This window comes from Esox lucius, chromosome 16 (genome assembly GCF_011004845.1).
Source record: "Esox lucius isolate fEsoLuc1 chromosome 16, fEsoLuc1.pri, whole genome shotgun sequence".
Taxonomy (NCBI): Eukaryota; Metazoa; Chordata; class Actinopteri; order Esociformes; family Esocidae; genus Esox; species Esox lucius.
In genome coordinates, this window is record NC_047584.1 from 1,926,080 (window position 1) to 2,214,437 (window position 288,358).

The 288,358-nt window shown below is 40.5% G+C and overlaps 1 protein-coding gene across 8 annotated transcripts; it reads left to right on the forward strand.

Moving 5' to 3' along the window:
- The first annotated feature begins 38,084 nt into the window (after window positions 1–38,084).
- Window positions 38,085–238,613, forward strand: dachd (dachshund d). Of its 8 annotated transcripts, none has more exons than XM_010904272.3 (13): window positions 38,085–38,877; window positions 141,846–141,961; window positions 165,274–165,426; window positions 196,691–196,863; window positions 197,002–197,094; window positions 197,458–197,659; window positions 198,139–198,279; window positions 200,674–200,730; window positions 222,162–222,307; window positions 225,016–225,163; window positions 226,194–226,337; window positions 232,011–232,079; window positions 238,187–238,613. In XM_010904272.3, the coding sequence occupies exons 1-13, from the start codon at window positions 38,333–38,335 to the stop codon at window positions 238,222–238,224; spliced, it is 2,025 nt and encodes a 674-aa protein (XP_010902574.1). In that variant the 5' UTR covers window positions 38,085–38,332; the 3' UTR covers window positions 238,225–238,613. The 8 variants fall into 8 exon arrangements, with proteins under 8 accessions (XP_010902574.1, XP_010902576.1, XP_010902575.1 ...); XM_010904274.3 differs by having other exon boundaries at window positions 197,458–197,593; XM_010904273.3 differs by lacking the exon at window positions 200,674–200,730.
- The last annotated feature ends 49,745 nt before the right edge of the window (window positions 238,614–288,358 follow it).

Genomic DNA, 288,358 nt, shown 5'->3' on the forward strand with positions numbered 1-288,358 from the left:
TTAGGAAGCATAAGCGATTGTGAATCAATGTCACCTGTTTTGGTGCAAATGAAAGTGACAACATGTGCACTGGAGTGCAATAGCAAGACAAGCCCCAAAAAGGGAATGGTTTTGTAGATGGTGGCATCTTGTCACTACTGGTAGCATGAGGTGGTACCTGCAGCCCATTCAAGTTGCACAGGTAGTCCAGCTCCTCCAAGATAGCACATTGATACGTGCCGTCGTTAAAAGGTTTGCTGTGTCTCCCAGTAATCTCAAGAGCATGGGGGAGATACCAGGAGATGGTCTGTTACACAAGGAGAGCTGGACAGAGCCGTAGAATGGTATCATCCCAGCAGCAGGACCAGTATCTGCTCCTTTGTGCGAGGAGGAGCAGGAGGAGTGCTGCCATGTCATTCAGCAGGCTACTGGTATGCATTTTTCTGACCAAACTGTCTCCATGAGGGTGGCATGAGGGCCCAACATCCTCTAGTGGTACCAGTGCTCACAGCCCAGCACCGTGCAGCTTGATTGGCATTCGCCAGATAACACCAGAATTTGCATGTCCGCCATTGGCACCCGTTCTCTTCACAGATGAGAGCAGCCTCACACTGAGCACATGTGACAGACATGAAAGAGTCTGGAGAGACCATAGTGAACGTTATGCTGCCTGCAACATCATCCAGCATGACTGGTTTGGTAGTGGGTCAGTGATCAGTCTGGGGAGGCATATCCATGGAGAGCCGCACAGACCTCCACGTGCTAGCCAACAGTACCCAGACTGCTGTTAGGTACCAGGATGAAGTCCTCAGGCCCATTGTCAGACTTTACAGTGGTGCAGTGGGCCTTAGGCCCCTCCTGGTGCAGGACAATGCCCGGCCTAATGGGGCCAGAGTGTGTAGGCAGGTCCATTGACTGGCCCTCACGTTCCCCAGACCGGAATCCAATTGAGGACATTATGCATCAGACACCACCATGTAGCACCACATACTGTCCAGGTGCTTACTGATGCCCTGATCCAGGTCTGGGAGGAGATCCCCCCAGAACACCACCTGCCGTCTCATCAGGAGCATGCCCAGATGTTGTTGGGAGTGCATATACAGGCACGTGGGGGCCATAAACACTACTGGGTCACATTATGAGTTGCCGTGATGAAATTCACACGAGTTGGAACAGCCTGTGATTTCAACTGTTTACCTACAGACACTGGGATCTCCGTGGAGCCGTTTTGACACACCTGTTTCAAGATAATGTTTAAAATAAAATGTTCTACAAAATAGTTCTGAGTGCTAAGATATTCCCCATTTAAATTTTCTTGCTGATCTATCAGTTTGCATTGACTTGTAATCTCCTCATACTCTATTTAGACACTCGTAGTTCTATCCTACCCACCCTAAACTAGCTAATACTGTTCTTGGAAAACAAGCAAGTAGGCAAGTCATTTTATGGTTTGAATTCAGTCTTGTAAACATTAAAATCAGGATTCTACAGAGAAACCCCTGAAGCCCCTTACAATTTAATTTGAAAATAGGAATTTGACTAGAATAAAGAATGAAGCATTGCTGTTATTCTGAGAAAATAATTAGTGAAATCATAAATTGTCATACAATTGAAAAAACTATTTCACTTGGATCCAGCTACCTGGGGTGCCTCTTGGCACCTCTATGTGCATTGCTGGTCAATTATCCCCCATCAGAGGCAGCTGCTTCCTATTGCCTCTGATTTGGGATCCTATTTTAGTTGTCCTGTGTGGTCATTTACCTGTTGTCGTTTGTAGCTAGCATTGTGTGTTGCTGTGCTTTAGTTCAGTCTTACTCTCCTTTTTTTGTTTTTCTTTAAGACAAAAGGATGTTCCCCAACTCTACACGTGTCCTGCCTCATCAGAACCGTGGCAAAAACAACCCTGAACAACCCTACATACATACCCTCCTCACCCTAAAGTTAAAAGAGCACCCTGAATACCCCAAAGTACATAATTGTCATTTTAAGCTACTGTCAATTCAGAACATATAACCCCCTATAAAAACCACTGCTGTGGTCATCACTATCCTCTTGCAATTGGACAAGCTGGATGGCAAAAAAAAGTAAGTAGTACCTCAAAGGTAATTTCAATAAAAAAATAAGTATTCAGTATGACAAAAGAGTTGAAAAGAAAAGCTTTGAGTGAGGAAAAGGGTTCAATTCTGGCTTTACTGGCAGAGAGATACAGTGAGCGTCAGGTTGTCTCCATCCTGAAAATGTCAAAGACAGCGGTTCATAAGAACAAGGTCAAGCAACAGACATTGGGGACAACAAAGCTACAGATTGGGAGAGGTAACAGTCAACTCATTCGAATGTCACAGTAGGAGGACATCAAGTGACCTACAAAAGAATGGCAAACACCAGCTGGGGTGAAGTGCACAGCGAGGACTGTTTGAAACCGGCTCCTATGGGCAGGGCTGAAGTGGTGCAAAGCTAGAAAAAAGCCCTTCATCAATGAGAAGCAAAGAAGAGCCAGGCTGAAGTTTGCAAAAGGCCATAAGGATTAGACCGTAGAGGAATGGAGTAAGGTTATCTTCTCTGACAAGTAAAATGTTCAGCTTTGCCCAACACCTGCTCGTCTAATGGTTAGACAGAGACCTGGAGAGGCCTACAAGCCACAGTGTATCACACCCACTGTGAAATTTGGTAGAGGCTCGGTGATGATCTGGGGATGCTTCAGCAAGGCTGGAATCGGGCAGATTTCCTGAAGGACACATGAATCAAGCCAAGTACAAGGTTATCCTGGAAGAACACCTGGTTCCTTCTCCTCAGACAATGTTCCCCCAACTCTGAGAATTGTTTTTTCCAGCATACACCCCCACCCCCCCACACCCCCCCACCCCCCCACACCCCCCCACACACCCACACACCCACACACCCACACACCCACACACCCACACACCCACACACCCACACACCCACACACCCACAGTAATGAATGGTGGTGTTGCAAGAGCAAGGAACCAGGTGCAGGCAGAGGTAGTCAGTGTAGTTATTTTAATTAAGTAAACAAACACACCAAGCACAAAACAACAAAAGAAAAGGCTGAATTCAGCAGCAAAACAGAAGTACACAAAGCTCTGAAGGTACTTACATTGACAGCAACACACACCAGCAAACATGACAATAACAATGATCCACACTGTGGGGAGCACAGGGGAAACATTTAAACACATACAAATTAGTAGATAGGGACCTGGTGTGAATGATGATTGACGACATGTGACACAACAAGTCCGGGATGCGTTCGTGTGGTGATGGAAACTGAGAATGTACGGAACGGTGGCACTGCTGCTCACCGTACCATAACATACCCCTATTAAAATGCCAGGTTCTTGTGATGTAAAAGAATGAGACAAAGATAAATCATGTCAGAACATTTTCCACATTTAATGTGACCTATAACATGAACAATTAAATTGAAAAACAAACTGAAATCTTTGAGGAAAAATATTAAATACATTTAAACTCACAATAACCTGGTTGCATAAGTGTGCACACCCTTAAACTAATACTTTGTTGAAGCACCTTTTGATTTTATTACAGTCTTTTTGGGTAGGAGTTTATTAGCATGGCACATCTTGACGTGACAATATTTGCCCACTCTTCTTTGCAAAAGTGCTCCAAATCTGTCAGATTGCGAGGACATCTCCTGTGCACAGCCTTCTTCAGATCACCCCACAGATATTCAATTGGATTCAGGTCTAGGCTCTGGCTGGGCCTTTCCAAAACTTTAATCTTCTTCTGTTGAAGCCATGCTTTTTGGATGTGTGCTTTGAGTCGTTTTCATGCTGAAAGGTGAACGTCCTCTTCATCTTCAGCTTTCTAACGGTTTTGTGCCAAAATTGCCTGGTATTTGGAACTGTTCATAATTCCCTCCACCCTGACTAAGGCCCCAGGTCCAGCTGAAGAAAAACAGCCCCAAAGCATGATGCTGCCACCACCGTGCTTCACTGTGGGTATAGTTTTCTTTGAGTGATGTGCAGTGTGGAGATCAGATGTGGAGATCACCTGAAGCTCCAAGCCATGTGAAAACAGGATTGCCACACCCGCAGTCACATTGGGGCCTTAACTAAGAAAACACTGCCCCTCCAACTCCATACTCCAAAACTCCAATTTCATTATCACCATCACTATGGGTCTCCTGCAAGAAAACCACATTCAAGAGTTTCTGTGTACAAAACTCATAAACCACAGCTCACCGAATCCGATCTATACCACCATTAATATTTAAAGAACCCATCTTCAAGGACTCCATGGAAAAGTAAGAATTTGAAAGCAAAAAAGCTACAATAAATAACAGATAATAGAAGGAAAACACCTTGTGATACATGACAAAACCCATAATTACCTATCTGCGTTTCTTCACAACCAATGACTTGCCTCTAGTAGAACATTTTCCTCTTTCTCACTACGGCCACATGATTATTCAATCGCCAGCACCCCCTCTGACTAACTGTGTCCATATCAACCGATGATTTTATAAAATGTACAGTCCGAATATACTTCTCCAAATCAGAAAAAAAATCCACTAATTCAACTTGTTTGCCAAAAGACACCTGCAGAAAGTCATTAACCCGATCCAACAGGTAAACCGACTGGGAATTCCCCGGCGACCCGGCCTCCATGTCACCAGAGACCGCAGCCACCTCACCATCCCCAACCTGCAGCCAATCTACTTCCTCGACTTCCACGAATAACGGAGCCTCCCCATCCACCACTCCATTCCCACCATCTCCCTGCTTACCTTTGATCCCATCTGGCACATCCGTCACCACCTTCACAGAGACATGAACTGTATCTACTGAAGCAATCTTCCCACTTGTAGCTACCCCGTCCACCAATGGCCCAGTCACCAGCGCCTCCGCTCCGGAACAACTGTCCATAACAGCTGCTGTGACAGCCACCTCTAGGCCATCAGTTTCCTGGACAATGCCCAAAACAACTGCATACGACGGCTGGGCTGGACCCGCGACCTCAGGACGACACACAGGCCTCTCCACACTTAATGTTGTGTTCCCAGATCAACAAACCGCCACGGATGGTAAAACTACACAGCCACTCTCACCCTTATCCTTATGCGTGCAAGCCTACCAATCTCCCCCCAATCAAAACTCCTCATGGCTGCATGGACCATATACGTTTTCCCCTTGTACTTAACCTGGTACAAAATGTCTAATGTTTTTGCAGGTGCGTCCAAAAACATGAAATCTGCCTCCTACAAGCAGTAATGTGCTTTAACAACGGGTTCTTACATCCAAGTAATAGCTCTCTCATCAGACCAGCAAGGTACCATAACGAGCGAGATCACGCATCAGATCGCCGTCAGGTATGAACGGCGGCACATTAGATATGGTAACCTTTGAAGCTGGGGAGAACAGAGGCGTAATTTGTAAGATTTCATTATTAACCACCACCCCCGACTCAACAAGACGGTGAACAATGCGCTCCTCTTTCACAAACACATCCACCACTCTATTAATTTGCGACGCAGTGGAAAGGTTCTCATAACCAATTAGTTCACACACAGCGAGGAGAATCTGTTCCACTGTCACACTTGGCTCAGGCTGTGATGGTAATTCCATGTATCGACACTCTTAAAGGAGTAAGAAACAGAGACAAAGTTCTCTTGGCACATTCTAACAGTTTTATAAAATATTTGCAAATATGAGAGACACGTCAAACGCTTACAAACATAATCGTCCGAGGAGTCTCTAACTCAATATAGCTCATTCAACAGTATATATCACATACAAAAAGGGGTGTGGTAAGTTGTTAGCCATCTGTCTTGTGTCACTTAGGTTTTACCCAAAGGGCGGGCTGTCCCCCCACTTTATCCTTCCTGCCATAATGTTTACTGTTGCGTTTACCTAAAGATCCAACTGATCTTACTTCCCCCCAAGGACCACATTCCTGAGGAACAAAAGACTGACACCCTTCGTTTTCTAGGCTGGAGGACATGGCCCAAATACCTAATAATCCTCTGATATTATTCAGACATGTCTGTCACAATCAAAGTAAAGATTTACATACCAGCCAATAGAGAGACAGACATTTCTCAAATGTACCTTCATTCAAAATTTCCATAACAAGGCACACACCTGAAACCATGGTGGAGAGACAGGGATGACCTCTCTACAGGAGACGCCATCCCCAATACCAAACAACCATGCACTAACTAGAAATGCAGCAAACCCTCACAATAAAAGAAAATCAAAGTAGCTAACACAACTAACCATGTCCTGCAAGAGAGAAATAACAAGAAGCAAAAAATATAACAACAAAATAAAAATGTGGAAACAGAAAGCTCTCACCACACCACCCTCACACACGATCTCCCAGCATGTAGAAAGAGAGATAGAGAGTGAAATACTGTATATACATTTATTTTATTTTTACAATTTTCCGTATTGTGGAATAATAGAGAAGACATCAAGACTATGAAATTACACATATTGAATCATGTAACAATCAAAAAGTGTTAAATTGATCAGAATAAATTCAAAAGTAGCAAACTTTTGTCTTGATGGAAGCTTTAATGAGAGGGTCACCATATTTCAATTAATAGGTGTGTTTTATTAAATGTTAATTTGTGGAATTTCTTACCTTTATTAATGCCTTTCAATAGGCCATCATTATGTATGTAATATAGTAGTCCATATTATGACAAGAAAAGCTAAAATAAGCAAAAGTAAAAACAGTCCATCATTACTTTAAGACATGAAATTCAGGCAATCCAGCAAATGTTAAATGCAAATGACATTTTAAAGTTTCAAGAGTAGTTGCAAAAACCATCAAGCGCAATGATGAAATTAGCTCTCATGGGATCCAGTTACTCAGAAGTCAGAAATCGGCAATTAACTGCACCTTAAATTGCAGCACACATAAATGCTATACAGAGTTCAAGTAACAGACACTCTCAAAATCTCAAAGTCAGTTGTTTAGAGACTTGACTGGGAGATTTTTTGGTGAACGGATGATCTCTGCATGTGTGATTCCCATCGTGAAGCATGGAGGTAGAAGTGTGACAGTGTGGGAATGCACAAAAAAGTTCTATATTTTGCTGTTGGCAACCACACTGTCATCATGCATTGCTTGGGACAGTTGGAGTGCAGCAGCTATTGAAGAATAACATCACACATTGTCCTCTCGAACGATAAGGAAGAAAGAAATCAAACTGTTTAAATGCAGATCATTCATCATTGCCCCATCATACACTCCTTGAGACTGTGTGAATTAGGAGCTCTGCTATACAAGGTCTCACCCCCTCCAAAAAAACATATATCTCTGCATCACTCACAAAGAGCTACTTCATTGATTACCCTTCGCATGGCCCGGGGAATTGCTCATGCGTCTTGTGTACATTATAACAAATGTTCTCTTTGCATTACAATTGAATTGTGATTGTTATGTTCAATCAATGGGGAAAGGTCACGGGATCGCTCCTGCCAGCGCTTTAATGGAGAAGTCGATTGGGATTCATTTTAATCACTGCGGCTGTGGCAGAATGAGCACAACACTGTGAGACTGTCAATGGCCCGGTAATTACTGCTGTTTATACAGGTTTTACCTCCTCGCCACCACAATTTAGACATCCACAAATATCTCTCTCCTCATGTAAGCCCAGCTGTATTAAAGGTGCAAGACATCCAATTAAGTATTTAGGTGGTTTTTGGAGGAAGTATTTCTGTTCTAATTTTGTGTCTTACCTTTATGCCCACAGCAATATAGATATCCACACATCTCTATTTCCATCTCTCTCTCACTCCCTTTGTCTGTAATCTTAATAATTCAGATGTAAAATAACAAAGTTATTGTGATCCCTTGCACTTGCTCGTAAACAGTGTAGTCAGAAAGTATTTATTCCCTTTCACTTCTTCCACATTTTGTTGTGTTGTGCTTAATTTATAATTGATTTTTTTTTAAATCTATCAATCCACACACAATAATGACAAAGCAACATCTTTAGAAATCTGCCAATTTATTGAAAAGTAAAAACTGAAATATCTCACTATTTCACACTGTTCAGATTGTTTGCCATGACACTCGAAATTGCATTTAGATACATGTAAATCCTGTGTCTTTTCATCCACCTGTTGGGCATTCAATTGATTAAACATGTTTTAGAAAGACACACACCTGTACATACAAGGTCCTGCACTTCATAGGGCATGTTAGAACAAAAACCAAGCCATGAAATCTAAGTAACTCTCCGCAGACCTCTGAGATCGAGAGTTATGCCGAGGACATAGATGTTAAAGCATTGAACATTCCTAGGAGCACAGTGTGCTCCATTGTGAAATGGAAGAAGCTTGGAACCGCCAAGAATCTTCCTACAGCTGGTGGTTCTACCAATCTAAGTAACCGGATGGTCCAGGAGAACGAGAGATTACGAGAGACACTCCTAACCAGAATAATTTTTGTTTGACATTCACAGACATCCCAAAGTGTTTTGGGTCGTTATCATCATAAAAGATGAACATTCATCCTAATCTCAGGTCCTGCATACTGTATCAGGTTTTCTACAAGCACCTGTCTGTTCTCAAGGACCTCTCTGTTCTCTTTGCTCTATTCATTCTTCCCTGAATCCAGTCCCTACTGATGAGAAGCATCCTCATGACGTGATGCTACCACCACCATGCTTCACAATAGGGATGGTGTTCTCTGGATGATGTGCGGTGTCAGTCTTGTGCAGGGGGGAAAGTACATTCAATTTCTTACCGGTACTGATATCTGCCCCTGCCACACCCTCTAGTTCTCATCCTGTGACTCCCTGAACCTGCCACCACTGCCTCAGTGCTCTTTCCCTCTCTCTGAGTGTGATTGTGTGATTGGAGACAGGTGTGCTGAAGGCAGAGCAGATCCCCACCAGATTTCCCGACTGATTCCCTCCCCAAGTCTGTTCCAGAATCTGAACACATGCAGCTCGGCGGGACCCATCTCTCTCCAGAGAGGCAGCGGCGAGTCAGCCCTAGGAGCTGCCTAAACTATGGCCAGGTTGGTCACTTTGTCTATGCTTTATCCCTTTGTCCAGTAGAAGAGGGGACTCAGCAGTAGTGGGGGATATACTGTTGAGCCAAATCATCTCCCCATCTCTCCACAGACCCCTGCTTGACGGCACCCTCGTTTGGCAGAGGAAGGCTATTTCGGTGCCTGCTCTCATTGACTTGGGCGCCAATGAGAGTTTCCTGGACCGAGGTGGGGTTATCCAGTTGGGCCTGGACACTGTCCCACTTTATTCACCCCTCAATGCCAATGCTCTCAACAGACAGCTCCTTGCCTGTGTCTGTGAGAAAACCATCCCTGTCATCCTGCATGGTGCCGTGGTGGTCATCAGACTTGACCTCCAGAATGCCTACCACCTTGTCCTCTGTATTCCAGAACCTAGTCAATGATGTGTTGAGGGATACGATTGGACGTTTTGTTTTTGTCTATTTGGATGAGATCAGTGTCCTTGTTTTTCCAAGGACACTGATACTAACGCCAGGTTCTTCAACGGCTGTTGGAGAATCAGCTGTTTGTTAAAGCTGAGAAATGTGAGTTCCATGCTGCCTTTGTGTCTTTCCTGGGGTATATTATTGCGCAGTGACAGTTACGTATTAGATTTGATTAGATTCAACTTCATACAGTACAATGAAATGCAGTTTGCATCTAACCAGAAGTGCAAATAGAGGATTGCAGAAAAGGTATATGTATATATAAGTGGAATGTATATGTATGCAATTAATGCAAATGCATTACATATGGCAATTCCAAATGTTCAGTGAAAAATTCACAAATTTACAGAAAATTGTTTTGAGTATAATGTATGTACAAGTGAGAAATTGTTCTGGCAATTCTCAATGGCATTCTGAATTTGCAATCGAGGCAAATTAAAGGAGTAGGGTAGCATGTGCAACTGAAATGCAGGGATAGCAGCAATCAGGTTCCTGAGGTAGATGTACAGTAGTGCTCAAAAGTTTGCATACCCCTGGGGAATTAGTAATATATGTAAACATTTTTAAGAAAACATGATTGTGCAGGCAAAACACATTTATTTTATGTCTTATGGGATTCATATTCAACTAGATTATAACAGAATGGCACAATCATAAAATAAAACATGGCAACAAAGAAAAAAATTAAATGACCCCTGTTCAAAAGTCTGCATTCCCTTAGTTCTTAATACTGTGTATTGAGACCTTTAGCATCAGTGACAGCATGCAGTGTTATAGTTGTCTATGAGGCCCTGAATTCTTGCAGGTGGTATTGCTGCACATTTGTCTTGGCAAAATGCCTCCAGGTCATGCAAAGTCTTTGATCGTCTTGCATGAGATCTGCATATCTGAGATCTCCCCAGAGTGGCTTGATGATATTAAGGTCAACAGACTGTGATGGCTACCGCAAAACCTTCACCTTTTTCTGCTGTAACCACTGGAGGGTCAACTTGGCCTTGTGCTTAGGGTCATTGTTGTGCTGGAAAAGTCTAAGAGCGTCCCATGCACACCAGTAGTTAGTGTAGGGTATAATGTTTCAGAATGGTGATTTATGGCCCTGGGGGGCGGGACTTCCATATTGATGTGACAGGTGGGCGGGACATCCGGTTTGTAGGGTGGGACTTCCGGTATGACGTATGTTAGGGTGGGACTTCCTGTATGACGTATGTTAGGGTGGGACTTCAGGAGTGACGTATGCATGTCCGGTGACTTTGTGATTTATGATTACATTGATGTGTCAGTGTTTGATGTTTTACAACGTCTGTCATTCAGTCTTGCCTGAGCGAACTTACTTACACATTACAAAACATGGAGGATTGTGCTGCAATCAATGTTTTGGGTGAAACACTGGTGAAAGCTAACAGCTTAAACGCAGCTCAGCGATTTGGTAAGAAATTGCAAATGGACGGCAGAGATGCAATCAACATGCCAGCCCTGAAGAAACCGATGCAGAGTTTAACTCAAATCCATCAATTACACCAGGATATGTTGGCACAGGAGTGGAAATTGGACGATGGTCGGATGGGGGGATACATCTTCAACCCAGAGCTACCGGAGGTTGCATTTTATGAATTACCCGAAGGCCAAGTGTTTAAGGCTGGTGTGACTGATCAAATGGTTTTTAATGTCAGTTTATGGGTCACTTTTCGAAAAGTGTTTTATTTGGGGCCAAAACAAGGCCCACATAATACAGTAGATGTACTGTTTAAAGTTGTCGAGGGGCTGAAAGAGTATGACTCTGTCAGATTGGAGTTATTTCCGGAAAATATCAGCGTGTTAGTTTGTGACTGCGGACTGATCGACTGACCAAAGACCCCGAAGCCCCGCCTTAAGCTAACACCGTCATCAGCACAGCATAAAAACCGACAGACCGCCGGTGACAATCAAGAAGTCGAAAGAATTTACGAAACATGTCTCAAGATTACAACCAAGCGGTGATTGAAGAACCCAAGGCTGAGGACTGTCTGTGTGACGCCTGGGATGACAACGCTGAAGCCTTCTACGGAACCCCTGACCCAGACAGCTCGATTCCACCGGCATACCCAACAAGAAACTACCATTGGATTGACAGGGTTGGTGATCAACTAGGTCCTCTTAACCTGTCATACCTTTCAAATGCTAACAAGAGTTATCACAAAATGGACAAACACCTTGCACCAAAAATTGTAAAGATCATCAAAGCAACAATGGGTATGATTCTGGAAAACGTTGTTGGGGGGATTCTACACAAAGCATGCATCGGATGCGAAGTGGACCACCCGAGCCAGACAAGACATTCATGTCTCGAACCGCCTGAGTATTTTTTTGAGGCCCATTATGATGACATTGTGGCGACAGTTTTAACACCGCGACTGAACCATGTGTTGGTCAAGGCTTTGAACGCATCTGGTTTTCACGCACCGATGACTGATGTTCACGAGGCCGCTGAGAACTTTCTGCACGAGCTCAAGTTGGAGCCGAACATCACACAGAGACAGAGTGAGAACAGGGATGAGTACATGGACAAATGTAATGAGGATGTTGTATGCGAGGCAGCGGGGTCATGGTGTGATGAAAGCAAAGAGTCTATTGTCTAAGGCCCGGGTAGCTTCAGTTCTCATGTTAACATGTATATAAAAAAAGACTATGAGAAATCTGAATGTTTGTGTAACTTTTCTGAATATCTTGGTTGTGTAATTTCGAAAACTCAAATAAAACATTGTTAAACATGTATTAATTCTCATTATTGCTCGACGATGTCTGAACAGGTTATGAAAAGTATTTACTATGACCCGGCAAACCCTGGTGCTTATGTGGGTAGAGAGGGTTTGAAAAGAGCATACTTGGAAAAAACCGGGGAGATCCTCAAAAATGGTGAGGCCGATGACTGGCTGCTCGCCCAGGATACATACACGCTACACAGGCCTGTAGCTATACATTTTAAAAGAAATAGAGTTATTGTTCATGATATAACATGAAATTTATGTTAACATGCATAGATGTATTAAGCAAATACGCATGGATTCGCGTGCTGAGAAATAAAAGCGCTATAGAGGTAAAGCGAGCATTTGAAGACATATTAAAAGAAGGAAGAACACCACAAAAAGTCCAAACGGACAAGGGGAAGGAGTTTTTTAATTCACATTTTGAAATGTTGATGAAGAAGTACAACATAAAACATTTTGCTACAGGAAATGATGTCAAAGCGAGTATCGTTGAGAGGTTTAATAAAACAATTAAATTACGAATGTGGAGGTATCTGACAGCAGCCAACACTCACCGCTATGTTGAGGTTATTCAAGATTTAGTTCGTGGGTACAACCATAGCTACCATCGGTCTATTAAGATGAAGCCTGCTGACGTTTGTGAAGAAAATGTTAGATTAGTTCTCAAGAACCTGTATGGCACAACATTAACGAGAAATGGTAATCAAAGCTACAAGTTCCAGGTTGGGGATACTGTGAGACTCTCAAAGCTGAGAGGTGCGTTTACAAAAGGCTATGAAAAAGGGTACACAGATGAATATTTTACAATAACAGAATGTATTCCTCGGGTACCTCCTGTATATAGAATAAAAGATTACGATGGTGATGTGATAGTTGGGACCTTTTATGAACAGGAATTGCTGAAAATAATCGTGGCTAAGGATAAAACTTTTAAAGTGGAAGCAGTTTTGAATGAGAAAGTACAGAAAGGGAGGAAAATGTGTCTTGTGAAATGGCTTGGTTGGCCTGAGAAATTCAACAGCTGGATACCATCGGAACAAGTGGTTGACCTAGAAACTGGATAAAACTCCAGGATTTACAGGATCACGTCATTTACATTGACTGCGATCAGCATGGGTGACGGTGGCTTCTACATAACGCTGCCCAGTAACTCATCAAGACATGTCTATCCAAGCAACACGAGTTTGTGCTATACCACTAAATTTGCCAAAGGTAAGCTCTATGATGATCCTCAAAGGTATGTTGAATACTACACAACACAGGCCGGTAACGGTTTACCAGGGTATCATGGTAGCTCAGCAATGTATGGGGCCGGTCTAGGGGGATTTTTCCGAGGGCTTTTCCGGATGGCAATACCTTTGTTGAAGTGCGGGTTCTCCATAGCAAAACCACATCTAAAGAGTGTGGCTAGGAATATAGTTGGCGATGTTGTCAACAGTGTTATGTCACGACAAACAAAACAGCAGGACGGTTCTGGATTGATGGTTATGTCTCGAGGTGTTAGAAAGAGACCACCTGGTAGGCAGAGCCTACCCAAGAGTAAAAAACGCAAGAATGAGACAAAAACAAGAGCCAAGGTTAAAGGAGGACATACACCCCGGAGGACACTCAAAGGGAACACGACAAAGCTGATTAATAATATATTTTAGAAAGATGGCACTCCTACACCGTATGTCTGGCGAATGTATGAAGACAGAGTTGGATTTATTCATAGTTCCATTCACACAGACATCTATTGAGAAAAATACATACATTGAAATACCGACCCTATCAGCAATATCAGACGCAGCCCCTCTGGAGTTCTTTATTGCCGGGAATGGCAAAGACTACGTTGATCTAAACAATACTTTGCTGTACCTACGTGTAAAAGTCACTAAACCGGACGGAACTAATATTGATGCCGGAGCACGTGTTGGGGTTATCAACTATCCGATAGCCACCCTATTTTCACAAGTGGATGTCTCCTTGGGCGATCGTTTAATTAGCCAGAGTAGCAACACATACCCCTACAGAGCCGTTATAGAGAGCATTCTGAATTATGGATGTGATACATTAAAGACACAGTTTTCAGCTGGGTTGTTTTTCAAGGATGCCGCAGGTCACATGGATGTTACGGACCCTGCAGGCGAGAACGATGGACTTACGAAAAGGGCAGCCTATTCGGCGGATAGCACAACATTTGAAATGATCGGCCCTGTTCATAGCGATATCTTCTTTCATGAGAAACTTATGTTAAACAGCGTTGACATAAAGGTTAGGATGGTGCGTGGTAAAGATGAGTTCTGCCTTATGGGGGTTGGGGATGTGCGTTATCGTTTGCATAAACTATCAGCATCACTATTTGTCAAGAAAGTGTCTGTTTCGCCAGCCGTGAAACTTGGACACGCTCAAGCGCTACTCTCAACCAATGCCAAGTACCCAATTGAAAGAGTGTGTATGAAGACATTTAGTTTACCGGCTGGGGGTCGTGTTTGCAACCAGGAAAACCTATTTTTAGGACCTCTGCCAAAATGTATTGTAATCGGATTGGTGGAAAATGACAGTTTTACCGGAAGTTACCCAAAAAATCCATTTAATTTCAAACATTATAATTTGGAGTTTATGGCTATGTATGTAGATGGTCAGCAATTTCCTAGCAAACCATTCCAACCAAATTACACAACAGGGTCAGCAGTGCGTGAATTTTACCAATTGGTCTTAGCTTCAGGAAAACACCTAAAGGACCAAGCCTTGGCTATTGACAGGTCGGACTTCTTACACGGCTATGCCCTTTATGCATTCAACTGTGCGCCAGACGAGGAATGTGGTCAGCACATATCCTTGATCAAGTCAGGGAATGTACGACTTGAGATGAGGTTCAGACAACCACTACCCCACACAATTAATTTAGTTGTTTATTCAATCTTTGACTCCATTATCAAAGTGTCAAACCGGCGACAAGTCATGGTTGACTACTATTAGGAGAACTGTGTGGAAATGAATACCGCAGAGTTGACCAGTGTGGTGAACCAATTTTCATCTAGGACCCATTTCTATGATGTGCTGGCAAGTGACCAACTACCTAGGGTGCCTGTCCGAGATGTTGCATCAATGATGATTGTTAATACACACCCAAGCAATCACCCTGGGGAGCACTGGCTGGCTATTTACATAACGGATGATGGCATTGGAAGGTTTTATGACAGTTTTGGAAACCTCCCGGATTTTACTTATTTTCCCAAGTCAATCAATGCCTTTCTGAAAACCTGTGAGAATGTGGAATACAGTTCAAAACAAGTACAGGACCTGGTTTCAACCACGTGTGGACAGCATTGTGTGTTCTTTCTCTTTCTAATGACAAAAGGTCTGAGTTATAAAGATTTTGTCTTTTTATGCTGATGATTTACGAGAAAATGATGCCCTAGTCTCAAAGTTTGTAGCTAAGATGTACCAGAGTAAGCGTGATAAGCAAATGTTTAATTGCATACAACATGCTCAATCTTGTGAAACGTTTAATTTGTGCCATGGTTGTTGAAGAAATAGAAAAGCCAATCATGTGTATGTCAACTTTATTATTCAAAAATAAAAACATTTGTAAAACCACATCAATGTTTACATATTATTTTTCATACAATTATTCAAGATAAAACAAACATACAATGTATCACAAATAAAATAAAAACACATTAAAATGGAAGCCATTTTGTGGGGTCCGTGGTTTGAGGTTCAAAGAAAGCTTTGGTTGGTTGAAAACCAGTTGCTGGTAGTGTGGCTAAATCATCCATTGTGTCACCAGATGTTTGTTTATACAAATTGATTTTACGTCTTACATGCGCATTTGGAATAGTTGTAAAAGGCATGTTGAGACATGCCATGGCCTCTAAAAACACACCCCACCCCAACGGTCTTCTATCGTCAGCAATTTTATTGGTTGCTGTCACACTTTTAACAAGATCAAATAGGTGCGAGCCCTTGATTATCTCTCCTTTGAAAAACAAATTCACCATTTGAATTCCATGAAGTCGAATCTTTAGACCTCTGCATTCTATTAAGAATATATTAAACATTCTTTCTACGCCTCACAGGCACATTATCCAAAATTTCATCAACAAGGTCAACATTTCGGTCAACAGTTTGCTTATTCTCAGTCACGTTTACTACATCAGACCCTGTCTCAGACCCGGGTAGACTTAAAGTCAGTGTGTTTGTATCAAGCTCACCCTGGCGCACAACAGTCAAAAATCTTTGTAAAATGGCAGAGTATCTTTTAGCTTTTTCATGTAAATCCATATCAGGCTTTAACAGTATATTGCGAATCGATGAGTCTTACATCGGTGCTAGTCGTTTTGGATTCTCGCAGTTTTTCTAACTGATGTTGTGGCACCAGAAACATTTTCTGAGCATGCTCCATGTTGTTTAACCCTGTCTCGATGCAATTAGACTGGTTAAGAATGGAACTGCAACGCTTAGTAATGGCAGTAGAAAACCTCCAGATTGGTTGATGGTTTTTCTTTTCCGTGCGACTGAAGTGTTCTTTCTAGACATGTATATAATTTTGGCTTTTTGTCTCTTTACTTTTCGGAGCTGCGACTCGGTTAAGGGTATATTACCGCGCCTTAGATTAAGCGCTATTTCACAGAATGATAGAATGAGGTCGGTGGATGCTGATTCTAAAATAACTTTTCGTTGACTTGCCGGTGCCTTAAATATCATTTTCAAAAGTGGTAAATTTCTACGAATGCGTTTAGACATGATCAAACTTTCTTAGGAACGTACACGACAGGCCAATCCCCTGAAAATAACCCTGTTCTCAGACGGTAGTCTTCTGGTGTTGTAGTCAATAAGTATATAACCAAAAGGCGGATGTGTTGCATCTTTAAAACTCTCCATGAAGAATCGAGAAAGACCGGGGTATATCTGTCTGCCTAAAATACTAATCTGCTGATTGTCGCGGGGGTTTTTAAACAAGATGAGGTAGTTTGTGTTCAAGTTAATAGTTCTACTAGATTTGCCTTTAACAAACATGTTTTGGACAAGGTAAATTGCACTCAGGTTACGGTGGTGTGAATATTGTGTGAAAACTCTCTCCATCTCCAAACTCTCTGATGCACTTTTCATTAAATCGTCAATAATTAAAAGGTTGTTTTTCTGAATCGGTAGCAGATTGTCATCACACAGCGATGTTGGTAGACCTTCTATAAAATGTATCTCCCTTACATTCAACATTTCGTCATACAGCGGTTGCCAACATGAATAAACCCAGACGATATTTTGAATTTCTTTGGAAAATACAAGCTCAGCATTATCCAACAACATCTTCACAAAATATGTTTTACCAGAGTTACTGGGGCCACTAATGACACAGCTGAACGGGTGTTGTAGTCTCGGGTCAAAACCGCTATCCATCCTAGACTGTGGTTTAGTACCCGTAAGGCCTTGTGCTGTAATCTGGGAGCAGTACACGCTTGTTGTACACAACTCTGAAACGCTCAGACACTACTCGGTTTTTCAACGTGAATGTTCTTTTATCGCTAGCAATTGTGTCTGCATTAGCAAGGACATGATCATCATCACCGCCCTCACCCCGTACAAAGTTGTCAATCAGTCGTGTCAGCGTCTCCAAATTAACAATGGTTGTGTTGTAGCTGTTGAGCGTAATGCCTTTTGCTTTGAGACAGGTCAGACCTTTAACGGTTTTGTAACCGTATGTCTTTGGCCCACCACTAACAAATTGAGCTATGCTGTCACCATCTGGTAACTCATCGGTCAAGTCACCCAAGAACGGGCCCAGTGGGGGCACCCAATCCCCATGGCGTGTGACAAAGATCACGGAATTAGTGTCTGTGTAGAGTACACGTCTATCCAACTTTTCCAAGAGTGAATACAACTCGAGTCTAGCATAAGCGGTTGTGAACGTGGCAATAAAAATGTTGCCGTTACGTGGTTTGATTGGTGTCTGTTTTGTGTAACGCCACTGTACCATCGCAACAGTCTATAACCAACATCTATTTCACTGGAAAAAAGGTAGTGGCTAAACTCCTCCGGATCTGTAATTAACATTGTGTTCATAAGGTTAGTCCGCTCACCCATCTTACCCCAAAGACTATTCATTGCCAATTTAGCTAAAGAACGCCTAGCACTGTTTACAACAATGTTTTCCTTGTCAAGCTGCACACCGGGGAGATAAAGGCCTTTTGGTGGACACACTGTAGCCTTAACAATACCAAAGTAGTTGTCTAGTGGTTTGAAATCTCAAAAGATTATGTCTGGATGCCCAATCGGATAAGTCTTTGTCTTGTTGCAGAATGGGTAAAGACTACAGACATCGTTATAATGAATAGTCTCCCCTTCTCGAGCCGTAAACTTCAGATGAATCGCATTAGTACGACCACCAAAAAGAGCAACCCGTGGGTCAAGGTGCTCTGGAGCACCAAAGGTCTTCAAGAAAGCTTTGACATCTCCGGATGTGTTTTTAAGCTGGTTCCACTCACACTCCCATATGTATTGAACATGTACGTTGTGTTGTTCTTTCAAAGCCTCTAGCTTTGTAAACCATTGCTGGTGCATCAACCCATACTGAATCTTTGTCATTGGATTGATGCTGGTTGAACAATGACACTTTGGGTGACCGTGCCAGAAACAACAGAAATTCATAGACCGTGCTAAAACCATCGCGTTCAGCATATCCATCAACGTAGTAGGCACCGATTTCACTTCACCCCTGTTCAGGGCGTGCTGTATTGATATATTCTCATCGGAGGCCACATATTCAAGCCACTGGATTGAGCTGTTTGAGAATGTCTTCTGACAACGGTTGTAGTTGTCTGAGGGGACCAATGCAATGGTGTCCTTGGTGAGGAATCTGTTGCAAAAGACTTTCATGCAAGCCAAAGCAATCGTAATTGACCGGAATGGGTTAACACCACCACACTCCAGGAACTCTAGTCTGTAGCGCATACAACCTTCTCTCAAGATGACCACATCATTCACGCAGTATGCCTTTATTTCATCCTGCGGAAACAGTTGCATACCATTGCAAAAACTCATCTTTTTCTTTAGCCATCACGGTATTCACACCGTAGTAATGCGGTTCCGGATGGGGGCCAACATAGTTCTCATTCTCCTTGATGTTAAAAGGAAAGTAGCCTTTTTTCGAATCCTCAAAACCCATAGCACGTGGCAAGGCTGACAGATTCATCGGTAGGAAGCAATGACTATCTATGTATCTCTGATTGAATGTGCTGTCTGTAAAAATCATGTGCTTGCTACCATTAGCAATAATTGTCGTGCCAATACAATTGTTAGCAAGGTACTGCATCAAGATGTAACCATCGAAACCTTTAGAGTTGTGTGCTATAAATGTGTAGTCATTACATTTCGGTTGCCTAAACTTTTGAAAAAAAGCAGTGACACAACCATCTCCGGCTGAACACCACGTCTTGTTATCAAAGCATATTGCACACACAAAATTTGCAGTGTGTACACCATTCACCGGATTGGCAATAGTCTCAAAATCATAAAATATGTAGCGCTCACTGGGGTCCTCGGGCTTGGAGGGTTTTATAAAACACTGATGATTCATTTCAAAAGCCAGATCCACATTACAATTGGGGCACATGTTAGCAATGCACCTGTGTGCTTTATAGTTGGTAATACTGACATTGTAATAGCGACCACAATCGACACAGTATTTCTTCTGGTCACACCTGCTAACCCAACGATCCACACTTTTGTGGTGCTTCAAACGTTTATGCTGGCTATAACAAAAATCTGAATAACATATCCGTTTACAGTCAGGGCACTGCTTTGTGTTACGGGGTTGGGTATGACAATCTTCATGAAGACAGACACTACAGCTATGTTTACAACCATGATCACCACGTGTGTTGAAACCGGTATAGCACCAGTCACAAACATAAGACACACCCAGAAAACCCTTCAGATTCATGATACCGTAGAAATGGTTATCGTGTAAGTACATAAAGACAGTTCTAGGGTGGGTTTCCTCGCTGTTTTGAAACTTGGTAAAGTGACCATCCTGTGTTCGGTGAAAGACAACAATTTTACACCCTGTCATTTCTTCAAACCGAACAATAACTGTGAATGCCACACAATCAGCTAATGCTAAACCAGCGCCCTTATATAACTCACGACCACTAACCAGGGCCTCAGGATATGTGTACTGCGGGTTCAACATACCCATCAAACAAACAGAAAAACACGTAGAATCATTATTCACAGCCACATATAAATGTCTTTTTTTTTATTGATAATCTGATCTATCAACAATGTTTGAGCTTTGCGTCGCGGGGCACCACCCTCACGGTTTTTGACAATTTGTACCACCAGTTCTAGTGATTCATCAATCATAATCTCGGCATTACTCTGCATAACACTTTCAAGTAAATTACCAAACATGCGTTCATTTTATTCATCCGCTCTCATGGTCACATGTACGGGGTCTATCAGAGATTCACCAATCAACTCAATCTGCAGACGATCACCAGGCCCGTGTACAAAGTCCGAGGCTCTAACAATCAAAGTATCCAAGCCTGCCATAATACTTGCATAGAATGTGCCAAAATCACCAACTTCACCAGTATTTTGTAAATTTATCAACTGTCGTAATTCAACATTGTCAAACGCATTAGGTTGTATAACTCTAACATCGCCATCACTGCACTGAGTTTGCATCAGAGAGCTCGAAGGAGTGTCAACTAGATCGTGTGAAAAATGGGGGCTATTAAGCTCGGTTAACAAGCCTTGTATCTGAGGATTATTGTGTGTATCGCTGTGTAACAAAGTAACGGTTGGTTCATTTGTATTTTGGGGTGTGGTCGATTGATTATGTGTAGAGGTTGTTGGCTGTTCAGTGTCTGGTCTGTTGTTAGCATTATCTTTCGCCATTTCTCTGGTTTAACATGTAAATAACAATCCACTTTTCAGCACTGTACCCGACCGCCACGCGATGTTGCACAGGCGTGTCAACCAAGACAGCCCCACAACATCCAGAGGCTTGAGGTACTCAGGGCGGATCTCATCCATCCCCGGTGCCTTGCCACAGAGGAGTTTCTTTACCACCTCAGTGACTTCACCCCGTGTGATGGACGAGTCCACCTCTGCCCGACGACATCCCCGTTGAGGTCAACAGCTGGCCACCTCTACTGTAAACAGCGTTGGTAGGGCACTGTTTCCCTCTCCTGAGACGGTTTGCCAGAATCTCTTCGAGGCCAGCCGATAGTCTTTCTCCATGGCCTCACCGAACTCCTCCCAGGCCCGAGTTTTTGCCTCCACAACCACCCGGGCTGCAGTCCGCTTGGCCTGTCGGTACCTGTCAGCTGCCTCAGGAGTCCCACAAGCCAACCAGGCCTGATAGGACTCCTTCTTCAGCTTGACGGCATCCCTTACTTCCAGTGTCCACCACCGGGTTCGGGAATTGCCGCCTCGACAGGCACCGGAGACCTTACGGCCACAGCTCCGAACGGCCTCTTCGACAATGGCGGTGAAGAACATTGTCCACTCAGACTTAATATCTCCAGCCTCCCTCGGGATCCAGTCAAAGCTTTGCCGGAGGTGGGAGTTAAAGATCTCTCTGACAGGAGTCTGTCCAGCTTCCTCCCCCGCCATCGGATCCAACTCACCACCAGGTGGTGATCAGTTGACAGCTCCGCCCCTCTCTTCACCCGAGTGTCCAAGACATACGGCCGCATCATCGACCTGCGGCCTAGGGTGTCCTGGTGCCATGTGCACTGATGGACACCCTTATGCTTGAACATGGTGTTCGTTATGGACAAACTGTGACTAGCACAGAAGTCCAATAACTGAACACCACTCGGGTTCAGATCAGGGGGGCCGTTCCTCCCAATCACACCCCTCCAGGTGTCACTGTTGTTGCCCACATGGGCGTTGAAGTCCCCCAGTAGAACGATAGAGTCCCCAGTTGGAGCACTTTCCAGCTCCTAGGACTCCAAGAAGGTTGAGTACTCTGCACTGCCGTTCGGCCCGTAGGCACAAACAACAGTGAGAGACCTATCCCCGACCCGAAGGCGCAGGGAAACGACCCTCTTGTTCACCCGGGTAAACTCCAACACATGACGGCAGAGCTGGGGAGCTATAAGCAAACCCACACCAGCCCGCCGCCTCTCACCATGGGCAACTCCAGAGTGGTGAAGAGTCCATCCTCTCTCAAGGAGTGTGGTTCCAGAGCCCAAGCCGTGCGTAGAGGTGATCCCGACTATATCTAGTCGGATCCTCTCAACCTCACGCACGATCTCAGGCTCCTTCCCCTCCAGCGAGGTGACGTTCCACGTCCCTAGAGCTAGTTTCCGTGTCCAGGGATTGGGTTGTCTAGGCCCCTGCCTTCGACTGCCGCCCGATCCTCTACGCAATGACCCCTTATGGTCCCTCCTGAGAGTTTTCTGGCAGTTTTGGCAGAAATCTTTCTTGGTCTACCTGACCTTGGCTTGGTATTCCACCCCTGAATAAGTGATTGAACAGTACGTACTGGCATTTGCAAGGCTTTGGATATCTTTTTATATCCTTTTCCATCTTTATAAAATTCCCTTACCTTGTTACGCAGGTCTTTTGACAGTTCTTTTCTGCTTCCCATGGCTCAGTATCTCGCCTGCTCAGTGCATCAACGTGAGAGCTAACAAACTCAATGAATATTTATACACAGAGACTAATTGCAATTTAAAAAGCCACAGGGGTGGGAAATTAAACTTTAATTGCCATTTTCACCTGTGTGTGTCACCTTGTGTGTCTGTAACAAGGCCAAACATTCAAGGGTATGTATACTTTTGATCAGGGCCATTTGGGTGATTTCTGTTATCATTATGATTTAAAAAAGAGCCAAAAAAGTATGTGATAATAAATGGCTTCATAAGATCACTACCCTTAAATAAAATATATATTTTTTGCAAGTCATATTTCCAAAATCAATGCAAAAATTCCAATATTTCTGCCAGGGTATACAAACTCATGAGCACAGCTGTATATGTAACAACTGAAAATGCAGTACAGTGGCTGTTCTAAATGTGCAATGAGGGCAAGGTTAAGTAGTCGGTGGGGATTTCGGACGGATTTCACTACTTGGACATTTTGGGTCCTAGATTCATTTCTGTAACAGATACAACCTATTATGTTGTATCCTGGTAATCACAACCCCCTTGGTTTCAATAAAAACACATAAAAACAGACTTTTGGGTCACCATTTTAAAAACTCATCTATTGGAAAGGCAAAAAGAATATTTTTCGGAAAACATTTCTGCCATTCAGTATAAAGATTTTTTTTTGAAAGCATTATAAAGAATTGTGTCAATGGTATTTCCTCATACTTTCATGCCTTTACTATCAAATTACACTGTATTGGGTTGAAAATAATGAAATAATGAAATAATAGAAGGTAAAAAATATAGGCACCCCCAAAAAATGTGGTTCTTCTACCTAGAAATAAAACACAATGAAATTAAAGATAATTATCTTATATCACTTCTTTTGCATGTAATGACGCAGAATCTAGCCCTAGATCGCTAGTTACGTTTGGACTTACATAATTTATAAACTCAGAAAAATTACCAACTTCTTCCCAAAAACTCAAGAACAGCCCGATACTATGTTGACTAAATATTTATTTTTATATCATATTTATAATACAAACGATGTATTATGGTTCAAAACATCATATATAGTGATGTACACCCTTGTAATGCCTATTCTAGTCTACACATTAGCCTTTCTAAGATGCATGGTCAATGTCGTTGCCTGGTGAAAAGTTCCCATAGCAACCCAAACAATACACAGACAACCCAAATTATACACGGACAACCCAAATTATACACGGAACGCTTCACGAAAGTGGCTACAAATAATATACCATTGGAATTGGACGATTATGGCGATTCTAAATATTTATGCAAATGAGCACTGTCCGCGGATCCTCGGATGTCGACTATGAAAGGTTAAGGTGCAAGTCGGCAAATGAAATACAGGAATAGCAGCAATGTCACGTGAACTGAAGAATCTTATCAGACTTGTCCAGTAGTGCAGAGGATGGGTTAATAGTTAATGATAGTTAATGATAGGAAGTCACAGAGTTCTGCAGGGTTACAGCATATGGAAAGAAATAGATCCTGAGCTTGCTGGTGTGAGAACGGAGAGACCTGTACCGCCTGCCTGATGGGAGTAGGGCAAACAGTTTGTGGCATGGGTGTGAAGGGTCCCTGGTGATGCAGACACCCCTTGTGCTGGAGGTCTACAATGGCTGGGAGCTGGGTACCTGTGTTATGCTGGGCGGTTTTCAGGACCTTTGCAGCGCCTTCTGGTCGGCTACGGAGCAACCACGAGAGCCCACTGTGACGCAATTAGTCAGAATGCTCTCAATTGTGCAGCGGTAAAAGTTCACAAGGATCTTGGAAGACAGACGGGCCTTCTTCAGCCCCCTCAAGTACAGGCGCTGCCGTGCCTTTTTGACCAGGGCTGAGGTGTTGAAGGACCAGGAAGGGTCCTCGCAGATGTGGGCACAGGAATTTGAAGCTGGACACAGCTTCCACCTCAGTGCCATCAATACGAACTGGGGCGTGACTGCAACCTTTAGATTTCCTGTAATCCACAATGAGCTCTTTGGTTTTCTTTGCATTGAGGGCCAGGTTGATATCAGCACACCATCCCGCCAGGCACTTTACCTCCTCCCTGTAGGCTGCCTCGTCATTGTCACTGATCAGGCCTACAACTGTGGTGTTGTCTGCAGACTCGTGAGTGAAGAGGGAGTACAGGAGGGGGGTCAGCACGCAGCCTTGTGGAACACCAGTGTTCAGGGTGGAGGAGGGGAAGTTGTCTAACCTGAAAGACTGCCGTCTGTTGGTTAGGAAGTCCAAAGTACAGTTACAGAGAGAAGGGCTGATCCCTAGGGCATGGAGTTTATTGACCACGGACGACCGTGTTGAATGCTGAGCTGAAGTCTATGAACAGCATTATCACATAGGTGTTGGTTTTTCCAGGTGGGTCATGGCAGAGTGTAAAGCTGTGGAGATGATGTCCTCTATAGACCTGTTCGACCGGTAAGCAAACTGGTAGGTATCCAGTGTTGGAGAGAGGCAGGACTTGAGGGGGGCCAGAACTAGTCTTTCGAAGCACTTCATGATCGTGAGTTGAGTGCGACAGTTTGAAAGTCATTCAGTCTAGACGCAGACGACTGCTTCGGCACTGGCATAATGGTTGCAGTCTTGAAGCACGTGGGGACTGCCTGGGCTAATGACAGTTTGAAAATGTCAGTGAAGACCTCAGCCATCTCCCTAGCATATGCTCTGAGCACACGCCCGGGGACGCCATCAGGACCAATGGCCTTGCGTGCATTCTGCTCAGTACAGACAACACGTCTGTGGTGGATAGGCTGAGTGGGGGGACATCCGGGGGGAGTTCAGCTTTAATGGCTGGTTCTTTGTTGTCCATGTCAAAGCGAGTGTAGAACATGTTTAACTCGTCGGTAATGGAGACGTTGCTGGCAGTGGGGTTATTTGGCTGGTTGTCAGTGATGGCGTGGATGCCCTGCAAATTGCATCGAGGATCAGAGTTGTTGTTGAAGGTCTCCTTGATGCGCAGTTTGTGGTCATTTTGATGCCCCTTTTCAGGTTTGCCCTGGATGAGCTGTAGGCCTCTGCATCTGAAAGCAGTGTCATGTGCCTTCAGCAGTTGTCGGACCTCACTGTTCATCCAAAGCTTCTGGTTGGAGAAGGTTTTTATTTAGTTTATGGGCGGTGACGTCATTGGTACAGGTGTTGATGTAATCCAGAATGGAGGAAGCATATGTTTCAATGTCCATATGGGAGTTAAGGTTGGCTTGAGTGGCGAACAATCTCCAGTCTGTGTGCTGATACTGTTGTTGAAGTATGGACCCCGACAAAGTCATGGCAGTCACAGAGTGGCCGGCACCCTCTTCCCTGAAGCAGCTTCAACATTTCCTGGGGTTTTCCATTATTTACAGACATTTCATCTGCAACTACAGCCATCTGGCAGGACCTCTCACCATTCTCCCCTCCACCTCCACTCCGTTCCACTGGACCTCTGAGACCAAGGCAGCCCTCCTGGACCTCAAGTGTCGATTTACTTCTGCCCAAGTCTTCACTCAGCTGGACCTGAACTCTAGTTTATCGTGGAGGTGGATGCCTCCAAAACCAGGGTAGGTGCAGTTCTGTCTTAACGTTCCCCTCTGATCAGAAGCTACTCCTATATCAGATTATTACTACATGATTATCATGGCCAAAATAATTCACCAAAACGATATCTATAGAAAATTTGTAGAAAGAAATATATATAATAATAATAATCAGTCAAATTAATCTTCAAATTTGTTTGTGTGTTTTGATTCTTTTTAGGCAAAATAATTACACTCAAAGTATGATTGTAGGGAGGTGGAGAGTGAGTCTATAACCATAATTCTACAAATAAAACAAAATTAAGTTTCCAAAAGGAACAATTACACTTAATAGATACTGAAAAGGCAACCCGACGAACAGATCAACAAAAGATCCACAAGGCCTAACCCAGAGGGTGTAATTTTCACCTAGTGAGTAGGCAACAAAAAAACTGCACATCTTTGTGTTAATTCAAACACCAGTGTATAGGTACAGACTCGTAGTTTAATCACATTTACTGTTTGTCTATAGGTGACATGAATAAGCTATCGAAAAACCGAGAGGAGTTTTTTGGAAAAATATGATGTCCTGTTCGCCAAGTGAATAGGCTACAAAAACAGTGCGTCTTTGCGGGTGACTCTTGGGGGTTTTAGTGGGGCTAACAAGTTGATTTCAACGCCAGTCCATAGGTCCAGACTCGTAGTTTAAGATAATGTATCGTTTGTCTATAGGTGACATCAATAAGCCAAAAACGGAGAGGGGTTTTTGGAAAAATATATAATTGTCCTAGTGAATACGATATTATAGTATTATCAAAATGATATCAATATAAAAAATATATATATATCACGGTTACCCAAACTCTTCCCATGCCTTCAAATAAATACCTTAGACTCCAAGACAGGGATAAGGTAACTGAGTCTGCATTTGGGTTCAATTGCTCCGCCCCACATTACAGGTACTAACCTTTTTTTATACACCTAATTAGCTTACTGTAGGCCTATTTGATGTGTTGACTCTTTTAACACTGACTAAATTCTCTCTAAAAGCTCTCCTGTCATGTTGTGTGCATTACATATTGTGCAGATGTTGCAGATAGCATACTATGTAATTTTTGCCTGAGCAAATTATATTCTATTTGCCTTCTATTCTCACTCTCACTAGCAGTGCTTGTGCTCTGTAGGAAAATAGTTAACAATTACAATGCTGCAACGATACTTGCCTTGTGCTTTGATCCAGTCAATACATTCTTTCAAACACAGAATGCTTTGTAATATGTGAAGAACGGAAATACCTGGACAGGCCTGATTATTTTTTCAGAGCGATTCCAAGAATGAGAGGCTCCACTTCGATAGCTGCAGCTCCAGATTTGCCTGCCACCTGTGCACAAGGCGGTATGGGACCCTTGCCTTGGCCGAGCCAGTAGCGACATACACCACCATTCAAAAGTTTGGGGTCTCTTAAAAAATAAAATGTTTTCCATGAAAACGTACATGAAATTAGTTTGAAAAGAAAAGTTTAGAAAATATAATTTTTTATTGAAATAATAATTGTGTCCTTCAAACGTTGCCTTCGTCAAAGAATCCTCCATTTGCATCAATTACCGCCTTGCAGACCTTAGGCATTCTAGTTGTCAATTTGTTGAGGTAATCTGAAGAGATTTCACCCCATGCTTCCTGAAGCACCTCCCAAAAGTTGGATTGACTAGGGCACTTCATACATACTGTACAGTCAAGCTGCTCCCACAACAACTTAATAGAGTAGAGATCCGGTGACTGTGCTGGCCATTCCATTATAGACAGAATACCAGCAGACTGGTTTTTCCCTAAATAGTTATTGGATAGTTTGGAGCTGTGCTTTGGGTCATTGTCCTGCTGTAGGAGGAGATTGGCTCCAATCAAAGCCTGTCCACAGGGTATGTCAGGGGTCGGCAACAGGCGGCCCGCGGGCCAAGACTGGCCCGCCAGTAATATTTTCTGGCCCGCCAGATTATTTTGGAAGTCCGTTTTTTTTTTTTTTTATCAGCCTATTTTAATTTCACAATAACGGTTTACAAATAGGCCCCGTGTATCATTCCTTCAATCGTTTTTATTTTGTTAAAACCAAAAATAAAAAAATTAAAAAGGACTCTCCATTATTTATTTCCTGAACTAATCGTTTTCCCATTTTCTGATTGTGTGCTCAGATCAAAAATCTGCTTACCGCTTGCACTGTTAACTGTGGCGCGTCTGTTAACTTCTTAAGCAATACGTTTAATAAGGTAATCTATTATTTTTCTGACTAACAAATTACTGAAACGGGTAAATGAAATGGTAGATTTAAATAAATAAGAAACAAAATTTTTATAAAAAGAAACACAATTTAAATAAAGAAAAATTAAATTTAAATAAAGACAAAACGGAATATAGCTATATAAAGAAAAATTTAAAAACTAAATTTAAATAGGCCTATAGAAAAATAAAGTTTAAATAAAGACAAAACAGAATTTAAATAAAGAAAAACGAAAAAAACTAAATTTAAATAATAAAAAGTGAAAAATAAATGAACGAGTTATTCTGGGTTTTTTCCTTTTAGTTCAGGAAATAATTTTATCATCTTATTTTTATTTTAAAAAAACAATTAAAAATGATACACATGATTACACGAATATAGGCTATGCCTACTGCGGGCGCATACAGACAAAAAAAACTGCAGAACAAACATTTTTTGTAGCAATTTTTTATGTAATCTGAAATGTTGCTTGACGAAAGATTGGATACTAATAAAAAAAATAAATGGGTTCGAATAAGACACGTAGCGTCGTAGCCTAAGTGTGGCAACAACAGCTTAACAGTAGCACATATTTTGGCCACGGCGCGACACACATGAACAGAAACAAAACTTCGGAATAAATATGGATAGAACATGGATTACGGACAACACAACGGGAGGTCCAGGTAGGCTACAGAGGTCTAGCCACCTGAAACGACATGAAGAATAATATTTCAGAACCATTTTAGTGACATTCAAACTGCTATCTGACAATAAAATATAAGTTGCTATTGATAAGGTACTCACTTAATGTGAAAACTGCCCTCTTTCATTCGCTACAATGCTTCGGATGTCTGGTGTTACATTTGTTATTGATATCCGCAGGCAGTTCTCAAGGTTTGTGTGTGTCAGTCGATTCCTCTCATACGTCTTTATTGCATTCATTGATGAGAAGGCAGACTCGCAGGTATAGGTGGAAGGGAACATTGTCAACACATAAAACGCAAGGTTCTTGATTGTGCTGTACTCCTCTGAGCATGCCACCCAAAAGGCACTCAGGGACTCTGCAGATCTGAATGCATCTTTGATCAGAGAGGTTGTTTGGAAATCAATTAACTCCATCTCAAATTTAGCCTCATCCAATGATGGGAGGATTGTTTTGACCAGGGTGGAGAATTCTCCGCTAGGTCGGGTTGTGAGAGGGTCACGCACAAAAGCAATTACTTCATTCGGGACGGAAAAGTCCTCCAACCTAGAAGAGAAGTTGGCTCGGAGTTGCTTGATGAAGTCTCCCATCAGTCCAGTCACTCGTCTTGCCTGTGTTTTTAGTGTACTAAAATGTAGAAGCCTGCCAGTTGATATGTCGGACTCTAACAACCCCAGCTTGACGGTGAATGCTTGGAGCCTTTCAACCATGTCCACGATGGTTTTGTCTTTTCCCTGTAGCTGCATGTTAAGATTGTTTAAATGGCCAAATATGTCAGTTAAAAATGCAACATTGGACATGAACTTCTCATCCTCCAGAAAGACAAGGTGATCTGCTGCTGTCTTACTCTTGCTAGATATAAGGAATGCCTTCACCTCACCCAGTAGCGCACAGAAGCGGTCTAACGCTTTGCCCTTGCTTAGCCAGCGCACATCATTGTGCAGCAGCAGATCGTCGTGGGTGGCCTCCTCTGAATCTGCCACAAGCTGCCGGAAAAGCCGGTGCTGGGTGCTTGATGTACCCCTGACAAAATTGATGACACGCATTACTTTATCCATAACTGCCTTCAGCTCACCACTGAGCTTTGCACAAAGTACACTCTGGTGGATAAGACAATGCAGCCCATGCATTTGGGGGGCGATCTCTTTCAACCTGCTCACCAAACCTCTGTGTTTACCCACCATAGCAGGAGCCCCGTCTGTCACGAGTAGGTTGACTTTCTCAAATGACAATGAATGCCGTTCAAACACTTTTGACAGTTCAGTGAATATAATATCTCCAGTGGTGTTCCCCTCCAAAGGAATAAGAGACAGCAAATCTTCCCTAAACTGCTTCCCATCAAAATACCTGACAAAGACACACATCTGGGCAACATCTGTGTTGTCAGTGCTCTCGTCTACCGCTAAGGAGAAGTAATTAGTCTTTTTGAGATCACTGATAACGACTCCCTGCACAGCATCAGACAACGCCTCTATACGGCGGGTAGCGGTCCTTGCAGAAAGGGGCACCTGTTTGACAGAGGCAATGATTCCATCCATGGACTTGTCGACAGCCAATTCCTCCAACACTGCAACCATGACTTCTTTAAAAAGCTCTGCGTCGGTGAAAGGCCTGTTGTTTCGTGCGAGCAACCAAGACGCTTTGAGAGACGCACTTGTCGCTTTTTGTTGCGATGTGAAACTCCGCATTAGGATCCTGCTGCCCTGAGCATAACCTTGTGCCAGCGCTTCAATTTTGCGCTTTCTTGCCTCTGATTGAAGTGGATATGCAGCCTTGAAGCTTCCATGCTTTGTCTCGTTGTGCCGTCTTATGTTATATTCTTTGCAAACAGCGACAACTTCTTTGCAAATCAGACACACTGGCTTTGCATTTTTGAAATCCGGTAAAATGAACGCAAAACTCTCTTTCCATTCCTCTTTAAATACTCTATTTTCGTCATCAACTTTCCTCTTAAGATTTTTGGACAAAGACATTTTATCCTAGCTAACTTCACTCTGCACGCTAATTATTTGTAACAACACATATACAACACATATCATGTGATGAGGTGGGTGACATGGAATTAAAGGCCCCGTGTTCAAAAGAAGCCGATCACTGTCAAAATATTGTAAGCTACAAATGTATTATTCACATCACAGTAAATATTGTAGCTTACTATATTTTTTTATTTTAATTTAATTTGTTTAGTTTTTTTTTAGACTAGAGATTTAATTTGAATCCATAGGCCTACTCTGTGTAGCTGGCCCGCCATGTACTGGCTAAAAAAAAAATTGGCCCACGGCCAAAGTTACTTGCCGACCCCTGGGGTATGTCATGGTGTTACAAAGTGGAGCGAAAGTCTTCCTTCTTTAAGATCCCTTTTACCCTGTATAAATCTCACAATTCACCACCACCAAAGTACCTCCAGACCATCACATTGCCTCCACCATTTTTGACAGATGGCGTCAAGCACTCCTTTAGCATCTTTTCAGTTGATCTGCGTCTCATGAATGTTCTTCTTTGTGATCCTAACACCTCAGACTTAGATTTGTCTGTCCATAACACATTTTCCCCTCTGTCCAATGTCTTTCGTCTTTTGCCTATGTACATAATTTTTTTTTTGTCTGAGACAGCCTTTTCTTTGCAGCTCTGCCTATAAGGCCAGTATCCCAAAGTCGCCACTTCACTGTTGTCATTGAGACTGGTGTTTTGTGGGTACTTTTTAATGAAGCTGCCAGTTGAGTACCTGTGAGCCATCTGTTTCACAAACTAGCTTTCATTTCTCAGAAGAAAGCTCTTTGTTTCTGGACTTTTTGAGCCTGTAATCGAACCCCCACTTGCTGATGCTCCAGATACTCAATTTGTCTAAAGAAGGCCAGTTTTATTGCATCTTTAATCAGCACAACATTTTTCAGCTGTGCTAACATCATTGCAAAAGGGTTTTGTAAACATGCATTAGCAAACACAAAGTGCCATTGCAACACAGGACTGATGGTTGCCGATAATGGGCCTTTGTATGCCCGTTTCCAGCTACAATAGTCATTTATAACATTAACAGTGTCTACAATGTATTTGTGATCAATTTGAAAAATGTGCTTATCTTTAAAAAACATGGACATTTGTAAATGACCCCAAACTTTTTAATTGTAGTTTACGCTTTATTATTTTCATCATCTACATTATATAACCTTTTAATTTTTGTTAAAAGGACTGATTATAGTCTTCTCAGAAGTGTTGACTAGAAAGTTGTAGTTACGTTGTTTGCCTTCTGGTAAAGAAAAAAAATATGTATCAATTTGATATTACATGAAAAATTGTTATGGAAAACTATTACCATACATACATTTTTTAAATCTCCCACCCAATTTTTTATAAAAAATAATGTACCTTTTCTTTTCAACGTTTTTATATTTAAAACCTTTTAAATATGTATAGACATGAGATTACAGAGAAATTACAGAAAATAAGGGTTGGCTGACTTGCCAGTTAGCATATGTAAATCAGATCTGAACAGCGCATTCCATTGAGCAAATTGGTAAAAAGAAATATCTATTTCATTACTGCTAATCATTTATTGGGGATGAGTGCAGACTAATGTGTGTGAAGTGACCATGACAGCCCTTTTCATATTTAAGACTGCATTCTTGCAATGGTGCTCACAACAACATTTATGAATTGAACTTGAATTTTTATGGTAAATAACAATGTTATTCTACCAGTATGGCGAACCAGGTCCATTTCTCATTTTCTTGGGAGAGGTCTAAAACATGCAGGGCAGGGTTGAGAAACACTGTATGGGCAATGCAAATTGGCCAGCATTGCTTGGGACCGGAGAGGCATCGTGAGCAGTCTTATCGCGCTAGTTTTTATTGGAACAGATGCCTGCCAAAAGCTTGAGGTCCTCTGTGAGGGTACCCTCCTTCCTACCTTCCACAATCTTCAAATCTATCAAAACCATTATAACTTGTTGGAATGATACCAAGACATAGATACAATTACATTTGACCATATTGGTATAGGGAGAAAACACAAATTGGCTTTTGCTTTCACTTTGCAATGCAATATGGCTGTGGTTTACATTCTTTTTTTTTTAATGGTCTCCTCCAGGTGAGACCAATAAAGCCCAGTCAAAGTCTTTGAAATTATTTAATGTAATATTGAACCCAGGTTTGAGATGCATACAGCATATCATTAGAAGATGCATGGCATTCAATGAAATACAGGTGTATGAGGTTAAAAGGGTGGGGCCATTATGTGTGTATTAATTGCAGGTCTGTGTATCTGTAAGGTCTGCAATTTTCACACTGACAAATCTATAACCCCTCCCCACATATTCACACAACCCTCAACTGGACAGTTCTTAGGCCTTACATATTTTTTAAAACATATTTTTAGTATATTGTTAGTAATTTATTAATGCTCAGTCCACCATTCTTACTTGTTTTTATTTCTTTTGTATAAAATTGCTGCACCAACACACCAGAACAAATTCCTAGTTTGTTATGAAACTTACTTGGCAATAAAACTCTGATTCTGATTGTGGTGACCTCTTTTGAGGAGTGATATAGTCACAGGGTTTGTCTGTTGTGTGATACAAATCTACTTCCACACAATTGAGCGATAGAGAACAACTCTAGTCTTTTAAGTTTCAGACAGGAGGTGTCAGGTCTATTTAAATACCTATGGCAAGGTTTGTATTACCAATCCCCCAGCAGAAACAGACAGAACCAAACAGGCTGGAGTGGTGGGTAGGTAGACAAAGTGGGTACACTGACTCACTTAAATTGACCACAATATTAGATCTCTAAGCCAATTCCAGGTAGGTATTCCTTCGCTGAACTAGCTGTGCTCCCTCTGGACATATTACTCTGTAAAAAACAATAGAAAAAAGTAAAGACATTTCCAAAAAGGCTGAACCCACAGAAACGGAACAGACCTGCAAATAAATGCTGATTGATTTCAATTTCAATTGATTTCAAAGTTTCATTGATGATGATAGTGAGGATGAATAAGATGGGTGTGATTGGCATAAAAAATGTGTCTTGCTGCTGGTTTTCAACAACACCACTGGAGCATGTGGACTTCATTTCCACCAATTCAAGTTATAATCTTCCCTGAAGGCCCCATTTGACTGTTCTCCTCAATGTTCTCCATTCCTTATCTCCTTTTTTTAAAGCATTGATCAGTGGAGACTATATTGAGAAGGTAAATACCTAAACTTTAATTTTATCTGAGACTTAGTGTTATGATGTGACCATGACAATGTTTTTATTTTTTGTTTGCACAGGTACAATAGGCAAACTTATTGTGATGAAGTGGAAGATATTGCAGAGAAGGTTTAAGTCAAGAGGCAGACATTTTACCATACTGGTAAGCATCAGTGTATTTGCTTAGGAGTTCCTTTCCCTCGCTTACAATTTGATAGCTGTGTGACAACCAATGTTGGTGAGGCTGTGTGTGCTTCATACTGTCTTTGTGTCCGAATATTTACATAATTAGTATCTATCATACAAAACTATCCAAGGAAATCAGTTAAGAATTAAGGAGGGATATTTAGCAGCCACTGAAATCCAACCCAAGTCATTGGCGATATCGTTATCCCTCTCTCTTCGACTATCTTCTTTTCATTAATCTCGACTTGAACGTCTGTATCGGGTGGTGGTACTGTCGCAGGAGAGATAAGGTCAAGCCAATGTAACCTTGGAGAAACAAATATTCAAGATCAATACAGGCCTTACTTCTAGCATCTAAATTATTTGTACGTTTAAATATTTGGAAGCCACTTCTCCCTCATTAGCTTTGTGAAGAAGAGTGGTTGGGTGATTAATGGATGTTAGGTGAAGAGACATATTAGAAGTCAACACAATAACATTTTGTTCTAAATAGCACCCTATTCCCTAGAATGTACATAACTTTGACCATGACTCATAAAGCTCTGGTAAAAAGTAGTGCACTATATAAGGAATAGAGTGCCATTTTGGATCAGTGCTGCTTGAAAATGTCATGTAATCATGGTAGGGGAGAGTGGTTGGCCACCAAGTGCTAAGTGATGTTGCTAATAATAAATTGCAGTTAAAATATAATATATGGTTGATTTGATTCTTTGTTCTGAGTTGCGTACACCAACTCGACACAATTAAAGTTTTACATCTCCCTGTTTTTTTGAATTCATCAATTATATTGTGATACACTTAATGTCCATAAGGGGATGATGTATGATTGGTCTAATTATTTCTTATTCACCATGCTTTCTAAAGCATATCAATTTTGTTAATACCATGTAATTAAAACACATCAGCGCACTACAAGTTGCTGGCTGTATTAATGACTATGAAAATTATTTTAATTAAATAGCCAATTATAGAAAGATCCTAACCACAAGAATTGACATTTAAATGAATTTCATTTAAATTGCTTTTCAACATAGTTTTATCAAAGCTTTATGGGGTGAATAAATTATTACATCAAACAATATATGGTGTCATTGATCATGCAGAAATCTTGTCTCATATCTATACATATTTAAATACTTTGCTGATGCCATGCCATACATCAGTTTTAGGGTGATTACAGTTGGACAGTACTCATTTGTTTGCAACACTATAATTTTCTGGACTTTCATGTACTTGAAGAAACTCAACAAAGTATGCAAAGACTGGCAACCAAATATATGCCATGACGATTGTCAGAGTTGATCAATGCAACGCTACCTTCTAGTTGTAATTGGAAGAAATGACAACAAGCACTCAATGACCCAGTATGCTTTCCACAATCAATTACTGTAATTTAATGTGGACAAAACCAGTTTCCATCTTATTTCAACCCACAAAACATTGCTTGCCAAAGAGAAGCATGACAGACTGGCATTTATACGAAGGAAATTCATTGTTGCTGTTTGAAATACAGGAGAAAGAAATATGGAATGTGTTTCCTGCCAATGTGCACTCATACATTTCATGTTCCTGGAATACTTTTCAAGTCTTGACATAAAGAAAACATACCATGTTCTCTACAAGTGGTAAGTACTCCATTCAAGTTATCTTGGCAGCTTGTAAGCCGTGATAGAGCTACAAGCACAAACAACACTGCACATCCTTCAGCTGGACAGTTGAATTGGACTGAGAATAGCAGTGGTTATCACACAATATGTGAGCTTTTTTCTATAGGAACTGTTTTGATAACTGGGGTCCGATTTATAAGGTTAGGCCCACCCTGCTTGTTAAGAGGCCTTTGGATTTAAAACATCACAAGTGTCCTGTGGTGCTTTTAAAGCTTTAAATATATTTTATTTATTTATTTTCGCCTCCCGGTCTATTTTTTGCTCTTCAAGAGCACTAATGTGAGTCATTTTTCTGATGTTACAAGTGCAATGATTTGCAGTTAACCCATGCAAACATAGTGGGGAAACTATTGTGACATTCATTGTATATAATGAAATCTTAATACGGTGCATATTTAAGTGAAAGGTTAGCAACATAAAGGGCAAATGGATGGCCTGGCTTTGAATATTAAGCAGCCATTGATTTTACACTACATGCTACCTCTGCATGAATGATAATTTTGAAATATCACATGTTTTTCTTCTCACTGATCTGACACACAACCAGGACACACTTTGTGTTACCCAGAATATGCTTAACAAACAATTCACATGCCTTATGAATGATCTATTATTGGCTTACAAATTAGTCACTAAAGCTGCTAAATTTTACTCAACCGTGACTTTAGATAGCATGTTTAGATGTTAATCAAACCACATTGCTTATGAACTTATTTTATTTCTAACTAATGTAATTTAACCAAAATAAGTGTATACTAATTGTTTGGGTTTCCCATGTGGAAATTCAATAGACAATAATCTCTTTGACATATGTTAAAGTGAAGAAAATAGCTTGATAATCATGTTGGCTGTAGCTTTACATAAGTATCAAATGAGGCCAATGATGCAGCCAGTTTTAAATATGCATGCTTGGATTTTTAGCCACTGGTTGTATGGTGTTGTTGTGCAAAAACAGGTCCACAAAAATGGAATGTGTCCATTATACCATGTCATCAAAACCACTCACTCTCACACCTGGGAATTCATTACTACCTGAAGTATGCTAGAGTTTGAAGTACTGTCACTTAAGGTAGAGCTCTTCAAACTCCATCTTATAGTTCAGTGTGACACATATTGGCTTGAATAACCAAAACATTAACTCTATAAGAAAGCAGTAAACTCATCATAACATCTTTGACTGTTTTTATTAAGTGCATAGTATTTTCACACAACTTATAGGCAATCTTAGTCGAATTTGTCACTTGTATGGCAACATACCATATGTTATACTAATAGCGCCTCTTTGAAAGGTGTACATTTTAGGGAAGTGAATGCATGGGAAGCAAACCGTGTTATCAGTCCATTTCGCACTTCACCTTTCAAAGAGTAGCCTACTCATCTATGATATAGGTTTTCATATCCTGTATTTGTATCTAGATAGCTGGTGCACAATTGTATTGACATAATTAGATTAAACTGCGATTTGCAAATGTATACTAGTCTAAAAGGTGTGGCAAGTACTGTTGTCAACAGTTTTCACAAGTGCTTTTAAAAATAGCTTTGTAATTGATTGAAACTAGGGTCTAGATAAGTTACCAAGTTTACTTAACAGCCGTAAACAACATGTAATCATCTATTACTATATCTACTGAAAGTGTTTAATATGAATAACCTCGTATAAAAGAATGACGTGTCATAATGATTTAATAAAATATAGTAAAAATATTTGAACGGTGTTTGTATGTTCTGCAAAGGTTTTCACTTTCGCCTAGCTCCTCCCACTCTGTACCTTGTGACAACAACAACTTATCCACAGAGCGTACCAGAGCCGCACTTTTCAGTTCATTCTCCTCCTGTCATTCCTCCTACTATCTTTGATCGTTGTCCCGCCGGGCACAGCCTAAACCCTCACTCACCACGTCTTTTCAGCATCTTTTTCTCCTCCCAAACACGTCAGAGGAGCTGAACTCCCGTGGATTCTTGCATTTGGGGTTTCTCGACAGCCGCACTTTTTCTGCAGGATTGGGTTTTATACTTTGAACTTACTCTTCTTCCCCTAGGTGACCATGGCCATACCGGCTGCTTTAATCCCGCCAATCCCTCTGGTCCAGCCACCTTCAATCTCCACTCCTTCAACAACCACATCCCCGCCGTCGACAACTTCGTCCCCGTCTCCATCTATGGCCCCCTCCGGCCAGAACCTGTTTCGCTCCGAGCTCATCGCCAACAGTAGCCCCGGCATCCCGACCCCGACCGGGACTCTGCCAAGCAAGCCAGTTTACTCTACCCCGTCGCCTGTTGAAAACACCCCGCAGAACAACGAGTGTAAAATGGTCGAGTTGCGGGGGGCAAAGGTGGCGTCTTTTACCGTAGATGGTTGCGAACTCATCTGCCTGCCCCAGGCTTTTGATCTGTTTCTGAAGCACCTGGTTGGAGGACTGCACACCGTGTATACCAAGCTGAAGAGACTGGAGATCACGCCGGTGGTGTGCAATGTGGAGCAGGTCCGCATCCTGCGAGGGCTGGGGGCCATCCAGCCGGGAGTCAACCGCTGCAAACTCATCTCCAGAAAAGATTTTGAGACTTTGTACAACGATTGTACCAATGCGAGGTGAGTGGAGACATGCATGTTGAATTTGATCTAAAATGTACTACGCAACTGAACCAATAGCGCGTCCAGGTGGAATCGATGTTATAGAATGGGAGATCGATTTTTACATTTTGTTGTTAATTTTTGAGTCATTAATAACTGCAATAACGACTCAATATGTTTTCAATGTTCTATAATATAAAATCGGTCTAATATATGTTGCGCCGTTGTGGATTCTTTAGTAGGCTAAAAGTGGAAAAAATATGTGGACATGGCGAGGGCTCACCTCAGAAAAGTTGTGGTTAGGTGGATGACAGTTGCGTTAATGCTTGGTAGTTGGCTAAGTGACTTGCTCAATCCATATATATATACCGTACACTCAAATTTGAATGCGTTGGAAATATTAAAACGTGATCAATTTCATGGCCTGAAATTCAGGTAGCTACCCAAAACGCGCAGCAAGTTGAAAATCATTGCCTGGAGGGAAAGCTCTCATCAACTTTGTGTGCATGAGCCCAACCAATTCCACTCTAAATTAAGCTCGTTATTAGCTGCTTTATTTTTAAATGACACTAAAATAAAAGTAGGTTATCCTATATCAGTTTCCCTTGTCGTAGCTGAAGTATTTTGAATTCGTTGAACTTTAAAATACTTAAACAATATTTAAACATTAGACTGATGAAGAATAGAAACTTATTTAATTCAAATTTCATTCAAATTGGCATCAGATGGATACTTTATTTCCATAGGGAATTTTGCTTGTACCTAGGACAAATTTCACCTGATTCAAGCTACATTATCCTTGTGTATAAATATACATTATTTTGTTTATTTATAAAAATTAAAAAAACTGACAATAAAGATTATCTAAAATATGTTACAAATAAAATAAATTCAGTAATTATTAATAGGCCTAATATGATTTCAAACTCAGCTAGTTTCCCCCAAACATTCTTATTTCAAAGGTTGGTCATTTATGTTTATCACTTAATGCATTATCCCTCATTACACAATACACTTGGGTTTTCCCCCCAGCCATGCTAATGTGTATGATGATTTTATGGAGGAGAGATTTAGGTGGAGATCAATATTTGATTAAAAGCCATTTTTAGTGTCCTGTTGCTCATATGCTGTGATGTATTGCTCAAACTGATAGGTTGGATTGAGTCTGGTCTAATATGCCATCTAATCTGTCATTATGATTGATTTAATATTGATCTCCCATCATGAAATGAGCTGGAAATTTAAATGGAAAGTATAACATGTGCAGAGATAGGTCTTTTAGACGAGTTAGAAGAGAGAGTTATTTAAGGAAAACAACAACATGTGGTCGCAGTGTCAGTTAGGTATAATGTTAGGCACTATAGTAATGGTGTATTTGAGGATGTTGAGTTTGTCCGTGAATATTGTTATTGTATTTTGCTCTAAGACACACACTTGCTTTAAAATAAAATATGGAAACATGAATATGCAAATTCACTTCGTCACGCACACACATTTTCTTGTCAAAACAAACAGCATTTATGGGTCAGTTCACATACAGTTTACATTTTAGATTTTTTTTTTGTAGACAGTATAATCAAGACCACTTATTTTATTTTCTGCTGCTATTAAATCAGGTTTCTGAAATGAATGTACTGAAATGTCACCAGGCCTACATTGGCTCTCATCAAAATCTGTACAGGACATATCAAAGTTTTTGTTGAATTTAGTAAATCATGCAAACATTACATTTTGTGACATTTAGCCCTGTGTACTGAAGATCATCAGCCTATTTCTTAGGTTGGAAAACACAAGTTTTATCAAATTACACAGCTTTTCCTGATATGCTCTACTAAGTATTACTAAGTATTGAAATAGTATTTTGAGGAGCCCATCCACATCTTTCAGTCTACACTCTGTCTTGCACTACATCCATACAACTTGTTTTCACCCTAAACATGCAGCATTTACACAAATCTGACCAATAAAACGGATCAGCTACCTTCCTATCTTTAAGAGCTTTGGGGCAGTTTTGAGACCCCGCTCGTTCAAATTCCCGTTGAGGGCTCCACCTCTAAGCCCTGTATTCTGTGAGTTCTCCAGGGGACACACCTGTGTGGTTGAACTCCCCGCGTTTTAGACATGGATCTAGGGACCAGAGGCTGGCTAGGCAGGATCTAGGGGATGAAAGGGCTAAGGGATAATGCAGTGCCTCGCGTCTATTTAATGACGCTAAAGTGGCTGGCTATTATGGGCACACATACAGCACTGTAATTGTCCCCGAAAGCAGCCAGGTTCTCTCCCTCCTGGTCTTTGGAGCTCTGAAATCAATCACTCATGTGTGCACACACACAGACACATGCACATATACCCTGCCTGTCTTGCCTGTCTCTTTTGATAATTATATCATGGGTTTGAAACGCAGTTTCCGCAGGATGGCAAAGTATCCCATCCACTAAATATACTCAGCAGCTAACTTCTATAGAGTACCAGAGTATAGAATATTGTACATTTATATTGTAAATATAAATATAAATAAACTTGTGGGTCTATTTTTGCACAGTGCTCGGTCAGGGAGGTTTTGAATGTAATATTACGCTGGAAAGTAAAAAATGTCTTGCACATACATGCACAGGCTGGTTTGTGGGCTTTTTATGTAGTCAACAAAAAAAGTAGCTCTGTATATGCGGGGGACAATGATACAGTTTACTCGACACTAGTGTTTGTGGCCTGACATAGTTTTGTTTTTTAGTCCTTTTCACAATGATGATCTACTCTTATATACAGTGGCGGTTTTTGGTGACAATAGAGCGCATAATACTCCTGTACAATAGCTATTTCGCATGGCTCTTTTTTCCTATCCAGGGCCTATTGTATTAAAACAACAGACACTCTCATTTCAGCCACTTTGTGAATAAAGACAGGGCATCACTGCTAGTTCCACGCTTTGTTTGTTTGTGATGTCTGATGAGGACAAGGCCAATCCCTGGGTGAAAATGTTTCAGCTGTATACTTGTATTGTGCTCACTTTGGAATAAAGCAATTATGCACAACTTTTTACCATGGCTTTGCTGCTGTCGTAGGCATGAGGCGATGGCCGAGTATGATTTGCGCTTTTATTTTTCAAACTGACTAGTGGTTCATTAATTAATTTGTGGTTGCTATAGGCATAGCTAGACTGCCAGACACTGTTTCCTTCAAAAAATAAATAATCCCAACACAAATCAAGCTAGCTGGTCGTTTGTTCTTTTCGTACTGGTATTGTTCAAAATTGACTGGTCGTCCATTGGATTCATTTGAGTTGGAATGAACATTGGGCAATCATCCAGGCATTGTTGACAGCTTTTGGGTCGTGCTGTCTGTAGTGGTTATAGCACATAATCCAGACTATTTTACATATAATAAAGGGTGTAGGAGCATGGGGGGATATGTCCCTCTCCAATGTTAGATGCAGGTAATGCACCCCCCCATAAAAGAATATTGTGGAAAATGTAAAATGTCCCCCCAATATAAAACTCACTCCTATGCCCCTGCTTATAAGGGAAATAATTATTGTAGTCATAACAGCGATTGTTTCTCTCAATCACTTACGACTAAGTGATGCTATGCAAGCTCTTCCACCATGCCTTTCTAACCCAATTGCCCAAATTCACAGATAAACGCAATCACATTCAAAAGTTCAAACTGAAACAAGAGTATCAATACACATCTGCTGTATTTAGTTCCCATATTCCTGTTATTTGTAGTTTGTATGCCCATAAACTGTATGCTGATGCATGATTTTGCAATTGTCAAAAAGCCACAGAGATCGCTATCCAAAATTAAAATAATGATTTAAAGGTTTGAAAGTCAGACAGCTACGTTTGTACAAACGCCCATTGTTGCAACCTAATTTATAGGCTAGAAGCAATGACAAGTAATTCCTAGATGCTTGGCAGATATGATAGGGTTTATTAATTGCCCTAGCTAGGCTGAGCCAGTGGATGCAGTGATTTCTCAGAAGTTAACAAACAACCTGTTTGGGATCACATGATTAGCAATGATACGTTTTTTTGCAGTATATCAACCAATCACAATGGTTAATTTGCAAGCCATTGAGTTGTTTTGGGTCTAGCAAGGTGTCTCTGATTTACAGTGGATTCCAACCCATATTTAGCAATTCTTTACCTATTATTTTCCCCTTGCTATATTTTGGAATCTTGCTTTTCTGAGGGTATTAATGTGGTATTTACCTAGCAGTACATACATTGTAGGTGTGCTTACTCCCGTCACATATGAGCTGCATATATGCTACTGTAGATGTTATTTATTTGTGCACAGAGTGCAATTATTTATTGGACTCTGATTCATGCACTTTCAAGGGATTCTTGCCAGATTACCTTGGTCACAGACAGATCCTGGACCAGTGAAATCTCTATTCTAACTGTGTCTACTGGGTTAGCCCTACTCTGACCCCAGATCACAGTTCAATTTATATTTCTATGTTGCTGTATTGTATACGTGTAAATATATTTGTTAAATGTATGTAAATAGTTCAGATTTGTTTGCCCGAAATGTCTTTCCCGCTAAGTGTCAGACCCCGGGAAGACTAGCTGTCGCTATGGCGTTGGCTAATGCTGATCCAAATAAATAAACATAAACGACCATCCCTTCCGCTCCTTCACACAGACACAGATCCTGGCTCAGCCAATATGCCAGATCTCCTCCCACACATCGCTGAACATCATTATCATAACAGGCCTAGAGAAAGAGCGACATCAGATTTCAACTACTAGTTTTCCCGTTTGGTTCAGTACTGACAGTGTGACCATGACTTTTGAACTCCAGGAAAAGGTTATTATCACAGCCGTCTCATTGGTAGGTTGGGGTTGGACGTAGGCTATCTGGCGGCGGGGCAGAAATGCAGCGGTTAATTGACAATCATTGACTAGCCTTGAAGGTTAGACAAACTAATGCCCCAGACGACGCTCTGCTCACCCCACTGGGAATGGAACTTGCTTTTCACTTACAGGCCATTTTTAAATAGATTTCCCCCCTCCCCCTAAAAGTGAAATGTTTCCCGTTGTTTTAACTCTGAGACGCTAGACAGCAGCAAGGTTTAGGTTCAATGACATGGCTGCGTGGCATTGGTAGGATACTGTATTTTTTCTTGCCAGACATAACCAAATCACCCTCCCAACCCTGACTCTTTTATTTTGCTGTGTTTATACTTAAACAAGCATATTTGCAAATCACTGTAATTGTTTTGTTTAGCTCTCAGTGTGAGTTGGTGCTAAGGTGCCAGCTTGTCTACACTCTTCCCTCTGGTTCTCCCTGCATCTCTCCCTTCACTCCCTCTCTCCTCTTCTCTCACTGCTGAGCTCTCTCTTCTAATATATTTGTTTTCAACGAGGCACGGCCGTGTTTACAGGTACTCAGGGGAGATTTCTGGATCCGATTCAAATCACTCCCTAGTCTGAGTGGGTGCTAAGATACCCGTCACCCGGCAACCACATCCAAGAGGGAGCTGAGGCGATAATAACTTCCAAAAACAGCAGAGTGACAGATGCCTGATTAGAGAGAGGGCGATAGAGATACTATATAGTGAGAGAGAATAGAGAGAGAGAGAGAGAGCAAGAAAAGGATGTTTTGAGGCTTGTTAAAAACAAAGATTCACTCAAGCACTTTCGTGAAAGTGAAATTTACCCCAAAATTCTAGTCTCATGCTGTTTTGTTCTTATAGATAGGGAAATAAAATCCTTTATTTATTGTCTGCACCGTTGAATTTGATTAGCTGCATGTTCAAATTACCGGTGCATCTGGCAGATGGTGGCATGGTGTTTTTTTGTAATGCTAACAAATTGCGTCCCCTTGAACAGCGCATTTGTTGAATGGACTTGACTCAGTTTGCTCTTCATATCCTAAAAAAAAGTTAAATGTATATGTGAACGTTCGGAATGCTTAATTATCCAAATTGCACTTGTTATCTTTTCAAAAGGGAGACCTAGTTTGATATTTGGCTAATTTCATTGCTGGATTTAGGCTGATTTGCATGGCAAATAGGCTTGCATTGTTCATTTGCCTTTTGGATGCAGAAACTATCCAGGCTCAGCCTATTTGCATGCTTTTACTGGATGGATGGTTGTTAGCAGCGCTAGTACCATTGTTTTCAGAATGCCATAAATAATACAACACTGAGGTTAAATCACTCAACATATTTAGAAACTATAACAATAACTGTTTTTACTAAACCCAACCATCTAACTGAATGATCAAAACCCCATTCCCACAGGAAGCCCCTAACTTTTCCCCCCTCTGATCTCTGCTCCTCCTCCACTCTGTTCAACTAAATTCTCTGTGGCTGGTCTTTAGACACCAGTCTCCCGCATGTTCCTGGGACATTTTAGGGAGCCATGGCGGAAGTCACTGGCACTTGTTCCAGGATGCTAAATGCTAGTGACAGAAGTTAAAGGAGAGCAGATTAGATTTCCTGATTGGAGAACGAATGCCCGGGCCCTAGCCCAGTCTCTGTCTAATATGGTCACATAGAGAAATTGATTTTCCTGCAAAATTAATTAATTTTTCATATAGCCCAAAGCTGGGGAGTTTTAAAAGAGTGTGCACTTGCTGGTTTCCCCCTATTTCTTCCATCTTTAAAAAAATAAATAATGTATTGCCTAATCATATTAATTATTTTGCCCCAAGGATGAAAAGATAATTGTACAAATGCATTTGGAAATATGTATCAGTATTTATGATTAAATTATGCAAAAATGCGCGCTCCCATGCTTCGCAGGCCTAGATTGTCTAATTAGGATTGATATGAGGAATAGATGTATTGGAATCTGAATACAAGCATGTCCAAAGAGCAGAAAATTGAAAATGACAAGGCTAGAATACTTAAAAAGTGTGTAGTGTTGGCTGTCTTCTTTTTTACCTCTCACACACACAAGAAAACTTACGCACGTACGCACACACACTCTCTTACTTTCTCTCTTCTCTCTCCCTGTCTAATTCACCGTGGCCATATCAGGAGTTAATTTTCCCCAGCTTCATTTCTCGTCTGACTTGACAGGAAGAGGAACCCATCAGGGATGGAATCTCAGATGGGATTCCGCAAATGTCCTCTTGTTTTTTTATTTTATTTCCCCTCCTCCCCCACTTCTTTTTTATTTTTGCAAAGGGGCTATCAATGATGAATCTTCTTCTGAATAAACACTTCTGTGTTATTCCTGCAGTATCAATGTTTTTCTTTTAACCCCCAAACTAGATAATAAGGAAAGATCCAAAATGGTACAATATTCCATATATGGTACACTACTTCTGAGCCATTTACATTTACATCTTTAACCTTGTAGTAATTTAGAAGACATTCTTGACTCTCTCTCCTCTGCCCTAAAGAAATTCAACCCACAACCCAGGAATTACAAGCACCATGCAACAACTGAGCCACTTGTGGCCCTCCCAGTCCTATTTCATGTATTTACCAGAGCCTATGGGTCCCAAATGTCACCCTGTATAGATTAGTGCCCTACTTTTGAACAAAGTAATCCACTGTATAGAGATTATGGTTTCTTTTTCCTTATTAATGGAGAGAGCAATAAAGCAAGAGAATGTAATCAGACAAAAATACTCTTTGTACTAGGTTGGTATTCCAACTAGTAAATCCATTTTGATTAGCAACATTTCTCTGTCTTATTGTGGTAATGGTAAGCTTGTTCTTATTGGGAGTATAAAAAAAATAAGTATTCTCAGGGGTAAAGTTTTTTTAAGTAAGTATTTGTTATTTATAGGTTAGTGTTATATTTCTTGGACACGCAAATGTCAGGTGACTTTCGTTTTGTTTTATTCAGGGTAGAATTTTAGTGGATCTTCCCTGTCCACTGTCCACTTTTACAGGTGTGTTCGCAAAGACCTCTACCAGTAAACTTATATGTTTACAGATACCACAGGACACCTTCAGGGGTCTTCTAGAGTCCATGCCTCCATGGGTCGGGGCTGTTTTGGCGATGCGTGGAGGACCAACAGTATATTCGGCAGGTGGTCATAATGTTTTGGCTCATCAGTGTACATTTTGCATTGTTGGATTTCTGTTACTGGATTATGCACTAGCCTAAGCAAGCTCCTACAAGACATATTGATGAAGACTAGAGACGCTAGATGATTTTGTTGTGTGTGCTTGCAGATATTGATAGCTCGAGATGCCACCATCCAAGCTAGCATGCACCACATTTTTCGATTGAGTCCTCCTTGAGTTTTACAAGTGTGAATATAATTCTGTCGGATCATTATCAAGTTTCTATGCAATGCAAACGCATATGCTCAGTTTTACCATGAATGAAGGCCACAATCCTGCATGGTATGTCAACGACATGCCAGTGTAAATTTAAACGCTATGGAAATTATTATGCAAACTTAGATAAGTACTGTATATCTTGCATTTTATTCTGTAACTTAAAGGCCAGTTTGTTTGCACTGGAAAGAGAAATTTGAATTTGGAGTACACCTTGCCACCTATCACCATGGCTCTCACCACACGGTTAAATATCTGTCTCATTTCCAATCTTCATCTCTTATCTAATTCATGTGTATTTCTACGTAACCTTGGGGAGTCTTTTTACTTCACACTACATCAGAGTCTCCTGCCAGCTGCTTCCACAGAGAATCATCATCTCCACTAACCAAAACAATATTTAGGCACGTCATTAGTTATAATTCAATTCACCCAAATTGACTTGAATAAACGATCATGAATCAGCGGTCTTGGCGGAATCAAGTCCTCAGTCTTTAGATAAATGGCTTTAGGGGCTCATTTCTTGTTTTCGTCAGAAGGTATTGAGTGTGCAGATGCTTTGAACAGCCATAGAATGTGGTACTGGTCTCAAGTGTCATTAGCTTCAGGCCTTTTCCAGGCGAGCGCCAGGTAAAGATTAGATAAGAATCAGGGGCTCTAATAGATACTGTTGGAGGCTCTGCTCTGCTCTGCTCTCTCTATAGCTAACAACAGATGAGAGGAGAGAGGAGCGAGGGACGATGTCATTTCCTGCTGCAGGTTTTCTCCCTCAATGAGCCCTACAAATGAGTTGGTTTCACATAATGGAATCAAGCATGTGGAGCTTTGCTTGGATTTTATACTTAGAAGTAAAAGTCATCCAAATGGTTACAATTTTAAGCTCGCAGTGCATTTTTATCTATCATTAAACACATTTTTGCCTATCATCGACCCCACAATACCCCCTGATCCATCATACTTTCTCTTCAAATTCAGTGAGATTTACAAAAAAATAATGCCTCAATAACTTGCTTCTAGGAGAATATTCTTAATGTCATATTGAATTTAATTTATTTGTTGTTCCCCATCAGAAACCACAATGTACAGTATGCTTTTTAGAATTAAGAATGGACACTACCTTACTACTTGTTAAAGCTATTCTTTGGTCCAGGCTCGGATCTATAGCTACGTTTAGGAATTTGAGTTCTCCTACCCAATCTCTCAGTTGGTTACAAGGTGGAGAATGCATCGTTGTTGTTTTAACCGTGGACTGATCTTTTGAAAAAGCCCTGTAGGACCATGATTGCACCCAGCTATCACTACACTGCACTTTAAGAGTGACAGTTGGGTTCTCAGAGACATGACACCCAACTCTCCTGGGGAAACTATATATTTCAACCTAGACATGGTCAGCCAAACAGATGAGAGTACAGCTGCAAGGATTCTCGTTACTGTACGTATAGAAGCTTAAAAGTTTCACAAAACGGGCACAAAGGGCTTTAAAGAAAGAAGCTGAAAAGCTACAATCAGGTTTTTGACCAAATATCATTCTTGAAACGTATAAATTGCTTATTTAGTTATTTTTTCTTATTTTATTCCATATGCTGATATTAGTTTGTCTGAAAATAATCAATATACTTTGTATTGTATAAGTTGTTGAAGTTGACGCCATACCTGTGAGCATACATATTTTTTTTTTTGTGCAGATCAGTCATTAATGTCAACCACATTAATGGTGAACACTGTCATTATTAGCATCATTTCTGCACCCCCTCTTTTTTCCCTTTTTTTCTTTTTCTAATGCATAATTTCACACTCAATCACACAAACTGACACAAAAAAGACACAAAATACAGGCAGACAAACACAATGCTATGTAAGTGCACACACATACCTGTGATTATACATTGTGTTTTCAGCATTAAGTCAGTATAGCTCCTTTTCCTAGTAATTCTAACAAAAACACGAAGGGAGGGCTGTTGGCACTGGACATTATCGGGGTTATGATAATACACCACCTATACGCTGAAATGGTCCACATTAAACCTCTGTAACTGTCACTTTAGGAACGTGTGTGTAGTGAGGGGTATTAGAGAGTGGTTGGAAAGGTTTACTACTTAGAAGGTTACCAGGGGACAACTAGGGAAATGAGTGCAAGGGATTGTAACCTTAATGATAACTAAATATACATATATAATCTGACTCCATATTGTTAGTAAATAAATGTTATCGTAAATGACTACATGTTGGAAGTCCTTAGTAAAGGTTAGCTACAACTCTCGTCACAAGCCTAACATTAAAATGACATGTTTCTGGATCCATCCAGACTGTTCAGAAGCCCAGAACTCAGGGATGGATGCCCACAATGGCATGTGTCCCTGGGACCAACCTAGAGCCAGAACTCAGGGATGCCCACAAAAGCATGTGTCCCTGGGACCAACCTAGATCCAGAACTCAGGGATGCCCACAATGGCATGTGTCCCTGGGAGATCCAGAACTCAGGGATGTTGAGTCTGGTCAATTCGACTTATGTATGTGTGTGATTATCAGTAACCTTACGAGGTCGAGTGTGAAGATGAACGAGGGATATCGTGGTAATCTTTATTCCAAAGTAATATTTATTCCAATCAAGTCATAAAGTTACAATACAAAGTATAGTTACATGCCAACACAATTCATTGTCATCCCAACTAGTTTCATTGTCATCCCAAGTCTACTAAGTAAACCATAAGACACACTATATCACAAAGGTGTGCTAGGAGCTTATGTTAATGATAGACTCCTAAATGTGACAACAAAACGTGTTGGGAGGTCTCTGTAACGATGACAAACTCCTAAATATAACTACAACACAGTGTGTTGGGAGGTCTCTTTACAGATGACAAACTCAAATAAATTATTTGAGACATGGCTATTACATACCTAAACCACTCCCCGAAATAGTTATTAGCATTACTTTTCCTTGGCGAACACAAAGGACAGGAACTGTCCCACTTAATCAATGCAAAATTATCGAATGGACGGGGCGTTGCCGCCAGTTGTTGCCAGACATGTAGCAAGGACAATAATTTCTACAATGTTCTTGTGAAGTTTGATCCATAACCCGCATAGTACAATAAAGCATATCAGACTACTCTGCCCTTTATGGGGAACAGGGGAAATCCAAACACTAATGATAAATGTCCACAATATCATGCATTTAGTAACATTCCAGTTTGCTCAGAGTTTACACCTCTCCAGGTGAGCTCAGGAGGGTGGGGCTGATGGCTCACGTCTGGTGTTCCAGATCTTTAGAGAAGCAAATGTTATGCAGAATGGGCTTTTGTATAAAAATGAGGACGAATTATGTCAAGCTGACATAGCATGCCAATATGCTTTGTCTCGTTGCCAGTGGAATGAGACATAGTATCAGAAACCATAATGTACAGTTTCATCGGGAACGGACAACATGTACGGCGTTCTCTTGCTGTTATTGGTTTCGACCCACAGAAACTGTTCATTTTCCGCATTGGAAAAGAACAGTTTGCTTTGCCTTGTATGATACAATGTTTGGGTCAGACTCTAGAATGCACTATGAACTATGATTGGTCAAAACAGACGAGCCATTGAATATTACTGGTCAAAAAGACAACACCGGTACAAACACATTTTAATGCGAGAACAAGCGAAAATTTAACCGGGAAATGTCAAAGTTGACAAGCAAATGTTTGTATACGATACTATGAATTTGAATGGTGAAATTGAGCACTGGCCCTTACGATGTTAGGTCTTACTGGCCTTAGGCCAGCGGGCCATTGTTAATGTTGAACCCTGCTGTGAGGCAGTGTTCATTTCTCATGCGCTCACTTAACCACCAAATTATCACCAACCGATCCACCACCATCACGTCATTTATGCCATTCATTTTGGTTATTAAAGCCAAATCACTAGTACACTCCATTTTGTACCATTGGGATTTTCTTACTATTCCTTTAACAGTGACTCATATTTTTGTAGAGGCTTCCATTGTGGAATATGACCTGTCAATGGTTTTGTTCTCTGTCTCTCTCCCTCTGTCTCCTCCTATTCTCTGTCTCACTCTTTCATTCTCTCACACTCAATCCCTCTCTATCTCTTGATACCACCTCCTACTCTCTCAGCCCAGTGAAGCCTGTATTACTACCACTGTGAGTGGGAAGAACCTCTTTTTCCAGGCTCTCCCGGGCATCCTGCTTGACTGGCCTCACAAATGATACAAGCCAGGGGTTTTAGTTGGGAGTTAATATCCTGCAAAATTGTCCTGCGCTGGCCCCGGTAGAATGGGGATGATTAAATGACACAAGCATATCAAAAACATTTTTCTCAGACTAGTGGGTGTTAAGTGTCGCGCTGGTGCAGTCTGTCTCCCAAGGTTGCTATTAAACAGCAAAGAGGGATTCATAAAAGTGGAGGGAGTGGGTGTTATCAAGCTACGGTGTGTGTGTGTGTGCATGTTTGCCGCTGTGTTCACTGCTCTGTTTTATAGGTTTTCTTTCAAAGGATAATGTGAAATATTTTTCCATATGAAAAAGGTAGTGCAATAAAACAAAAATGGGTGTTTGTGTCCATCGATGACCTTTCGCTCTTGTGGCCTTTTAAAAGTATCATTGTGGGTATAAAACCATGCATTTTGGTCAAATCTGGTATACATATATAATCTGACTCCATATTGTTAGTAAATAAATGTTATCGTAAATGACTACATGTTGGAAGTCCTTAGTAAAGGTTAGCTACAACTCTCGTCACAAGCCTAACATTAAAATGACATGTTTCTGGATCCATCCAGACTGTTCAGAAGCCCAGAACTCAGGGATGGATGCCCACAATGGCATGTGTCCCTGGGACCAACCTAGAGCCAGAACTCAGGGATGCCCACAAAAGCATGTGTCCCTGGGACCAACCTAGATCCAGAACTCAGGGATGCCCACAATGGCATGTGTCCCTGGGAGATCCAGAACTCAGGGATGTTGAGTCTGGTCAATTCGACTTATGTATGTGTGTGATTATCAGTAACCTTACGAGGTCGAGTGTGAAGATGAACGAGGGATATCGTGGTAATCTTTATTCCAAAGTAATATTTATTCCAATCAAGTCATAAAGTTACAATACAAAGTATAGTTACATGCCAACACAATTCATTGTCATCCCAACTAGTTTCATTGTCATCCCAAGTCTACTAAGTAAACCATAAGACACACTATATCACAAAGGTGTGCTAGGAGCTTATGTTAATGATAGACTCCTAAATGTGACAACAAAACGTGTTGGGAGGTCTCTGTAACGATGACAAACTCCTAAATATAACTACAACACAGTGTGTTGGGAGGTCTCTTTACAGATGACAAACTCAAATAAATTATTTGAGACATGGCTATTACATACCTAAACCACTCCCCGAAATAGTTATTAGCATTACTTTTCCTTGGCAAACACAAAGGACAGGAACTGTCCCACTTAATCAATGCAAAATTATCGAATGGACGGGGCGTTGCCGCCAGTTGTTGCCAGACATGTAGCAAGGACAATAGTTTCTACAATGTTCTTGTGAAGTTTGATCCATAACCCGTATAGTACAATAAAGCATGTTTGCCGCTGTGTTCACTGCTCTGTTTTATAGGTTTTCTTTCAAAGGATAATGTGAAATATTTTTCCATATGAAAAAGGTAGAGCAATAAAACAAAAATGGGTGTTTGTGTCCATCGATGACCTTTCGCTCTTGTGGCCTTTTAAAAGTATCATTGTGGGTATAAAACCATGCATTTTGGTCAAATCTGGTAGTGTCTAAAATCAAATGAATCAATAACAGGTTCTGCACATGCCACATTTACTGAAATTATCATTGTTCTGCAGATGTTAAGTCAAAGGAGCATTGACAAAGACTGTGTGTATGTGACTGTGTTTATAGCATGATGTCTTTAAGAAACATCCAATGAAGCTGTCACTTGCTATTCTTCCTGTGGCATGCCAGAAAGGCTAACATTGTTACAATTGACACTGCTCCAGAGGCACTCTTAAACACTTGATAACACAAAACATAATCACACCTAAACAAACTACACAAGAAAAAAAAATGCTTCAGATTATTTATCCTGCCCTGTCTTTAACTGATGTTGACAGACACCCTTTTGGGTTTCAGGGACATGTCAACAGGGGTGTTCCAGGTCATCTAGTTTGCAGTCATCCTGCACAGATGATCTGATCTCACAATGGCAGGATAGGCATTTTAGGAACCACATTAATGATAAAGCAATCTTCAAAATGCACAGTGATTATAAAGACAGGAGAGAGACAAAAACAGACCTCAAGGGAATTAAAAACCGGCCTACAACACCAAGAAAACTACTCTTCAGTCTAAATAGAAGGACAGGATGCCATAGCACGTAGTGGAGCAAAGATTATCAGGATGTAAAGGAATTTGGCTTTGACATTTGTTTTGATCATTGTTGGAACTGGAAAAGGAACCTGTTGACCTAAAATGGAGGACTAGTTGCTCTGAGGTTATTCTGTGGCTTTTAGAGGCCATAGCGAGGGTCGGGCCTGGCCTGCTGACAGCCCGTTGGCACTGTTATCTCAGCAGGAAGACATAACGAAAAGAAACTTAGAATGAGGAGGGCAGGGAGGGGTAGTAGCAGGGCAGAAAGTACACAGTAGAAGAAGATTAGGACTCACCCTCGGGTCGTTGGGTTCCCAGGGATAACACAAGCCTGAGCTAGTCATGCACGCACACACACACACACACGACCCTTCAGTATTGTTACAAGAAAAGGTCAGGGTCAAAGACCATTACTAAGCCTATTACACATCCAAACCTCTTCTTCCTGTTAATCGTCCAACACTTTCTCTTAACTACTGATTTGCAGAACTGGGTTCAAATACTTTTTTTTAATCAGTCAAAATACTTTATCTGGGCTGGATTGAGCTCGGAATGCCAGACAAGCTCAATCAAACCATAGAAATGTTTTAAAGGTTTCAAATATTATTCGAACCCTTGTTTAGCTTTGAAGGTGAGTAAAATTGTTCTGTATTGGACAGCTACAGTAGGTTTGACCATGTCACTTCAATATGAAACATGGTTGTTGTTTTTTTATTTCCTTCCTCTCACTAAAGAAAAGCTCTCTATTGTTCCTTTGAAACAATGGCCAGATATGCACAATACATATACATTAAAAGTTATTTTCAAAAATGCTATGTCAACCAATTTTGTGTTGTGTTTTTCATCAGATTTGAATGCTTACATGTTTGCTTTGTGTGTGGGAAAAATGACTTTTAAATTCATAGATTGTAGGTGTGTAATGAAATGGGTTTTGTTGCAAAATTACTTTCATGTATTGTTTAGCGGTACAGGCATTATACCGCGATACAAATTCAACCCATTCAAAACTGTAGTGTTTTCTTATAAAGTTAAGCCTAGGCCACAGTATTCCATAGTGCATAGTGTACTACTTTTGACCATAGTCCTTGTCTCTTTTTGCAGTATAGGTTATTTCAATCATATTAAAAGAAACATTTTATTATTTCACACAACACACTCCGTTAAATGTTTCCAATAAATACAACCCAAACAATAACATGAAACCAAGCAAGCCAAGTTCAGCCGGCCAGCAATAAAAAGCATTGATTGTTGTTACCCTCGCGAGATTTAAGCCCAGATCGCCCACGTGAAAGGCTGTGTCTTTAACCACTACACCACCAAGCGATACATCCGCCTAGCTATATATACTGTCACACATTAACATCATGTCAAGTTTGAATATTTCTTTGGACACCATTAACCATTGTGTTAAACTGAGTAACATTTTTAGATTTTCCTCCACCACAAAATGGCATCTATGAACTGTATGGCTTTTGCCACTGGCCGTTTTAGCAGCTTATTAGCCATTCGTGAATGACATTGAAAATAAACCCGGAAATAGTCACAATATAACAGTAAACAGTTTAGGCTTATAACATAGCTACTGAAGGTTTTAGCCAGCAACGTCTTTGTCTATTCTGAACAAATCCTCTTTTGCCACTGGCCATTTTAACAGCCAATTAGCCATTCATGAATGACATTGATACAGTATCTATAAAAAAAGGTGACGTAGTGATGGCCATTCATTGAAATATATAAGTTAATATACACTGAACAAAATTATAAACGCAACACCTTGTTTTTTCCCCCATTTATCAATCTTTCTAGTTAACAGTCTAGTCTGTACATTTTATGTTTAATGTCCGTTCCAATGTTATTTTTGTCTGTTCTTTTTCAAAGACTAGATTGTTAACTATATTGCCTTATACATTCCAATGATGGCTTTTATTGTGATAAAGAAAATCTGAGTGCTGCCAGCATAATATCCTGCTGCTTAAGTAAGTCTAATGAAGCCTTGAATGGCCATCACTAGCTGATGATATCTGACTTTTTCGTCAGGTGAAAAGACAAGAGAATCATGGAATTCACCAGAAATATTCGCAATACTGTATAACCGTAAACAGTTTTAGTTGAGACTTACTATAACATAGCTACTGAATGTCGTAGCCAGCTAGGTTTTTGTCTATCCTGACTTATTAGCCAGTAATAGGCTTACTAGTATCTACTAACTTCCTAGGAATAGTCATAAGAATTGAGCAATTGCTAGAGAGACTGAAGATGAATCTTCCCAACCAAAGCTATTTCATTTCATGGCACACATTTTTTCTTTCATTCGTGAATGACATTGATACAGTAAAGACTATATTATTATCCCCAAACGCATGCACACCACAAACCGAAAAAAATGTAATCCACTAGAAACAGACACAATATAACCGTAAACAGTTTTAGTTTGGGCTTACTACAACGTAGCTACTGAATATTCCATGTAGACGGCTAAATGTTTGTCTATCCTCCCTGACCCAAAAAGCAAGCACGGATGTGTACTTCAAAAACCTACCAGAAACAGACAGAATATAACCGTAAACTGTTTTATTTTAGTTTTACTACAATGTAGATACTGAAGCTTATTGCCAGCAAAAGTTTTGTCTATCCAGAACAAATCTAAATGTATACTTTGTTTTGACGGTAAAGAGATTTGATTGTGGAACCTATAGCTTACAGGTCCGCTTCTCTAAACACTACCCTATTTAACAAGGTCAGTCGGTCAGAGATATTCGCTCTTCTAGGCCGGCTCCGCTTACGCGGTCCAGCAAAAAAAGAAATAAAAGACACCAAGGCATTTAATTATTAAAGTCCTGATCTCATGGTGTAGCTCACATTCTTCATCCCAAAAGTATTTTCCTAACACAAGCAGGACTATTCTCTGTCACCTTAGTGGGCATGGAAGTGAGCACACCCTCAATTATTGCACAACAAACCGAAAAGCATTTCAGATCTGTGTATGCACCAAATTAAACAAATACGGGACTATTAGAAACTGAAGCAGCTCATACCTAAATCCTCATAGTGCTGGTATTCTTTAATACAAGAAGGGCATGGAGTCCATTCTTTAAGATTGGCATAATGTTCAAGCAACTATGAAAAAAACTATGCACGTAAATACCCATAGAAATACAATGCCACTCTCTTGGAGACAGACTTGATCCAGGTCAGAAATGTGCAGCCCCAGAGGGTTTCAGGGTGTAATGGGGAGAGACACATCGAACAGACAAAGTGCCAGTGATCGAGACCCTGGAGGGAATTGTATTTACTAAACACCAGAAACAACTGGGCGGAAAACCCAAAGGCTAACTGTTTAGGACCGGAGGTGTTGTGGCCTCTCAGGTAGCCTCGCGCTGAAGGTTTTGGAGGTTTGAGTACAGGCAGTCATATACTCTCCTTTTCCCATCCTCTGCTCCAACATCGTTGGGGCAGAGCAGGATCAAGGGCAGCATCGTTATTTAATCACACTGTCAAATGTTCTCTCTTACATATCATTTTTTTTATTCAGAGCCGCTTTCCTGAGGGTCTTTAGTATCTGCCCTGATGAAGTCCTGATTGGTGACACCTGTGTAGTGGAGGGGCTGACCCTGCTAGCTGTATCCAGAATGTGCTGGTGTGTTGGTGCGAATGTGCTGGTGCATGTTAGTGCCACACTCAGTCAGGACAAAGATCTGTCTATCCTTGGGAAGCCATCCCATCAATTATTTTAGACTTGTCAGTATTAGAATAATTTGGTATCGGAAAGTCGCACCTTTCACACTGAAAGTTAAATTTTCCACTGAAATCAACCAAATGCTGCTTTAGCTTAGACTACTAGACCAACCTGGGCCACAGAATCTCTTCACATTTACTGTCAATTAAATAATGTTTTTGAAGAAGTCAACACATGGATTAAAATATAATACATGTAACATCCTATTCTACCTCAAATACTATCAACTAAAGGTTCTGATAATCCCATTGTAATATTTCAAAGCCAAAGGCTGTTTTTTGTTCAACCTATTTATTGTGTGCTACAACTCCTGCCACATATTGCTGCCAGTCAATACCAGTCATAAGAGTGTCAAATGAATCTTTCACTCATATCAACTTGGAGGATGATGCTTATGTAACTTAAGGTTCATAAGGTTGACTGATTCCTGAGTCTCGACACACTGACACCCATACGTCTCTCACACCTCAAGTGATGACTGGTTTCAGGAGGTGTTAGCAATGGAAACAGTCAGCATTTGATCCCTAATATAGATGATGAGTCCATGCAGTCCATGCTCTCTAGCGCTAGCTAATGATTAATAACAGTGCGGTCTGGGGGAAGATATGCTGTGTCGTCCCCATTTGTTCCCTCATGAAAGCTGTTGTTAGTTTCCTCAGTGAAAGGCAATGTGTGGGTCCGAAATGACACCCTATTCCTTTTAGTAAGCTACTGTTGACCGGGGACCCCTTAGAAATCTCAACTTGTTGCAAATGAGGTTAAAAGCAAATGCAAAATTAATCAACCCATGCTACCATGGCATTTGATGTGTGTCTTAACCTGTGTGTGTTTTTAAATGTGTGTAAGTGTGCCTCTGTGTAGCCCACCAGTCGCCCATACAAAGCTACGTTGTGACACTCAATTTTTTTTGTCTCAAACTGCTAACTGTATTTAATTTCACGTCTTATCTGTGCCAGGCTTTGTCTGTCTGTGAGTCTGCTGCGCTGCGGGATGGCGGCGACCCCGGGCGATAAACTCTGTCAGGCTTCAGGGGTGATTTATTAAATTCTGATTTCTGTGAAGGACTTTAATGTCCAAGGGTGTGTATGTGAGAAAGCTAATGTATCTGTGTGTGATGTGTATGTGTGTTTGCATCCACACTTTTGTATGGGGCCCTCAGGGAGAATGTGTGTGTTTGTGTGTGTGTACGTTTATGAGTGCTTGCGTGTGTCCTTTTGAGGGAGAATGTGCCTGTATGTGCGCACACGCAATTGTGGAAAGAAAATACATTGCAGGTGTCTCTTGCCAGCTCCGGGCACAGTTTTTTCTCCATTATCAGCAAGCTATGTGAAGTAGACAGAGAGTGAAAGAGTGAGTGGGGACGAGAAGGAGAGAGCGAGAGGCAAAAAAGAAAAGAGAGAAGTAGGAATCTATGCTCGCCTTCCTTTCTTTGTTATAGCAGAGAACATGTTTTTTCCCACCTATTCCAGGGTAGAACAACAGTATCAATCTCTCACCCCTGTTTAGATTGGAGATATCAGGGGAAAGGTGGGACTGTTTTGACGACACACACACAAACCTGCACGTACACACATGGGGCCCGTCTGATTCAGAATTGTTGTTTCCACTCTAACTGTCTTCTGCATAACCTCATCTCATACAGTATCCCTAACCCATTTGAATAAACTCTGATGGCCAGAGTTGTGTGGAATGTTAATCTATTCATCCAGAAGGATTTTAAGTTTCAAACTATGCAGCAGGCCTAGAAACTTACTGTATCATGCATGCAACTATGCTAATGCTCCCACATGCACTTTCACAAATGTAAACACAAACACCATGTTTTCTTGACTTTTCATGCCTATATATATTTGTTTCAACCTCTAACTCTAATGCTTACCTTAACATAACATTAACCCTTCATCTTGTTAACCTAACTTTTATGCCTCTACCCAACCCCTAACCATGTCTCATAAACCTAATCCAATTTACCCTAACCCCAAAGTCTATTACTAACCCTTAAGTCTCTAAACACATTTTGAAATGTTGAGACTTTTACCATGTTTCATGTTTTCTATGTGGAGAAACAGGTATGCACAAATACACAAACACCGACTTCCTGGTATAAGTATGGTTATTTATTTCACTTAGTATACTCAAAGAGGGTCAAACAACATCAACTACATCTCTACATCTGTGTCACTTTTGGAAACCCTCATAACTTGAATGCCCCCCATTAACAGCTTTTTTTCACTCATCTCCTTAATGCATGGCCTCTATTTTAGTTTAAACCCTTTTTCCTCTTGTCCTTCATCCAGCAGCCTAATCTAAATTGATCTGTTATCTGGATTTAATCTCCTAGAAATAAAGGATCAAATAATGCATTTTGGCAGTGTAACATTAAACTGTAGGCCTATTTCTGAAGATAACACTCATCGCAGTAATGAAAATGTGCTGGAAAGTTACGTCTTAAGGTGTTATGACGGACCAGTTCCTTTGTCGGAGTTCATTGTTAAGTGGAGACTATCCTCCATAGAAGTGATATGCCAGTAGCTCTACTGTTATCTACGGTGCACTTTGATGCTAAACTGCTAAGCTACTAAGCTAATGTTCAGAAAGGGCATTGCTGCTAGCTTTTACACACACAATCCCAATGGGCTCTTTTTCTCTGCGATGCCTCAAAGTCATGAGGAGATGATAAAGAGTTGCAGAATCCCTGTATTTATTTATTGCTTGTATTAAAGTGCTTAATAGAAGTCTGTGGGCTCTGATGCATGAAGAGCTGCATGGGGCTGCTTGTCTGGGAGAGCAGATTATAGAGAGGATGTGGAAAAAACTCACACACACGTACAAAGACAGATGCTCATAAAAGCACACCAAAACACGCACCCACATGCATACAAACTCTCATGCACCGATAAAGCTGAGCGCACACGCTCGTGTCCCAGTTTGCAGATGGGCTACCACCAAACAGACAATGGGTTTCATTTTAAACCCATCCTAAGAACTACTCTCCTATGTTATGGCTTTACTGTCACTGGACCCATCAGCACCAACATGTGATGTTTATTGCAGCATGTCAAATTAAATCTGATCCATCAACAATATTTAATGTTTTACAAGTTTGGACAACACACTTGAATATTTAGTACAGTACAGTACAATAAAGATAAGAATAGTACAAGAGCGCACAGTACAAAGACCTCTATGTTCCTCAAGTTTGGACAGCATAGTAGAGTAAGTTAGAGTTCAGTAAAATCAAGTAAAGCATTGTTCAGTACAGTACTTATAGGGTGTAGGTAGTCTAGCGCTTAGGACCATTGTGTCAGGAACTGAAAATGTGTTGGATTGAATCTCAAAGCCAATAAAGTAAACAAAATCTGTGGTTCTGTCTTGAGCAAAACTGTTAAACCTAATTGCTCCTGGGTACCCAATTTCCCACAGAGTCCCTTTTGGAGGGGAGCTTAAAAGGAGAATTTTTATTTTGGTTGGACCTAGATAATGTAATCCTTAAACTTTAGTACTTTAAATGACCTGAATTAACATTTTCATTGAACATATTCAGGATGCATCAACATAAGGTGAATTATGTTTACATCTGTGGATTTGCCCCACTAAAATGTTAACATGTATTGCATAAAATGTTGCAACCATATTCAGGCCCACTCCTGTGCTAATAATGATTAGATTTACCACATAGCTTAACATATCGGTTTAAAATAAATCTCACTTTTACCTTTTTTAAATATGAGGACTCTTATTATGGATAACATTTTTGCTAGTTGAGGATTACTTGAAGTATAAACTTAATTCTTATCCAAAATACAGAAAAACACTGTCTAAAAAAACAATTCTCAACTGCATTCTAATTCAAGGAAAACATGCTGTATATCTACTGTACTTGGAAAGAATCTGTGTTTGACTTATTCCCCAAACCCTGGCAATGCTGGTTTGATTGAGAGAGCCTTTCTTTGGATCTTTCGGATCCGCTGTTGTGATACCCACACGTCTCCCCCTTCAATCACCATCGTTCCCACTTAGTCAGCATCTTTTGTCTTTCAAACGATTTGTCTTTTGATCTGAGTAGCTGATGTATCTGCATGGAATCGTTTCTCCCAACCATTCTAACCCCCCCCCCCCCCCCCCCATTTGGAATGAGCCTGGCCTAACCTTGCCGGGACGAAACAAAAGCCTTTGAGCTGATCCAATGTGTTTCGACTCAGTTTTACTGACGACATCACAATAAGGCGAGAGAAAAGTGGTGTTGTCCATCAAATATATCTCTAGCCCATTCTTATGTCAAAAACATTGTTGTACTGGATAGACAGGAATGATGGTTAGGACAAAAAAAACAACTCTGTCTTACTTGTTAGCCTACAGTGCAACACATGAACAGGAAAATCTACTGTTTCCTAATGATGGTAGTGTAATATGGAACATGACAAAGTTTTTCCCTTGACGTGGGGTAGGTTTCAAATCTCACTTATGGCTGCATGCTGGAGTCGGCACTCAGCCCAAATGGTGTATCTAAAACCAGCAAAATACTTGTAGCGCGTTTAGATAAGGATAGTAATATCTTCCTCATTGCAACAGTTCCCCCTCTGTTTGCCTGGAGTTACCCTGAGGGGATAGGATTGGAACTGTTTGCCTTGTGTGTTTTTACTCCCGCCCTCATCTGCAGCTGTTAAAATCTCCGCCCAGCTGCTGAGAGCAATAGAGAGATATAAAGAGAGAAAGAGGGAGACAGTGAGAGAGAAAAGAGGGATGAAAGTAAACACAGGCACTCAACACCTGCCACCCGGTGTGAAGAAAACTTGCACTGTTTTGGGAAAAAAAGCTAGTTAGTATATAGTTACTGTAAGTTACTGTGTATGGCCAATAACTTAAAGTTTGCTGTTTGATTCCCCATTGTGACCAGGTAAAACCTCTGTCATTTTGCCCTTGAGCAATGACCTGCCATTGTGCCTGACCTGATTGCTCATTTAAGTTGTACACCATTGTCTGCTAAAATGTTAAACTTTATTTTAAGTAGGCCGGTTGACAAGAGACAGGTGTGTTAGTGATTTGGGATTTGGAGTATACTTCAAAAGTTCCTTTGACTGGTATGTCAAATATAGGTCCTCTCTCCAAAGAGAGAGTTTTGTACAGATGTTCTACTTTTTATCAAAAGTTCAGTCAGGTAGCAGTTCATCACAGTAAATGGTTTTCTTTGTTTTCCTAGAAATATAAACGGCAAAGATTCTGAAATATTTCATTTCATAATTTTTGTGTTTTTGTGCAATGTGGTATTTCGTATATTTCCTCTCCTTGAAAGGTTAACCAATACATTAAGCTTATATCATGATACTTTTGTAATCTAGCCTAAAGTAGCTGAGAGATTGTATGCATTAGATGTAACTGAAAAAGTTCTGCTGAAAATATGTATTCAAATTAATCTGTGTGCAAATCTTCATGTTTCTACTGTACATCAGTTCCAACAGTTCTGGGACTAAATTGTCAATTTGCAGACATTATCTCACAAACCGAAAGTCCCACTAATTAAAGAAATGTCCCTGAATAATCTTGATAAGACAAATATGACTTTTTCTCCTCCAGACTGCACAACTCCTCTACTTAGCTTTGTTCTCTACTCTACTTATGTCCCAAAAGATACCATATCTAGTGCACAACTTTTGACCATAGCCATAATGATCCTTTGTCAAGAGAATAGTGCACTATAAAGGAAATAGGGTACTGTTTGGACTGAAACTCTGTCTGTTAGGAGCCCTTGCCACAGGCTGTGCTCCAAAGAGGAAGTTAGGAAACAATTAGAGCTGTATAATGTGTCAGGAAGTTTCGGTATGTTCTTGTGGCTCTGTTGACTTGGTTCCCATACAACTGTGTTTATTAAAAATTACACTGTTTGCCTCTTTATTTGATCTGTTTCTACTCGTTTAAGTTTAGATATGTTATGGTAATATGGCACAAAAGCCTCTGGTCATGAGTAATGCTCTAAATTCAGAATAGTGTGCCAAATACAGTACCAATCGATCTGATTGGATTAGAATAAACCATATACATATGCATACATTAATCCTGTATTTATATTGTCACACTTTTTTGTCTGAACAGTCCATATTGTTGCCATGACTACCAATAATGCAAGCGTTTCTGACAATTGCTCAAGTAGCATTCAGTCCTGCAGGCCACATTGTGAGGCAATGGTCTCTACAGAAGGTTTCCCAACAGATCAAGAACATCTTATGGCAAAGCAGTGTTCGCATGGGTACTTTCTCTCTATGACTGTCCCGTCAGAGCCATGTTAGGCAGTCCACCCCCTGGGCAACCTGCCCCAGGCAATGCAAGACATCAAGGACACCTGGGTGCGACTTTATTAAAGTCTGTAATGAGAGGTCAGACGTGGGGCCATCCCCCGCACATGACATCCTGCTGTTGCTTGAGAACTACCCCCCCCCCCCCCACACACACACACTCTGCCCCAGGGCTCTGATAACTCTCTATGAAAGTCTGTTTTCATTAACACCCCAGAGGGGGACCCCAGAGAACCCCCCTCGATTGCTCCTCTGCTCCCTTCTGCATCTGATAGAAATATAATTTCTGATAGGTTTCTTTCTAGATGGAAGCCGCCTGCAGTCGCATCTCTCAAGGCTTTTAATTAATGTGCTCTCATTTTCTTGCTCCCGCGTTTATGTGAAAGGAACTCATGACTGGGGTGACAATTCCGTGGATTTGTACATAGATGGCAAGATGCCTTATTCAGAGATTATTTAGCGCACTTGTTACTCTGACTGGATTGTAAAATAAAAAGGATACTGTGTATATGTGCATGATAAGGAAGTGTGTATGTGTTTGTGTATTAAGTGTGTGTATGTTTCTTCGATTTAAATATTTGTTCAGTTATTAAATCCTCTATGGTTTGAAGGCAATCTACGTTGTGAAAACGCATAGGAAACCACCTACAAAGTGTGGTTATCATTGACTTCTCTGGACTTCAGTTTAAAACTGGACCCTTACAATGGGCCTACCCAGACTGCTGTTTGCATTGGCAGGCTATTTTAAGTCTAATTGCTGTACAGTGTCATTGTCAGCCTCTTATCATGGTGGCCACAGCCTTCTCTTATACACACACCTTACTGATTTGTGTGTCTTTGTGTGTTCAATGACCCCTACTATTCAGCATTACATTTATCAAAGAAATAGAATTAGTAGATGAGGAAATCTACTGATGTACTCATGAGACAAAGACACCTGTATCACTAAATATTACGGAACAGTACACAAGGGAAACATTTAGGTATCCCTCTGCCTACAGTCACACTGATGTTGAAACTCATTTGTATGCATTCCTGAACAGTGGTGTTTGGGCTAGGCTAGCTCTGAGTCCCCACAAAGCCTTTAATTGTGAGCTTTAACACTTTGTAATTAAAATCTTGCCACATTGCTCTGAGGACCGAATGAGCCTGGCTTTGATCAGCTTTAATCAGGCTGAAATGTATTGTATTTTAAGGAGCATAAAAGATGCCAGATACATTTGGGGATTTGAAATTGACACGCTCACACCACCTTTGAAGATGACAGCATTTGTGGTGTTTAAAGCTAGTTGAGTGCTCACTCAGTACCTTGAGCCCTAACTTTCCACTCCTCTTAACTCCTCTCAGCTCCTGTATCTCTCTATCTCCCATTCTAAAGTGGACTAATAGGATTAAAAAAAACAGGAGAACTTTGCATTAGTAGGACCACAAATATTGCAGGGATTCGGCAGAGTTTGTCTAAAGATTTTACCAAAAGGAATGTCCATGACTGAAGTGGCTCATGTACCTTTTTAAAGTCTTCCGATTGAGACACTGGCTGATGTAGTTGATGTTGTCAGAAACGCTTTTGAAGTAAACATATTCAACACCACTGCCTGCTACATTATTTCTGTTTTGAAAGGAAATTATTTTGTTGTGCTTTCCTTTTCTATTGTACCCCAAACGTATAAAAGGATCAATGTTGATTATCAGAGTGAATTTCTCTCTATTTTCTTTTCATTTCTCATCTTCACTTTGTCTTTCTTGAGTTCAATCTTTTGGTTTTCATCTGACCTAAAGCATTTAGTCACGGAGATCAGACCTCATTTAAGAAGTGAATGCATTTGCCAGTTTTGATGAGAACTGATTTTCTTCATCTGGAGCCAGTTTCTAGAGGACTTAGCCTTGACTGCACAGCCCAACAGCAATTCAGTAAGTGTGTGCCTGTTTATGTGTATCCACACCTGTGTGTGTGTGCATGTGTGCGTGTGTTTGCAGTTTCTAGAAACTGATCATTTCCCAGCAAGCAAATTAATAGAAGCAGGAATGGAAAGATAATGGAGCGTCTCAGCTTTTCTTTCATCCGTGACAGATGGACAGTCTGTGTTCAAATAAAATATGCCTTTAATTGCATTTATAATTTATCTACTCCACAGATTTTGTTTACAGGTTTAGGTGGCCCTGATGGTGTGTGTGTGCACTTTTGTCTGTGTGTGTGGGAATGTGTTTTCACACCTAGTTGACATGTTTGACTTGAGCGTGTGTGTGTGTTTGTTTGTGTGTGTATTTTTTGCACCAAAAAAAATCTTCCTCCATATAAAGGACACTGTAATTCTGAGAGAGTGTGTGATGTCCATTACCATAGCTATGAAGTGTTCAATAGTCTAGATTGTCCTTTTTCCAATATACACTTAGACATAAGATTGCAAATGTGAGCCCTAGAGAGGATGTCTGCTCATAGCTCTCCAGTCAAAATCCTTTGGATCACTTGGGATAGATGAACACAATATAATCAACCTTCTGAATAACTCCATCTCACTACGGTGAAGACACACACACGGTTGAGGCATGAACTTGTACGCATGCTCCATATACAGGTGTGCTTTTATTCAAGGTTATGAAAAAAAATCTCCTTGAGATCTACTTGAGAATATTGTGTGTGTAATTCTAAATCTGCTCAAGTGCTTATTGTGTGTTCAGTTGGACTTCTGTTACCAGTTCTGTAGAAAATGCATGTATGTGACTCTTTTTCCTCTCATTCTCTGACTTGTGTGTATGTGTGTGCGGTTGTGGGGGCGTGTGTATTTTTGTGTGTGAATGTACAACATCAATCCTATTCAATAGCAAATCACCTGAGTTAATGATGAAATGTAAAGCGTGGCATGGAAAGTGTTTCAAGGAGAATTACTGTTTTATTTTAAACTTGATGTTCAAAGCTTTTGGAGCATTTTGTAGAATAATTTGCCTTGTTTTCTCTATCCATTTTAATATGATCAAATGGATAGAGATTATATATCCAGATTATATATTTATAATCTGGAAATTCCAAGAGAAAATGTTTTTTTCGAACAGGCATTTAAAACTTAACGTAACTAACCGCCGCTAGCTAAAACTCAGTGGAAGTAATCATTGCATTTTCTAAAGATTTGCTGAAATGTTGACTTTCCAACAAAATAAAGATTCTTTCCAATGGCCTCCATTAATTGTAAACTAGAGAAGGCTGAAGTTAATAAATGGAAATAACCATCTAACATTAGGTAAAAAAAGGTGAAGTTCTCCTTTATGTTTTGAATGGTCACACTTTCAAATCAACGTTCTCTACTTGTCTCTTTTCGCTGTTTTAATCCTCCCCTCTTTTGTCCTTCCCTGTCCTGTCTATCCCTTGCCTCTCCTGTCCTCTCCTCCATTCCTCTCCCAACATCTACTCTCCAACTCCTCTCTCCTCAACCTCATCTCTCCATCCCACCGGTCCTATCCTACCCTCTGCCACTGTGTAATTGATGCAACCCTGCCAATTGATAGGCCAGTCCATCCCGCCTCTGACCCAAGAACACTATTAACTCCCAGCCTCTGTTCTCATAGTGAGAGCGCTGCACCAAGGCAGGCAGAGAATCCTCAACCCCACAATTTGCTATTCTTAAGCTCAAGGCCAAACATAGTGTTTATGTTATACCCAACCAGAGAGACTATCGAACTTTTGCATTACTCTCTCGCTCCTTTAGTACAGTATCAAACTGCTTTGTTTGTAAAGTGATTGTAGGGAAGTAGATACTATGTGTTTCAGCAGCTTTAAAGCATGTGTACGTTTGTATGAGTGCGTATGTGTGTTTGCTAAATCAGGCATTCCCACTTTGGGCACAGAGCCCCTATGAGATGTGTTAATGGCATGTTCTGGTGGGGGTGGGCTCCAGACACTGGGCTGAATAAAGGACAGGTGTGCGTGCATGTGTTCATGTGGATTGGCGGTGTATTGTTCCATCCTCCTGGTTTATATTTAGATAATATGGTCAATTGAAGTGGGCATATTTGGAATACCAGGGGTCTGGAAAGGAACATGGCAAAGGAATGAGTCATGTAGTTTCATAGTTGTGGTAAAGATGGCATCATATCTACAAGGTTTTGCAGTTTATAGCTATCACACTGTGCAGTCATCTAAAGCAAACTCGAGCTTGAAGAAAATATTGTCATTTAGAGGTTTGTACTGGTATTGTTTCCAGGTTATGTGTTTTTTCGCAATTGTGTGTTTGTGTGTTTATCCCATTCTGAAGAAGGGCGGCACGATTTGGATAAAATATTTAATTGCGATTTGGTTAGGATTTGCAAGCAAGCAAGCAAGTTTATTTATATAGCACAATTCATATATCGAAGCAATTCAATGTGATTGACCAAGAAAAATATATGAAAACAATAACAAAATCAAAAGAATCAAAGCAAATGAATACATCATAATAAAAAAATACAATAAGAAAACATATAAAGATTAAAAGTGGTAAGTTATAAGGCTAACCATTAAAAATGGAAAGCTATAAGGCTAAACAGTGTGGTTAAGTTAAAGTGCTCTGTCATAGGCATGTGAAAAGTTTTGTATTCCAGTTTATTCCAGTTTTGTACAGCATAAGTGCTAAACGCAGCTTCTCCATATTTAGTTTGGACTCTGGGCTCTACTAGCTGACCTGTGTTCATGGATCTAAGAGCAATGCTCGGTTTATATTCAGCAAACATATCAGAAATGTATTTGGGTCCTAAACCATTCAGAGATTTATAAACTAAAAGCACCACTTTGAAATATATTCTGTAACTGACTGGAAGCCAATGCTAAGATTTAAGAACTGGAGTGATGTGCTCTGTTCTCTTGGTCCTGGTTAACATTCTAGCAGCAGCATTCTGAATGAGCTGCAGTTGTTTTACAGTCTTTTTCGGGAGTCCAGTTAAGAGGCCATTACAGTAGTCAACCCTACTAGAGATAAAAGCATGGATGAGCTTCTCTTGGTCTTTTTGGTACACCAAGCCTTTGATTCTGGCTATATTTTTTTGCCACTTTCAAACATGGGTGTAAACAGCGTTGATAATCTCACTTAAAAATAGAGATCATTGCCTACATAATGTGCTATCAAACTGAATAAAAATCGAGTTAATGTTCAGTGTGTTCTATTTTACGATTATTACCAATTTGTTGGTGCAGCCTGCGTCGAACTATTCGTTTAACTGCTCATTTATTGCAATGCCGTTTGCAGCATTTGCTATCTTTGTACCGTTGCCAAAGCTGGATAGGCAAAATGTCTCAACCCTTGAGGTATATTTTCTACCATATTAAGTTTGTAGGCTCAGACATTGAAGCAGAAAACTTTAATAACCATGCTGTTGTGTATGTGGGACGATATATTTTGGTGCCACTCACTAACTTGAAGGAGACATCTTCGCCCTTCAGTTCCAGTGTTAACTCAAACTAACATTGAAGTATTTTAACAAAATTGATCCAGGTATTTAAGTAATGTACAAAAAATACCTATAGCAGCCACAAAAAAACAATTACGGAGGAAAGATGCATGCCCATTGCCTCGTGTGAAGCACATATAATTCACCTTTTTTGGAGCTGAAAATCGCGTAAGTTGGCAATTTGGATATTGCACATGTCAGTATCGCAATTTCGATTATACTTCGATTAATTGTGCAGCCTTATCTTAAACCAAGCAAAGGAGTTGGTTTTCACTCTTTTTGTGTCTCTCTCTTCTGAGTGGCATTGTAGCAGTTTAGCCACTTTTCTTTGTGCAAATTGTTTTTGTGACCCCTGGAATGTTTGAGGAAATTATTATTTCTCATTGGTGCTCCCTTGAGTGCAAGAGCCAGGGCCACTGTTGTCTGCTCTGGGATCACTCACAAACACGCACGCACACATGCACACACTGGATTTGTGTTTGTTGGAGGAAAGCCGGTTCCCAGAGGAGAGGGAACCGGCTGTTTCTTAACCCCTTAAACTCCCTGAAATTATACCATTACAATCAGGGATCTCATTCAGTTCACACCTTTACTGTATACGAGCAGTGAATGGGGAATAGCTCCTTTGACATCTCACACTTTGCCTTAATGCTACCCTTCTCAATCACTCCCTATCAACCTTACATGTCAATTTTGTCCTTTAAAAGTTGTTCTCTGCACTTTTGCTTTCATAACTGACCAAAAAAAAAAAGTCCAGCTCAGTGCTGTCTGGTTTGGAAACATGGAACGTCGGACAGCACCGCCTTGTCATGTCACTCTCTAGCAACTCCTTGTGGTAGTTCAGTTGTTTGTGAAGCCTGTGGTTATTAGCTGGGAAATCAGAACAGCTTGGTGAGATGTGCTTGGAGGAAATGTTGGGCTATCCCGCATTTGCTGTGGAATCTTTGCTATAATCGTGAACTGGACATCGAGAATTGGAAGGGGAACAATTGTTCAGATATGGGTAAAAAAAAAGGAGATGAATGAATCCCAATACATAGCGTCGTAGCGTCACCCAAGAATTGTGATAATATTATATTGTGCAGTTCCTGGCTATTTCCAGCTTTTGTCCACATTATCTCTATAAAGCTCTATAACACAGCATAATACAGACTGGGAGGATTCCATTAAAAAGATGATATCCATTACAGTAACATGGATTTATTTTTAACAGTGTGTCCCAGTAAATAATACAGAATGAATCCGGCAGAATCACTTTTAACACCACAATAAAAAGTACTCATTCGATCAGTTAAGTGTTTACAGTGGGCTGATGAAAAAGCAGCATGGAGGAGCTGTCTTTTGTGGCCTGATGCCACCATGGGACTGTAGTTATTAGGAAACACTATCGCTCCCCTCATTTATAAACAGACATTAATTTAGGCTGCCCCAGAAACAGACAGAGGTCTGAGCTTGCAGTATGGTAATGATGATATGGCCTCCAAAAAGAGAGGTGCAACACAGGGTCAAAGAAGAAAGTGCGCGAGCAGGTTTTAATGCCAGAGCTTGGCTGATATGCAAAGAATGGGGTCTTAACTGGTCCAATTCAAATTGGGGGCAGATTTGCTTAACTGGCTAATTTAGACGTACATGAATGTAGATTCCATTTCCACAAGTGAGAGGTTTTTTTGTTCATAATTTCTTTCATATTGGTGGAGGTGGCAGGGATTTCTTTTCCTTCAGGCCCGCAAAAAAATAATAATGATGAGGGTCAAGTTGGTAATTTTTCCGTGTCAGCAGCAGAGCGATGGCTCGGTGAAAGTTTTTGCATATTGACATTTGCCCATTTTGTCAAAGCGATTATACTTTCCAAGCAATCGATGTACGGGGCGGCCATTTTAATAGCTTAAAGATTGTTTTGTGCATTATATTAATAGTGTATTCACTGAATAGTTGTTGGATTTTGGCGTTATTATGGATGGGGGAAAAACGGTACAGTGTAATATCGCAATATTATTTTTGACAATCTTAAAATCGATTTGCTGTCTCCAAGAATACTTTTTTTGTTTGGATTTTCATGCAATTAAAAGCAGTTATATTATTTTTATTCGGGCAAAATAACTATGAGGTAATTATATGGAGCCAAATTGAGCTCAAATGTATTGACTGTAAAAAAAGAAAAAAAACATAACTGAAATATTTCATAGTATGTAAAAACTAAATTCAATAGACTCATAACGTAGTGACGAACTTTCGCTTTTGTCTAGAAGTCGGTATTGCAGTTTCCGGTTTACTTACTAATACTCATCCGCATTAGTAAAAACCTTAACTCACAACAAGATGAGTGATGCTGTTGTACGGAAAAAAAAGAAATATAATGTACGTGACTCATTTAAGTTTCAAGGTACAAGTGGGGCATCATTTTAATCAGGAGAATGTCCTCTTTGTAATAAAATATGGCTTGCGCCATTCAATGACTTAAAACGCTAGACTAGAAATAGTCAGAAAAGGCGTTTTTTATATACTTCCACATAACGCAGGTTTAAGCGCAATTAATACCATATAGGACTAGAAACCAGATGTTTACTTCCTATGCCAGTTGTTATTTTTCAGTAAAATAAAAGAGGAGACCTGTTTTGGTGCTTTTTTGAGGCTATGGATTTTTAAGCTTCATTCAGGTTAGAAGAGGCTGAACGAAGGTTTGTTTCGAAGCACTTGCTATGGGGACGCGCTAGCGTTCCAGCTCAGCAAGCATTCCAGCTCAGCCAGCGTTCTTTTGAAGTTTTTGAGGCTAGGGTGAATTTTTATGCGTTCTGTTGTCCCGCCTAATACTACACTAAAAAGGAACACGTCGCTAACTAGCTTAGCCGATAGCCGTCCGGCACACCACAGTAAACTACTTACCCTCGTAGTTGTGCAGATAACTCGATACGTAGAGTTTGAATCCCTTGATCCGCTTGCTTGTTGGAGCAGGAGACCAGGCATCAACAATTTGATGGACATCACTAATGCTTATTTTAGGCAGGTTTTGGAGACATCTACTAAAACTGAAATTTTGGGCGACGCGGGTGATCGCCTTAAGTAAACCGGAAAATGATATGCCGACATCTGGCTAAAGCGGAAGTTCGTCCAGAAAAATGTATTCAAGCGTGGAAAAAGTGAATGCTAGAATCATTAAATAGATTTTTGCATCCGATCTTAAAATGTCTTCGTTCAAACAAGTTTTTTCCACATTCGCTTCTTCGTACGATTACAATTTCTTCCCACCTTCGTTTTCTCAAAACCAAGTTTGAGCCTCTGTTGCGATGGAGGCGGGGCTTTATCTGGGCATTGAATTCTTGCACTCAATTAGCCATGAATCATACCATCCTAAGGTGAAAATCAGCCTTTCCATGCACTGCTTTCCCAAATAGAGAGTATTTTAAGAATTGTATAAACGAGCCTAAATGTGTACATTTAAACAGAATAATAAACTGTAATTCTGGTTGCATCAATGTCACTTGCGATGGTCACAGACATTGGTGAAAGTTTAACGTGGTCAAGTGACTGACGTTAGACAGGGGCTAATTACAATTTGTTCTAAGCCTAATGGTTTAGAAACATCACAGCAAAAAAAGAAATTCAGTTAATGAGTTAGCTATAAACTTTTACCGCATTTGTATATTAAATGAACATTGATAGTTATTAATTAGTTAAAAAACCATAGCACACACATTAGAATGTGCACTGATAGGCCTGACAAGCCGTGATTTCGCTGTGTTTTATACTCTCCTGTCACCCTGGCTACCCTTAATCTGGGGTGAGATTATGTTGGGGTACATAGCACCTCGAGAACACGTTACACTTTCATATCTGTGTCTGAGACCATAGCAACCTGTGAATAACAGTTTATTATTCTGTTTAAATGTAGCCTAGCTTATACAATTCTTAAACTTCACTCCACAGATTGCATTGGGAAAGCAGTGCATGGAAAACCTATGATTTCACCTTAAAATGGTGTGATTCATGGCTATTCATGGAGAGAATTCAATGCCCAGATAAAACCCCCAGCAAACAATATTACGTTGTCACAACGTAGCAAGACAGTCTGTTTTCATACTGGTTACGTAACTATCTGACGTTCAACCAGAAAAGTGAAGTTCCTATTTTGGTTGCCACAACATAATTAATTTCATCACCTGTACGTCGTGACAACGTTATTTAATTAAGGTTGCCTTTTCGTCATTTGCTGACCATTATTTTCAATACATTTGAGCTCAATTTGGCTCCATACAATTACTCCAATCCTATAGATGGTGCAATGGTCTATTTTGATGGAATGAACGCAGCATTCTAGAACACTATATCAGTTTTAAGCCTCGATCAGACCTACAGCATCAATGCGCTGTGATACACTGGAAGTTGATTCATTTCAAATGGAACGCTGCGATTGGCTTGCAGTATTGCAGTGCAGAAGCAGTTGCAGAACTTTTGGTCTTGTGTATGGGTTGGATTTATCCAACGTATGCCTCAAATTGTATGCGTGGAAACAGGGCGGAAGTAGTAGCGTATGGGGAATGTCGAAATGTTTTTGCAATTATATATATTTTTTGATAATTCTCTAGCTACAGCATTAATAGTACACATTTCAGAAAATGTATTGTGAAAGCATATAACATTTGATAGCCTATAATATACTCTCCCTCTAAAATTATAAGCTTGGAGGTTATTACAATTCTAAATAGTCAAGAATGTATTGATAGGCTAATTCAACAATGAGAGCAATGCCTGAGATCGCGTAAACAGGTTGGGGACTTTAAACTACTGATTGAAGTGCCTCGGTTTAAAGGAGAGGAATTTCATAGCTACTTTCATTTGGAACAAGGCCAGTACAAAAACTGTTCCAAACGGTAGGTCCACAGACCAAAATGGACAAGTAGCTTGATTACATTTGTCAAGTTGAACGCCTGGTCATTTGTCTCCAGTAAGAAAAATGGAATTGATGTTTACCTTAACTGAAGTTAGGAACTAAAGAATCTAAAGTAAAGGGCTTGTATTATTTCATCATAATTATGGCGTAATTATTATTCATGAGAAATGGGACCAATAGAAGGATGAAAAGTCTAAAAGCATGGTTATGTTAGCAAGCTGCTAGCTTGCCAATAATTGGTAACATACATAGGTACCTTCTTGACACACAATATGCACAGCGAAAATGATTCTCTTCATTTTATAAAAATCAGCATGCAACATCTGTGGAGAATCAACGCGTTCTGAGTAATAGACCCTTTTTGTGTTAGTAAACAGTGATGCCGTTTTTGTTGGGCGAAGCCAAACTGGTGGCAGAAAGTGTCAGTAACCTCTACAACATACAGGAATATGGACCATTCGTAGGCCTTCCAATTACTTTGTAAAGAAAATGTGCTCTCTGTCCACACATCACACGCATAGTCAACCTCTCCCTCACCAACGATACTGTCCCCTCCTGCTACAAAGCTGCTGCTGTCAACCCATCCTAAAGAAACCTGGACTAGACAACACCATCCTTAACAACACCACCCTTGAAATAATTTTTGCCTCACAGCTCCAAGCCTACCTCCTCAAAAATAGTCTATATGAGCCTCTTCAGTCTGGTTTCCGGCCAATCCATAGCACACTCCTCAAAGTCGTCAATGACCTTCTCCTCTCTGCTGATGCCGGTTCCCTCAACATCCTGATTCTCCTCAACCTGAGTGCTGCCTTTGACATTGTTAACCGCCAGATTCTGATCACCAGGCTTGAGGGGCTGGGTGTTGAGGGAAATGCAGTCTCCTGGCTTAATTCATATCTCACTAACCGAACCCATTTCATCCAACTCAAAGGCCTAAACTCAGATTCCGCCACAGTCACTAAAGTTGTCCCCCAGCGCTCAGTACTTGGTCCTCTACTCTTCATCATCTACATCCTTCCCCTTGGTCAAATCCTCCGTCACTTCAACCTAAATTTCCCCTGCTATGCTGGTGATACACAAATATATCTTGCCACCAAGTATCTCAGCAACCCACCTCTGACCCATATTGAATCCTGCCTGACTGCAATAAAAGCATGGATGAAGGACAACTTCCTCAAACTAAAGAGTGACAAAACAGAACTCATACTTATTGGAACCAAATCCACCCTAAACAAAACTGGCACTTTCAATCTCAGCATCGATGATACCGTTGTTTCTCCATTCCCCCACGCACGTAACCTTGGCGCATTCTGGACTCTACACTTTCCTTTGATCAGCACGTCAAACAGACTGTAAAATATTAATTCTTCCATCTTTGCTACATCTCAAAACTCAGACCTTCCCTCTCCCGTCCTGCTGCTGAAACCCTAATACATTCATAACCTCTCGTCTTGACTACTGCAACTCCCTACTTACCGGCATCAAATCTACATCCCTCCATAAGCTCAGAGTAATCACTCACACCAAGTCCCAGGAGCATATCACCCCTATCCTCTGTGAGTTACACTGGCTTCCTATCTCCCAACACATCAACTAAGATTCTCCTATTGACATATAAAGCCCTAAATAATATTGCCCCTGCTTACCTCTCTGACCTTCTTCTTCCATATCAACCAACACACACTCCGTTCCAGTACTGCAGGCCACCTCATAATTCCCAAGTCCAAGCTCAAAGTCTTTGGTGACAGGGCATTTTCAAGGGTTGCTCCTAGGCTCTGGAACACTCTCCCCAAAACCATCCATGACTCTGAGACTATCCCCATCTTCCAGCAACACATCGAGACTCATCTGTTCAAAATCGCCTACCCATAGCCACGCCAAATCCTACACTCTTAATCTTCGCTGTTTTCTCATAGTATTTATTTTGTTTCTGTTTGTTTTCTGTTCAATATCACTATTGTACAGTGTCTTTTGGTCCCTGAAAAGTTATATAATAAATTATAAATATAATGTATTATTATTATTATTAATAATGTCATATCAAGATATGATATTACTGTATTTCCCATTCATTCATTAAATGCTTGCATAAATACTGAGTGATATAAGCTAAACTGGCTAAGTATGAGCAATTTGGTTTGTTTGCATGCTAATTCTGCTTACACACTAGCTAATGTTGATAACCATGGTCCATGGTGTTTACCATTCTGAAATAGCCTACAGGGAATGTCAGCTCGGTGGTTGCTGCTGTTACTAATACCGTTATTACTTTATTACATCATTGATTTTGCATTTTTGTGTTTGATAAACAGTGGACAAAACTTTGCCTGATATGAAATGAGCACTTCAGAGACTAGCATTCCGGAAGATTTCATGAGTCTCTCTGTTTTTGGCTTGCAACTATAAACGTCTTCATTTAATTTCAAATGGTGGCTTCAACACCGGTGGTCTATAAAAATGAAGGCCATATTTTTTTGCAATTCTCAAATCCAACTGCAGAATATATATATTTTTCCTTTAGTCCGAGGATCTTGTTACTGCAGTTTTCTGCTACCACCAAATTTCAGTGACATAACCGTGACGTCCACTCGAAATGAGTCTCTTGCATAGCTGCAGAAAATGTTCTGCAAGTTTTCTGCTTTGCCGCTGTAGGTGTGATCAAGGCGTTAGAAAACATGGTTGATGCCAATGCCATTCGAACTGCGACCGCAACTTTTAAATCAAAGGTATGGGATCCCTTTGGATTCAAGGACATTGCAGAGAAGAAACAGACATGTTTCAGGCTGTGTGTAAATCGTGTCTCACAAAAATGAAGCACTCCGGTAATATCACCAACTCGAGGGCTCATCTCTCCCGAGATCATTCGGAGTTGAACGTTGCAACAGCAGAGAAACCAAAACAACATACAGCTCTGGAAAAAATGAAGGGACCACATCTCTACATGTATGGCAGTCATTACATTCCAGTGTCTGTTAAATTCCAACTCAGGCACAGCTCATTTTACTTAATGAGGTACTGATTAGGTGATTACCTGAACCAAATCAAATTTAATGATGAAATGTATAAAAACCACTGCTGTGGTCATCACTATCATCTTGCAATTGGACCAGCTGGATGGCAAAAACAGTGCAAGTAGTACCTCAAAGGTAATTTGAATAAAATAATTACTATTCAGCATGACAAAAGAGTTGAAAAGGAAAGCTTTGAGTGAGGAAAAGAAGGGTTCAATTTTAGCTTTACTGGCAGAGGGATACAGTGAGCGTCAGCTTGCTTCCATCCTGAAAATTTCAAAGGCGAAAACGACTGTCCACTGAACAAGATTACCGTCAACTCATTCGAACAGCCGTAGGATGACATCAAGTGACCTACAAAAAGAATGTCAAACAGCAACTGGAGTGAAACAGCAGCTGGCTCCTAGGGGCAGGGTTGAAGTCGTGCAAAGCTAGAAAAAAGCCCTTCATCAATGAGAAGCAAAGAATAGGGAGGCTGAACTTGCAAAAGACCATACATTTTGGACCGTAGAGGAATAGAGTATGGTCATCCTCTCTGATGAGTAACATTTTCAGCTTTGCCCAACACCTGGTCATCTAATGGTTAGACAGAGACCTGGAGAGGCCTACAAGCCACAGTGTCTCACACACTGAAATTTGGTGGAGGATCAGTGATGATCTGGGGATGCAACAGCAAGGCTGGTATCAGGCAGATTTGTCTTTGTGAAGGACGCATGAATCAAGCCAAGTACAAAGTTATCCTGTAAGAACACCTACTTCCTTCTGCTCTGACAATGTTCCCCAACTCTGAGAATTGGATTTTCCAGCAGGACAATGCTCCATTCCACACAGCCAGGTCAATCAAGGTGTGGATGGAGGACCACCAGATCAATTCCCTGTCATGGCCAGCCAAATCTCCAGACCTGAAAGCCTCTGGAATTTGATCAGGAGGAAGATGGATGGTCGTAAGCCATCAAACAAAGCCGAGCTTCTTGAATTGGTGTTCAGGAGTGTTCCTAAATTAAAACAAGTTGTTGTTGAAAAATGAATATTAATTTGTTTTCTTTGCATTATTTGATGTCTGAAAACAATGTATCCTTTTTTGGTTATTTTGACCAGTTGTTGTTTTTTACAAATAAATATTCTAAATAACGATATTTTTTGGGGGAATTTGGGAGTAATGTTGTCAGTAGTTTATAGAATAAAACATAACTGTTCATTTTACTCAAACACATGCCTATGAATAGTAAAACCAAAGAAACTCTATTTTTTTCCAGAGCTATATATACAGCTCCATCAAGTACACTGCCTAATAATTTCAACCACATTACTTACATGCATCCAAATTTTTTCTGATAAAACAAGGGCCACTAACTAACCTTCCTTTTCAACAAAAAATTCAAAAAGGACATTTTGGGGTTCAAATTAAGAGACCATTGCAATTTGAACACTTCTGTTCCTCACTTTCCTTTTCAACTTTTTTGGAAAGGAAAGAAAAAGGTGCAGTGGTCTCTTAATTTGTATATATGAAGCATTACACTGTTAACCATAGGTGCAATGCACTTCCAAAAATAAATCTTGGCAAGTTCAGAGTAAATTGACAGTCTCATGGATTTATTGTTTTGTAAAACGTTTTTTGACCGAAAATGATCTTTGGAAGAATTATTTACCTGTTTGCAAATGGTTATATGATTAAAAGAAGCAAAAGAAATTGCAATACATAGAACTGGGAAAACATATTGTATTGGCACCTAAGTATCGTGATAATATCATATCATGAGGTCCCTTGCAATTCCCAGCCCTATTAGTTTTCCTACATTTGTGTTTGTTTAGCCTTATTGTTTTACTGCATAGACTTAATCTTCTGCCCTGTGTCAAACCAATCTGTGCTCACCTGGCCTGGTTTACACCTTGTTCTTGTAACTGTCCTGAAAAGCATAATTCGAAGGCAAAAGTACATATTAAAGCCTGCACTGTACAGTTCAAGCCAGCAGAATGGTATGAAAAGGGTAAGCGTTGCCCTAAATAGGACCCTTAACTCACTGTTGTAGGATTATATGGTTCTGTTAAGCACAGGTCTTAGACCAGCTTACTTCTATCCACCTTCTGCAAACTACACACTCAACGTACCTAAGGTCAGCGGTTAGGAGCTCACCTTTGAGTGTAGCAAGATAGGTGCCTAGTTAGTGGCCCTTGTTTTATCAGAAGAAATGTGGATGTATGTAAGTAATGTGGTTGAAAGTTTTGGGCAGTGTCCTTGATGGAGATGAAAGTACAGAGAAAGTGCAAGAGTGGGGAAAAGAGAACAGAGGATGTGAAGATAGTTGAAGGATGTGGAGACGAAGTGTTCAGTAGATACCAATATGGGAGAGGAGAGCAAAGGAAACGATAGGATAGGAAGAGACAGGAGGGGAGAGGTGAAGAGAGGTGGAGAGGAGGGGAGGAATAGGGGACGATAGGTGTAGAGGAGAGGAAGGGAGGGGAGAAATGAGAGGAAAAGGGGAGAGGAGAGGAAGAGAGCAGTGAGAGGCAGCATGTCAATGAGTGTGTCCGGTGTCACCGAGCTCAGCATTGAAAACAGCCATCTGGGGAATCAATGTCTCCAACCATCTGGCTGACTGAGCCACTCAGCACCCTGACAGAATAAGAATATTCTATAGAATGGTCTTTTAAGGTCCTACCCCAGTCTCCATTTCAGATAATTTATCACCTGATTTTGTTGACTAACGCCACATCTCAATAGGTGATCCAGATATTCTCACGATGACATAATAATAATGACAGTAATGTTTTGTTTCTCCTGTAGTGCCTCAGCATTGAGGGAAGGTTGGCTGACCTCACAAAACCCCATAAGACCAACACTCTGAATTCCCTACTCCTTAAGCGTGACACATGCTTCTTGATTTTGGTTGCTAAGGCAATTTAGAATGTGCAAAAACTATCTTTGAACTCTTACTCCCTCAAACAGTGTTCACTCTGAAAATGACAAGGGCGATAAGCATCTATTTCTTTGGGACAGTAGAGGGCGATGATCTGGTAATAGCCATATATGGCTTTACTGACATGAAGAAACTCTGCTGAAGTTGAGCAATCACAATAAAAGGGCTCAGACTTTGGTTAATAGACTTCAAGTTGCCTCAAGAAAAAATATGAACACGTATGCCCGAAAAAAAGAAACAATCCAATTTGTCACAACATTTTGTTATAATACATTACACACACCATTGCATTTGGAAATATCATTTTTTTTTTTTTTACTTTAGATACAATAGTCTAACTCTTTACCTTATGAAGATGAAGCATAACACTTACTACTACACTTAGTACATTGTTTATAATAATGATTGTCACTAGTATTAGTTGCTATGGATAAGACAGTCTGCTTCATTACTGAAATGTAAATGTAAAACAAAGTACAAGGTATTCACTCCAAATTCAATTGTAAATAAGATTGTGTTCATGTTTTTCTTTTTGGGATTCAAACAAGATCCACAAGGAACCATTTTGAACCAGACACTTAACAATTATATTTCATTATTTGTAGGAAGTACCAGAAGTTTATCCATTCTTTTAATTAACATTCATTAAAGGTATTTACACAGAACAACTTACAGCAGTGAGGGCATAAATCTTTAAACTTTTTTATGCTGGCAAACTATGGGAATCAAACCGACTAACCCTGGCATTGCAAGCACCTTGCTTTTAGCTACAAAGACCACTCAGGTCTATTTGAAATGCCAAGTAAAAACCATAAAAATGAGTCACATGAGTCAAATGTAAAGGTCCAGTTCCAAAAAAAGTAATGATCTTCTGCATTGCTTCTTAGAAAATAATATGATAAATAATTATGCCAAAATAAAATTGAAACTGTATTGGGATGTTTAAGAGAAGTACAGTAATTTGATTATTTTTGTTTTGGTTCTTTTATTTCACAGTATTGGATTTGTGTTTGTGAAAGTCAAACTGAGCTGGGTGCATTGGCTCTATTGTTGACAAAGCATGTGACAAATAAGGTCTGATTTGTGACCATCTTCAAGCTTTCTTCAAGAGTTCTTTGATGAACGACTGCCGTATCTGAGAGAGCTGGAAGTTTGGCTTAGCTTGAATTATGCATGTGGAGTAAGTACATTTTTGGCAGGGGGGAGTGGAGAAAGGATGTCAAAACTATTTAGCCATACTCAAAAATGCCATTTCCATTGTTTACACTGATGGAAAGGTGCCCTTATCCTCAGTAGATATCGTTTGTTCTCTCAGTCTTTATCACCCGCGCCTCCCTCTATTACTTTGTCGCTCTCTGTCTCTCTTCTCCTCCTTCACTTATGCTCTGCTCCTATCGTGCTCTATCTCTCCATCACAATCTCTCTCTCTTTGTCTCTCCCACTCGATCAGTGTCCTTCTTTCATTCATTTCTTCCCCTTCTTAGTAGGAGAGATATCTGACGTCGTAAAATGGCCCATGATGACATATGTGGATGCAGGCCTGTTCATATCTTTGCGGAGCCTTTAGGGAAATAAATATCTGAGAACATTCAGTGAAATGAAGCTTACTCAATAAATCACTGTGACACAATAAACACGTCTGGCACATGAGCCCCCGCCCCTCCGCACGCACACACGCAAAGGAGTAGACACTCACACATGCACAGACGCGCCATTATACACACACACACACACACACACACAGGACACGCGCACTTCCCAGACACCACCTACCTCTTGCCGACTCTTGTGCTACGAAATGGTGCCTCCCCACAGTCCTGTAAATCAAAACTGCAGCACAAATACAATGGGAATTTATTTGGAATGGGCTTTTGTTCTCCTTAATGTCTGTTTGTAAGACCTAGCAGGGTGAGGTAATAAATCTGTGTTGGGTCTTAGCTCAGAGCTGTACGCCTGTTTCTGTCTGGATCGGAAGATAAATCATACAGTTGGATATCTAGCTACACCTGATCTTGCCAACCGCCGACCGTGGATAGCGTCTGCTCTGACGGGGGGAGGGGGTTAAGTCCTTGTGTCTTTCTTCCAATCCCTACATCTTTACTCCATTCCTCAATCCATCCATCTTTCCATCAGTCTTTCACTCCCTCCAGCCAGATTTTATGCACTGCCCTTCTCTCCATTTTTCATTTCTTCCTTCCATTTCTCTCCATCTCCTTATCTTTCTATTTCCTTCCATCCATCTGTGCATCCATCTTTCATTCATCTCCTCCTCCCTACATCCTTTAATCTTTTCATCTATCTCTGTCATTTAACATGGTCTTTTTAGATTTTGACAATGTTCCAGATTCCAGACTCTTATTCTGAGCTGTTGGGGTTGGGTGCCTTGTGCCAGGGCAAAACAACAGATTTTTCAGCTACTAACTGAACAATCTGTTGGCTTTCTGCCTGCCACCCAAGGCGAGGATGTGTTAATAGGAGTAATAGGATTGTGTTTGTTAAAAATGAGTGTAAATATCAGAATCTGTTTTAAGTCAACATTTCAATAAACAATGATTGGTAAGAATTAGAAGTAACGCTTAGTATTTGTTTTTATGACCATTTGCCCTCCAACTTCTCAAATCAAATTGCATTTGTCACATGCTTTGTTAACAACAGGTGTAGACAAACAGTTAAATACGTACTTCTCCAATGACTTTGAGATAAAGTGCTCAACCTTCCCCTTTACTAATGGAAACACACACACTGACATACATATACACAGCCTGGTTCACAGCTCACCAGTATTTATGTAGCGGTAATATATGCGGTGAAATAACTAAGTCTAATTACTTTCTCTATGTTTGCTATGGTAACATACATAGAAACTGGGCCCTTTAAACAATTGATATTTTTAAACTCCTGGCCAGCATGCATTTTCCTTTATCTAAGGCTGTGGCAGATAGGATTGCTCACTGTTATAAACGGCACATAGTTTGTACCGCAGAGAGAAAGGCATTGTTTACTCTGGGCCCCACGCAGTGAATCTGTCCAGTGTAAGGTAATCTTCAGTAATAAGCTCCATTTGTTTTGTTTAGCTTTTAAGCTGCAAATAGAGAGGAAAGGAGAGGGGAGAGAGAAACGGGAGAAATCTCATTTCAAATCCTACTAACCTCCTTATCTCTATTTGTTCAGTTGTTTCTAATGCCACACACTGAAAGAATTTCAATGGCTGTTTTGCCATGAAGTCATTTGTTATCCTTCAGCAGGCTTTCGTCTCCCTATTGTGTGACAGGTCTCTGAGTGCACCAATCCTCCAGATGGAAGGCGGACAGACAGACATGCACCCTCCCTCTCACACACACACATACACAAAAACACACAGACACAAGCTTACAGTTTGACAGGCACACAGGAACCCATATGAACACACACACACACACACACACTCATAGTAAAAGACAGGTTCACCAATATACCCACCCTCACCCAGCTTTTGGTGTTTGACATCAGATATCCTTGGCTTTTGGCAGAAACTGAAAAATGATATCTCAATATCGTCTCTATCGCGACAGCTCCCATCTGCAGATTCCAAGGGCACGCCAGCTACGTGTAAACTTTGAAGCACTGTGATACAAGGTTGACAATGACACTGGAGTTTACAAAAAGTGAGAGTGAAAGGGTTTTTACAACCTAATTATTTTCTCTTGGAGTACATTGTCAGTGGAGATGCAATTCACTTACACTGTTTTCTCGAGCCTTTGCGCATCTTTGTACAGACATATGTCTTATTCAGTAACGCCACTCATCTACGAAATGATGCATGATGTAATGCAATCGGAAACACTTACTGGTGGATTGCAGGATCATTACCTGTGTGTCTGCAGCAGAGATAATTCAATGTTCCTAACCTCTTAGATACCTAGTAAATAAGTATTTGACTCGTAGTCTTTTACAAAGGGACTTTCTCACAGAAACATTTATTTCTTGCAGACATAATAGTATCAGTGACAAGCCGTTTAATGTTTTTAACAATAGCTAATTGTTATTCATTTTTGTTTTCTCCTTCTTGTTCACATTGGCTATGATGTTCTCTCCACTGGCTGTCCTCAAATGCAGGTTAGTAATTTTTACTTTTTAAATTCTAACATCCTCAAAACTATCCAAGGGGAACAAAGTCAACCATGGGTCATGTAGTGGGATTATATTTCATGTTTCTTACAGTTTTCTTACCCAGATAAGTTTGATTTTGGTTGCTTCTCTCCACCTCTTTCCCTGCCAACATCAACACTGAGAAGCCATTCATTTCTTGATGAAATACTGAGATGAATACAAACATAATACACAATACTCACTACATCATTAAAAGATGGACTTCTCATGATGGACTTCTCAACTTGTCAAACCAATCACCTTTGTTACTGTTTTTGTTGCCAGGCTGATGTGCATCAAGAAACATGTTACAAACTGTACTACATCATGCCTTCTTCTATCGCGGACACCAAAATCTGTTTACAGGAACATCTTTGTTGTAAAATTGCAAATCAATATCACCTGAAATTATTTAACATTATTTTTGAATAGTTTTCCTTCCAAATTAGTTAAATTAGCTGCAGTATGCTAGAAAGTAGCTTTTCTGCATATAAATAGTGTGGGTGTACCCTAACAGCAGGATGGTATGGGTGCATATCAGTCATAAGTATTATGTGAGTCAATTGATGATTGGTCAGCTTAGCCATCTCTCAATGGCTGATTGGCCTGCTCACCCTACAAATTAAGCTTTGGACACAAATCAACAGCATAGTTTGGGTACAAGTTTTACTTGCATTCAGTTCACATCCCCATTCCTATTCATTTTTACTCGTGTAAAGGAAATATAAAATCTAAGAGCAGGTTCCATAACAAGCTGTGTATAATAAACATAACAGGCCATCCTTAGATTATTTGATTGACTTGTGCTAGACCTGGCTGCTCCATTCTGAACACTAATGGAGTCTGGCAATAATTTGACTGCAGTTTGATTGACACCCCCTTTCTCTATCTCAATTGTGACCCTTGACAATCTACATTAGAGTCGGATTAAAGGGAAGGTGTTAACGCGTATTAGAAAAAAATGAAGCCAAGTCAGTGGACTGGCAAAGCTCTCTTCTTTACCCCCCACTTTGCCTTTGGACCGTGCAGAATTAAAATTCCATTGCAATTTAAATAGCGATAGCTGACTTGTTAATACTGCTACAACTTTGCCCTTGTGTAGGAAACCTAATAACAGTAAAGTGGGCCAAGTAAGAAAGACTGAGTGCATATTACTGGTAAATATAGTCTACATGCAGAGCCTTGAGTGGAAGAAAGGCAAGGGTACAAACATCAACTGTAACAATGTAGCCTTCATAACTAGGTGCTTAATTTGTCAAAATAGTCTCTCTTTGGAGTCAGGACATACTTTACTGCGCCTCAGGCCCTTGGCATGGTTAAAAGGGAACTAGTTTGTCCTGCAGCAGGATACAGTCTTATTTTACTTTGCTTATACCGGCTGTAAATAGTTGTAAATCTTCTGAGCATTTATTGTAGCAAGACACCAAAGCCTCCTACTCAGAAAGATTGAATGGTACTTATTTGATTCTGTTTCCCATTTCATTTTGGGGGATTTTGTGAAAAGTCTGGTTTGATGACAATGAACTAACAAAAGATTGTTTTAACAGCTGCATGTCTTTGATTGCGCACTGTCTTTGAAGTATAACTTTAAGTTAGCCTTTGAACTTGAATAGAGATCAGAAATGAATTGAGGCTTCTTTTTGATGTAATGAGGGGATTTTTATTGTTGAAATGTTTATAAATGGCTTCCCAGGTGGAGAACAAGTTTTTGTTGATTTTTTATTGAAGCAGAGGCAAAAGGGGTTAAGAGACAATGCAAGAAAAAGAATGACAGAAAGAGAATGCGAGAATTTGTTTCAAGTAACCCATAACCACCAGTAAAAACAACAGTTGTTTTTTTCTTCAAAATAGCAATGTTTTTCATGGACATACATTCACGTTGTTTTTCTTATTTAACAGGATTCAGAACATATGCTTCGTTATATGGCTCACCAATGCATATCATTTTATATTCAATGAATACCCCCCCCCACACACACACACACACACCCATCAAATCAATTAATTAGTTACAGCCCATAAGACCCTCAGAAGTGTTAAAACATTTATACTTAGTCTGGCTGGTTGCTTTTGACAGCAGTAATAATGTGTGTTTGAGGTACTTGTTGATTTGGTAAAAACTCAAATTCTATTATAGGATTAAGTAATTGAACACTAATCCAAAGGACTCAAGGTTTCCACTTCTTTGATAATGCCTTTAATCTTGGTGCAGTTTGAGAGGCAGCAAAGAACAGAGTCATTGGGAAGGAAAGTAGATTAGTTCAATTTTATGTTTTTAAGAGCTACACTAGCTTTAGTGGGATTACTGTTGAATCAGTGAATTGAAATATATTTAATGACACAGGGATTGGATTAATTTGCCTCTTTAAAAACACATGGCTTTTTATAAGGAGACACATGCAATAATGAACCAAGAGCCATCTTGATACATAACATGATCTACTTTAATAAAAAAAAAATATTCTTTGTAAAGCAAAGTGTAAAAGAATATCCTGATATAGAGTATTATAAGTAATGTATTGTCACAAATAATTTACATTTTAAAGGCACATTTGTCTGGCGGAACCTTTCGTAAAGGGTTAGAAGTAGAAACAAATGGATTCTTTAATGAGCACTACATACAGGGTTCTAGAATGAGGACTGCAAAGGAGTCCTATCTAATACCAGGAAGGGTTTCTCTAATTCTCCTTTTCTCAGAAGGTGAATCAAAATGTTATACACTATACTTAATTAATTAATACCTCAACAAAGATGCCATAATAATCTTTACTAAATTCTAAAATGAAAAACTATGTAAATATCCACAAACATATTACATTACCTCTCAAGTTCATCTAAGGGGAAGTTCACAGAGAGTTATCAATAGACAATAGAGAGTTGTCGTTTTGTTGAGTCATCACTTGCCATTGATTACAATGCATTATGAAAATATGTCTAACACATTATAAAACACTCCACAACACAAATAAATTAATGTTACATCAGAGTCTCTGCACTGAATATCTGTAGTTAATGTTTTTGGGTTAATTCCATTGTCTCATGAATCTATATTTGTAGTTTTTATAAACAGCATCATTCAAACATGAATTTATGACACCGTGGAAAATGAAATACAACTTTTAGGCATTATCAATAATTATTTTTTTTTAATGTAAAAACAAAAATTTGCTAAAGAATATTTAGTTTCACAACATTTTGATCAAAACTACTGGTACCTTTTGTTGTATACCATTCCATACATCACCTTGTGAGAATTACATCACTTTCACCTTTTCCATTTGAGTCCATTTCAGGAAGGATCTTTGACCATTCCACTACTCCGCATCTTAGACTATTCCTCTATTCAGCAAATTCCTAATATCCTTTGATTGCACTTGTATACTGTCATGTTCATTTCAAATCACAAGTCCGAAGACTGCAATGTCTATTGATATTGTGATTAATTCACCTTTTCTTGGAGGATTTTGACATCTGCATCATGTTATAGACTACTTAAAGCCAAGTTTTAGCATACTGCAAAGGCAACCACATTTTGAATGGTATGCCGTAAAGTGAATTTGAATTGTGCTTTTAACTATAACGTGTCCCAGGACAAGTGGAAGAAACCAGAGGTAGGTAGAGTACTGAAAATCTATTCTCAAGTAAAAGTACTGTTACTCGTCCTAAAATGTACTCAATTAAAAGTTGAAGTACCACCTGAAAAAACAACTCCAGTAAGAGTAAAAGAGTACTTGGTCAAAAAAGTACAGTGGGTATAGAAAAGAATCACCCCCCTTGAAATAATCACATATTGTTGCTTTGCAGTCTGAAATGAAAATGTGTATTTACAACTTATAACATCCAAGTGAAAGATATAATACCAAGAAAAATTTACTAATAAAAAAACAGAATCACCCGCTCCTAAAAATGACTTGTAAACCCAACCAGGTGTAGTTAATCACCTTCTCAATAGCACACAAAGCCAATTGACTTTCAACTGTGATCAGCTGTGGTCATTTTGATTAGCTCAGCATGAAACAAGCTTTTCCTGAAGCATTTCAGTCCTTGGTAGTGCAACTGAAGAAAAAAAAAAATTATGGGTGGCAAGGCATTGTCAAAAGATGTCCGGGATAAAGTTGTGGACAGGCACAAGTCAGGAGATGGATGAAAAAATTATTCTAAGACTTTATCAGTGCCGAGAAGCACAGTGAAGTCTATTATTAAGAAGTGGAAGGTATTTGGTACAACACAGACCCTCCCTGGGTCAGGACGTTGCTCCAAACTGGATGAAAAAGCCAATAGGAAACTGGTCAGAGCAGGGATTCATGACAAAGAGTGGTCATTGTATGCATGTAACAACAATATAACAAATTCTCCACAAATGTGGCTTGTATGGGAGGGTTGCAAGAAAAAAGCCACTCCTCAAGAAAGGCCACATGCAGTCACGACTGAGCTTTGCCAAAACACACCTTGAAGATTCTAAGGTCACGTGGAAAAAGGTGTTATGGTCAGATGAGACAAAAATTTAATTATTTGTCCTCAGCACCAAACGATATGTCTGGCGAAAATCCAATACAGCTCACCATCCAAATAACACCATTCATACAGTAAAGCATGGAGGTGGTAATATCATGTTATGGGGTTGTTTCTCTGCAGCAGGGACTGGAGCACTTGTCAGGATAGAAGGAAAAATGGATGGGGCAAAATACTGTCAAATTCTTGAGGAAAATCTGTTGTTCTCTGCCAGAAAGTTGTCAATGGAAAGAAGATTTACCTTCCAACATGACAATGACCCAAAGCACACAGCAAAACTGACCACACAGTGGTTGAAGGAGAAAAAGGTGAATGTCCTTGCATGGCTTTTTCAGAGCCCAGACTTAAACCCCATTGAAAATCTGTGTCTTGAAGACAGCAGTCCACAAACGGTCACCATCAAATTTAACTGAACTTGAGCAGTTCTGCAAAGAAGAGTGTCTAGATGTGCAAAGTTAGTAGACTAAAGGCTGTAATTAAAGCAAAAGGTGGTTCAACATAATACTGACACAAGGGGGTGATTCTTTTTCCAACTCAGTGATGTTTTTTTTGTTTTAAATTTTTTTTCTGAAATGTTGGTGTTATATCTTTCACTTGGATGTTATAAGTTGCACTGACTAAATTCAGCTGAATGAAACAAATACTGTGTCCGTCTTCATTTCAGGCTGCAAAGCAACAAAATGTGATTATTTTAAAGGGGGGTGATTATTTTCTGTACCCACTGTACTTGAGTACTAGTTACATATTTTGTTCAAGACATTAACACCATAGTAACAACAAAAAGAAAGTACAAAAGCTGCATTTTTTATGTTTGAATAGGCATTTGATTTCCAGAGTCAGCCTTTAGTAATGCAGAATAGAAAACAAAATAAATTGCAAAAATAAATAATATTGTATTTCTATTATTAATTTGTGTTAAAAATAAGATTCTTGCAAATTAAGATCATCATACATGTTACTGGCAAAAAATACAGTGGGGCAAAAAATTTAGTCAGCCACCAATTGTGCAAGTTCTCCCACTTTAAAAGATGAGAGAGGCCTGTAATTTTCACACTTCAACTATGAGAGACAAAATGAGAGGATTTTTTATGAATTTATTGGTAAATCCCTCGGTAAAATAAGTATTTGGTCACCTACAAACAAGCAAGATTTCTGGCTCTCACAGACCTGTAACTTCTTTAAGAGGCTCCTCTGACCTCAACTCGTTACCTGTATTAGTGGCACCTGTTTCAACTTGTTCTCTGTATAAAAGACACCTGTCCACAACCTCAAACAGTCACACTCCAAACTCCACTATGGCTAAGACCAAAGAGCTGTCAAAGGACACCAGAAACAAAATTGTAGACCTGCACCAGGCTGGGAAGACTGAATCTGCAGTAGGTAAGCAGCTTGGTGTGAAGAAATCGCCCTCGATCCGGGGCTCCACGCAAAATCTCACCCCGTGGGGTCAAAATGATCACAAGAACGGTGAGCAAAAATCCCAGAACCACACGGGGGAACCTATTGAATGACCTGCAGAGAGCTGGGATCAAAGTAACAAAGGCTACCATCAGTAACACACTACTCCGCCAGAGGTTTGCTAGAGAGCATTTGGATGGTCCAGAAGAGGATTGGGAGAATGTCATATGGTCAGATGAAACCAAAATATAACTTTTTGGTAAAAACTCAACTCGTCGTGTTTGGAGGAGAAAGAATGCTGAGTTGCATCCAAAGAACACCATACCTACTGTGAAGCATGGGGGTGGAGACATCATGCTTTGGGGCTGTTTTTCTGCAAAGGGACCAGGACAACTGATCTGTGTAAAGGAAAGAATGAATGGGGCCATGTATCGTGAGATTTTGAGTGAAAACCTCCTTCCATCAGCAAGGGCATTGAAGATGAAACGTGTCTGGGCCTTTCAGCATGGCAATGATCCCAAACACACCGCCCGGGCAACGAAGCAGTGGCTTCGTAAGAAGTATTTCAAGGTCCTGGAGTGGCCCAGCCAGTCACCAGATCTCAACCCCATAGAAAATCTTTGGAGGGACTCTTTGAAAATCCGTGTTGCCCAGCGACAGCCCCAAAACATCACTGCTCTAGAGGAGATCTGCATGGAGGAATGGGCCAAAATACCAGCAACAGTGTGTGAAAACCTTGTGAAGACTTACAGAAAACGTTTGACCTCTGTCATTGCCAACAAAAGGTATATAACAAAGTATTGAGATGAATTTTTGTTATTTAACAAATAGTTATTTTCCACCATAATTTACCAATAAATTCATAAAAAATTCTACAATGTGATTGTCTGGATTTTTTTTCTTATTTTGTCTGTCATAGTTGAAGTGTACATTACAGGCCTCTCATCTTTTTAAGTGGGAGAACTTGCACAATAGGTGGCTGACTAAATACTTTTTTGCGCCACTGTATATTTATCTTGTGTAGTTATGCTTGTCAAACAAATATTGTCAATCAAATATTTGTTATTTATAAGTCAGGTCTTAGGTGGAATGACTGACTGCATTGCAACTAAGCCACCTGGTTAGCAGCAATTGCTTTCAGCTAAAATCTAGCTAGCTAGAGTGGGTATGTAGCTGCTAACTAAAGTGCATTACTAAATAAAGTTCATGTCAAGCCCAACAAACCACTAATACAAATATACTAACAAGCTGCAGTGTTATTATATGTTGTAAGTTACTGCATTTCGTTGTACTCTACTTGTACTTGTTCAATGATAAAAAAGTTGAAAAAAAAAAGATAGCTATAATAATAGGATTTAGCTGGCTAAGTAGCGCGAGCCGGTTCGCTAACCTTATCTCTATGTGCTTGCAGAGGTATGATGAGTTTTTGAAAGCAGAGATGGATGCATCTTTGGGAATAAAAAGCCAACATTTCATGACCGTGTTGCCTATTTTTAATTTAAATCGAAACATGTCGTGCAACTGCCACCAGGGATTGGAATTTCCCTCGTCAACGTCCTCCAAGTCAGTGGTTCCCAAACCTCTCCTGGGGGCCCCCCTGCTCCAATTGACCACTTTCCGTGTCGGTGTCTGTCATTTAATTAGCTACGTCTGTCCTCGCACTCCGATGCAGATTAAAGGAGCGGGAGGGAACACCCAATCCTCAAATCACGAAACGAAAAAACTCAATATTTTTTAACAAACGACTGCATTCAAAATTGTTACAAAAGGGTAGGTGAAATGTAACAAAGTAAAGAATATGATTTATAAAATTAAAAAAACAACAACACTTGAGTAAGAATAAAGAGTACAGAGTAAATATGAGGTACGTTTAGGGTTAGGCCTGTTTTTCAAAGCCAAACCGACCACTATATGTCCTACAACCATAGCAGTGGTTCCTGACCATATGCCAAAGGTGGTGCTAAAAGGCTGGCCCAATGCATCACACATTTTACCCAGCACCAGAAATCCAACAAACTGGTGGAAGATAGGCTAAATGAAGGAAGATTCCCTGGGCAATACATGCGCATCCATGCGACCTCAGTGCATTTGTAATCCAGCAATGATGTATAAGTGCATTGCGCTCATTTTCTGATTATTTGATTAACTACATGGTGTAAAATATGTCAATGTCATCATAAAAAAAAAAAAAAAAGATTAATTGATTGACTGACCTTTAACAATGTTGACCGTCAATTAACGAAAAGCCTTAAAATCTACAATCCTAGTGCGAAACTTAGCCACCCACCCTTCTGCCACTAAAATCTTCCAATTGCTACCTGATTTCCCAGCTAAAAGACAGAGGAAGATAATATTTAATACAATTCTCCCCAAAAATATGCTTGTTATTAGGATACAACAAAACGCAGCAGCAGTTACAAATCTTTGCTGCTAGCTGCTGGATTCCCACTTGAATTCCCAGCTGCGATGCTGCTCCCGTCATTGTTACATCAGATCTATCCATCTTCTAAATTTTCTGCTGCTCAACAACTTTACTAAAGACATTTCTCAATGGCACATACATTTTTATTATGTATTGTTTTTCTTTCCTCTGATTAGCAAACCTATCTACATTCCATTTTAATGTTTTGTTAGTTGAGCTCAACTAACAGCATTTGTGTTGTTAGTTGAGCTATTTTCCACAGTTCAAAACCTAAGCAAATGAGCCGACAAAATCCGACATTACATCTAGGGTTGCCATATTTCACTGACAATATACAGGCCAATCACTCTGTGGAGTCCACATGAAAACAGCACAAATGCTATTTCTTCCATTCAACAATCTGGAAACACTGGTTACACCCCCACGTTCACATTTTGGTCAATGATAGCAATGCATTATGGAATAACAAACAACTATAAGCAACTATTTTATCACTTCAGCATCAACTAAATAGTTTCTCGCAAAAAAGCATACTATAATTTTATTCTGTTTGCCATATTTTTTCCAACCATAAGAAACTTCTTGTGGGTCTCTCTGATTCACTGCCATGGGTGCTGTGCACCATCCCACCCATATAAGCTTCGCCTCTGACTGGACACGGAAATGTAATTTTAAAAATGCCATCAGTTTCTGAATGTGAACCCATTAAAAACCTGTGGTTTGAATTGAAGAGCCCAATTGTTCAGAAAAAGGATATGAAACTGGAAATACACAGTAGGGATAAATGTTTAAAGACCCTGATTTTTAATTATCCAATTAATGAAAACATTTTAGAAAAAAATATATTTGAAAGTTGAGGAACTCAAAAGTACTGTTAGCCGAGGTTAATACTTTAATTCCTTAATGTTTTGATGCACATTGTCTGCTCTTAAGCACTGCCCTCTCTTATTCAAGCCACATGGTGATCCAGAGACAAATCGGAGCAATGGAAGATGGTGGCCTGGTCTGATGAATCACGTTTTCTTTTACATCACATGGATGGCCGGGTGTGTGAGCGTCACTTTTACCTGGAGAACACATGGCACCATGATGCACTATGGAAAGAAGGCAAGCCGGCAGAGGCTGTGTGATGCTTTGGGCATTGTTCTGCTGGGAAACCTTGGGTCCTGCCATTCGTGTGGATGTTACTGTGACACGTACGACCAACCTGAAACTTGTTGCAGACCATTTGCACTCTTTCGTGGCAACAGTATTCCCTGATGTCGCTGGTTTCTTTCAGCAGGTTAATGTGCCCTGCCACAAAGCAAAAATGGTTCAGGAATGGTTTGAGGAACACAACAGCTAGTTCAAGGTGTTAACTTGGCCTCCAAATTCAATCCAATCGAGCATCTGTGGGATGTGCTGTACAAACAGGTCGGATCCATGTAGGTCCCACCTCGCAACTTACAGGACTTAAATCTGTTGCTGTTAACGTCTTGGTGCCAGATACCACAGCACACCTTCAAAGGTCTATTTGAGTCCATGCCTCATTGGGTGAGGGCTTTTTTTGCGGCAAAAGGGGGATGTACACAATATTAGGCAGGTGGTCATAAGGTTATTGCTAATCAGTGAATACTAATCCCTATGTATGTACAGTGGGGAGAACAAGTATTTGAAACACTGCCGATTTTGCAGAGTTGCCTACTTACAAAGCATGTAGAGGTCTGTAATTTTTATCATAGGTACACTTCAACTGTGAGAGATGGAATCTAAAACAAAAATCCAGAAAATAACATTGTATGATTTTTAAATAATTACTTTGCATTTTATTGCATGACATAAGTATTTGATCACCTACCAAACAGTAAGAATTCCGGCTCTCACAGACCTGTTTGTTTTTCTTTAAGAAGCCCTCCTGTTCTCCACTCATTACCTGTATTAACTGCACCTGTTTGAACTCATTACCTGTATAAAAGACACCTGTCCACACACTCAATCAAACAGACTCCAACCTCTCCACAATGGCCAAGACCAGAGAGCCGTGTAAGAACATCAGGGATAAAATTGTAGACCTGCACAAGGCTGAGATGGGCTACTGGACAATAGGCAAGCAGCTTGGTGAGAAGGCAACAACTGTAGGCACAGTTATTAGAAAATGGAAGAAGTTCAAGATGACGGTCAATCTCCCTCGGTCTGGGGCTCCATGCACGATATCACCTTGTGGGTCATCAATGATCATGAGGAAGGTGAGGGATCAGCCCAGAACTACACGGCAGGACCTGGTCAATGACCTGAAGAGAGCTGGGACCACAGTCTCAAAGAAAACCACTAGTAACACACTACGCCATCATGGATTAAAATCCTGCAGCGCATGCAAGGTCCCCCTGCTCAAGCCAGCGCATGTCCAGGCCCGTCTGAAGTTTGCCAATGACCATCTGGATGATCCAGAGGAGGAATGGGAGAAGATCTTGTGTTCTGATGAGACAAAATTAGAGCTTTTTGGTCTAAACTCCACTCGCCGTGTTTGGAGGAAGAAGAAGGATGTGTACGACCCCAAGAACAACATCCCAACCGTGAAGCATGGAGGTGGAAACATAATTCTTTGGGGATGCTTTTCTGCAAAGGGGACAGGACGACTGCACTGTGCTGAGGGTAGGATGGATGGGGCCATGTATCGCGAGATCTTGGCCAACAACCTCCTTCCCTCAGTAAGAGCATTGAAGATGGGTCGTGGCTGGGTCTTCCAGCATGACAACGACCCGAAACACACAGCCAGGGCATCTAAGGAGTGGCTCCGTAAGAAGCATCTCAATGTCCTGGAGTGGCCTAGCCAGTCTCCAGACCTGAACCCAATAGAAAATCTTTGGAGGGAGCTGAAAGTCCATATTGCCCAGCGACAGCCCCGAAACCTGAAGGATCTGGAGAAGGTCTGTATGGAGGAGTGGGCCAAAATCCCTGTTGCAGTGTGTGCAAACCTGGTCAAGAACTACAGGAAACGTATGATCTCTGTAATTGCAAACAAAGGTTTTTGTACCAAATATTTAGTTCTGCTTTTCTGATGTGTATCAAATACTTATGTCATGCAATAAAATGCAAATGAATTACTTAAAAATCATACAATGTGATTTTCTGGATTATTGTTTTAGATTCCGTCACTCGCAGCTGAAGAGTACCTATGATTAAAATTACAGACTTCTACATGTTTTGTAAGTGGGAAACCTGCAAAATCAGCAGTGTATCAAATACTTGTTCTCCCCACTGTATGTATGTATGCTTTATGGATTGTATCTTAATTAATCATGCTCCACATCCACAGCTATTGTTACCGCTGCCTTAACACAAATACAAAAACACAGAAACAAAAAGTTACAGAACGTGCCCTATATCTGTCAAAGTCATCGGGAGACTGGGTATAATAGTTGATTTATATTCCACTCTGGAGATATGCAATATCTGTGGTAAATTCTCATTGAATCAAGGACAAAAGAAACGGATGGTCTCAACACACAAGATGACCCACATAAGGCAATATCTGGAACTTGAAATCTGCTATTACAGACCTGTCTCCTGAATGTCTCCACAGGCAATGTCAGTAAAGGCAAAACAGAGTACCCAATCCATCTGCATAGGATACACACGTATAACAAAATTGGTGAAATGTCACTATGTAAGAAATAGACATACTGAACATTAACTTGCGGAAACCTGGAAGGTGTTGGGTGATAAAGGGACCTTTGGGCTATACAGAATTTTAACTCTAATCTCGGCTAACAGCTAGGGAGTGACTTTACTGCTGCACCATTCAAGGACCAGAAACAGCAGAATATTGGTTTTTAAGCTTTGTTTGAGTGAGAATCATTTAAGTACTTCAATATGAATTAATGTCCAAATGTATAGATTCAGCAAACTTGGGTTCTCAGAGGACTGTCTATCCTGGTTTGAAACCTGTTTCTCTGTGTACAACATGTCAAATCTGATGGCTGCTGTCTATGCATCCAGATGCATTTATTGGAGTTCCTCATGGTTCTACTCTTGGACAGACACTTTCTCTGTAATTCCAACATCCACTGTTGGCAATGGCAACGTTGGCAAACTATCCTCTACAACTCTGGCCCATCGCTGAACATTGTCCAACACTTTAGGAATGTCCACTGGCCATCTTTTTAACCTCCAGCTACTCCTTAATACCAATAAAAACTAAATGTAAGCTCTTCCTTCAGGAACCCACCTCAAACTCCTTGTTCTCCAGCATCCTGGCCCAGAATACGTATGTCGACACCTACAAATATCTGGAATTTGTCTTACCCATATCACAAACAATAAATCTGAAGATCAAACCACAATTTGTTTCTTGTTCTGCAGTAAGACATCCTTCACCCCATATTTCCAAGTATACCCACATTAAAAAAACATCCTGCCAATACAGGAATATGGCAATGTAGTATAAGGCTTGCCAATAAAAATGTCCTCAATAAATTACATTTAATTTACCACAATGCTATCTGCTTTGTCACCTGCGCCTGCTTCAATGCTCCTCACTATGACCTTTACACTCTGATTAACTGGCCCTTGCTACATAAACACTCTCTCATACCAACATATTTAGTCCCTCTTAGGCAACTACCTCTGCTCACTCCTCACATATTCCTATAGATATCTCACACTGGTCACCCCTGAAACCAAATAATACTTTGTTTTTCATTCATTCTGTTCTCCACCCTCAATGACTGGAACCAATTACAGAAGACTGTTTCACACCTTTCACAACTCTTTCAACTGACTGAGCTGCTATAAGAACAGTTCACCTGTTGGGCATCAAATCTGTTAACATGACATTACAGTAGGAGCTAGCATCATAATGTATTATTGGCTGTAACAATTGCAGTGGATCTGGAGCATGAATAATCAAGACACAATCCATAAAGCATACACAACATAACTCAACTGAACTAAAAAGCTGAACTAAACTAGTTGTTGTAGTCAACTTGTTGAATAAAATCAGCAACATGTGGGAAGATTTGAAAGCCTATTGCCACTTGAGGCCACTGCATTATGTGCCAACAATATTCATGTTCATTACTGACCAAGTTAGGTCATCAGATGTTCTAAAAAAATATTTCACTGCAAAAACAAATCATTGCTCTCTCTTCAGAATAAATCCAATTTAGTATTGTTGTTGGTTTAGCTCTGTGTTTATTTGTATCAGGTGCAGTATAAATATTTTGTGATTTATGGATGATTAGGCTTCCCAAATATCTGTCCCAGAGTCTTTCAACTGTCTCATATATCAGGTCTATATACCCATTCAAGAATACAGTGTTATATTTTGATGGGATTTTAATGAAACCAGGTTGAATAGATTGTTTTTCCTTTACTATTTTGTCATTATGGTAAAATAAATGTTTCGTTTTGTCCTTCTCTTTCTTTCTCTTGTCTGTACATCAGCGTATTTTCTTTGTCATTAATTGTTAAGCATTTCAGGGGCTAATGGAAATGTTGCAAGTTTAAAGATAAAATTAAATTAAAATAAACAAAGGGAAGAGATTTACCTTTGTACCTGATGTCCTACATTTCTTTCTGCTAAACCACAGTATTGCCTAAGCAAGTCTGTGGCATGTTCTTCAGTTGTCAAAAGCCAGTAAGTAATGACTAAAATAGCAGTGTGAAATGTAGAGATATTAAAGTGATGCTAATGATAAGTGAGAGAAAAAAGGCCAAGCTATATTTTAATTCCTTGGAGAATGGTTAATGACTTCTATTGCCTGAGATTAAACTAAACCTGTCTCATCAGCTTTTTCTTGCTCACAGAAAGGGAGAGAGAGCAGGAGAGAGACAGAGAGAGAAGGGAAAGCAAAAGTAAGCCCTCTGCACTTTAATTTATTAAACTCTTTAAGGAAGCACATTGATCTGCATAGGTTAAACTTTTGAAAAAAATTGGGGCTAAAAGCCGCCAAGACACCCTGTAAAGCTGTCATCAGGAGCCAGAGTTGTTGAGTTGCTCAAGGCACACTATAAAGAATTCATTATCTGCGAACTGCCACATTTAATCAGAAAATATAAATTATTTAAACGGAAAGGTTTGCTTCTGTTTAGAGCAAAGGGTTTTCACAGACAAAACGGAGCTCCAATGTTGATTACATCGCATTTCTCAAAACTCTTCTGTTCACCTTTCTTTGTATTATTGTGTGTCCCAATCCCTTCGCTTAATCATATCAACAGTACAAAACCCGGAAAACAAGTATGTATCTCCTTTTCTAGGCCTCACTCAGTTGATAGAAAGTGTTATGTTGTGAAATTTTAAGCATGACATTAACACAGGAGCCAGCGTGACCCCGGTAATGAAATGTATAGCTGGCGTTGACGTGGCATTACGGCGATTCAACACCGTTCATTAATCCTTGTTTTCCTGGAACCCTTCTGGCATGTCCTTTGCCAAGGTACCAGAGCAATGCCAGAAATTGTAAGGCTCAAAAACATGTATTTCCTGGTGGCAATTAACATGCATTCCTATGCACTGAGCTCCTCGCATAGCACCCGCAATCCGTACAGCCACAAGACTCTTTATCAGTGCCGGGATGATAGAAGTGGCTGAACATTCTGCTGACAGCAGATTATTTTTGTTTTGATACAGATGTCAGGCTTGAGTTGGTGGTGCTTTCCACTCTTACAGCTTATGGGCCCTGGTAGAAGAGAGGATTTTACTCATTTTTTTCTCTCATTCATCCTAGTTTGCTCCATCTATTTCTTCTTTCTGCTACTTATCTCTGTCTTATTAATCTTTCTCATTCCCTTCCTCTATCTCTGTATATAAATATTTCTAGTATGTCCTTATCACTTCCTATCTGTCTGTCTCTCTCTCCAACATAATTTTATATTTTTTTTCTCCATCTATATCTCTCTCTATCATATACACACACACAATAAATAGGTCTGATATTAAAAGCATTGGTAGGCATGAATCTTATTATCCCACAGAGGACAAATCACAGGACTCATTCGACATGAAAACGAATTTGTTTTAGACCTCTCTGTACCAGGCCACATTTTGCACTACTGTGACTGAATCTAACTGGTATGTTACAGATTCTATAAGAAATACTGTCACCCTATAATGAAATATGCTACTGTTCAAGAGTTTGGGGTCACTTGGAAATGTCCTTGTTTTCCATGAAAAATATATATGAAATTAGTTTGATTAGAAAATATAGAAATATAAATAGGACAACAGCTCAATAGGGTTGTGATCTGGTGACTGTGCGGGCCACTACATTATAAACAGAATACCAGCTGACTGCTTCTTCCTTAAATAGGCTGTTAAAAAAAAATTGGGGAAAACAATCATTACAGTATAGCACCAGGGCAATAAAACCTCAGGGATATCAATCTGTCCAGTTAGCACGCATAAGCGATTGTAAATCAATGTCACCTGTTTTGGTGCAAATGAAAGTGACAACAGATGCACCGGAAAGGCAACAGCAAGACAACCCCAAAAACGGTTGGTGGTGTTGCTGGTGGTGGCTACAGACAATTGCTCTCTCATTATACTTCCAGACTGTTTCTTCTCAAATTTTTTGTTAGTGTCCTTGTCATTACTGGTTGCATGAGGTGCTACCTGCAGCCCATTCAGGTCGCACAGGTAGTCCAGCTCCTCCAAGATGGCACATCCATACGTGCCGTCGCAAAAAGGTTTGCTGTGTCTCACAATACAGTCTCAAGAGCATGGAGGAGATACCAGGAGATGGGCCGTTACACGAGGAGAGATGGACAGGGCTGTAGAAGGGCATCAACCCAGCAGTAGGACCGGTATCTGCACCTTTGTGCAAGGGGGAACAGGAGGAGCACTGCCAGAACCCTACAAAACAACCCCCAGCCTGATACTGGTGTGCATGTTTCTGACTCCACTCCAGGAGGGTGGTATGTCCTATAGTAGGACCTGTGCTCACAACCCAGCACCATGCAGCTTGATTGGCATTCACCAGTGAATACCAGAATTTGCAGGTCTTTACAGGTGAGAGCAGTTTCACACGGAGCACATTTGACGGACATGAAATAATCTGGAGATCCTGTGGTTAATGATATTCTGCTTGCAACATCATCCAGCATGACTGCTTTGGCGGTGGGTCAGTGATGGTCTGGGGAGGCATATCCTTGGAGGGTCGCACAGAACTCCACGTGCTAGCCAACGGTACCCTGACTGCTGTTAGTTACCAGGCTGAAATTATCAGAGCTCTGGGTTCCTCCTGGTGCAGGACAATATCCACCCTCATGTGGCCAGAGTGTGTAAGCAGTTCCTGGATGAAGAAGGCACTGATGCCTTTGACTGGCCCTCACGCTCCCCAGATCTGAATCTAATTGAGAACCTCTGGGAAGTTAAGTACCGCCACAGACTATTCAGGAGCTCACTGATGCCTTGATCCAGGTCTGGGAGATCTCCCAGGACAGCATCTGCCTTCTCATTCAAAGCATATCCAGACGTTGTTGGGAGTGCATACAGGCACATGTGGGCCATACACACAACTGAGTCACATTATGAGTTGCCATGCTGAAATTCACGCAAGTTGGAACATCCTGCGATTTCAGTATTTTACTTTGAAACCAGCCTTCAATCCGTTGGTGATTTTGGTTCCACTGAACGTTGTTACGTCATTTTGTTCTCAACGAACTACAAAATATATACGTTTTAGTTCTTTAATATATTTCGTTAATCGAGACCCGACGTGATTTCAGTGTTCCCTTAATTATTTTAAGCAGTGTAGATCTTGCATAGTTTGGAGCTGTGCTTTGGGTTATTGTCCTGCAGTATGAGAAAACTGTCTCCAATCAAGCACTGTCCAGAGGCTATGGCATGGCACTGCAAAATGGAGTGATAGATAAGCGACAACTCACAATTGCTGATGCTCCAGACACTCAAGTAGTCTAAAGAAAGACTGTTTTATTGCTTCTTTAATCAGCACAAAGGTTTTCAGCTGTACTAAAGTTATTGGGAATGGGTTTTCTTATGATCAATTAGCCTTTTAAAATTATAAACTTGGATTAGCAATCAAAACATGCCATTGGAACACAGGACTGATAGTTGCTGATAATGGGCCTCTGTACACCTATGTTGATATTTCATTAACAATCTTCCATGTCCAGCTACAATACTTATTTAGAAAATGAACAATGTATACACTGTATTTATTATTATTTTAATGGCAAAACATTAGCTTTTCTTTAAAAAACAAAGACATTTCGAAGTGACCCGAAACTTTTGAATGATAGTATAGTTATGCAATAGCAGACGTTATTAATTTGAAGGAAGATTCAATATAGTTGCTTCATTTACTTCACTACATGTATTGCAGAAGTTGTGTCTGACTGTTCTTAAAGGAGATGGAGTTAGTTGAAGTATACAAGTGCAGTGGTTTTTCTTCTCATTGAATCAGCTCAAGGTCTGCTGTCTGTAGTAGTAGATATGTGGCTGCGCTCAATATTGTCAATGGCTTTTTCTGTTGTTGTGCAGAATTTGATAAGGGGGGGTCATGCTTCTGTAACCGCCTGTGTAATCTCCTCCCTTCTGAATCAGTGTTTCCTTTCTCTATTCTCAACACTTTCCTGTTAAATTAAAGTAGCATAACAATAAACTTTGCTTGAACCCATCTGCTTTCGAGGCTTGTGATACACTTGTGATGTCATATATTTTTATAATATACAGATTTCGGGATAATATAAGTCTTAGAAGCGAATGTTATAACAGCTGATGTAACTAACACCATTGTCGTGCATGTAACAATAATACAGCCTAACTGTAACTGTAATTAGTTTGGTACATGTTAATGCTAAAAAAAACGATTGCTCTGGCTAGCAGGGTTACAGATTTGTTAGTTTAGGGCACATTTTAAGTATCAAAGGTTATTTTAAAATTATAATTCATAAGTTCCTGGCTACATTTTATCAATCTAAGTGATAAACATATGTGTTTATGCCGGAAGAAACCTATTGGGTTTTTCTAGTTTTTGTAATTATCCTAATTTGTTTTCTCATTTATTATAACCTACCAGTCAGGTTTTTGGACATACTTACTCATACAATGGTATTTCTTTATTTTTAAGATTTTCTAGATTGTAGAATAATAGTGAAAATTTCAAAACTGTGAAAAAACACTGAATAATTTAATAACCAAAAATGTTAAACAAATCAAACAATTGTAAATGAATTACAGACAGAGCCGCCAGGAAATCACCCTTCACCATCTCACCTCCTTCTTTATGCTTCACGGTTGGAACCGTACATGTAGAGAACATCCGTTCACGCACTCTGCGGTCAAATATCCACGGGTTTAATGTCCATTTGTCATGTCTCGGCCCAATTAAGTCTCTTCTTATTTGTGTCCTTCAGTAGTGGTTTCTTATTTGTGTCCTTCAGTAGTGGTTTCTTTGCTGTAATTCCACCGTGAAGACCTGATTCATACAGTCTAATCTGAACAGTTAATGTTGAGAAGTGTCTGTTACTTGAACTATTGCAAGCATTTATTTGGGATGCAAGTTAATTTTGATTTCTGAGGCTGGTAACTCTAACAAACTTAACTCTGAGTTTTCCTTTCTTGTGGTGGTCCTCATGAGAGCCAGTTTCATTAGCACTTGATGGTTTTGCGACTGCACTTGAAGAAACTTTCAAAGTTTTTGACATTTTCCGGATTGACTGAAAATATCTTAAAGCAGTGTTTTTCAACAGGGCCTGTACCGCCCCCCAGGGGTCATTCAGAGAACAACAGGGTGCGCTGGAAGCAATATTTTGGAATGGGGCCATTGAGGTGCCCTTGGGGGGAGTTTGTTAAAGGCGAGTTGGCACCAAAGATTCACAACAATACGAGTTATCTTGCAAAAAACTGTAGTCTGCAGCATTAAAACCTGCCAGTTTACGCCACTGCGAATAGACAAGAAGGTTTATCGTAACTCTTCAGTGTTTCTGTCAGCTTCTTGTGGCGTAGCTCCATGTTGCCTTTACAGGAACAGGACATCAGAGTATCATCTATAAAAGTTCACCCACAGGGCTTTACTGTGTAAACTCTGGAAAATGGATACTCTCTTTCTTGGTATTACGCATGGAATAATTTGTATCTCTTAAAAGCATTAATATCTCTGAGGGATACACTGTGAACACCTTGTTATCGCAGTGGTTACACATTTACAAGAGGGATATTCCGCTGTCGGACTCAGGAACACTATTCAATACAAGTGACTGCAATACAACCAGGCACAGGGCGCTCACTGTCATTCAAAGGTTTTTAACTTATTTCCTTTGTAAGTTAATCCTTAGTTAATCCAAGTGCCGGCTTGTTTTCCATTGGAACAATTCATAAGAATGATTATTGTTTGGCATTTCTGATTGGCTATTGATTAATTAAGATTTGAGTGTTAAATCGCTAGATGTTTCTGATTGTCTGCTGTTTGTTTCCCTGTGAAACTAATTAATCAGTTGTTTGTCATTCAGTGATGTGCTTTCTTCATGATTTTTGATGATAACAATAGTAAAAACAATACTAATAACAACAACAATAATAATGGTAATAATCAGGGCAATTAGCCTACATCTTATTTTTCTTGGGGTGCGGTAAGGGACGTGGATAATGGATAGGGGGGCGCTGGCCCAAAAAAGGTTGAGAACCATCAGATTAACTTTGTACGTACCAGTCAAGCTGTTCCCACAACAGCTCAATAGGGCTGTGATCCAGTGACTGTGCTGGCCACTCCAATATAGACAGAATACCAACTGACTGCTTCTTCCCTAAATAGTTCTTGCAAAGTTTGGAGCTGTGCTTTAGGTCACTGCATTCACCTGTTTTTACAAAGTACAAATCTTTGTAAAAACCATTGGAACACAGGACTGATGGTTGCTGAAAATGGGCCACTGTATGCCTATATTCCATAAAAAATCTGCCGTTTCCAGCTAGAATTGTCATTTAGAAGGTTATCATTGTCTACACTTCTGATTAATTTGATGTCATTACATTTTTTGTTATTTTAAAATGTGCTTTTCTTTCGAAAGTGACCAAGCATACCTTGTCACAACAATACTGATTTGTTCAAACACATTAAGAAGCAAATAAATGTATTTTTAACAGGGCACACCTGTTAACTGAAATGCATTCTAGGTGTCTATATGATGATGCTGGTTGAGAGAACGCAGAGAGTGAGCAAAGCAGTCATGAAGGACAGAGTGGCCTCTTTAAAGAATCTACAATATCAAATGTATTTTAAGTTGTTTTTTGGTTACAACCTGATTCCATTATTCTGCAATGTGGAACACTGTGTGTGTATATACCAATATATACACACATGTAATATGTATGTAAATACTATCTCTGTTCCTGGGAGTTATTACAATAATACATTAAGGAATGACATTCATAATTTACCTATTTTTGTTACATATTTATAGCAATCCCTGGATATAAACATACGTTCAGTTGTCGCAGTTGTTGTTCGATCCCCATTGGTTTCAATTAACATCTCACTGAGGCAATAAAAATAGGCAATAAAATTGGAGCAGTGTCTTTGGAGGTAGAAATGGACTAATTTGATTAACCTCTAACTTCATTTATAGTTAATAAGAACAACTGTATATCAACAAACTGTATTTGACATTAAACTTTAATATATTTGATCTTTTTCATAAACCAGGACAATATAGAGAAGCAATTTTCTATGAATAGTTGTCACTAACTGTCCATATTATTCAAAAACCTAGGTATTCAGCTTAACTATATGTTGTCAATTTCAGGGTACTATAAGTCCCTCACTGACACACCCCAATATAATGGCTTTAGGTGTCAAGCTTTATCTCTCTGCCGCTGGCTCCCGATGCTCTGCACAGCTCTGTTCCCACCCCACCCGGTAACACCAAGCTAAGCATCCCTAAGCTAAAAATACTGCTTGATGTTCATGTCACACTCAGCTACCATTTCCAGCACCCTGTTCCCAAACCGCCTTTACGGCCCTTGTTACGTGTAAAGTGGGAAACGAATGAGCCCGGGAGCCGAGAGCATGAGCAGACATCTTTGTAATTCTTTTAATAACATGTGTTAATGGGCAAGGGCCCTATTAGTCTCTATCGAGTCCCGGCGAGCCAAGCGCAAAGCAGCTGATACCACCTAGAGGCTGGATAAAGGATGGGGGGTTGGGGGAGGGGTGTGTACCGAAAGGCTGATTCACCCAACAGGCCGTGAAGCTGATTAATTTCACTCTTCATTAAGAATGGGTCGTGGCATCTTTTCTCTTGGACTCGAGCGTATCTATTCACTCACCATCGGTTTGTATTTTTCCTCTTTTTTTTCATTCCCGGGCATCCGCGCTAAGCGGCCTCCTCCCTCTTCTCCCTTCTTGTCTCACTCCTCCTCGTGCAGCGCCCTTGGCAAATGAAAGGTCAAAGACGCCGCAGTGATTAATGAGCAGCTAGCTAGACTCCGGGATCTCTCTGTCACAATATTACCCCCCCACCCTCATCTGTCCATCCCCCCACTGTCACCCCTGCAACCCCACCAATCTCCCACCCCATCACTCTCTTATTATTTTCTCAGCAAATTTTCTATTCCCCAGACTGCTTAGTTAGTCTGTTTGTTTGGGTAGGATAGGAAACAATTGACTGTCTGTCACTGAAAAAAAAAGTATCTACTGTTTTGGTAGTGGGTGGGCAGAGAGGTTGGAGGTGGTGTTCTGTTTTTTGGGGTGAAGAACGCCGGTGAGCTAATGGAGACAGTTGTGTTTATGCGTGCCTGTGTGTGTCATGTTCCCACCAGTGGAACAAGTATAAATGGTAGGCTGCCTTTCTATTCCCCCTCTAAAGAGTTTGTTGCTAAAGTGTAATGATTTTAGTAGCTTGCTTTCAGCACAAAAACTCCACTTCAGCGCCCTAGCCTTTTGATTGTGTCAATGAACTCGGGTCCTCAGAACTCTATTCACAAGGTGGATGACACTCAGCCACCCCAGACCGACTGTTTATATTGAAAAAAAAAAGTAATTAAATATTTACTCTCAAATGCGCTGCAGATTAGCAGTGGCAATTGACTGAGACGTGCTTGTGTATGTGTGTGTGTGAGTGTGTGAGTGTTTTCAAAAGGGCCCCTCTTGTTTGAATGCAGATCCTTGGGGCACAATAGGCCTGTTAGCCCATCTGAATTTCTGCCTGTCACTTTCTCTCCACATGTTGCTTTTTCTTTCAGCCGATAAGTGGGCCCTAATGCTGAACAAATAGTGGAAATCAGAAGCCACTGAGAATCATTCGCCTCTCCTTTTCCCATGGCACCCAAATAGACGCCCAGCTTCAGACAGAGAGAGAGGGATAGAGAGGGAAAGAGGGGGGAGAAAAAAAAAAGATGTAGAGTGGAGACAAAAAATCCTCTCAAACGAGCAAAACAATTTTGTCACCACAAGCAGATCCAATTGAAAAGTCTCCTGGAAGAGAGACGAGCTGGAGTCTAAAGGAGTTGTCAGATCAGGCCCATAGCAATGAATGGATCCAAGCAGGCTAAATTGGCATCAGGTGTGGGCTCTTCTGGGTGCTGATAGGCTCTCACACATTGTGTGTTGGCGAGACAGTCTGCCATTTCCAACAATATAATGGGAGAAATATAATGCAAATGAGCGGTAGTGGTCTAAAATGTATTTAAATGCAGATTGAATGGGGGGGGCTTTCTCTCTGTGTAGCTCCTGATAACAAGTTGCTTTAGGAGAAGGGACACATTGTGTTGGATCACCCACCCCCCCACACACACATTCCCAGCTCTCCTGCTCCTGTCCCCACACCACACCACCAGTCCCATTTATCTTTACTATTTTCTCTTTTTCTGTCTCTTTCTCTATCTCTTTCACTTATGCCGCATTAGAGTTCACTGTTCATAGGTTAAACTGGGACTCTAAACAATTGACACTGCTCATTTATTTGAATTTCAGATTATTTTGGTGTGTCTCCATCTCACACACACATACATGTATATGAATGTACTTGTGTATACACACCCACAAACTCTGTTTGTTACCTATGGCCATCCACACAAAATGTAAATTGCAAAGGATTGGGTGGCCAAGCCGCCACACAGAGAAACAGACAAAAAGAGAGAGAGAAGTGACAGTTCAATCAAAAATGATCATGTTTCTGTTGTGTCCATAGCCTCATTAGAAACGGCAGAGAGAGAAGGCAGGAGAGCATGTGTTACACAAACAAGTTTCCTCCCAGCCAACTCACTGCTGCTGCGGCAGTCTGCCTGGCCAGCTCCCAGCGATCCATCTTCTCGCACGTCCCCTTCTCATATTTAAAGAGCTCTTGTTACAAGCCCTTTAGCAGACTTGTGAATTACGGTGCACTCCAGGCCATTAGACCCGCTTCTTTGAGTAAGGTGGGAGGGTGAATTACACATTTCACATTCCACACGCGTAACTACGGACGTTATTACACATTCTCTTGTTAGACCCCATATGTTTTGTAATTACACGTTTGAATGTTGCCAGTTCATTACCATGTTCCTAATACAAATCTGAATTTGTCTTTGTTACAAATAATGGTTATTTCAATAATTTATTGAATTTCTGTGCTGCCTTTTCTGGAGTTTCAAAGTGCTTTAAGAGCAAAAGCCAAACAAGCGATAGATCATGATAGGTCAGCCAACTGAGGCCAAGTCTTTGAATTCAGCATCCTCAGAAGATGGAATGAGTTAGGTCATGGTTTGAACAGAGCGAGCTGGTCAGAGGATGGAAAAGGGCAAGTCTGGAGATCAGCCCGAATCTTATCCTCTGTACTTCTCCTCTTTAATTTTCTGTATGGCACCCACTTGGATGATGCCTCAGCAGCTCTGGGCGCCAGTAAGCACACCACACAAAGTTCAGAATAGTAGCCAGTTGTCTCTCTTCCACAGCTCTGCTTTATCTCCAAATCTTCACACGCTTCAGGCAACTCCTCAAATAATGTTCAGAAAAGATCAGCAAAAATCTGGTACTGTGTCCAGATGCATTTTTTTAACAAAAAAATTTCCCAGCTAGCTAGTTTTAATTAACCTAGCCAATAAGTGTTAACTTGTCAGTTTGTATTCAAATATTTGTAGATCTTCATTAAAACACTATAAAGCAGTTAATTAAAAACAAAAATAAAAATATTACACATATGGATTTACCAGAACTCTTTGCTTAGATTGGTACTAATGCACCATGACAACTATGTATTACTGAAGTACATGGTGTCACTACTATCACATCAACACGTGACACCAGGGCTAATAAATCAGTTACGGCCTTGTAACAGCAACACGTATAATCATTTACTTATGGACATTTTCAATTATATTATTATCTTGTGATCTAGCTCAAGAAATATAGTAATTCAATTGTAATATAAGAACGATGTAGTTGTAATTATAATCTATCCAGGTGTTAGTACCATAAGTGAATGTTTTAGTGGATGTACATGTTTCTACAGAATATTTACAAAGAAATTGTTGACAAGTATTATAAACTAAAGGGAAATGTTTTGTTACATTGTAACATATTTTTCAAATAATATACAACACCACTTTGTATACATGTTTAATGGATTCCCAATTTAAGTTTAAATTTTTTATGTTTGTTTTCCACATTATAAAAAAAATTAAGAGCCAGCAATAGCCTGTGTGTCTAATTCAGCACAATATCACAGATTGTTGTGAAAAAGACAGAAATTGCATTTTAGAAATTTACGCCATGCAGTCAGAAAAGGCATTTTTTTGAAGAAAAATCTTGAGGTATTCAGTTTGAGCCCTATTGCATGGGTGTGGTTGCATTTTAAACTGGTTGAATGCAGGTTCACTGCCTGTCCCCAGCCAAAATCACAATCTTAACCCCTACTGTTATCTTCAACTGAACCCTTACCTAATCCTAACCATAACCCTTATCTAACCCTTGTAGGCAGAAATTGATCTTAAACCATAAATATTTTACCCTCTCTTCATCACTAAGACACACAATCCTAGGTTGAGGAAGGCAAAACCCCTTCACTATTTTCTGGCTGGAAAGATTCTACACACTGAATTAAATGTCTGTTCATGTTAGGAAACAAACTCTAAATAATGTAAGATGCAGGGCTTGAATGCATGCTATTGGTAGCTCACAGCCCATTTATTAGCTTGCATATTCTGAATCTCATGTAGAATATGCACATGCAAAAAGACCACAGGCTCTCCGCTCTCAGCTACTTCTAATTTTCCAAACCCTGTTTAGCCACTGTTGGCTTGGAAAGCAAAACATACACTATCTGGCAAATATATTTTTTGCATGTTGTTTGTCTGTCTGGTGAGTGCATTTGATGATCAGCTGATAGCAGCCACACCAGGCTTGTATAAACGCAAGCCCTAACAGTTAACTCTATGTGGGAATTGCACCACTGACTTAAAGAGCAGGTGTGGAGCAGCAGCAGTCTAATAGTTAAACTCTTCTGTAGGGATTGATTAACTCTATGTCCAAAATGGGTGCATTGATAGACTTAAATAATAAAGTTGGATAGCTGTCTCTACTTTGCAGCATTAACAAATTCAGTATGACATTTTCATGAGGTAGGCCAATGTATAGCGTTTGCTGACAAAACATACCTGCTTCTAACAATGCTAGTTTTACTCAAGCTTTTACTTTAGAGAAATGTTGCATTCAGTGTGAATGTTTTAAGCAACTATAAAGAATTTGAAATAAATCATTCCTGTTACTTCAAACTCAATTTACAACAGCAGTGCAAGGTAGAAACTTTACACACACGCCAGTGCAGCAGCTTAGAAAAGTCTATCCACTTCTTATCACCATCCTTTAAAGTTGGAAAGTAGTCTTACCTTGAAGGAATATTTGATAAGTACCTCATTTGGATCTATTATTTGTTATTTAATTCATTCGTATGTGATTGAATAATTGAAATAGACTCCATTTCATTTTTGTTCTATGAATATTTGTAATATGTTTTAATGTTTTAATATAAAGTCAAATTTTCATAGAGAATCCCAAAAAGGAATCGTAAACCAGATAAAATACAACCTAATATGGGAAAAATGTTTTAGGCCCCCTTTCAGATTCGATGTTCCATCTAAATCAAATTTTTCATTAAAAAAATATCTACAAATATATGGGTTTTATAGCTTTTCTAAGCTGGTTGACCAAAGGTGAAGTGAAGGGATAGGAGCATTGGTTTGAATGCGTTGTTACTTTAATTCAGCAAACTTCCACAAGATAGAAGCAAGTTAGAGATATTCCATCTTTCTTTATTTCATTCTTTCAAGCATATCCGAGAAATATTGTGTCTTTCTCATGAAAAGATGGCCTTTTCCTATGGAATGTAAAAGATTTCTAATAAGAAATTCCTGTCTATTTCACAAAAACCTGTGATATTCTGTTGGTTCCCATTTTGGCTGCAGAGGAAAGTGTAACAGATAAGTGGGATGTCTTTTCCTGGTGACAGCCCTGCATTCTTCTGGCTTTTATAATTTTGAACTGCAATTTAACCTTTTAAAAAGAAGTGATGTCATTCTGATGTCATCTCACACCTCTCACACTTTCCTTTTCAGCCAAAATAGAATAGTATGACCTATGTAACAACTATGCATTTACATTAAATTCATGCATTTCACTTTGCTCAGCTAAGACAGCATGCAGGAGTAAATCTAGGCCTTGCAACCTCACAAAATATGCTTTTCTCTGCATTCAAATATAATTTGCATACAATTAATTGTGATTAATTAGACCCACTGACTCCTGCCTGTCCTGTGCATTAATGGTCTTGCATTTTAATGGCAGCTGAGCCATTATGTATATAAAAATACTTTTTTCCTTTTTTAGAGGTATCATATTATCATTGTTTATTTTTAGAGGTATCATATTATCATTCTTTATTTATTCATTTAGGGACATGGTTGGAATGACACCATAGCAGTTAATTCTTACATATACAAGTGCTTCACAGCAGCGTGACTGACAATCATCCATGACACTTATTTCGAAGTAACCATATTAGTGCTGAGGACAGGTTGTGTGCAGATACCAGCAGCTGCAAAGATGTGCGTGCTGTCCAGAAGTTTTTGTTTGCGAGGTGTTACACTGCAAGTTGTGATTAATAGCTCGGTAATGCAGTGTTGAAATGAGTAAACACTCCCCCTGCTCTCTGGCTTTGTGCTTCAGCGCCTTGATGACAAGGGCAGTGCAAGGTGAGAATTAAACAGGCACAGGCTATGGAACATGAGAGAAAACGAGAAAAAGAATGGGAGAAGAGTGAAGGAGGGAGGAGGAGGAGTGAAGCATGACAGACCTGGGAAGTGAGTGTGGAGGAGTGAAACAAGAGATGGAGAGGAAAATGCCAATCTGCAATCTTTGGATATAAAAAGTACAAAAAGTAACAGTGGGAAAATGGAAGTGTTTCCTCTTTGCCTCCATCCGACCACATAGTAATTAAAAGCGCTCCTGAGGAGGGTAGTTTTAATTTCACGTTTTAGGAGCTAAAGATTTCATTTAAAGGTGTTATGAGCAGGAGGAAGAGGTTAATCAAATGAACAAAGCATTGGCATGCAAGAGGAGCTCACCATGGCGAAGAGGCTCGATGGACTTACACCTGACATGTTTTTAATTATCCCTCACAACTCCTGATATTTGAAAGAGAGATGGGGGTAAAAAGATGAGATTACCTGATTAACAGTCATAGTTATTGCTGATTACTTACTCGTGTGGAAAGAAACATGGTTCTGTTAGATCGCTTTCTTCAGCTCTGTATACTTAAGGGTACAGCCACCCAAATACCATTCAAATAACCTTTTAAGACCCCTTTGGTGAAAACATTCCTTCCAGAAACACAAATCAATTCTACCTGGAACCCAAAAAAGGAAGAAAATCTCTGTTGTACGCGGTACCTTTTGTTCTAAGAGTGTAGTCCTTCAACTCCATAGAGTACAGACATTTGCGCCGGAGCTAAAAGCACACTTATCGCTGCCGGTGTCTGTAGACAAATGCATATTGGGGATACAGCAGAGCACTGTGCCTCCAGGCACTTTTAGAGAAAGTTCAACTTATACTTCTCATACACTGCTTCACATCACAGATATTCCTTCCTCTTAAGTTGTTTTGGAAGTTTATGACTTCCAATTATCATTACAATAGCAGCAGCATGTTCCCATATACATTTTAGTGAGTTTGAAAAGCTGGCTCAACCACAATGGTGGGCTATGCCATCCAGTCATGTGAACCAAAGTATTAACTATATTTTAATTGAAATTGATGTGTTCTTTTAATGGACCCATTCTGGTATTGACACTGAACAATAGGGACATGTCAGACTGTCCAAACAATGGCTGCTAGTTGGTCTGACGTGTTCCTTCTCTTTACTCTGATAAAGAGAAGAATACACTTTGATATTTTCCCTGTTAAAAGGAATACATGTCTATTTTCCAAGCGTATCCTTCTAACAGACACGTCATGAACAGTCGTGAACCTACCTGCTACCCATTACCATCCACACAAATTTTTTTTCTCCCTAAGTATTCTCTCAGTCAGTTTTTGCCAGACCGCGTAAGCGGAGCCGGCCAAGAAGAGCGAATGTCTCTTACTGACTGAGTGACCGACCCAACGACTGAACCTGTAGTGGTTAGAGACATGGACCTGCAAACAATATGTCCCGTGTTTGAATCTCATCAGAGTCAAAACAAATTATGCACTAGGATTTGGGTTAGGGTTAGGGTTAGCCCTAACCCTAACCCTTAAAGTCAGTTATTGTATCAATGTCAATTCACAAATGAAAGAAAAACTAATGTTGTTGTTCCATGAAATGAAATTGCTTTGGCAGTGTACAGTTTGTCTTCAGTCTCACTAGCAATTGCTCAATTCTTATGACTGTTCCAAGTAGTAAATTGGTAGATACTAGTAAGCCTATTATTGCTAATAGGATGTCAAAACAGCCAGTGGCAAAAGCTATACATTTTATAGATGATATTTGTGGTGGAGGTAATAAACATAATAAGAGGTGTTAGTCAGTTTAACACAATGCTTAATGGTGTCTAGCGAAATATTAAAACTTGGCGTGATGTTAATGCGTGACAAAGTTATCTGATGTCGGGATGCTATACCGACACTTGGCAAACATATAGCACTGTGGTGTAGTGGTTAAGGACACTCTCATATTGGAGACTAGGGTTTGAGTCCAGTGAGGGCAACAACAGTTATCCCTTTCAGTTGTGAACTGGCTGAACTAGGCTTTTCTGGTTCTATTTATTACATCTTCTATTTTTCTTTCTTCTTCCTCCTCCCTTGCTCCCTCTGTGAAATCTTGAATTCTGTCAGTCTAAAGCATGGAAATCTTTCCCATAGCTCCCTCCCTCCTGTTCACATACTGCGTTTGACACTTACATACAGTTGTGCTCAAAGGTTTGCATACCCTAACCCTAACCCTGCCATTTGTAAAGAATGAATGAGTGAGCAGTCAAAACACATATGTTGTATTTCTTATAGGATTCACATTCAACTGTAGGTCATAACAGAACTGACCCCTGTTCAAAAGTCTGCATACCCTTAGTTCTTAATACTGTGTATTCCCCCCTTTAGCATCAATGACAGCGTGCAGTCTTTTGTAATAGTTGTCTATGAGGCCCCAAATGTCTGCAGGTAGTATAGCTACCTCTTGGCAAAATGCCTCCAGGTCATGCAAAGTCTTCCATCGTCTTGCACGAACCGCATGTTTGAGATCTCCCCAGAGTGGCTCGATGATATTAAGGTCATGTGACTGTGATGGCCAATCCAGAAACTTCACCTTTTTCTGCTGTAACCACTGGAGGGTCAACTTGCTTAGGTTCACTGTTGTACTGGAAATTCCAAGAGCGTCCCATGCGCAGCTTTCGTGCAGAAGAATGCAAATTGTCTGCCAGTAATTTCTGATACCATGCTGCATTCATTTTTCCATACATTTTCAAAAGATTCCCTGGGCCTTTAGAGCTCACACCCCCCGAAAATATCAGTGAGCCACCACCATGCTTCACAGTGGGGATGGTATTATGTTCACCATAGGCCTTGTTGACCCCTCTCCAAACATAGCGCTTATGGTTGTCACTCCAAATTACAGTGTGCCAGAAGCTGTGAGGTGTGTCAAGGTGTTGTGAGGCATATTGTAACCAGGCTTTTTTATGGCATTGGGGCAGTAAAGGCTTCTTTCTGGCAATTAGACCATGCAGCTCATTTTGGTTCAAGTATCGTCGTATTGTGCTCCTTGAAATAACTTTTTCCAGAGCAGCCTGTATTTCTCCTGGTGTTACCTGTGGGTTTTTCTTTTTATCCCAAACAATTCTTCTGGCAATTTTGGCTGAGATCTTTCTTGGTCTACCTAAACTTGGCTTGACATCAAGAGATCCCTGAATTTTCCACTTCTGAATAAGTGATTGAACAGTACGTACTGGCATTTGCAAGGCTTTGGATATCTTTTTAGATCCTTTACCATCTTTATAAAGTTCCCTTACCTTGTTACGCAGGTGTTTTGACAGTTATTTTCTGCCCCTCATAGCTCAGTATCTAGCCTGCTCAATGCATCCACGTGAGAGCTAACAAACTCTTTGACTATTTATACACAGACACTAATTGCAATTTAAAATGCCATAGGTGTTGGAAATTCACCTTTAATTGCCATTTTCACTGGTGTGTCACCTTGTGTGTCTGTAACAAGGCCAAACATGTCAACTTTTGATCAGGACCATTTGGATGATTTCTGTTATCATTATGATTTAAAAAGGAGCCACGAAAACAATAATAAATGGCTTCATATGATCACCATCCTCAAATATAAATTTTTTGCAAAATATCAGTGCCAAAATATCACAATTTCTGCCGGTGTATGCAAACCAATGAGCACAATTGTATTATATGTTTACCAGCCTCTAAAAAAATACTGTCAAGTCCTCTGCCCAGGTGACACTGTGTCCATTAATAGCATTTAACAAACCTCTAGGCTACCACAATGCTTGTGGTTGACAGCAGAAAAGAACAGAGGGGCACCAGACCCCCTGTGTGGTGGTGTGTCTCTTGCTGTCTCTCTCAGTACCCTTTTGTCTATCCAAATTTGATTCCAGCATTAGTTACACAGTCAATTCTGCAACGAGAATAATGCAGTTCCTGACTGTCCAAAGTCATCCAACTCCTAACAAATGTTCCCCCTACAATTTCGAGTTTTGTGATCCTAAACTTGAAAGTTATCCAATTTCTCTGTAACTTCTTGTGTCCATTTACAGTGAACACTGAGACTGTATCCAGCTTAAGTTACAGTTTTATACACCAGCCAGTATATTCAAATGTATTTCCATCAGAGTGCTCTACCAGCTAAACAAATGTAGACTGTTCCTTAACACTTCAACAGAAATCAAATATTTTTGGATATGTGATATAACCTAGCTCTAAGCTTATATGAAGCTATGATGGTTAATTAAGAATCGTATTCAGTGCAGATATTTCATGAGTCAACTTTATTTTTACATTAATTCATATTTAAAATTGATTCTAGGCCATTGGATTACTATGTTCTAAAAGTGAATAACTGTTAGCAGTTCTGGACAAGATAGACTGCTAAATGAATAAACTGTAAATTTATAAAAAATATTTTTACCTGACTCGCTTTTCAAAAGGGGTTTGATATGTAGACATACATGATTTGTTTTACTATAGTAAGCTTAATTAACTTCCAAATTGCCGACCAATACTTCAACCCACCTATACCTGGGCTAATAACTTTAATAGCTTTAATGGGGCCAGCTTAGGGTCCTTGCACAGGCTTTGCGACTGCGCAGCTAAGAGGGAATTCAGGTGTGATAAAGACTGTAGTGAGCACTGCTTGTTGGTTCAACTGGTGTCAGATCAGAGATGAATGCCCATTCTAAATATTGAATTGATTTGGAAGCCTACTAACATCACTTACCATAATGCTTAATGGCCTGAACATCTTGATTAGCTGTCCATAAGCTGTATGTCAACAATGTGACAAAACTTTGGGTCTGGGCAAATCACTTGTGAAATTGCTCTTTAACATTAATTTGCCGAACACACCGTGGCAGATACATCTGCTTTGTCAGACTACAGCGGGCTGAAGCACAAAACTAGAGTTTGGCACATCTTCACCTTACAAGACTCTTTCGACTCTGCGTTATGAAGTACAGCCCACGTAGGCTGCGAGTGAACAGCGGAGAGAAATGTACCCTGTCTGTAATACACTGTGTAGACTAATATCAGCCACCTGTTCTCTGATATGGACGGCGAGATATCGATCGTGAGAAACTGTCCCATATTGGAGCTGTCTCTTGTGATATTCATCATACTGTCACCTCACTCGTCAGCACCTATACGCCTTATTACAAACCTGGGTTTGAAGAGGTTGAAGGGATTTAGTCGCCAATATGTAGCAAACAATTCATCATTGAAAGACAGAGGTAAGAGTAAGAGAAGGCTAAATAATGAGCAAAGACAGTAGAGAGAGCTAAACCGACAGCAGAAATAGAGAAAAAGTGACTGAGAGATACAGAGAGAGGGAGAGAGAAGGGAAAGAACATAGGTGATGCTTTGGTTTTACACATTACCAATTACATCAACAATAAAAAGGAGGCAAGGTGAAAGCATCAACAGCTGATTGAGCCTGCAGATTTTGCTCTCCTGCTAGACTTGACTGTTTTTTTCCCCATTGCTCCTATGAAGTCTTTAAAGCGCAGCTTCTCTGGGAACAAAGCAGGTGATTTTCCCCTGAGTATTTGAATGCCTCGTTTAGCTAGGAGACGGGATAAAACGTGTCTAAGATATATAATTGTCATTTGGAAAATAGCCTAAGCCTTACGTATTACACAGGGTCTTATCCAGCCCTGCTCTTTGTTCTTTAGGTTGATGCCAATCAGTCACCGTGGAGTTACTTACAGCGTACATGCCCCATTCAATTTGGTCCCTGTCAGGGTGGGAATCCACCCGTTTCAGTTCCTGTTGTTGTTGCCTTTGTTCTCTCTTGCTGGTATTTCCCTGCAAGCTCAGTCAGCCAGAGATTTTTCCAGAAGGATCACAAGGATGTACACACAGACGGAATGGGATGCTTCCGAGACGTCCAGAGGAGCACAGGGCTTTGATTCCTCTTTAAGAGGAGTACTAATGCTCTTCTGGGAAGGCTGCACAGGCTGAGGGTTCCTTCTGAATCTCACTGTCTCCCTGGGAAGAAGTTTGTTTGTTTGTGTGCATGCATGTGCATGCATGCAAATTCATGGGTCTGCCTGCCTGCTTTGTTGAATGGGATGTTATTGTTGTAAACATCACTTAAACAAATTGTTCAGCTGGACAAATTGTTCAGGGCCCTTCATTCGGCGTGAACCTGGTTAGAGTGAGAGTGGGGCCCACAGGTATCTAAATATGCATGTACCTAAATATTCAAAACCTCTCTCACAGCACATGCCCCTAGAGAACAGGCACTGTTAAACCACTGACTGACTGATTGGCCGTCTGACCTGGAGTGAGAATTGGGCCAGACTCATCAACCACTTGTATTCTCGCTGTATACACGGGGGGGTTGACTGGATCCCTCTCTGAGGTCTGTTGGATTATGTAAACACGTTTATTTTTCTCCTTCTCAAGATAATAGTTTTTTGAATGTTCATGTTGCATTGATTAGTAACAGAAGATTTTTTATTTTTACAAATAAAGAATGAGCAGTACATATATTTATTTTCATGATTCACTCAAAATGAGGATCGGATGGGCAATTAATTTAAATCACAACAGCCTTCCTGTTTTGCGATTACACAAAGTGTGTCTGAGAGGGGATTCATCTTCTTCCTGATTTTCATTCTCTCACTTCTTCCCTCTAACTCTTTATCCCTCTCTTTACACACTCTCCTCCTCTTTCTCCTTTATCTCTGCTGTTAGTCATTCTCCTGACTGCTTATGTTATGGTTACATCATCGTCTGTGTTGTGTCCATTTAGACCTGAAATTAATCAAATCCGACAATCTGGTTGTACAATTTGAGAGAGGGATAGAGAGAGAGAGAGAGAGAGAGAGAGAATTTGTGTTTGTGTGATAGAGTACAGAGAGGGATGAAGTGGAAGAGAAAGAAAACCACATTATTTATTTGCTTTGTCTGTGTGTAGTGATATGTGAATTAGACATCACTATGTCACACCTATATTGTTTGAGCTGGTTGCATATTTGTAACCCCACTGGTCTTAACTTAAAATCTAATTAAACACCATTGCAATTGAGTTGGTCTGAAGTCAACTCTCAAGGAAAGTAATATTCTGAAAACATTGGGGTTTTGGATTAATAAAAAATTCTGAATGCAGAATTGGTATAAAAACGGCAGCATTTTTATTTTGCTACGGGGAACCAATTAACTACCCTTCAGGATGACTTTCATTCCTTACTGTCGGCTTGTTCCGCTGCCAGAAACCCAGATTAATTCTCAATTAATCCTTCTACACAGAACAACTCTGCCTTTGTCTGGTAGGGGAAGACATGCACACACAAAATTGAGGTTACCCCTAGCCCATTTAGGTGAAAAGGGAAGAGCGAGAGAGCAAGAGAGAGAGAGACAGAGAGCGAGAAAGGGAACAGGAGTACACCTCTTCTGAAGATTGATTCACACCACGGGGCCAAATCTCCTGAAGCTGAAAATAAGGGCCCATTAAAGGGAAATGGTTGACAATGATTTTTGTTTTAGGATTTGGACGTTGCTTTATTAGCCGTGCATATTAATGAGTCAATTAATTCTCATTCGTCCTCCTCACCAACTGGTCCTCTGTTTGTTTTTGCCTGACCTTTTCATCTTAGACACGTTTCATGCTTGGCTTACTTTAAGCACTTACTCCATACTGTGTTTCCCATAGCTGCCCAGTGCAAAAAAATTAGATTTTTATGTGTTTAGCAGTAAGCCTCTATTCCCTCTCTCTTTCTCCCTCCTTTCTTGTCTGTCTGTCCCCTGCTTTCTTTCGCTCCCTCCCTCCCTCCCTCCCTCCCTCCTCCCAATCGCTGTCCCACTGTTCTTTCTCTCTGCTCTCTCATTCTTTCCCCTACCTTCTTTCTCGCTCCTTCCTTTTCTCTCTTCCTCTCTCCTTCCCTCATCTCTTCCTCTGTCAGCATGTCTGGTGGATGTATCCTACTCCAGATATGACAGGAAATATGCTATTACGGCATGCCAAGCATTTGCCTGACAGCGTTAACAATAAAACGGCAACATTTCCCTTCCATTAGGTTCACTGCAAAAAAACCTTCTCACAAACGTACAAACATCCCATATTATCTATAAAGACTTTGACTTGAAGTAGCCCCCCAGAACCACATTACATTTTAGCCCTGGTCTGCATTTCATTCAGTTAGTTGTGAGGACAGGAGAAATAATTGAAAAGTGCAGCTGGACTGTGTACAATCTAGTAAGGGATGCCTCCGAAATGAGATTAATCAGTGCGGCAGACATTGTGGGGAAAGTTTGTGCTGAATGCCTGACAGTCCTGCTCTTTCTCTCATTTCAAATGTTGGCAGGCTAGCAGGCAGCTCCAAGGGAAATGTGCTCCTTTCATACTTGAGTAATTGATGAATTGTATGCAATATGCAAATGAGAATCCATAAATCTTATGAATGACAGCTTAATTTATGTGAGCCTTAATGAATGCAGGATTAGATTTTAATTAAATATCCTCAAAGGCACCCTGACTGGGTAAGTTTTTTAAAGCCTTGTTTTGAAGACTTGTTTCATATGCATCACAGTTCATGAAAAAAGAGAGATCAGTCAGTGTGCAGTTAGATGAAATTTCCTCATAGTTTGAAGATAAGACTTGTTCTGTTTTGTCTAACCAAAAGGACTTGCAATTAATACATATTGGGTCGAAAAAAAGAATAATAATCATATCATGCAATCTCAGTTAGGCTTTCCTGGAACTGTTCACTCTTGTACATTTGATTAAAAGCATTTTACTTTTAACCCTATCTGATTTATTACATTTGGTACATTATCTTTTTAATTAGGAGATTTGGCCATTAGGCATGGAAAAGTCAACCAATTAGGAGTTAGCTCATCAATTCCCAAGATGTACGAAGTAGTCTGCTTACTCATTATCACACACAGTAGAACTAACAATAAACAACCTAGTCTTCACAATTATGGAATGCTCAAATATACCAAATCTGTGTTCACACCATTAATGATGTGTTATAAAAACATCTGTTTATGGTGTTTTCGAAATATTTATTTGTTCAGGTTTGTGCCTCTCTTAGATTTTTGTCCAAAAATGTCTATATTGGTGCCATCTGATCACAGTGTGTCAGTTTCATGCTTTCTGGCAAATTCTAGATTCCCCATTCTGATACAGTTTTGTGCAGAGTGGTGTACCATTACTCCACTCCCTGCTATTGAACTCTTAGTTCCTTCAAAGGGATTTTTGGCCTCTGACCGCCTTTACTAGTCTCCTCATTGACAGTGCTTGTGTTTTGGATATCATTTTGTACCCTTTTCCTAATTTAGGCATTTGTATTACTTAATCTCAAACTCCTAGAACACACTTTGGTATTCATCTTCCATCACATTCACAGCTTGCCCAATTGATCCTTCTAGACTAAGGTCTAACTATTTACCAAAGTGTACAGCTGTTATGGCTGCTTGGGTATCAAAAAGTAGGTCTTTACATTCTTACATTCTCAAATGCATTTACCCGCATGAACAAATAGGGGCACTTATAAAGTAAAAAAAAATTATAATAATCTGGATCTGGGCCCGGATAAGGTAGCCTTAAGATGGACTTTGTTACGACGGACTTAGGCCTGTTTACCAAACCATCACATACATCGCTCTTTATAAAGTGCATTGTAAGTGCTAAGTTACAGCCGTTACAACCAATCAAAATCATATCTCCAGATATCGATCACGTGACATCAAATTATCAGTTCCTCCAGTAGCTATATAGTTGGAAAAATCCATTCTAATTGTTGAAATAAAAATGGAACGCAAGAGATAAGCATTCAGAGCTGAAGAAATCTATGTTCTTCTTGACGAGGTAGAAGCACCAGCACCTCTCCATCAAAGACAGTAGCCTATGATGCAGGGTTTCAGACTCGTGAATGTTGATTTTGAACACTTTTTCTTGATTATTTCTTGTTTTACATACATTTTTCTTTATCCTCAGTCACAATTGCATTCAATTACATTCACATCCACTCACACACTTATTATATAATTTGTCTAAATAGAGTTGTCTAAATTATAACAATTTAGATATTGTTTCTATTGCCTTAATATTAACTGTTTGCAATCATTTTATGCATGTTGAGGGAGGCACTATTTCACCAAAACAGTAAAGTGCCTGTTACAATGGACTAACGAGTGGTCCGGGGCAGTCGTTAATTAACGAGCGATGTTATGTGCCACTTAAGTAACAATGCTTTTGGGAAATGCACTGATAAATAACAAGACACTTACGTGCATCTTATGATCATCTTAATGCTTTGGGAAAGCATTCCCTCCCTGATTAGGGAGATATGAGGGTTACATGTGCAAGGGACTCTCACAGGTGAAAGGTAATGCTGACTGAGATAAAAAGGCTCAATCCAAGTGGATGATACTGATAAGAGATGAGGGTGAAGACGGACAATGAATAGATGAGAAAAACTAATTTTGTTATGAACCACAATTTGTTATGAATGCTTGTTTGTGGCTCAGGATTGTTTTAAAGTTAATGTGCTATATAGGAAAATTATCTAATACAGTGCTGTCTTCAAACTGTTTTGATTATATTTGTCAAAATGGGTTTTAGATCCCAAAAAACCAAAACAAACAACATGAGAGTACGTTTGCACTTAATTGTCAATTCCTTCCCATTACTAAAGTTAAACATTTCATTTGAGGTTGTTTCCCTCTTCCTATCTTATCTGCAGGGATAGTAAATTGCTCATTGTTTACAACCCAGCCCTGTTATCCCTGTCCTTCAAATAAACACAGAGATAACCTCTTCTGGGAATTCAATGCATATTAGAGCAACGTGATTGAACCATATATATATATATATATATATAAAAAAAAAATGCAGGGCATTTTTGGTTCTGTTTAACTTTGACCATTGAGTCAGAAAGGTTAGGAGTTGCACTTTTGTTCTCTCAATAGGACCTTGTTTCCATAGCCGTTAGTGGTCACCACCTCAGCAAACCAATCAATGAGCCGTGCTCTGCTATCGCTCGGTGGAGAAATGAAAAATAAACCCTAGATAATCCCTCAGTTAAAAGGTTATGCAGGGGCGATAAAAGCTATTTTGTTAATTTATTTACTTGCTGCTCTGCCAAGATAAAGAAAAGGAACAATTAGGGAATTCTAGGTGAGATATTTTGAAAAGGGCAATCACATTGGGTTAATATTTTATAAGACTTGATTGGCAGAGGCTTGGGGAGCAGAAGCTTTGTTTACATATGGCATGATTCACTCGCTTGTTTTGGCAAACCAGTTGGAAATTAAATATCCTTCACTGTTCCTTCTTACATTTCATTGACATCAAACAGAAGCCAAATAAAAAGGTTAAAGGCTGGATTTGAGCCAATGCAAAATAATACTAGAGTGAACCTAACTTGAGTAATTCTGACATCTAATACACATACTGTACAATGACCCAGTCAAAGCCTCTTGTTAACCTACACCGAAGGTGTCCTTTTTAGATGATTTTAAAGGAAAGGCTTACTTATTTAAAAATAAATACAACCAACAAGATATGGTCTAAATTGTTATTTTGTCAAATTGTCCTCTCTGCATTCGATCTGATTATGTGTAACAATCTTTATCTTTATTTTCACTATTGCACCACGCCATCAACATAACGTGTTTTAAAACAAAACGTGTGTTGTCCGATGCTTTGATATTATACAATATCAACCAATGTCTGCTTCCTGTAAAAGGTGGAGGACAAGAACATTAATTAAATTATTGGTGCTTTTATTGCGTCATTGCTTTGAAATTGGACCAGCATAGCGAAGTGAACTGTTTGGCCTTGTGTAATATAATCATTGGGGCTGCATAGTGTGTTTGATAGTATCAGGTTCCCCAACATTTGTTGCATAGTCAACACAGTCCCGGTTGATTAAAGGAAGTAGGGTTAGTTCAGGAAAAGTTCAACCACATATTATGTTTGCCATTATAGGTAACAGTGAGAAGATAACACGAAGGAATTCTCTAACACATATTTTGCTGTCCCACACCACCGGAGTTGGTGATGCCAGTCCTGTTTTTTAAATTAAGGGCAGAGATATGGAAGTCTCCTGATTATCTTGGTAAAACTAAAAAGAAGGGGTCTCTGCTGTAATTTGCTTCTTCTAGATTTTCCCCAAATTGAACTGTGTGGACAAGATAGCCTAAAATTCACTCTTTAGTTGTGAGCAGCTGGGCCACCAACACCAATACTGTCTCTTTTAAAACAAAATATGAAAGAAAGTAAATTCACCCATTCAATCCACAATTTAAGTTGTAAAGAGATCATGTAGCTTAAATTAACTGCCCAGTGAAAATCTCTAATGAATTCTCAAATCTTAAAAGTTCATATTCACTTGTCCTATACTTCCTGACATCTCAAACTGTGATTTGAAAAATGTTCTGCAAAATAACATTATTTAAGGATAATTATGACCCAATCAGCAGTCTACTCACAGTACTATTTTTTAATGATGGACCCACACCATTCCTATGAAGAAAAGCAGCATTTCTTAGTAACTTAAAAATTTCTGCAAGGGAAATTATATAACACATATTTATGTAGCTTCTGGTAATATTTCATAGAAATAAGGAAATATTTGTAAATTAACTGAGTTGGAAAGATACGTTGCGTTTATATGATATTTTCAACATATTTTAAAGCATGCAATTTTTCTTCTGTGAGTTTAGATACATAATTGTCTTGATTAACCAAGATGTTCCAAACATGTTGAGTCTTCCGTTTAACATATCTCTCCCTGAAAAAATGCCCAACATCTGAATAATTTATGTGCCAAAACCATTTAGGGAGTCAGCCTATGCTGCTTGACAAAAAGCCAGGCTCTTTTGTTCTGGACCTGTTTGAGTTCCAGTGCAGGAAAACAACAAGGAACCAGGCAAGCCTAGTTCAGCCGGACCGCAATAGAAATTGTTGATCCTGACGGCCCTCTCAAGATTCAAACCGAGGTCAACCACTTGAATGGCAGTGTCGCTAACCACTACGCCACAGAGCTGTACTTTTGCTATAGCCTCTTGACATACATAATGTATAGCCTCTTGACATTAAATAATGTTTTTACACATCACACCAAGTTTGAATATTTTGTTAGGCACCATTAAACATTGTGTTAAACTGAGTGACGTTTCTTATTAAGTTTTTCTCCACCACAAATGGCATCTATGAACTGTATGGCTTTTGCCACTGGCCGTTTTAACAGCTTATTAGCCATTCGTGACTGACATTGATACATTAACTACTGTATCAATATAGGTGACGATAACTGACTTTTTCGTCAAGTGAGAAGACGAGAGAATCGTGTAGTCAGCAAAGTGTTTGTCTATCCTGAACAAATCCTAAAACATTGCAATATAACAGTAAACAGTTTCATTTTAGGCTTATAACGTGGCCATTGTTGCCAACTCCTAAGTAAAGAAAGTAGCTATTGGCTGTCCTAAAAGTCGCTAAATGACGTCATCGCCTAATTTGCATAATTGGCCATGTGCATGTAATTGTGATGGATGCTATAGGAGAGAGGAATAACGTAGTGGGAAAGCATTATTCTCCAATGTGATCACATGCCAGCATGGAACAGTGTTCAGTGATAGCTAATGCCACGGTGGCCTCTGCCTTTTTTGCAGAGTAAATTTTTACCATAAATGGCAGCTTGTTTTGGGTGGAACTAGTATAAGGCTTTGCCTTTTGAGTACGTTTTTGAGTTGTCATCTGTTTTTTTAGTGATGTAAACTTAGTGATGTTGTCACATTATAAGCCTTACAATACAGGCAGTGTGTATCATCTGCAATAAACGTCTTCAACCAGCCTTTGAATTCAGGGTTTGATTCCTACTCCTTTCTGTATTTTTGAGTGTACAGTTTAGAATGAGACATGATGAGCTAGCCAGCTGTTTAGCTTATGTCACAGAGAGGCACACACACAGTGGACGAGGTGACTGAGGCTGTGTGAGTCAAATGCAGTGATTTATTTTAGACAAAGAACATTTTACATTTATATCCCGCCCTGAATGGAAGCCAGGGCGGGATCAGCCAGCGGCGGACGCGGAGGGTTGAACATCTCCTGCTCTGACTGCAGCTGGGAGGGACTGCTGCGTGAGGACTGGGCTGCCCATGAGCGCTTTGGGACGGGGAAGGGCCCACGGCAGCACCCACTGCTCGTTCAGAAGAGTAATGATACGTGCTTTCACATCAGAGTCTCCAAAAGTCAACAATAACACCAGAAAAAGTCGCTAGATTTGTCACTAGTCACTTTTTTGAAAAAGAGTCACTGAGGGGGTCTGAATACTCGCTAAATATTGGCAACACTGAACGTAGCTACTGGATTGTAGCCAGCAACGTTTTTGTCGATCCTGAACAAATACTATTTTGCTCCTGGCCATTTTAACAGCTAATTAGCCATTAGTGAATGACATTGATAGTTAGCCATTCGAGGCTTCATTACTGTTCTTCAGCAGCAGGATATTATACTAGCAGCGGTAACTCAGATTTAATTTTTCAAAATAAAAGCCATCAGTGAAATACATTGGGTAATACAGTTAACAATCGTTTGTTTTTCTTTCATTCGTGAATTACATTGATACAATAACTATCAGTATAGGTGAAGATAACTGACTATTTCGTTAAGTGAAAAGACAAGAGAATCATTAATCCCCTCCTCTTTTACTGCGCAAGGCGTTGTGATCTATATTACCCCAAAAAGCATACAGGGATGCGACTTCAAAAATCCACCAGAAAGTCGCAATATAACCGTAAATAGCTTTATTTTAGGCTAACTATAACATAGCTACTGAAGGTTGTAGCCAGTGGAGTTTTTGTCTATTCTGAACAAATCCTAAAGCATAATTTGTTTTGTTTGTGGTGAGGCTCAAACACTGGTTGTATGGCAGTACACATCTCTTACCGCTATGCTATTTAACGAGGGGTAGTCAGTCAGTCAGTCACTCACTGAGTCAAGGTTATAATCGTTAACGAAAAAATGAAAACTAGGTGGGAAAAAACATTGTCGTTAACTGAAATAAAAATAAAAACGAGGCATTACAAAGAAACGATAACTAACTAAAACTGTAATATGTGGTTGACAAAACTAAAATAAAATGATGGAGTAAATGTTCTTAGTTTTCGTCTTTGTCAATGTCTTTCCTTTTTTAACGCTATTTAAAACACGCAGAGTATACGCTCAGCTGTGTTTCCTTTCCCTGCTCTCCCTCCTTCTCTCTGTCACTCACATACACAAACACAAACACACACACCTCCCCTCCGTGCACACCGCGTCTCCATGGGAACAAGTGTTCGACGTTGCAAGTTTGCGAAAGGTCGGTATCTCGTGAACACTTTTACACAATCACACATTAAAAAGTGGTATAAAAATATTAAAAATTCTGAATATAATTTTGTCAGTGTGTTAATGTCTACCCGAGAAGCGATTGTGCCTTCTTTAGAAAGTTAACTTGTTGCAAGTTTGAGGTAAAATGCACTTGGGTTGTCAAAACACTATAAGCTGTGATTCGAATATTAAATAATGTTATGTCATTTTTACTTCTACACTGAATGTTTGCTGCTTCAATCCAGATGAGTAGGCAGAAGGCTATTGTATACATTTAGAATAGGGTGTGAAAATTGTACAGCTGTGGTATTTGTATAGAGTGTGAATTCTGTTTAGAAGATGTGTAACGTTAGATTTTTGGTATGGCGAGTGAATTTTGTAAGAGGTAACGTTAACGTTAAAGGAATTTCCATGGGGTGTGAATTTGGTAGGCCTCTAGGGTGTTAAATGTGTATATTTTGTGAAGGCGTGAACCATATTTAATATAATAAATTGTATGATGTTTTTGTTGAGTTATTATTACACAATACTTTTTCTGACCTTTTTGAATCTTGCCCCTGACAAATAGCCCATATTAAAAAAAAAGACTAAAACTAACACTAAAACTAATAAAAACTAAACTAAAACTAAGCATTTTCAAAAAAAAAAAAAAACTAAACTAGCAAACCCACTTTAAAAACAAAAACTAAACTGAATTTGAAAACAAAAAGTCAAAATGAAATAAAAATAAAAACTAATAAAAAATGCTAAACTATAATAACCTTGCACTGAGTAAGAGACATTCGCTCTTCTTGGCCAGCTCCACTTACACGGTCCAGCAAAAACAATGTGTTTATAGAGTGGAGAATGTGTGTGTGTTATGTGTAGTGATGGTTTCTTGGATTAAAAAGGGTAATGTCTGTATGCTGAGTGACAGGAGAATGTGTGTGTGATTTTATGTGGAGATATAAGAGTGTGTAAAAAGAGACGAGAAAAAGTGTATTCATAGGGAGGGAGTAGAATGTAGGGTACGAATATGTGTGTGGAGCAGAGAGTGTCTTGGTGAGAAGTGGGAGGAGGAGAGTGTGGATTGTGTGTGAAGAGAGAATATAATGTGTGTGTGATAGTGTGGAGGAAGGAGACCGTATGGGTGTGAAGGAGAATATGTTTGGGAGGCTGTGGAGACAGAGGAGATGATTGAAGACATACCATGATGTGTCTGTGTGTTGAAAGAGAAAATAATGTGTGTCGGGGGTGGCACAGGGTAGCAGGTCGAGAAAGTGGAGATGGTTTACATTAAGTATCAAACATACATCATGTACTGATTAACTTCAACAGCAAATTTTGTGTCAGAATTGTGATGCAGAATTTCTGTGAATTTCTTAACATCTGTGACATTTATAGCTGCTATAAAGCCTATACGTTGTTTATAGGTGTGAATTGTCAAAGACATTAGCCACCTTGCGTTAGCTATCTAGCATTAGTGACATTGCGTTAGCCACATAGCATACGCCAAATTCTGTCAGCCACCTAGCAATAGCCACTTGGCATGAGTCACCATGGGTTAGCCATATAGCATTAACCACCTAGCATTAGCCAACTAGCATTAGCCACCTAGCATTAGCAACATTGCTTTAGCCACCTAGCATTAGCCACATAGCATACGCGAACTTGTGTTAGCCACCTAGCAATAGCCACATAGCACAAGTCACCATGGGTTAGCCATATAGCATTAGCCACCTAGTGTTAGCCACCTTGCGTTTGCCACCTGATGTTAGGCATCTTGCGTCAGCCACCTAGCGTTACCCAGCCTGTGTTAGCCACTTAGCCTTGAGCTTGCTTGCCGCCAAAGTGACAGCTAAAATCCACTTCCTCTAGCATCACACGCAGTGGCCAAAATGATATGACACCCAGGTTGAATTTCTAATACCACTGATATTGAATGGGAAAGGGTTTAGCTTGTTAAGCTGAAGAATCCTTGGTTCCATCGATTAAAACTATTGCAAACAATGAGTGTCCTTATTACCTTATTTGGTGATTAACATCTCTAGAAAGGTTCATGTCTCTGACTTATTTGGTTGACGCCACCATGAGAGCTAGCTGTTCGTACCTTTCAGGGTTCATTCCTGGCCTTGGGGTTTATCTGTAAAGCAAGTAGCATCTTTCTTGGATAATCCTAGCATTTATAGCCTTATAAAAATTGTGCCACCCCTGTGACAATTCAGTTGCAGATTGCGGCCACATCATTTGAGTTATGTGATTGAAGAAATTGAGAATTCCGCCTATACTGCCCTTGTCCATTATAACTGCAATTTATGTGCACATATGTTGTCAGGACATGCACAGTGAAGGTATTCTGTATATAATACACATGGGATATTGAGGAATTCAGCAGAATGTAGATTGGAAGAAAGAAGGTTTTCAGGCACAAGCTAGAACACACAATTTTTTTTTTTACTTTTTATATTCTTTCATGGACTGGCTGAAACTCAAATATTGATATACCCAGCTTTACACATATCATATGGTTACCCATACATGTCCACATTATCAGAAACAATTTAGAATTGATAAACATAAGTACTGGATCTGGGCAGCTATTTTAGTAAGTGGTGTCAAGAGCCATTTCCAAGTGTCCCTTTACATAATTACATAATTTCACTGTTTGTTGTAAAATCCGCAATGTTTTAAATGCTATTTGTTTAGTATAGAAACCCATTTTGTTTAGTATAGAAACCCATTTTTTTAAAAACACTACATTCTCATCCCAGTGACTTTCCATGAGACCTTCGACCTATTTCGCAATGAGGAACGATAAAGAGGCTCTCCCCCGCCTGGGAAATCACCCTACCACTGTAGGGACAATCTAATTGGCTACTAGACTTGTCAATCCAACCTAAAGCTATGCTAACTTAGCATTAGCTTCAAGGATAACGGAACGTTTCTCGAAACTAATGCAAACCCCTGCTTTTCTCAAGCACAGACCAAACCAGAGCTTACCTTGTAAGAGGAAATGTGTTCAACTTTCCAATAAAGATAGCGCCTCAGATGACTGGATGGATAAAGGTAAGTCCCAGGCATCCAAAATAAAATGTCCTTAAGATCGATTGAGTGTCTGGCTTCATTGCGATTTAAACTTTGGACTGTTTACCAGTTGCAGCTGTGCCAGCATGAGCCCGGACGCACGCTTGGGAGGGAAGGGGTCATAGAAGTCTTTATGCCCATAAAACCTAGTAGTAAAACCTATAGGAGAGATGTTCTACTCTGCCGGAGAGGGAAGATTTCCAATGTGGGTGGATTGATTTCCTGCCTGTTGGGCCCTGTCCGGGGGCCTCCCCCGGGTAGGGCCACAGTGTCGCCGGACCCCCCGTCTCAGTTCCAAGGTCTTACGCTGCTATACTATTGTGCTGGGGGATTGGGTTAGTTCTCCTTCCCCACTAAGTCCTTCTCCACTATAAATCGTTGTTGATATGAGGAATGCATTTTCTGAATTTTCCCAGTCTCCTCCCATTTTAAACTTTAGGAAGACATGAGGTCCTGGTCCACACCTGCGGAGTACCTGGTTTGGGGGGCCCTTTGCTGTCCTTGTCTGGTCATACATCTGACCTAGTCTAAATTTAAATAGACTCTGGATTTAGCCCACATGCATTTATTCATTATTCCAATTGGACTCTTAATATCTTACCCGGCACAGCCAGAAGAGGACAGGTCACCCCTCTGAGCCTGGGTCCTCTCTAGGTTTCTTCCTAAAATTAGGCCTTCTAAGGGAGTTTTTCCTAGCCACTGAAATTCAACACTACTCTTGTTTGCTCCTTGGGGTTTAAGGCCGGGTGTTTCTGTAAAAGTACTTTGTGACAACTGCTGTTGTAAAAAGGGCTTTATAAATACATTTGATTGATTGAACGTAAGTACCCCAGATCTGGGGTACTTACGTTCAAGGGTTAAAGATAATGGTCCACAGATCCTGCACAGCAAATGGCATGCCAAACTGTTCAGCAGTCTAGGAGATGTAATTTAAGATGTCAAAATATTGGTGAGGTTTATAGTACCCCCATAAGGTCATTCTGTACTTGACTTCTGCTGTCCATTTGTGGCAGAGTTATTAATGGGAATGATTAGTTTCGTAGCTGTTGGTTATTCCTATGGGGATTTATGGCCTTATATAGTCATAGACACACGGCCACTTCATATTAATTTGCTGTTTTCAGCTATATTGAGATATCAACTTTCTTTACGTAACGTTTATAGATAATGGTTCAAAGGTCTTTCACACCAAATGGCATGCAAATTTTTTCAGAGGTCTCTTAGTAGATGTCGTTAACAGGTTTTTCACAAAATACAAAATGGAGGCCATATTGTTTGAGATAATCTTTTCTCATATAACTTTTAAAGACAATGATCCTTTGGATCCACACTAATCCAAATCTGTTCAGCAGTGTCATTAACGATTGGATTATATTTTTTTAAATCGAAGCAGCGGATTTGAAAGAACCCAGAGACCTTTTTGGTCAGCATGTGTAGGGGCATATCTGGAACTTGGTTTTTGTGACTACAACATTCGGTTAATGAGATGAGTTAAATTTTTTCCATATTCGAATGAGTGCTACAGTGCCACCATGAGGAGTCCTTTGGACCTTGGCCGTCTACATTCAGGCAAAGTTTGAAGCGTTTTGAACCGGTTTGGACCAAGCTATGGGCCTCTAAAATTGGCCCTGGAGAATAATAATAATTAAAGCTGCAAGCAGCATTAAACGGGTTTCAGCATTAAGCTATTCGTTTCCAGATTGCATTTTTTTTCCGCTAGGACACATATCCATTTCATAACCATAGCTGTTAACAATACTGCATACAGTTATTCATTTTCACTAGTATCCCCATGTGGCCAAATGGAAACATATTTTATATAAACTGAACTCACAACCCTGATCATGTGTACCAAATGTTATTAGGTGTGTTTGCCAAAGGCAAAGCACAACTATAGGTTTCTCCCATTCTACTACTACTTCTTCTTATTATTAGTATTAGGTGCGCTTGCCAAAGGCAAAGCACAACTATAGTTTTCTCCCATACTACTACTTGTTCTTCTTCTTCATATTTATATTATTCCTCCAGCTCTACAGCCTAAACGGTAAAAGCTATAAACACGAAACCAACTCCAAAACATCCCACATGCTCAAACTCGGGTTGCTTGAGCAGATTTTTTTGATAGCTATTATAAACTATATAAGCATTTAAACGAGCCACCAATGTATTTCAATGGGGAAAAAGTGTCCATAAACTTGAATGGTAGAAAAGCCCCAAATTATAGATGCATCTCCTCCTAAATTTTTTAAGCTATCCAAACCAATGCCAAGATGTTCAGTCTGGCCCAAATCAAGTCGCTTGTATTCTGATGTTTTGATACTATGTTTACTTTTGTAATTATAAACATTCAAATATTGCATAAATTAACATGGGTTTCAATGAGAACCTAGTCTACATTTTTTAAGCTATCAAGAACAAACCAACGCCAAGATGTTCAGTCTGGCCCAACTCGAGTTGCTTGAATTCAGATTTTTTATACTATGTTTACTTTTGTAATAATTAACATTCAAATCTTGCATAAATTAACATGTGTTTCAATAAGAGCCAAAGTAAAGAGCCAAAGGTTTCTGTACACCCCTATATACGCATCTCGGTGTATTTTCTAAGCCCATGTAGCGTAATTTAAATGACCAAGTAATCATCCCTCTTGAAAGTAATTTGCCCCCAGACAACTCTTGTACATGGCAGCTACAGTTATCTACTACCTTGCTGGTTAAAACAAACTACTAGCTGTTGACAGTCCTAAACTGCTTACCTGTCAAGTAGACAGGTCTGTCACCAAAACAAACATGTTGCACGGGCATTTGACTTCCAAAGAGGGGCACTTTATCCTACTTACGAATAATGATTACGAATTATGATTCAGCACGAATAATTATTCAGCACAATGGACACAAAGCTAATAATTCTAGCATGTATGGTGGCCTAATCCTATATGGGCTATTACGCTATTGTCATTCGATGTAACCATCTCATTTTCACAGTGACAGTGGAAGAAAGTGCTTTAACAAGAGGCTTACAATACTAGTAATTACAGAAACATGAATACATAGCGAATGAAACCATCAAGGATGTACAGTACCATAATGCAGTATGACAGGACGCAGCAACACAAATATACATTGCAAAGCTCAAATCAATCACTTTACAGGTACCAAAGAAACAAGAACATATTCACAAAAACTATGTTCTTTCCACACTGTAAGCCAGGTGTACTTTTCGTCGATTGAAAGTGCCACACAAATCCTTTCCCTGACTGGGACAGGGCTGCTAGGTTGGGGGTTGGTTCCTCACAATTTCCAGCTTTTCTCAAAAAAGCCTTTGTCAGTAAATCCGCCACCAAATCCATTTATTCTCCTCCATTGTGCGTTAAGAAACAACAGGGCTCAGTACAAATCTAAACAAAAAATCAAATCTGCATCTACTACACCCTTACCCTGAACTGTTGCTAGTTGGGGGTTTGGCCGAACCCTCCTCACAATTTCCATGTTTTCTAGAAAATGGCTTTGCCAGTAAATCCACCACCAAATGCATGTTTTCTCCTCCATGGTGCTTTAAACAGACAACAGATCCAAATCTAAACAAAAAATCTAACGGAAAGCACTACATGTAAAAAATCTCAACCTAATGAAAGAAAGTTAAAATAAATCTTAGATGTTCTTACATTATGTCCTAACTAGGTTTATCTCAGTTAGGTAGCCGCCAATCACACCTCCTGAAAAATGCACACCTAGGCAACTAAGCAAGCTAGAAGGCTGCTACGTGCCAAAAAATTGGCTCATTATGGCAAACTCAAAATCTGATTGGTTGAACAATATGACAATCAACAACCTCCTCCCCATTTACATCAACAGAAGATGTGATTCACTTGAAATTCTATAGGCCCCGCCCGGAGACAGCACATGTGGAAAATCTGATTGGATAAAAGCTCTGATTCATCTGAGTTGCACTGGAAACAGCACCAACGAGGGAGAAAAAAGCAATGAAACTACGTCAGTGGACTGATGGGAACGAACTTTGTGAAATACATATAGCGTTAATTAAAATATATATTAAATTATAAAAATATAATTTTCTGATTCTGACATCACTAGGCCAGCAAAAAAGGACTCTTCCAGATAACCTGAACTTTAAGTCTAAAAGTGTTGATTTACTGTAGTATATCTTTGGATTTTCAGCTGTTATTGCCATAATATAGATTACCAAATGTATATTAAACCTATCTTGACACAAAACAACTGATTGGCTCAAATGCTATATGAAAGAAAAATTAACTCCTAACCTTCACACCTTTTAATTAACATGCATTCTGGGTGACTACGTCATGAAGCTTGTTGAAAATGCAAAAGATTTGCAACGCTGTCATAAAGGCAAAGGGTGGCTATTTTAAACAAATATATTTAACACTTGTTTTGGTTGCTATGTGATTCCATTTGTTATTTCAATAGTTTCAATGTCTTCACTATTATCCTACAATATAGAAATTATGAAAAATAAAGAAATACACTTGAATGAATAACTATGGACACTGAACTATTGCTTTCAGTGAATGTGGAAACACTGCTTTACAAAGGAAATGAGAGCATCAGCTAAGCGCATTGACTATTGACTATGCAATCATCAAGAATACTAACTCGCATAGTACTGAACCACTCAATCTGCAATTTCTCTGTCATCACCTCCAGGGCCATCAGCCAAGGACATGTCCTAGACTATTGTCATGCGGCATCTTCTGCCTCAGTTCATGCAGTCAGTGCAGAATAACACCTTCTTGTAAATTTGCTGTCAATTCACATGAGATGTACTGTAATTAGATTATGGTAAAGATACTGTAGGTGTCCTATGAACTGACATAAAAATGATTAACGGGATAAATAGCTAGTTAGTATAACAATCCCTACCTAACTAGATAACTACCATAGTTGAATATATGTTTTCATTGTCACTCGTCGCTCATCCGTCCCGCTAAACATCCACTTGAGGGCTCCCCATAGCAAAGACGTTCATGTGACCGTGGTGGATGTCCACGTCACTCTGAGGGATGTAGCCCCTACTGAAAGTACCTCCGTTTTATATAATGCTTTGCTTGGCTGTCCGGGCACAGTGAAACCGACTCCAATTTTGGGGAGGACACAAACAAGGTAAGTTTTTCAAAATCCCAAATTCAGCGTTGATTACTTCTATTACAAAACTGGCTAAATGGTCAGTAAAGATTAAAGATTCTTATTAGCAACATAGGAAATTAAACTTAGTTGATGTTTTTCTCAATACAGAAAGTTCTCCCTATTGACTGGGAGTAAATGAACATTTTTGTCACGTTATCTAAGAAACTGAACTGCATCGAAGTACTAAAAGTGTATTCTCCAGTGATTCTGTTGCATTCATTTTACAAGTACCAATAATTTGTTTGCATGGCTGCTTGAATTATCTAACTACTCAGTTAAAACACAAATTATTCACACCTTGTCTAGATGTAGCTATCAATATTGCAGCCCCAATTGTATCCCCAGTTATATTGAGATATATTGAGAAACACAGACTTTAGGCAAAGCAAGTTTGGCTATCTAACACTAATAGTACTATTTTGCCATGCTAGCTATTTGTTTATCCAACATTAAATGCAACGTAGATGTATCAGTTTTCAATGTGATTTTTCTTCAGATAAGTAAAGAGTTTAAGCCGTGGCACCAAAAGAGCAATGGGGATCAGCAACAAGTGTCTGGTAACTTTAGTTTAAAGTTGAATTAAATGATGTATTTACTTGAAACTGAATAACCTTTTTAATAAGGAGAAAATGATTATTACTATCTCTTAAAGGTTATGTTTATTTTTTTTGGGAAGTGTATGCATTACTTTAGTAGGCAGGGAAGAGACAAATGTGTTGATAGTGAGGGACAGAATGGTACTGAAAATACAGCCAGCAGGGGACATGGAAGAGGAAAGAGTAGACCATAATGGAACAGAGGATAGGAGACAGCAGAGAGGAGAAGCGATGGAAATAGTGATGAATTAAAAAGACTACTTTTATACGACAGTGATATTGTTCCATACGTTTAAGATTATTTGAATGCAGGCATATGCCTATTCATTTTCAGTAGTCATGTACGGCAGGCTTATGTTATTCCCCCTTCCCCCTTCAGGTTGAGTAGCCCTGTTGAATAGTAAAATATGTTGTCATTGCAGATGGAGTACAGCAGCAGCTCATCAATCCTACAGTCACCTGAAACTGACCTTGACTCAAATTTAACTTCAACAGCTGCAACAGTTGACCCTGAGGTCAATGGACACTTCATGGAAGTTGACCTTTCAAGTTATTTGATTCAGTACTGTTTAATGTTATTTATTTTATTTTATTTTATTTAAAATGCAGAGAAAGTGCACGTTTGAAAGAAATACTTGAGTGCACTTTCTGCATTTTAAATAATAAGTTCTAAGTAGTCTGCTCTTTTCACTGTTTGCTATATTTTATTGTTACACGTACATACAAATATTTGACCAAATAAAAAGAGGTTTTCTTTAAATGTGTGTGTCAATAATTCACAGGGTGTTTGGTAGTCCAACCCTCAGCACCGTATCCTGCCATAGCACATGAAAAACCTAATTAGGTCATTGTGGACTCCAATAGCAGTCTTCTCCACTCCCCCGGCTGTGCCTTGCCATTGTTCAAAATGGGCTGTCACGACATCAGATTTTCACTACACGATTATTGTGGCCAAAATAATTTACGGTAACAACATTATCGTGGTATCTATAGAAAGATTTAAGAAAAAAATGCTGTCAGTCAAATTCATCTTCAACTTTGTGTTTTTTTCTCTTTTTTGGCAAATAATTTACACTCAAAATAAGAAGGCCTGTTTTTGGTAAAATACAAAAAAAATTTGCCTAGTGAATATGCTATGGAAAGGCGTTAATTCAAACAGCAGTCTATACGTTCAGTGTATAGGTCCAGACTCGTAGTTTAAGCAAATGTCCATGAATAAGCTATAAAAAAACTGAGCAGAGTTTTGTGGAAAAATGCAAAGTCCTTTTAACCATGTGAATAGGCAAAAACTGTGCTTCTTTGCGGATCTCCCCCGGGGTTTCTAGTGGGGCCAACGAGTTGATTTCAAAGCCAGTGCATAGGTCCGGTCTCCTTGTTTGAGCACATGTATCGTTTGTCAATAGTTTACATAAATAAGGTATCGAAAAACCAAGAGGAAGAAATACAATGTCCTTTTTCCCATGTGAATGGGCTACTGAAACAATGCGTGTTTGCAGATCGCTCCTCTGAGTTTATTGGGGCTAATGAGTTGATTTCAACGCCAGTGCATAGGTCCAGTATCTTTTTTTAAGCACGAAAAACATGAATAAGGTATCGAATAACCGAGAGGGTTTTTTGGAAAAATACAACTTCAGTTTCGTCTAGTGAATACAATATTATCATATCTGTGTTATTAACATGATATCAATATTTTATTTTTTAAATATCACGGTTATAGTCAATACCAGTATATCCTGACACCCCTAGTTCAAAACAGAGTCTGTGAAATTAGGTGATATATACTTTGTTGCAGCTGTGTTGGCAGCATATGTATAGGCCAGACAGTTAGGCAGTGCAGCACAGGCCTTCACAACATGTACATTTGTCTGGTAGGAATTTCAAGGGTCTGCCTAGAATTCTCCACCTTGCAACGATAATACCAAATAAGTTCTCGATCACACGCCTGGCCCTGTGAATGTCGATAATTGTAGATCCTCTTGCTGTTGTCCAGATTGGCACCTGGTTAAGCAGAATGTACATTGAATTTTAAAATAATATAACACAAAAAACACACTGACTTCTAACTGCATTTTCTTTTACTATACTTATACTGTTCAATGACAAAGTTGAATCGACTCTTAGATTCAGCTTTATTGTCATTGAACAAGTACAAGTACAGTACAACAAAATGCAGTTTGCGTCTAAGCAGAATTTTTGTATTAAGTATATGTATGTACAAGTGGTATGTATAGATGTGCAATTAATGCAAATTAATTATATATGGCAATTCTAAATGTGCAGTGGAAGCAAGTAGAGGAGGGCAGAACATTTACAAGTATAAATCTATAATTAATCTTTTGTGACAAAATATTAACCCTCCCAATATTTTCAGAATATCAATAAACAATTGCTTATTTTGAATGGGCTTCATCAGATTACGTGCAATGAAAAAGCACCATCTCCAACAATGACATGGGGATGGTGACTCCTATCCCAGGAAGGTTTGCAGGTGGTGGGATAGCAATTATCCCCTGAAGCAGGTTTGCGTGAAGTGGGTGGCTTGATGTGCAATAAAGTGTTCCAAGTGATGCAGAAGATCATTGAAACGATTAGCCAACATCATAAAATATTTTAAATACACCTCTTCGTCCATCTTACGCATCTGCTGAACAAGCACACTTCATTCTCCCTGATCTGCTCAAGACATATTCAAAGGCCTTGTTGACAACCTTCTTTTTATGCCTTCTCTATTTCCTTATAGTTAACTCTATACAAATCAGTTCTTCCAACTCATTGTCCTTCTCCTCGTCCTCAATTAATTTTACACGTTCTCTCAAATTCACCATTCAAGAAATAGATTGTTGTTTGCGTCTTCCCAGATCTAGCAAGATAGCTATTATATTGTTTACCAACTATACAGATACTTCTGTGAGGGTTTCCTGCTCTACAAGCGAAACAAACCAACATTTTCCGTGTCAGTGCTGCCTAAGTGCAAAGAAATGTAATGGCTATCTACACAACAAGGCTGCACAAATATAAATGCTGAGCACGTCTCCTTACACCTGCACTTGACATTAACAACGCAGACCCGCATAACCATAAACCAAGTTTTAGAAGCAGAAAACATGGGTAAGCATAAGGATCTGATTTGACATGGGCCAAATTGTGTTGAATAGATGACTGGGTCAGAGCATCTCCAAAACTGCAGCCTTTGTGGGGTGTTCTTTGTCTGCAGTGGTCTAAGGAAGGAAAAAAGGTGAACCAGCGACAGGTTCATGGGCGTCCAAGGCTTATTGATGCACATGGGGAGCGAAGGCTGGCCCGTGTGGTCCAAGTCACTGGAGGCAGTGTGATGCTTTGAGCATTGTTCTGCTGGGAAACCTTGGGTCCTGCTATTTATGTGGATGTTTCTTTGACATGTACCACCTACCTAAGCATTGTTGCAGACCATATGGACCCTTTCATGGCAATGGTATTCCCTGATGGCATTGGCCTCTTTCAGTAGGATAATGTGCCCTGCCACAAAACAAAAAGGGTTCAGGAATGGTTTGAGGAACACAATGAGTTCAAGGTGTTGACTTGGCCTCCAAATTCCAGTCGAGTATCTGTGGGACATGCTGGACAAACAAGTCCTATCCATGGAGGTCTCACCTCGCAACTTACAGGCCTTAAAGGATCTGCTGCTAATGTCTTGGTGCCAGATACCAAAGCACACCTTCAGAGGTCTAGTGGAGTCCATGCCTCAACAGGTCAGGGGGCCTGTTTTGGCAGCAAAAGGGGGACCTACGCAATATTTGTTATATCACCTTTTTGGGGTATCATCTACTGTAGCTTTCATTATTAGTTCTGTTCATCCCATACCGTGTTGATATCTCACCATACCCCCTCCCCTGCAAATAAAATAAATAAATTCACAGACAGATCTTCCTTTCTAAACATTACTCCTACTAAATTGTTGCTTTCATCCCCCGACCACATCCTCTGGTCCCCCCAGGTCATCAGATCATAAGTCGATGTGACATTTTTTAGTCCAGTTTTTCTGCTTTTAGTATCGTTTGAAAAAAGCCTTTTACCCATCGCTTGCCCTCTATTGAGGTCTTTCATAAATAATTCAGACAGTGTACAAGTGAAAGTGATGACAGCAAAACTGTCTGCGATCTCTCCCTCTCATAAGATCAAAGAGGTGGTGGCTCTCTGTTGAAATGGGAATTACATTTCCAGACGTCACCAGGTTGAACGGACATTCATTTGTTTTCCATATTTGTCTTTCTCTAACACTCTCTCCTCTCTAATTATATCCTGTTCTTTATTTCTACTACCAACTTCTTTCCCCCAGTCTCTCTTAGGCTTTCTGTTTGTCCTTCCCTTTCTCCATATTTCTCTCATTTGAGTGTCTGATTAACCAGTACTCTGTCCATTAATTAGTACTCTGTCAGTCATTTGAGGGAGAGAGCACCAAGTAAGAGACAACACATTGCATCCGTCATTCCATTAGATAGCATCAAGGTAAATAAACCTAACAGAGAGAAAAGGCATGAATAGATTAAACCGCTGAGACAATCTGAAGAAACACAGTGCAGTGAAACTCCACTCTGTTGGACCTTTAATCGATTCCAGTTGAGTTTCACCTTTGCTAGTGTTGTATAATCATTAGAACTTGTTTTTCTAAGTTTCAATAAATGCTACACAGCAGTTAAGTGTCATCCAAAAATTCAGTTTTCGAAGATTCAAAGAGCAATTCTGTGCTAAATTTTCACACATCAAGGATTTGATTAAATTCTTTATCTGCTAATGATAGTCTCCTGTAATTAAATAAATACATATTTTTTCCATAAAAGGGAATTTGCTCAAAATGGACTGTTGTCCCTAAAATTATGTATGAATCCAATGTGTGACCAGTGTCATGACTTGGCAATTAATCTTCTCTGCCACACACACCTCTTCGCTCCTCTTCCCAGAAGGGAATGTGCTTTATAAAATCACTTAATCTTGACTATGTGATTGTAGTATTTCTATTCAAACCCATAGGCTTTTTCTAACAATGACAAAGCCAGCTAAAGTAGATATTGATTGCAACATCAAGCTTATTTATAAGTTATTGAGTAAAATATTGGGGAAAATACATACGCATAAGTTCAGTTCTCAAGGCTATATTCTCCTACTACAACGGTAAGGTGGAGAAGTCATTTATCACGTCCAAATCTGGACCTCTTGTCATATGAACTAATAAAAGAAAGACCTATCAAAAACGTCCAACAGGTCTGAATCACCAAATCACCTCATCCCTTCACCACCTCCCAGCTCAAGCATCGCATTAAATCAAGCAAGCGGAACATTTCCTAAGGCAGCCAGAGGCTTTTAATTTCCTGAAGAACCTTAAAATATCATTCATTACCAGACCTACACATATTTGGCCTTTTTTTCAAAGTCCCATAAATCAATAGTGTGGCCTGACTGCAATAATTATAACAAGTTAACATGTAATTTCCAGGCCGAGAGGGCTGCTAGTGCGCAGATTTTAGCATATGCAAACGAGGCAATTCAAATGGTGCGCTGGGATTTTAATACGCGGGAGCAGGTAACGGGGTACGGCCGATGAATTATGCATCAAAAAGTGGTTGATCTTCAATAAAGGAAATGGATTCAGCATGTAATCTAATTAGTTACAGGAAGTCTATTATGTCGGAGCCGTGGAAAACAACTGTCCTTGAAAAGGGAATTATTTACAGTACCTTGTAGCACTGGCTCTCTGGAATGGAATTGCACGAGTGGTCCAAAATGAAAACACCACCCCCCCATTCTCTACTGTTCCCTCATCCTCAATCCTTCCTCTCACTGTCACTCTTCATTTCTACATTTCTTTCTTCATCCATCTTTTTTTCACCTTTATTTATTTTTTGTCTCTCTTCTGTATCTAAATTTTTCTTCCTGCACTTTCCTCCTCTGTCTCTTCCGCTGGAACAGATCTCTTTCTGTCCCTGTTTCACATGTCGGTTCCTCCTTTACTCATCTATTTTAAATGAGATATTTTAGTTGTTTAGCAGACACTCTTATCCAGGGCAACTTAGAGAAGAAATTAGGGTCTTGCTCGAGGACAGAATGACAGATTTTTCAAATAGGCGGCTGAGGGATTCGAACTAGCAACGTTATTCGGTTACTGGGCAGATGCTCAAACTGATAGGCTACTGCTAAGATTTCCCCTTTGCTCATCCCACTTCTTCATCCCTTCCCCTTGTTCTGTCTTACTTTTTAGCGTTGAGACACATGGGATTTCAGGTGGATACTCTGGTGCTTCTAAGTAGATTCTTAATCGACAAAAGTTAATGTCTGCTGTCTTCTGTCTCTTCCAGCTCCAGACCTGGCAGACCACCTAAGAGGACACAAAGCGTGACATCATCAGAGAACCCACACATCATGCCTCACTCTGTACCCGGCCTCATGTCCCCCGGAACGTTCCCATCCTCAGGTGTGTGCTGTAGTTACACACCAACACACACACAGACATACAAAACGCATGTGCAAACACACCAACAAACATGTTCCTGTCACTATACTTATTAAAACAATTGATTTAACCTTAATGCTATATACTTAACCGTAAGCCTAGTTTTGTGAGAATAGGCCTTTCCTCACAAGTAAAACACACACATTCGCGGCTCTAACAATCCATCATATCCTAAACAACCCCAGAGCCCTCCCCAGCCCCTTCTCCTAAATGGCATGTGAAGGGAAGTGACACATGAATGCACTCCACCACTAGACAACCATAAAGATTATTTTTTTTCATCTCGTTTACCAAAAACAGATCCTCAGCTCATCCATCAGAAACAGAGAAAGACAGGAAGAGGGGAAAAAGTGTGAATAAATTGATGCAGCAGCCTTTTCTCTCTGATTATTTTCAAGAGATGTTGTGATCTAATTAGTGCGATTAAATCCACTTTTCTGGTGTTTGGACTATATGTACATAAGCATGTGTGACACTAACGCAAGCTTTTTTGCCACAAGAATCAACAACAACCATTTGTGCCCTAACGCGACCCCCGGGCGAGTCTTATTGCAGCTAATGCTTTTGTCCTATTCGTGGCCAGTCGCATTGTGATGTCTTTGATGTCGCTGGCTGTAAAGTGCTATGATTTGCATATTACTGTTTTTTTCTCCCTACTTGTCTTTTTTTTGTTCCCCTTCTTTAATAATGTTGTACCATCTTTAGTGTTCTCTTAACTCGTAGTTATGCTGTATTTAACCAAGCAAAAACCATCTTGTAAGAAACAGCTGGGACTACTACAGTACATACAATTTGCTTTGTTTTCTGTGCAATCTAGTTTGCCTTCAACATCTTGCTAGGCTCGAGTGGTTCCAAAAGGTTTCTACCTTACACAGTTTCTAATCTTTCAAAATCACCATGGGAGTGAATATTTATTTCCTTGAAAACTAGAAAAATGTGCATCTAAGAAGTATTTGAAATCCAAAAGTAGGCATAGATTGGCTACATACTTAACAATGGAGGCTAACAGATCAACGCCCAGCTTTGAACTCTGGGAGTGTGGTGAGGTCACAGACTATCTGTGTCTTGTTTGGAATGGGGGGAGGGCGATTCAAAGGCCACTCGGAACAGCGAAGTAGGACAAAGATGAGAAAGCCATGGTTTTATTTAGTGGAACATAAAGCAGCAGAAAAGCCTTTTGATATCCCTCCCCTTTAAGCCTGGAGGGAGTCTATGATCTTGACATTTAGTCAGGGTATTCAGAGGAGAGAGATAAAGTAATTGAGTTTTTTTTGGTCCCCTCCTAACTGCTTTTCTGCGTGTGGCCACAAAAGCCAGGATTGCTGAACATACTCCCTAACTGGCTTCTAAGGTTTGATTTTGGGGAACATTTATGGAAGATTTTGTGAAAAGGTTCCGTCAAAGGGCACTTTAAAATGATGCACAGTAACCATAGATAATTAGGTCACCTGATAGAAATGGAATACAATATTTTTATGTGTCCAAACACATTAATGGATCCATCACAAAACTGACACACTGCAAACTGTCATAAATGGTTTCTATGGTAGGTGTCCAGTCATTTAAACTTCCCACAGCAACAAAACAATTTAAAACTGATTGTTTCTCCTAAAAAAAAAAAGGCATTGTCCAATTCTGTGAGGAAAGAAACATTTAACACTATAAAAAATGTTTGGCATGTCAAGTTCCCTGCCGATCTCTCCATGACTACACAGCCTCCCCATCTTTGGAGAGCAGGTGACTCCATTTAGGAAAACATTTGCGGAAAAATCACCCCATGATGGCATTGCACCAAATCCAGCAAATGGCCCAATAACCCAATCTACCAAGATCGCCTGGGGGCTTTAAGTGGAGTGACATAACTAATGCATGAAAACTTCAGGTTCTGTAATAATCAATTTGTGTGTGTGTGTGGGGAGGGGTTGAGGGGGTGGTTTTAATTCCACACAGTAAGCTTTTCAAATTGTCACAGACATCAATCAATAAATGACAGTTCTTTGGAAATGTTTGTACTTTCTGAACAGGGCATTTTGAAATGACGCAGTGCAATGAAAAAGTATGTACGCCCTCTGGAAAGTTGCCCATTTTCTTTTACATACACTGAACAAAATTGTAAACTTAACGCTTTTGTTTTTGCCCCAGTTTATCATGAGCTGAACTCAAAGATCTAAGACTTTCTCTATGTACACAAAAGGCCTATTTCTCTCAAATACTGTTCATAAAATCTGTCTAAATCTTTGTTTGTAAGCCCTTCTCCTTCCACCTCACAGGTGTGTCATATCAAGATGCTGATTAGACCACATGATTATTGCACAGGTGTGCCTTAGGCTTGCTTTACGGTTCTTTTGTTCAAAGCATTGTTCGTTTTTGCCAGAAATGTCGCCTGGCATTGCTGCCTAACAACCTCATCTTTGGCTCATCTGTTACAATAGTTTGGATCTTTATCCATCGGAGAATGGAGTGGTGTACTTTGAATTGCCTGGAAATTACTTTGTAACCCCTCCCAGAATCATGAGCATCAATAATATTTATTCTAAGGGCACCATATAGGTCATACTTTTGTCTTGGTATGATATAGTACCACACACCCATATGGTTAAAAGCAAACTATACAAAGTTCAAAGGGAGGCTGGACTCTCTCAAGTTACTCTCTAATGAATGTCTAATCATTTGCATTAATTTTGGTGCACCTAATTCTAGTAGAAGTGTACTAAACTTAATTTCCTAAAAATGTTGTGTGTGATTTCATAAATTGGGTTACCTTGATTAATTAATATGAATTAAATTAATCCAAATATGTAACACTAGTTAACTTTGTTGTGTACTATTTCACGTAATTTCCACACAATGACTACATTTCTTATGTTTTACTATGTGAGTGGCATTTGTTTTAAAAAGATACAAAATATAACAGCAAAGTAGCACCCTGACATTGGACCACTAATACAAAGCTAGAAACGACTCATTGGTTTACTGTAATACAAATGTAAGAAAACAAATATCGAGAGGGGTCAGCTGAGGTGGCTTGGGCATCTTTTTCGGATGCCTCCGGAACGCCTTCCTGGGAAGGTGTTCCGGTCCCGTCCCACCGGGAGGAGACCCCGGGGAAGACCTAGGACACGCTGGAGGGACTATGTCTCCCGGCTGGCCTGGGAACGCCTCGGTGTCCCCCCGGAAGAGCTAGAGGAAGTGTCTGGGGAGAGGGAAGTCTGGGCATCCCTGCTTAGACTGCTGCCCCCGCGACCCGACCCCGGATAAGCGGAAGAAGATGGATGGATGGAAAACACATATTGGAATTGGCAGTGGATAGTCAACAGTATTTAACTTTGTTCATATTTAAAAACTGTGAAAAAAATGAAGAAAACCTAGTAATTATATTAAAATTGATACAAGAAATTACACAAACATTTATATTATTACAATAAACCAGTGGGGAACCATCAGAGCCCTCTATGCCCTCAGAGAGGGCCTAAGGATAGATACAAATCTGTTTATATTTTTGTATAGAATTATTAGCATTTTTGTTTTCATTACATTTCATATTTTTTGTCTTAATTATAATGATCTGGGGTGGAAAAAGAAGGGTTAATATCCAAGAAAAAAATCTGAGAGAAAAATATCCAATCAAACTTTTTCTTTGGTATTCTCTTGGTAGAAATAATCTAGCTGTGCTCAACGACCAATGGCTAGGCCTTCAGGCTTTGAATAGAAGGCACGAGCCAACGTCATTAACATTTACTTCAATTAGAGCAGCATTTTGGAATTATAGTAGAATCAACCAATCATAAATTGTTTTGTAATAGGTGGGACAATTGTATGATGCCTCAAGGCCCTCTAGAGGGCCTAAGTATAAGTCACTAATTCAGAGCCAATAGCGAGTCTTGTTTTCACATGCATGAGCCTAGCTAGCTGGCTAGCTTTTTACAGTGAGTATACGTAAGGATGGTGATGGTCCAGATGTCAGCCCTGGCTTTGATCTCTATAGGAAAATATCTTCTTTCGGATTTAACATCAAAATACAGTTGACATGAACCTGCCATTATCCATTTCATAAAGAAGGACAGGAGAATGGTCTTTGTTTTTAAATGATAATCATAATGGACTTTTTGATTTCACCTACAGCTTGCTTTTTTTGCTATCTTGTTCATATAATTTTGAATACAATGTGTAAAATAATATTTCCACTTTAGATCAGTGGTTGTGTGGTAAAAATAATAATGATGCTGCAATTGGAAGTACTGGGTACATAACATTTCGTGTTGTGGTGCATTTCTTTATTGTTGCTTGCTGGACATTGAATACAGTGCAATGTTTTTCTCTCTGACAACATATGCTGTCCGTAGTTTTGAAACAATGTGAGTAGTGGTGTGGTTGAATTTATTCCACCTCAATTTTAATGACTTTTGGCAAATGTTTCTTTGACATGACACAAGCGTATTGTCTTCTAACGTGGTTCCTGCTATCGATATTTGCAACAGTTGTGTATGTCTGCTGCTACTGTGAGTCACGGCCAAGGCATGGCTTAGGACCGTTTGACTCTGTCATCAAATAATTGCTTCGCCTACATAGGTCTGTAAAAGAAAGGTCTCAATTCATGCTCTGTATACACAGGCATCCAAGTTCTCTATATGTATGATGTCAGATCTTTTTCCGCTACTGAGGGCCTAGTACCAATAGTCATGGTTGCAATGTGTCAACAATGTGTTAACTCAAACAATTTTCATATTCAATGTAATGTAACTATAGACAATCGCCAGGGGGGCTTTAAATGAATAACAATATATATATATATATATATATATATATATATATATATATATATATATATATATATATATATATATATTTTTTTATCATTGTTACGTATTTGTGTCTTTAAATGCACATTTTGGTATGTTTTGGTATGTTGATAATCTCCAAGTGTCTTGCTGTTATATTTTCAGTAATATTTCACTAAACCAAAATAAAAAACTATTAAGATGGAGGAGAACCAGCAACAGGCCCTACGACCTATACACTGTCAAATCCAAAGAAGTGAAGGTGCCACTGGAGATGTATTCTGTTGGACGGTTTTCTGGAGCACATCGTGCAAAAGAGCCAACAACAGGGTCTGATAAAAACAATGTCTCTGTTATGCTGGCATGGCACCCCTCAATCTTTTTCTGCCTAGGGATGCCAAGCCTAACACCAGAAAGCTAGCTAAGGACCACTGAGATCAACAGGTTTATTGGGTGTTTCCCAGGTAAGCCTCAAGCATGAGAAAACAAGGCCTCATGGCATTAGAGGCAAGGTGAACAGTGTGCACCAGAAACACTACCCTGGTACTCGCTCAGGATGGATTACATAATCCAAATGGTCAGAATCACATGCATGATTGTGTATACAATTCTACTAATAACAACAATAACACTTGGTATTATAGTTGTGCTCAAAATGTTGTGTAACCTTGGAGAATTGGTAATATATGGGTGAGCAGGCAAAACAAATGTATTTTATTTCTTCATATTCAACTGTAGGTTGTAACAGAATGGCACAATCATAAAACAAAACATGGCTACAAAGAAAACAATTAAATGACCCCTGTTCAAAAGTCTGAATACCCATAGTTCTTAATACTGTGTATTGCCCCCTTTAGCATCAATGACAGCATGCAGTCTTTTGTAATAGTTGTCTATGAGGACCCGCATTCTTGCAGGTGGTATAGCTGCCCATTCTTCTTGGCAAAATGCCTTATTGACAGTTTTGCAAAGTCTTTGGTTGTCTTGCATGAATTAATCAATCAATCAAAGGTATTTATAAAACCCTTTTTACAACAGCAGTTGTCACAAAGTGCTTTTACAGAAACACCCAGCCTTATCTTTCTCTTATCTTTATGAACCACATGTTTGAGATCTTTATGGTTGTGACCATAAGCTTTATGGTTGAGCTTTATGGTTGTGACCATAAAGCTCTATTTTGGTCTCATCACTCCAAATTACAGTGTGCAGAAGCTGTGAGGTGTGTCAAGGTGTTGTCGAGCATATTGTAACTGGGCTTGTTTGTGGCATTGCTGCAGTAAAGGCTTCTTTCTGGCAACCCGACCATGCAACTCATTTTTGTTCAAGTATCGTTATATTGTGCTCCTTGAAACAACCACACAGTATTTTTCCAGAAAAGCCTGTATTTCTCCTGATGTTACCTGTGGGTTTTTCTTTGTATGCTGAACAATTATTCTGGCTGAAATCTTTCTTGGTCTACCTGACCTTGGGTTGGTATCAAGAGATCCCAGAAATGTCCACTTCTTAAAACGTGTCTGAACAGTGCTGACTGGCATTTGCAAGGCTTTGGGTATCTTTTTATATCCTTTTCCATCTTTATAAAGTTCCATTACCTTGTTAAGCAGGTATTTTGACAGTTCTTTTCTGGTCCTCATGGCTCGGTATCTAGCCTGCTCAGTGCATCCACGTGAGAGCTAACAAACTCATTGACTATTTATACACAGAAACTAACTGCAATATAAAAAGCCACAGGTGTGGGAAATTAACCTTTAATTGCCATTTTCACCTGTGTGTGTCACCTTGTGTGTCTGTAACAAGGCCAAACATTCAAAGGTATGATCTTTTGATCAGGGCCATTTGGGTGATTCCTGTTATCTTTATGATTTAAAAAAGAGCCAAACAACTATGTGATAATAAATGGCTTCATATGATCACTATCCTTAAATACTGTTTTTTTGCATGATCAGTCAGATTTTTTAAATCAATGCCAAACTTTCACAATTTGTGCCAGGGTATGCAAACTTATGTGCACAACTGAATTAATAGCAATGCCTACGGCAAATGAGCAAGGTGCACGGTACCAATCCGCCCACAGAAGGAAGCCGAACCAAACAGGTGGAAGCAGGGTTTTTGGGTGGGTTTAACAACCACATGCTAAACAACCTTCAGAGCAGCAGACTGAGAGAGTACCCTGACCGACTTAAAAAGGCCGACATATAAGATAAAAATTCTTGAGACTGTGGTAGGAGCGATCTCTATGTCAGATGATGCATCACTGAGCCAGTACCCACTTGGGTTCCCTGGCTGAAGTAGCTGCCCATAATTTTTTACCACGAGAGTGGATGATGGGAATGTTCCCTACTTTACTTTATTTGTACATCCTTACCTGGAACATTCATATCATAAAGAAATTGCTACTGTTTAAAAATACAAGAAATCAAATGATTACCTGTATCAAATACAAAACATAACAAAACAAAACATAATTCATCCATTCCAAGTACAAAACATTATAACAAAAATGTTTAGTAATATATGGAAATTTAGACCAATTTAAGTTGTATATTGTATATTTTGTACAATGTATATCTTGTGTTTCCAATTATGAGCAAAAAAAGGATTTCAAGTCGGTCAAGTCAACTGCCCATCTTTGTGTACGTGTGTGCTTGGAAGTGTGGGTGTTGCTTATTGTTTGTGTGTGTGCCCTCCAGGGGGCTGGAGTAACTCTCCTAATGTCTCGTGAGTGAGTAAGAGAGTGAGTGGCTGCCTGGCTGACTACCCACCCCTTGTTAAATAGTGTAGTGGTTAGAGACACGGAATCTCATGCTGGGAACCAGTATCTGAGTCTCTCCGCAGTCAAAGTAAATTATACATTCGGATTTCATTAGGATGGACAAAAACTGGCCACAACCTTCAGTAGCTTTTTTATAGTAAACCTAACATAAAAGTGTTCACGGTTATATTCTGACTATTTCTGGTAGATTTTTGAAGTATGCATCCGTGCATGCTTTTTGGGGTAATATAGGCTAGATCACAACCCCTTGGGCAGTAAAAGAAGAGGGGTTTCCACGATTATCTCGTCTTTTCACTTCATGAAAAAGTCAGTTATCGTCACCTATATTGATAGTTATTGTATCAATGTCATTCACAAATGAAAGAATAACGAGCGTTGTTGTGCCATGAAATGAAATAGCTTTGGCAGTGTGAATTTCATATTCAGTCTCGCTAGAAATTCCTCAATTCAGTCTTGTTAGAAATTGCTAGCTAGCAATTGCTGATCTCCTGTCAAGATGCTATACCGACAGGTGGCATATGTATAGCTTTGTGGTGTAGTGGTTAAAGACAAAGCCTGTCACATTGGAGGTCCAGTTCAAATCCAGTGCGGGCAACAAAATGTATTCCTTCTAATTGCGGGCTGGCTGAACAAGGCTTGCCGCGTTCCTTCCCCCCACACTTTCTTCTGTACTGCTAGGTACATTGGCTCCTTAAATCAGATTGGATGCCATGGACTGACACCAAACTGAGATGATTCCTTTACAGGCCGCTTGAACAGCGTGTACTTAGATTCTCACAAACTGGCCAGTGCTTAGGCATCCAGCTTCATCTAAATTTATTCAGCTTCTGGAAACTGCTTCTTCTAGCGACAAACACTCCAGGGCTGCATTTTACAGTTAGACACCTGTTTGTAATAACAGCAGACATAACTTGTCATAACCTGTCATAATGTTGCTATAAGACCATCTTGACACTTTTTGGTGCAATTGACTTATATTGTTTATGACTGTTACATAAAAGTGTCTGAATCCACAATACCTACCTATCTATTTTGAGGCAAAGCAACTTAATTTTCTTTTTTCATTTATATCCAGAAATTGCCACATTGTTTTCATAGTAATTGAATAAATTTACCAACCCAGTGTTCTGTTGCTGACCCTCTTATGAACGATTCCCCTGTCAGTGTCATAACATGTTTTTACTTTTTTCCAATTAAAGTGACGCAGAATGGTCATAATGCTTCTTGACATTGCCATATAGTGTATTAAGCATGTCTAAGTAATCTGACATGGGACGTTAACACCTTAATGATGGAATACAACACAGCCATAAATGAACCCTAACACTAATTACTGTGACTAGTAAACAGGTGTAAAGACATTTTGTGTAATACATAGTCAGAACTCCAGTAGCATGGGTAATGTGTAATAATGAAACACATGTACATTGTAATTATGCTAATTGTCATGTCTAAATAGGGTGTCCTGCCCTTTAAATCTGTCATCGACAACAGTCCCAGTCATCAACAACAATGTTTGCCTAATTGCAATGCCAATATGGCAGTTCCTAAATAATTTCTCCAACTCACTTGTTTATTCTACATTTGTATAGTAAGTACAACAAATAAGTAACACAAAATTACAATTAAATAACATTTCTGGCCTTTCAAAAATATTCAGTGACCGATATAGCCACCCTTCTTTTCAATAACTGCCATGAACCTTCCATCCATGCAGTCTGTCAGTTTCTTGATCTGTTAACGATCAACTTTCCCTGAAGCAGCAACCACAGCCTCCCAAATGCTGTTCAAAGAGGTGTATTGTCTTCCCTGACTGTAAATCTCACGTTTGAAAAGGGTCCACAAGTTCTCAATAGAATTTAAGTCAGGTAAGGAAGGGGGCCAGGTCTATATTCGGGAATCTTTGAGGCCCTTGCTTGCTAGCCAAACAGTGGAGTACTTGGATGCATGTGATGGAGCATTGTCCTGCATAAAGAACATGGCCTTCTTGAATGCTGAGGACTTCTTCCTGTACCACTGCTTGAAGAGAGTATCTTCCAGAAACTGGCAGTAGGTATGGGAGTTGGTATTCTTCAAACCGAAAAGGTCCAACTACCTCATCCTTACTGATGGAAGTCCATACCAGTACCCCTCCTCTACCTTGCTGGTGCCTGACTCGAAGTGGTGCCCTGTGTCCATTAGTGATCCAGCCACAGGCCCATCCATCTGGTCCATCAGGAGGCACTCATTTCATCTGTCCATAAAACCTTTGAAAAATCAGTCTTCAGGTATTTCTTTGCCCAATCTATACGCTTCGACGTGTGAATCTAATTCAATGGTGGTCTTCTTTCAGCCTTCTTGACTGTGGCCATGTCTCTGAGCACTTAACACCTTGTACTTCTGGACAATCCAGGTAGGTTGCAGTCCTGGAATATGGTGGCGCTGGAGGATAACGGGTTTGTTTAATTTTTCTCAGGTCTTTTGCAGTTAATTTGCATCTTTTCTTCTCCATGCACTTTTTGCACCCCAGCTGACAATTCGCAACAAAACGTTTGAGTGTCTGATGGTCACGCTTCAATAGTTTAGCCATTTCAAGAGTGTTGCATCCGACTTAAAGGCATTTTAAATTGTATGACTTTTCAGTGTCAGTTAAATCTATTTTTTGGCCCATTTTACCTGAGATCATGAAGCTGCCTAATAATTATGCACACCTTGATATAAGGTGTTATTCACTGTTGCCACACCCTCCCTCATTACACAAATACATATCACCTGAAAATGATTCAATCCAATGAGCATTCAAGTTTATATGTTTTGGAGTTGGAAAATGTGCATAGAAATAATAATACGATCAGAATACTCACTTGCCTAATAATTGTGCACGCAGTGTATATAAGTCTACATACATATTTCATAACAGTGCTATCACTACATTATGAAAAGACATTACAACTTATGTCCGAAGTTATTATTTTTGTATGATTAAGACGCATTTGGACGCTACGCTTCATCAAATGTGTTGATGACTGATTTCAGTTGTCTTACTACAGTAGCCACATGATGAAGTCAATTGAGCCGGAAGAAATCCACAAGCAAAGTACTACCACCTTTGCATGATAAATGAGAAGATACTCTAAACATATAAATATAGTCCTTACTTACGTATTTGTCACCACGTTCCAGCTCATTTGCCTTCATCATTCCGCTAGTATCAATTCAAAGACAATTGCACACAGCCATTCAATATATGTATGTATCCTAAAGTTGTTTGGCCAGATTGTTTGTATAGATTTAGAAGTTTAAAACTGCATAAGCATCCGGTAGATCCTGTACTTGACATTATTAATCTGACTTATGTAACTGAGGAGGGACAGTGAGAACAGACAGTGAGAACAGATGGAGGGCATTTTATTAACAAAACTGAAAGGGAAGTGGAGGAGGTGAGGGAGAAATCAAAATCAGAGGGTTTTTTATGGGGAGGTCTCCCCGTAAGTGTGGTTTAGGAGGAATGGCTTCTGGGGTTTGTAGTTTTGGTGGCTGCTCCAGCACCTTCCATCTCCTGGCCATCTTCTTGCTGCTCCATCTTGAAGCCTTTTCTGCTTCCTCCTGTTCTGCTACTGGCCTCCACCCACAACATACTCCCTAGGAGCTGTTAAATGGCTACTCTGATCAGGTTCCATGGGGAGGCAAGTATGTTGGGGCGGGGGTTGGCCCAGTCTGTAGCTTACGAAATCTTTGCACACATGCAGTTTTACATTTTACTATCCTTTTGGTGAATTGTAAAGAGATTCCTATTCAAGGAATAGGAAGCCTAACCCCTCAAAAATAGCATTAGCCCTCACGTGGACCGAACAAATATACACACCAGGTCGCATTTTCCTTGTTTTACTTTCCTGGTGGGGATTTTTGCTCCGCACCAATGTAGTAATACATGTTGAATAATACGCAGAGGCAGACACACACAGCACCCACGCCACTCCCCCATTTTAGCTTTGAGTTTGCAGCTTGTCATAAGGTTATTTGCATATGTAATTGATACTAAATTTGTCATGATGAAAATAACACTGCGGTTCAAGTGGTGCAGGCACAGTTTACCTGAGGACTGGGAGAGCTCATCAACCCCAGTTTGTCACCGTTGCCACAGCCAGCCCATGCACACAATTACGTCACTTCCAATCACGCTCATTGACATGTACTGTCTCTCCTTCCTGCTACTTGGCTACTTGGCCTCAGCAATTGAGAAACAAAATTGTGTTTCAGTGCTGCCCGTGAGAGTAGAGAGAGTGAGAAGGTATGTGTGCCCCAGTGTCGCTTGAACTGCCAGATCAAGAGCAAGAAATACAAAGAGAGAATTAGAGAAAGAGAAATAATTACACAGATAACCAATAGGTATCTGTTTTTATGTTTTCCATTCATACTGTAACTATTTGCATGCTGTTACCACATCGCACATTGCTCATATCCTAACAATGTCTTTTGAAATATTTGTGTATAGATTTATTTTCTTCCCTTTTGTTCATTTTAACTCAGCATTATTTTTCTTACTTTCCACGTGTTGGCAATATTAACAAACATTTCCCATGCCATTGAAGCCCCCTAGAATAAAACTCAACTGATCTGAGATAGACAGGGTGAGATACATAGAGAAAGACACAAAGGGAGTCATAAAGCCCCCTGAATTGAAATAAAGAAAAAGAGAGAGACAGATACAAAAATAGAGAACAATCAAAACAACAGAACAGATAAAGGACTGCTAACACTTTATCAGTGCCGCTTTACCAACAGAAACGGAGAAAGAGACTTTCTTTAGTCTTCCAATTCAGCTCATTTTAATTGAATTATGTCCGTGGGTCGATGTCGCAGAGGGCTGTGGCATCAGGGTAGGTGTTTGTCATAAGAGAAATGTTCTGACATTGGGCCCAGGTATGGGGCAGCTCGGCATGTTAATTAATGATGAAGATCCTGACAATATGCAGAGGCATGACAGTGTTAAGCCAGTCGAGGCTGCAGCTTCCTTTGCATATTAATAGACGCTTCATTATTATTTAATATGACAGCTGCTCCGAGGGCTACCATCAGACCTCATCTCCATTATTTGCGGTTTTCTGACTACGACTCTCCCCTGTGCAACACACAATGCTGTGCTGTTTTCTACTGCTTAAAATATTTGGGGGTTGCGGGTGGGGAAATACATCCAACCTATAATAATGTTGCCTTCATAAAATGCTGTAGTATGGCTGTCTTGTATCACGCAATCCTAAATCATGGACTACCTGGGAACAATAAGGTTATTTCTGCCGTTGGAAAACGTTTTTGAATACTTTGTCATTCAATGCAGTATGAAATATGACCCTGTTGTGTTGATATTTGGTTATGGCCAAAGAGGATGGACCGTCAGTGTGTATGTAAGATGAGAAGACACAAATTTGTCAGAATTTTTGAAGGTGACTTTGAAAGAATCCATGAAGTCAGGATTGTTTTGTTTGTTTGCATAGTAATGAATGCAGATTAGGAGGATGGGTCTTTCGACATTTAGACGCACAGTCGTTTTAATACTCGTTGCTCTGTTTGGAGATACTCTACGCCTTCTTATTAGATTGCGTGTTAGGTGAGTGCACGTTATGTGCTGGTGACAATCGATCGGCTGAAATGAAACAATTAGCCTATATGAACAAAGATTTCGATTTATAGAGTCTGTCACTCATGTTATGAAGAGATGAGTTAGGTGAAGTCGAAAGGAGGGGGTCACAGATTGACTGTGATAGATTGACTTTGATAGATCCAGAAAGATGCAAAAGATCATCCTATACCTGTTTGAAATAATCTGCTTAAAATGAGATTAATTAATAACAATTAATAATAAATGACATTTGTAGAGCGCTTTTCATTATTTAGAAAAATCTGAAAGTGCATAGAACAAATAAAAAAGTAAAGAAACATACAAGGACAAGAAAAGCACGGTTATCAACAGAAATACTCCCTATATAAGGTCTTTAGGCCTGATGTAGATTGAGTCTTTTAAGGCCTGCTGTTGAGTGATCTGGGTAAATATATTGCTTTTGAAAAAAGGTTGTTTGTTTGCCAAAAATATTATGTTAGCAGACATATTTTTCACTACTTTCTCATGAGGTCATTTGCTTTTAGATTAAATTGCTGTCTCTGATGACTTCATGAAATTTCAAATATTTTTTTATTCAAAATGTACACATCCTGGCTGTAGAGGAAAATAATATTTGACATTCATCAGAAAATGCCATTTGCGGTACTCTAAAAGTATTTTGAGCCTAGGGCTGCAAAATGTATCTAAATATAATTGAAAATGCGATAGCCTACTAACAAGTGCAATATCCAAATTGCCAACTTACGCGATTATCAGCTCCAAAAAACGGTGAATGATATGCGCTTCACGTGAGGCAAGGTATAAATCGTTCGTCCGTAATTGTTTTTCTTGCGGGTGCTGTAGGTATTTTTGTAGATTACTAAAACCTGGACTAATTTTGTTAAATTACTTGATGGTTTTTCAGTGTTAGTTTGAGTTATAACTACAACTGCTATCGAAGAGGTCTGCGTCAAGTTATATTGTTCCACATACAAACAGCATGGTTATTAAAAGTTTCAGCTTCAATGAAGGCTATGAAGGTAAAACAGCAACATACGTTTTTTTGTTGTAAAAAGTTTTGCACACTTGTAAAAAGGATTTGCAAACTTGCAAACTTGGAATTACTTTTGCATAATTGTGCATAATTGTAACTAACTTGATATTTGGAATCATGCAACTCATGAATAACACTTGCCAAAGTAAAATACGGATGCTTAGAGTTTTTTTTTTATATAAAAAAATATTTTATTTTATGTAAATCACAGTAGTACGTTTCACAGCGTTTGCAAGCTGAGATTCCCATGAGGAGTCTGATTGGCAGTCCGTAGATTTTTCTGACCAATGTACTGAATGCATTGTGAACGCATCTCGTTTCCACCTTCTAACCAAAAAAAAAAAAAACATGGCTAAGCACAGTCGGCTTCTAGCAGCCTACCTCAGTTTTTATAGGATAACAAACAGTTTAGATGATTTTTCCACCTAGCTAAATCAATGTACACAGTTTTACCGGAGTCTATTAGTTAAATAACTGTAGATCTAGCAACTAGCAAGGAACTTACATGGCTACTACCATTTACCTTTGAAATGGATACTATGTATTTACCACGGGAATAATAGAAATTCACTCCAATTCAAGATATCTATAACGTCATTCGGACTAGTCAAAACGGCAGTTGGAGATATCTGTAATTCAGTATTGACTATTGACATGATTCCAGTTGAAGATATCTTAAATCCCCCTCAATTTAAGATATCTAGATCTTTCTTTTGCTATATGTTAAATAACTTTTTAACTAGTCATAAATCAGATGTAGATATCTTGAACTGGAATTCTGACTAGTCTGAATTAAATTGAAAATATCTATTATGAAGTTATAGATATCTTCGAATGAATTTTGATTTGAGATATCTCAAATTGGAGATATCTTTAATTTTAATTCTGCCTAGTCAAAATTTAATTACAGATATTTTGAATTGGGGATTTTATTTAGGCAAAATTACATTGTGGATATCTATAGTTACACATAGAACACATAGGTGGCTTGCTTATATTCAAACATATGTTACTACTCTTCCACCATAAGGCAAGCATTAACCGCCATTTCAGATATAGTCATAATAACGTTTGAGAAATCTGCATCTATTATTTTGACTAATCAAAACTAAATTACCAATATCTTCAATTTCCATTTGGGATATGTAACGAGTCGAGTGTCGTTTTCAGCGAGGTCATTGCTGATATCTGTAATTCACATTTGACTAGTCAAAACTGAATTACAGATATATTTAACTGTAGTTTTGACTAGTTAGAATGATGTTACAGATACCTTGAATCCAAATTCTGACTAGTCACAATGTAATTACGACTAGTCTAATTTACGGTGTTGATATCTGTCATGTTAATTCCGGATAGTCAAGTATAGCGAATAAATGTTAAAACTGCTTGCCATACCTGTTTTTCCTCCTATGCAAAGGATCACTATCAAGTTTAAACACTGGTGTTTCAGAATCTACTCAAATTGGTTCAAAGTTGAAAACGTGACAGACTCAGTTCATTGGTCAGAAAAGCTATGCCGTGCCAATGAGCGTCCTCATGTGTATCTCCGCTTGCAAACGCTGTGAAACGTGTCACGGCTTCGGTGGGTGGAACAAGGAGGAGCAGGAGAATGGCGTGGTAGAAGGATATTTATTACTATCCAGTGTAAACACGTATATATGTATCTAGAGACACGAAGCGTAGCACAGCTCTTGCAACATAGTCAGAGACAATCACACACAAAGACAGGGGGAGCAGAGGGAACATATATACCGGGGGAAACAGCGATGATGAGGAACAGGTGCACTAAACGAGACACAGGTGAAATGTATGATGAGACGGTGGTGTCAGAAGGCCGGTGACGTCGACCGCTGGGGCCCGCCCGCTGCAGGGGGAGGTGAACCAGCAGAGGTCGCAGTTGTCACAAAACGTACTACCGCAGACTCTGATTTACAAAATAAATCATTTTGTCACAGATCTAGCGACATTTTTATACAAATACAAAAGTTTGCGAAATGTTTTTACAGTCCCATACGGAAAATACATGTATTTTAAATATATTTTTGAGTACATTTGGAAAATATATTTCCGAACACATTTGGAAAATGTATTTCCGAACACATTTGTAAAATATATTCCTGAATACATTTGGTAAATACAGTGGGGAGAACAAGTATTTGATACACGGCCGATTTTGCAGGTTTTCCTACTTACAAAGCATGTAGAGGTCTGTCATTTTTATCATAGGATTTTTTAATAATTTGCATTTTATTGAATGACATAAGTATTTGATCACCTACCAAACAGTAAGAATTCCGGCTCTCACAGACCTGTTAGTTTTTCTTGAAAAATCCCTCCTGTTCTCACCTCATGGGGCATCAATGATCATGAGGAAGGTGAGGGATCAGCCCAGAACTACACGGCAGGACCTGGTCAATGACCCGAAGAGAGCTGGGACAAAGAAAACCATTAGTAACACACTACGCCATCATGGATTAAAATCCTGCAGCGCACGCAAGGTCCCCCTGCTCAAGCCAGCGCATGTCCATGCCCGTCTGAAGTTTGCCAATGACCAACTGGATGATCCAGAGGAGGAATGGGAGAAGGTCATATGGTCTGATGAGACAAAAATTGAGCTTTTTAGTCTAAACTCCATTTGCCGTGTTGAGTACAACCCCAAGATCTTGGCCAACAATCTCCTTCCCTCTGTAAGAGCATTGAAGATGGGTCGTGGCTGGGTCTTCCAGCATGACAATGACCCGAAACACACAGCCAGGGCAACTGAGGAGTGGCTCCGTAAGAAGCATTTCAAGGTTCTGGAGTGACCTAGCCAATCTCCAGACCTGAAGCCAATAGAAAATCTTTGGAGGGAGCTGAAAGTCTGTACTGTTGCCTAACCACCTATGGCAACGGCACAAACATAGCAAACACTGCAAATGCCATTGACATTACATGAGCTGCCCCTTCAAATTGGTAATAAGTGTAAAATAGAAAAAACAACTTTAACTTGATTTTTATTCAGTTTAATAGGACATTATGTAGGCAATGAGCTCTATTTTTTAAGTGAGATTATCAACGCTGTTAATGCCCATGTTTGAAAATCGCAAATCATACTCGTAATTGCAATACTTGTCAAAGAAATCGCGATTCAATATTTTATTCAAATCGTGTAGCCCTATTTGAGCCGCGTCTGATTTGTGACTGAAATTATCCCAGCAACAATCCCAGAGGTGATTTCAATATTTACTCTGCGATCTGCTCTCCATACGTCTCATTTGGAAAACAGTTGACTCTCGGCCATTAGACAAAATGAAAGCTGACCTTCAGGCTTGGCAGAGGCCACATTGAATTGTGTGGAGAGAAGTATAGCCTTCTTACTAAGCTTCTCTGCATGTGTGTGCGCATGTGTGTGATGTTTGTCATTCCCATGCATATGGAACAGCAAAGAGGAACCATTGCAAATGAGAGGGTCCTTGGTGACATGATGTATACTGTTCGTCAATATGCTCCCAATGTATTTTAGGATGCAAACAAGGCTTTAAATGATATGCACCTCCATATCAGTGGCTCAGAGTGTGCTTCGCCATCTGCATATCAGCTGCTGAAGAGAGGTGTGTTTGTATGGGTGAGTGAAGTTTCTGTGACTGTGTGTGTGCGTGGGATCATCTCAATTCACACACACACACACACACAGTTAAAAGCTTCTCACGAGTCATGCTATTAAAATGTGACAGCTGAGTGACGATAAACTGTGTGTACAAGCAAATACTATAAACAGTTTATTTAAGGGGTCTTTTTTGTTCTAATGCAGTGACACCAAACTTACTCAATTTCTTTAGGGTTGAACTGCATGTGTATGTTGATCTATATTATTTGCAGCATATTTCTTGTTTTCTTCATATAACTACGCTTGAACCCGTAACCTAGATTAGTCTTCAAAGGAATGTTTTGTCAAAAAAAATCTTTGATTACTGCATCATTACAGTGGGGAGAACAAGTATTTGATACACTGCCGACTATGCAGGTTTTCCTGCTTACAAAGCATGTAGAGGTCTGTAATTTTTATCATAGGTACACTTCAACGTTGAGAGACAGAATATAAAACCAAAATCCAGAAAATCACATTGTATGATTTTTAAATAATTAATAATTAATGGTCTAGCCAGTCTCCAGACCTGAAGCCAATAGAAAATATTTGGAGGGAGCGGAAAGTCCGTATTTCCCAGCAACAGCCCCGAAACCTGAAGGATCTGGAGATGGTCTGTATGGAGGAGTGGGCCAAAATCCCTGCTGCAGTGTGTGCAAACATGGTCAAGAACTACAGGAAACATATGATCTCTGTAATTGCAAACAAAGGTTTCTGTGCCAAATATTAAGTTCTGCTTTTCTGATGTATCAAATACTTATGTCATGCAATAAAATGCAAATTAATAACTTAAAAATCATACAATGTGACTTTCTGGATTTTTGTTTTAGATTCCGCCACTCACAGTTGAAGAGTACCTATAATAAAAATTCCTTCTACATGCTTTGTAAGTGGGAAAACCTTCAAAATGGGCAGTGTATCAAATACTTCTTCTCCCCACTGTATGTATAACTAGTCAAGTCATGCTTTGTAAACTAAGCTGAAATTAAAATCTCAGGCATTTTTGGAACATAGTGATTATTACCAGTTTACCCAGAACATACATGTTTTTCCGTAGAACATTGTGTCAAATCCAAAATCTTTAATAAAGTCTCCCAAAGAACTTTGTCTCCTCAGAAGAACAGAGAAAAGTCATTGTTTAATTCTGTGATTAATAAACTATTTTTCTAATAACATTTCACTCACCTGAAAGCCACTCCAGTTAAGCCTTGTTCAGAATCATTCAGAAGTATTCAACATGACATTGAATCTTAAGTTCTTTATGATTCTTCCTATTTTACGCCATGACTGGCCGTGCAAGCCGCCAGTGAAAGCCAGAAGAGGATGGCTATTATAAACGGATCTGTGTAGCCCCAAATAATTTTAATAGCAGTATTGCCCAGTATTCTGTTTTTGTGGCAGTAGGGTTAGATTTTGCTGGTCATAAAATGTGAATATCATCAAAAAGTTTATTTATTTCAGTAATTACATTCAAAAAGTGAAACTTGTATATTATATTCATTTATTACACACAGACTGATATATTTAAAATGTTTTTATTTTTTTATTGTGATGATTATATCCCATATTCAGTATCTCTGAAAATTTGAATATTACTTAAGACCAATACAAAAAAAAGGTTTTTAGAAATGTTGGCCAACTAAAAAGTATGAACATGAAAAGTATGAGCATGTACAGCACTCAATACTTAGTTGGTGTTCCTTTTGCCTGAATTACTGCAGCAATGCGGCGTGGCATGGAGTGGATCAGTCTGTGGCACTGCTCAGGTGTTATGAGAGCCCAGGTTACTCTGATAGTGGCCTTCAGCTCTTCTGCATTGTTGGGTCTGGTGTATCGCATCTGCCTCTTCACAATACCCCATAGATTTTCAATAGGGTTAAGTTCAGGCGAGTTTGCAGGCCAATTAAGAACAGGGATACCATGGTCCTTAAACCAGGTACTGGTAGCTTTGGCCAAGTCCTGTTGGAAAATTAAATCTGCATCTCCATAAAGTTGGTCAGCAACAGGAAGCATGAAGTGCTCTAAAACTTCCTGGTAGACGGCTGCGTTGACCTTGGACCTCAGAAAACACAGTGGACCAACACCAGCAGATGACAAGGCACCCCAAACCATCACTAACTGTGGAAACTTTACACTGGACTTCAAGCCACATGGATTCTGTGCGTCTCCTCTCTTCTTCCAGACTCTGGGACCTTGATTTCCAAAGGAAATGCAAAATTTATTTTCATCAGAGAACATAACTCAGCAGCAGTCCAGTCCTTTTTGTCTTTAGCCCAGGCGAGACGCTTCTGACGCTGTGTCTTGTTCAAGAGTGGCTTGACACAAGGAATTCAACAGCTGAAACCCATGTCTTGCAAATGTCGGTGCGTGGTGGTTCTTGAAGCACTGACCCCAGCTGCAGTCCACTCTTTGTGAATCTCCCCCACATTTCTGAATGGGTTTTGTTTCACAATCCTCTCCAGGGTGCGGTTATCCCTATTGCTTGTACACTTTTTTCTACCACATCTTTTCCTTCCCTTCGCCTCTCTATTAATGTGCTTGGACACAGCTCTGTGAACAGCCAGCCTCTTTAGCTATGACCTTTTGTGGCTTGACCTCCTTGTGCAAGGTGTCATTGGTTGTCAAGTCAGCAGTCTTCCCCATGATTGTGTTGCCTACAGAACTAGACTGAGAGACCATTTAAAAGCCTTTGCAGGTGTTTTGGGTTAATTAGCTGATTAGAGTGTGGCGCCAAGTGTCTGCAATATTGAACCTTCCATCCATCCATCTTCTTCCGCATATCCAGGCCGGGTCGCGGGGGCAGCAGTCTAAGCAGAGATGCCCAAACTTCCCTCTCCCTAGACACTTCCTCTAGCTCTTCCGGGGGGACACCGAGGCTTTCCCTGGCCAGCCGGGAGACATAGTCCCTCCAGCGTGTCCTAGGTCTTCCCCGGGGTCTCCTCCTGGTGGGACGGGCCCGGAACACCTTCCCGGGAAGGTGTCTAGGAGGCATCCGGAACAGATGCCCAAGCCACCTCAGCTGACCTCTCTAAATGTGGAGGAGCAGCGGCTCTACTCTGAGCTCCTCCCGGGTGACCGAGCTTCTCACCCTATCTCTAAGGAATCTCCCAACCCCCCTGCAGAGAAAGCTCATTTCGGCCACCTGTATCCGGGATCTTGTCCTTTCGGTCATACCCAAAGCTCATGACCATAGGTGAGAATAGGGACGTAGATTGACCGTTAAATTGAGAGCTTCGCATTGAGGCTCAGCTCTTTCTTCACCACAACAGACCGATACATCGATACTGCAGAAGCTGCACCAATCCATCTGTCATTCTCCCGTTCCATCCTTCCCTCACTCGTGAACAAGACCACTAGATACTTAAACTCCTCCACTTTAGGCAGGCACTCTCCACCAACCTGAAGTAGGCAAGCCACCCTTTTCCGACTGAGGACCATGGCCTCAGATTTGGATGTACTGATTTTCATCCCAACCGCTTCACACTCGGCTGCAAACCGTCCCAGTGCATGCTGAAGGTCCTGGTTTGAAGGGGCCAACACGACAACATCATCCGCAAAGAGCAGAGATGAAATCGTGTGGTCCCCAAACCTGACACCCTCCGGCCCCTGGCTGCGCCTAGAAATTCTGTCCATAAAAATTACGAACAGAACTGGCAACAAAGGGCAGCCCTGCCGGAGTCCAACATGCACTGGGAACAAGTCTGACTTACTGCCGGCAATGCGAACCAAGCTCCTACTTCGGTCGTACAGGGACCCGACAGCCCTTAGCAAAGGACCCAGGACCCCATATTCTCCAAAGGATGCCGCGAGGGACACAGTCGAATGCCTTCTCCAAATCCACAAAACACATGTGGATTGGTTGGGCAAACTCCCATGAACCCTCCAGCATCCTGTAGAGAGTATTGAGCTGGTCCAGTGTTCCATGGCCTGGATGAAAACGACACTGTTCCTCCTGAATCAGAGGTTCTACTATCGGCCGTATTCTCCTCTCCAGTACCCTGGCATAGACTTTCCCGGGGAGGCTGAGAAGTGTGATTGGTTGACACGCAGAGGCGCACAACATCAACAACAAGACAGCCCCACAACATCCAGACACTTGAGGTACTCAGGGCGGATCTCATCCACCCCCGGTGCCTTGCCACCGAGGAGTTTCTTGACTACCTCAGTGACTTCAGCCCGGGTGATGGACGAGTCCACCTCTGAGCACTCAGCCTCTGCTTCCTCAATGGAAGATGTGACAGCGGGATTGAGGAGATCCTCGAAGTACTCCTTCCACCGCCCGACGACATCCCCAGTTGTCCATCCCTTTATGACCACCATGTACCCATCCTCTGATGGCTACTTCCAGCAGGATAATGCACCATTTCACAAAGCTCGAATCATTTCAAATTGGTTTCTTGAACATGACAATGAGTTTAATGTATTGAAATGGCCCCCACTGTCACCAGATCTCAACCCAATAGAGCATATTTGGGATGTGGTGGAACAGGAGCTTCGTGCCTTGTATGTGCATCCCACAAATCTCCATCAACTGCAAGATGCTATCCTATCAATATGGGCCAACATTTCGAAAGAATGCTTTCAGCACCTTGTTGAATCAATGCCACGTAGAACTAAGGCAGTTCTGAAGGCGAAAGGGGGTCAAACACAGTATTAGTATGGTGTTCCTAATAATCCTTTAGGTGAGTGTATATGTATATAGAAAGATAGTTCACTGTTTGTAATTTTTCAGCTTGCGTACTTATTTTCTATCAGCTGTTTGTGTTTTGTATTTTTATTTCATTCATTTATTTATTTTTAATTTAATTTCATTCACCTGGTGTCCCATGTCTTAACTGATCCCTGACTAAAGGGTTAGAATGAAAATCAGCAGGACTCCAAGTCCCAGACTCCAAGTTGAGAACCACCATCATAGAAGGACTTATTCTGTGTTTACTTTAGGATGCGCTTTATTTTGATGCATAAATACTATATTGTTTTACTTTAGGGCCAGGCTTGATATTTAGTCATTTTAGAGGTTAGGCCATTTGGCCTTCGGTTTCGCAAAAATGCCAGGGCACAAAGGCCATTGAGCGAAATAAGAGGATTTGGAGCTTTCAAATAAACAACTTGAATTGCTGATAGAATTGCTGACAACATGTAACCTAGCATCTATCTCTAAATGTTTGTTGAAAATGTAATAAATATACTTGAATCGCTTCTTGTCTTTCAAATACATTGCTGGTTAGCTAGGTAGCACATTTTTGCCATTGACATGACAAGAGTCAACACACTTTATAGAAATGCATGGTATCAATTACAAGACATGGTATAAAAAATGAGCTGATGCAAACAGCTTATGATACGTAACATCTTGTTGATGAGCTTTCAAAATAATAACAACAAAGAAAAAAATTGCAGACCCTAGGTTTAATAACTGTTGCATTCTGGGTGTGTGTCTAATTTTATCCTCTCTGGTCTAGGCCTGACAGCGGCGGCGGCGGCAGCTGCCAACGCAGCCATCGCAGAGGCCATGAAGGTGAAGAAGATCAAACTGGAGGTGATGAGCGGCTACCACGCCAATGCCAACCAGCATGGGGCAGACGGTGAGAACGGAGACCTTAGCTCCAGCGTGGGTGAGTCAGTTAGTGTGCCCTTCACACACACATGCACGCACACTCGAACGTGCTCAGGTGCTCACACTCATTCAAAGCCATTGAAGCAAATAGCAAAATAGGTATGCAGATTCACACAGACACAAACACACACATACACACTAGGGCACAGACACATAAATGAAGGGACACACAAAAAAAACACAGACATACACACACACATAATGAAACGTGTGCAAATGCACACACACAGGCACATACACACCCGCAAGGCTGAGGGTTCTGCAGATACATAAGTGCGTGTTCAATCAAAGATGTACGTAACTGCATTGGAATGCCACTCTAGGCATCAACACACCAACAGCAAAAAGCAACTGTTAAGCTGAGGTACTTGACTTAATTCAGAACCTACCTACTTCAACCAGTGTGGGACCAATTGTGTACATTTAGAAGTATGAACGTTCAGGTGGAAGACCGAAATATTTGTCTTTTCACACAGAGCTAAACACAGGGGCAGACTATTTTTAATGCTACTTTGGACTCTGTCTTTAAAGTCTTGTTTACTACTGCACTTTAAAGTCTCCAGGTTTCCTATCCAGTCTTAAGAACACCACAGACAAAAATGGAATACAAATATGAATCCATGAACACGATATCCCAAAGCTATTAGCGATTAACTCAGTCTGTAATTTCTTTAATTTAATTCACAGCGAGAGCATTGCTTTTTCAATATGTGCCATTTCAATTAATTATTAGCCTAGAAATGTAGACAGATTTTACTAATATTGCCACCAAGCCACTTAGTGTATTGTGGAAAATGATAGGATAGAATTATTATGAGCCCATTACAAATTATAGGCTCCATGTAATCCCTAAAGCTTTGATTCGCTAAATAGTGTTTTCGATTCACTTTCTCTTGCTAAGTGTCTCAACTCATGAATACATTTAAAGTACTTGACACTATCTTTGGATAAAAACAGGATGCAGTCGCTAGGGAGATTGAACAAAGAAGAACAATTCATGAGCTCTGAGGTCATCAAGCCAAGAGAATAGACCAATGAAAAAAATACAATAGGTCCACGACCAATGACAAAACGAAGGCTACGAGGTCACCAAAATCAAGATACATGTGAATGAGAACAGCAAGGCTATGGCACCCGAGCTAATAAGAAACTCTTTTATCTTTTTACAATTTAAATTGTAACCTTCAGCACACAGCCAGCCACATATAAGAAAGCACACCCTGAAGAATCATAATTCTGTTGGAGCGAAGCCGGGTTGTGTGTGTGTGTGTGTATTTATGTATGTGTGTGCGGATGTGTCCATGCGCGCTTCCATCTATGCGTGTCTGTGTTTATTTGCCTGTAGAGACACTGTGTGTGTCTGTACATGGATACATGCGTGCATATTTGTGTGTTGCTGCAGTGTGGGTGAGCTGGCCTTGGCATTAGCTCCCAGAGTGAAATATATGATGGTGACGCCTCCCGGTCCCATCCACAATCAATTGGATTCTTTTCCTTTAATATTTACTTGCAGCGATGAGATTCTCGCATGCATGGTGATGAACAGTCTGCCACTGGCGTTTGAAGGTGACCTGTCAGTGCGTATGGACAAATCTCTCGCTCGCAGAAATGTAGAAAATAAATCATTAGGCAGCTAGGCAGGCAGACAGAGCCCCCCCCCCACACACACACACTTCTATCAACCTGACCCCTCCCCACACACACCTCTCGTACACTTGCCCGGATTTAAATTGTTTTCGGATTTATGATTTGAATTAATGCTTCGTTTGGTCAAAAGAATGGCTTGCTGAGACAAATGATGTTTTGTACTGAAGCCATCCTTATATTGATTACTGGGTGTTGCCGCTATCTCTTGTTTATATCGGCCACTCGTGTGACAGGGTGGCCAGCTAAAGTCATCGAGATAATCCACAGGAGAAATACAGTATGGCCTGAGTGTAGGTTCTTCAGATGGGCAACGCAGAGAGACAGGAGCATTTGTCAAATGTTTAACAAGGGAAAGTCAACATTCTTTCAGTGTTAGTACATGGCAGTGTTCTCACTTTATGATATGGACAGTAGTGATGTTATGTTTAATAAGGAAAAAGCAGTATTCCCCCAATTGTTTCATCTTTTGAGCCATCACATGCAAATGATCCATGCAATTATCAAAATCTGCTCTGGAAAAAATTAAGAGACCACTCCTAATTTTTCTTAAATCAGCTTCTCTACATGTATGGCAGCCATTACATTCCAGTGTCTGTTAAATTCCAACACAAGCACACCTCATTTTACTTAATGAGGTACTGATTAGGTGATTTCCTGAACCAAATCAAATTTAATGATGAAATTTATAAAAAACACTACTGTGGTCATCACTACAGCAGGGTTCCAGCTGGATGGAAGTGCAAGTAGTACCTCAAAGTTAAATTGGAAAAATAACAATTCAGCATGACAAAAGAGTTGAAAATAGAAGCAGTTAAATAAAAATTTTAATTTCAAAGACGGCGGTTCATAAGAACAAGGTCAAGCAACAGACATTGGGGACAACAAAGCTACAGACTGGCAGGGGCGAAAACAACTGTCCACTGACCGAGATGACCGTCAACTCATTAGAATGTCACTCAACAACCGTAGGATGACATTAAGTGATATACAAAAAGAATGGCAAACAGCAGCTGGGGTGAAGTGCACGGCGAGGACGGTTCGAAACAGGCTCCTAGGGGCAGGGCTGAAGTCGTGCAAAGCTAGAAAAAGCCCTTCATCAATGAGAAGCAAAGAAGAGACAGGCTGAAGTTTGCAAAAGACCATAAGGATTGGACCGTAGAGGACTGGAGTATGGTCATCTTCTCTGACGAGTCAAATTTTCAGCTCTGCCCAATACCTGGTCATCTAATGGTTAGATGGAGTCCTGGAGAGGCCCACAAGCCACAGTGTCTTGCACCCACTGTGAAATTTGGAGGATCGGTGATGATATGAGGATGCTTCAGCAAGGCTGGAATGGGGTAGATTTGTCTTTGTGAAGGACGCATGAATCAAGCCAAGTATGGTTATCCTGGAAGAACACCTGCTTCCTTCTGCTCTGACAATGTTCCCAACTCTTGAGAATTGTTTTTTCCAGCAGGACAATGCTCCATGACACACAGCCAGGTCAATCAAGGTGTGGATGGAGGACCACTAGATCAATCTCTAGACCTGAACCCCATTGAAAACCTCTGGAATTTGATCAAGAGGAAGATGGATGGTCACAAGCCATCAAACAAAGCTGAGCTAGCTTGATTTTTTGTGCCAGGAGTGGCATAAAGTCAACCAACAGCAATGTGACAGACTGGTGGAGAACATGCCAAGACGCATGAAAGCTGTGATAAAAAGTTACTTTTCATTGTTACAGTATTTTTGTTTTCATGGATGTCATTTTTGGCAAATTTTCAGCTTATTATATATTACTTTTCATGTAAGAAATATGTAAAACATCTAAACATTTTCACCAGTACGGCACACACGATGAGAAAATAACTTTAAATTAAATTTACTGACACAATAAGTAGGGTTTGAAGCATGAATTAAGTGTTTTGGGTGAGTTACTACATTTTGTAGACATGCCATTGAGTTGTGATATTCCATGAAACAGTTTTGACGATTGTACTTATAGTTTAGAGAATGTTAAGACCGAGCCAAAGTGATTGAGAAAAACTGTAATATAGCAGGGGGGGTAAGCTGTTGTAAGATTGTATATCTTTCCACTGACATATCGGGTTAAAGGAAATATACTTTTTGTTGCTGACAAATGTTAATTGCGTTACAACTAAAAGGTCACCTTTCCCACAGTAGCAGTATGAGTGAAGCAAGAAAACACACATACTGTTACATTTTTCATCTTTGCAATATAATCGGCTTCACTCTCAGCACTCAGGCCCTGGCTGAGGATATTGCTTAAGTGAATTATTATTATACTTCCCTGCAGTACTTAGTCCCAGGTCTAGTTTAGATTCCTACATGCCTAATATGTCCTTGTCCGCAGTCCATTATGGCTGTGGAATCCTGAGCTCTAAATCACTTGACAGATATAGCTATATGACTGTGCAAGAGGGGAACTTGATTTGGCCACTGCCTTGTTGGACACTGTTGGCCTGGATTCACTATAGATAACAGGCCAGTAAAAAACAGAATGAACCCTTTGTTTTAAGGAGAAAGAGTGAGAAACAGTGGGAGTAGAATGGAAAAGAGAAAATTAAATAGTAAGAGGTTGATTGTGATGATCATATTGTACTATGTACTGAGATGAGTAATACAGGCAAACCTGTAGGAAGACCCAGATACGCATAAAAGTCTGGAAACAAGAAAATGCCAAAAGCAGGAACAGCATCATTTTGGCAGAGGCACAGGCAGAGAGGCAGTAATAAAGGATGAGGAGTATTGCAGATTAACAAGTCAAATAAGTAGACAGATATGAGACAGAGAATGAGTCAGGTACAGAGCCAGAGAGAGACAGACAGGGACAGAGACAATGACATAGAGATGGAGACAGAGAGACAGTGACAGAGAGACAGACAATGACAGAGAGACAGGGACAGAGAGACAGACAATGACAGAGAGACAGAGACAATGATAAAGAGAGTGATAGAGTGATAGAGACAATGACAGAGAGACAGGGACAGAGAGACAGACAATGACAGAGAGACAGGGACAGAGAGACAGACAATGGCAGAGAGACAGAAACAATGATAAAGAGACGGTGATAGAGTGATAGAGACAATGACAGAGAGACATGGACAGAGAGACAGACAATGACAGAGAGACAGGGACAGAGAGACAGACAATGACATAGAGACAGGGACAGAGAGACAGACAATGGCAGAGAGACAGAGACAATGATAAAGAGACGGTGATAGAGTGATAGAGACAATGACAGAGAGACAGGGACAGAGAGACAGACAATGACAGAGAGACAGAGACTATGATAAAGAGACGGTGATAGAGTGATAGAGACAATGACAGAGAGACAGGGACAGAGAAACAGACAATGACAGAGAGACAGGGACAGAGAGACAGACAATGACAGAGAGACAGAGAAAGACAAGGAATCAAGGACTGTTCCCTTGGTGAAGTGCATCTGCTGCCTTTTGTCTTGAAGTCAATAGAACAGGCTAATGTTTCTTTCACCCACATCAAATATTCATCACAATTAGACCTTCCTGTTTGTATCAATGTTATTTATTATCAGGAAAAACAAATAGCCAGCTAAACTCAACCCAGCCAAATAACCAAACATCCTGTCAGAGGGGAAGGAGGGAGAGAGAAAAAGAGAGTGAGTGACAGAGTAAGAGAGATAGGAAGGCAGATTATGTGTGTGTGTGAGTGTGTATGCGTGTGCGTGCATGTGTGAAAAAGCGAGCGTCCGGGTCGGTTTCAAAGGAGGTTCAGAGGCAATGTGTACAATGTGGATTGTTCCTGTGGCTGTCAGGAAATGCCACAATTACAGATCACAGACCTAGACCAGAGTACGTGTGGCACTAGGCCTTTCAGTGGGATAAACAGCCAGCCATCCAGGCAGCCGTTCCCTCCCAACGCACTGACCCCAACCACAACCTTCATTACCGAGACAGAAAAACACTGTCAGCTGCTGCCCGCTAACAAACACCTGCCAATTTCAAGAGAAGAAATTGCTTTTTTCAGGAGTGGGAAATGAAAACAAGTGTTTTAAGACCTTGAGCCAGGAGAAGAAAAGAGGGGAAGAGAGAAAATAGCCTCCCTCCCTTTATTTTTAAAATAGAAAGGATAAGTTCCCTTCAAACGGTAATTAGTGATGTCATATCCTGTACAATGTTTATTCTCTTTATGATGTGAATCTCTTTTTTTCACAACATACTCTTTATTTCTGTCTCTCTAACTGCCTCTATCCTTTTCTAGCTCTCTCTTTCTCTCTCTAACCCCCATACTCTTCCCATCCACCTGGTAACGGTAATAGACCCAGCTATAGCAGAGTCCTTACCTGGTTTAGGTGATGGTATCCTGGGCCCAGATCAGATCAGTCACTGTGTGACAGGTGTCTGGATTGGATGATGAGAGCTGAGATGGTGGGAGGGACGATGAGAAATCCTAAGGTCATCCAGTACATTTCAGAAGGACTCCTGTCCAAGTTTGGAAAGCCTGTGGGGGCCCTTTGATTGCATGTTTGTAAGCGTGTTTGTGAGCGTGAGTGCATATGTGAGTGCGTATGCCGGGGGCCCCTATGAGGGCTCCATGAGGAGAAGACCACAGCTGTACATGGCGAACAACTAATTGGCCCTTAGCTGGTTGTCCCGTTCATCTTCATTTTTTACCAATTACTAAGCATTATCTGTGTTCTCAGTTGGCTGTGAGACTTAATCTTGTTTTGGTTAAGCTACTGGTGCCGGCTTGCAACATTTTAAACGGGGAAGGGGGGGGGGGGGGGTGCAGTCATAGTAATAAACAAACTCTGGAAACTTCCCATCAGCCCCCCCCCAACCCCCTCCCCAGGTAGGAATCAATAAACTATGACATCACATGAAGGAGAAAAGAGAGAGAGCGTGGGGAAAGAAAGGGGGCCAAGAATCAATTATCTGCGTAATTCAGGTCCTTGTTTGCAAACACAGCAGTCTCATTGATTAAGCTTACTCCAGTTGCTCTTGTCGTTATTGACTTGTTAAAACCATATTTTCTCCTCATCAGTGGGTTTCATGTTTGTGGTTGTCGGCAGGCAGATAACAATTCTTTTAAAAGGCCTACATCAATTATTCAGGATGTTTTCATTTTGGCAAGCTCCAAATACCCCTTGGCAAGTAATTGTGCGTGTTGGTGTGCGTGAGTTCTTATTTGTATCTATTTCATTTACCTGGTAAATTGATGAGAGTACATTCTCATTCACAGCAAAGTCCTGGGGAATAGTTACAGGGGTAGGAAAGTGGATGAATGATGTAAATCGAGGCTGGGAATGATTAGGATGACATGTATGAGTAGGGGTGTCGCGATATACCGGTATTGACGATAACAGTGATATTTAAAAAAATAAAATATTGATATCATGTTAATAATACACATATGACAATATTGTATTCACTAGACGAAATTGAAGTTGTATTTTTCCAAGAATTCCGTTTTTTAATACCTTATTTATGTCACTTATTACATATAACTTGTTAACCCCTCTAGATCCCCCGGGAGAGATCTGCAAAGACGCATCGTTTTAGTAGCCCATTCACATGGAAAAAAGGACATTGTATTCTTCCAAAAAGTCCTCTCGGTTTTTTGATACCTTATTTATGTCACCTATAGATAAATCTTTGTGCTTAAACAAGGAGACTGGACCTATGTAATGGCATTGAAATGAACTTGTTAGCCTCACCAGAACCCCCAGGAGAGATCCGCAAAGATGCACCGTTTTTGCCTGTTCAAATGGTTAAAAAGAAAATCAAAAAACTCCTCTCGGTTTCTCCATAGCTTATTCATGGACAAAAGATGCATTTGCTTAAACTACGAGTCTGGACCATTACATTGGACGTATACACTCGTGTTTGAATTAACGCCTTTTTGTAGCCTATTCACAAGGCATTTTCTTTTGGTATTTTTCAAAAACACCTCTCGGTGTTAGGATTTGTGGATCTTTTGTTTATCAGTTAATCTGGTTGCCTTCTCTATAACCAGTGTTATTGTTCATATTGTATGCTTTTATTTTTTTATTTGTACAGTTATGGTTACAGACTCTCTCCATCTCCATACTTTCGTATTTTGAGTGTAATTCATTTGACATAAATGAGAAAAAAACACATTAAACAAAGTTGAAGATGAATTTGACTGACAGCATTTCTTTCTTGAATTTTTCTATAGATATCATGATAATATTGTTACCATGAATTGTTTTGGCCACGATAATCATGTAGTGAAAATCTGATATTGTGACAGCTCATATATGAGGGCCACATTGGATATATGACCATGACTCCGGGGTTAACACTTTTTTAATAAGTGCAATGGATCATAGGTACCAAAGAGAGTTTGTACACCTGTTCCACATCCCTTCCGAACGAGGGTGCCTTACGCAGAGCAATGTTCCCTTCACTTCCCTGGGGCATTGAGATTTGAAGTTTGGACCATAGAGAAAAGTGCCTCTTCCTGGCCCATCAACACCGATTCAAGCAGCATCTGATCTCTTAACAGTAATTGACCAGTGCCGACCTGGTTAGCAGCAGAGACAAGCCAGCTGTAGGAAGCAGCTTGTGAGTCTTCCTGGTGTGAGTGTGTATGTGGGTTTCTGGTATGTGTGTGTATGAGTGTGCATTGTGATCATGCTCCTGTCAGCAGTTACAGGCAGCATGGCTGTATGCTGCTACGTTTCCATTTTCAGATATCCCCTATGTGTGTTGGAGTCATTGTTGTACAAATTATGTTGGGTTAGAGCTAGGGAATAGGGACCATTCATTTCTGGATTAGGGGTATATTTCAGGTCCCCGCATGAATATACAACCAAACGTGTGTGTGTGTGTACACAAGCAAATAATGAAAACAACACAGATTGCCCTTCAGATGCTAGATCACACGGATAGTTCATATTATATGACATCAATGCAGAACTAGGTATCTCTCTATATGCGGTTAATGCTGAGCTAGACCACTTGGCATTGGATGCATTGAAACCTGAGCTAGCATAGTGTTAATTATGTTAGTAGTCAGTTGGAAGTCTTCCTATCTAGGTGGATGCTACAGACCCTTGAACCATTAGATATAAATAACTGGGATATACAGTATATTTTGTTCTTCTTTGGTGGCCTAATGTGGCCCAGCGGTGTAAGCGGTCCGAAGTCACTGACTCCAGTGCACATGTACATCTGCAGCATGGGTTCGGAACTGCTCTTCTAGCAAAACAATGTCTTCACTGTCTGTCTTTCCAACTGTCTCGATCAATAAAGCATGAAGACCAAAATATATATACAGCTCTGGAAAAAATTAAGAGACCACTGCAAAATGATCAGTTCCTCTGGTTTTACTATTCATAGGTATGTGTTTGAGTAAAATGAACAGTTTTGTTTTATTCTTTAAACTTCTTACAACATTACTCCCAAATTCCCCCCAAAAATATTGTCATTTAGAGTATTTATTCGTAGAAAATAACAACTGGTCAAAATAAACACAAAAAAAGGTGCATTATTTTCAGACCTCAAAAGAAAACTAATTCATATTCATTTTTCAACAACAAAATAAAAATTGTTTAACTTAGGAAGAGTTCAGAAATCAGTATTTGGTAGAATAACCCTGATTTTTTCATCACAGCTTTCATGCGTCTTGGCATGTTCTCCACCAGTCTGTCACATTGCTGTTGGGTGACTTTATGCCACTCCTGGCATAATTCAAGTAGCTCGGCTTTGTTTGATAACTTGTGACCATCCATTCTCCTCTTGAACAAAATCCAGAGGTTTTCAATTGGGTTCAGGTCTGGAGATTGGGCTGGCCATGACAGGGTTTTAATCTGGTGGTTCTCCATCCACACATTGACTGACCTGGCAGTGTGGCATGGAGCATTGTCTGGCTGGAAAAAACAATTGTCAGAGTTGGGGAACATTATCAGAGCAGAAGGAAGTATGTGTTCTTATAGGATAACCTTGTACTTGGCTTGATTCATGCGTCCTTCACAAAGATAAAATCTGCCCGATAAAATCTGCCCGATTCCAGCCTTGCTGAAGCATCCCCAGATCATCAGCGATCCTCCACCAAATGTACAGATTTAGCCTAGCTTATACAATTCTTAAACTTCTCTCCACAGATTGCTTTGAGAAACCGTGCATAGAAAGGCTAATATTGAGAATTCAATGCCCAGATAAAGCCATGTCTCCACGCCAATAGAGTCTCAAAACCTGGTTTTGAGAATAGATGACTCAAACGAAAGTGGGATAAAATTGTACTCATGAAAAAACTTGTTAGAATTAACAAATGTTAAGATCGGAGGCGAAAATCTATTTATTGAGTTAAGCATACACTTCTACCACGTTTGAATACATTTTTTTCATACAATTGAATTTCATTTTTTAATATGATTAAATAGTTTTTGTTAATCTTGCTTTTATTTTTATTTTCAAAACACATTTCAGTTATATTTTTCTTTTCTTACGGTCAATACATTTGAGCTCAATTTGGCTCCATATCTGAAACCTTTCTATCAGTACCAGCATTGTCTGTTGCATCGGACCACATGGGCCAGCCTTCGCTCCCCAAGTGCATCAATGAGCCTTTGTCGCCCATGACCCTGTCGCTGGTTCACAGTTTTTCCTTCCTTGGACCACTTTTGATAGGTACTGACCACGGCAGATCGGGAACACCCCACAAGGGCTGCAGTTTTGGAGATGGTCTGACCCCGTCGTCTAGCAATCACAGTTTGGCCCTTGTCAAAGTCGCTCAGATCCTTACACTTGCCCATTTTTGCCTGCTTCTAACACATCAACTTTGAGAACAGAATGTTCACTTGCTGCCTTATTTAACCCACCCACTGACAGGTGAGGGCCCGAAGATCACGGCCATCCAATATTGGTTTTCAGCCTTGTCCCAAGCATACAGAAATTTATCCAGATTCTCTAAATCTTCTAATGATATTATGTACCATAGGTGATGAGATCCCCAAACTCTTTGCAATTTTACTTTTTATGTAACATTTTATGTCTCAGTGTCAAAATTGTATATCTTGTATTTGTACTATTTTCTACTGAATGTAAGGTTTAAATTAATAATACATTTCACACATTGTCCCAACTTTTTTGGAAACTGGGTTGTATTAAGTAGTAACAATAATACAAACTGTGGCCTAGAGTAGTCATCACAAAGGATATTTGTGAGGAAATATAACTCCCAGTTTACACAGATAAAGGGAATTGCCCTAATGAGCACACAGTTACTATTGCCATTGACCTGTGAACCATTCATATTGTTGCCACATTGTCTGCATAAATACCCCACTGTTGAGGATCATTGATCAGGCTATGAATCTGAAGAAATATAAAAACCAAATTGCATTCTACAGAATTAAAGTAGAACAAATGCATGGATCAGAAAAAGGGTACAACATAATATCCAAGTGTTTGAATGTCTTAGTGAGCACAGTCAGATCAATGATCAGGAAGTGGAAGCTGCATCACACCACCCAGGCCCTGCCAATAAAATGCTCTCCCTTAAAACCCAGCGCTACAGTGGCTGTTCAGTGTCCAGGGGTGGCGCAATGTTGCACCAGTCAAGCATATCAAAAACTCTGCATAACACTGGCCTTTATTGGAATGTGGCAAGAAAGAAGCAGTTACTTAAAAGTACCATGAGAAAACTTGTCCGGAGATTGCCAGAAAACATGAAACTGGCACACTCTGGTCATATGAAAGCAATATACATTTGTTTAAAATAATTATGTTTAGGCAAAAAGCTAATACTGCCTTATCCTCAACTCACACCATATCTTCAGTGAAGTACGGTGGTGGCCACATAATGCTACAGTATAGGGGCTTTTCTCATTAGCTGGGAATGGGCTTGTTAAAATTGAAGGAGGAATGGATGGAGCAAAATACAGGGAAATATTATAAGAGAACCTGCTTCACCGTGCTAAAAAACAGAAACTTGGGAGGAAATTTACACTACCAGCCAAAACTTTTAGAGCACTTCCAATTTCCCAATTTTTATTGTAATGCACACTGTTTTATGTCTTAATGTACTCTAAAATTAAGGCACTTAACAAAAAACAAATTTACTCATCAAAATAGCCACCTTTTGCAGATATTACAGCCAAACACACTTACAGCATTCTTTCTACATTGGATATCAAATATTGTTTGGAAAGTTCTTCCCAACACTGTTGCAGAAGTTCCCAAAAACTTGTTTCAGGTTGCTTTGCTTTCACCGTTCTGCCCAGTTCATCCTAAACCAGCTCCATGGTGTTTATGTCTAGAGACTGTGCTGGTCATTCCATGATTTGAAGCCTACCGTCTTGTTCTTTTCTTCTAAGGTAGTTCTGACATAGCCTGGAAGGATTGTTTTGGGTCATTATCTTGACCCCTGACCAACTGGGCGTATATCAGAGTATAGCATGAATGAATGCTACAGAATGCTGTAGTAGTCATGGTATTTGAATTTGCCTTGAACTCTAAATTCAGAACTCACAGTCAGTGTCACCAGCAAATCACCCCCATGCTATCACACATCCTCCAGGCTTCATGGTGGGAAACACACATGCAGAGAGAATTTGTTCACTGACACCCATTCCTTGTGTTTTCTAGCTCAAGCAAGTCTCTTCTTATTGGTGTCCTTCAGTAGTGGTTTCTTTGAAGTAATTCAACAATAAAGGCATGATTCACACATTCCCGCATTCCCCAGGTGTGCCGGTTACTTGAGTTCTGTGTAGGATTTATTTGGGCGTCAATCTAAGGTGCAGTTAATTGATGATTCCGAAGGCTTGTAACTCTAATGAATCTATCCTCTGCAGCAGAGGTAACTCTAGGTCTTCCTTTCCTCTAGTGATCCTCTTAAGTGCCAGTTTCAACATAGTAGTAGAAAAAATAAATTTTCTGTATTAACAGACCTTCATGTTTTTACAAGGCACACCTGTTAATTGAAATGCATTCCAGGTGAATACCTCATGAAGCTGGTTGAGAGAATACAGAGAGTGTGCCAAGCTGTCACAAAAGCTACTTTGAAGAATATACCGACATGGATTTTTATCTGCTTAACACTTTTTTGGTTGATACTTGATTCCATATGTTTTCACTATTATTTTACAATGTAGAAAATAGTGAAACTAAATCAATCAATCGATCAATCGAAGTTTATTCACAAATACCAAAAGCAATATAATAATACAGTCGTTGCAACAAAATCACATCGGTATAATGAATGGGTCCCCCAAAGAAGCTAGAGAAGCTTATGGGTGGGGTCCCGTAATTTTACAAAAGAAAGGTGGTACAATAAAGATACATGGTCACCATCAGTTACCAGGCGATGATAACAAAGCTCACAAGAAAAAACGCACAAAAACATACAGTACATACACATACATTCATGCTCATTACATCCCAGTAGTCCATGAGAAAGCAGTTATATATTAAATATAAGTTGATAAATAATATTTTTTTAGTTGTTTTTTAAAATTGGAGATAGAGGGTAGCACCTTAAGGTCATCATCAATCCCGTTCCAAATCTGAGGCCCCCTACATATAACACTCATACTAGTGCGCAAATATCGGCAATATTTACCAAATATTAATGATTTAGTTCTCGTTTGGTATGTGTGCTGGGGGCTATAGATAGGAATGAGACTATTTAATCTAGAGTTCAGATTATTTACAATTTGGAAGATAAGGCAAGCATTATGATATTTATTTAGCTCAACTACTCTTAATAACTCAAATCGAAAAAATATAGGGTATGAAGAGGAATTTATCTCTGACCAGGAAAGAGCCTGTATGGCTTTCTTTTGTAATGATATAAGTTTTTTAAGATAACTTATAAAGGTGTTACACCATATCACATTACAATAGTTAAGATGTGGTTCAAAAAGAGTTTTGTACAACACAAGAAGAGCAGACAGAGGGAGAAAATGTCTGATCTTATAAAACAAGCCGACATACTTTGAGAGTTTGTTAACAAGATGATCAATATGATTTAAAAGTATTTAAAAGTAAGAGAATCATCAATGAGGAAAAAAGACATACCCTTAAATGAGTCGGTGTGTTGCTACTGTATGTACAGTTAGGTCTAGAAATATTTGGACACTGACCCAGTTTTCATAGTTTTGTCTGTGTACGCCACTACAATACATTTGAAATTAAACAACTGAGATGCAGTTGAAGTGCAGACTTTCAGCTTTAATTCAGTGGGTTGAACAATATTATCTTGTCAGTGGGCAAACGTACAAAGTCAGCAGGGGATCAAATACTTTTTTCCCTCGCTGTATATCCCTACCCACATGGGGAAAAAAAAGATTTTAAGTGTAATAGTGTATATTTCAATATACTTTAAATTTAAAAAGCATACTTTAAAAACAAGATGTACTTTTGCAGTATAACATAAGTATAATATAAAGATACTAACATTACACTTTTGGACAGTTCTTTATAGTATATTTAAAGAATGTAATTTTCTAAATGTTTTATATACTAACAATATATTTTAATCAAATTTCATCATAACAATGAAGTTTTATAAAACTATATTGTTCTTCACTCTTTTAGTATACTGTAAATATACTGACATTACACTTTCAACTGAACTAATAAGTGTATTTTTAATTAATTGTTAGAAATTATTTAACGCATTGTTTTTAGTATTTCAGTTTAAGATAAGCATGCAGATCTACTGATATCACACAATCTTTAAGCAATAAGCATTTTAACTGTTCATGATAATTATACCCATTAAAAGTGTATCTACTTGCACTGTAAGACTTCAATACTGTGTGTATAGCTTCAACTTATGATTTTAATAATGTGGACAGAAATGACAATATGCATATCACACTTTATATCTTTGCAGACATTCAAACATAAAATGTAATTTATCACGTTACTAATCATTTTATTAACTAGCAAATGAGTATAGTCCAAAATAGTAAATCATTACAAAACTCATGGAACACTGAGTATTTTATAACACCTTCATTAGCATTGCTTACATATTGCCAACATAGAGTACAAGAGCAAAATGTACATGTAAGCTGATTTATGTTAGTCTTAGCTAAGTAAGGAGTATCTGTGCAAATTTGTTTTACTTCACATGCTATCAGGATGTTTGCTATTGATTTTAGTCACATTTCTATTGATAAATTGTTAAATCACAAGAATATACTGTTTGCACAGCCAGTTATCAGCTTCTATTAAAAGAAGTATCACAATAAAGCTTTGGGTGATTAGGCTAGACAAGCAACCCTTCCTAGGCTCTCTCTAAACTGTTTGGAAGAGGAATAACAAACTCCTATGTTGTCTGAGCATTTCATGCACAAATATAGAGGATATATTCAATTGAGTGTCTCTGCACAATACCCTTCTTGTCTTGAACAGTTCACAAACCAACACATGGCACATTGAATTGCATGAACATGTAGCTGAAATGTCATGTGAGCATTGGGGTTTGAAAGCTACAAGGCCATGGATTTTACATAGCATTCCATTCATCAACTCCACAATTGAATTGTTTCTTTTTTCTAGTCAGTTTACTTCGGAATGACATAATATGCCATTAGCAATGAATCGATTATACTACATGCATCTTTTCACTCTTAGACCCAGTAATTCTTCAATTGCAAGTATATACAGAACAGATACATTATACTCAACAGAGGGGTTGCCAAAAACCCTTACATTTTAACTTAGCCATTCAGATTCATCATTTGATCTATTGCTGTTTTGTATTTGGGAGAACAACTCTTGTACACTCTCAGTAGTGTTGTTCATGCAAGTTGCATCCTTTTGTGAAATACCCTTTAAATATCTCTTAACTATTTGCAGAGGGACATGAGAGGTTCCATTGAAGTACTTGAATCTTTCAGAAAAGATTCAAATGGGAATGTGATGGTTGCCCACAAGGGCCCCCAGTTTCGTACACTATCTGTAAGGTGTGTTAACAAGTGCACGTTGAATGACACATTCGCAGCGCCATATAGCCTCTGGAAATAGATCTTCTTCAATGCCAGTTCTGCTAAGTTTACATCTTTGAGATTAATTCTTTATTGGAGAAGAACATATATACTAAACACCAACAGAAAAAGATGATTCCAGTATTTCTTCAAAAGCACACCATTCAACACAGGCAGTGCACAGAACAAAAGGAAAGCCCTCCACTCTGATGCTTTCCAAAACCTTTTTTCTTGCACTGATCATATGTTCTTATGATTTCTATAGGGGACTGGATTTTATTCAGCTCTTGGTCAACAATATCTGTTTTAGTCTTAAGACACCATGTTTTTTGTGTCAGAGTGGCTAAATACAGACATGTGATGTATCTCTTGGTGGAGTCAGGCTGTTAAAAGACAAATTTGGTGTTGGGCTGCCTGTTTTCTCAGATTTAACAGATACAAATAGTTGCAAAGCACTTTTAAAAATGTCTGGCAAAAAACATAGTTTTTGTATTTTATATAATGAAATGCCTTTCTCAAAGTACCTTTTATTTGTTTTTTGTCTGATCTTTTTTGACTAAAAGTAGAGCATCTGAATAGTATGCATTTTAATGGCAGTTATTGGATACACAATACAAAGGATGATATAGAAGCCATGTACCTCATCTAAGTACCTTCCAGTGATACAATTAATGCATATCTGTGCTATTGCAATACTTACTTTATTGCTTTATGATAATAATGGGATTATGTTTTAAATGACATTTAAGTATATTATTAATATTTTAAAGTTATTCAAATAATATTCTTGACTCTTATTTAGATTAAACTACACTACACTTACATAATAGTAAATTATAATATATACTTAAACATTTTCAGAAATAAAATGTGTTAAAACAGTATTTGTTTTTCTCCTTCAAAATACTCTTAATACATTTAAGTATGAAAAAAGTGCCCCAAAACAGCATGTTTTAAATGCCTTTAATATACTAAAATGCTTATTGAGTGCTATTTAAGTTGAACTTAAGTATAATAAATGTATTTAAAATAGGTCCAATTTAGAACATTTTAAATAGACTTAAATTACATTAATCAAGGACATACTTATTATATTAAATATCTGAATAATGTATGATTTTAATATATTTAAATATATATTTTTCCCGCTTGGGTATATACTTCAGAATTCATCCAGCTGCTTCTGCCTTCTGTCACATCATCAATATACTCTAGTGACCCAGTGCCATTGGAAGCCATGCATGCCCATGCCACCATGCCTCCACCGTGTTTTACAGATTATTTGGTATGCTTCGCATCATGAGCCGTTTCCATACTTTTTCTTCCCATTATTCTGGTACAGGTTGATCTTAGTTTTATCTGTTCAAAGATGTTTTTTAATCTAAGTTAAATCTAATCTGGCCTTTCTATTCCTGAGGCTTATGAATGGTTTGCACCTTTTAGTGATCCCTCTTTTGTGCAGTCTATTTGCTCTCTTGCAGTCTTCTCTTTATGGTAGACTGGGATAATGATATGCCTACCTCCTGAATAGTGTTCTTCACTTGGCTGGATGTTGTGAAGGGGTTTTTCTTTACCATGGAAAGGATCCTACGATCATCCACCACTGTTGTCTTTCTTGGTCATCCAGGCCATTTGGGGTGCAGAGCTCACCAGTGCGTACATTTTTCTTTTATCAGAATGTACCAAACTGTTGATTTGGCCACTCCTAATGTTCCTGCTATCTCTCTGATGGAAAGTTTTTGCAGTCTAAAGATGACCTGTTTCACTTGCACTGAGAGCTCCTTTGACCGCATGTTGTGGGTTCACAACAACAGATTCCAAATGTGAATGCCACAGCTGGAATCAACTGCAGATCTTTTACCTTCTTAAGTGATGAAGAAGTAAACAAGGAACAGCCCAGACCTGTCCATGAAACAGCTTTTAAGTCAATTGTCCAATTACTTTTGGTCCCTAGAAAAGGGGGACTTCATATTAAAGAGCTGTAATTCCTAAACCCTTCCTCCAATTTGGATGTGAATACCCTCAAATTAAAGCTGAGACCCATATTCATTATTTAACTGTAACTTGAATATATTTTGTTAAACAGCCAAAATAACATAACTTGTGTCCGTGTCCAATTACTTCCGGTCCTAACTGTATTTAACAGTACTTAAAGCATTGCTTTTACAATTAATATATAAAAAAATATAAAAACACTGTGCTTTCACTTGCCCATAATAACCCAATATCTAATTATGACAAACCTGGGTGATCAAATGTTGAGTAAAATATACCATAAATGGAATAGGTCTGTGTTCACACAGTTTGCAGTGCTGCTGCTCTTTGATAAAGATCTGCTTGGTAACACTCTCTGCACCAGCTGTCAGGCTGGCTTCACTGCTGCGATTTAATTAGTCTGTTTATGTCCTTTCTAATAATAAAGCTCTCAGGGTAGAAGGACACATCTAGCTAGCAGCTATTGCCTGGTTATGTTAGCCACAATAGCCTGCTTAGCACTGGTGGCCTAGGTTGTTGGCTTGGTTAACACTTGTAAAATTACTTTCTTAATTTTGCCTGAGGTTGTAAATTAAGCTGTATCATATTGAATTAAATTGAGTTAATACTGATGGCCTAAGATATTAGGCTTGTTAGAACTGTTGGCCGTTGGACTTTAGCCTGGTTATCATTGTTAGGCCAGCACTCAATATTGGTTAGCAACCAGCATACTGTCGATATGACTTTTACTTATTTGGCAATACATACTTGTTTGAGACTTACTGGGTATTATTGTCTGCCCGCCCGTCTGCCTTTCTCAGACAGAGAGCTGAGAAAAACAAGCATACAGACAGTTCCTGAACAGTGTTTGTCTTTTTCTAAAATGTAATATGTTTTAATGGCATTAATGGTATCTTTTGCCAGTGCAAAGTGAAACACATAAAATGTGTCAAAACAACATTGAGAAGAGCACTAGATATAATACTAAAAGCAAAACATAAATGTGTTACATACATACACAAAAACAGATACACAACAAATTGTAATCCAAATCAGAAATGTAATGCAAGTTCAACAATTCACCAAGCACATTTGAAAGGGTCTGGTTGTATTTATACTGTTGAGGACTAATAGTTTAATACCAAGAGAAAGTAATGTATTTTCTTTAGCTTGTGGCAAGTCATGACATTCTGTGCTGCCAACTCTATAACATTAGACCTTGTTCTCCAGTATACATGTTTCTCAGTGTTTGATAGTTGTCTGTAAATGTAGAAGTATTCATTTTGGTACTGGGATGAAAGACTTTAATATATATTTGGGGCAAGTGATTGCAAAGTGTTTCTCTCTCTCTCTATCCCTTCTTCACTCCTGGGCTTTGGTTGTTCCCATCTCCCTATTAGTGACCTAAGCCCTGGGGAGTAAGGTGTCAGATAAAGCATAGAACGCCACACACAATTTTTAATAGACATTTCAAAAGATAAAAGTGATAATTGTATGTCTTTTAATCAAGTGAAATGTCCTAATTTTAATTCCACTAGTGTTTGGCTGTTAAGCATTCGCTTAAAGATTTGAATATGCATGATAGGGAAAATGTGTTGAGGGCTGATGTACAAAACACACAAATGGCGACAACTGCAGCGATAGATTAGAGTAACAAGGAGAATTGATGAAACATTATTCCCGTAATGATCCATATCAAGTTCTATCATCTTTGAGTGGCAGTGGTGGCGTGGCATTATTATTAGAGCATAGAGACTGAGGGAGGGTGAGAGTGAGGGAGAAAGGGAGACAGAGACAGGGAGGACAGAGTGAGAGAAGGAGAGATACAGGAAGAGGGACCAAGAGACAAAGAAGGATAGAGAAAGATGGATAGAGAGAAACAAAGAAAGAGAGAGGGATAGAGACAAAAAGGTAGGGAGAGGTAATGTGGCACGCTATACAAACCTCATGTCATGCAAGTATTTGTACAACTGTCTCTTGCGGTTACCTCAGCGCGACAGCATCACGGCTAAATAAAAACAACTGACCAGTCTACTTGTCAGCTATCATCAACTTAGAGGCCTCGCTCTTCATTAATTGGAGTGATTAATTTGGGGCTTTGATGCAGCGGGTGATGCATGCGTCGTAATGTCCTGTTCTGTAGCATCCACTGTCAGGTTGCATTTAGCCTGGATAGGGGCTGACCTTTGGGGAATGAAGAGATCAAGGCAATCTGAAAAGACAGTGTCACTTGGTGTCAATGTGATACTGTGCTATGACATCCCGGCTTTTCACCGATGACAGGCTTTCACAGGTTACTTGAGTAATGTGAAGTTGTGTTGACTATTGTATTGAAACATAGCATGCGTTGGGCTGTGATCGCGTTTGAACGTTGATTCAGTTGATAAGGTCATTACGATGGAAACACAAACGAAGATGGATGAGCACTGGTCTAATTCAGTATCAAATTCACGTGATTAATGTAACAGAATTGTAGGCATTGCATAATGATACATAATAGATGTATAAAAATGACTACACTATTGTAGTGTGAGAATATACACACAATAATTAGGATTATCTGTCTAATACTGTATTTTTCATCCAGAAGGATGTCATTGGCATTGATAGTACATCTTAAAAGTGTGTTGTATACCTATTCTCGATTTTCTTTATTTGTTTGAAAACATCTACTTACAAGACATAGTTTCCCTGAGGAAGCAAGATACAAATGTTAAAAGAAATATCAGACGTTTCACAAAATTTAGTTTATTTTCAAATGTGTTTTTTAATTTGTTTTACAAATATAGAAAAAAAAACACTTTATAGGCTAATGGCATTTATTTGAACTCAGCTTATTGATTTAAATTGCTAATTTTAACATCACTGCATTGCTCCGATTCAAAAAGGAATCAATATAATACAAACATGAATTAATATATTACATGCTTCACCAAATTGCTTTTTCAATAAGTGACATGACATCATCCTATGCTTTGCAATGTAATCCTTAGCAATATGACAGCTTATACTGATTTTCCAATGGTTATTGATAGAGAAAACAGACCGAAGCGAGTGATGCTAATTTTGTCATTCAAACAAATGATCTGGTAAACAGCACATGCAAACCAATCCCCCAAATGGTGACTTACTTGGTGACTTATTTATAAAATCTAAAATGTAATGCAATACATAGGGAATAGGGTTAGGGAGTAGGGTACCGGTTGGGACGAGGGTAATATGATGTCGGAGAGCAGCGTGATTGATAACATTTGTTGATATATTTCATGTGGAAAGCGTGAATCAAATGACAACGGCTTGCCCATTGACTGAAAGCAATCTTTTTAAAAGGGGGCGGCATTTTGGAATCACATGGAAATGATTCCTCTGTCTGCTTGGAGTGTCACTGCCAGAGTTCTATTGATTGGCTGGGGATATATTGCCCCCTCAGTAGAAACAGCTGCTAGTAATGGGTTGTGTGTGTGTATGTGTGTAACTGCATTGCATGTTGGCAAGCTGCTTAAGTATTAGCTTCTCGTGTTAACCCTGAACAGCCTGTTATCAGTGCAAACGTGCATTGTTGATATTTGAGAGTTAGCAGGCATGTTGCCTTCAGATTGCAGGGCTACATGAATCATGGGCAAAGTTGCTAGCAAAGCTCTGTGTGTGTTAGCAGTCATGGACAGCCTTGTGGTTTGGAGAAGGCGTTATCAAATACGCCTTGGCGTCCTCCCATATAGAGAACATAAAAATAGTTGTCTTTTTTTATTTGAAATATTAATCATGGGCTGAAAGTATTTCAATCTTGGGTGTCTGTGTTTGTGTGCTGTCTGCCTATCTTTCTCTGTGTGTTCTGTCTGTTCATAACTCTGTCTCTGTGTATGCTTTCCTTTTTTCTCTCCTTTACTTTTTTGTGATTGGGTGTGAGTGCTTCATGCGTGTTTTCATGCGTGCATGCATCTGTGTGTTTACGTAAAAAATATGTTTAGTAACCATAACCACATGGAAATCTCTCTGTGTGGATGGTCACGGTCACTGACCAGCTTTATTGATTAGCTAGAGATATATTCCAATCTTTGTAGAATCAGCTACTAGTTATGGGTTGTGTGTGTTCTGTTTGTCTCTCTATTTGCAGGTGAGTTTTGAATGTCTGTCTCTTTGTTTGTGTGAGTCTATGTGTATCTACTTTTGTCTTCCTGCCTGTTTTTGTGTGTGGGTCTATGTGAGTGTGTGTGTTTGTGTGTGTGTGTGTGTGTGTGTTTCGGTTTACTGTGTGTGGCTTGTGACAAATGTAAAGAGGAAAGGGCCTAGACTCATGTTAGAGATTTGAAGAGTATGTTCATCATGGCAGAAGATGTTTCCTTAGTGTTTGAACATCCTGGGCATCCTTAGCCATGTGAATAATTATGTTAATTAAGGTTGTATACACCTAAAGGATTATTAGGAAAACCTGTTCAATTTCTCATTCATGTAATTATCTAATCAACCAATCACATGGCAGTTGCTTCAATGCATTTAGGGGTTTGGTCCTGGTCAAGACAATCTCCTGAACTCCTAACTGAATGTCAGAATGGGAAAGAAAGGTGATTTAAGCAATTTTGAGTGTGGCATGGTTGTTGGTGCCAGACGGGCCGGTCTGAGTATTTCACAATCTGCTCAGTTACTGGGATTTTCACGCACAACCATTTCTAGGGTTTACAAAGAATGGTGTGAAAAGGGAAAAACATCCAGTATGCGGCAGTCCTGTGGGCGAAAATGCCTTGTTGATGCTAGAGGTCAGAGGAGAATGGGCCGACTGATTCAAGCTGATAGAAGAGCAACTTTGACTGAAATAACCACTTGTTACAACTGAGGTATGCAGCAAAGCATTTGTGAAGCCACAACACGCACAACCTTGAGGCGGATGGGTTACAACAGCAGAAGACCCCACCGGGTACCACTCATCTCCACTACAAATAGGAAAAAGAGGCTACAATTTGCACAAGCTCACCAAAATTGGACAGTTGAAGACTGGAAGAATGTTGCCTGGTCTGATGAGTCTCGATTTCTGTTGAGACATTCAGATGGTAGAGTCAGAATTTGGCATAAACAGAATGAAAACATGGATCCATCATGCCTTGTTACCACTGTGCAGGCTGGTGGTGGTGGTGTAATGGTGTGGGGGATGTTTTCTTGGCACACTTTAGGCCCCTTAGTGCCAATGGGGTATCGTTTAAATGCCACGGTCTACCTGAGCATTGTTTCTGACCATGTCCATCCCTTTATGACCACCATGTACCCATCCTCTGATGTCTACTTCCAGCAGGATAATGCACCATGTCACAAAACTTGAATCATTTCAAATTGGTTTCTTGAACATGACAATGAGTTCACTGTACTGAAATGGCCTCCACAGTCACCAGATCTCAACCCAATAGAGCATATTTGGGATGTGGTGGAACAGGAGCTTCGTGCCCTGGATGTGCATCCCACAAATCTCCATCAACTGCAAGATGCTATCCTATCAATATGGGCCAACATTTCTAAAGAATGCTTTCAGCACCTTGTTGAATCAATGCCACGTAGAATTAAGGCAGTTCTGAAGGCGAAAGGGGGTCAAACACAGTATTAGTATGGTGTTCCTAATAATCCTTTAGGTGAGTGTATATTTGGGTGCACCATAGCATATATTTTGCAACAGAAACCAAAAACAAATGTAAAAGTGTTTATGTGCAGTTAATATGGTATGTGATTCATACCTGCCATTCAAGTTGTTTAGATGAATGGTGCCATTAGTTAATTAAGGTCAACATTTAGAAAATGTTGTTTAATTTAATGTTAGGCAAAAGACATATACAACATTTAGATAATCTGTTTCCTTACTGAGAGTGCAGTGAGCAGATTCTAACCCATGCTGGAGCACTACTTGCAGTGGCGAACCGTTACTATTGGAGCTAGGTCCTCAGTAGCGATCTGACGTCATACATATAGAGAACTCGGATGCCTGTGCATACAGAGCATGAATTGAGACCTTTCTTTTGCAGACCTATGTAGACGAAGCAATTCTTTGATTACAGAGTCAAACAGACCTAAGCCATGCCTTGACTGTGGCTCACATAATCAGCACACGTACACAATGGTTGCAAATATCGATTGCAGGAACCACATTAGAAGAAAATACAGTCACTTCAAAGAAACATTTGCCAAAAGAGTCACTCAAATAGTGGCAAAATAAATTTAACCACAAAACTACTCACATTGTTTCAAGACCACTGAGAGTAAATGCCATCAGAGAGCAAACGTTCAGCATGCAAAATCTCCAGAATGCAACAAAAAAATATACACCACAACAAGAAATGTAATGTATCCAGTACTTCCCATTGCAACATTATTACCTTTGTTTTTACAACATAACCAGTGATCTAAAGTTGGAATAATATTTTACAAAGTGCGTTCAAAATGATATGAACGACTACAAGATAGCAACAAAAAGAAAGCTGTAGAGGAAAACAAGAAGTCCACACACCATTATGATTATTATTTAAAAACAAAGTCCATTCTCCTGCCCTTCTTTATGAAATGGGCAATGGTATGTTCATATAGCTTCTGTTTATAAATAAGTTATTTTTCAATTGAGATCAAAGCCAGGGCTGACAGACAGGCCGTCACCATCGTTGTATACACTCACTGCAAAAAGCAAGCCAGCCTGCTAGGCTATATCATGAGAAAATAAAATAAGTCTCATATTGGCTCTTAATTTGTGACGTATACTTAGGCCCTCTAGAGGATGCCCTCTAGAGGATACAATTGTCCCACCTAAAACAATTTGTGATTGGTTGATTCTACTGCCATTCTAAAATTCTGCTCTAATTCTGCACAATGTCAATGATGTTGGCTGAGGGCCTAGCCAATGAACGTTGAGCCCAGCTAGATTTTCTCTACTAAGAGACTACCAAAGAAAAATTGTGATTGGATCTTTTTTTCTCTTGGATGATAACCCTTTTTTTCCAACACAAACTGAAGAAATTCAATAGGAAAATCATTACAGATTAAATCAATGAAAACAAAATTCCAAGTCATAATAGATAAAAATATAAACAGATTTGTAATCATCCTTAGGCTCTCTCTGAGGGCGCAGAGAGCACTGACAGTTCCCCACTGAGTACATGTGCACCGAAGGCAGCTACTTACACTGCTGGACCAACCTAGGCCATTTCAATAAAAAAGTGTCTTGAGAGATATGTTGAAGAAGTGTTAAAGATACAGCACACCATGTTTTAGTTTCTGACAAATAGTTTCTGACTAATCTTCAAATCACATAGATACAACATTGAATAGTCATTACAGAAAGATATTTTCAAGCTCTTTTCTAGACAGCCTGTAGGTATTGATGGGGACTGAATCCATCAATCAGATGTGTGTTATTTGTTAAGAAGCATATTCTAGGTGGTGATGCTTCATTTGACACAAAACACTATCTGCATTTGATTGAATCTCTTAGAAACCTGGGGGTAGGCATCTGCTGGCTTTTTTTTGCCCTGTTTTTATCTTTTCATTTTAGTGATTTCCAATTAGGAATTAATACCCTGCTTTGTCATAGCAACTCCCAGCGGACATAAAGTCCAGAAATGTGACTTCCACAACACATATGTTGCCGTTCCTAGTTATCACAGGGCTCGTGAAAGCAGGCAGTCTATACCTGAAACCTTATGCGCCAGAAGGAATGTACTCACCACACATTTTACATTAATTGAGCACACAGACACCCAAGCAGCTAAAAGGAGTCGCTAGAGCAGGAAGATGCAAGACAACCAAATTTGATTACCAACCCCCAACGCCAGATGGTACTGGCCAATTGCACTGCCCTCCGTGGAAACCCTGGGCTAATCCAAGAGTGGCATGCAAACCCTGGTGTTTCAATGGCATGGATAACCCCATTTTTTATACTAAGGACAAATACTTAGTCTTATTGGTCTACCATGTTCCTACCTCACCCATCAGAATGCACGTGTATCTCCTTCATGACATGGCAAACAAACAGTTCTGTTTGTTGATGTGAATTAGCTGCTAACATAGCCATTTGCTGAAGCTATAGAATTATGACCATACTTTGTGTGTTTGTGAATGTGAGTGTGTGTGGTAGTGGTGGGGTGTTGGCATGTTGTACTGTATAGAGACATTTACACATAACTGTCTCAGTGTGTTTTTCCACATGTTAGTTTAGAAGTCTTTGTTTGCATAAATAGCTAGTGTGTTTGTAGTCAAATGTGTGTTTGTAGTCAAATGAGTACCTGAGAGGAAGGTGGGTACCCCACATACACACAAACACTTTAACAAATCCAAGATGGTTTTTTTACCATCAAGGGTGTAAACACAAAAAAAGTTTCAATGTTTCCTTCAATGACATTGAGGGGCTGTGGGTGGCTACATCAAAGAACAGCACCTTCCTTCCTCTCCCCTTTAATGAGGTACAGGACTCAACAGCCTTGACTGAGCCTGCCATCTGTGTGTGTGCTTGTGAATGTGTGTGGAGGGGATATGTGTGCCCGTTTGTGTCAGGATGTCTGCGTTGCTGTGTCTGTACGTGAGTGGATGAAAAACAGCCCATAGCGCCAGCATAATACCAGACTGCATTTATGAAGGCTGTTTTTTTATAGTATATTTCCTAAAGTTTGCTTCTCCATGTCCTGGGGTTTAATGGCCCTTTCGCCTCATAAGGCTGTGCTGTTGCATTCTGAGAAATATTAGTACTTAAGGTTAAGATATATGGTTGATTAGAGGCACTGAGAGACCGCTAAAAGGGCCAACAGCCTCAAAGCCATTGTCTGCAGCCTGAATTACACTCCTTATGTAGTACACAACGTTTGACCAGGGTAGGTAGATCTTATTATGGTTACTTTTGTGGCTTGGTCATTTCCTTTTTATCATCCATTTGTGTGCTTGTAGGATCTGGCTGCGTAAGCCAACATCTTCATTCCCAAAAAGTACTGAGCAGTCTGTGAAGTGCCCGGCAACATGGGGGCATTGTACAAGGCCAATTACTAGAATAGCCTAAATTGTTTTGGAGAGTGCACATTCACTGTAAATTTATACAGTTGATAAAAACCAGGGCCCTTTACAGTTTTCCGATTGATCCAAAGAGATCTATGTAGCATGAAATGTCTTGTCTTTCCCAATCCAAATCAAAGGGTGTGACCACAAACGAATGTGTTTTACTTTGACAACAGCATTTACCAATGCATTGTTCCAAAGCCATGAGCACCTTTCTAAACCCAAGACAGATAGCCTCGATACAGGCCATTTAATTAGCTAGCGTACAGATATCTCAGCTTTGGCAACCAATTACGCATTCTTCCGACGTCTACACAGTCTCCTTCACCGGCAAGAAATGGACAGAGAGAGAGAAAGAGAGCAAGAGAAAGGGAGAAAGACCTGGTGAGATCTTTTCCACCCTTTGCTGTCTAATACAGTACATCTCATCCCCCTTTTTGTCTAGTTAAAAAGGAGGTAAATAGGGGAGACAGACAGCTTCATTAGCCTTAGCTTCTGAGGAGGTGGCTTGGCCTTGGCTAGCACCGATTGTCTCTTAAATAGTGGAGCTTTTACCCGAGACCCAGCCGGCGACCTCCGATCAATTACGGCTGACATTATTGTTTGTCGTGAGCAATTTTCCTGGATAGAGTTCGAAAGAAGAAAAAAAAAGATCTTAGCTTGAGCTGTGGCTGAAAATGGATTCCCTCACTCTTTTTTCACTCTCTCTCTCGGTTCTGTTTTGCTCCACAAACAATACATCATTCAGCTGAAGAGATAATAAAGTGGCAGGTTGGACCTGGTTTAATTTTAGTCATGGGAAATCTAGCCACTCCAGAACTAAAAGGAGACAGGACTGCAGGTTGTTAGCTTGACTGAGGTCTGTTGGCTAGTCAGAAGGCGAGGTATTCAGTCTGATACCTTTGGATTAATTTGCTATTATTCTCACTCAAATGGTACTCTATATTGTAGGAAAAGGTGGCTAGAAAAGCTTTGCACATCAGGGCTCCTGATAACAAACACACATTTGGAAAGACACACACATATATGCAAACACATGCACACAATTGTGCACAACAGTAGGCACCCATGTGTTCACACACATGTATGCACACACTCGTATATACACACAAACACACACACACACACACACACACAGACACACACTGCTAGAACACCCGCAGGATTAACGACAGAGGAGATTGCTTCACTACAGGTTAATAGCTCAGTCATTTCAGTCATTGAAAAAGGTTGCAATTATTGCCCTCTTTTTAATCATTCTAAACCCTTCATCAACTGATTTTGTATTAATACTTGAACCTGCTTGTCATTTTCTAGGAGCTTTCCATGTGTTTGCCTGATATAACACCTTTTTAATCATACAATCTTTCCAAAGGGTATTTGAATTCATTCCCTTTATCCTTCGTGATTCGGATCGTTGCTTATTCATGCATGCACTTTCCCGAAGTACTGTATTACCCAACCTAATAGCTTGAGCTGTTTGCTTGCGTATTAAGTGATTTGTAGTTTTAATGATGATAGCTAAGTACGAGTTCACATTCGGAAGTCTCTAGGGCTGACTCCAGGTAAATTACTCCAAATGCTGTTGTTTATGCTCTTCACTAGGAAAGCAATGCATGGGAATCCAACTTCTAAATCTACTACTATGGAGAAACATTTATCTAAAGTTGCCGTTCAATTGAAACCTCACTAACTGTAATATTGATCAAGTTGAGTTCTTTTCTGACTGTAAAACAGTTTTGACTTAACTTGTTCATGTGATCATTTTGGAGACATTTCAGTTTATAATGGCTAGATTAACAACTTAATGAAAAGTAAGGCTTCCACAAAAGTCCATACAGTCAGACATACACACACTAATGTTAAAATTCTGTTTTGGACAATTGTTGGTGAACCTTCTATTAACCCATTCACTATAAATCCATCATGGATGAACCAGCAAGTAATTACATGTCAAAATCATTGTGTTTTTCCCGAACAATTCTATAAAAATGTATAAAAAACGATACTATGTACAAAGAACTTGAGGTATTGCTTTGAATCAAACCAATCATTGTGACTAGGTGAACTAGTCTTTGCCTACTTCTGGTTCCTTTACAGTCTACTGAATGGGTCTTTATGGAGGAAAAGTCACATGAAGATGGTGGAACGTAACCGAGGCTCTGAGACAAATAAAACCCCCACGGTGTGTGTGTGTGTGTGTGTGTGTGTGGAGGGGCATTTCAGATTGAGACAGACTATAGTACAGTGTTTAATACAGATGATGTCAATCACAACTAATGATAAAAGTCACATCATTGTCAGACCTTTTTTGCCTTATTCCAATTCTGCTTGTTGATTTCCTTAAGAGGTCAATCAGATGCAGAGTGTGTGTGTGTTTTGGTTTATGCCTAAGTGTGCTTGTGCACACTTATGTATCCCTCAAATGCAGTATAATGCTCTCTACACTGGCCTTTGAGTGCCTTTGAGACGTAAATACACAGGTACAGTGGGGCTCTTTCCGTGGTGTGTCACTGTAAGTACCCCCACCATTGGGCTCTTTCTGGCACTGTTGTGATTGAGCTCTGGGCGTTGAGAGGTAAATCGATTCACAGACGGAGCTCGAATGAGAAAGGCAGAGGGGCTGAGTGTGCAACCTTGCTTTGCGCTTACGCTTTAATCTCCCTCGCCACCTTCATGTTTGGGAACGATCACCAGTTGGAATCTGCATGCCATCTTTCTTATGGAAATCCACTTGATTCGGGAGGAATAGGAGGGAACGAGTACCTCCTTGTCTTTCATTTCACAAACAGCGTCCTTGTCTTTTGAGGTTTTCTTTGCGGTGTTGATCGCCTTTCCCCTTGTTGGCATCTGATGATTTGTCGCAAAAGCAGACTTGTTTTATGGATTAGGTTTCTGTGGTGATGGTTCCAGGGTTGTTTTCTCTGTTATTTTCTTTACTGCCAATAGAAAAGACCAAACATCTACAGCGGGGCTTAGTCAGATTCAGCATCTGGAAGGTTTTGAGATGTTTTTCTTTAAAGCTGCTCTGAAGGAAGCATCTGAGTGGCAAAGGAAGAAGACAAAAATGTTCCCCAGTCACTTTTGATCCCACCAAGTTCAAAGCCCCCCATAGGAGAAGTGTGGCTGCAGAAAGGAGGAAGCATGTGGTTTTGGGGACAGACACCTAGCTTTGACCTTCTGTGTGTATTCATTTTCTTTGAAAGTTAGACCATTCTTATTATGCTGTACCTTTTAAAGGCACAGTGGCTAGCTACACTATTCCCCACGGTATTTCTTTTTTTTGGTAGATTTAAATTTTTGGACCAACTAACGTCTTCACTTTGAGTATTATGTCAGAGCAGAAATTGAATCACGTGAAGCATTTGTTAGATATCTGATCTTGCTGAAATAAAAATTATCTTTTGTTGCACAAGTTAAAAGTCCGACTTGCTTGTTCTGTGGTCCAGACTACTCTAGGCATCCACACTGTAAAGCAATTAGCCTTGAGACATATTTCATATAGTAGTTCTGAGGATACTTGTTTTAACAAGTCATTTGGATAACTGCTTCCAGTGATTGCTTTATTTTTGCAGATTAGTGTGTAAAAGGGCACCCTAATCTCTAAAGTAATTCACTCGTTTGGCCATGGGTCCCAGTTAAAAACGATTAAATATTAACTGTAAAATATATACAGCACCATTTCAAATACTGATAGAAATGTATATAAGTAGCGAGCCCTATTTCTAAACGTGAACCATTTATTCAACAGGGAGTAATTTATGCGTATTTTATTGCTGTGTAAACTTTTGGCTTTGAATTACTGACTAGTTATCGTTTCCATTTTCATTATAATTATTGTAATTTTATCTATTATTAACATGTGTTGTTAAACATTTACGCCTCTTATGTTAATATGAACTGATACCCTGAGAAGCGCTTGAGATAATGATTTCAAAATATATTGTAGGACTGGATTGAACACATACTCCTCCTATTACAGTGAATGCTGTTACATATTAATTGTTTTATGTTAGCATGAATCAACTTCAGTGATCTGCAGTTTATTCCAGCAAGGCCACCCAGCATGTTATTTTAATAAATAATTGTTCATAGTTAAATTGCATGCTGTATTTGAAATTTTACTGATACATTTAGATATAGGTTTTCTTAACAGTGTAAAATAGTGGGTTGGCTGCTCTCAAAAGAATAGTGAATTATCCCACATATCCCTCAACCAACAACCAAGATGCAGCCCTTATTGATTATACCATCTCATCTCATCTTCATCCGATTATCCGGTATCGGGTCGCGGGGACAGCAGCTCCAGCAGGGGACCCCAAACTTCCCTTTCCCGAGCCACATTTGCCAGCTCTGACTGGGGGATCCCGATGCGTTCCCAGGCCAGTGTCAAAATATAATCTCTCCACCTAGTCCTGGGCCTACCCCGAGGTCTCCTTCCAGCTGGACGTGCCTGGAACACCTCCCTAGGGAGACGTCCTGGGGGCATCCTTACCAGATGCCCGAACCACCTCAACTGGTTTCGAGGCAAAGGAGCAGCAGCTCTACTCTGAGTTCCTCACGGATGACTGAGTTTCTCACCCTATTGATTATACCTCTATGTCAAATTAACCAATCGGCATCCTACATTTCAGATGAACCAATCAACAAGGGTTTAATTTAACGATTACCTTCTTCCATTTTGTAGGTTTGGAACTGCCCTTCATGATGATGCCCCACCCCCTGATCCCAGTCAGCTTGCCCCCAGCTTCTGTCACAATGGCAATGAGCCAGATGAACCACCTCAGTACCATTGCCAACATGGCTGCTGCAGCACAGCAACAGAGCCTGCCTTCCAGAATGGTCACATCAGTCATCAAGGTAAGTTGTGTAAACTAAACCTGACAGAAAAACATGATACATGATATTACAATGTTTCTCAATCCTGATCGTGAGGGACCCATAACTGTTGAAGTGCAAAAAATTAAAAAAATAAATAAAAATTGCTTTGGTCCCCAGGACCAGGATTGGGAAACACTGTTATATTCCAACATGGCCGAGGTAGCACAACAACAGAACCTGTTCTGCAGAAAAGTCAACTCAGTTATCAAGGTAAAGTGGCAGAATTAACATGCACACTGTGAAAAATCACCTATCATGACTTTTTGACTGAAATAAAGAAAAAAGTAAGGAAGCACTATGGCAGTGGTAGGTAACTTAAGCACCAAAACACTTCTGTTTGGTGTCCTACTTGCTTGTTAATAGGCTTCAACTGATGTCCCAGGTCTCAATTAGTCTTGGATTAGAAGGGGAGGATGAAAACCAAATGTTTTGGCCCTCCAAAACTGGAGGTGCTTACCCTTGCACTAATGGCCAGTTGATTACACTGCATCTCCTTTCATGGACTTTAGTGTTCACTGATGAGGTCACTAATGATATTATATGTTGTCACTAATGTCCTTCTGTCATTGACAGGAGCGTGTCCCAGAGAGTCCCTCCCCAGCCCCTTCTTTAGAGGATGGCAGGAGGCCTGGCAGCCACCCGTCCTCTCACCGAAGCAGCAGTGTCTCCAGCTCGCCGGCCCACACAGAGAGCTCCTCAGACAGGATACGTACGTCCCCCTATTCCCTCCCCATGCAACGAGTCAGACTGGCTAACTGCGTGTTCAGTTCCGCAAGTAAACAAACCAACCCCGCTAACCCCATTTCGCTGTTGTAATTTACCAATAGAATGATTGATTTTAGGTTGGATTTTTCTTTTGCCATTTAATCCTAGTCTTAAATACTCACTGGTGTGCAGGTTTTTGTTGTAGCTGTGTAGTAATATGCTTGTTTCTGCTAATCAAATAATTTTTTCATCTGATGAGTCATACATTGGTGATCTTCTGCACAGTTACCTTAAGATGAATGCACAAACTACAAGTCTCTTTCACTTTGGAAGAGTGTCTGCAAAATTTTTTTTTTTTTCAAACAAGCAGATTAATCTGGTATATTAGTACTGCGATTGAAAAAAACCTGGACACTACAGAGCACAACCTCGGATTCATCCACATCCACATTCAAAACTATGCTAGCAAGCTGTTCATTTTCATAGACAGGCCAACTTGGACAGAAAAATACATCTTCTAGCTCATCTGTTCTTCTCTCTCTTCTCCAGCCATACATCAGAATGGTCTGTCTATGAACCAAATGAACCAAGCTCTGCTGGGTCTTTCTCCAAGCATTCTACCTGGGCCTAAGGAAGGAGACCTAGCCCACGACATGACCCATGAAGCCAAGAGGATGCACATTGACAAAGGTAAAATCTAAACACTTACTGTTCCTAACTTTTTCTTGCATAACTGAAAAAATATTCAGACCACTTTACTTTCTCTACATTTTGTTGTGTAATTGATTGATTTATATTTAATTAAATCAATTGTGTTTTCCTTCAACCTACACACAATACCCCATATTGATAAAGTGAAGGCCAAACTGTGTAACCCGGCAAGAATGGCCTTGGTCAGGAAGGTGACCAAGAACTCTATGTCCACTCTAACAGAGCTTAAGTTTCTCAGAGATTGGAGTAGGACAACCATCCCTGCAGCACTCCATCAAAAAAGGCCTTTATAGTAGAGTGGCTAGATAGACATCATTTATGAATAAAAGGCATATGAAATACCACTTAACAGACTTGAACATGAGGAAAAAGTTTATCTGGTGTAATCAGACCAAAATCAAACTATTAGGCTTGAATGCCAAGCTCCACGTCTGGTGAAAACACTGTACCCACTCATCACCTGGCTATCCCTACGGTCTCAACAGCAGGGAATGGAAGACCAGTCAGGATTGAACAAAATGCAGAGAGGAACTTGAAGAAAAGCTGATCCAGGACCTCTGACTAGGACAAAGATTAATCTTGTGCAAAGTTGGTAAAGGCATTTTCAAAACCACTCAAAGCTGTGATCTCTGCTTAAGGACGCTTATACAAAGTAATTAATAAAGGGTCAGAATATGTATTTGTACATTCAATATTTCAAATAAATTTCAACACATTTGCACAAATGTCTAAAATATATTTTTCACTGTGTGATCATGAGGTAGATTGAGGCCATAAAAATGTAACAAATCAATTCTGAATTAAGTCTTCAACACAACAACATATGGAGAACGTGAAGGGCTCTGAATACTTTTGGAAGGCACTGTACAAACGGTATATCTTACAGTTTATGTAAAATCCATACACAACAAGGTTTTGTTTGATTAAGAAAACCGCAAAGCAAACGTGTTGACCGCGGACATTTTAAAGTTAACAATTGTGAGTGTAAATGAGGGTTACTTCTTGTTTACTTGTGGTTGAACTGTGACAAATACCAGAAAGTGCCGGTAAGTTATCATATTACTTACTGCTTACTAGTGCTTAAAAGCAGAAATGCTTAAAAAAAACTATTTAAACTGTGTAACTAATGCACCACCATATCATACATGACTAATGCACCACCATATATTGTAATTTATTGCTTGAAAACACCCACACTCTGTAAATGCTCAACATCAACATTCACCTTACACTGTGTGTGAGAACCTAAAAATAACAAGTGAAAAATGTCCTGGCCTATCAGGTGCTAGATTAATTTGTTCTTGCTGATAGGAACTGAGACTTGCGCAGGGTATGAAAAATGATGCGAGAAAAGCCTTGTGGTTTCATCTCACAGTGATGTTTTCAGGTGGATTCATAATCCCATGTGATTGGAACACTGTCACTTCCTTCTTCAAGGGTACTTTCACTAAGTATGAACTTGTTTATTTTAGAGTTAATATTATAGTTCATGTAATGAATGCCTTAAAAAGTCATGTCTGCAATGTATTGGCCTGTTTAGCTTGTACATGAGTTCCAAACCAGGGTTTTCCAAACTTTCCAAACTTAAGCCCTTCTATCTCACTTTTTAAATGTCACACCCCTCCCTCCAACTCAGTTTAGGCTATTCGCGGTATCTGTGTTGAAACACAGGCCCCCCATTTTGGAGGAAGAAACACTAGGTTGGGAACCCCTTTTTCAGGACCTTTCTATATCTATGGAGCATTACTAGTTATTGTTGAGGGCCATCTCATGCAAAGGTTTCTGTTATGCAGAAATTTAAATTTTATTTATTGTAGATTAATTTCAAAAAATCTTTCTTGTGCTGTGAATTAAACACTAAGTTAAGCAAATTATAGATTTTAGTATTCAGTTGGTTTAGACCTGAGCTCGGGTCAGGTTTGCATGGGGTTGGGTTGGGACGAGCTAGGAGGTTGATAATAATATTAAAACCACAATGGAAATAATGGGGATGTACACTCACCTAAAGGATTATTAGGAACACCATACTAATACTGTGTTTGAACCCCTTTCGCCTTCAAAACTGCCTTAATTCTATGTGGCATTGATTCAACAAGGTGCTGAAAGCATTCTTTAGAAATGTTGGCCCATACATGGTACAGGGTACATCGTGGTCATAAAGGGATGGACATGGTCAGAAACAATGCTCAGGTAGGCCGTGGCATTTAAACGATGCCCAATTGGCACTAAGGGGCCTAAAGTGTGCCAAGAAAACATCCCCCACACCATTACACCACCACCACCAGCCTGCACAGTGGTAACAAGGCATGATGGATCCATGTTCTCATTCTGTTTACACCAAATTCTGACTCTACCATCTGAATGTCTCAACAGAAATCGAGACTCATCAGACCAGGCAACATTCTTCCAGTCTTCAACTGTCCAATTTTGGTGAGCTTGTGCAAATTGTAGCCTCTTTTTCCTATTTGAAGTGGAGATGAGTGGTACCCGGTGGGGTCTTCTGCTGTTGTAGCCCATCCGCCTCAAGGTTGTGCGTGTTGTGGCTTCACAAATGCTTTGCTGCATACCTCGGTTGCAACGAGTGTTTTTTTCAGTCAAAGTTGCTCTTCTATCAGCTTGAATCAGTCGGCCCATTCTCCTCTGACCTCTAGCATCAACAAAGCATTTCGTCCACAGCAAATACAGCATTCACTGCCGCATACTGGATGTTTTTCCCTTTTCACACCATTCTTTGTAAACCCTAGAAATGGTTGTGCATGAAAATCCCAGTAACTGAGCAGATTGTGAAATACTCAGACCGGCCCGTCTGGCACCAACAACCATGCCACGCTCAAAATTGCTTAAATCACCTTTCTTTCCCATTCTGACATTCAGTTTGCAGTTCAGGAGATTGTCTTGACCAGGATCACACCCCTAAATGCATTGAAGCAACTGCCATGTGATTGGTTGATTAGATAATTGCATTAATGAGAAATTGAACAGGTGTTCCTAATAATCCTTTAGGTGAGTGTATGTTCCCTATTGGTTAGCCCAAAGTGTAGATCAGCGCTAGACCTTCCGCTCGTAGCACGAACCAGTGAATAATAATAATTAGTGCAATCATACTCTGCGTTCATAGGTCAAACTTCACGTCTGTCTGTGCGTTTGAGTGTGGGTTTGTGTCTGTATTAATGAGTGTGTGTGGGTTTATATGCTTTTATTTTGCAGAGCTGCAACCATCAGGGTGTAGGTAACAAACAGTGTATTAATAGTGAATCATAACACAATCATCCCCTCCCCTCATTGCCACAATCCATACTACTATGTTCACCTCAGCACACTCAACTAATGTTTAGATAAACAAAAACATAAGACCTAAATCCCAGCCTATTAACACCATGCTGTTCTACCACTAACACATTACATTTTCGTTGATGATTCAACCAGACATGTGATTTGTTTTTGTGAGAGTGACAGGGAGACAAAAACTGATCATTTATGTGACACACGCACATAGGGGCATACACTGCTGCAATATTATTGAGATTGTCAATTCCTAATATGTCACTGGTGTTTATTAGGATTCCAGGCTCTTCAGCGCGGTTGCACCAGAGGTCTTGGTTCTGCAGAAAAACATTTTTATAAAATAACCCATTAATGCAGAGGAGTGCAACTAAATTAGTTACCAATTTGCTGAGCATGAATTAATGAAGAGAGCTTCTTGCAGCTCCCACAGTTGTAATTTTCATAATAACCCCAGACCTTTATTTGGCAGGTTGTTTAGTTTTTTCGTTTGAAGGTTTTCATTAGTCTAATGAGGAGTATGCAAGGGCGAGCAGTCAGCACAATTTACATGAGGAAGCTATCATAATAAATGAGGCAATTTGAATAACATGCACAGGTTTATGTGGCAAGATAAGAGAGATTGTAGTCTGTCGGCAGATCCTGCGCTGGTAACCAATACATTAGAACTCAACTCATAACCAAAGTAATCCCAATAAAAGCTTTAAGTGAAGGGAATAAAATTAATGATAGATATTTTTGAACTGTAATGATATGATACACGATGCATTCGATTTATAATCTAAATGAGTTCAATTGTTAAAAACTAGGAGGAGAGGAGGGAGGGTGAGAGCGATGGAGATGAGGGGAGTCGGCGATTTGCTGCTTTGTTTATGGCAAGCTTTTTAATTAGGCTTGTTCATCGGATCAGTTTGTTTAGACAAATGAGATAACATTCCAGTGGTTTAATGATATCTCTCCACTTGTTTGATCTTTATGGTCTTGGTGGAGCATTAAATTAATATAATGCATTATACTCACAGACAGAACCAAGGAGAGAACTGTAGGATGCTGTGTCCCTGCTGTTGGTTCCAATGTACTGTATAAGGGTTAATTATAACTGATAGTGTCTGCCATCGAAGACCAAGTGCACAGTCAGTTACTGACACAGTAATTCAGCCCATCATTTGTCTCTATAAAAATCTGCAACTATCTGTAGTGATGGTTGCATGGTTACATGGTACGAATGTTTTGATGTTACATGGGACACATGTTTTGACATTGTATTTGATGATATTGTACCATTCTGACAATATATAATGTTCTTATTATATTACAACATAGTAATGTTCTTATTATATTAAAATATAGTACTTATAGTACACATATATGTACTTATTACACTTTTACTTTTAATGAGGTGCATACAGAATCATGACAGTTGTGACGATGCAATGCATATTGTACTGTACTGATATATACTACTATATTAGTCATCTTTCCCACATCTTTTGACAAAGGAGAAAGGCCGTTTTTCATAGATGAAAAAGCATTAGGTGCTCATTCTAACTGATTACCAGATGGTATAAGTTTAGACTTAACTTTTTTACCCGATTATTGTTTGTTAGTAAGACTTAGTTGCAAATAGTATTGCATGAGTTCATGGTGCTTCATAAAAAAGTAGAAAAGCAAAAATGAGAGAGACCACCTATTAATCTCCCATCAAGCTAATTGTATCGCTTTACAAAGGGAAGTCTGTAGTGATCGCTGTCGACGAGCCCGCATCTCGTGAAACAGCAGGTATTTGACAAACAAGGAAGAATATAAAAGGCACAGGAGCCTTTAGCTGTAAACTAATTTCAGACATCAAACATTTAACATGATTTTATTTCCTGAGGGAAAAGCCTTTTTAAACACAACCCATATGCACAAGTATAGAAGTGTCAGATTGTTCCTTTAGAAACCATGTGGCAGATGAAAAGCACAAACACATATTTTCATGAGACAAAACACCATCTCGTCATAACAAAGTAGAGGAGAACAACAGAATCTATGATGCCAGATGCTACATTTTACCATTGTAACTGACTGTTATTACGGCAGCCTTGCGATACAGTACATTATTTAATAGTTCATTTGTTGATTTATTTCATGTAGAGGTTATGTGTGTTAAATCCTATGTCTTTTGTTCACTCTGGTCCTGATAACTATGTTAAAATGATAGAACAGAACATATCTAAAATACACTAGTTGCTTAATCAATTAGTTTGTAATCAACAAGTTTTGTTTAAACTGAAAAGTCGTGCAATGGAACCAACCAACTACACCAAAAGTGGTCTTGAATTATTTGAAAGAAAACAAAGTTTTCAACCCAAGGCTTTAGCTATAGACATCATAAAGCTGTAGGGGCTAGAATAACTGACAGGTCTCGTATTACAGGAACAGACGTGAAAAGCAACCAATCTGTACAATTATTCTGTAAACCATATTTTAAAAGGGGAGCGGTTTGACTGTAATAGGATATATTCTCACTTCCTCTGTAAATGTTATGTATCCGTGTTGACACACTGGGAGATGGAGTGGTAATATCCAACCTCGGACAAATGGATCATCCTGATTTATTTGATCTTAGAGATACTAAAGTGCTAAGGACTATCTCCATTGGATAAAATGGAGAAGTCAGTATACTTTTACAGAAACAGGCAGATTTTCCAACCATTAGTACATAGTACTAAAAAGAAATGAAATAAAAAGTGCTGATACACAGTTAAATAGGACGTTCTAAATTCACTGTCTTAATTGTAACGATTAATAATTTAGCACAGTGAATTTTACACTTACAAAGGAACACTAACCCTTGCTGTTTTATATTCACTTTGTAGTGGAATTTACTGAAATGGTATACGGTGTAAATCCTAAATCCTTTTTTTATGTGAATTGTTACCACCCTTGACTGTACTAGTAACAAGGAGACAGGTGTTGAAATCATTCATTAAGTTTAAACACTTAATGCTTTCACCAAGGTTGTTTGTGAGTCAGTGTTATAGTGACAGTGTAACTTTGATGATACTTGACATGCTGTATATGAGTCCTTTCTTTGTTGTCCTCCTGGTTTTCATTCCATATGAGGCCTGAGTTACACTACCGTTCAAAAGTTTGGGGTCACATTAAATTGTTTTAGAAAGAAAAGGAAATTGGGAAATTTGCACAAGGTTAAGGTGTTCTTGAAGAAGGAAATCACTCCATTTTGCAACACCATGCAATACAATGTGGATGGCGCTTGATTGGAGCCAATTTCCTCCTACAACAGGACAATGACCCAAAGCACAGCTCCAAACTATGCAAGAACTGTTTAGATTAAAAGGAGTCAGCTGGTATAGGAGTCAGCTGTCTATAATGGATTGGCCAGCACAGTCACCGGATCTCAACACTACTGAGCAGTTGTGGGAAGTGTCCATCAAGTCAATCCAACTTGTGGGATGTGCTTCAGGAAGCATGGGGTAAACTCTTCAGATTATCTCAACAAACTGACAACTAGAATTCCAAAGGTCTGCAAGGCTGTAATTGCTGCAAATTGAGGATTCTTTTTTGAAGTATGAAGGACACAATAATTATTTCAATAAAAAAAACATTTTCTAATCTTGTCAATTACTATACTTCCTATGCATTTATTCAAACAAATTTCAAGTGTTTTAATGGAAAACAAGTGACCCCAAACTTTTGTACAGTACTGTACCATTGTGCCCATTTGCAAAGGGATGTGAAATTCCTACTTCAATCCAACCATAGTTTGGATATAAAATTATTCACCCACAATCTCCATTCAGGATTACTCTCATAATAATGTGTTTAAAGCTGACTGCCTACAAATTAACAATTTGTGTTCAGCATAACATCAATCAATCAATCAGTCAATGCACATGGGTGGTTGACATAACCTGATTTTTTTTTTTTTTACTTCAAATATTAGGCATGAAAATTGAGTTGTGTTATACTGACTCTTAGATTCCCCAAAAAATATGTGGTCTACGATTTTGTATTGGAATCTGAATTACTAATAGAACCAATTTGTTCTATTAGTGCCTAAAATGATCTTATGGTGTGACATGAAAGTTACTGTATATAAAATTAAAACGGGGTCTACTTTTCTTAAGAAAATCACTTTATCATAATTCTTTATCATTACTACTATTGAGATCCAGCATTTCCTTGTGAACATTCATTACATCTTGTATTATTTTTCATAATCATCACGCATCTGTTTTAAATCTTTCAATATATTTTTAATTAATTCCGACAAACCCTGTTATAAATCTAACAAAATGCTTGTGTCTGTTGCTGATACTATTTTACATGTGTTCCACTGACATTTGTATGATTTAGCACTAACAAAGTTTTTTCAATTCTGAATGACACACTAAATGATATAGTGTCACACCATAGGTTGAACAACACCACAATGCAATTTGTCAATGCAAAAAACATGTATTATATTCATTTAACATTGTCTAAGAACAATCAAGAACATTTAACATTGTCTAAGAACAATCAAGAACATTTAACATTGTCTAAGAACAATCACACAAAGGTGTGAAACATTGTGACACTAAACATTGTACAGCACTTGATTATCGGACACAGGACTAGTGAAGAACCATGTTTCTAGTGGGGAACACTAATAAAGATAAAATCACAAGTTAATGTTTACAGTTAAGTCTGTTGAATATTAACTACTAGTAAGTAAGTAAAAGAAGTGTTAAAAAGTACAATACATACATCAAGGTTAGCTGTTATAAAATACAATAATACATTTTTTGCTCAAATAAATGTTCTGTGTGTAGGAAAATACAGTTCATATCATATGTTGTGACAAATGGATCACATGAAGTGAAGCAAAACCTGTCACAAACTATGATATAGTGTCACACCATATGAGGTTTCATATATTGTGGTTATGCACTAGGATCCTAGCAGCCTACCCACTGCAACATGGTAGCATGGATTTTAATGTAATAATGCCAAAAAAAGTTATTTATCTTTGGCACTTTCATGTAGAAAGTGTCGCATTAAAAGACAATGGGAAAGGGTACTGAAGTGGGAGTGCCAAAAATATTTGATTTATTGAAAAAATTACAAGAGACAACAGACATTGTAATCCTTCCATGTCCAACTGAGGTTTTTTCAGTACTTCCTGGTTAAACAAGGACCCCTCCTCCCCAAGGGTTTACAAACAATTGCCAGTTTAAATATCACAATATTGTGTCACACCATATGATATCCATTTCTGGGACAAAATCTTTTTGATCAAAACTGACTGAAAATATTATGCTCAGACCACCAAATAGACATCTGTGTTATCATTCTGTACTTTATTGAGGAGAGTTGCATTCATTATCCTTAGTTTTATTTAAGTTTAACTTGGTGAACCTTGGGACAGTCACAACATTATGAGCTTTTTCATGTTTGGTTGGAAGTGATGATATATAAAAACGTTTTTTGAAATTTGTATTTTGTGTTTGACGCTCGGAACCACAAAAAAGCCATGTCACATCATGGCCATGTCACCCTCAGTCAACAGCACTGATAACAATCAACCAAAATAAGTAGAGCATGCTAAGAAATATGATAATGTTAGTTGTGGTTTCAACAGTGTAAAACAGTAAGTCTACTCATTAACACCAACAGTGGGAATCATTTTACACCACTGAATCTTACCTCCACTTTTACTGAGTGAATGTTATTCCTAAATCAACCCTGTGAAGGTGACACCAAAACCACCAATAATCAATTTACTGTTTAGTTTCAATGGTGCATTATATTGCCACTAGCTTACTGTAACACTACTGACATTTTCACTTCCATGCGGAGAAAGGCATAAAACAAATACACAAACCCATGAGGAATTTGCTTGTACACACACCAATAAACTCTTCAGTGTACATTAAAACAAAACCTAAATGTCACATAAATCCTACCTTTGAAGTAAACATTGAAACAAGCCTATTAGCCTATTAGTTTTCTATGACAGATCAGAGTTACCGTAGCTACAGTTTAGTGTTGTGTGTCTAGTAGGACAGTTAGGCAGACATACTGGTGGCATTGCATGGCATTGCAATCCCACTGGGAGTAGCTAATGCTGTTCTCTTCTGTTGTGTTATGTTCTGCCGACTGGTGATATAAGATGGTGCTAATCCAGACTGAGACACATTTATAAGAAGATGAAAGAACAAAAGAGGAAAAGGGAATGTGAAATGTTTTGTAAACTCTTAAAAGCCCAGCTTAGAGAGTTACAGGGAGAAGTGTTACTAGGGTAAAAGCGAGCTTAAATAACAGATGCAAATCCATTAGCGGTCCGCAGTTTCACAGTTATAATAAGACTTAAGAGCGCCTTAACGGGGAGCGACATGTTAAACGTGGGGAAATCTGTTTTGATAACATTATTCATAACACTGGGCTTTGCAGTAGCCACAGCTCAAATTAATAACACTTCATTTGCAGACAGAAGAAAGCCAGCCTGGTATTTCCAGTTAAAGCGATTAATTTTTAAACACCTAATTGACAGGCTAGGGTTAGGCGGGATAAGCAACAGACTCTCTAAGAGATGGCCATGCCGCAAAGTCAAGGTGACTGAAATACTTAGAGAAGGCCTTTCAAACATCCGAAGAAGAGAAAGGGAGGAGAAAGTGAGTAGACTGAAAGAAGAGAGAATTAGTCGTCAAGAAGTCCCTTCCCCCACACTCTCTTTATTAGGAATGATTTAGTTTCTCAGTGAAAGGACATAAAAGCCCGGCTATAGCAGTGTAATTACAGTAGAGTGAAAATTTAAAGGTTTGACTCACAATGTCCTCAAGTCAGCTAGCAACCAGACTGCAGTGTGATAAGGACCCACTCCTCTGAACAACTCCTGCCTCCAACAGGCTGTTTTATAGGCCTTGTCAAGTAAAAGCACACATAGTGTTTGTGGCATGGCTAGTCTGTAAACATGAACTGTGTTGTCTAACAGCTAAGAATCTACTTTTGTCCACTGGTTAAAAATAGGTTACTATATTGGGAACAGCATGCCATTTAGGACACAAACCCTGGTGTTTACTTTGGCTGAGACGGTGGTGCTTAGCATTTTGGCATTGTAGCATTGCCTAATTACTATTTACATGTAAACATGAAATGAGACAAACAACCTCATGGAATGGCATGAAAAATGTGAGGAAAAAAATTATTAAAATCCAGGGTCAACTGTATCCGACTGTAACAGTTGTTGAAGCGTTATGAGTTGTTATTTTGAATCGCAAATTTCCAGCTTTAGACATAATCCTGCTAATTTTTTTCTGTTTCTGTCCAAGGGCACACAGGTAAGATATGGGTTGGCTATATTATAATATGCATACTAGCAGATGCTCAGATATGTAAAGTGAGGAACCTACTGCCAGCTTATATTTTATGTTTCTACTTATAGCTTATACTTTTTATTCATCATTCGGTTTTATTTAACTTAACCCTAACCTCAACCACTGTGATTTCTAATGTGCTTTTGTCTACTCAAATATGTAGAGTGCTTTGATTCAATCAATCATATTCAAGGCCACTGTTGTCTTTTTTTGGCAGTCGAAGAGGAATAGCATGCCTGGCAAATCACTGACGCCTTTCTCCTTGCGTCTTTTTGTGGATCCCTTCTCATGCTTCACAAAGGCACTTGTTCGTTCCCCCAGCGAAGGGTAACATGAAATAGAGGCATGCTACTGTGTGTTGTTCTGATGGACAGGCAGATTTCACCTTCGCCAGTGAATGATAATACATTATTAAATTTGCCTCCGTCGCTTGCCTAGATGCAGTAAGAGCTGACCACAGCATATTTATCTCCCCATCTGAGCCTCACGTCATTGCGAATCTTGGCAGCCGGAGCACATTCTGTCACTTTTGAGGCATTTCAAAGATTAAAAAGAAACCCTCTGCCTTTTTTTCAACGTCCCCTAAAAGCATCCCCCCACCCACCTTTTTTTTACTCTGTGAAATGTGATTAGCAGTTAGAAGAGGGTGTCACGCAATGGAATACACATTCAAAATGTTGGAGTTGAGGAGGGGATAAATCAGGTATCCGAACATCAGGTGCCTCCTCTGGCCACCCCTCCCATCCTCCTGTCCTGAAGGAATAGCCCCCTCTCTGCACAATCAGCACCCTCCTTCTCTGCACAGGGGCCATGGGAAAATGTGATTGATCCTATATAGAATTAATATTTTTTGCACTCTTTCATTTCAATGGGCATATGCACTGACAACTTGTTTGATCATAAAGCATTATTGTCTGCCAACTCACATTCTGGGGCTTGTGATGGCTAATGATTAGGCCTCCTCCTGACTTAGGGGAAAGTCTGGTAGTCAGCATGATGTTTGAAGCCTCACGCACAACGCCAAGGACACTAGGTCAGATAGACTTGCAAAGCAGAACAACACGGTAGAAGGGAGTCCCATTACAGGGTAGATAGCTATGTTTGATATAAAGTGGAAACCCATCAATTTCTGTAAATGAAGTCTTTAAGCGTGTAAGTGATTAGATCAGTGTTTCTTAATCCTGGTCCTGGGGACTCAAAAGGGTGAATGTTTTTATTTTTGTCCTAGCACTCAAACACCTGATTCAAATGTTGCCCTACCACTTACACACTTGATTGGCGTAATCAACATATCATCAGGTCTTTAGTTTGAATCAGATGTGTGAGTGCTAGGATAAAAACAAAAATGTGCACCCATTTGGGTCCCCAGGATTAAGAAACACTGGTATAGATGGTTGATGAAATGGTTGAGGTTACCAGAACAAAATCTATATGAGTCATATAACAACAAATTAAGTAATAATAAAACAAGTATAATAAATTAAATAGAATTGCATGCTTTATTTACAAAAGGGTGTTGACCAAAGTATAAATTCTTACTTAAATGCTTGTGATAAATAAAATCTATTTTTTATTAAATTAAATTGTATCTTAACTGAGTGAAATGTACATTATTTAAGCATTTTAGTTTTAATAAAACCACTTTACTGTTTACAATTAGGGTTTTAGAGATATACCTGACCAATACTTACAGTGGGGTGAACAAGTATTTGATACACTGCCAATTTTGAAGGTTTTCCCACTTACAAAGCATGAATAATTCTGTCATTTTTATCATAGGTACTCTTCAACTGTGAATGATGGAATCTAAAACAAAAATCCAGAAAATCACATTGTATGATTTTTAAGTAATTAATTAGCATTTTATTGCATGTCATAAGTATTTATATGTATACACATCAGAAAAGCAGAACTTTATATTTGGTACTGAAACCTTTGTTTGCAATTACAGAGATCATATGTTTCCTGAAGTTCTTGACCAGGTTTGCACACAATGCAGCAGGGATTTTGGCCCACTCCTCCATACAAACCTTCTCCAGATCCTTCAGGTTTCAGGGCTGTCGCTGGGCAATACGGACTTTCAGCTCCCTCCAAAGATTTTCTATTGTGTTCAGGTCTGGAGACTGGCTAGGCCACTCCAGGACCTTGAGATGCTTCTTACGGAGCTACTCCTTAGTTGCCCTGGCTGTGTGTTTCGGGTCGTTGTCATGCTGGAAAACCCTGCCACGACCCATCTTCAATGCTCTTACTGAGGGACGGAGGTTGTTGGCCAAGATCTCGCGATACATTGCCCCATCCATCCTCCCCTCAATACAGTGCAGTCGTCCTGTCCCCTTTGCAGAAAAGCATCCCCAAAGAATGATGTTTCCACCTCCATGCTTCACGGTTGGGATGGTATTCTTGGGGTTCTACTCATCCTTCTTCTTCCTCCAAACACGGCGAGTGGAGTTTAGACCAAAAAGCTCTATTTTTGTCTCATCAGACCACATGACCTTCTCCCATTCCTCCTCTGGATCATCCAGATGGTCATTGGAAAACTTCAGACGGGCCTGGACATGCGCTGGTTTGAGCAGGGGGACCTTGCGTGCGCTGCAGGATTTTAATCCATGACGGCATAGTGTGTAACTAATGGTCCCAGCTCTCTTCAGGTCATTGACCAGGTCCTGCCATGTATTTCTGGGCTGATCCCTCACCTCATGATCATTGATGCCCCACGAGGTGAGTTCTAACATTTCTAACAAATCTAACATTTTTTACCTGATGTCCTTACAGAGCTCTCTGGTCTTGGCTATTGTGGAGAGGTTGGAGTCTGTTTGAGTGTGTGGACAGGTGTCTTTTATTCAGGTAACGATTTCAAACAGGTGTAGTTAATACAGGTAATGAGTGGAGAACAGGAGGCTTCTTAAAGAAAAACTAACAGGTCTGTGAGAGCCGGAATTCTTACTGGTTGGTAGGTGATCAAATACTTATGTCATCCAATAAAATGCAAATTAATTATTTAAAAATCATACAATGTGATTTTCTGGATTTTTAGATTCGGTTTCTCACGGTTGAAGTGTACCTATGATAAGAATTACAGACCTCTACATGCTTTGTAAGTAGGAAAACCTGCAAAATCGGCAGTGTATCAAATACTTGTTCTCCTCACTGTATTTTAACAACTACAATACACCATACATTTTATTTTCTTCCCCTTTGATGTTCTTGACTATGAGTTAAACTGGACTTTATTTCAGCATTCTTTGAAAATGTCTTGTGCTGACAGCAAACACATGCGGGCCCATGCTCTGAGCAGCTGTTGTGTCTAAGTGATGGTGCATCTTGTGTGGGTTAAGTTGGACTGCAGCCAGAACTAACAGAACAGAACCAGACATTTTGAGCTAAGCATTTGCTGGAAGCTCAAACTCTCATGTAATATACAGTGAACATTTACATTTTTTATTTATTTTGGCTTTACAGTTCAGCATTTGTATTTCATTTAAAATAATACAATGATTATAGGTTGATTGTGCAGAATGCCAGCTTTAATTTGAGGATGTTTTCATCAGATGAACCATTTATACAGCATGTTTTGTACAGGTTCCCCAGTTTTAGGGTACAACAGTACTTGGGCAGTCACTTCACAGCTCTCATAATAGGCAGGTGTGTTTATTTGCATTGTTAGTGCATGCACAAGAGAGATGTCAATGTATTTTCTCCATTCCGTTTTGATTTTGTTGCTCGTGTCTGACAAAATGTCTGACAAAATGAGGACCAAACAGTCAAGCTGGCCATCATCAGGTAAATCAATTACAAAACATCAGATACGTAGCCAAAACATTAGGCTTGCCAAAATCAACTATTTGGTGCATTAGGAAGAAAGTGCTGCTGAGCTCAGCTATTGCAAAGAACATGGTAGACCAGGGAAGCCCACTATAGTGAATGACTGAGAATACTTTCAGTAGTAAAGAAACAGTCCAAAACTTACTCTCACTGAAATAGATTTTGAAGACTTGTCAACTTTTCCTGGAGCCATTTCAATGAATTATATATTAGCCTATTTTATGTTTCAATATTAACATCATTAGTCAAATGTACAACAAAAATGTACATACTTACACATTCCTTCTCTGTTGAGGAAAATTGTTGATCGCATATTTTTTAAATGAAGTATACACACTATGCAGCAATATTAGACAGCATTAGTGAATACAATTTCAGTTTGCATTCTCTCAAGAGAATGTCAGAGGGAATTGATCTCATGCTTTTTATTGAATGCTTGACAAGTACAAAATGAAGAGGTTGTGGTGAGTATGCAGCTAGATAATTTCAAGGTGAATACTGAATATCTAAAGAAATTCTATTAGCTCACCCTGAAAAGGTTATAAAGTGGATATAAAAAGTCTACACACCCCTGTTAAAATGCCAGGTTCTTGTGATGTAAAAGAATGAGACAAAGATAAATCATGTCAGAACTTTTTCCACCTTTAATGTGACCTATAATATTTACAAAAATGTGAGATACTGTATAACTACAAACCAAATATTTTAACAGTTGGCCTCTATATGATTTATATCTTAATACATGTTGTTGTGAGTTGCAAATGAAGAAATAAAGGCTTTCATCGTAATCTGACTATTACGTAAAATGTTGGTATCAGTAACATGTTTTTAAGGATCAGAAAAGCACAGAAATATCTTGCTAAAGTGCTGTAGAAGAACTTTCTGATATTTACTTGAGAACAAGACTTAAGGGTGTCAAAAGTACTCATAGTAAAAGTTATTCAGTTTCTAAACTGATATCACTACCCTTGATTATTCATGATCATTTCCTTGCTTAACATTTAACAAGAGAGAAAAGGAATGTCTAAGTAGTTCACTCCTTCACTGCCTCACAAACTGCAAAGATGGAAAGTGTTCTTCGTAAAATCTTGTTCCTTTAATTACATTTTAATGAAGTTGAAGAAAAAAATATTTTACTTTCAATGTTCAAATTAACTGTTATAGTACATTAAAAGCATGATGTTTCAATCCACAAGTCCTTTATCAACATGCACCACCAAATGCACCATAGTAACAGAAATCCAATTCATTGTAATGTATCGCTGTCTCTAAACTTTAACCTTTCAACTCGTTTACATAACCGTCTACTAACTCTAAAGAGAACATATGAAGATGTGCCGACCTAGACAGATACTATTCAATATTTCAACTAACCCTATGATTTGCTTTAACCTGGAGTGGAATATGGGTGAGCTCGCCAGTTTAAAAAATAAAGAATACAGTTGGCTGGCTGTGGAGCCAGCCTAGTTCATTCAAGTTCAGGTTATGAATTTTAAATAATTTAAGAAAGCATTTGAACCCAGGTTGGGTGCTTGGGCTTTCCAGAAACAGAAGTCCTATAGGCTTTTTTGCAGTCATGCCAGCCAGTCAATGAAGCCTGTAATCCTTGACGGAGTGATAATGACATAGCCCCCTGCATTTATTACATGGAGGGGAGTGGAGGGAAAACGCTGACTTTGAACAAATGAACACTCTGACCTTTATGCAATAAATATGACATGGGCCGTATAAAAAGACAAGATATCTTCTTCCCCTCTCCGAATGGGAGTCAACACTGATTCTCTTCTGCTATCTATCACCTGCTTTGTTGTCTCTAACTCTCTCTCTCACTATTTCTTAGTTGACAGACAGTGTGAGTGAGAAAACAAATTATAGAATACAAACACCACCACAACAGAAAGACACTGAAACATACAGACATATCCATTTAGAGAATTGTTTGCACTGTATTCTTCCCATCATCTGTCAGAGAGTCACTGTCAATATAAATCCTATAGCATAAACCGTTTTGTGGTGAATGTGCTGTTAGTAGATGGAGCTATTTCTCCTTATTATTTACCATACAGCATGGTAAATAATCAACATACATACCAGCTTGTGTCATTATCATGTAAATAGTCAACATGGTAGGTTATTATTCATCTGGGGAGGCGGTTGTTGTGTGTGGGTGCACTGAAGAGAGATCTCAAGATCACTCTATCATATCTGTTGTGAGCAGAATGAATGTCCTGTGTCTCCCCTGACAGCCCCTCAGACACTTACGGATTTATGAATATTTCCTCCATGTAACCTGTCCGTCTGTTTGACACTATCTACTCGTGGCCTTGAGAATACGTTTCAATCTATTAAGGCAAACCAAAGGAGTCATTACTTCAAATAGGTTGGGGGAGCAAGAGAAGGGGGTAAGAGTGAGCGACAGGGGAAACGGGTAGAGAGAAAGGACAGGAGCGAGGAGAGAGAGAAAGGGAAAGAGGGAGGGATGGTGTGACACACCGAATTGGTTATTAATGGAAAAGCGCAGCCCATAGGGCTGTTGCAATTTAATGATATCCTGCGAGAAAATATGAGGGTGTCACTTTCCCAAAAGTCTGTATTTAAACGTCCCCGGTACTAATTTTATGCCCTTGCACAGTAATGTTTGGAGGAGAGCATTTATGAAACACGGCCCACTGACCGCACTGATTATCCTGCTCACCTTCTCTCTTTCTCTCTCTCTCAATCTCTTTCTTCCTCTCTTGCCACATAAATGGGTTTGTGCAGCAAGCGATTTCATCTCTAAGTGGAAGGAACATTAGGCTAGTGGAGAAGTGAGACTGGGGTAAAAGGGGACGGGGAAAGAGGGGGAGTGCATGAAACAGAGAGAGGAGGGGAGATACAGTAGAGACAGAGAGGAGGGAGACACAAGGGGGAGAGAATGAGGAAAATGGATGCAGAGGAGTAAGGTAGGCGGAAGGTGTTAGAAAGAGGCCTTTTCTTACGGGCTATCCATTGCCATTACTCTCTTTAACTTTGGATTTTTGAAAGGTGAGGAGAAAGGAGGCATGCAGAATACAATTGAGAAGTCCTGAAAGAACACAAGTGCTTGATTTTCCTGCTTTGAGTGGTTTCTTGGGCTCTTGACTTCCCCAGCAGGTTTGAGGCAAACACTAATTTTCTTCCTCATCCCCCCCAAAAAGGAGTTTAGTCTAAATGAGGAACGTGTGTTTATGTGGGTTTAGGAATTTGTGGTCCAGCATGTCTTTATTCCTTTGTATGTGAGTTGGCGTATATGTGGTGTACATGTGTGCTTGGGTAGTGTGTTCCCAGATAGAGAATTGATATCCTGTCTTTGTAGGGCAGGGATTTGCAACTCTGGTCTTCAAGTTCCAGAGTGGGGTCGCATATTTTCCACATTCTGTTAGAAACACAACTGTTTGAATGAATTACATTCTAAACTCAAGAGCATGATTGTTTGATTATCGGTGTCAGGAGTGTTTGCTGGGGCAAAAGTGTGACACTAATCTGGCCCTTGAGGACTGAAATTTCCAATCCCAGTTGTGGAGTTTATATTTCAACACAAACTAGACATGGGCACAACATATGCAGATCTTAAACATTGTGAAGGAACATCTCCTGTTTAGATTTGGGCACATATTTCCCCAATGTTGTGGAAATACATCCTCCATTAGGGAGTCCAAAATAATCCTACTACATTATGTGAGTTATCTGTAAATTGGGAAAATGTCATACATTTCGACATTATATGAGTAAAACCATGTAGATTATTTCACACTTCTTTATTTACGTCAATACTCAACAAGATCCTATCATATTTTAATAATGAATTCCACCTTATTGATTGAAGTGAGTTGCAATGTATAGTAGTTTGGCAAATGTGGGTTTCTTCCACAGGGTCAAATAAAAAAGAAACGATCTAATAAGTACCTCTACAGTCGCCAAGTAGCGTTGTCTTCTGTTAGTGGGTTAAGAGGTCACAGCCACTCCATTTGAAGGAGGACAACTTCCTCCCTCCTCAGCTTCTCCGATGGCAGGTCAAATAAAATGTAATTGTGCCTGGCTGAAAGCACACCACCCTGCTTTTTGTCTGCCCCACTGACAACCTCCAGATTTTAGCGCTCGGTTATCCTGCTGGGAAGAACACACGATTTTGCAAGGACACAGGCTTCACCTGTCAATATATCAAAGTGATTGCCCAGGCCACAGCAAAGAATGCAGGGAGATTTGTTTTTCCTCTCTCCCTCTCTTTGTCCCTCACTGTCTCTGTCTCTATCTTTCTCATGCCCTTTTTTCATCTCCTTCATACTTGCATATTTTTACTTTCTCCAAAATCGTTCTTTTAATCTATAGGTCGTTCAGTCTTCCTTCCCCTGAAGTCCCTCCTTTCTTTTCCTCTCTTCCTATCTCTCTGTCTCCTCTGCCTTTCAATCTTTTCCTCCTTTCCTCCCCATGCGTGAGGACTCAGCTGAAAGCTCTCGAGGGAGCTCCTAATTCCAACACACACCAGAAAACATATGGCATGTTTTCAAACTCCCAAGGTCAATTACAGCTATTTATCCAGAGATGTGGTTACATTTCCCAAGGTTTCCTCTAGATTTGCCGCAGATTGCCAGTGCATGTCTGTCACATTTAAATATGAGGCAGTATTTTGCTGCCCCCTCCTCTCGTGTTCCCCTTTTCCACGACTCTCCATCAAACGTTTCAAAGGCTTTCAAGTAGATTTAAGATGTTTTATCTCCAGTTATCATGCGGCCTATCTTTTTTTCCCCTCTTCGGCATCACTAGGTCCAACACAAATCTAATAACATGTAAATTGGAGATAAGCCCAGATTCCACTGAGTGATAGATATATTCTTTTTGCATCTGTAATTTGTCAAGTCAATTCCTTGGCCCCCTGTTTTAAAGGCACCACAACACATTGAGGAGTGAGAAAATTTACTGGATAGGTAATTCATCACTGACAACCCTCTGTCAAGGACTCCAACTGCTGCTATTGAGGAGTGGGTGGAAGGAGGGAGGAGATCGGAGGGGGACTCCTTTTAAATTATGACATTTTATTTGGAATGCATTGTATTTACTGCTACACCATTTTGTGTTTGTTGATGCTATTATCCAGCCGAAAACAGTTGATGTAAAATGTGTAGTGGCATAAAATTTTATTTGTGACATGGCTAACCTGAGAGAGGTAGTTCTCTTCCATAAGCTTTTTACTGCGGAGGTCCTTTTACCACGCCTAAACCATATTGCGCCACATTCAGCACAGGAGGCTTTTGCAACTGCTGCTGGCAGGAGCCGTAATGCACGGAAATGTGGCACCTCGTTCCGTTGGCTCCAGCAGTTCAGCGTCTGTCGTAATTAAGTTAAATTCAGTGATACTAGAGTGAATATTGGGAATAAGCATGGAAAACACATGGCAACAGGCTATGAAAATACAGAGGAGAGCAGGAGAAGATGGGACAGAGTGGGAGGAGAGCAGAGGGAGAGTAGAAATGAGGATGTGGAGGAGAGGGAGGAGGAAAGGAGAGCGTAGTGAAATGGTGAAGTAAAAAACAGATCTGGAGTTGTTCTACTAAACATACCGGTAGGCTATATTTCACCGCAGTAAACAAATAGTAATTACTGTATATTGATTTAATTATCAGCATATTTGCTTCCAGTGATGGACAGCTTGAGTAAAAAAAAAAAAAGAAAACAGATCTGAAATTGTATTCTAATCACCAAAGGCCTTATACATTTCACGGTCTTTGAACAAACAGTGATTACCGAATATTGATTGAATTAGCCATGTATTTGCTTAAACTGGGTCTTTTCAACCTGCCTGTATTCTCGCACACACTTCTCTCTGTTAAAATTTACTCTGACAAGCAAGGCTGTCGAACAAAACACAAAGCTGTTTGCTTCTCCTGTACCCCATGTCAGGTTGTTTCCTCTGCAACAAAGCGATCAAATATTCTTTGTGATCCGCCATCGTGTTGCAGGGGGAGGCCTGCTGAGGAGTTTGTTAAAGCAATGATTTATGATGAATGCCAACAATAAATAAGGGATATAGTGCCTACAGTACAAATCAATTACAAAGCTACAACAACAGGCCCTGTCTCCCTGAGGTCTGCTAGCATCGGTAGCATTTAGGCAGATTTTATTGGACGGGGATATTTGCAATGGTCGACAGAGAGGGGTCTCTATGAAGTGTGGTGTAATTAATCCAAATGGTGGATGTTGTACATGTATATGAACTACATCAGAGGTCGTCTGAGACCCATGTTTATGTTAATGTTGCTGATGCTTATCAGCCACTTTAAGGTATTGAGTCCTGTTCCATCAAGTGGCATGCAGAGCATTTGGAATTATATATTAGTTATTTGTGATATACTGTATACTATATACACTCACCTAAAGGATTATTAGGAACACGTGTTCAATTTCTCCTTAATGCAATTATCTAATCAACCAATCACATGGCAGTTGCTTCAATGCATTTAGGGGTGTGGTCCTGGTCAAGACAATCTCCTGAACGTCAGAATGGGAAAGAAAGGTGATTTAAGCAATTTAGAGTGTGGCATGGTTGTTGGTGCCAGACGGGCCGGTCTGAGTATTTCACAATCTGCTCAGTTACTGGGATTTTCACGCACAACCATTTCTAGGGTTTACAAAGAATGGTGTGAAAAGGGAAAAACATCCAGTATGCGGCAGTCCTGTGGGCGAAAATGCCTTGTTGATGCTAGTGGTCAGAGGAGAATGGGCCAACTGATTCAAGCTGATAGAAGAGCAACTTTGACTGAAATAACCACTCGTTAAAACCGAAGTATGCACAAAGCATTTGTGAAGCCACAACACGCACAACCATCTCCACTACAAATAGGAAAAAGAGGCTACAATTTGCACGAGCTCACCAAAATTGGACAGTTGAAGACTGGATGAATGTTGCCTGGTCTGATGAGTGTCGATTTCTGTTGAGACATTCAGATGGTAGAGTCAGAATTTGGCATAAACAATATGAGAACATGGATCCATCATGCCTTGTTACCAGTGTGCAGGCTGGTGGTGGTGGTGTAATGGTGTGGGGGATTTTTTCTTGGCACACTTTTGGCCCCTTAGTGCCAATTGGGCATCGTTTAAATGCCACGGCCTACCTGAGCATTGTCCATCCCTTTATGACCACCATATACCCATCCTCTGATGGCTACTTCCAGCAGGATAATGCACCATGTCACAAAACTCGAATCATTTCAAATTGGTTTCTTGAACATGATAATGAGTTCACTGTACTGAAATGGCCCCCACAGTCACCAGATCTCAACCCAATAGAGCATCTTTGGGATGTGGTGGAAAGGGAGCTTCATGCCCTGGATGTGCATCCCACAAATCTCCATCAACTGCAAGATGCTATCCTATCAATATGGGCCAACATTTCTAAAGAATGCTTTCAGCACCTTGTTGTATCAATGCCACGTAGAATTAAGGCAGTTCTGAAGGCGAAAGGGGGTCAAACACAGTATTAGTATGGTGTTCCTAATAATCCTTTAGGTGAGTGTATACACATCACTATGGATATAATTTCCATGCTCACTCAATCCACAATAAACCAGAACAAACACAACCAAATTACCACAGGAATAACTTCTTAAAAGTACGCAATTCATTAATTCTTAATGAAGTCAAATTATAAAATGTTGTTAGGCATCCATTGGTTTTAATTAGTCAACAGGAGTGAAAAGCTGAAAAAAAGACCTCGGACCAAGAGAGCGTATTCCACCCTCTTCTCACTTAAAAAAACAGAAATAATTTCCCTACAAATTACAAACGCTAAAACTGTGGATCCTAACACTAACACTGCTGGCTGCCGGTGAGCCAAGGTTTCCAGGGCATTTGCAGATGCTCTAAATAATCTCCAATGTTTTTGCTCAATCTGCTCTGAGGATGTGTGAAATAAATACTTTAAACTAATTAATGGCCGACCAGCTGTTCCTACCACTTGGCTGGTGTTAGTGAATATTGATAGGAGGAGAGAAAGACAGAGAGAAAGTGAGGTAGAGAAGGACTATGAAGAGGGAATGAGAGCAGAGAGAGAGCCTGTTAGGAGGGAGCTTGTCTGTGTCTGTGCAAGATTCAGTCTGCCACATAAACAGGTATGAATAGTGAATGAAAGAGGACAGTGGGGACAAGCATAGAGCACAGCCAGGGTGTAGTGTTAGAAAAATAGAAGTGGATTAAATCCGAATGGAGTAAACAGCATAACGGATAGCATATAAAATGGCCACCAGAATTATTGCAGTAATCAGAAAACAAAAAACATTTTTTTTTTATTGTTATAAGCTTGATTGTGTTTTTAGAATATGAGAGAAATCAAACCATTAACAGAGGTAAAATTGCAGAGAGATTATTATTTTATTTTTATTTATTGTTAATCAAAAAATCCAGACATTCCTGAAATTCACCGGCTCCACTGGATATTCTTATGAACCAAATCTGAAACAAGTTGGTGTTATGTCGAAAAACCTGGTTAGGATAGATGGCAACATGGACTAGTACCAGAGATTTTAGAGCAAAATCTGTCGGCCTCTGCTAGGAGGCTAACATTGAGTCCTTGTTGGATTTCCTAGCAGGACAATGGACAATGCACTCCTCCAAATCCACACAAAATTGCTCAGTGACAACAGAATCATGCTTTTACAATGACCATTCCATGTCATCTGTTCCATAAACCCCATGAATTACCTGTGGGATGAGCTGAAGAGGAAGATCAAATGCTCTGAAGGACCTGAAGAGATTCTCTCACCTCATGAAACATTATAGAAGACTGTTGAATGCTGTTATCTTGAAATCTTACATTGAGGTTAGATTTCTATAATTTGAGTAACATCAAGCTGATTAACGGCAGGGATAAACAGCAATGTCAATTTTTCTTAGCCTTTTTTGCTCATCTTTAATTCTGGAGGGTACTGTAGTATCTGATTTAATTAAGTGAATGGATGTGTGTTATGTGTATACTCTTGCACATGGATGTGTGTGAGTTCAAGTATGTGTGTTAGTGGTTGACTAAAGGCTCTTTAAACATAAACATTAAGTGCCAACTCTTCCTGACAAAGTGGAAACATGCCAGAAATGTGGCTGGTCTCTCTCTCTTGTTTGTACTCTCTCCCTCTCTCTTTCTCTTTCTGGTGTATTATGGAATAATCTTTGGGAATGTACATGATTAAATCACTTCAATGAGAAAAGCTGAATTTATGTCCTAGATGGAAAACAGTGGAAGAATGTGAATCATTTTAAGATTCAACCCCAGACTGAATGGTCTATCAGACAAAACATAAGAGTTCTGTACTTATACAAACACAGTTGTATACGCACTGCAGCTTCCTCGCCCTGACTTCTCAATTCCTATTTTTGGTCTGATTCTAGATGACAATCCAATGTGTACCCCGACAGCGAGAGACAGCTATGAGCGGTTGTCGTTGGCGGGACAGGGTCTACCACCTGGCTTCCCCTCGCCATTCCTGTTTCCAGACGGCCTGTCATCTATAGAGACACTCCTTACTAACATACAGGTATAGTGAGTCATTTTCATTTAAGTCGTTTAGGAGACGCTGTTATCCAAAGCGACTTATAGTAGTGAGTTAATATACTATTCATACTGGTCAGACCACTATAGACATGCCACAACAAACATGCACATACAGTATCTCACAAAAGTTAGTACAACCCTGAGAAAATGACACTTTGCTACAATGTAAAGTAGTGAGGGTGCAGCTTGTACAACAGTGTAAATTTGTCAAAGAAGTTCAATGCACTTGCTCAACGTCATATCCAGAGGTTGTCTTTGGGAAATAGACGTATGAGTGCTGTCGTCCCAGAAAGAAGGCTCTTCTAAAGATGATGCATAAAAAAGCCCACAAACAGTTTGCTGAAGACAAGCAGACTAAGGACATGGATTACTGGAAACATGTCTTGAGGTCTGATGAGACCAAGATAAACGTATTTGGTTCAGATGGTGTCAAGCGTGTGTGGCGGCAACTAGGTGAGGAGTACAAATGTGTCTTGCCTACAGTCAAGCATGGTGATGGGAGTGCCATGGTCTGGGGCTGCATGAGTGCTGCCAACACTGGGGAGCTACAGTTCGTTGAGGGAACCTTGAATGCAACTGTGTACTGTGATATACTGAAGCAGAGCATGATCCCCTCCCTTTGGAGACTGGGCTGCAGGGCAGTATTCCAACATGATAATGACCCCAAACACACCTCCAAGACGACCACTGCCTTGCTAAAGAAGCTGAGGGTAAAGGTGATGGACTGGCTAAGCATGTCTCCAGACCTAAACCCTATTGAGCATCTGTGGGGCATCCTCAAACGGAAGGTGGACGAGCGCCCAGGTCTCCAACATCCACCAGCTCCATGATGTCATCATAGAGGAGTGGAAGAGGACTCCAGTGGCAACCTGTGAAGCTCTGTTGAACTCCATGCCCAAGAGGGTTAAGGCAGTACTGGAAAATGATGGTGGCCACACAAAATATTGAGGGAAAATGGCTAATTGGTCCCAATTTGGACATTTTCACTTAGGGGTCTACTCACTTTTGTTGCCTGCGGTTTAGACATTTGTTGCCTGCGGTTTAGAATGGATGTGTGTTGAGTTATTTTGAGGGGACAGCAAATTGACACTGTCATACAAGCTGTACACTCACTACTTTACATTGTAGCAAAGTATCCTTTCTTCAGTGTTCTGACGTGAAAAGATGTAATCAAATATTTACAAAAATGTGAGAGGTGTACTCACTTTTATGAGATACTTATGAGATACTTGAGGTCTGACCAATTCAGGTGCTTCTTACTATCTTACTATCGTCTGAGCAACAAAAATTCTTCTCAATAACATGCAGGTTTTATATACTGTTGGCCTTGTTCAAATATCAAGTACACTTAAAAATGTTTTTAAACTTGTATACCTAACAATAACCTCAGCTGGTAGGCTTTATCAATAACACTCTAAGGGGCCGTAGCCATAACTTACATGAAGGCCTTAGCAATACTATCCAGATAGGTTTTCACATTACCAAGCAGGTAGGTCATATTTTTTTTGCTAGCAGGCCTTCGTGATACTAAGGCCTGTTGAGAATCAGTACAGCATATCCTAGCTAATATGCAATATAGTGAAGAAGACATCAGCTAGTATAGACATTTTGTCTGAATGATATTTATACGGCATCTGTAAAGACCGGGGACAGTAATCACAAAATATCTAATGTTGGGAATATTCATGTACAATTCTTGATTCTATACTGATCTATACAATTTAATTAGGTAATTATAATCAAAAAAGATATTATGGTTTCATACAGCAAAACTGATAATAAGCCAGTGGCTCGTACTCTGAGACACTTTATGAGTAGGTATCCTGAAGCAAGAATGATGAATGTCTTGGCCTTCAGTATTAGAGTGTAATGATGTGGATACTGCACTGCCCACCTCACTATTCCGATACTGTGGACTGTACAGATTCCTCAACAGTTATCCCTTTGGTCTGCACGCTAATTAGAAAACCACACACCTCTCTGACATACACACACAGCGCTGACACTCTACGTCATCTCTGATAATGATCTCACAGTATAATATTTATATACAAATCAACAAAATGAAACCGAGCAGAAAATTAAGATAAAGCAACTTACTCTAAATTGGGGTCATGGGAACCAACAATTAGTAAGCTATAGCCCACTGCATTTGGTGTAATTACATGTAGATGGGGAGTAATTGTTAGGAAAACCGCATAGAACGGAGGCTGTAAAAATGAGTAGTCCTCTAATAGTAGGAGTAGCATGGCTGTAAAAGTGTGAGGGATGTTTTGTATTGGCTGAAAAAGGGGGGGGGGGTGTTAAAATGGTTTAAAATTTGGGCAGGAATTGGGGTCTTGAAAAATAATCACCTCAGAAACATGTCAGAGCCATGTGGACACAAACAGCTAAGCTAATTATAGCCACATCCAGTCAGCTGAGGAAAGCTTGTAATGCTAACATTAGCAGACATGGTGTGTGCAAACTCACACATCTTGCTGTCACTTCTGAGCCTGGTGGGAATATTTTACTCTTAAGACACATAGGAAAAGTATCTGAAAGGATGACCTATTTCTGTCTAAACCTTTATTAACTTAATGTTATTTTCTGTGCCATGTATACTAGTAGCTAAAATACTGTTGAAAAATAGATCACCACAACGCTGTGCGTATTTCGTGCTAAGTGGTGTGTGCGTATCTGCATGTGCAGGGCCTGCTAAAGGTGGCGATTGACAACGCACGGGCCCAGGAGAAGCAAGTGCAACTGGAGAAGACAGAGCTAAAGATGGAGCTGTTTAGGGAAAGAGAGCTTCGGGAGACCCTGGAGAAACAGCTCGCTATCGAACAGAAGAACAGAGGTACTAAGAGGGTGTGGGGTGGGTGTGCACAAAAAAATGACTGATAACCACCTGGCAGAGTGTGAGTAAGCAAGAGAGAGAGAGAAAGGTAAAGCAAGAGAGCAAGAGTGTGTATTAAATAGATTATGAGAAAGCAAGAAAAAGAATGAGAGAGAGATACAGAAAAAAGCATGAGTGGGCCACTGACTACTCATAATTGTAGTATTTCTTGTGTGCAGTCTACTAACTACTCAACGATTACACTTCACAGTATGCACACTGCTCAGTACATAATGGTACAAATCTAAAAGAAAACACATTGCATGCGTGACAAATTGCACACTATTACCTGTGTAGTGCATTAATTTTGTCCAGAGCCTTTTGGTTATCGTTTAGGACACAGTCCTTGAAATGTGATCAAGTATGCATGCCTCAGCGCTCATTAAAACACTTAAACACACATATAAATAATGAATGGGGTCTGTTTCTGTGGCTCTGCTCCCAATTAACCACTTAGTATTGTTCCCCACCACTGCAAGAGATCGGGTAATTATGGATACATATTGAATTATCGAAATGAATGATTCATCATCATTCAAAACAAAAGTTAAACAAATATAACGTCTTTGTTATATAAAGCACTGCACAAGTTCAATCAAATACTTTATTATTTAATGAGCCCATTTCATAAAAAAGCTCATTTTCTTAAAGGTCCCTCTAGCAGTCTGCTGCTTTAAATTCAATTGAATTTAGTATTTTGCTAATTTCAGGCAACGGCTGATTTCCAAAACAAGCCAGCCTACGGTCTTCTCAATTTCCCTTTGACATCCATTTATGATTTTGAGTGTACATGACAGTTTGCCCTGAATAAAGTCTTAAAAACATAGATTTTCAGGAGTTTGACCGATTGCCTGTCGTTTTGTGATGTTTCTCTGATCTTTCACCAAACTTGCCAAGTCATTGTGAAAACAACATATTGAGTTGCTTGGAAAAAACAAGGTCAAATAAAAGTTATTTCATACATTAATCTTTCTCTCTTTTTTCCTTTCAGCAATAATCCAGAAGCGTTTAAAGAAGGAGAAGAAGGCTAAGAGGAAACTTCAGGAGGTTCTGGAGTACGAGTCTAAGAGGAGGGAACAAGCTGAGCAGTCCCTCAAACATCCCTCACCCTCAGAAAGCATGCGCTCACTCAATGGTAAGTTTTGGTTACCATAGTTGGTGTGATATTGTGTCAAGTAAAATATCAAGTACATTTTCTATGTCTGGGGAAGGCTATACAACCATTTCAAAAAGATTTGAGCTACATCAGTCCAGTGTGAAGCAAATCATTTACAAATGGAGAGCATTTAACATGATACACTTGGCCTAGAAGTGGATGCCCTTCCAAAATATCCCCAAGAGCCACAAGTAAAATAACACATCAGGTAAGTGCCAAACCAAACATAATATCTGGAGATTTCCAGACCTCCCTTGCTGTAGGTTTCTGTGCATGTTCGAAATGCCATTCATGGCAAGGTTGCTAGAAAGAATCCTCTGTTGTCAAAAAAGAAACAAACAGCCAGTCTTCACTTTGTCAGAGACCACCTGGACAAACCTGAAAGTTTCTGGAAGGCCATTCTTTGGACAGATAAGTCCAAAATAGAAATTTTTGATCACAATCAAAACTGCTATTTTATGTGAAATCCAAACACTGCCTACCACCAAAAGCACCTTCCAAGCAGACTGTTCGGAATATCAAGATCTGGGACTGTTTATTCTCCTCTGGACCTGGTCAACTGCACATAATGAAGGAAACTGTGAATTCTGAGGTATACCAGGAGGTTCTTGAACAGAATATCTGGCCATCAGTCAAGTAGTTAAAGCTGGGCCTAAAATTGTTCTTCCAACGAGGCAACAAACCAAACCATTCAAGCAAGTCTACCAAAGGATGGCTTAGGAGAAAGGCGATTGGTGTTTTGGATTGGCTAAGGATTGCTGACCTTAATTCACTTGAGATGCGATGGCAGGACCTTTAGCAGGCAGTACATGGCAGACACCCCTCAAACCTCACTAAATTGGCTGGTCATGAGTTCTGTAAGAAAGACTGGGCAAAAAGTTATCCCTGCAAATGGAGATGCCACTAGCTATTGAATGAAGCCGTTCATGTATTTAAAATGTTATATACACCACTTTTGTTAAATAAAAAATTAAAACATATCATTGCTAAGGAGGAATTATGGGTTCTTGGAGACTTTTGGCAAATTCACATAAACTGTAAATTAATATACTAGTCATGTTTCCAATGTACAATATGTACATGAACGGGCATTCCCGCCAGTTTAAATAACTGCAGAGTATTTATCGATTTCTATTAAATCTATTACTTAACATGTGAGTTATTACTAGTTCTTTTTTTTGTAGTTCTTTTTCTGTATGTTTTTCTGAGTATGTTTAAATGCAGCTTCTGTATAAATGGTGTGGACATACCCCAACAACAGGATGGGGTGGGTGTACAGTATACCAGTCAAAAAATAATGCATGTGAGTAGATTGGTATTGGCCAACTCATCCTTCTCTAGACTTCTCATTGGCCTTTTCTTACTTGTTTTTGCTGGACTGCGTAAGTGGAGATGGCCAAGAAGAGCGTATGTCTCTTATTGAGTGAGTGAGGGACTACCCCTTGTTAAATAGCATAGTGGATTGAGACGCGGACTACCGAGCTAGAGGTCCTGCGTTCAAGACTCATCGCAGTCAAAACAAATTATGCATTAGGATTGCACTTTGCAATTGGGCTGTAATCTGCTGGCAGTACTCAGCCTTCTTTCAGGGTGGTTGCAGTTGGTGGGGGACTATTTGGTTGATGCTTGGCAATGTGGGTGGATTGATTTCCTGCCTGTTGGGCCCTGTCCGGGGCCTCCCCTGGAAGGGCCACAGTGTCACTGGACCCAAGGTCTTACGCTGCTATTTTATGCTGGGGGAGTAGGGTCAGTTCTCCTTCTCCACTATAAATATCTGTAGATCTAAGGAATGCATTTTCTAAATTTTCCCTGTCTCCTGCTGTTTTAAACATAGGAGGACATGAGGTCTTGGCCCACACCTGAGGAGTACCAGGCTTGAAAGACCCGTTGCTGTCCCTGTCCAAGGTCCTCCTGGTTGTGTTGCAGATCAAGTCAATACCTGACGATTTCAGCTGCCACTGTGCTGACACCTCCCCCCTCCCCCGTATTGTCCCTGTCCTTGTCCATCTGGTCAGCTGTGCAGCTTTGACAACATTAGCGCTGTTGTCTGTCGTTGTGTGAGTTCCCATGCAGAAAGCATATCTCTTAGGCCCTGCGCAATCATCTCTGAAGTGTGATCGACTGGAAAATATGCTGTCTCAAGGCATCTGTTGCGCAACTTCCATTCATCGTCAATGTAGTGCAAAGTAATTCTCAAGTATGGGTCCAACATCCTATTTGACCAGAGATCTGATGTGGCTGCAAAGTGCAGAACAGACTTCAGTTCAGCAGCTACCTTTTTACGACATGTTGTGTACATGTTGGGCAGTGCAGTTTAGGAAAAATGTGGTCGCGATGGCACAGTGTATCTTTTGTTGAGAGTTTTAATGAGGTGTTTAAACTCACTGTGCTCCACTGTAGCTATGGGAGCCATATCCTTCGCGATGTAGTAACAAATGGCGGCAGTAATTTCTTCCATCTTTTTGAATCCATTTCATAATGTGTAGCATTTGGAAATGCTTGTTATTGACACCTGCTTTGTGGAAGCACTTGTTGCTGGGCGCTTGTATCTCTTATTTTATGAGCCATGTACTGTTCATATTCGGTAATGTGATTGTGCTGCAAGTGTTGAAACAGATTGGTGGTATCATCTTTGGTCGCTGAAACAGTTTTTCTGCAGTGCGTACATTTGACTTCATTTTGTTTGAAGTCGTCTTTACTGAAGCCCAAATGTGTCCAAACGACAGACAAAGCGTTTTTCTTTGGTACAAGTTGCTCAGTTGACTTGCCGTCTGAGGTTTCCATGTTGCTTCATGCAGCTGACTGGACAGGGCGGAGTCATGTGACTACACACGCGGTAGTATGTTTTTAAGTGGAAAGTATTAACAGGATTAAAAAACTAAATAACCGACATGGAAAATTACCGTTGTTAGAGGATCTCATTAGCCTAAAGTTTATGTTCTGCTTTTTCAACAGTTAAATGCTATTTGTTTTTACATTTTTACAATATTGGCGCTCATGATTTTCATTTGGCGCTCGCTAAAAGCTCTTTGGTGGGCGCCAAAAATTACTCCATGCAGGAAAAACCCTGCCCATATTGAGAGTTATTGTATCAATGTCAATTCACGAATGAAAGAAAAACTAACATTGTTGTTCCATTAAATGAAATAGCTTTAGCAGTGTAAAGTTCGTCTTCAGTCTCACTAGCAATTGCTCAATTCTTATGACTATTCCAATTACTAAGTTGCTATTTGGGGTGGAGGTGATCTTAATAAGAAACGTTAGTCAGTTTAACACAATGCTTAATGCTGCCTAGAAAGATATTAAAACTTGGCGTGACGTTAATGCCTGCCGGAATTATCTAATGTCGAGACACTATACCGCCACCTGGCAAACTTTTACCTCTGTACCATATTAGTTAAAGACACAGCTTCTCATGTGGGAGACCCAGGTTCAAATCCAGTGAGGGCAACAACATTTGTCAATTCTAATCACGTGCCAGCTGAACTAGGCTTGCCTGGTTCCTTTTCTGGTTAAAACAATTTTTATGAGATCAAGGTTTGAGATGGGTTACATATGAGAGATTTTTACCACTCAGGATATTCAATTCACTTCAAAAAGTTCCCATGCAAACATCTTTCAGCACCTAGCTTCTCAAACTAATTAAACTTCTTGTTTTACAATGATGTTGAGTACTGAGCAAACATAATATGTTTTACCATTAACACAAAGCTGGCAATTACACAGAACTAGTGCTGTCAAACGATTAAAATAATTAATAGCTATTAATCAAATTTTTAGAATATGTCCAAATGTTGCCCTTAATACACAATTTGCTGTTTAAAAAGCATTGCGTTATGGCAAAGACATACTTTGTTTTATTGAAAACTATGGACAGTGCTTGACTTGAAATTAAATAAATGCAAGTTGTCAATGCCCTTAATTTAGTTTAATATACATACAATATCAATCCATAACTTACCACAATAACTAGCTGCATCTAAATGTAGCCCATGTAAATGTAAATAGAATGTTGCCATCTCATTGTTTTCTTGATTAACGCACCAAGGATTATCTGCTACGTTAGGCTACTGTATAAAACACATATCAGCCCTTATTATCTGGACAGCTACATGGTGTGCAGGCATTTAACCCATCACAACTTAGCTGGTCAAGGTATTGTCCTTGGATGTTTAGGCTGAAATGTCGTTAGAATGGGGTTCAGGTGTTCAATGGGGTTCAATGCCTGTAAACATTAGATTACTGAAAGATGTTAGCCACAACCAAATACTTCATAAAGTATCTCTATTAAATGTTTCCCCAAATTCAACAAAATGCATGAGGTAGGCTACTTGAATAGGCAGTTGCATAAGGTAGTCATGTTGGCTAGAGATGTTATATACAAACATTAAATCAGGGTACATCTGCAAAGCATGCAGAGCACAGTTGTTTGCTAATTCCACTATGAGAATATGCTTTAGTGGAAACACTAATGCTTAGCGTAGCAAAAAATAATAATAATGACAACTTACCATGCTACAAGCAAAGTGTTAGCAGGTGGATTCATGCAATAGAGCTAGGGAAGCATACCTAGCATTCCTGTTTGATGTGTGGGGTGCGGGATGCAAGAAGAGATTCCCATTTCCTCATATCCATTGCACAAACGGATGTGCAGCCTAACGCGTTTTTAGGCTGTTGTTATAAATATATAAATAAACATTACTAAGTAAATAAACAAAACAAAATAAAACCAATTCTGAGCATGTCCAGTCAGATCCTGTAGTGAAATAGTCTGTGCCCTTTGGTTAAAAGACTTATATGTTTTGCATCCTAGTTAAGATAATTTGTCTGTATATAGTTTTAACATCCCTTTCGCGACAAACCAACACACACACTGTAGATACCAGCTTTTCTTACTCTCTAGAAAGATGTCATTGCACTTATCCACGAGATGTAACCCCCATTCCTACTTTAAAGCCCAGGACAACAATGTTTGATTGAAAGAGAACACCAGCTGGATGACAGAGCACCTGGCCTTCTCTGTGTGCATGTTGGTGTCCACTGGAACATCCTAGTTCTTCTGCTGTGTGATGAAATAGGATACTACCATTGATCCAGGGAACATTCTCAGTCCTGATACCACATGAAGCTGGATAATTTTTTTTGTAATATCCACCACACAACTGAATCCTAAACTGCCTATAAATTGTTTCAAGTACAATAGACCAACATAGCTACTGTCGTAGGGCACCACAGTTTGATAAAAACCTTAAAAAATGGGTATGATTATGTGAATATTTAAATGTTTTCAGCTTCAGACCAATGCACTGTTATTACTTCAAATGTTGTTGTTTTTAGTATGTTATCTATGTATACGAACAGCTGTATTTCTTACACCCCTTAGGGATTACAAATTACTGAACTTAACTTTGCTGGACAGTACTGTACATCCCAACTTCAGTCTTTTTATGTAAATGACTCAAATAGTTTTATTTGGTATTATTCTTTTAGTTAGAGCAAGCAAAATCAGCACTTAATTGTTCTGTTACATTATTCAACATCTTATAGTCTCCGTCTTTATTCATGGAAAAAAGTTTAAAATGTTTGTGAAAATTTTTTGTGTGGCTGGTCTGTGTGTATCAGTGGTTCTGTTCTATATTTCTGCACACCCAGACTCGCTGACCCCAGAGATGGAGAGTGACCGCAGCACTGGAAGAACAGATGCTGAGAGGACAATACAAGGTACATGAACCTTAGGAGAACATTCATCTCTTTATACCTCTCTGTTGTTCTCACTGTTTTGCTCCTTCTCACTTTCTCCCTCCCTTTCATTCTCGCTCTTCATCTCTCTATTAATCTTTCTTCCTCTGTCAGTCTCTCTTCATCTCCCCTCTTTGTCTCTCTCTATCTCCCTCTCTCTATTTTTTTTTTAACTCTGCCTGCTGTTAATTGTACAGCCATCTGGGCCACAGTACTGGGTCATGATCACTGGCTTTTGCCAGATATATTAGTGTTTTATAATAGGAAGGGCAGACAGTATGTCACTCACATGCCATGGAACTTCGGGATTGGCTATTTACATTTTTAAAAGAGATAATGTTTGTACATTTTATTGTTAATAATAAGGTTTCTGTGTATGTTTACATTTAGGGGCCACCCAATATCTCCACAAATATATTAAAACCTAAACAAACAAGGCTCCACAAGATTTTTTGGCCATTGGGAAAAAGGCTGTTTATGGCATAGGGATTTGGTTTAGGGTAAAAGACAGTTGGGGTTAGTGTTAGAATTCGGGATGCTTTTATGCATTACAGGTTAGAGTTATGTGTTATGGCTTGTTTAACTTTAGGTAAATTAGTTACGGTAAGGGTTACATTTAGAACTAGGGGATAGGGAACCTGTATTTCTGGTATTCTGGTCCACAAGGATAGAAAAAATAAACATGTGAGATCCTGGTTTTACTATATTTAGGTAAATTGCTAAAATCCAAAAATGTAGTCCAGGATTTTCTAGCTGGACCACACAAAGGAAAAAAGTTATTTCTGGCTTAGGTGTTGAGTCTTCAGAAAAACTTACAATTCTGGTTTGTGTTACAATATGGGGTAGTTTTAGGATTAGAATTAGGGGTTAGGGTTCAGCATTACTTTTAGGTTGAACTTTTAGGTAAATTAATGCATTTGTCCCTGCACTCCTGAGCATTTCTTTGCAAATGCACTGTGTGCTCTGTGTGTGTATACAAGTGTGTTTGACTTTGTTTACATAAAAAAAAAACACTCATAAAACCAATACATTTTATGTATTATAAAAAAGTAATAATCAACACATTCATTTTATGAATAAGCCGTGTTGTGTGCATTTATAATGGCTTTGTTTTTGCCTTGGGAGGATGGAGGGGGTGGTGCTAACCTCTGAAGACTACTTTCTGGGTTTGCAACCCAAATAACAACCTATATTATAGGTAGGGCCCATAGAACCTTAGTCAAATGTACTGATATTGTAGGAAATATAATACTATTTGGGACACAGACCCTGGGTACTATTTCTTCATTAGTACCATAATGTCTTCCTCTAAAAATCCCCAACAGTGTTTCTTCTTCAATTCCTTCCCTGTCCTCCCTATGATTATTCCTTTGTAAATGACTGAGGTCTCAATTTCACATAGAAAATATGAACAAATATTTCTAGTTTAAAATTCTGTCACTAACAAGTATGAGTCGCTTTATCTTTGTTATGATTAGCCTACTTAAAATATATTTTTGCCACAGATGTTATAAGGGAACGAATCAAGCAATTTGTACCATAAGGAGGGAGGATTCTTGTTTAATTAAATGTCATTCATTCAGTGGAGAGATGTGAATAGGGCATCTGTCCTCACAAAAAGGAAAACCATATGTCATGATTTCACTAAAAAGATTAACTTCTAGATAGAGACCATTTATAGCACCCCATTTCATACCAAATTAGTATATTTAGCAGCCTTGATTTGAAATTGAAAGAATTAAGATTTGCTTTAAACAGCTTTTTATAGTTTAATTGTTAAACTATATTAAATGGAGATTAACTTTTCACACTTCCTTATTATATTGGATTACTTTGAATGTGATCATAGCCATAGTCATGTCACAACCACTGGCATCATTTGAAAATAAACATACATATTTAATTTAATGTTCAGGTACACCTGAACATTTTACCAACCTCACAGCTGAAGACATAGCAATATTTCATAATATGATGTGATGTAGCTATGAATTATACCATTTCTTGGGCTAACAATGTCACTGATCATAGCCTTGGAGAAAAGACTCAAGAGGAGGTTGAGTTACCAAAGAACAATGTGTGCTTTTGTTCAATTAGAGAGGCATGTGTCTAACACCCATGTCTCCACTCCTCTCCTCTGCTCACTGCCTAGTATTCCATAATTACGTTCAAATGGCAAAAAATGATGCTGATAAATTACACAGGCAAAGAGTGCAAGAAAAAAACACTCAAGCCTATCAAAGGCATAAAAGCCAGGAAAACATTTATTTTGTATTTTCAACTCAACTCAGGCTAGGTCGTGGGGGAGAAAATAAATTATCAAGGGCATAATTTTACGCGAGAACTAATTATTTCTATTTGTCTTTTGTCACACTTCTATAATTCTGCGATATTAACACAGTCTGTGTTTATTAATTGCTTTTGCAGTGTTTCTGAATTGGTTCCAAGAATGAGCTCTGGCTGTTGTAGAAGCTAGCTGGCAGTGATGCTACTGGGATTGCAGCTCTTGTCTGGCTCTAACACCATTACGATACTGCGCATGTGAATATCTTCCTCCAATATCTCCTCTCTGGTTCCCGCCTGCTTGCCTTCCGATGCATTCGGCAAGTTTACATGACCCTGCACAGACAGATAAAGTTAGTTGTTGCAAGATTAAACATCAAAACAGTTAAAGTGAAATTAAAATTAAATGACAATGTCAGTGAAGCAAAAAAGACTGTAATTAATGGATCCTTTAATTGTCTTCGTAATGTATTTGCATGGGCATAATTTGCATAATTTACATGTATTAATTAATCTTTCAAAGGCATTTTATGCTGAGAGAAGCCAAAAATCCCTTTGTTTTATTTAGCATATAATGAAATATTTATCCCATTTAATGAAATTTCATCTGGATTTCATTATACAAATGGTAAAAGTTTTAACATATTTTAATTAGGCTTTCTTTCATAAAACAACACATCAAGGTGTCATGTATTTGTATCACTCTAAAAATTTAAATCATTATGTTTCAGCATCTGCAGTAATATTGCAAATTGGAGACAGGGGAAGTTAATTAAAACAGAATAACGATGGAAGGAGTTCCACCAATTTGTTTGCCCACATTGAAAATTGTGTCTCAACAATTATGGACAGAACCTTAAAAATAAACCATCTTCTGATTATTCAGATTTTCCCTGAGCATTGTGATGTTTTTCACACTACCACACCTGATTCGTTGCTTCACACTACATTGAGGGTGATGATCAGCAATGCTTTTGCCTCCCCGTACCATTGTCACTATAGTACCTATAAGCAGCGGTGACAGTGAAGCCGATCTGACAGACAGAGACAGGCAAACAGACCGACGGAGAAAGACATGACATTTCATCTTGCCTGGCTGTGGCGGTGGTGGCATGGTCATGGCTGTGTCTGTGCTCTCATCCCTATCCATGTTTTGCCCTTTGAATTCACGCTGTAATGGCTTTTACACATACAGTAACTCAGCAGTGTTGCTTGAATAGAGGCGACCAGAGTGCAATGCCTCAGAGACCCACGGCAGTGCCGGATAATTAGTCCCTGTGTTTGTCTTCCCTCTCTCCCACCTCCCCACAACAAGCCTTTGTTCTTTTTCCATATTTTTTTTTGTACACATACACCACAGTGATGCACTGACAACAGAAGACTCAGTGATTGGGTGCATGTTGCTGGGTTGGTAGTTGTCCTATCAAAATGTGAACATTGGTTGTAAGATTTAGGAAGAAATTGTGAGAGAATGTGTACTAGTAAAAGATGCTTATTTTGGATGGTTATAGTTATATTCTATGACAATTTTCCAGATAGCATCAAGACCCAGTCCTTATTTGAGCAAGGCTCAAAGTGTTCCCGGTGGGCATGAACCTTATGAGGCCAAATGTTAAATGGTTCAATGTAGAGATTAAAGATCAATTCATGTGATTCAAGTTTATGTGTATAGTACATCAAATCAACTCCTCACGTCTCTCCGACTCCTCTCACAAACCCACTATACCCTTTCAGCTCTCTCTGTCTAGGGTCTGACATTATGTCATGTCTGACTTGCAGGCAGCAACACATCTCTCACCTCAATCTGTCTCCGCTTAACGTCTTTCAGTGTGTTTTTCCCTTTTAAATTGAATTATTTAGGTCCACTGCCAGAGAGAGGGAAGGGCTGCTTAAAGCAGAGTAATGCAGCGGTGGCTCTCTCAGCGAGGAAATACAGGGGTAATAAACGTCAAACACGTTCCTGAGCTGTGCCTAACAGATGCTTTTACCAGGCCGCGTCGGAGGCAACGGGACCACTCAGACAAGTGTTCTTTTGAAAATGGACAAAGCTCATTAGGTTGCAGGTGTCTGGAGATATCATCGGGGGAGAATGGCTCTGCCTTTTTCAATAAACGCTCCTTTTATACAGGAAGTGTCATTTGTAAAGCGCTTTATATCATGAGTGGAATATTATGTTCAAACAAGCGTGTCAGGTAAGATGTCCTAAACACAAACGACGTGCAATTGGGCCAGCATAGAACATTGGATATCACGTGCAATTTGCCTTTTGTCGAGAATTAAATATGTAGACGGTTGTATGGGCCTGGTTTTACTTCCTACTCCCCTACTTTAGTGGATAAAACACAAAAACACTGACGAAAGACTCACTTCAACACAGATAATGCGCATAATAATAAACTTGACCTTTTTAAGACAATGTATTGTTAAATAAAACATTTTGTGTGATATTTTTTAACATATTTTTCCAAAGAACACTCTGGAAGATTATTGGAAAAGAGTAGATCCATTGAAAGTGTTTTGGAAGATCCTATTTGGTATTAAACTTGAAAAAAAAGTATTTTCACTTAACTTAACTTAACTTTAATATAAACTCATATATGTACATTGTTTTGTTAAAGGTTCCATACCTCCATGTATGCTTCATAATACATGTATGTCTACAATATTTGAGGAATGACCGTGCTTTCTACACTATTACTTACCCATTAGGTTGCAAAAATGATTGACAAAAAGTTCCTAAATTTGTGTTTATGTGAGAAATGTGGAATTTAACTGTAGCAGGGGAGTGGATACATTGGTTTGAATATAGCAACATTTTTCTAATAATTCACATGTTCTAAGAATTCACATATCTTCCAGAAAGACAAATGATGTGTGGTACCTTTTAAGATCAAAATCAGGCTTTGATATGTTTGATTTTGTGTTTGTTTTATTTAAAAGAAAAAGGGTGTAAAATGTAAAATCAGATTTAAATACTTTGTCCAAGTAAAACGATACAAAAAACAGGCAACAGCAGTGAGAGAAGTTACTGCACAATGGGTTTGGTCTACAGTGTTTTGGCTGCAATTACCTGCACTGTATGTGTAAATGTGCTGTCCAGAGAAAGATTTTGGTAGAGATAATGCACTAATGTATCACCTTAGTATGAAGGCATTGTTCATGCCTACCTACCACAACCACAGATATGAACCTTAAACCTGGATATACAAAGTAAAAAAAGAACAAGAAAGTTGGATTGACACATTTACTGTACATGTTCTGCTGTAGATAATAAACGTATCTTTTGCATGCGCCATTGTATCATAGTTTGAAGATTGGTTTTCAAACTTTTTGGTGCCCATCCTAGTGGCATAATTCAAAGGGATGAAAATAGCATTCCACAAGTTGAGATGAAAATAGTAAGTTTCACTCTAACTTCAGCAGTGCATTATTGAATGAACCATGTCGAGGGTAATGCGAAATCACAATAATCACAATAACCTCTTTTTTTTAGTGTTCAATTTTTTTAGTTTTCAGTGTTATTTTTTACTATGCTACAAGGCAGGGGAAGATGTTTTAAATCTTCAGGATATATCTTGAGTTATTTGTTTTTCACATAAGATTGGATGTTAAGATTGTTTCTCACCATAACATAATTCCATGGGCCGTGAGAAACTGTAATTCGCGATTCAATTGTCTTTAATGTGTTTGTAGAAGTTCCGGCATCAGCTGGCACAGGATTGAACATGGCACATCCATATCTGCTTGCTGTCAGTATGGCCGGTATGCTATTGGTTGATTCCTTTCTTCTGCATCCTTTCTTGCAGATGGGAGACTGTTCTTGAAAACCACAGTGATGTATTGATAAGAAGATGATGAAGAAGGCTAAAGGAAAATAAATCCCATGAAGACTCTGACGAGCCATTAACGAGGCGGATTTAGTAGCAGAAACAAATCATGCTGCATTTAGCAGTTCAATGGAAGTGTGTTTGTCCAAACGCTGGAGAAGGGTTGTGTCTGAATGTAGAATTAGAACTCTTTTTCTCACAGATATCAACATTTCATAGTCACTAAATCAGGTTTTGATGCATTGAGGTTGGTTGTTTTCAAAGGATAAAAAAATGTGAGCACAGTAAAACGTTACCAAGGGTACACTGTAGGTAATATCTCAAATAACTTCCCAGCACTGAAGATTTTTTATACTATATTTCAACCTGTGAGAAAGCTTTGAACATGGTCAGACTCAGAGGTATTGTTTTGTATTTCAAGTTAAATTCCAAGATGTAAAAAAAAATATTAAACTTGGAAGGAGCCTCTGTGGAATAAAATGTGAATTTATCCATATGTTGATTAAAAGAGACGACTGGTTTTTGATTTGAATGTTTTCTAAAATTAGAAGAAAAATACAATCAAGTTTCCTTTTTACCATTGTTATATATACTAGAAAGGATAAGGATAAAGTAACTCATGCAAAAGTTGAGTGTGTATATAATGTTAAGAGGTGGTATTGTGTATGCAGTAGATCTATTAGGAAGACAATGCCAACATTTATATGAATTTATAGTTTTGTTTTTGTTTTCTGAGCCATCATTCTTTCTAATAGCTGCCATTTTGGTGAGAAAGCATGCAGGCATGTAAATGTTTGTCCTGGAATTATGATATTTAATAAATCCTATATTGTGCTGAACAAATACATAGGGTGGATTCACTTAAGCCCAAATGATATTAAAAAATTTGACTTCAAAATGTTGTTTTCCAATGACAACATTTGCTGTCAATAGTTTACCTTTTGCAACTTTTTATTTTAAACTTGGCCCAAAGATGAACCTAGTTCTCTACTAAAAAGCCTACTCAAATAAATAATCTCAATTGATAATGAAATGCTTTTTAGTACAGGACAAAGCATAATCGGTGTCCAGGAAATCACCCTTTATTCTTCAAGTGTGGTTATTCATTTGTTACATGGACGGTTGGTAATCACATATTATCACTTGGTAATGAATCTCCTTGCTCAAGACAATTTATTCATAAGTAATACACCACATACCAACTAGAATTACTAGGAAACAAATAGCCAGTTGTAGAATATTTAACTCAAGTAATCTGCATGGAATAACTTCTGTGCCAGGTGGAAACAGGATTCAATACTTTATAAGTTCCTTCACAAAATCAAAGTGTCTTCAAAACCATCACTATGCAGCAACAATAAAACATAAACTTCATGGAAAGAAGTCATTTAAACATATTCAAACTGAATGTTGAATCATTTGGCAAATCGTGTGACTTGAGTTCAACACAGTACATACTAATTAATTCCTCTGAAAGGAAGTAATGTCTGTTATGTACTGTAAAACGACCAGGCTTTGTGTTGATTTTTTTTTTTTTTAAGGAAAATAGTGTCCCGCGTTCACACTTTATTATTTAGAACGTTTATTGCGATGGAGTTTGTAGGTTTGTTGTTGAGTTGTCGCTAATAACATACATATACTTACTCATAGCAGCCCTTCATTGTACTTTAACTTGAAATAAACTTCCAATGTTGATGATAAACAATGTGAGTATGTTTTTTGCCGAAGACGGGACCTGATTAAATTAAAGCTCCTGATTAAATACAATACCATTATAGATTTTAGATACAGACAGAACTCATACCAACACAGAATAAGTGGGTTTGTTTATAACTCAAAATCTCTGCATGGACTATTTACATTGTAGTGACCCTATCCCCACACCTAACAAACATGTCAAGTTGTTCAGGCTTCTAGGCTTGATGGTTTAGTTGTTGGAGTGACTAGGTACATTGTGTCTGTAGAATTTCATCACAGCAACCCACATGTGACTCAGTAGTTTGTACGGCACCCAACGTGCCTGTATGCACTCTCGACAATGTCTGGGCATGCTCGTTATGACATGGCGGATGTTGTTCTGCTGGTTCTCCTCCAAGACATGGATCAGGGCATCAGTGATGAGCTCCTGGAGAGTCTGTCGCGCAACTTGGCGGCGTCGGATGCATGATACATAACGTCCCAGAGGTGCTCAATAGGATTGCCTACACACTCTGGCCACATGAGGCTGAGCATTGTTCTGCACCAGGAGTAACACAGGGCCCACTGCTCCAGTGTAAGGTCTGACAATGGGTCTGAGGATTCACTGCTACAAAGTAACAGTGAATAATCTCTAAAGCATTTGGAAGTACATTCAATACTTATAGAGGAATGGGCGGGGGTAAGAATCTGCATGTTCGTACCATAAAAACAACATATGTTCCTTATCCTTCCTACCCCATTGTTTCTTCCTCTATCCTGTCCTAAAACTCATTGATCTGCATCTACCCCCATCCTGACTGAAGGTTTACGTTTACCTCAACACCTCATTACAGCACAACCGACATTCCTTTTCTTATCTAAACATGAGGACTCAGTACTTTAATCAGTAAGAATACATTAGTTCAAGAACAACACTCAGATCCCACCACATTACAGACACCGCCCTGGGAAGCCAAAATCATATGTAGTGCCATTCTATTTTCTAGAGCAACTGAACGGGTTTCACTCAGCTCCGTGCCTATTGCTGCAATTGTGTAAGTGGTTAAATTAATGTATTTCTCCATCACTGTGGACAGGGCCATTATCTCTTCCTGTGTGGGGTATGTGCCATATCCTGGGATCAAAACACTGAATGTACGTTGGGTTTTAGTATGTGTTTGCTTATGGTGAGGTTGGGATTGATGTAAGTCTGCCATTTCCCCTTGGTCTGCTCGCCTAATCAAAGGGACCAAGTACGCCATATAGCATACTCCACCTGCGTCTCTAGGAATGCAACTGTATGCTTTCCCTCCACAGACTATATAGACCTGCTCCGGTAAAGCTCCTAGAGCTGTGAAGTTGGTTCGAGTCATGGCAGGATCATCACTATGTCCTAAACTCTGTGTGGCTCCTGAAGTGTCTGTATACAGAGTGAGACGTTATGCAATTCATAAACAGGTATTGGTGACCAACTCTGGGCACAATCACGCAAACAAAGCTTCTCAGGTATGGCGGTATGGAATGGAACAATTATGCAAATTGATGATCATTGAATCTATATTAATGTATGTTTCCCATGGGATTGGGTTAACCACTGCATCAATACGAATAGAGAAACCTGAGGGTAACGGATTACAGATTATACCTGATCTGACTGCATCCTCCTTAGTATGACAGTCTGTCTGCACCAAGGTCATTTGCATTCTTTCAGTATAGCCGCATGCTCCTATTCACTGGTTGTAGGTTAACCTAAATAATGTGTATATGTTCCCTCCCACAGGACGATGGCAGTTGTTAAATTCTACTATCACCATATAGACCAAATTTAAGTTGGCCTCACTTGGTTGGTCAGGAATGGCTGACGGGGTATAACAGTCCTTATCTGGTATGGTCATTTGTGCTGCCACCTTCGTCCAACCATGTGCCTGCCAGTCTGCTACTGAAAATGGGATAGGGTTTAACATAGGGGAACGTGAGGATGTTGGTATGTGTTGAGAGATCCAACAATTAGTCATGTTCTTGTGTTTTGCATAATCAACCATTATCCTAAGGGCTATGTTGTCTGACTCTAACAGGGCTCTCTTTACTCTACCTGGCTTAGGACGACATGAAGCAAGAGTAGGAACTACAATAGTTTGTGTGACTGTTATGGGACATATCATAGCAGGTCTACCCTAGGGGTAGTCAGGTGGTCGGCAAGGGGTGTTGTCTTCATCAGTACTGAAACACCAGTAATCCTGAATTATCCTAGAGGTTTGGAAATGTTAACAGTACAATAATCATCATAACATCTACACCTATTCACATGATTGGGAAAATAGTATGAGGAGGGGAACATAGCACTCCCTCCTGTATTTAGGTGGGTCCAATACCATTTATCATCCTTCAACAATGGGCTTGTCAGTACATAGAAATCCCCATCCGGGCGGCAGTTAATCATGTCACAAGAGATTAACATAGTCTGTTCAAATTTGGGCCATATATGTGTCTGTCGTTCAGGCCTTTTCTCATGGTGTACAAATGTCTCTTTTCTTACTTCATTATGTGTCATACATACGATCTGTCCATAATCAACACAGTGCGGTTCGAAGGTCCACACTATTAGTATGACGACAACTACTTAAAATCAGCAGGCATCCGATGGTGCATTTCATTCCTCCCGTCTTCCTAAAGGGGTTCCATGGTCGCAGGCTTTGTCGGAGTTGATGGTTACTAGCACCACAACCAACGTTGCTTTTTAGGTAACTTCAATTTACCTATTCTTTCGCCGTATCTTTTAGCGCTGGAGCCTTCTTACAGGGTGTGGCATGAACCGAGGTACCTCTTTCAGCAACCTTGACAGCAGACTGAGTGACCAGTTGAACTTGGTATGGACCCAAGCAGCGTGGCTTGCTCCAGTGCTTTCTCTTGCAGTCCTTGATGACTACCCAATCCCCAGGCTCGATGTCGTGCAGCGGGCCGTCAATGGGAGTTGGTAGAGCAGCTTTCACACTCCTGTGGATGTTGTTCAGAACCTTTGACAGATTAGTGCAGTATGTTAACATTGTATCATTCATATGTTCTGAGGTGAGGTCTGTGTGAGTAGGGACACCTAGGCCTGTGTTCATTGGTCTTCCAGTGATGACGTCATGAGGGGAGAGGCCTGTTTTCACCCTGGGCCTTCCTCTCATGTATGTAAGCACAAGGGGAAGTGCTTTAATCTAGTTCAACCCTGTCTCTTCAACCAGGTTTGAGAGTTTCATTTTTATAGTTCAATTTTCTCTCTCCACTGCTCCTCCACTCTGTGGGTGGTAGGCAATGTGAGTCTTCAGATCAACTCCTAGGTACTCAGACATCTTCTGAATGGCTCCATTCACAAAATGTGACCCATTGTCACTTGACAGTTTCTTAGGAATTCCCCATCTGGGTATGATTTCAGTCAATAATGCCTTAGCAACTGCTCTTGCATCAGCCTTCCCAGCCAGGAAAGCCTCAACCCAGTTAAGGAGAGGATGGCTGGACTGGGGAACTGTTTGTCCCCGCCTTACATTAAACCTCAAACACAGTAGGCACTTGAACATAATTCATAAAGCCCTGTGTATACCAGTACTTATTTACCATATTTACCATCCCCCCTTTTGAAACGTGATATTTTCGATGTGAGTGCACCACATAGAAATGAAAGAGACATTTTGTCAAACAAGGGTTACCTTTAGGGCCTATCCAAACCATATTTACCATATTTAGGATGCTTTTTTCCAGGCGGTTCTCTCTTTAGGTGAAGCCTGAGATTGTGCTTCAACAAGGTCAGAGAGGGAGACCGTAGGGGTCTCAGAGCAGAATGAGGGGGTGCCTGAGCAGCGGCTTTGGCAGCTGCATCTGCTCTGCGATTGCCAAGGGAAACAACATCTCTGCTTGTAGTATGGGCCTCACAGTTACATATGGCCACTTCTTTATGTAATAAGACAGCTTCCAGGTTATTAATAAGTTGGCCATGTTGGATCTATGTACCAGTAAAATTAATGAACCCCAGCATTTCCCACAATACACCAAAAGCATATCTACAGTCTGTGTAAATAGAAACACTTTGACTCTCAGCAAGGATGCAAGCATGAGTGAAAGCAAACAGCTCCACAGCCTCAGCGGAGACATGGTGTGTCAATCTGTGTCCCTCAACCACATCGTGATCAGTGACAATGGCATAACCTACATTATTGACAGTGGAAGTAGGAGATTCACAAGCGGACCCATACCATACCATACCGTCTTCTTCCGCTTATCCGGGGCCGGGTCGCGGGGGCAGCAGTCTAAGCAGGGATGCCCAGACTTCCCTCTCCCCAGACACTTCCTCCAGCTCTTCCGGGGGGACACCGAGGCGTTCCCAGGCCAGCCGGGAGACATAGTCCCTCCAGCGTGTCCTAGGTCTTCCCCGGGGTCTCCTCCCGGTGGGACGGGACCGGAACACCTTCCCAGGAAGGCGTTCCGGAGGCATCCGAAAAAGATGCCCAAGCCACCTCAGCTGACCCCTCTCAATGTGGAGGAGCAGCGGCTCTACTCTGAGCTCCTCCCGGGTGACCGAGCTTCTCACCCTATCTCTAAGGGACCGCCCGGCCACCCTGCGGAGAAAGCTCATTTCGGCCGCCTGTATCCGGGATCTTGTCCTTTCGGTCATGACCCAAAGCTCATGACCATAGGTGAGAGTAGGAACGTAGATTGACTGGTAAATCGAGAGCTTTGCCTTGCGGCTCAGCTCTTTCTTCACCACGACAGACCGATACATCGACTGCAATACTGCAGAAGCTGCACCGATCCGTCTGTCAATCTCCCGTTCCATCCTTCCCTCACTCGTGAACAAGACCCCTAGATACTTAAACTCCTCCACTTGAGGCAGGCACTCTCCACCAACCTGAAGTGGGCAAGCCACCCTTTTCCGACTGAGGACCATGGCCTCGGATTTGGAGGTACTGATTTTCATCCCCACCGCTTCACACTCGGCTGCAAACCGTCCCAGCGCATGCTGAAGGTCCTGGTTAGAAGGGGCCAACACGACAACATCATCTGCAAAGAGCAGAGACGAAATTGTGTGGTCCCCAAACCTGACACCCTCCGGCCCCTGGCTGCGCCTAGAAATTCTGTCCATAAAAATTACGAACAGAACCGGTGACAAAGGGCAGCCCTGCCGGAGTCCAACATGCACTGGGAACAAGTCTGACTTACTGCCGGCAATGCGGACCAAGCTCCTGCTTCGGTTGTACAGGGACCTGACAGCCCTTAGCAAAGGACCCAGGACCCCATATTCCCCAAGCACCCTCCACAAGATGCCGCGAGGGACACAGTCGAATGCCTTCTCCAAATCCACAAAACACATGTGGATTGGTTGGGCAAACTCCCATGAACCCTCCAACATCCTGTAGAGGGTATAGAGCTGGTCCAGTGCTGGTCCACGGCCCGGACGAAAACCACACTGTTCCTCCTGAATCCGAGGTTCTACTATCGGCCGTATTCTCCTCTCCAGAACCCTGGCATAGACTTTCCCGGGGAGGCTGAGAAGTGTGATCCCCCTATAGTTGGAACACACCCTCCGGTCCCCCTTCTTAAAAAGAGGGACCACCACCCCGGTCTGCCATCCCAGAGGCACTGTCCCCGACCGCCACGCGATGTTGCACAGGCGTGTCAACCAAGACAGCCCCACAACATCCAGAGACTTGAGGTACTCAGGGCGGATCTCATCCACCCCCGGTGCCTTGCCACCGAGGAGTTTCTTGACCACCTCAGTGACTTCAGCCCGGGTGATGGACGAGTCCACCTCTGATACCTCATCCTCTGCTTCCTCAATGGAAGAAGTGACAGCGGGATTGAGGAGATCCTCGAAGTACTCCTTCCCCCGCCCGACGACATCCTCAGTTGAGGTCAACAGCTGCCCACCTCTACTGTAAACAGCGTTGGTAGGGCACTGTTTCCCTCTCCTGAGGCGCCGGATGGTTTGCCAGAATCTCTTCGAGGCCAGCCGATAGTCCTTCTCCATGGCCTCACCGAACTCCTCCCAGGCCCGAGTTTTTGCCTCCACAACCACCCGGGCTGCAGCCCGCTTGGCCTGTCGGTACCCGTCAGCTGCGTCAGGAGTCCCACAAGCCAACCAGGCCTGATAGGATTCCTTCTTCAGCTTGACGGCATCCCTTACTTCCGGTGTCCACCACCGGGTTCGGGGATTGCCGCCTCGACAGGCACCGGAGACCTTACGGCCACAGCTCCGAGCGGCCGCTTCGACAATGGCGGTGGAGAACATGGTCCACTCGGACTCAATATCTCCAGCCTCCCTCGGGATCTAGTCGAAGCTCTGCCGGAGGTGGGAGTTGAAGATCTCTCTGACAGGAGACTCGGCCAGACGTTCCCAGCAGACCCTTACAGTACGCTTGGGCCTGCCGAGTCTGTCCAGCTTCTTCCCCCGCCATCGGATCCAACTCACCACCAGGTGGTGATCAGTTGACAGCTCCGCCCCTCTCTTCACCCGAGTGTCCAAGACATACGACCGCAGGTCAGATGAGACGACAACAAAGTCGATCATCGACCAGCGGCCTAGGGTGTCCTGGTGCCACGTGCACTGATGGACACCCTTATGCTTGAACATGGTGTTCGTTATGGACAAACTGTGACTAGCACAGAAGTCCAATAACTGAACACCACTCGGGTTCAGATCAGGGAGGCCGTTCCTCCCAATCACGCCCCTCCAGGTGTCACTGTCGTTGCCCACGGGGGCGTTGAAGTCCCCCAGTAGAACAATAGAGTCCACAGTCGGAGCACTTTCCAGCACCCCTCCCAGAGACTCCAAGAAGGTCGGGTACTCTGCACTGCCGTTCGGCCCGTAGGCACAAACAACAGTGAGAGACCTATCCCCGACCCGTAGGCGCAGGGAAACGACCCTCTCGTTCACCGGGGTAAACTCCAACACATGGCGGCAGAGCTGGGGAGCTATAAGCAAACCCACACCAGCCCGCCGCTTCTCACCATGGGCAACTCCAGAGTGGTGAAGAGTCCATCCTCTCTCAAGGAGTGTGGTTCCAGAGCCCAAGCCGTGCGTAGAGGTGATCCCGACTACCTCTAATCGGAACCTCTCAACCTCACGCACTAACTCAGGCTCCTTCCCCGCCAGCGAGGTGACATTCCACGTCCCTAGAGCTAGTTTCCGTGTCCAGAGATCGGGTTTTCTAGGCCCCTGCCTTCGACTGCCGCCCGATCCTCTTCGCACCGGCCCCTTATGGTCCCTCCTGTGGGTGGTGAGCCCACGGGAGGGCGGCCCCACGTCGCCCGTTCGGGCTGAGCCCGGCCGGGCCCCATGGGGGAAGGCCCGGCCACCAGGCGCTCGCATACGAGCCCCAACCCCGGGCCTGGCTCCAGGGTGGGGCCCCGGCTGCGCCATACCGGGCGACGTCACGGTACACATAATTTTAATCATCATTAAGGGGTTTTTGAACCGCTCTTAGTCTGACCCGTCGCCTAAGACCTGTTTGCCTTGGGAGACCCTACCAGGGGCATATAGCCCCAGACAACATAGCTCCTAGGGTCACTCGGGTAGTCAAACCCCTCCACCACGTTAAGGTGGCAGTTCATGGAGAGGACAAGCGGACCCATCAACATAAAAACCTAAGTCACTATTGGGTAGAGGTTCATCAGACAAGTCATCACGAGCGGTAAACTGTTGGTTAATAGCAGAGAGGCAGTCATGCGGCTCGACATCTACCTCTGTGGGGAGGAATGTGGCTGGAATTCAAAATAAGACTCCTCACAACAGTGACATGGGGGAATAATAATGCCATTTTATGGTAAAGCAGAAACCTAGCACCTGACAGATGACTAGTTTTGTCTTCTAACAAAATGGAGGCAACAGAGTGAGGAACTCGTAGCTCGAGCGGCTGATAACACACCAGAGGCTATGATCGCAAGACAGCGCCTGCTGCCGCTGTCACAGCCTTCAGACAATAGGGAAGGCCTTGTTATACAGCATCCAGTTTAGAAGAGAAGTATGCAATTGGCCTCAACTTGTCACAATTTTTCTGCATTAATACAGAGGACATATAGCCATCGTTTGCACACACAGCTTGAATAAACTTATTTTTAGGATCAGGGAGCCCTAAAGAAGGAGACGTAGCCAGGGCCCCTTTCAAAGAAGTAAAGGAAGCATCACCCTCAGGCGATTAGACAACATGACTATTGCACAGGTGTTGCCTTAGGCTGGCCACAATAAAAGGCCACTAAATGTGCAGTTTCACTGTAATGGGGGGGGTCCGGAGGGGTCCGAAAACCAGTCAGTATCTGGTGTGACCACTATTTGCCTCACGCAGTGCAACAAATCTCCTTCGCATAAAGTTGATCAAGGTTGTTGATTGTGGCCTGTGGAATGTTGGTCCACTCTTCTTCAATGGCAGCGCAAAGTTGCTGGACCTGGAACACGCTATAGTATATGCCGATTCAGAGCATCTCAAAGATGCTCAATGGGTGAAATGTCCGGTGAGTATGCTGGCCATGCAAGAACTGGGATGTTTTCAGCTTCCAGGAATTGTGTAGATCCCTGTAACATGGAGCCGTGCATTATCATTCTGCATGAATGGCACAACAATGGGCCTCAGGGTCTCGTCACGGTATCTCTGTGCATTCAAAATGCCATCAATGAAATGCACCTGTGTTCATTGTCCATAACACAAGCCTGCCCATACCATAACCCCACTGCCACCATGGGCCATGTGGTGTCAATTTTATCGATCAGAACTTTAAAGGAGTAAGGACAAAGATAAAATTCTCTTGCACAATTAACAGTTTATTCGCAAATAGAGAGACGTGTCTAACACTTACAAAAATAATCATCCGAGGAGTCTGTGAAGTAGATACATGAACAGTTCGTATTTATTACAGTTAAAAGGGGTGTGGTCAGATGCTGCCCATCTGTTTTGTCAATAAAACACATTCCCTTTGTCCTGTCAATACCTAGGCTTCACACAAGGGGCAAGCTGCCCACTCAAGTCAGTTATGACGACAAACTGCAGTCAGGTCAACACCCCGATTCACACCAAGCTGCAGATTCAGTCTTCCCAGCCTGGTGCAGGTCCACAATTTTGTTTCTGGTGTCCTTTGACAACTCTTTGGTCTTGGTCATGTGGAGTTTGGAGTGTGACTGTTTGAGGTTGTGGACAGGTGTATTTTATACTGATAAGTTCAAAAAGGTGCCATTAATACAGGTAACGAGTGGAGGACAGAGGAGCCTCTTAAAGAAGAAGTTACAGGTCTGTGAGAGCCAGAAATCTTGCTTGTTTGTAGGTGACCAAATACTTATTTTACCGAGGAATTTACCAATAAATTCATTAAAAGTCCTACAATGTGATTTTCTGGATTTTTTTTCCTCATTTTGTCTCTCATAGTTGAAGTGTACCTATGATGAAAATTACAGGCCTCTCTCATCTTTTTGAGTGGGAGAACTTGCACGATTGGTGGCTGACTAAATTATTTTTTGCCCCACTGTATGTTTCATGACTGTCCCAAAATGATGGGCAGCGCATGTTCAGGATGGCACCTCCTGTGGCAGTATTTGTCATTGTTCTGCATTCACTCATGGGGTTACTTTCCATTGACTTAATGAAGAGAAGGCAGGGGGATGTATGATATGGTAATTGATTATGATTGGATAGAGTTGAGCTTAGTGCTCAAGGCAAATGAAATTGGTACTTACAAAGAGTTACATGAAAATGTGGGTTATGTTGTTATGGAACTTTTGAACTAAGGTACATTTGAGAAATGTCTGTCTTTCTATTGCCTGGTATGTAAATATTTTCTTTGATTGTGACACAAGTCTGTGTAATATCAGAGGATTATTAGGTACTGGTATTTGCCTAGGGGGCATCATTGACTGGTATCGGCAGATTATAAGGTTACTCATTAATCTGCCCATCTGTAAGGGAATCAGCCTAAATCCTCCTCCCGATCGTGGGCTAGCTACATAAAGGGTGAGAGTCAGGGCGCCCGGCTTAAATTATTTTTGGGATTCATCAGTACAGGTACCCGGGCTTAAATTATGAACTCAGGAGGTAAGTGCACAATAGAGTCGGGCCTTTGGTGAAAGCTGTTAACAGTATGGTGGGTGGACCACGGTATAAGACACTGATGTAAGGAATATCTTGCGAAAGGGCTGACAAGCTTATTAACACATGCATGGGCATGTTATTTGAGGTACCAGGGTTAAAGGTGGCAGCATTGGTAGCCCCATTTGGGTTCGCTCCGGATCCGGCATTTTCGCCACGCTTAGGTTTGATGGGTGAGTGCAGTGGTAAATCTTTGCCAGTCAAGGATTGTATCTGATGTTTATGGTGTTTGGACAAGTGAACAACTGTACCTTTGTAGGAGTAGGTTTTCCAGTTAATGACGTTTTCATTCTTTGTGTTCTTTAGTTTAAAATATTCAGTCTGCTTTATAATTTATTTACCAGATAAAGGATCTGCTGTAATAATAAAGGACTATATATTTTTCAACTTTACTTTACTAAATACTTTTTGGTTTATTGAAACAAACAAGCGTCAAAGATTCCCCCAGTCAACACCAAGGTGACAAACTCAAGACAAAATAGTCACTACAGCAACTGTCTGTGCGAAATGCGAGAAAGATGTCTCGTTTGCTTTTCGACAGTAGGGGAATTGAGCCCCTATGTCTCCTCGTACGGCCTGTATTGTAGGAAGGGGAGATTCAGTCCCTGTGGGTTAGCAGTGGGACGTCCTCGGATTTAATTCCGGTGACACAGGGCGAGGGTACCTGTTGCTGACAGCTACCCGGTGCTGTGAGGTTAACCGTTACATATCCGTGTTGTGGGGCGCGACCATTTGTTACACTCAGGGGCCCCCACAGATTTTTTCAGGCTCTATGTCCACTATTTTAGGATGGAGTAGGGATTGCTCCTGTCAAATGTCAAAGTTGTTGGTCAGCTTGGGTTTGGCAAATAATTGAGTTAATGAAGTTGTATATGCGGAGATGCCGCTTGTGCTTGTTCTGTTAGAGATCGTGGCCCGAGTCCCAGGCATTTGTCAATATCTGATTGTGGTCGACACCTATTAAATGTATTTGTCCATTTTGGTATTGGCTGTGCACGAGGGGTCAGATTGGCTTCATTGTGTATTCCATGATGGAATATTTGTATATTTTATCAAGATTGTTGTTAACCTGGAAGTTTTGCCTTCGCCAGATTTTGTTGGGTGTACACTTGGGGGAACGCATTTGTTGCATCGTTAATGTGATTCTTTGGCGAGGCCCACTCTTTCGGCCTTTGCCTTAGTGCCGAATCTGCGAAATTGAAATTTGCCTTCTAGTGTTGTGCTGGTGGCTCGCACACGTGGAGGTATTCGCCTAATAACTTAGGGTTGTATATGAGAATAATGTCCTAAATTGTATTAGAGGGATAGATTGGATATTGGTACAATGATGCTTTTCTAATTTGGTGAAATATCATCTTGTGGTTTCATTATAATGGGTTTAAATATTGTGTTTCTCTCTCCTTGTATGGAGTACAATGACGAACCACATGGCGATAGACTTTAACGTTAAGAAACCACGCTGTTTCCCATGAAGACTGGATTTGCATCCAATATTGTCATGGCCTGCAACAGAGGACATATTAGCCAAAGCCTGTTTATTCCCCAAATTGCCAAAGTCCGTAAAATTCGACGTCCTATTTTAAAATGTTGAATTGGGTTTGGTTAAATAATGTAGTTTCACTTTGTTTGTATTTACTATGATAACTGGGATAATACATGTGTTTTAAGACCTTTGCCTGATACTAGTTACTGGAGTTTACATTGTAAATTGGTAGACTGACAAATGGACAAATGGGGTGGATTGATGTGACAGTGTTTGGAGCTCTAGCTTGAGTGTCCTTAGGATCACTCACTGATTGTACCTTGCTTTTTGTGACATCGTTGTTTTTTGATTTTCTTAGTGGATGTTTTTATTATTTTCACATTTGTTTTTGATGGATATTTAGTTTGCAACTCTTTAATGAATGAATGTTGGATTCATCCCAACTATCGTTTTTCTTTTTTCATGTCTGACCTGTAATGGTACTGCTTTCACGCATGGAGTAATTTTCCGTTGACTCTGTCGTGAAAGCAGGGGAGGAAGGTATGAAATTATTATGTATAAGGAAAAAGAGTTTAACTAATGTTCAAAGCAAATTAAATAGGTATTTAAAGAGTTACATGAAGAATTTAGTTTTTCTGTTTCCATAGTTATAACAGAAAATTGGCATCTGTTAAAATCAGCATCCCTTAGTGTCTGTATTTGTCTAAATTAGTTTTTTTGGAAAAACTTTGTTTGATGTAAAATCTAACATAATTATGGTTGAATAGAATACATCTTACCATTTTGATTTGGATTAGCTAAGAAATAACTAATTTGATGGGTTGAATAGTGACTATGAAAATGTGACTGTTCAGTTTGTTTGTGTGATATTTGATTAGAAGTAATCATATTAATCTCATGCATTATGGAATAAGTGGGTAAAAACGAGCAGGGAGCACATTTTTGTTATTCCTTACATGTTTATTAAGGTTTTATGTTTTAATTGAAACTGAGAAAGTAATTCTGCATTAAGTTCTATTCTAGAAAACCAAGTTGAGAAGTTTTACATAGTCTAAATTGTAAAGAGAGGTACAGACACCCTGGAGTACTCCACTCACACCAGTGTGTGGGGTGGGGGGGCTGCTTGAGATGGGAGCGGGGTCATGTTTTATGACAGGATAACAATGTCTTATGTGTCAGTGCTTAAAAGAAACTGACACTATGCAACATTTGGTGGAGTAATTAGAGGTTAAATAACAGTTACGTCATTTGAGCTTTAAGGTGATGTATGAAATGTTCTGATTGGCAAGGCATTTGATCATTTATGTGACGCAAATGTGAATTTGGTTGTAGTTCCGAGACCATATAATCAGATGTAATTATATATCCTCTGAGATCTGGTTAGATGATGAACTATGAACAACTCTATGAGAATGATACTTTAACGTAAGCGAACTATCTTAATTGATGATGAGTAATTGGAACAGTAGTGGGAAATTGAAAATTGTGTTCTTCTGTTCTTTTATAGTTTTGTTATTTGTTGGTTGTTAAACCAACTATTGAAAATAATGGAATTGTTATTTTGCTACACTAGCAGAAAAGAAGCACCAGAAATTTTCATGTTTTAAAATCTGTTACATACTGGCGTCCCGTCTACGGGACGGTTCAGACTCATTTTGCGACGATTCGTAAAATCACATTTTTTTTGGTATAGGCATGTCTTATATCGCCAGAAAGCTTGGATTCTCGTTAAACTAATTATAATATTCAATTTAAAAAAGCTATTACGACGACCAAACACTGTGCAATTGTTTCACGACAGTCAAGAAGAACAAAACACTTTACTGTAGGCACTCGGTTTCATTTTTCATGTATCACGGAAAATATTGTACTTAAATTACTGAACCTCCACAGATTTCTTATCCCTTTGTTCCCAGAGAGGACGGGAAGCATATTTTTGCTTGGTGAAATCCATTTTAATTCTCATAGTATCCATGCGTCACAGAATGTAAAATGACTCGATCAACTTGCAACAAAACTATTCATGCTATTCAGACCATAAAACAAGTATTTTCCCCATGACATTTGGTATGTCTGTAATGATTAGACACTCAGGAAGATAACTAGCCTTATTCCGAGATTCTACACAGCGAATTGGCTGCGCAATACCTCAGTAAACCCTAGTAGCGCGCCTCACATTACGCACCAATAAGATGGACCAAGACAAACTTGAAAGACAATATCTTCCTCCAATGACGACCAATTAATTTGAAACATAGCTAGCTAGATAGCCAATGAGCTGGCCTTTCTTGTGATGTGGTAATGTGCACTGTGGGAAGAATGGGCTGGAATCTAGAGGTGTGCTCAACCGGTCACCCCTGCTTCATTTCGAATTGAGAGAGCATCAGAGCGCACTAGTATTTTCGTTACGCACATTGTTGCTATTACTCAGTAGTTACTTCTTCTTGTTATTTCGATAATTTTAAACATTTCGAATTTGAACATGGCTCCTAAAAGTGGGAAAGCGAAATCCAAGACCAAGTACACAAACTTGGAGGAGATTTTTGAGGAGATTCAGCGAGGGAGTGACTGAGAGCTAGACGAGGATTCTCTTAGTGAACAAAGTTTTGATTCTGGCGAGGAAGAATTGTTCTTGGAAGGAAAGGATCCCGTTTTAGATTGGTGAGTAAAATAAATGATTGTTCTTTATATGTATGTATGTTTATATGTATGTGTGTACGTGTATATGCTTGTGTACACCTGAAAAATAATTTTATTTGGGTAGTAAGTGTAGTAATATGTATATATTACAAATATACAATTACAGTACAAATAAACACATACATAAATATATATTTCAGCTAAACTTTCATATAAAAAGTTATATAAATACAGGTTGAAAGAACTGTTCTTTGTCCTGTGCTATATGTGAGTGTCTTGTTTTGTCTGGGGGTTTTTTCATTCTTGTTTTGTCTGGGGTTTTTTCCGCCTTGTTTTGGGCCCAGTTGTAAAAGAGATCTTAGTCTCAGTCTGCATGCCTTGTTGAAATAAAGTTTAAATTAGAATATATATATATATATATATATATATATATATATATATATATATATATACACATACACATATTTGTTGTATGGCTATAACATGTTGTTGTCCCAATATATAATTCTAGTATTGGTCCCCATATGTAATTCTGGTCAAATTTTTTTAACAGTAGAAGCGACTCAGACTCGGATGATCTCTGGGAGCCGGCTGCAAAGAGACAACCACAATCAAGCAGTCCTGCCCTCACTAATTCAGGAGCATCTACATCTGCCATTGTTTCTGGCTCTACAACAAGCAAACCTTTTGTCTCCAAAATCACTCCAGGTCCGAGGTCATCCACACCTACCCCCGTCCGGCCATCCAGAGGTGTGAAGAGACCAGCCCAGAGACAAAGACGGGCCAGTGCACCAGCTGACACCCCCACTGAGGGAGAGGACCGTTGGCACACAGTACTGGAGGAGGATGTGGAGCCACGTCCACCCACATTCAGGCCTAAAAGACAGCCTGGACCTCAGCTGGACATGACTGGGACATACAGCCCCCTCCATCTGTTCCAGCTGTTTTTTACTACCTCTGTTCTTGCGACGCTGGTGTCGAACACCAACAAGTATGGGACTAAAAAGCAAGCTGGAAAAAAAGAGGCATGGAAGACCATTTCCATCAATGACATGTACTCCTACATATCACTGGTCATTTACATGGGGATTGTGAAATTGAGAACCCTTAAAGATTACTGGAAAAGCACAATCCTCTACCAGCTGCCTTTTCCTGCAACTGTGATGTCGGCCAACCGGTTCTTGGCCATCTCACAGGCCCTTCACATGAGTGACCCACACATGGAGGAAGAAAATGAAAAGAAGGGAGGCACAGCAGGCTTTGACAGGCTCTATAAAATCAAACCTCTCTACCAGAGCATTGTTGAGGCCAGCAAGACATATTTTCAGCCCGCCCAGAACCTGTCCATTGATGAGAGGATGGTAGCCTCAAAAGCCAGAATTGGAATGAAACAGTACATGCGAGATAAGCCAACTAAATGGGGTTATAAGCTGTTTGTTTTTGCCGACTCCGTGTGTGCCTACACACTTTTTTGTTTATGAGGGAAAATCACTCACAGCCACCGGTAAGGGACTCAGTTACGATTCAGTTATGCAGTTGTTGGATTTTCCACTACTCGGAACTGGATACAAGCTGTTTGTAGATAATTTCTACACAAGCCCTGCCTTGTTCAGTGACCTCAAGAAGCTGTGTGGTGTTGTGGCACCATTCGTCCCAACAGAGTTGGTTTTCCCAAAACTAAACTGAACGACATGCCTAAGAGGGCTGATAGAGGCAGCATGCGATGGATCCGGAAAGGCGACTTGCTCTTTGTCAAATGGATGGATACCAGAGAGGTGGTCATGTGCACTACTATGCACAAATCCTTCAGTGGCGATCATGTCAGCAGACGTGTGAAGGATGCACAAGGGAAATGGAGCAAGAAGAACATACCCATTCCTGCTGCGGTGAAGGACTACATGGGCGGTGTGGACCTATCAGACTCATTGGTTATTACAACGTTCTCCACAAGACTATGAGATGGTACAAAACATTTTTTTTTCATTTCGTTGACATTGCTGTGGTGAATGCCTCCATCCTTCACCAACAAATGGCAAAGAGTCATGGACAGGCCTCGCTGACACAGTTGGCTTTCAGAGAGCGGCTCATTCAGGAGCTGGCTGAATGTGGGCCAAAGTCAACTGCTGCACAAGCATCTGCCTCCTCTAGCACTCCTGCCTCCTCTAGCACTCCTGCCCCAGGACCTGCCTCCAGTGGTGCGCACATACCAAAGTATCTGGTTGCAGACCTGAATGTGCCTCATGGCCAAAAGGGTACAGTTGGAAGGCGTCGTTGTACCCTGTGCCATAAAAAGTCCCCTATTACCTGCACAACTTGTGGTGTCACCCTGTGCTTTACATCAGAAAGAGACTGTTATGGTACTTGGCATAAGCAGCATAACATTATGTAGAGGGTTGACTTGGGTGATCTGGACACTCAATGTGTACAAAGTTTTTTTTTCACTTTTTGTTTGCTGTGGTTTGCTGTTTGCGCTTTTGACATTAGATCAGTGTTGGCTTCTAACTTAGCCCTTATTGTAAATAGTTCACTTATTTTGGGGGGCATTGGATCAGCGTTCTCGTCGCGCCTCCTGTCAGTACCTTTATGAAGGGAAACTAATGATCCACCATGTATGACATTTCTGGGAGTGTGTAAACCTTATTTGTTATTACACTTGAATTTTTTAATAATCTCTGTTGTCATATGCTTGAGAGACTGAGTTTGGCTTAAAGGACAACTGTGAGTCCTGATGATTCTGCCATGAGATGGAGAAGGCAACCTCCAACCGAGAGGATGGGAGTTAAGGAAAGCTCCGGTTCTGGATAACGTTTACTGGGGCACAGAAAGACTAACTGCACGACATCATGCCACACTGATTGGGTCCATACAATTTACATACCATTCACTCCAGGTAGCTGAGAGATGAACCTGGGGTCGACGTCACACACTACAGGAGGACTTCGGTGTTTAAAGATTAGGCACAGTGAATTGAAGTCACTGAGGGAAAAGTGATTTTTCTGGTACTGGTAACCATCACATCCGACCTGGCCTGCAGCTATAGAGCCCTTAACTAAAACTGGTAATCTTGGAATTCACAAAGGAGAGCACACAGATTCTCCTGCCCTGGCTGATAAAGCAGCTAGAATGGAGACAACTAGAGCTGTGTCATGGTAACCTGCATTTGAACTATGAAGGACAACACCTTGGAATATACATCTGACTTTCACGTTCTGTTACATCTGTCTGCCAAGAAATGGTTCATAACTGACTGTCTGACGTTTGGAGGAGCAGAACATTTGTGATGACTTTGGAAGTACATCTAATTTCAGTGAATCGAGTAATTGTCATAAGAGGACTTTGTACCAGTGATAAATTGAAGGAGGTATTCAGTGGTAGATGTTTACACACCCACGTGTCGATGCTAAATGTCCCATACTATCAGTAAATGTGTCACTTGAATACATTTCCTTTGACCAATGATTTTAACAAAAAATATTTTGCTGTACTATGTTATAGTTCTGTATAATGAAAATGTGTGATCTTGGAGTTAATACGCAGGTAATCGTCTAGAAGCATGTAAATGAGGATCCAGACATTTCAGATTTGTTCCGTTCTCTAATCATTAGGGTAATGATATCAACAGGGTCATGTTGTTAAATAGTACTGTTTGGATGCAGTCTACATCCTAATGAGTAAACTGTTTAAGGATTTATACCAAGGGTTGATTTGGTATCAAGAGGATGGACTGTTATTGAAATTTTGAACTAAGGTACATTTGAGAAATGTCTGTCTTTCTATTGTCTTCATTGTTGGGAGTTGACTGAACAATACCCAGTGGATGAAAGTCCATTGGACTGTTGAACGACACTAATCGTTGTTTTGCAGTTATACTTTCAACAGATCGGGACATCACGACACCTTTTCTGATGACACATCACGTCACTGACTGGACACAGACAACTGAGTGTGAGTACCAGTAATACCTTCAAGAAGGATTTCTACAACCAAATCTGTTCCAAATCCTCCTGACCACTCACATGGCAGAACGAAGTCCGGGTTAGATCACTTGGCTTCACACTCCATTTCTAGATTAATCATTGTCAGTGAGATGAGAGGAGAATCCACCTGGGTCCTGAAGGACTCCACATGTTACGGGTCAGAGTAAGACGAGTGTTGAAAACTTACTATTCCATTACACATCTACACTGACATGTTAGGACATCCAGGCAATTTGCTGGGTCCACATCACACTGACTGCAATAACTGATATTGGAACTTCACATCACTGATACAAGACAAAGAAAACTAAAGACAAGAACTAAAGGACATTTGATTGGAAACTAACTTCATTCCTTACAATCTAAGATTTTCCTAAATGAACTGATACAGTGATTTCATATGCATGAAGTTTTGTTTCTCGCAAGACAGGTGGGAAACTCTGTACGATGACAATTCCAATATTGGACTTTGATGTATTTTGTGATGATGCTTAATGATCAACATTATGATGGCTATCATGGTATGTTTCATCTCATCTCATCTTCATCTGCTTATCCGGTATCCGGTCGTGGGGGCAGCAGCTCCAGCAGGGGACCCCAAACTTCCCTTTCCCGAGCCACATTGCCAGCTCTGACTGGGGGATCCCGAGGCATTCCCAGGCCAGTGTCGAAATATAATCTCTCCACCTAGTCCTGGGCCTACCCTGAGGTCTCCTCCCAGCTGGATGTGCCTGGAACACCTCCCTAGGGAGATGTCCTGGGGGCATCCTTACCAGATGCCCAAACCACCTCAACCTGCTCCTTTCGATGCAAAAGAGCAGCGGCTCTACTCTGAGTTCCTCACGGATGGCTGAGCTTCTCACCCTATCCCTAAGGGAGAAGCCAGCCACCCTTCTGGGAAAACCCATTTCAGTTGCTTGTACTCGCAATCTTGTTCTTTCGGTCATGACCCAGCCTTCATGACCATAGGTGAGGGTAGGAATGAAAATTGACCGGTATATAAAATTGACCGGCTCAGCTCTCTTTTCGTCACAACGGTGCGGTAAAGCGAATGCAATACCGCCCCCGATTCTCCGGCCAATCTCCCGCTCCATTGTCCCCTCACTCGCGAACAAGACCCCGAGATACTTGAACTCCTTTACTTGGGGTAACGCCTCATTCCCTACCTGGAGGAGGCACTCCATCGGTTTCCTGCTGAGAACCATGGCCTCAGATTTAGAGGTGCTAATCCTCATCCCAACCGCTTCGCACTCAGCTGCGAACTGGTCCAGTAAGTCCTGAAGGTAACAGAACGTTGATGCCATCAGGACCACATCATCTGCAAAAAGCAGCGATGAGATCCTCAGCCCACCGAACTGCAACCCCTCCCCACCCCGACTACGCCTCAATATCCTGTCCATAAAATTTACAAACAGGATTGGTGACAAAGCGCAGCCCTGGCGGAGGCCAACCCCCACTTGGAACGAGTCCGACTTACTACCGAGAACCCGAACACAGCTCTCACTTCGGACGTACAGGGATTGGATAGCCCTCAGAAGGGACTTCCTCACCCCATACTCTCGCAGCACCTCCCACAGTATCTCTCGGGGGACCCAGTCATACGCCTTCTCCAGATCCACAAAACACATGTAGACTGGATGGGGATATTCCCAGGCCCCCTCCAGGATCCTTGCAAGAGTAAATAGCTGGTTGGTTGTTCCGCGACCAGGACGGAATCCGCATTGTTCCTCTTCAATCTGAGGTTCGACTATCTGAACCCTCCTTTCCAGTACCTTTGAGTAGACTTTCCCTGGGAGGCTGAGAAGTGTGATACCCCTGTAATTGGCACACACCCTCTGGTCCCCCTTTTTGAAAATGGAATTATTAGAAAATGGAAGAAGTTCAAGATGACGGTCAATCTCCCTCGGTCTGGGGCTCCATGCAAGATCTCACCTCGTGGGGCATCAATGATTATGAGGAAGGTGAGGGATCAGCCCAGAACTATACGGCAGGACCTGGTCAATGACCTGAAGAGAGCTGGGACCACAGTCTCAAAGAAAATCATTAGTAACATACTACGCCGTCATGGATTAAAATCCTGCAGCGCACGCAAGGTGCCCCTGCTCAAGCCAGCACATTTCCAGGCCTGTCTGAAGTTTGTCAATGACCATCTGGATGATCTAGAGGAGGAATGGGAGAAGATCATGTGGCGATAAGACAAAAATAGAGCTTTTTGGTCTAAACTCCATGTTTGGAGGAAGAAGAATGAGTACAACCCCAAGAACACCATCCCAACCGTGAAGCATGGAGGTGGAAACATCATGCTTTGGGGATGCTTTTCTGCAAAGGGGACAGGACGACTGTACCGTATTGAGGGCAGGATGGATGGGGCCATGTATCGCGAGATCTTGGCCAACAACCTCCTTCCCTCAATAAGAGCATTGAAGATGGGTCGTGGCTGGGTCTTCCAGCATGACAACGACCCGAAACACACAGCCAGGGCAACTAAGGAGTGGCTCTGTAAGAAGCATCTCAAGGTCCTGGAGTGGCCTAGCCAGTCTCCAGACCTGAAACCAATAGAAAATCTTTGGAGGGAACTGAAAGTCCGAATTGCCCAGCGACAACCCTGAAACCTGAAGGATCTGGAAAAGGTCTGTATGGAGGATTGGGCCAAAATCCCTGCTGCAGTGTGTGCAAACCTGGTCAAGAACTACAGGAAACGTTTGATATCTGTAATTGCAAACAAAGGTTTCTGTACCAAATTCTAAGTTCTGCTTTTCTGATGTATCAAATACTTATGTCATGCAATAAAATGCAAATTAATTACTCAAATATCATACAATGTGATTTTCTGGATTTTTTTTTTTTATTCCGTCACTCACAGTTGAAGATTACCTATGGTAAAAATGACACACTTGGGAAAACCTGCAAAATCAGCAGTGTATCAAAGATTTGTTCTCCCCCGTGTATGAGTTCACCACCAGTTATTACAATGGCATAGGAAAACTGATGAATGATGAATTTAAAAAAAAAAAAAACGCTCGGAGGACACCCAAAGGGAAAACCAAAAAGTTTGATTAAGAACATTTTAGCAAGATGGCACTCCTACACCGTATGTCTGGTGAATGTATGGAAACAGAGTTGGATATATTCATAGTTCCTTTCACACAGACATCTACTGAGAAAAATACATACATTGAAATACCAACCCTATCAGCAATATCAGACATAGCCCCTCTGGAGTTCTTTATTGCAGGAAGATTACGATGACCTAAACAATACTTTGTTGTACCTACTCGTAAAAGTCACTAAACCTGATGGAGCTAATATTGATGCCAGAGCACATGATGGGGTTATCAACTATTCAATAGCCCCCTGCCAAAATGTATTGTCGTTGTATTGGTGGACAAAAAATCAATTTACTTTCAAAAATTATCATTTGGAGTTTATGGCTATGTATGCAGACGGTCAGCAATTTCCTGGCAAACCGTTCCAACCAGATTACACAATGGGGTCAGCAGTGTGTGAATTTTACCAATTGGCCTTAGCTTCAGGAAAACACCTAGAGTACTAAGACTTGGCTATTGACAGGTCTGACTTCTCACACAGCTATGCCCTCTTTGCATTCAACTGCAACCAACTACCTAGTGGAGCAGTCCGAGATGTTGCATCAACAATGATTGTTAATACACACCCGAGCAATCACCCCGGGGAGCAATGGCTGGCTAATTACATATTACAGACGATGGTGTTGTAAGGTTTTATGACAGTTTTAGAAACCCCCAGATTGTACGTATTTGCCGTAGTCAATCAGTGCATTTCTGCAAACCTTTGAAAATGTGGAATACAGTTAAAAACAAGTCCAGGACATGATTTCAATTGCGTGTGGAAAACTATTTGTGTTTTTTCTCTATCTAATGACAAGAGGTCTGAGTTATAAAGATGCTATGTCTTTTTATATAGATGATTTATGAAAAAATTATGCTCTAGCCTCAAAGTTGGTATATAAGATTAAGCGTGATTAGCACATGTTTAATTGCATACATGCTCAATCTTGTGAATCGTTTAATTTGTGTCATGGTTGTTGAAGAAATAGATCTTTTGTATGTCTGCTTTATTATTCAAAAATAAAACCAATCTCAAAAACACATTAATGTGTTCACATAGTATTTTTCATACAACAATTATTCAAGGTAAAAACATCCATCCATCCATCTTCTTCCGCTTATCCGGGGCCGGGTCACGGGGGCAGCAGTCTAAGCAGAGATGCCCAGACTTCCCTCTCCCTAGACACTTCCTCTAGCTCTTCTGGGGGGACACCGAGGTGTTCCCAGGCCAGCCGGGAGACATAGTCCCTCCAGCGTGTCCTAGGTCTTCCCCCGGGTCTCCTCCCGGTGGAATGGGCCTGGAACACATTCCCGGGAAGGCATTCAGAAGGCATCCGGAACAGATGCCCAAGCCACCTCAGCTGACCCCTCTCGATGTGGAGGAGCAGTGGCTCTACTCTGAGGGTGACCAAACTTTTCTCGAAACGAATAAAGGAATAGAAGAGCATCACACGGTTCATGGTTGGGACCCATTCTCAGGGTTATCCTCTATGGTTGGTCCCTGGGGAATGACAATATACGTTATAAGTTAGTGACTACTGCCTTAGCCACCATTGCCCTTTTGTTTCGCTTGTGGTATATTTTGTCTTGTTTAATAAAAATGTGTGTTTCTAAGTTTGCAACACAGGTAATGGTCCAAAAGCATGTAAATGAGGGGTCAGACATTTCAGATATGTTTCCATTCACAAATTACTTGGGATGATGATATGATAAAATATCATGTTGTTTAAGAGTGTAGTTAGTAGTAGTTTAACGAAGAGTAGTATTAGTAGTAGTTTAAAGCTTAATGAGTTTATGTTAAATGATCTGAGAGTAGAATTGGTTAAGTTGTATGTTGACACTACATTACATTTATGATATAGGGTGGATTGTCCGGGAAATTTCTTGAACTGATGTGTTCTTATTGATTAAGATTTTGAGTCCCCATGTTTAGATAAAAAAAAATAATGCAGATTGTGTTGGGAGAAAGGAAGTATGAGATGCTGAGGTAAACGTAAACCTATAGCAGGATGGGGGTAGATACATAACAATGGGTTTTAGGACAGGATAGAGGAAGATACACAACAGAAGGAAGGATGGATAAGGAACATGCATTGTTTATGTGGTATGACCATGCAGATTCTTATCTCAACCCATTTCTTCCGCTTCATCCGGGGCCGGGTCGAGGGGGCAGCAGTCTAAACAGAGATGCCCAGACTTCCCTCTCCCCAGACACTTCCTCCAGCTCTTCCGGGGGGACACCGAGGCATTCCCAGGCCAGCCGGGAGACATAGTCCCTCCAGCGTGTCCTAGGTCTTTGCTTGGTTCTGTGAATGATGAACATGGCTTTGGACATTGACAGGCTATTGTATTCTTTTTTCAACAATAACAGGTTCTGGGCAACCTCTTCTGAGAAAGACTGGGTCTGCTGATGCTCCAAAGACCTTATTTCTTGTTCAAGACAATCAAAGCGCTTATTTTTAAGGAAAAGGCAATGCAATTTCCCCGTAGATAGCATTTAGTAACTTCCCATAACACCTGAGGGTTTGAGCAGTGATCCGTATTAATTTCCAAATATTCTGTAAGGCCAGATTTGAGTTGGTCCAAAAATTAAGTATCATATAGCAGGGAGTCGTTAAAGCGCCATCTACTGGATCTATCATGAGCTGTAGCGGGTGTGATATTACAGATAATGGGAGAGTGATCTGAAATCAAGATAGGCAAAATGACAATACTGGATATATACCGAAGCAAGGGGGCACTAACCAGAATATAATAAATTCTTGAAAAGGATTTGTGCCTAGGAGAATAGAATGTGTAGTCCTTAATATTGGGATTCTGTATGCGCCATGGGTCAATTAGATGTAATTCTGTAATGAACCTGTTTAGAAAGGATGTGGACATTGCACTAGAGGGGTTACAACTAGATGAGCGATCAAGCAGAGGATTAATTGAGGCATTGAAATCTCCCCCTATGACGACCTCCAAATCACTAAATTGTAAAAAAAATTCACAGATATTATTCAGAAAATGTTGATCAGGCTCGTTTGGAGCATATATGGATACCAGCAGGAGTCTGGAATGATTTAGTGTTACAGCCGCATAGGCAAAACGGCCAAGGTCATCTCCTCCCAGTAAGTCTATGGAGAAATGCAGCGACCTCTTTGCAAGTATCAGCACACCTTTAGATTTATTAAGAGCGCACGAGTATGCCAGTAGCTAATAGTTTTTATTTTGGAAGCCGGAGACATCCTCCTTTTTCAAGTGCGATTCTTGAATTAAAGCTATAGCAATTGATTTGCGATGTAAAAATTCTAAACAGGGGTATTCAGGCCACGTACATTCCAGGATATAATGTTTAGATCAGACATAGTCTGCTGATTGGTAGGAGTACAACAGGATTGGAAAAACCTTTCTAGGAGACAACTTTAACAATAATCCGTTTGGTGCCCTTAGAGCAAAATGCCAGGGGCTAAAAAAAGAGTAAAATAAACAGCAGCCAGCAAAATAATAACATTGCAAACTACATACAGAGCAAGGAGTTCAAGAGAGCCCCTTTGGCCAGCATAAAGTCAGAGATTGTAAGAGACGTGACTCTTCCTAATAATGCAAACTCCCCCACCCCACTCGTTACAGTGATGCGATATTCAACGGAAAGTAAAGCAATATGGTAATATGTCCCTTCGTATAGAAAAAAAGAATAATAAAAAAACAAATAAATAGACGGTAGCCTGGTTCTAGCTGCAGATAAAACAAGTGAAATAAAACTCAGCTATCGACTTAAAGAAAAAACCTGACTAGTCTAGACCTATTGATACTCTTGCAGTTTATGCTTGCCTATAATGCAGGAGAGATAGACACCACTAAAATGAAGACCGCAAAAATTATACATCACCCATATAACAGCACCAAGAGAAAAGTCCACAGTCCCATACCGAAATATTGCTAGTTTGCGATGGTGCTTGCCGTGGGCAATGTAGGCTGTTGCTCTGCTGTATCCATCTCGGAGTCGAGGCTCCGGAATCGGTTCTTCTGAGCTTCGCCCTCTCGCCTAGGTGAAGAGCTGGCACCTCTGCAGGTCAGGTTGTTAGAGAGAATGAACTGTTCCGCTTCAGATGGAGACCGACATAGAGTTTGCCTGCCACGGTAAGTGATCTTCAGTTTGGCTGGGAACAAGAGAAACATTTGAATCCCCGAAGATTCTATCCGCTTTCTCACCTCGGCAAAAGCCTTTCGTTTCATAGTAGTATCTGCGCTGTAATCCGGGAAGAAACGCAAAGTGTCCATGCCATGTTTAACGGGGAAAACGGCTCTTGCACCATTCAGGATTGCTTGTCTATCAGTATAGTCTAGCAACTTGAATATAATTGTGCGAGAGCGGTTAGTATTTTTTACGACTCGGTCAGCAACAGATGGGATCCATGTAGGTAGATTCGCCTTTAAAAAGGCGATGCAGTTGTCACCCTCCACTCCTTCACTCAGCCCAACTAAGCGGACGTTAGATCTTCTACTTCGGTCTTCCATATCTGCCACCTTGGAACTCAGCTCGTCAATTTTCTGCCTCAGTGCGTTGACCTGGTCTCTATCGTGTCTAGCTGCGGATTGCATAGAATCGCACCTCGACTGAATTCGTTGAACGGATTTCTCCAGCTGTTCAATCCGGTGTTGAAGTCTAACACTTCCCCGAGTTAGTTTATTGGAAAGGAGAATAACACACCAGGAGTCAGGTCAATTCCAATTCCGTATCATCCGTTTATTACAGAAGCTTCTGGAGACAGAGTGTCGCCCCACAATGTCTAAAGATCAACAGTCATACAGCTTTATTTATACTTCAAATACGCCCAAAAGATAGAGGCGTTAAGTTAGCAAAGCAAGTGTGTCATTGGTCCAATTTATGTTCTATACCTTATATGTGTAAATGAAGCCCTTTATGTTTTCCTGTCTTGTCTGTCAGACTATGTGTGAGTGTAGTTAACCTGTTTCCTGTTTCTCATGCTAAATCTTTCTCTCCCCAGCAACAGCTTGAACAGGATTTCCTGTTCTCCTACTTGCACCTTCAGTTTTAGCTCATGTTACAAACACTTGATATTTTGCTTCATTGCTTACAACAGTTCAACTTATTCAATCAATACATCTACAATTCCCCCTTTTGATCTCTCCCCAGAGAGATCACCCCTAGCTCCAGTTCTCCCGGGTCATGCTGCTCCAGTAGAGGCATCAGCATCCCTGGTGGCGGTCCTGGAGCCTTCTCAATGGCTGTAGAGATCACTCTCATGGCAAGCCCTCTTATGCATGGGATACAACAACACCCACAAGTAACCATTATAGCACAAAATGTAGCAAGCGATAAAAGAACAGACATTATCAAACCTTTCCACTGGCCGAACATCGAGGTCATCCATTCCTCCAGCGGATTATCTATCCCAGAATGCTCGAAAGCGACCCCTTGACATAGTCCAATTCAATCCCCCCAAATTTCCTCAAACAGGTGTCCTCAGGTGGGGTCGCGAACCTCTTCGCTGGGGGAATGAAGACCCGAAGCCAACCTGGGAAACCTGTAACAACATACAACACACATCATTATTTCACCAATGTTTCATTCTATTCTCATCTCCCCAGACCTTTCTCTGTAACCCTGTTCATCTTGGTACGAGTGGTAGGACCCACTCGGTGTCCTATACCCACTTTTGTTACAGTATTCTTAAGTTCCTTCCCCTAAGAGTCAATTCCCCTGGCGCCGTCCTTTGTCTCCTTCTCTCGCTCGTAGTCCCGCAGTGCCCTGGGGTCCGCTCCTGGCACCGGTCCGGCTGGTTCTGGTCCTCCTTCTGTCCACACTGGGGCAAGCTCCTCCTTCCCGATTTGGATGAGGTCCGTCAGCGACCTCCCTGGCTCCTGCGCTGGTGTACACTGGCTCCAATGGTACCATGTCTCTCCTTTGTCCCTCAGGCGGACCGCATGGCTCGTTCTCTCCACCACCTGATGCGGACCCGTCCACCTTGGCTCCGACCACTTTCGTTTGATGACCTTCAGCAGCACCCACTCCGCCTGGGGCAGGTTCTGGTCCAGCGGGTGCAGGTTCTTCCTTTCTCCGACTGGTGAATTCTGAAATGAGAGCTCGCCATTCATCAAAATACACTCTGTGATCTTTGTGCCACTTTTTCCCTTCCGGGACCGCAGGCCCCGCGGCTGGTCCTGGAAACTGTCTCCCCGTCAGCAGCTCGTATGGGTTGAACCCAGTGGTCTGATTTAACGAGCATCGAATCGTCATGAGTGCCAGTGGCAGTGCATCTACCCAGTTCAATTTAGTCCGTGCACATATCTTAGCCAACTTGTTTTTAAAATTTTGGTTCATCCTTTCTACCTTTCCCTGGGACTGTGGATGGTATACAGTGCCAAAAGCATGTTTTAGGCCCAATAAGCTCTCTACCTTCTGTAAATCACTGTTCTTAAAGTGTGTCCCATTGTCTGACCTAATTTTCTCTGGGAAGCCGTGTCTGGGAATGTATTGGTTCACTAAACACTTGATCAATGTCTGACTGTCCTCCCTTCTTGCCGGCTAGGCTTCTGGCCACCCTGTGAACACATCCACACACATTAACATGTAATGGCACCCCCGTACAGTTTCCCCCATGTCCGTGTAGTCTATCACTATCTCTTGTCCAGGTCTCGTCGTCATGGGGAACGCCCCCCATCTCAGGTTTAATCGTCGGTTTTGGATTGTGGTGAGTACAGATGGTGCATGTCCTAGTGTAGTTGCGTACCATGTCTACCATAAACGGGTGCCACCAATGGCACAAGTTCCTCAACATCTGCGCTGGCCCTACATGGCCCAACCCATAGGCTTCTGCAAATGTATCTCCCCGCATGGCTGGTGGAAGTATTACTCTACCGTCTGGCCCTTTCCAGAGCCCTCTCGTCTCTGTTGCTCCTCTCTGTCGCCAACTTGTTTTCTCTTGTGGGGAAGCCCCCTTTTGATGTCTCACTAATTCGTCTCTCTCAGAGCCTTCTCCCCCTTTTTTCTGAAACAGGACCCCGTTCATGACTTGACCTGTTTCAGAAACATCTAGAAAAAAGGGTTTTGTGTAGTCTGGAATTGCCAAATCAGCCGCGGTGACTAGTTGTTGTGTCAGCAAAATGAAGGCCTGGTCGGCCGGGCAAGTCCAATTGAGAGTGGCTGTAAGATTACGCATTCCCTGCTCTTTAACTAGCACTCTAAGTGGCTCTGTGAGCCCTGAGTAGTTTGGGATGTAATTGCGGCTGTACCCCGTGAGCCCCAGGAATGATAGCATTTCCTGAACAGTAGTGGGTTTAGGATGGTGGAGGATGGTTGTTCGGTGTGCTGGGGAAAGCCCCGCTCCCTTCTGCGAGATTACTCTGCCCAGAAAGGAGACCTGTGTTCTTACCAGCTGTAGCTTTTCTTTTGACACCTTGAACCCTTTCTCAGCCAGTCTAGTGAGGACCGTCACTGTAGCTTGGATGCAGGCGGCCACAGTCGGGGCCGCCAACAGCAGGTTGTCTACATACTGGACCAAAGTTACCCCTGTCGGCAGGCAGCATCCCTGCAGCGCTTCTCTCCAATACCTGGTTGAATATGCCAGGGGAAAGCGCGAACCCCTGTGGTAGTCTCGTGTATCGCCTTTGTCGACCCCGATGTGTGAAAGAAAAGATGTCACAGAGTTCATCTGCTAGTGGGAGACAGAAAAAAACATTAGCCAGGTCAATATAGGTAAACCATTTTTGATCAGGGGTCAAATTAGTGAGTGCTTCTAAATATACCCAATTGGTCCCTAGTGCCTCTAACCGATACGTCTTACAGCTGGGTGAGTACCATACGTTTGACGCCTGAGTGGTTGTCCAATCAGTGCATTCGACCGCCCTTTTAACCATGGGCCCCAGGTCTTTTGCTTGGTGTTTAGGATGCAGGGCCAGTGACACATGCAGGACGGACTCCTCCGCCATCATGTACCACTGTTCCTGCTCGTCAGTCAACTGTACATCTGCCGCTACCACTTCAGGGCCTACACTGTCTTGGAGGATAGTAGTCCTGTGGCGGGAGGGGCGGTGATGGTGGAAAAAGTGGCACCTGTGTCAACCAGAAAGGGGAAGTCCTTCCCGTCGACATTCAGGGACAGCATAGGGTCTGCCTTTCCCCCGCTGTCCCCTCCCCTCCCTGTAGACCGTCATTCCTGGTCCCACCCTCCGTCATAAGAGAGTGGGTACTGGCCAGGTGCACTAGGTGGTGGGACGGCGTGTGGGTTGGGAACTGGAGCTGCCCCTTAGTTTGGGTATCCTCTGCCCCTTGCAGCGTTCTGTGGGCACTCTCTGGACCAGTGGTTCGGGTCACCACACGTAAAGCAGGCTCCGTATGGGACTTGGGCTCCTGGAGCCCCTCTGCCTCTACCCCGCCCCCTCCCCCTACCATAACCTCCCCTCGGAGTCCCTGGTCGATAGGGCGCGGTGAATGCCCTCCAGCCACTGTGAGGTTGGGGTGCCCATGTGGGAACAGGGTATAAGTCGGGTGTGTCAGGTTCTCCCGAGCCTAGGGCTGCCATCTGTGTTTCTTTTTCCCTTCATTGAACCTCACTTTGGCTTCACCCAGCTGTAAGCGCAACAGGTTCTGTATCTGTTTGTCTTTCTCTGTCTCCTCGTCTTTAGCCCTCTGTAAATGATGCACTACATGTCTTTCCCATACATGTGATTCACTACCCAGCAAGTCAGGATTTGCCATCATTGCCTCTTTTATTTTCTCTGGAAGTCCCTCTAAGACCGCACTTCTAAACCACTCCTGCTGCAGACCTCCCTTCCCCGGGTGGTGCCCTGTGTGTTTGGTCCATGTTTCTTTACATGCTTCTTGATACTGTCTAGGGTGTTGGTCTTTTTCCCAAGGTAACTTGGGCATCTGGGCCCCAGCGGGCAAGGGAAATTGTTCCCTCAGGGCCGTGGCTATGCGCCCGACCACCTGACTGAAAGGGGTGTCGCCAGGGTTCCGCCTAGTGGCGGCCCCTTTTTCTATCTCATACATAGCCTGGGCGGACACGGTTCGGGCGGCTACTGCCCTCCAGTCCCCCAATGCCAACGTTTGACCAGCTGTGAGTTTATCAAATTGTGCCAACCATAGTCCACCTCCCTCTCCCATCGGGGGTACTTTATCTATCAGTGCCTGTATGTCTCCCAGCCCCAATGGTTAATACCGCGGTTCGCTGCCTCCCACTCTAAAGAGAGGCAGCTGAAACCCAACACAACTAGCTTCCCCTGCTTGTAACCTCGTATACATTTTATTTTTAGTCCTTTGACCCGATTCTACTGCGTCATGGTGTAGTTTTTGTTCTGGTGGGGGCGTACGCGGCGGAAGTTCTACATCTACGTCGTCCCTTGTGTGAATTTCCCTTTTTCTGCTATTTTTTTTTTTTTCACTCTTCTCCTCATACCTCCGGTACTCTCTCTCTGCTCTTGCCTTAAACGGTTTCACTTCCTCCTCAGTGTCTGTCTCGCTCTCTGACTTTGTGGTTCTACTCAACTTCCTCTTTTCTTTCCTTTCTTTAGACTGGGCTACCGGCTCACTGTTCTCCGCATCTTTATATCTCCTTTTCTTGACCAAACTTGCTGTTTCCTTATTCTCCCTTACCCTGTCTCGATTCTTGGTACACTCCTTTTATTTATCCCACAAAATTACATGTAATGGTCTCCTTTCATCCATCACCAAGTCCTACCTCACTCACCACTTGTCGCAATTTCTCTTCTATCTCTCCCTTTTCTTTCTGAGTTGGGTCCATCCTGCCTACAACTGTCAGTACATTTGCCACCTGTATCCCCAATTGTTTCCACTTTCCCGTACATGGACCCCACCCATCGTCATCTACTTCTCTCTCATACTCCCCATCCATCTCCTTATTAGTGTTTATCTATGTGTGAGATCCTAACTCACACGTTATATTTGAGGTGCCCCTAAGTCCTCGGGCCTTTCACCCGATTGATGGTCAAGTCTCCTGCTTACAATCTCCACCATCCCCGTCGGGAAGTGGGGGGGGGGGTAGTCAACCCCGGAACAATAACCAATTGCCTCGCCCTCCTGAATTTAAACCAGTACCCCACTACGTTTTCCACAGGTTCACAATTTAGTTCATAGCCAATATGCAGATTTAGATATAACAGGCTCTGCTTACCTTTTTTATGATGCACTGGTGCAGGAACCTGTGAGTCCCGTATAGGTCAACTGGACCAAGTCGAATTCTTTCTCCTTTTTCCAATCCCGGACGAGCCCCCAAAATTGTTGAAGTCTAACACTTCTTTCTCTCCCCGGCAACAGCTTGAACAGGATTTCCTGTTCTCCTACTTGCACCTTCAGTTTTAGCTCATGTTACAAACACTTAATATTTTGCTTCATTCCTTACAACTTATTCAATCAATACATCTATACCAGCCATTGGCTGTCGTTATGGTGTCAGTGGTGATCTTCAGTTCCAGTCCAAGGTCCAATACTTGCGGGAGCAACACATCATCTAAAGCAGCTTTTACCGCAGCAGTGACAATTCCGTTTAGCTCTGCTCTCTGTTCAGCTAAGGCCTGCTTCACTCCTGCTAAGATGGCGCTGTCCAGGTCACCTTTGGAGATGTTAGTCTGTGATTCCCTGAATATTTTCTTGACAGGAGAAAGTTCGATTTCCTTAGTCGCCGTATTATGTGCTGACATTTTAGAGGTTTTGACGTAATTTAACATTAATAGGCTTTCTTATAAACTGAAAGTAACGAGTAGTAAGTGGAGCACACAAAATTCACGTCTGCACCGCCATGAATCAGTCACGTGACTCCAATTCTGGAAACTCATTGAGGAACATTGTGTATGGCCCGGGGGGCCTATAAATAGTAGCTATGTAGAACGATTTATCGGCCTGGTTAACTTTCGTTAGTAAAACTTCAAAAGAATGAAACTCAGTGATATGTTTGAGAGTAAATTTATATTAACTGTCATAAATATTAGCAACACCCCCTCCTTTTCGGGACGCACAAGGGATATGATCACTAGTATAACCAGGAGGAGAGGCCTCATTTAAGGCAATGAATTCATTAGGCTTTAGCCACATTTCACATGAACCAATAACATCTAGTTTATGATCAGAGATTAATTCATTTTTACTGCAACTGCCTTTGGAGAAAGGGATCTAACATTTAGGAGTCCCATTTTGAGATGCGAAGTGATACAATCATTTGTATTTGTGACCGAGGTAGAGGAAGGCTTTATCTTAATAAAGTTGTTTTTGTTAGCACTACCAGCGATTGAGTTGCACAAGTCTGCTGTAGAGCTCGTCACCACCCCTAGCTGGGAGGGGGCCAGAAACAATTACTCAATGCCGACACATCTTTCTAGCTAGTTTACACGCTGATGCTAGGTTCTGCTTCGTAACCTCTGACTGTTTCATCCTAACGTCGTTGGTGCCAACGTGAATAACAATATCTCTGTACTCTCTATACTTGCCAGTTTTAGACTTCGCTAGCACCAACCCCAGATTTGTGGCTACGTCGGTGGCTCTGCCCCCCGGTAAACAATGTATGATCGTTGGCTGATTCTTTAGTCTAATACTGCGTGTAATGGAATCGCCGATGACTAAAGTTTTTAGTTTTTCCGGATCACTGGTAGAACATGCCTGCCGATCATTCCCCTCCAACGACGGCTCAGGCCTTGACTCCGACTCCAGTGGGGAAAACCTGTTCAAAGTCTCAGTTGGATTTAGCAACGATTCAGGTTTAACTGGTCAAAGGCATTTCTTCCCAGTGACCAAGAGAAAGTTTTTGTCCAGCTGCAGGAGCTGTGCCGGGGGGCTAACAAAACTATCGTTTCTACATGGTGGCACTGACGCAGTTTTTTCTATTTCTACACTAGCATAATCCTTGCCTGACATTTGCGTCAGAAGCCGAGCCTCTAACTCTGCTATCTTTAACTGAAGACGAACGTTCTCCTCCGTGTTGTTGCTACAACAATTACAGTGATAAGGCATTGTAATGATACTTAGCCTCGGGTGTTCAGGGGTGAGTAGTTCCGTTAATTATGTCCAAAAAGAGTCCCGGTGTAGTAAAGTTGGGTAAGAGGTCAACAGATAAATATTGCGTTGGTAAAACTCTTAAAATAGAATTTTGACCAATTAGTTTATATAGAGTAAATTCGAAAAAGTTTGGCAGGTAGCCAGGTAGGTAACAGCAGGCAGAGTACAGCACGTCAACAATCCCACAATGCAGTTCGTCTCAATCAAGCAAGCAAGCAATGAGATGTCAAGCAAGGAATCAGGATGGTTCCATGGTCTTTGTCTCTCTGGATCCATGGTTGCAGGCTGTGTTGGAGTTGATGGTTACTAGCACCACAACCCACGCCGCCTTTAGGTAACTTCAATTTGCCTATTCTTTCGCTGTATCTTTGAACACTGGAGCCTTCTTACAGTGTGTGGCGTGGACTCAGGTTCCTTGGGTCCACGCCAAGGTTCTTTGACAGCAGACTGAGTAACCAGTTGAACTTGGTGTGAACCCAACCAGCGTGGCTTGCTTCAGTGTTTTCTCTTGCAGTCCTTGATGACTACCCAGTCTCCAGGCTTGAGGTCCAGGCTTGTTGATCAGAACCTTTGACAGATTCGTGCAATATTTTAACATTGTATCATTCACATGTTCTGTGGTGAGGTCTGTGCGAGTAGGAGTGCCAAGGCCTGTGTTCACTGGTCTTCCAGTGATGACCTCATGAGAGGAGAGGCTTATTTTCACCCTGGGCCTTCCTCTCATGTATGTAAGCACAAGGGGGATTGCTATAACCTAGTTCAACCCTGTCTCTTAAACCAGGTTTGAGAGTTTCATTTTAATTGTTCCATTTTCTCTCTCCACTGCCACTCCACTCTGCGGGTGATAGGCACAGTGGGTCTTCAGATCAACTCCTAGTTACTCAGACATCTTCTGAATTGCTCTGTTCACAAAATGCTATCCATTTTCACTTGACAGTTTCTTAGGAATACCCCATCTGGGTATGATTTCAGTCAATAATGCCTTAGCAACTGCTGTTGCATCTGCCTTCCCAGCCGGGAAAGCCTCATCCCATTTAGAAAACATATCAATAAACACAACACAGTATCTCTTTCCCTCGCAGGGGTTCAACTCAATAAAATCCATCATCACATGGTCAAAGGGGCCATCAGGGGGAGGATGGCTGGACTGGGGAACTGCTTGTCCCTGCCCTACATTAAACATCAAACACACTAGGCATTTTGAACAAAAATGTTGAGCATAATTCGTAAAGCCCTGTGTGTACCAATACTTATTTACCATCCCCCCTTTTGAAGCGTGATCTTTTCCATATGTGAGCACTGCATAAAAATGAAACAGACATTTTGGCAAACAGGGGTTACCATTAGGACCTATCCAAACAGTATTCACATAGGATGCCCCTGCTTTCTTCCAAGCGATTCTCTCTTTAGGTGAAGTCTGAGATTGCGCTTCAACAAGGTCAGAGAGAGAGAGAGAGACCGTAGGGGTCAGATGGGCCTGAGCAGCAGCTTTGGCAGCTGCATCTGCTCCGCGATTACCAATACAAACAACATCTCTGCCTGTAGTATGAGCCTCACATTTACATATGGCCACTTCCTTAGGTAATAAAACATCTTCCAACAGGTTACGAATAAGTTGGCCATGTTGGATTTGTGTACCAGAAGAAGTAATGAACCCCCGCATTTTCCACAATGTACCAAAGTCATGTACAACACCAAAATCATATCTAATGTCTGTGTAAATGGTAACACTTTGACCCTCAGCAAGGATGCAAGCTCGAGTGAGAGCAAACTGCTCCGCAGCCTGAGCGGAGAGATGGTTTGGTAGTCTGTGTCCCTCAACCACACCATGATCAGTGACAATGGCATAACCTACATTATTGACAGTGGAAGTAGTTGATTTACTAGCAGACCCATCAACATGAAAAACAAGGTCACTATTGACAAGTCATCACGAGGGGTACACTGTTGGCTAATAACAGAAAGGCAGTCATGCGGCTCACCATCTACCTCTGTGGGGAGGAATGTGGCTGGATTCAAAACAGGACTCCTTACAACAGTGACATGGGGTAATGACAGTAAAATGTTATGGTAAAGCAGAAACCTAGCACCTGACAGATGACTAGTCTTGTGTTCTAACAAAATGGAGGCAACAGAGTGAACTCATAGCTCGAGTGGCTGATAACACACCAGAGGCTGTGATCGCGAAACAGCATGTGCTGCTGCTGCCACAGCCTTCAGACAATATGGAAGGCCTTGTGCTACAGTTTTTTGCTCAGGATGTTGTCAGCAGTGAAGTGGCACTCTTTTGGGATTCGATTATTTTGAATTGTTCCAGTAGCAGGCAGGCCCCTTTCCCGAAGAGCGTCCAGGAGACTGATGGTGGTAAAATACCGGTCAAAGTAGACCAGTGTTCCTCTCAGAACTGTCTCAGTCAAATGCAAGACCAAATTTCCAACTATCCCCATCTGTTGAACTTGAGTGAAGGTGTTCTTTCCCATGTAGGTTTCAAAGTCCAGCACTAACCCACCTGGACTGGCAAGAACGAAAACCTTTAAGTATTCTCTCTGCCTCTTAGCTGTCTACTTAAAAAAGAGAAATAATCATGAGTACAAAGCCCTGATGTATACTACAGTGTACATTAATTAATCAGTGATTTTTTACTATGAAACTAAGTAAGTTCAGCTCTGAAAAATTACTCCTTAGATGTTTACTTACTAAAAGCAATCAAAATATAACACTCAAAATCATGTTAAATTAAAATGTAATGCTTACCTTTCTTTCTTCCATAAAATGTGCCTGTGGTGATGCCAGCCATTTTGAAAAGACAGGAGAAGGGAAGTTGGCAAGGCCACACCCCCACACATGGGGTATCAATTTAAAGCTACATTTGTCCACTCTAAGGAACATCAGGACTTGATAAAGTCGTCGTATGTACACTATTAGAGTTATGTGCAAAACCTGAATGTGCACTACAGTGTACAAAAATGAATTACCGGGTCTCAAGAGGATATACTGCCACAGGTTGTCCAACTACTTTGGCTTTCTTTACTGGGAAAATAGGAGTGCGACAGGGGCTGTTTAGACATGGAACAATTATGCCTTTCTCTAACAATGCTTTAAATACAGGAGCTATCCCTTCAATAGCCTCTGCTTTCAGTGGGTATTGAGCCTGGCATGGTCTATGGAGTCCTCTAGGTGTAACTACAAGAGGCTGTGCATTGTTAATTAACACAACATTATATTTATTCTGTGACCACAAGGAGGGTGGAACTTCCGCTAACCTAAGATGTGTAGCAGCCACCTGAACTGCACAGACCTGACGGACCCAGTCGTCATGCGGCACAAGATGTACTTCCTGTTTACCCAAAACCTCTCTCTATAAGCTTGGGCTGCTATGGAAAATTCCACTCCCACAATGTAACAAGGGACCCAGTCCACTACTTCATTGTACCCCCTCACCCAAGGACCCAAGCTTGCTCACATGCCAAACACAGGTTTAGCGAGGGGGACATGGGGGTCCGACCCCTCCATATCGAAAAAGTGAGACACCTCTCTCACATGTCCCACTTTAAAAAAAAATATATTTTGGGTAACGCTGGCCCTCGTCGTCTACAACCGACAGAGGGGTAGTAAATCGCTCAGTGGTCTGTCCTCCATTAACCCCTACCGTAATTATAGTTCTACCACTCAATTTGGGGAGTGGGTCCCATTCCTGGGCTTTTAGGACAGAACATCCCGCTTCAGAATCAACCAAAAATGCAATATTTTTAACATTAATTATTAGAAATATTGTGGGTTTAATTTGTTACCCTACGTGTTCTCTTAATGCTTGTACATTAAGATTGATCTCACCGGTAGATGTGTCCTGTCCTGCCCCCTCTGACCGTCAAAACCCCTCCTCTTGGTAGTTTTCATTCCTAAGTGTTCCCCATGGATTATTCACTGTAAATCCACCGGAATTAGAATTGTCTTAGAATTGTATTACTTTGTCCATCTTCTCTTTTGGCATTTTATGACAATCGCGAACCCAATGTTCAAGCGAACCACAACAATGGCAACCTTTGTCATAGTTGTAGCGGTAAGCAGAACCTCGTCCTCTGCCTCGAGTCTGTGTTCGTCCTCTTGCTCTACCCTGTCCTTGGCTTCTTTGGTCGTAGCCGCTGTAAAACCCTAGTTGGGCCATCTGTAGTTTCGTTTCACGTTTCCCTTTATCGTTTTGTCTCTTATCCTCTTCGTCCTCGCATACTTTTTCAGCGTACTTGATATACGGCCAAACGATTTCCATGCGGCCCTCGTCCAAGGCCACACAGTGCTCCTTTACATGTTTCTGTAATGTTGGGGGCAGACGTGCAACCAGTCTTATCTTACACTGTTGTTCCCAGGGAGAATCATTAGCCCCATCCGGTTTACGACCCATCCCGCTGTGAATCTCAAATTCCCTGTTTCTGTTTGCAGTCCGAAATCTTCTCCCAGTTCATCTGTCTCGATGGTAAACCTGTATTGAGAACCAGTGTCCCAATTATATGGGGCATTCTGCACGGGCCAGTCTCCTTTCACCCATCTTAATTGTAGTGCTTTCATCATTGCCATTTCCACTTCGACTATATTTGGTTTATATTGGTCAAGCATCTGGAGAAATACATGATTTAATTTCTCTCCTCCTTATTTCTCCGGGTTGGGTAATGAGGCGCCCACGTCTTTAAGGTCGACAAGCGACCATGGGCGGTAGACGAAAATAGTTGACTTGTAGTCTTCACCTACTGTGATTCGCAACCTCTACCATCTGCACAAACGATGTAACGCTCCTGGTCCTCCCTGCAATGGGGGACGTCGAGCCAAGGATAAATCTTCCGGGCAGGAACTATCTTGAGACAGCTTCGGCTGCATTTCTGCCCGTGGTTCAGGAACCACTGCAGACTTTCACACAGCAGTATAGGAGGGAGGTCGGCCAGATAGAGGGCAGTCCAGGTCCACATCCACTTTAGTAGGAGAAGCCAGAACACATTGATCAGTAGTCCCTACACAACTCTGCCTAAATATTTTATCAGTCTCTTATTTCCACTTACCATAAGCTTTCCAATCGACTTCCTGTCTCCCCTTCTGTATTTTCTTAATTTTCCCCATCTCGTATTACTCCAACTTCTCTTTCAACCCATGCAACTGTCTTTGGCTAAAGCTGCCATTTTTCAGAAATCCTATAAACTCCCAGAGATGCAATTGTCCAAACACCATACTAATCTTTCATTATCTCTGTTGGCCCACGAGGGACGTTCAATGGTTTACTGCCGCACTTACCCATGTTCAGAAAACCTGGCAAAAGAAAATTAACGTGACGAAAAGCAAGATCTATTTTAGTCTAAATAATGTGCCCTTACGCAAAAAAGAGCCCTAACACTTGTATACTTGCGCCCTAATGCAAACTAAAGTGCCCTAACACTTATCTCAATTAACGTGTTCTAACATCAGTTAATAGACCCGTCGGCCCGTAAGTGAGATAATATAACTGCAGATTTAAAATGTGCCCTAACACATATCCAATGGCCTATTCCTGACTGTATTGTGCTCTTACCTCCAAAATCTAATTTCCACAGGAAACCTGTACTGATCAGGCACGAGTCTCAGCTCCAGTCAGGCACTCCTTCTCAATCCCTCAAAGGATAGTCCTCTTTCGGGGGAGGCTTGAGTTCCAGAGATCTCTCTCTAGCCTCGCACGGTTAACCTGTTTGGAAAAAGACTCGAACCGAGCAGGATTAGGATCCCAAACAAGCACCCCAAAGTGTGATCTAATGATTTACGAATATGGTAGGTAAGACAGAGGAAAACTCAAATGCACAATAAACAGTTTATTCTTGCAAGGAGAGAGTACACAGGTTACAGAGTAACTGTTGGGTTCAGTTCACCAAACTTCTATATAGTCTAATTTGTCTAATGAGAAAGAACCAAACCAAGAGTCCGAAAGACGTTTTAGAAGTCACTTCTGCAGAAGGGAGAGAGCCGTTGATCTCCACTGAGCCAGGAACGAGCCTGCCAGTAGGATTCAACTCAGCAACTCACACCTTCTCCATGGGTGGACCCGTTTTTATTTAGAAGCACAGCGTTCAGTAGTCATAACACACATGTCCTTTTCCTCTTGGTTATCTCTAGTTGTTATTGCATACTGGAACATCTTGTTATTGCTCAAAGGTTGTACTGTCTCTGAGCGTTATAGGTAGGAAGCATGTGGAAAGTAATGAAAACCACATAACTGTTTCAATTGGAACATGTTATTCTAGGCTTATACTGAATGTAATTTAGATAGAATGGTGAAAGCTTTCACAATGATTGAAACAGATCCTATATGAAACATTAACTTCTTACAGTAACAGTGAGTGATCTCTAAAGCATTTGGATGTACATTCAATACTTATAGAGAAATGGGTGGAGATAAGAATCTGCATGGTCATACCACATAAACAACACGTTCCTTATCCATCCTTCCTTCTGTTGGGTATCTTCCTCTATCCTGTCCTAAAACCCATTGTTATGTATCTACCCCATCCTGCTATTGGTTTAGTTTACCTCAGCATCTCATACTTCCTTTCTCACAACACTATCGGCATTCCTTTTCTTATCTAAACATGGGGACTCAAAACCTTAATCAATAAGAACACATCAGTTCAGGAAATGTCCCTGACAGTGCCAAAAAACTACAGGATATTATAAATGCATGATAGCCAATTTCACAGAGCATTTACACAACCAGCCCCAGAGACAGAAGTTCTCCACTGGGCTTCCCTGATGAGTATCTTTGGGAGAGGTACAGGTTCAATAAGCCCAGCATTGTTTACCTATGCACCCTGCTGGAACCACACATACCTCAAAAATGTCCTTTCCTAACCCAGAATTGTATGTCATAGCACTAACATGTAGCTGCCTATGGAAAACCAGATTTGAAACCTCACAATGTCAGACCCCAAGATAAAAAATCTTATTCTGGAATGTGAGCAGTGTTGAGATAATTCAGAACTAGAATTTACATTTTGAAAGACACCACTGCATCAACTCTTCTTAGTCATGCTGATCAATTTAAAATGCTCTGCCAAGCAAAGTGTGCCATATCATTCATTGGTCACTAGGCCCATATACAAAGTTTGAAGCTATAACAATCAAAGTATCCAAGTCTTCTATAATGAGTGCATAGAATGTGCCAAAATCACCAATTTCAACAGTATTTTGGAAATGTATCAACTGTCGCCGTTCCACATTGTCAAAATCATTAAGTTGTATTACTCTAACATCACCACCACTACATTGTGCTAAATATCTGAACCTTTAGAAATCATCTGGGTCGTTTGTGATGGTAAATCCATCGATAGGAACTCTTAATGGAAGTAAGTACAGAGTCAAAATTCTCTTGGCACAATCAACAGTTTTTTTATATTTGCAAATAGAGAGATGCATCCTAAGCCTATCGTAACAGGCCTGTGAGGAATCTCTGAGGAAAACACATGAACAGTCTGTATTTATTACAGTTAAAAGAGGTGTGGTAAGTTACTGCCCAGCCGTCTTATGTCACATAGGTTTTACCCAAAGGGCGGGCTGTCCCCCCACCTTATCCTTCCTGCCCTATGTGTTTACTGTCTAGGAGGTAGGGGAACATCGTAAAAGACAGTTGGCCACATTCCCGAAGAACAAAGGACAGATACCCTTGTTGGTTTAGGCAGATTAACAGATGGTCATAGTTCCCAATGATCTTCTGACACCATTCAATGATGACCATAAACAAAGACCAGTGTTACATACCTGGTAATAGAAAAGCAGACATTTCTCAAATGTACATTAGTTCAAGAATTTCTATAACACATCACAATGAGTTTGCGTCATTGTTTGTCGCGGAGTCAACTAGATCATGTAAAAAATGTGGGCTACCTTGCATCTGTGGATTACTGTCTGTATCGCTGTGTAACAAAGTATTGGCTGGTTCATTTGTATTTTGGGATGTGGTCTGTTGATTATGCGTAGATGTTGATGATTGTTCCGTGTCTGGTCTGTTACTAACACCATCAGTAGGAATTTCTACAGCTTCACACAGTCTGTATTGTTCAGGTTTTTTAGGATCAATGTTTCAATTCAATTATAATAACAAAAATTGGTGTATGATCCACGTAAAATTACGATCCACTTACAAGTTAAAATAATATTCTGTCTCAAGCACATTTACATACATCACAGTTTTGATGAGTTGACTGTAAATATGTATTACCTTCAGCTTTTAAGCATTGTGTAATGGGGGAAACAATGAAACAAAAATCCCCTGACGCTGTATAGCCACAAGGTGGTGGGGTCCATAACTGAAGCCATTATGGTGGTCCCCATCTTCACAGGGTCCTAATTTTAGTACAATGTGGAAAATGTCTGTCAACATTTAAACTTACACAAAAAAGTATCTGTTCAGGATGTGTAAGATCACAACCGTTCAGTCCAACTGACACTGATGCTGGTTACTTGGTCTGAAAAAAAACAAAGAGGTGTATACAGGTATTTAAAACTAATTATTAATAATGGTAGAAGTCTATTTACCAAGGTTAGAAGGTTCAAAAATGTGTTTTCCAAACAAGGCTGGGTTAAATTCCACTCAACCTAAACCAGAGATATAAAACAGAAAATATGAAAAACAAGGTAAAGCGCATGGATTGCTACAATCATGTAATTGTTTTATACATTATAAATCTGTCATTTGTTAGCGTTCATAATTGCTTGATATGTAAACGGCCTACTCCGCGGTGGAAACAACAGATGTCTTCTGTGGCAGAACCGGGACGATTCCGAAAGGTTACGCCTCTTTGTCATTGGTTATACGTCATCTTTCTTCATGTTACAACTATACCGGTTAAATTGATTCAAATTGGAATACGGATACAGTTGAACTATTCGTATACGTTTGACAACCACGTTGATACTCTCGGCCCAGTAGAAACACTGTTGTCGTTAGTTATCATGGATCAGCCATTACATCACATCATTTAATTTATCTATTAACGAAAAACTCATCCGCTTACGTACACTAGCCAGCATTTGTAATAATATTGCCATTAATCACTTCAAACAACATTTAACAAACATAAGTTCATAATAAAGGAATCAATCGTATAACTTGTATTTCACAAGTTCAATTCATTACAAGAACGCAACACATCTTACCCGGAAGCCCTGCACTCGCACACACTAACACCACACACACACCAACGAGTATTCTCAAACTCACAAATACTACAGTTTGTAAACATCGTTGCCAGTAGTAAATGTAGGGTATAATGTGATTTATGACCCTAGAGGGTGGGGCTTCCTGATTGATGTGACAGGTGGGCGGGACATCCAGTTTGTAGGGTGGGTACAACAACTGATGAGCAACCCAGACTAGTGTTATAAAAGGTGGGTTATGTTTGATGATTAACAAATGGATCTTGAATGTTAAATTCCCTAGGCACTAAATAAGTGTTGTGCCAGCGGCAAGATGTTCGGTGTTTACACATTTCTACCAATGTGAAGAAAACAATCTTGCGTTGATCCCAGTTGTACAATTACAAAAGATGCCTTTACGAATGTTTTGATTACCTGAAATAACAGATCTTGACCTGTCAACGATTCACGGTTGTTCATGCAAAATTATACACTACCTTCCGGGTAACTTTGTAACGTTTTGCCATATAATGCAACTTAAAAGTTAATGCTGACATAAGACAACAATTTTTACTATGAAATTCACCATTGCACATACATACACATGTAGCAAAATTCTTGTTTTTATTTTTAACAATATTTTAAACCCCAACCGCGACACAATCAACCTAGACATAATGTGTGATCGGCCCAGGCCATGACGGTTCCTTCAAAATAATAGTATTGCTCATGTGATGTTTAGTGCTGTGTTGGACTACAAAGCACAAACACTTGATAGAGCAGATTATCATAAAAAAATTAAGGCATTTATATGTCCATGTGAGTAGAGATTCTACATGTTTTTCCGTTTGTTCAAGTACTACGCTTAAAATTTTTGGGTGTCAATACTTTTATATTTGGGCTTATAAACAATATGTAGTGTAAATCGATCATTGTGTATTTGGCATCAAATTATTCCAAATTACCTCAGCTAATATAAGCTTCCATGTTAATGTTCTTATAAGTTAGTGTTTTAGGGAAAAATGCACAATTAAGTAAATAATTTCATAAGCGAAATCAGATTTGTTCTATATATCATTGAATTCTGACCATAACACACCCATATGGAGTGATACCCCCAATACAAATATTCTGTGCAAACACAATGCACATTTGTGTAAGAAAAGGCTTCACAATGAATGTGAACAGAAAAATTAAATAATTTGCCTTTTGTCCAACATGTTTTTGACAAAATTTTTCATTGAAATCAACCCAAAAACCCGTGTGGAACTGTTCTGCCATTCCAAAAACACTTTTCAAACCCTTTTTCTTACACAAATATGCATTGTATCACAATAAAAGTGAACAGAACAATTAAATAATAATTCACCTTATGTGCATACAGGAAAATATGATTACGACACCCATAATTAGTTTTCTATATGATTGAATTCAGACCACACACAGCCATGTGGAACAGTTCTCCCATTCCAAATACGCAAAGCAGACAATATCTATAATGGTCACATTTGTATTACATTATTTCATGAGGAATAATAGGTTATTAGATGTTACTTACCAGACTGTTCTTGCGTTAGCATTAGCCTGTTGTTAGCATTCGTCCTTTGTTGTCTGGTAACTCAGCTATCCAGCGTTTGATAACCATAACGGACTATGGCTACATTTAGTGAAAGTTTTTTTACGTTTTGCCATTTTATACTAATAATAATACTTAAAAAACTGTTGAAAACACAAATCCATTCTTTGTCTTTTCAACAAGTTAACGTTACGCAAGGACACAATGCTAAAACGTTCGCTAATGCTAAGTTAGCATGCTAGCTAAGCTCACATACTGCTACAACCTCTTCTACAAGTCAGAATGAACAAATGAAGAATTCGAAACTTGTGTCCCACCCAGCAACCTTATGATTGGAACAAATACGCAACAGATACCTTCCCCAGATAAAATAAAATAAACTATTCTGCATAGCAACAGCCTTCCATTGGATGCTGTCACCCAACAGCCCATCCATTGGTCAGGTGCACAAGGGTTTGGTTTCATTTGGACAGGATGATGACAACAAGGAAATGTGCCAAGTAAACACAAACCGCATCTGCGTTTTCATCGGACTCTTGTTGAAACAGCAAAGAAAACAGAATCTCTCTATTATAAACCGTTTTGAAAATATGTAATACTATGTAATTGTTATGCAAATACGCCCCAGGCGTGGGCGCTACCGCCTAATCCGTCCTCAGGGGGTTAATGGGTATATTGAACCCACAGTATACATATGCTTAGGCCCTGGTTAGTGGTCGTGAGTTATATACAGGGGCTGGTTTAGCATTAGATGATTGTGTGGCATTCACAGATATTGTTCGGTTTATAGAAATGACAGGGTTTAAAATTGCTGTCTTTCATCGAACACGGGATGGTCACTTTCCCAAGTTTCAAAACAGCGAGGACACCCACCCTAGAACCGTCTTTATGTACTTACATAAAGAACCATTTCTATGGCATCATGAATCTGAAGGGTTTTCTGGGTTTTTCATGTTTGTAATTGGTGTAATACAGGTTTTAACACCTGAGGTGATCATGACTGTAAACATAGCTGTAGTGTCTGTCTTCTGTCTTTGTCAACGTTGAGAACATCTCCCTCCTATTCTCAATGCAACGTCACTTCCTGAATGCTGAGAAGACGCTGGCGTGTTTGGTCGCCGATTCTCAACTTCAACTATTCAATTCTTCAAACATCTTCAACTAAACCATTTGTTTCCGTAGATTTTAAGTCATACAACTAGACTTAACCTCAGACATCCGTGTGGAATCATAATTATTGTTTTGCTCGGCTCTGCTGCGTTCATTACGATTATCTAACGCTACTTGCTGTAAACATTTTTACCACATCAACCTGTCAGAATCCTGCAACTAAAGTTCAGTGACTTACTGTTGATCCTTCGTCTGTTCCATTTCCGCTGGTTCCTGAAATTGCTGTGATCTTCCTAGCCTCCTGTGACTGTTATGGGACTAGCAAACCAAACTATGATGCTAACAATTGCGTCCTGTTTGGCCACGACTCTCATCAAATATACTGCAGCGGAACTCATGACTTTCAACACTAATACATCTCCGGGTTGTCTTAAGGTTATAAAATCTCTCCATCTTCTGCGTCGTTCACCCTATGTTCATAGGGCTTCCCGTCATAAGTTTGTTTACTCTCACAAAACTCTGTCGGTCCCAGCTGTTTGGTGCCATGCCTCACATTGGCGACGTCATCGATGCAAACCACGCCCATCACATGCAAATCTTCGATCCTTGGTCTGTGTGGGCAACACTGTAACCTCTGTCAATGCATTAAACAGGACATAATTTATGTTGCTTAACATTCGTTCTTTAAATAATAAAGCCCTCCTTATCCATGACCTCATTATGGAAAAATTACTGGATTTTTTATGTCTTACTAAGACATGGCAGAACCAACAAGAGTTCATAACCCTGAACCATGCCACTCCTTCAGGTTATGGCTATATTCAAAAGCCTTGCAGCTCCGTGGCGGCGGACTTGCTCTTATCCATCGTGCTGACATCCTGGTCAAAGAGATTCCAGTTAATAAGATTCCTTTGAGTGTGTTCACTTCATGTTGACTGGGTCCACACAGCTACAGGTTATGCTAATCTAACCCCCAAAGACTCCACCTGCTTTCTATCCAAGCTCACCGAACTGCTTGCCACTGTTTGTCCGAAATCCCAGTCTACTATTCTGCTGGGTGATTTTAACATTCAAGGGGATTCCAGTAGTTGCTCATTTGCTACTGATTTTCTATCACTGCTGGACTGCTTTAATTTTACTCAATACATACGTGGCACTAGACATGACAAAGGGCATACTCTGGACCTGGTGTGCTGTATTGGCATAACACCCTCCCACCTGCAGAGCACTGATTTGGCTGTCCACTATGCCATCCTATTCTTGGTCCCAGTGCCTCTCCCAAAGCAGTGCACCAAACGGCCCATCACGTTCAGGAACATCAAACAGGTGTGCACTTCCACACTATCTGACTCCCTAGCAATGCACCTGGCCACCCACCCCTCCTATCAAACAGTTGATGACATGGTGGAACATTACAACCATGGCCTGTCCCTCAGTCTGGACTTTGTAGCTCCTCTCACCACGCGTCACTTGTCTTTCTCTCGTCCTGCGCCCTGGTTCACCCCTGAGCTCTGCAGGATGAAGACCATAGGACGCAGGTTTGAGAGACAAAACAGAAGATCCAGCCTCACTGTCCACCATGAAGCATTTAAAGAACACGTCATGAAATACATACAAGCCCTATCTCAGGCAAAAACAAGGTATTACTCCATACTCATCAGTAACCAACAAAAACACCCCAAATTGCTCTTCTCCACCATCAACCATATTCTTCACCCTCCTGATGCCGCTAAACCCTCAGATGCAGCTGACCTCTGCTCCAGGTCCTTGGATTTTTTACAGCAGAAAGTGGACACCATCCACCGGCAGCTCCGGTCCCCTGGGCTCTCCTCCTGCCTCACACTGCCTAAACTGGATTCTGACCAATCAGCTGTCCGCTCACATCAGTGTTCCCTATCTGCCTTCTCCCCACTGGACGCTGACCAAGTAACAAAACTGGTCACTTCAGCTAAAAACTTCTACCAATAGTCTTGACCCATTGCCCACCACCCTGGTTAAAGCCTGTCTCCCCATCCTCTGCCACCAAATGGAAAACATCATAAATGAATCTCTTGCCTCTGGCGTGGTACCATCCAGCTTTAAAACGGCGGCAGTCATCCCCACTCTTAAAAAGCCAGGCTCAGACCCAGACGACCCTAACAACAATCGTCCAATCTCCAACCTCCTATTCCTCAGTAAAATCCTGGAAAGAGCAGTGGCTGCCCAGCTTCACCATGATATGTCCCACCATGAGCTTTTTGAATCCGGTTTCAGAACCCACCGTAGCACTGAAACCGCCCTTATCAAACTGACTAATGACCTCCTGCTTGCTGCTGACAATGGCCCCCTCCTCCCAGCTTCCACCCACACAACATGTCAACTGCCTGCAGGAACTCAAATAATGGATGACCACAAACCTACTCAAACTCAATAGTAACAAGACAGAACTCATGGTGGAGGCTCCTGCACCACTGCTCAGGAACGTTGTAGACCTGGCCCTGGTTGTAGATGGTTGCTCCATTTCCACGTCACTGGAGGTGAGCAACTTGGGTGTCATCCTGGACTCCACTCTCTCCTTCCGGTCCCACATCAACAAAATCACCAAGGCTGCCTTCTACCACCTCAGAAATATTTCACGACTCCGGCCTTCACTCACACATTCAGTAACCGAGACACTCATCCATGCATTTATCACCTCCCGTCTGGATTATTGCAATGGTGTCCTGTCCAGACTGCCCAACAAGACCCTCAGCAGACCCCAGTGGGTCCAGAACTCTGCTGCCAGGGTTCTAACCCACATAAAGCCCTGGCAGCATATTACTCCCATTTTCAAATAGCTCCACTGGCTGCCAGTCAAGTCTTGCATCACCTATAAGATCTTTCTGCTCACCTACAAATCTCTCCATGGACTCTCACCAAAATACCTTACAGAACTACTCCACCCCTACACACAGTCACGCTCCTTGCGGTCTTCTGACAAAGACCTACTGGACATCCCCCGTAACAGGTTGCAAACTTTTGGAGACAGGGCTTTCTCTGCCAGTGCTCCAAAACTGTGGAACAGTCTACCTCTCCACATCCGCTCTGCCCCATCCTTGCCCTTATTCAAAAAGCACCTTAAAACCTTTCTTTTTAATGTCTTTTGATCCCTAACCCCCAAGTCCCCCTCCCCCCTCATTTGTTAAGTGACCTTGGGTATTATGAAAGGCGCTATATATGTATAAGTTATTATTGTTATTATTATTATTATTCATGAAGATTGTGATACCCAACCCCGCAACACAAAGCAGTGCCCAGACATTAAGCAGATATGCTAACAATTGCTAACAATGGTAGCAAGCTCATGATTTTTACAGACAG

What these genes read in the sequence shown, in the direction of transcription:
- dachd (XM_010904272.3), top strand. Translation starts at nt 38,333, where the DNA reads ATGGCCATACCGGCTGCTTTAATCCCGCCAATCCCTCTGGTCCAGCCA. An exon ending in AACGATTGTACCAATGCGAG is followed by an intron (nt 38,878 to 141,845) that starts GTGAGTGGAGAC and finishes TGTCTCTTCCAG; the next exon opens with CTCCAGACCTGGCAGACCAC. An exon ending in TGCTGAGAGGACAATACAAG is followed by an intron (nt 232,080 to 238,186) that starts GTACATGAACCT and finishes CCTTTCTTGCAG; the next exon opens with ATGGGAGACTGTTCTTGAAA.